General features: G+C 46.7%; 8 protein-coding genes and 6 pseudogenes across 12 annotated transcripts; 10 read left to right on the plus strand and 4 right to left on the minus strand.

Moving 5' to 3' along the window:
• Nucleotides 1-29078: 29078 nt before the first annotated feature.
• Nucleotides 29079-134497, plus strand: LOC149346374 (uncharacterized). 3 transcript variants are annotated; one of them, XM_089586387.1, is made up of 3 exons: nucleotides 29079-29306; nucleotides 35292-35487; nucleotides 131671-134497. In XM_089586387.1, exons 1-3 carry the CDS (start codon nucleotides 29221-29223, stop codon nucleotides 131815-131817), a joined length of 429 nt encoding a protein of 142 aa, XP_089442513.1. In that variant the 5' UTR covers nucleotides 29079-29220; the 3' UTR covers nucleotides 131818-134497. The 3 variants fall into 3 exon arrangements, with proteins under 3 accessions (XP_089442513.1, XP_089442512.1, XP_089442514.1); XM_089586386.1 differs by having other exon boundaries at nucleotides 35292-35443; XM_089586388.1 differs by lacking the exon at nucleotides 131671-134497 and adding an exon at nucleotides 116730-116778.
• On the plus strand, nucleotides 44762-55382 carry LOC149346375 (uncharacterized). The gene has a single exon (XM_089586383.1). The coding sequence runs from the start codon at nucleotides 49509-49511 to the stop codon at nucleotides 52602-52604; it is 3096 nt and encodes a 1031-aa protein (XP_089442509.1). The 5' UTR covers nucleotides 44762-49508; the 3' UTR covers nucleotides 52605-55382.
• LOC149346376 (uncharacterized) lies at nucleotides 76050-80530 on the minus strand (annotated as a pseudogene).
• LOC149346377 (uncharacterized) lies at nucleotides 82142-86389 on the plus strand. The gene has a single exon (XM_089586382.1). It carries the CDS (start codon nucleotides 82518-82520, stop codon nucleotides 83700-83702), a length of 1185 nt encoding a protein of 394 aa, XP_089442508.1. The 5' UTR covers nucleotides 82142-82517; the 3' UTR covers nucleotides 83703-86389.
• LOC149346378 (uncharacterized) lies at nucleotides 112285-114043 on the plus strand (annotated as a pseudogene).
• On the plus strand, nucleotides 113799-117433 carry LOC149346379 (uncharacterized). The gene is made up of 2 exons (XM_089586385.1): nucleotides 113799-116898; nucleotides 116974-117433. Exons 1-2 carry the CDS (start codon nucleotides 116774-116776, stop codon nucleotides 117410-117412), a joined length of 564 nt encoding a protein of 187 aa, XP_089442511.1. The 5' UTR covers nucleotides 113799-116773; the 3' UTR covers nucleotides 117413-117433.
• Nucleotides 125838-134497, plus strand: LOC149346380 (uncharacterized; annotated as a pseudogene).
• Nucleotides 134498-148920: 14423 nt separating this feature from the next.
• LOC149346381 (zinc finger SWIM domain-containing protein 3-like) lies at nucleotides 148921-151456 on the plus strand (annotated as a pseudogene).
• Nucleotides 151454-152459, plus strand: LOC149346382 (uncharacterized; annotated as a pseudogene).
• Nucleotides 152460-155250: 2791 nt separating this feature from the next.
• Nucleotides 155251-160232, minus strand: LOC149346383 (uncharacterized). 3 transcript variants are annotated; one of them, XR_016292374.1, is made up of 9 exons: nucleotides 160002-160232; nucleotides 159153-159339; nucleotides 158708-158935; nucleotides 158551-158589; nucleotides 158460-158489; nucleotides 158287-158391; nucleotides 157958-158157; nucleotides 156949-157657; nucleotides 155251-155600 (listed from the first exon to the last, which is right to left on the minus strand). XR_016292374.1 is itself a non-coding variant. In XM_089586390.1 (8 exons), the coding sequence occupies exons 2-8, from the start codon at nucleotides 159337-159339 to the stop codon at nucleotides 157490-157492; spliced, it is 960 nt and encodes a 319-aa protein (XP_089442516.1). In that variant the 5' UTR covers nucleotides 160002-160232; the 3' UTR covers nucleotides 155251-157489. The 3 variants fall into 3 exon arrangements, 1 of the variants encoding a protein (XP_089442516.1); XR_016292373.1 differs by having other exon boundaries at nucleotides 158287-158394; XM_089586390.1 differs by having other exon boundaries at nucleotides 155251-157657; nucleotides 158287-158394.
• A 32927-nt stretch (nucleotides 160233-193159) lies between these two features.
• On the plus strand, nucleotides 193160-208338 carry LOC149346384 (cytochrome P450 3A4-like). Its single transcript, XM_089541313.1, has 5 exons — nucleotides 193160-193342; nucleotides 199273-199462; nucleotides 205837-206045; nucleotides 207106-207544; nucleotides 207821-208338. Exons 1-5 carry the CDS (start codon nucleotides 193160-193162, stop codon nucleotides 208336-208338), a joined length of 1539 nt encoding a protein of 512 aa, XP_089397439.1.
• LOC149346385 (uncharacterized) lies at nucleotides 200280-202222 on the minus strand (annotated as a pseudogene).
• A 12436-nt stretch (nucleotides 208339-220774) lies between the features above and the next one.
• On the minus strand, nucleotides 220775-238751 carry LOC149346386 (cytochrome P450 3A6-like). Its single transcript, XM_089585390.1, has 4 exons — nucleotides 238569-238751; nucleotides 229516-229705; nucleotides 225443-225651; nucleotides 220775-221980 (listed from the first exon to the last, which is right to left on the minus strand). The coding sequence occupies exons 1-4, from the start codon at nucleotides 238749-238751 to the stop codon at nucleotides 220775-220777; spliced, it is 1788 nt and encodes a 595-aa protein (XP_089441516.1).
• A 3157-nt stretch (nucleotides 238752-241908) lies between these two features.
• Nucleotides 241909-242787, plus strand: LOC149346387 (histone H3-like). The gene is made up of 2 exons (XM_089541314.1): nucleotides 241909-241919; nucleotides 242478-242787. Exons 1-2 carry the CDS (start codon nucleotides 241909-241911, stop codon nucleotides 242785-242787), a joined length of 321 nt encoding a protein of 106 aa, XP_089397440.1.
• The last annotated feature ends 17413 nt before the right edge of the window (nucleotides 242788-260200 follow it).

Consider the following 260200-nt stretch of genomic DNA (forward strand, 5'->3'; position numbering starts at 1 on the left):
AGGATGCAGCAGCGAAGAAACGCAATCGCGATCTGGAATTTAAAATTAACAACGTGATTACAAAAAGGCAAGACACTGAAGCATACACGACTTAGGAATGACAAAGTTGCTTAGATAAGGCAAAATACAGCGTATGGTGAGACTAGGAGACGGGTTATATTAGCGTAAAGACCGAAAAAGATACGTAAACACAAATAACAGCCTCTGATGAACAGGCCTGCAGCTTAGTGAGGGCTAACAACGGGGTGGGTCGTCCGAAGAGTGCGTTTGTACCCTTGTTTATATATACTAAAGGGTGATGAGAATTAGGCTTTACAGATTTCTTAAATATAGGAGCTGAGAGGAACATCAAATCCACTTCTGCACATAAGTGATGCCACCGGGAGGCCACAAAATAAGATGGTAATTCTCACCGTTAGGCATCTAAGTAACTGAAATAACTTATTAGTGGCTGCTATCGAGAACTAAGAGGCTGTCGTGCTCTTAAGCAATTCAGTTTGGTATATTTCTTCTAGCATGGCTGTGTTCGGAGATATTGAAGTCTAAATTTTCCCTCTCGATCCGCGTAATTGCGTATGCAAGGCGATGCAACTCCTCCCGGCGTGACGCGGCATTTCGTCTGCCAATAGCGTAGAGCTGCGGGTGAAGAATATTAGGTTTAATAGAAGCCTAAGGTATCGCTAAACGCAGCTTTTCTGTTGCGCCGCCACTGGTACGAATCCAGCTCGGAGTATGCATGCTCTTTTAGTTCTCAAAAACAACAGCCCTTTGTGCGTGTGCGTGCGTGCGTGCGTGCGTGTGTGTGTGTGTGTGTGTGTGTGTGTGTGTGTGTGTGTGTGTGTGTGTGTGTGTGTGTGTGTGTGTGTGTGTGTGTGTGTGTGTGTGTGTGTGTGTGTGTGTGTGTGTGTGTGTGTGTGTGTGTGTGTGTGTGTGTTGCATGCATACAGCCTTCGCCCTTGATGCACACCTCGTGGGCGCACGTCCGTGCACTCACCGACAAAAATGCAACAACCTTCACCCGCCTCCCCCACCACCCATCTGTACCCGATGCAGCAGAGGCGGATTGTTGTGAATGTTGTGAAAAACGCCAACAAGGATAAGCCTCTCGTCCCAGACATCAAGAACCGGAACTATGGCCGCTAGAAGTATATATAAGCCGCCAGAGAGAGAATTCAAGATCCAGGGTTCCGAGAACAGCGCGATGAAGCCGCTCGCTAGCGATTGGCATCAATTCGTTTTTAGAAGCACAATTCAGGAAACCGGCGTAACGAAACCATTTTATCGCAGTCACAATTCATTGCAATAGCATTTTCTGAGCGTAATCACTATCACAGGCCAGCGAGAGCATGCATTTCGGAACAACCCCTTTGTGTAATCGGTATTTACTTTTTTTCTGACAAGTATATCTCCACCGCTGCCAAGAGCCCGCCTTTCCTTGCTTTTTAGAGCGCAGCTTTTTGGCGCCTGTTTCTGCGTTTCGCGGCGTCGCCGTCGCCATTGTCCGTTGTAACTAGCAGTGGACACCTTAGTCACGGTTTAAGCTGACAAACCCATGGAGCGGAAGGTTGGAAAGCAAAGGAATAGCGCATAACTGCCCTCCTTGAACAGTGGACACCTCAGTCGTGCTTTAAGATACGTGGCGGTAGTGACAGATGTGCGCTGTATTCGTTGGCATTGACAACAATGTGCCAATTAAATGAAAGCAAGTGCGCATAACTGGCTCTTAGGGTCAGTGTACGCATGAATCGCACTTATAGGTACGTCGGGTGCTGAGAGAGAGATGTGGGCGGCAGGCATTGGCAATGTTGTGCCAGAAATGCCGCGCTTTGGCGTTGGCGTTAACAACGTTTTACACTCCGATCATTTTAAGGAAATGAAGTGCGCATAGCTGGCATCTGTAGTCAGTGGACGCAAGAATCGCCCTTATATATGTACGTGGGGTGGTGAGAGAGAGAGATGTGGGCTGCAGGCATTTACAATGTTGTGCCAGAAATACCGCGCTGAAGCATAGGCCGTCGGCGTTCATTGTGTTCATTGGCGTTGGTGTTGACACGTTTTACACTCCGATCATTTTAAGAAAAGGAAGTGCGCATAACTGGCTTTCAGGGTCAGTGGACGCATGAATGAATGAATAAAAAACTTTATTGTATCAGGGTTCTTTTTCGCAGCGTAGGTGGAGCCCTCAGTCCAGGGCCCCAGCGGGCTTTGCAGTCTTGCGAGCCCTGTCGATCAGCTTGAGCTGCTCTTCAGGCTTCGAGCTGGACAGCGCAGCCTCCCACTGCTCCGGTGTTGGTGTGTTTATCGGCGCTGCCTGCATTTTCTGACAGGCCCATGTAACGTGGTAAAGCGTTGGGCGTTGGTTGGTAAAGCGTTGGATAAAGGAAGTGCACATAACTGGCATCTGGGGTCGGTGGACGCAAGAATCGCCCTTATAGGTACGTGGGGTGCTGAGAGAGGGAGATGTGGGCTGCAGGCATTGACAATGTTGTGTCAGAAATACCGCGCTGAAGCCATAGGCCGTCGGCGTTCATTGTGTTCACTGGCGTTGGTGTTGACAACGTTTTACACTCCGATCATTTTAAGGAAAGGAAGTGCGCATAACTAGTTCCCTGGGTCAGTGCACGCTTGAATCGCGCTTTTAGGTACATGGGGTGCTGAGAGAGAGATGTGGGCTGCATGCGTTAGCGCTGACTACGGTGAGCGAACTCTCGCGATCGACCATTAACTGCCACCTGTCATGGGGGCAGGATGGGTGGGGACTTTAATGTGGGTATAAAGACGAACAGGTTTTATTGTAGGCCGCTTATCTGTTTTTTCAGCCAGCGTCCGCTTCGGCGGACGCGGTTGTTGCGACGCGCGTCTTTAGTCTCTTTCACTCTTTCCTCTTATCTTTTCACTCTCTTCTATCTGCACGTGGCAGCGGTGGTGGATCGGCTTGAGCCAGTCGGCAGTCGTGCACTTTCCTTTTCATCCTTCTCTCAGCCACAAAACTACAACAACAATTTCTTACCACTTATGCGGGAGAATATCCCGTTCCTCTCGCTCGCAACGCTTCCCACAGCTGTGACAACCTTGCGAAATAGTTCCACATACCTCGTCTTTGGGAACCACGCATTAATGCAGCAAGCATATATCCATTTCTCCGACCACAGAGCTTCCTTCATGTCAATTATGTGGCCAACACGCCACTCTATCCCACATACTCTGGGCTTGCCCTCGGGACTCCCGTCCTCGAGGTTTACAGCTCTCTAATCCAGACCAGTGGGAGGCCACTTTGCTCAGTTCCGACTCGCACACACAGATCCGGGTTGTGACAAGAGCCCTAGAAGTCGCCGAACGCCAAGGGCTCATGGCCATTTTTGATGGGGTTGTAACACCACACCATCTGCTACTTTTGTCGGCGGAAATAAAGTTTATCCTCCTCCTCATGACAATCGAGAACTGTTGAGTGCTTCTTGAAGAAGGAGAATGTGCGAAAAATAACAAGTTGTCTGTAATTGTACATACATGTCTTGGTCGAATTCTTTTCCTCAATCTATCGAAAAGCTGAAACAGCTGCTGAGCTGCGCTCAAATTTAGCATTAGGAAGTGACATCCCAGCAAACCAAAAACAGTAGTGACAGATGTGCGCTGCATGCGTTGGCATTGGGTGGACGGACGGACGGACGGACGGACGGACGGACGGACGGACGGACGGACGGACGGACGGACGGACGGATGGATGGATGGACGGACGGACGGACGGACGGATGGATGGATGGATGGATGGATGGATGGATGGATGGATGGATGGATGGATGGACGGATGGACGGACGGACGGACGGACGGACGGACGGACGGACGGACGGACGGACGGACGGACGGACGGACGGACGGACGGACGGACGGACGGACGGACGGACGGACGGACGGACGGACGGACGGACGGATGGATGGATGGATGGATGGATGGATGGATGGATGGATGGATGGAAACAACTTTTATTAGACAAAAAATTGGCTATGGTTTGACCAACGGCCAACCCGAGTAGAACTGCGGAAGCAACGGCGCGGCAATCGCAGCGGCGGCGGCACCTCTGAGTCACCCGCTAGCGGAGGAGCCGGCGGTGGACCCAGCGCCGCAGCTGTGCGCCGTGTGACGTCACTCCTCCTGGAGGATGCACTGCTTGCTCAGCGGCGACGGCACCTCTGAGTCATCCGCGCAGCGGAGTGTAGTAGTAGTAGTGAAAACATTTATTTTTTTCAAAAGGAAGAGTTAGGGAGTAGGGGGATGGGGATAGATAGATGTGGAGCTTCAGTGGTCGGTATTCCCTAGTCCAGGATCCCGTTGGCCTCCGCCGCTGCCTTGGCCCTCGTCACCAGCATAAGCTGTGTGCTCGGGTCGGAGTCAGCCAGGAGGGCCTCCCACTGCTCTAGACTAGGGCTATTTACCTTTGGTAGTAAAGGGCTTTTTTCGCAGCCCCAGGTGGCGTGGTACGTTGTGGCGTAGCCCCCACACCACACGCACTCTTTCGCGTATCTGTTCGGCCACATTTTGTGATACATGGCTCTGCTTGGGTAGGTGTCTGTTTGCAGTCGTCTGAGCGTGGTGGCCTGCTCTCTGTCGAGGATATCCGCCGGAGCCGAGTACTTCTTGCGCGCTCCCAACAACGCCTTCATTGCCTCCCCGTAAGATTCTGGCGTGCTGAAGGGTTCGACCGGCAAACCCGCCCTCCGGTTCGTGAACCCTCGGACAACGGTGTCTGCCATGAGATTTCCCTCAACCCCAGTGTCAGGGACCCAAATGATGGTGTGTTGAATGCTTGTGTTGTTTGATCCATGTCTGTGTTGTTTTTGTTCGAAGAGGATACTCGCGGCTTTTCGGCCGATCCTTCCATCTCGGTATGCCCTTGCTGCAGCCTGAGAATCCGTCGCTATCCAGTAACTCAGTCCCTGCCGACTGGCTTCAGTCAGGGCTAGAGCTATGGCGATCTCTTCGGCTGCTTGTGTTGTCCTTGTGCGCACTGATGTACCAGTAACTATATTCCCATTGGCGTTCACTACTGCTACCGCCCTAGCGTTTTCCTTCGTTCTGTACTTGGACGCGTCAACATACAGAACCATCTGTTTTTTCTTTAGGAACCTGTCCAACTCCAATGATCTCGCCGCCCGTCTTCCTTCGTGGTTCTTGGGGTCCATGTTTCTGGGCACTGGTTTAACCAAGAAAGTGCTCCTAATTTGGCTGTCAATGTCTGTCTTGTCTTCGCCCTCGTCTTCTGCCGGGTATCCTAGCTTGACCAGTAGTGCGCGGCCAGCGGCTGTTCTTTTAAGTCTTTCCATTTGAAATCTGAGCATGGTTTCGCTGTGCTCCTCATACGTGCCGTACACCCCCATGTTCATCAGCTTCTCTGTCGAGGCGCAGGTCATGACGCCTAAAGCTTGCTTATACGCCCTTCTGATGCATGTTTCCATTTTGTTCTTTTCCCCTTTGTTAGGTTGTAGGTACGGAAGCGCGTACGTCATCCTCGGTATGATGAGCGCAGAAGTGATCCGTAACGCATCTCGCTCCTTCACCCCTTTTCTCTTGTTCGTAATCCGGCTTAACATCCTGCATATCTGTTTCGTGGAGTGTTCCAAGAGCTGGATGGTATGGTCCCGTTTGCCTTTCTCCTGCAGCCACATTCCCAAGATGCGAAGCTTATTTGTCCTCCTTACGGGTTGTCCATCTATCTCTAATTCTATCGTTCCCCTGTCCTCTTTATTTTTGTGAAGTCTAATAAATTCTGATTTTTCTGGGGATCACTGCATGCCGCTAAAGAAAGCAAATTGACCGATCTCATCCGCCGCTCTTTGCAATATTTCTTGCTTGTTTCCCGTCGATCCTTTTGTCGTCCACACTGTGATGTCGTCCGCATAAACTGAATGTTCGACATCTTTGATGTTTTTCAGTCTCCTAGTTAATCCAATCATTGCTATGTTAAAGAGCAAAGGTGAGATGATGGATCCTTGTGGCGTCCCTCTGTTTGGCGTCGTCTTCTTTTCTGACCTTATGTTGTTGATGCCGATCGTTGCTGTTCTGTTAGACAGGAAGGCCTTTACGTATGCGAAGATCCTCTCCCCACAGTTTGTTGCCGAGAGTTCTGTGAGAATGGCATTGTGGCCGATGTTGTCGAAGGCCCCCTTGAGGTCTACGGCCAAGATTACGCCTTCTCGAGTGCCCGATATTTGTTTTAGTACCGTGTCTCTTAACTGGAGCATCACGTCTTGCGTGGAGAGCCCCGTTCTGAACTCGAACATGGTATCCGGAAACAGACCGTTGTCCTCCATGTAAATGCTCAGTCTAGTCTTGACCACTTTCTCATATAGTTTACCGAGGCATGAAGTTAGGGAAATGGGCCTAAGGTTCTCCAAACTGGGTGTTTTCCCTGGTTTAGGTATCACGATAATCTCAGCGTGTTTCCACTCCGCCGGGACCGTGCCCCTTTCCCAGTGCTCGTTGATTAGTCCAGTCAGGCTTTCGATTTGGTCATCACTGAGGTTTCTGATCATTGCATTTGTTACTTGATCTTTTCCCGGTGTTGTGTTCCTTGTGAATGACCTGGCAGCCGCGTATACCTCGTAGTCTTTTATCGGTTCATCCAGCTTCGAGTTCCTTGTCCCTGAATATACCATGGTGCAGGGTGGCACCTGCGTGCTTCCGACGTACCTGGACCAAAGAAAATCTGTAATCTGGGCGTCCGTTCCCTGAAAATTGTGCGTGATACGTTCTATCGTTTTGCTGTTTTCTCTTTTCGATTTTGTCGGGTCTATGAGGTGCCTGAGCAGCGCCCATGTTTTAGCGCTACCCAAGTTGCCGTTTAGTTCATTGCAAATTTGGTGCCAATTATCTCTAAGTAAGTTTGCAGTGTGGTCTTCTATCTCCTTATTGATTTGAGCTATTCTGAGTCTCAATTTCCTGTTATGTTTTTGTTTCTTCCATCTTTTCGTCAGCCCCCTACGAGCCTCCCAAAGATGTAGCAATCGTTTATCCGCACGTGGAAATTCATCGGTGACCTCTAGCTCCGTAGTATTGTCTCTGTGGACCTCCCGTAGTCGTTTGGTCCACTTTTCGATGTCCGTTATCGCAGTTCTTCCGGCTTCATTCTCCAACTGTTCACGGAATTTTTTCCAATCTGTGATTTTTGTCTTTCTCTGGATTGTGCTGAACCTTGTAAGTTTAATTTGAGTTTGAATTACGTAGTGGTCACTTCCGAACTGCTCCCCGGTGTTAGACCATTCGTAGTCTAGGATATTTCCTATGATGGTCAAATCAGGGCTAGTGTCTCTTGAAACGCTGTTTCCGACCCTAGTAGGGTATCTGCTATCGGTAACGATTTCCAGCCCGTGCGTGTCCACTCCATCTAGGATGGTTTTTCCTTTCTTTGTATTCATCTTGTAGCCCCACTCTTTGTGCGGAGCATTGAAATCTCCCACAATCACAAGGTGGTTTTGTTTTACCAGGCCGATCACCGCTCTAATGATTTCTCTGAAGTCATGTCTCTTCTTGCGCGGTGGTGAATATATGTTAAGTACGAATAGGCTCTTCTCCCCGCGCTTCTTAGGTATTACCTCTATTAAAAGGTGTTCTATATCTTCTTCTGGTGTCGTGTGCTTGTGCGTAGTGACCCCCTTCTGACATAAAATGGCCACTTTTTTAAATCTTTCATCTACTATGGTGTCGTAGCCGACTATCTTCGGCGAAGTGTTAGTTTCTTGCAGCGCTATTACAGTAGGAGGGTGTTTATGCTGCATTACATGTATGTTGAAATCGGTTTTTTTTCTAAATCCTCTACAGTTCCATTGCCATATTGTAAATTTTTCTTCTGCGTTAGCCATGATGTGACACTACTGCTGCGCCGCGAAGATCTTCGCGCTTTCGTTTAGGTCGACCTGTTCCGGTGCTCTCTTGTTTTGTCTCCTGAACAGTTCTGCCAATCTCTGATCGGTCGCGTTCAGTCTGCTCATGATTTGTTCCAGCGTCGTCAAGACTGTTTTCTGTTGCTCCTGTATTTGGTGTAGTGGTATAGTAGCATCTATTTCTTCCCTTACTTGCGGTTGTACGGCTGCTGGCCCCTGCGTGCTTGTTTTCGTCGTGGGCGATTGTACTCCGTGTACTTTTCCTCGGTTTGTATCATTTTCTTCTCTTTGTTGTCGCTGTTCTATAAACGAGAGCCTCCTTTTTAGTCGTTCATTTTCCTCTCTAAGTTCCCTGTTTGTTTTTTCTAGAGCTTCAAATCTAGCCTGTATCGAATAGTCTAGAGCAGTGGGATAGACTGGAGACTCGCTCCCAGACTGACTCACCTTCTTGGACTGCTTGGTCTTCTGTTTAGATGCGGAAGCGCCATGAGCATTCCCTCGAACCCAGGCGTTGTCGCCACCGTGGTCGGTGGTTCTCGCGTCTGCTAACCCCGGAAAGTCTCCCTCTTTGAAGAACGGCGTTCGGCTTCTGCTGCCGCCGCGCCTGTTCCGAGACGCAGATCTCGAAGATCCGTTCTTTTCTTTCGTTTCGGCTTCTTCGCTGTCGAACCACCGCGGCCTGTGGCCACCGTGGTAACTGCTTTCTTTTTTCTTGCCTTGCTGGTTCTGCTGGCCTTTCCGCTTGAGACGTCTCTTACATCCTATATCGCCCGTGGCGTGAGCTTCGCCGCACCACTCACACTTGGGCTCCCCACACTCGTGTCCGTCGACGTTGGCACGTTTGCATCTAAGACACTGCGGAATGGGTTCTGGTTCCGGGCAGACGTCTGATCGGTGCCCCTGCAGGTGGCATCTGAAGCACACCTGCTTCGTAGGTTGGTAAGGGTAAACTCTGTACAGTCCTCCCATCACTGCGACTGTCTTGGGCAACCTCGGTCCGTCGAACGCGATGAGCGCTGACTTCCCGAGCATTCTTGCGTAGACTGCACGAATTCCCGGCGTTGCTACTTGGATGTGGTTCATTAGGACTTCTTGCGTGGTGCCGGCCATCACTACATGCACCACACCCCGGACAGTTCCCTCCGCCGTGGAGCAGTATGCATTGAACTCGAATTGTTTGTCTCCGAGGCACAACTTCCTCGTCTTTTGCAGAGCTTCTGCCTTCGCGCCATCTGGCGTCCGGACTATTATTATGTTTGAGATGGCTTTCACCCCGACAAGCATGTCGCCGATGTATACCAGGTTGCATTCCTTCACCAGGGCTTGTATGTAATCGCTGGGCTTGAAATCTCCCACTCTTAGGTTGTGGCTCTTCGGTCGGAATACGATTTTGTATCCTCCTTTCGGGAGCTGTACGAAATCTCGCCTGTTACCAGGGAGTGTCTTCAGTTGGTTGTTTGCAGCGGACGCCGGTGGCGCGTTCGGGACCATGGCGTTCGGTCCCGGCGTCCCAGGTTTCTGCTGCTGTGGCTCGCTCGTTCCCACTGGAGTCTTGTTTGCCTCCGAAGGTGTACTTGCCTGACCGGTAGCTTTCCTATCCTTCTGGGCTCTGCGCTCCACTAATTCCTTCATCACTCGCCACGAGGTCTCGTTGACTGGGTAGACTCTTGGTTGTTCTTGCGGTCCCCGCGTAGCTCCAGCGTTGTTGGTGCTTGCAAGCTCCATGGCTTGGGGCTGGTCCGTACCCGGGTTATTTTCAATAACCGGGGCCGTAATATGTGCCGCAGTCGATGCTGATGCCATGCCGCCGTCGAGGCTGCTCAGCCCCGGTAGGGCCAGCGAAGCCCATGCGTCTCCTGCTTCGGCCACGGCCGACGCTACGTCGGCGTTAGGTGTAGCGTGGCTCTCGCCGCCTCAAGATTTCAATGTCCCGTAAGTGGAAAAATATTCTACTCACAGAGATAAAATTGGTGTCCAGATGGTCCTCGTAACTTCACGGAACACATCCAATGAACACTTTGCATTAAACTGGGGTTTTCCGGTCAAGAACACTGACGATTCACGGAGCCCATGCAGAGCACGTCCGCGTTCCCGCGCAGTTGGGTGTCCTCTCCCCGCAGCGGAGGAGTCGGTGGCGGCTCCGCGCTGATCTGACGTCACTCGCTTTTCGCGCATGCGCATTTGGGGCTCTCAGGGGCTCCGCGAAATCGCTCACACCTAGCGTAGTGTTGCTTCCGCAACAAAAAAAAAAAAAACCTTCCACGGAGGTCCCCTACTGATACAGGAGTCCACGGGCTTGTGGTTCACGTAACGCCCGATCCACAAGCCATTTCTGGCCCGCGGGCTGAGCGGTCCGTAAAGCAGCCTCCCAGGAAGAGTGAGTTGGATTGGGGATGGGGGTACTGCCTTTGAGGAAGGACATTCCCAAAGGTAGTAGAAAAGTGCGGACCCGGTCACGCCACAGGTGTTACAATCAGGAGCCTCAGCTGCCTCATTTCCCTCAAGCAGGAGCCCAAACGATACGCCGGTGAGCGGGGTCCCCGGTGTAGACGCTGTTTTGGAGAATGCGGTAGGCTAGATACGGTACCCAGCCCTGCTCGACGTTCCGACAGGCCCCTCGCGGGTCGGAAATAACTGTTTTTGAAGTGGGATCAGATGCAGCCATCGCAATGGCAACCTCCTCCGCGTGTGTTATGGCACGGGCTCGGAAAGTAACGCCGTTCACTGTTTTGGATTGGTGGACGACTGCGGTCGTGTACCATCCCCCATGGTGGGAGGCATCCACGTAGAATACGCCGGGTTTCAATATATAGTGGCGTACCAGGGCTTCCGCCCGCGCCAGGAGCCGGCCGTTATGGTCCTCACGGTTCATGTTCGCGGGAAGAGGGCGCACGTGGAGGGCGCATCTCCACCGGGATGGAATACGTACGCGCTCTTCCATGAGAGTGGTGTGTTGGATGCGTAGTCGGGCAAGGAGGCGGCGACCCGACGATGTCTTCGAGAGACGTGTGCATTGGTTTTTCAAGTGGGCTTCCCGGAGCTCCCGAAATGTGTTCACCATGCACAGTTCTCGATCCAGCGCATGAACGCGCTCATTACCGGGGATCGAGGGGTGCCCAGGGACCCACGACAGAGTAACCGTTCGGTCGAGAGAAGTGGCCGTACAAGAATGCGGTGTGTTTCCGGCGTCGCCACGCCCTTTAGGTAGTGGTGGTACGCGGCCTGGGAATCTGTGCAAATTTCGGTTATGTTTTTGTCTATGGTGGAGTGGGCCAGAGCAAGTGCGATGGCGGCTCCTTCCACCTCTGCAGGCGAATTAGTTCGTATAGAGGCGGCGGCCCCCACTGTGCCGTCTTCATAGGCTGCGACTGCCATAAAAAATCCTTTAGAATTTTCTGCCGCGTCAACATAAAGGATATCGGAGCGGTTTCTGTATGTTTTGGTGTAATAGCTCTCTCGAGCCTGCGGCGTACCCTGATGGAGGTAGCGCTCATATCGCGCTATAGGGGCTCCTGATGTATCTGATCCTGCGTGCGCAAAGAAATCATGTAAGGTGTTGGACTTGGTGTGGAAATGGGTGGATTGAGACGTAGCTGTCGCAGCAGGCGTTGTCCTGTTTCCGTGCGACTCAGGCGGACTAATTGGTTGGTGCGTTGAGCCTCTGTTAATTCGGTCACGGTATTGTGCGCACCAGTGGCCAGGAGTCGTTTCGTGCTAACCGTCCGTGGAAGACGTAGGGCGGAGATGACAGCCGTACGTATTAGGATGTCTGCGTGTTGTGTTTGGCGCTGAGTGTGTGGTATGGGGAGGTGGTATGTAATGCGGCTAATGATTAATGCATTTGTCATATTGAGGGTTTCGCGTTCAGACAGCCCATGATTGCGTGCTGCCACCCGCCTGATTAGTGCAGCGACCTGTTTCTGCCTTTGCAAGAGCTGAAGGGTGGCGGTTGCATCGAGTGTGTTGTTAACCCTTTAACCGCCAATTTATTTTCCGAGAAACGTACCAAAAACGCCAATTTTTTTAAGTGACCATAATTTTCTCCATGTAATTGTATTTCAGAAAATATATTCAATGGTTTCCGGTCAAAATTAACACAAAAATTTTAAAAAGAAAAACAGTTTGTGAGGGTGGATTTCCCACAGTTCATGCCGTAGTAATGGGTGGAACGCATTGAAATACCGCGTATTTATTTCATATTATACGCGGTGACACAAAAGAAAGTGCATAGACATTGCTTTGTCCTAAAAGGAAGGCCTCGTTCAGCCTCTAGATCTCGGAGCAAACCTTTCAAAGCCTGGGGTGCGGGTGGGTCGCTTCATCCACGGTTTTCATATTGGTGAAATTCAGGCTGTTCTTGCTTATGGCCTTCCTGAACACTGGTGTCTGCAAAACTTCTTTTGTAGACCAGTACACTTCCACTCCAGGTTTACCATTAATCCCCTGCAATAGTATCACAGCAAGCAAGACCGTGATCTCATCGCGGTCTGCCGGTTTCCATGCAGAACGCCGAGCAGCAAAGTTCTCCACCGCGTAGCGGTTCGTCTCTGTGACGATTACGTCAATGTGGTCCCAGTCAAAAAATACCTAAAGCCAGCCGATAATGTCGTGCTCGTCAGTGGGCTGGTGCAAGATCCCAGGCACTGAAGAAAAATGAAACGGTGGAGGCGCGAGCGGCGGGTTTTTCGTGCTCACACGCTGCCACACAGATGATGATGATGATGTCCTCGGGCTGAATGGCACATACCCACGGCGGGGGATTGGCCAGGGTGCATAGCGGATACAAACGCACTTATGTACAGGGAATGGAGTATATTTAAATTTAAAATTTTGGGACGCGGAGCTACAATTTGTACAAAACAAAAAATACGGAGAAAGAAAAGTTGGGAATTCACATTCTAGCAGAGGAATCTACCAGATGAAATTATATAATCGTGAATAGAATCAAACACTGGTTTCAGGGCATATATCCCTTGGCGCTTGCCCCGAAGGATAAAAGAATCGGAATAGATAGAGGAAGCCCAAGCCGAGCGAGGGGGATCTCCGAGTAAATTCTACGGAGAGCAGCGAGCCGCCGGCAGGAGAGGAAAAAATGTTCTAAAGACTCAATTTCGCCACAAGACTCACAAAGGTTGGATATCGAAAGCCCAGATCGGCATAAATAAAGATTTAGCCAGATGAAGCGACTCAACATTATCGTCGTCGTCGCCGCTTTCGTCGTCATCTGAAGCCGACTCCAGCGCGTACAAAGTCCGAGTCACTTTCAGAAACAAATTCCATATTCTCAGAAATGCTCCTGTCCCAACTGCTTGAAGAAGCAGCTTTTTTCTCGGGACACTGCCACCACCGGCATTCCTCATGAATGACGCCATTGTGAAATGGCTCTTCTGAGCCTTCAATAGGTGGTGTCCAACTGACGGCGGACATTGCGTCACGGCGCAGCTTTGTCACGTGAATTTGAACTTCCGGGTCTTTTCTGTCGTTTGGTTTCCGTAGGCATTGCTTGCAGACGTGCGGTTTCGGTCTTTCTTTTCTTAATACTGGCGCTCACATTGCTGGAAAAAGGATGTTGTGCGCTGCCGCAACCTGCACAAACTTCATTGCAACGGAATGCAACATGTTCCGTGTGCCATCAAGTACAGGGAACAGCAAGAAAAGTGCGCCGTTGCGATCCGCTGGCAGACTGCCTGCGACGGTCAACCCTATGCTGTGCTTCGAGCATTTTGTTTGCGGCAGAGTTTTGAGAGCGTTGTGGAAGTTGAAGAATTCGGTAAAGTAGGTTGTTTATCTCCTTGAGGAGCACCAATTTCTCGCTCGGAAGACTTCGGCTATGTGCCACAACCGTTCTCGCATGACGGCGGCAGCACCGCGCGGGCTATGTTTGCAAATATATGCTGTTCGGCCTCCGTCAGTACAGCGTGACAACTTAAGATGTTAAAGGACAGGACGATTATTCCTAGAAATTTGCGCTGAATGCGAGTAGCTCGAATTCATAGCTAATACTTAAGGCGTGTGTTGTTACTGCCGTCAGCTGTCGAAGCGGCGACACCGCGGCCACGTACGGCGGCATCTCGTTCGCTGGCACTGCTCTGGTCGCAGTGTTAAGGCATGTTTGCGAGCACTTGTAAGAGTTATAAATTGTTCTATGAGGCCATTTTCGCTAATTTCATGCTCAAACTGAAACACGTTTTCACCAGAACACTAGTCGACATGAGCACGCAGCAAGTGTCGAAAATTATAATTAAGCAACCTGTTACACATAAGTTCCCTGTTTGTGTGGACCCGCGTGTTGCAGTAATGTTTCTTCGTTTCCTGTGTGCGGAGAAGGAGGCTGACAGATGAGGTGATCGCATTAGAAAGTGATAAGAATTATTAACCGCCTTTCTTTTCATACTCTGAGTGAGTAAGTTGGAAAAAGCTTCACTTCAGGATAACACAATTAAAAATAAATGGCAGCCAACATAGCCTAGCTGTTTTTCACCTTTCATTGTACAGAACTTAGTAGAATTGACATCTGAGACAAATGCTATAATACTGAACTCTCACTGTGCAGCAAAGTGTCATTCGCACACTGTTTATGTGCTGAACATGCATATGAAGTAAATAAATGTCTACGTCTATAGCTTGCATATGTGATGCATTGCATGTTTGCATGTAGTAATATTGCACTTAATGATTGACTAATTGAGAGGTACATTGGTGATTTCAAGAAGTGCAAGATGCTACAAGGAAGGCAGAGGCTGGTCTAGTGGTCGTTGGGTTCATAACGATCAAGAGTAATAATCATGCTATAAAATTACGTTTTTTTATTAAAAAGCCAAGGAACGCATTGTGTTCAGTCATTACAGACTTTTTGGTATCACTAGTGTCTTAGGGATGGTTTATCAATGTGCAAGCTGTGCCGCATTGTTAACGCCAAAGCTAAAACTGGATGCAAATGCCTTTTGTTCAACATTGCACAAGACTTTATAACAGGGACTTGTAGAAGATTCTGAAAACAACTCGTATGTGTGTGTGCTGTGTGTGCTTTCTGTGTGTGCTGTAAAATCTGAAGCATGATATTTTTTTTACTCTTGACCATACTATTTATTATAGTAATTTACTATTTTCCACAAACATCTCCTGCATTAAACTCATTTATTACATGCTGTAGAAAATGCGCTGCGAAAGGTTTTGCAAGACAAAGATATGATGTTATACCTACAGGACAAGAAGAGTTTGTCGTTAATAGCTGAGAAACTTGCTCCTCTTGCAGTTCAACAGTAAAGCTGCCCACGTCAAGAGCTTGTTCTGCTTTTGGCTCCTGTTGCTTACTGTTTTGTCTTTGTGCCTGACTTTGTTTACGTTCAAAAAAACTTCTTTTGGGGCTAGTTGGTGCATTTTGAATCTAAGAAAAGGAGCAGCACCAAAGCATGCAAACACAAACAAAGAAAGGAGAAGAGACAAGTGCTGTAGTGCATGTTGTGGTGCCTGTAGTGAAGCTCTGTAGCAGGCTTTGATGCCTTGTTTTGGCTTTAGGTTTTTATTAGGAAAAACAGAAGGCAAGCTCATCTTTTGCCTAGCTGCTAGTGTTGTTACCTACCTTACCTTGAACATTGTGCATACAGTGCGTAAGTTATACATCTCCACATTTCTATACATAGCTAGGCATCAACATCTGAGGTGCCAATCATTGGCGACATCTGTCTGTACACAGGCTGGTGGTTCTCCTTCAACTAGGCTCAGAGCATGAAGTACACGACAGCAAAATGGCTACAGGCTCTCCTCTGCTTTCATGGGAAGCAACATTGATCTTACATCCTTGAAGCTAGTGAATGTTCAAGAGATGACACAAAACAAAGCATTTATTTTTGTACATTTTTTTCATCTACCTAATGCGGCAACCAGCATCGGGAAATCGAGTACAAAAATTCTTAACATTCAGAGGTGCAAGTTAAATGTAAATGGCTTGTAATGTCCCACACCACCATGCAGGGTGTGAAATGCATTGCAGTGCAGTTGCAGTGCATAACTATGCATAGTCAATTTTGTTTGTGAGAAAAGTTCTTGTGCATCCACCAAAGCTGCAGTAAGTGGACGCCTCTCACTGCTGGAATAGCTGCCATGTAACTTCCCATCTGGGCTCTTGGCGCACATAAGTGGAGGTTTTCAGCCACAAAGTCTCGGTGCATGCTTGTCGGGACATAATTCGTACAGGCAGAAAGACTACAGTAGTGCTGAAAATTCAACACATTTGTAATGCAGTTGCATTTTTGCATTACAGCTCAACTAAAATTAAATCACATGACAGAGTTGTTAAGAATGCCAGCTTCTGCAGTAATTATTCCATAAAGCATAGCAAATATGCAACGAAAGCAATTAAGCTGACAAGTACAGAAACCGACAATAAAACAGATTGTGCCCCTTGCTAAGGTTGTAAAACATTGATAAGTTCACAGACTTTCGAGAGGAGGAGCGACACGTGAGCAGTCAGGGACGCCGTAGTAGAGGCCTCCATATTATTTGGAACCACCGGGATTTCTTTAACGTGCGCTGACATCGCGCAGCGCACGGGCGCCTTTCGCGCTTCGCCTCCATCGGAAACGCGGCCGCCGAGTCCCGGATCGGGTCCTCCGACTTAGTAGCCGAGCGCCCTAACCGCTAGGCCACCGCGGCGTGTATAGAAAAAGTACCGAAAGTCCTCCGCGGATTTGCACGGTTCAAGCTCCTTGCCGTCGTAGCCACCCTGCTACAATGTGCGCTCGTACGTAATGCTAGGCTGCGGTTGCTGGTAGTCCATATATTCAGCGCCTGGAAGCGCGAAACCTCTAGGAAATATGTACTCTAATATATATTAGAGAACTATGTAGCAGCCATATGATAACCGTAACAATAAGCGGACTTTTCAGCGAGTGAATGAAGCGTCCTAAACTTCAGCGCGAACAGACGACGCATGCCGAAACGTTCGCACTTACAACGCTTTTCCGCCCTTAATTCCAATACGGAACGTCGAGCGTGTGCATAATAATGCACGTAGAGCATGCTGACCTTTTTTACGACTTCATTCGCGCTTATTAACTTATTAGGAGCGAATTTAAGCTTGGCAAATCCGCATTTCAAGCAGAGCGCCGTACACGCGCATCTCGCCGAAAGACCCGGAAGTCGGAGTACCCAGCATGCCTTGCGGCTCGTTCAGATTGGACACCACCTATTACGCGCCAAAGGCGCCAAATGCGTTTTTTATGGTCGACTACCGCCCTCTAGTGTTCAAAATCGCAACCAATGCAACTGACGACTGCAACTCGTCTTTTGAGGTGGCAGCACCGCAATATCAGGACTGACGAGTGTGGCTCGTCATTGGCGATTTTGGTACGATCTCCCATGGCGAGTACAGCTCGGGGTTGGTGGTTAAAGGGTTAATGCGAAGGCCGGGAATCTTCACCTGAGACACAAAGGGCACTGGATCCTCATACATGTGCAGTTCAATCGGGGGGTCACTAGGCAGGGGTTTCAGCTGCAGGAGTTCCGATTTATTTGGAGAGCAACGGAGACCTATGTTTGCTAAATCGGTGGTGGTGATATCTATGGCAGCGTTGGCATTGACAACGTCGTGCCATTTTAAGGAAATTAAGTGCGCATAACTGGCTTCCTGGGTCAGTGGACGCCTGAATCGCGCTTATAGGTACAGTCTTTGTCGAAAGTAACCAGGCTGCATTGTTTGCTTGTCAGTCGTATATACTAAAGCAATTATGCTAGCCCTCAAGCTCTAAATCTCTGTATGGTAAGGAGAACCCCTGTCCTCACCTTCAAAGAAATAACTTTTCGATCTTTAGGGAATCCGTTTGGTTTTGGTTTTATGGGGTTTAACGTCCCAAAGCAACTAAGGCTATGAGAGACGCCGTAGTGGAGGGCTCCGGAAATTTCGACCACCTGGGGTTCTTTAACGTGCACTGACATCGCACAGTACACGGACCTCTAGAATTTCTCCTCCAAAGAAATTCAACTGCCGCGGCCGGGATCGAACCCGCGTCTTTCGGGTCAGCAGCCGAGCACCATAACCGCTGAGCCACCGCGGCGGCTTTTGGGAAGCCGTGAGGGCTCTACTATACGAACGAGAAGCAAACTATGCAGCCTGGTTACTTTTGGCAAAGACTGTACGTGGGTGATGAGAGAGAGATGTGGGCGGCATGCGTTAGCTCTGACAACGGTGAGCGAACTCATTAACTTCCACCTGTCAGGGTGGCAGGGTGGGTGGGGACTCTAATGTACATATAAAGACAAGCAGGAATTTCTTACCACTTATGCGGGAGAAAACCCTTGTCCTCTCGCTCGTAACGCCTCCCATAGCTGTGACAACCTCGCGAAGTACTTGCACAGACCTCGTCTTTGGGAACCAGGCATTGGTGCAGCAAGTCGAGCATATCCATCTATTTCTCCGTCCACAAAGCTTCCTTCATGACAATCAAGAACTGTTAGTGTAGTGTTTCTTGAATGAATATGTCTGAAATATAACAAGTTGTCTGTAATTGTACATAACTGTCTTGCTCGAATTCTTTGCCTCAGTCTGTCTAAAAGCTGAAGCAGCTCATGAGCTGCTTCAGCTCATCAGCTATCAGCTCATCAGTAACGTAATCGTCGGCAATTTTTTCACTACGAACTTCCTCCCTTCCCTCCCTGCGCAATTCAGGAGCCCACCGTTGTGAGACCGTTACTGCGCCTTTCCTTTCCTCTAAAGTCACAATCGCAACGGATGACGCACCACGGCCTATTCAGGGAGCAGTGTCACTGCAGCCCGTTCGTGACCTCTCCAGGCGGCGGATGGCTGTTTTATGCGAAGCATATTACTAGAGCTACACTACAGCCCGTCGAGCGCGGCGGTGGAGCTACCATTGACCTTTAGCGTGACCACGTGACAACATGACGTCACAGCAGAGGAGAGATGGGCTGCCGGCTCGCGCGGTCGGCCGCGGCGGTGGAGGCTTCACATCAGAGGCGCGGCAGCTGACCACGTGACAACATGACGTCACAGCAGAGGGCAGAGGAGAGATGGGCTGCCGGCTCGCGCGGTCGGCCGCGGCGGTGGAGGCTCCACATCAGAGGCGCTGCAGCTGACCACGTGACGCTACAGCAGCGGTATAAAGCTGAGCTTGCCTCGCTCTCCGGGCACTTACGAGGTGGCAAGGTGTTGGGATGCCGCCTAGAAGCAGGGCTGATTTGAACGAGAAGCGAAAGCTTCAGCGTGCCACAGAGACCGATGAAGAGCGGGATGAACGTCAACCAAGGAAAGCCATGTATTACCAAGCCTAGCCATCAATATGCTTCGCATCTGACTAGGCTTAACCTCAGCTGAGCCTCAGCCATTTTTGAGAGTTAGGCCTCCTAAGATCCGAGCGATTTTTCCAACCGGCAAGGCGTCGCACCGAACGGGCGATAGCGTTCCGTGGACTCCCTGGCATCGCTGCAACACGCTGTCGCGTTCCACTATTAAAGGCGAAGCTTAAGTCTCCTCCAATTTTTGTCACCTCATTGACAGCGTGAATATGGTCTAAGGACTCCCTTTACGAAAGCCTACCTGACCATTTCGTTGTTTGAAATCAAAGGCTGTCTTAACTCTGTTAGCGATTACCTTAGGGTGTTAACACCTTGTAATCGACGGACAGTAAGGTGATTGGTCTGTAACTTTTCAAGTCGTTGACGTCTCCTTTCATATTTAAGGTGATATGTTAGCATTCTTCCAAGCTTGTGGTACGCTCGGGGTCATAATAAGGCATCGATTATACAGGTGGCTAGTTTTTCTACCCCCATTTTCCCCTCACTGTTTAAACAAATCTTCTGTTACCCGATCCTCACCAGCTGATTTCCACGCTTGCTTCGTTAGCTGCGGGATGTCCCATTGCTGTGCATACTGCCCATAGGCGCCGACTTTTCAATCTGCCAGGGGGGGGGGGCAGTTTCTTTTTCATTCGCCCTCCCCCCCCCCTTCCGGGTATGCTCCTTGGCAAGAAATATTTATTTGTTTATTTTACTCTCAGGATACAGAGTACATTACAGAGGGGAACGGCAATTCACAGCAATATAGAAGATAAGAAAAGGTAAGAGGGCCAAGTACTGATCCTGGAGGGACCCCAGAACCAAGTGGTACAGTAGAGGAATCAGCGTCATTAATACTGACAAATTCAACACGAAGAAGGAAACCCATTCATCCGCTTAAAAACTGCAGGGCCAATGTTCAGCACACTTAGTTTATGTACTAGCAGTGAGTTCTTAACTTTATCGAATGCCTTAGCAAAGTCAACAAATATGCAGTCAGACGAAAAAGTGGAGTCCAAATAGAAGTGCAAATCGTAAGTGAAAGAAAGTAGTTGAATGTGACAAGAACAAAACTTTCGGAAGCCATGCTCTGTTAGAAAATAGAAATTTTTATCCGCCAGAAAAATAACAGGATCTGCAGATATGTATACCATTATTTTCCATGCTATTCATCTCAAAGATATGGTTAGATGGATTCTGTTGATCTATGTATTCATATACTGGTACGACTCCCGCAGTCTCCCACTCTTCAGTATACTGCACCATGATGATACGATTGTGAGAATATGCATTTCATGATGATAAAAATGTCCTCTCTAGCATTCCGTGTAAATTTGCCATTTAGAACATTAATTCCCCTAGAATATGTTAGTTTCAAATTGATAATCGGTATGATGCCTTGGAAGTCGAACATGGTGGGATCCGTCGCGAAATGAGGTCACGGCGTTGGATAACATTGGATGAAGAAAGAAACGTCTTAACGAAAGTATCATTTAGTACAGTAGCACAGGCGGTCGGGAGCAGGTTTGCCGGTGGGTGCAATAAAGACACTTTATTGGTGGTTCCAGGTTTTATTATGTTCCAGAAGCGCTTTGTATTAGTCTTCACAATGTTCAGGAGGGTTAATTTAAAGAAGACGGATTTAGTAGACTTCAGTGCTCGTTAATATGCTGGTGCAGCTGTCTTGTGTGCTGTCGAATGGGCAGGGGTGTGCCAGTCCGTGTCATAAGATATGCTGCCCCTGACCCCACCGCTCAGCTACCAGGAGCGGGAGGTGGGGGGGGGGGGGGGGCGGGTACTCAGCTTCCCAGAAAAATTACGGGGAGTGGGGGAGGTCAAGCCCGCCAGCCTCCCCCTCCCCCCACCGCAGTCGGCGCCTATGCTACTGTCTCCCTCATTAAAGTCCTGGTCATACTGGCTACTGTATAGATTTCTACAGAACTCTTCGGCTACAATTATCCGTATTGCTAATGACACTGCCCTCTTTGTCTTTTAATGCGTGCGTCTGGGTTTTGCCCATGCCTAGTTTCCTCTTCACCGCTTTTAGGCTACGTGCGTTCTATATTAAATTTCCTTATGTCGGCTACCTTGCGCTTATTAACTTTGATAGCTCTGTCAATTATATTCTCTCTCGGGAGTTAGACGGTTTCAAGGTTTGGCGTTTCGTAATCAGATCTTTCTCTTCGTCTCGTCAGGTGTCGATATACCCTGTCGAACCGTCATACCGCCTACTTTTACGGCGCACTCTATAATGATAGCTGAGAGATAATCGTTCATTGTTTGAACATTCAGATCGTCTCCCCAAGTTAAAGCTGAATATCTGTTCAGCAGCGATATCCTGAATTCCTCTACGTTCTGTATCCTGAATTTCGTACGTTCTGTATTCAAGTCAAGGCTCATTCGAGGCCTTTCCTTTATGTGGCCGCTACAACACATCTTTCTGAGGACCTCCAAATATACTACATGATGCCAGGGTGAGCGCATAGTATGAGGTTTATTTCATTTTTGGTCTCACTATTGGGGTTCCTCCACGTCCATTTCGTGTTCTTTCGTTTGTGAAGAAGGTACTGATGATCCGTAAATTGTTTTTGTCTGTGAACTCTATTACTAACTCCCCCCCCCCCCCCCCCCCCCCTGCTATAGAGGCCATGCCATAATCGTTTACTGTCGGGTCTCCAGCCTGCTTCTTCCCTACCTTAGCATTTCGCTCATCAGTACCGCGTAGTGTTTTCACTTTGCTGATTGCCGCATCCACATCTTCATAGAAGCTACACTTTCCTATACTTTTACACAGGATTTTGAACGTGATAATCTGTGTGTCCGATATAGTAGCCGATAATTCACAATATCTGGGTTCGATATATCCGGGCTCGGATGTAGTGTGGCCAATACTATACCACGTTGCCGCTACACCGTCGCCGTTCTTGCGTAAAACCCCGCCCTTCCCCGGCGGGTTGTCTCACAGGTCAGTCTTAGGCTGCATTTAGATTGATGCCAAACAGAAAAAGGCACCGTGGGCTGCGTGGTTTAAGTGCGCATTAAAAGAGTGCAAAGTGGAAATTTTTGCTGTCGGTTCCCTTTAATAACCCGCAAGACAGTAAACGTAAAGAGCTACAAGAAATCGGCTTACGTGCGTTGTTTCATTTTCGGTTTTAATGGGCGAGCGGTGGCTACGGTGCAAAACTTCAGCTCAGGTGGCTTCAGTGTGCGAAGAAGGCTGGTAAGATTTATTGTGTATATAAATGAAATAGCAATTGTGTGTTATTTCTTGTTATTATACCGCACCTGCAAAGCTGCCGAAACCGAAACCAAAACAATATGCGAGAAGATATTCAACTCAATTTTTTTTTGCTGGATACCTAGTGTGCCGATCCATGTACGCTATTGTCTAAAGCAGTTTTTGAAATTAGAAAGCATGCAACTAAAAATCACTACCACATTTCCTTCTCTTGCCCTCATTTTCACCCTCTTTTTCGCTCCTTCTCTTATGGCGTAGTTCGCGTGCCCACCACCCTGTCTGGCCTTTTCTTTCCTGAGAACAGTTATTTTTGTTTTCGTACACCCTGGCTGTTGCTACCACTGATCTCCACTAGGTGTCTGGATGCCGCATTCCCGCTTTCCGAGACGAGCGCGAGTGAAGCCACCGGAAGTTGGACCGCTTGTCCCGGAAGTCGGGTGTCTGCTGTGTATTTCAATGCAAAAAGTCGTGTCTTTCGCCCTTTCGTTCTCAGTTTTTTGTGTTGTTTTCGTGTGATGTCTGCTGTTATATGAAAGGAACAAGCAAGCTGAACGCGAGAAATGTGAGCATTGTGTGCAGAACCCTGTAATTTCTTCGAAAGTGAAGAAAACAGGCATGCAGGTCTCACCCTGCCTCGGCAAAGGGGTACGTGCATTAAACACTATGTTCTTGCCTGGTTCTTGTATTCCGAGCGTAAAGGAGAAGTAGTGGAATGACGATGAGGCTAGGTCACCTTAAAACCGAATTTTCGTGCAGCAAAGAAAAGGCACAGCGCGAGAGGAACGACTGACAAGAAAGGCGAATGGTGCAGTGCGCGTGAGAAGCGCTGTTAGAAGTCAACTGCACCAAGCACCACGAATTAAAGACCATTCAGGCTTAACTTGCTACAATACGAAACAGTACATGACACGCTCCGTCGAAAAAGCAGTACCATACCTTCTGGAGGCGCTAATGTGAACCAACCGAACACCGTCGACACCTCACCAGATAGTAGCCTAGCCGTCGCTCCGGTTTTGTCTAAACATTATTCGGAAAAATTGTCACTGCAATGTCAGCTGCCTGGTGAAGGTTTTCGTCTATTCTTTCTTATATTTATCCCCCATTGATAGCATAACTTGGGCTTGAGCGTGGGAACAAGCATCGCAGTAAAGAGCACAGTTGGCGAAGCTAGGCAAACGAGACGACACCGAGCCGAGTAGACGAGGCTCCATACTTGCTGTGCGTAGCGGCGTCCTGTCGTCTGCTACTGTAGTCCCATTGAGATGCAATGGGCCCTTATTTTTGAAACGCCATTCCCGAAGATTCCGCTGGTTTCCTCGCTCAGTTGACGGCGCAACAGGAAGGCATTGTCATGGAAAAAGACGAAAACGGCGAAAAGACGAAATGCTAAGTGGGAAAACAAAACTGGAACTGAAAAACCGTGCTGAGGTCCGATTTCATGCACTGCCAAAGGCTGACTTCCGGGACAAGGCCACTTACTTCCGGTGGCTTCACTTTCGACCGACCAGATTTTTGAGCCTCTCCTGGGCGCGGCCATTTTGCAGCGACTGGCGCGCCGCGGTGCGGGCGTTTCTTTGGGGACTGCGGGGCTGCGGCAGTTCCGCGGCCGCGCCTGCATATAGCCGCCCTTCGGGCGCTAAAAAAACATTGTCGAGCATACTTCCGCTGCGTGGCTGTGTTGCAGGAAGTATTTACGTTATCAAAGCGATAACATTGACGCGTTTTAATGGCATTTAGTTTGACATTCAGGTTAATTGTGCCGGCGCTTAGAACGCGCTCGTGCTTATATCGAATTCCGTCTTGGTGCTCCACCGCAAAGAAACTTTTTATTCAATATCAAGAATTAGGTGTGCGGCTAGTATGCAGTTCCAATTCCCATGCACTCTTATTCCTTCCTGCCGACCATAAAGTCCCCCCCCCCCCTTCCACAAACGGCTTTCTTGTCGCCGCGCCAGTTTATCAACAAATTACCGCTGTGAGCTCAACTGAGTCGCAGCGCCAACAGAAAACAAATTTTGTCATGGTTTATGCAACCTGGTGCATAAAAACGTACTTTCGCTTAATTTATAAAAGCTTGAATAGATATGAGCAGCTAACCCAGCTTTCACTAATTCTGAGGTCCGAAGTCGCGTTATGTTATTCAGGAGCTCTCGCCGCGTGTGAGAGCGTTGCGTAGGCGTTTGGCTAAGTGTGGAAAATGTAATGAAATCGCGCATATTTTCCTATGAATAATGTAGATACCGCACCGCTGCGGTGGCTCAGTGGTTACGGCTCTCTGCTCTGGCCCAAAAGACGCGGGTTCGATCCCGGCCGCGGCGGCCGAATTTCGAAGGAGGCGAAATTCTAGAGGCGCGTGTACTGTGCGATGTCAGGGCACGTTAAAGAACCCCAGGTGGTCGAAATTTCCGGAGCCCTTCACTACGGCGTCCCTCATAGCCTCAGTCGCTTTGTAACGTAAAACCTTAATAAACCAAACCAAGCTAAGGTAGATACCAACAGCAGAGAGATACTATAGATAAACCTTTACCCCCCAGATACCTCTGACATGTGTGCGGAAAAAGCAGCTGAAATCGGTAGCGGTCGTGCTTACAATCCTGTGCATGAAATGTTCTGAATGGGAACAAGAGCAAGCTCAGCGCAAGGATGCTGAACACGTACTGGTGATCGAAAACACGCGCTCCGTCGGGACAACCTTCAGTCTGCAGCTCGCCTATCCAGTTACTACTCCACTGAGTCAAGTCAATAGATCTACATTCTAATGCATAATATTATCATAGATGATATCGCACGTAGAAGGCGACAACAAACGACACGACAGCGCAGAAATCTGCTTCGAAGTGCCGGTTTCCAGTCCGTACACTACCTGGTCGACTACCCTCGGATGTCACGTTAACGAGTAACTGCGCACAAGATAACCGCAGCACTGTCTGGAAGAGGGCAAATGTGAGTAGTGACGCACAGCACACACCCTCATACGTTAGCTGATGGAGCACAAAACGGCAGAAGCGAACACGTAAACATGCGTTCTATGCGCGGCGCCGGCGCGACCCGCAGTCCCTCGGGCCGCGCGCGCCGACAGATGGCGACTGGCGTCGAGAGTAGGCGCGCGTCCGCAGCCTGCGTGCGAGGGTAAAAAAATAAGACCAGATTTTTTTACCCTCGCACGCAGGCTGCGGACGCGCGCCTACTCTCGACACCAGTCGCCATCTGTCGGCGCGCGCGGCCCGAGGGACTGCGGGTCGCGCCGGCGCCGCGCAAAGAACGCATGTTTACGTGTTCGCTTCTGCCGTTTTGTGCTCCATCAGCTAACGTATGAGGGTGTGTGCTGTGCGTTTTTACTCACATTTGCCCTCTTCCAGACAGTGCTGCGGTTATCTTGTGCGCAGTTACTCGTTAAAGGGCAACTCCGGCGATTTTTCGATGTTCATCGATCGAAATGAAATTTTATGCCTGCATTCTTTATGGCAGCCTGATGTCACATGTAAAATTTCGCACCTGAAAGCGACGTAGTTTTCCCGCAAGCGAATTTTGAAGACAAGCGCTCCTCGACGCGAGCGGCACCGATTGATCAAGCAAATTCTACAGGCCACCCTGTACTGTGACGTCACCGGCGGTTCGGCGTTTCAACCTGGTCGGGCGTGCGCTGGCGTTGGCAGTGCAGGGGAAAACTGAAAATTGGTTTTGAGGAAAGTAAGCAGTAACAGACACCCGAACCGCGACGTAAAGAAAAGGGTAAAGGAAGCAGTGAAAGAAGAAAGAGGTGCCGTAGTCTCCAGAATTATTTCGACTACCTGTGCAATTTCGCGCCATCTCAACGTGCTTGTGTACGCCAGAGTGATGGGTCACGGCAATTTCTGTTGTGATGTGGGGTGCACAAATTCTTCATCTGTGACAACGGGCGTGGTCTACCATAGGTTTCCTGGCGATAAGAACCTTCGCGAGAAGTGGGTGAAAGCTGTCCGCCGTGTCAACTGGCCTCCGAGGAAGCATACCCGCTTGTGCTCGGAACATTTCGCGCCAGATTGCTATGAAGACAGCGTGTACTTCAAAGAGAGCTTTGGACTCGCTAAAGCTTCGTTCAACCGGGGCTTGAAGGCAGATTCTGTGCCAAAGTTATTCGAGTACAACCGCCCATCGCAGCGGCGAGCTGAACGAAGCGCGTCCGTCAAGAGGAACCGGACCACGGAGAGCGCGCTTAAAGTATGTTGGATTGTAGGACTGTAGCTGGCGTGAATTCACTTTCAAAAGCTCGCCGTCGAGACAAAGCTTCGCAAAGAGAGGAGTTTTGGTTATGCATTCCCCTGTAAGGACGTTGTGCACCGCGGCAACGTTTCGGCAGCAGATTCTTTCATCAGGCTGGGTCGGCCGGCCGGCACTGGCCACACGAACAGCTGCCGGCGGGAGCATCTCATTAACTTTAGTTCTGACGACTGTGTCACAAATGCATGCACGAGAAATGACTCAAATACTTACTTCTCCGAGTTCAGACCGTCTCCATGCTGCAGGTGACGCGGCCTGTGGTGTGACTCGGCTAGCTCGCGCGGCAGTGGATCATAGCTGAAAGGCAACTCGTCCAGTCCGAAATCGTCGAATGAGTCGTCTTCTAAAGACTCGCTGGTCTAGGAAAAGCTGTTCTCCGCGCTTCAGCTATGTCGACAGCGCGGCTCCGAACTTCGCAGCGCGGCGAACCCGCTAATGACGTCACAGTCAATACCGCACGAAGGCACCTTCCCGGTTTCGGTTTTGCGGTTTCGGTTTCGAGTTTTGCGTTTTTTGCCGTTTAAAAATTATTTTGGGGTTGCTTTTGAAAACCGTGTATTGTACACATTACAAGAGGTTGTTAGGAACACAAAACAGCCATTAACTTAAAATGGCTGAAAAATCACCGGAGTTGCCCTTTAACGTGACATCCGAGGGTAGTCGACCAGGTAGTGTACGGACTGGAAACCGGCACTTCGAAGCAGATTTCTGCGCTGTCGTGTCGTTTGTTGTCGCCTTTTACGGCGATATCATCTATGATAATATTATGCATTAGAATGTAGATCTATTGACTTGACTCAGTGGAGTAGTAACTGGATAGGCGAGCTGCAGACTGAAGGTTGTCCCGACGGAGCGCGTGTTTTCGATCACCAGTACGTGTTCAGCATCCTTGCGCTGAGCTTGCTCTTGTTTCCATTCAGAACATTTCATGCACAGGATTGTAAGCACGACCGCTACCGATTTCAGCTGCTTTTTCCGCACGCATGTCAGAGGTATCTGGGGGGTAAAGGTTTATCTATAGTATCTTTCTGCTGTTGGTATCTACCTTAGCTTGGTTTGGTTTATTAAGGTTTTACGTTCCAAAGCGACTCAGGCTATGAGGGACGCCGTAGTGAAGGGCTCCGGAAATTTCGACCACCTGGGGTTCTTTAACGTGCACTGACATCGCACAGTACACGGACCTCTAGAATTTCGCCTCCTTCGAAATTCGGCCGCCGCGGCCGGGATCGAACCCGCGTCTTTTGGGCCAGAGCAGAGAGCCGTAACCACTCAGCCACCGCAGCGGTGCGGTATCTACATTATTCATAGGAAAATATGCGCGATTTCATTACATTTTCCACACTTAGCCAAACGCCTACGCGACGCTCTCACACGCGGCGAGAGCTCCTGAATAACATAACGCGACTTCGGATCTCAGACTTAGTGAAAACTGGATTAGCTGCTCATATCTATTCAAGCTTTTATAAATTAAGCGAAAGTACGTTTTTATGCACCAGGTTGCATAAACCATGACAAAATTTGTTTTCTGCTGGCGCTGCGACTCAGTTGAGCTCACAGCGGTAATTTGTTGATAAACTGGCGCGGCGACAAGAAAGCCGTTTGTGGAGGGGGGGGGGGGGGGGCTTTATGGCCGGCAGGAAGGAATAAGAGTGCATGGGAATTGGAACTGCATACTAGCCGCACACCTAATTCTTGATATTGAATAAAAAGTTTCTTTGCGGTGGAGCACCAAGACGGAATTCGATATAAGCACGAGCGCGTTCTAAGCGCCGGCACAATTAACCTGAATGTCAAACTAAATGTCATTAAAACGCGTCAATGTTATCGCTTTGATAACGTAAATACTTCCTGCAACACAGCCACGCAGCGGAAGTATGCTCGACAATGTTTTTTTAGCGCCCGAAGCGCGGCTATATGCAGGCGCGGCCGCGGAACTGCCGCAGCCCCGCAGTCCCCAAAGAAACGCCCGCACCGCGGCGCGCCAGTCGGTGCAAAATGGCCGCGCCCAGGAGAGGCTCAAAAATCTGGTCTTATGCGGGAGCATATACATCGGGAGTATATGCGGGAGCATATGTATGCGGGAGCATATACAGGAACTCTAGCCCGATGCGGCATCCAGCTCCCCTAGTGGAGATCAGTGGTTGCTACTTGCTTGGGCCCCAGACACCTCAGTTCTCTCTGCTGATCTCTACAGTTGAGGCTGAATCTGTCAGTTCTCTGTGCTTTTAGCAGTGAAAGAAAACAGCACCTAAAGTTTCAAATTTTTTATTCTTAACACTTGGTCGCTGATTGTAATTCGAACGAGTTCGAACGGAGCTTCTTATTTATTCACTAGCGTCACCTGGAAAGTGTCGCACGTTTTCCTTTTTTTGACGCGCTTGAGTCGGCCTGAAGGCACTGAAGGCTACCGCGAAGTTCATTCCTCCATGGCAAAGTTCGACACATGACGCACGTGTTTACATCGGTGCATTTAGTACGATGTGCGTGGTAAGCTGTGCGCGACATCTCACACGAAGCGTGTAACCGGCATCACTTGTAAGCAGTGAGAACGTTTGAGATGACTTCGAACACCGCGTGGCTTGATTTCTCCAGCCTGCTGCGCACCTTCCGTTCCGACACCAGTGTGCAACTTGCGGACCTGCCGTGAGTACTTTTGTCCTCATCGTGACGGTGTGAGATGATTTTAAAAGAAAAAAATGCAGCATATGACGGCTGAAAGAGTAAGCATTTTGCAGTTAGGAGGTCTCTTATGTTGCAGCAGGCAAGTGCGTAGCCGACTTACCGATGCTGTTGATGCCTTGTTGCGACTTTCGTCGCATGCTGTTGCGCAGCGCGAAATTGTTGATTAAGAAATGTACTTCGTACTTCTTGTGCACTTTTATAGCTTCGTACTTCGCACTTTTAGAGATTGAGCAGGAGCAGGCCATCAGTGCCCTCGATTACGTTTGTATTTAGTTTGCTTTATGGGGGTTTAACGTCCCGAGGCGACTCGGCCTATGACGGACGCCGTAAGAAGCGCCCCGCAAAAATTTCGACCACTTGAGGTTTTTAACGTGCACTGACATCGCACAGTACACTGATTTCTAGCATCTCGCCTCCATCGAAATGTGACCACTGCGGCCGGGATTAAACTCGCGATTTGGTTTTTATCCGACCCACCTGCACAAGTGCTATGCAGCCAAACTATCAACACTATTCTCGAGACTGCCGTACTGGAAACTGTTTTATTCAAGGACGATTCTCCATGTGGACGAGACGAAACGGGGCACCTGTTAGGGTGGGCCTACTACCTGCAGTAGTGTAATACTGAACATTCAATTCAGGTGATTGTAGTGTGCTCAAACTTGAAGGTCCGTAAACACGCATTAAAAGCGCTTTGTCCTTCTGCGCGCGGTGTAAGAATGCGTCAAGAAAAGGTTACCATCCGCGCTTGCTTTCGCCTTTGAGCAATCGCTCGTTAATATGCAAGTACTTGTTTATTTTATGAGTAGCAACTTGCAGTTTAAATCTACGAGGTGTCCAGTATTCACCTTGTGATTGATGGTAGAGTTCAACATTCTGATTACAGGGGTGGTGCTTTCACAGCAAATTGAGTTTTATAAGCAGTAAAACGTCGTAAAACGAAATACATGTGTTGTTAACACTGGCTGTTTTTGCAAGCCAAGTGCGGTGTATCGATGAAGTCTTTTGTGTGCAGATCCCTGTGGCTAGCCTTCTCCACAGTTTCCTTCGATACAATGACCACGGATTCCTTATTGGACTTGACGTCACGAGTTTCAGTGAAGCGGTGGGAGATTTGAAGTCTACTTTTCCCTGCAGTAATCATGTCTTTTGCTCCTGGACAAACATCATCATGGTCAGAAATAGCCACAGAATCAATTTGACTAACAGTAAAAATTTTAATCGGCTGTCGACAGAGTTCCTCTGGAGTGTTGTGATGTGTAGCACTTTCTGCTGGTATGTGCAGCTGCAAGGATTTTCTTTTTTCAATAAATTTTGGGGGAACGAAAAGTTCGCCTAGCCAGTATGGTGACATCCTGGGCAGTGCATAGCAGGAAAACCAGTGCGAGAAGAGAGGACATGTGTGACTCACTGCTAAACCTTATGTGAACAGAAGCAGAGTGTTGTTGCAGGTTTATTTACGGGGGTGAGACGACCTTAGTATGGAGTGTTAGCGTGAAGACGGCGAGCTTCTTCTGTGTCCCCCACTTCTTTGCTGCTTCTTAAGTGTTGTATGATGAAGCCTCCTGGGCCAGTCAGTCAGGGTGACTGGCCCAGGGTGACCCCTCCCCGTGAACCTTGCAATGACTCCCACGACTCTGCTCTGCTCACATGATCTCTTCCGCAATGCCACCAGCGACTGGACTTCGACGGCCACTTTGACCCCGTCTACGAGCACTGTTATCCCATGCGTACTCGCCAGCCATCAGTGTGTTACCTCTGCGGTGTGCTTGGACTTATATCCGAATTCTGCCGCCACTGGAGCCAGACTTCACGCTACCAGCGCCAATGGCCAAATCGTCGGCCTAGTTTCAATGCAGAATTTAGTGACCCTACCTTCACATCTCCTCGGGGCTCCTACCATTACACACCACTACGGAATGACTCTCCTGCCTCTGACCACAGCCTGACTCCCCGGTCATTGCTCGCGACAATCACCTTCTTGTTGTCCTTTACCACTGGGAAACTAGCGATTGCAGCCGATGGAGGTGCGGTCACAGGGTCATCAATATTGCCAATTTCTCTGCCCGTTGTTATGTTAAAGAAGTGCTTTGAAGTGTTAGTGGATGGCGTTTGCGTTATGGTCTTAGTGCATACTGGTGCCACAGTGTTGGAGATGTGTTTAGATTTCAAGAGCCACCTTGATCATAAAATAATGTTTGGTTGGGATAGGGCTGCGATATTCCATGGTGCAGATTGAGAATCGTAGGTTCCGCTTGGTATTATGTATGTGTGATCGCTAGCCGCGTGTCCAGAACTGAATTCATGCCGCTCCCTCGCTGTACGCACGACATTATCCTGGGTGTTGACTTTTTACAACAGTGCAGCACAACTCTAGACTCCAGCAGTGGCGGGATATCATTAAGCACTTGTTTTCTGTCGGCCCTCATAGAAGACTCGCCGCTGGATCCATGTTTCCTGTCTCCAAAGATGCCGTCGCTCCAGCGATGTCCGCCATCTTCGTCCCGTTGTATGCTGGGAAGAAGATGCCTGTGTGCGATGCCTTCTATGCTCTAATGCATCCCGCTTCTCTTGCCTGTGCGAAGAAGAGTGTGATGGTGGCCCACAGCATTGTTCGAGTGAACTAGGGCCATGCCACACTTTGGACTGTAAGTGATTCCAACGTACCTGCCGTATTACTGCGTGGTTTGAAACACGCCGGCTTTGAAAGAACACTTTTCTCTGGCTGTCGCCGCACTCAGTAACAGTGTTCCTTGTCCAACTAGACATTGTGACCTGACTGAATCTCAATTCCTTGCCATGAGCAAGAAATCCCTACCCACCAACAACCATCATATATTGATAGAGCCGCCGCGGTGGCTCAGTGGCTATGGTGCTCGGCTGCTGGCCCGAAAGACGCGGGTTCGATCCCGGCCGCGGTGGTTGAATTTCTTTGGAGGAGAAATTCGAGGCCTGTGTACTGTGCGATGTCAGTGCACGTTAAAGAACCCCAGGTGGTCGAAATTTCCGGAGCCCTCCACTACGGCGTCTCTCATAGCCTTAGTCGCTTTGGGACGTTAAACCCCATAAACCAACCAACCAATCATATATTGATAGAAGTTCTTTTGAAGCATGTGGACGTGTTTGACTTTGCTCGAGATCAGCCACCAGCGATTCCACCTTCCTGAACCCATCACATGATCGATACCAGATCTGCACGCCTGATTCGGCGGATTCCATATCATATTTCACCCTCAATGCAAGATAATTGATGAACAGCAGCGTGACATGTTGGGACAAGGAATTGTTCAGAAATCACCAAGCCTGTGGACCCCCCCCCCCCCTTCCCCCCCCTGTGATTGTCATGAAAAAGAAAGATGGCATGTGGTGATTTTGTGTCGACTACTGTGCCTTCACACTGTCACAAAGAAGGATGTTTACCCGCTCCCGCGCATTGATGATGCCATTGACTGCCTCCATTCATCTTCTTACTTTTCCACTGTTCATTTACGGTCCGGATGCTGGCAGATCCCGATGCACTCTAAAGAGAAAGAGAAAGGCGGCTTTCGTGACCCAAAACACATTGTATGAATTCAGTGTGGTGCCATATGGCCTGTGCAACGCTGCTGCCATCTTTGAAAGATTTATGAATACTCTTCTGCATAGACTTAAGTGCTAAGTTTGCATGTGTGATTTTAAAGATGTCATCATTTTTGGGAAGAACTTCGCAGAGCATAACAGCCACTTAGCCGTTGTCCTTGACTGTATTGAGAGAGCAGGCCTCGTGCTGAACTCGATAAAAAGTGCCACTTTGGGGAACGCCAAGTCATGCTCGGCCATCTGGTTGACAAGGATGGTGTCAGGCCGGATCTGCAGAAGATTGAAGCTGTCAATTGCGTCAAAGATCCCAAGTCTTTGAAAGAACTCGGGAGCTTCTTCTTCCATCTCCCTCACTTTGTTGTCTTTTCAGCGTCGTGTGACATTATGTAGGTTTCTGTGTATTGGTGAAACATAAACGCTAAGTATCTGCCCCTAGATAAGGGGATAGTAATATAAAAAAAAAAATGTTTTGATTATCAATCTGTGCCACTTGATTTGGCAGACCACAGAAATGCTAAGGGTATTGAACTTAATGATATGCTAAGCAATAAATAGCGTTACATGGGATTAGTGTGACACCGTTGGCTTCAGATTTTTGTAATAACAGATTTTGAACAGGCCGATTTTCCTACATGACTGGGCAACTGCAGGACTTTTTTAAGAAACATTGTTCATGTACATCTTGTAGAAAATGGGGTTCCAGCATAGGTACATTTTCACTGGGTCTTATATGCTCAGTTTTTCAGTACTTTGTTTTTCTCTTTTCTCCTCCCTTCCGCCCGCTTCACAGCGCAATTATTTATTTATTCAGATACCTACCTACAGCGGCTGGAAACTGGCATTATTCCTTGTTATGCCCAGTCATCACTGTTGGGGCTTTTGCCACTGCATGTGTCCCCAATCTGAGGTAGCATCGCATGGCCTTTCTTCTGCATTTAATAGTTTACGAGTTTGTTCCATTCTTATTTTCACTTTTATTGTTATCTTTGCATGGGCAGAATTATTGCCCACTCCTGACTGAGCCTAACTTGGTTTGTGGGGCTGTGTAAATACACCAGTGATACGGTTGCTGTGTCAACTGCACTAAACGACAAAGCATGCTGCATGCTGCTACATAATGACAAGAAGCTGTCAATCTGCGCCACAAGTCCTTATTTTCTTGACAACACAATTCTTGGGCGCTGCGTCGACTCTAACATCTGTGTTAGGCAGTACTAGTGGAAAACCTAGTTTTTCCGAGAATCCTTCACTCGGTCGGTATGCAGGCGGTTACTATGCTGTCTGGGCTCGTTGTCAGCCCACATAATGAAAACGGAAAAGTGAAACAGGCCTGCAGCACGCAGGGATCTGCTCTGGTCATTCCGTGGTGGGGATGCAGGGCATGCCAGAAATGTGCATGGCACGAATGTTGACGCATGGCACAGGTGTGTTGACTTCCACGTCCTTGCTCTGCCGAAGTGGGGAAACTGGAAGCTACCGTGAAGTTCTCAGTGGGCATCACTTTTGGGGTTCACTTCTTTGCCCTATCAGAAAGAGGCGTGCTTGTCTGGCGTGCATACGCCCAGTGTGGGAAAGCCAACTTAAAAGAATATTTCAGAAGTGCGTGTTTAAGATTTGATGAAAGGAACCGTGATACTGGGATCGCCTTCAGTGTTGACGGCCATCAATTTTGCTATGTAATCTTGCGCCATAAGACAAACGTTAAAAAACTCATTAGTTTTATCTCCTTATTTTTGACTGCACAGAATACCTGTCTTGCTACACAAGCTACCTGTGCAGACCACCAGCACTGATGCATCTTTCACGACTTAAAAAAATATTTCTGTCAAGTTTAGAAATGCCTGGTATATAGATATGGGGGTGCAGATGTTTAGTTTAGTTCATAGAGCACACTACGCGAGACGCGGAGATCAAAGGTTGAAATCTTTCCAGCTGCATGTGGTTGTTTTTTATGCTACTTTGTTTTAAAATATATTTCACTTTAAAAAATACTTACAGCAGTTGATATCCCACTGATCAACGATACAAAAAAACATACCCTTATGCTTTTCTTGGTTTTATGTGTCTGTAATGTGCGTCAAACGCTCACTTTTTTTGCAGCAAAACGCACTTTTGGCTGTTCCAAAATCTTCTCCAAAATGACTTCAGCCAATCACGTCACTGTACATGAAGAGAGATTGCATCTAAAAATGTGTAGCACAAGAACTTATCAAGCCAATAAATTAGGAAAAGGGAATCTATAAAATGGTGATTGCTGCCATGCTAAAGTTCCCTGCCTTTTTAATTAGCTAAAGCTACAGTGTGGGCATTTGGGCATTTCTTCTTTTTTCCTTTTTCCTTGCTCTGATGTGGCCATCACCTTTGCAGGCTGAGGGCAATGAAACCAAGCTGCTCCTCTTCTGTCGTGGCGAGCGCAGCCCAAGCAGTGGCCACTTCCCTGGGGCTGTGTGTGCATGGCCCCCCACTCGTGCTCTTCAAGCAGGGCACCTCAAGGATGACTGCCACAACTGCTGCAACAAGTAGGTTCCTAAGGGAGGGGACCACATTGTGTGATGTGCCTTCGGTGAGTACAGGTTTTGTGATCTTCTCATGTAGAGGTCTGCTGTTAGTCAGAGCTACGTGCCACGGGACCTCAGCAGCTCAAGCATTCAGTTGCTGAGCACGTCGTCACCCGTTTGATCCTGGTTGGGGCAGCTCAGTCTTTATGAACACGAACTGCACCGGATGAGATGTGTGACGGCTCGCAGGTCACTTTTCAAGTTGACTGCATGGCGCAAAAACGAATGGGAAGGCAACATGAATGTTGTGACTGGTATCTGTTCCTTTGTTCGTTCAGACAGACGACAGTGTTCAGGAAGCCATCACCATGTCACATCCAAGGGTGATGAAGCAGTTGGAGATGAGTACAATTGTTTTCATTGAAACACATGCACAGCGAGTTGTAGCCGCGACCTAATACGCTGCCATTCGGGCCCCTGTCCCCAAGGGCTTCGGGAAACGCCTTCACGAGCTCATCCACCACACTTCTGATGAATTCCCGGTTTGGCCGGGAAGAACTTTGCATCATGTCCCATGCCACATGTTGGAGCAACTCTCGTCTCTCAGAAGGGGAAAGGTGTGGTGGTCCCCTCCAAGAGCTGTTTGAATGTGTGCCGGTAGCATGTCGATATGCAGTCTCAACTGTCTCTCGCTGCTTTGCTCTGTGTGGCTGTGGCTTGAGGTGCTTGCTTGTACTTGTAATTCACCTATTTAAAGGGATTGAAGTAAGTCACAGTCAGAAACAGTGATGCTTGCATATCCAACTCTTTTTACAGTGTGATCAGCATTCCATATTTTGACTAGTGGCATTGCTGCTTTTCAGACCTGCACTTCGGAAGAAAAAAGTGAAGTTCTGTAACAGCTGCACTGTATGAAAGTGCTGTACACTGAAATCAAACCTAAAAAATTTTGCATCCGTGCTCGGTTCATTTCTATAAACATACGTAGGATCTCCAATACTGTATGTGAAACTTCCAGCGAAAAACTTCACATCTGACAGTTCCCATAAATACTGGCCTTTGATATGTAGTGAGGGCATGCAGGCAAACTTGGCGTTATATCCTGCCAACCACTTTCACCAATGTACCGTATTTACTCGAATGTAACATGACCGCGAATGTAACGCGAGGGGTGACTTTACATGCTGCCCAGTGGGAAAAAAATAAAACCACGAATATAACGCGAGGCTTACAGACGCAAAACAAAGTACCTTTAATGAACATCGTGGCCAACATGTTTATTCATCTTCCTCGCTTTCGGACTCGGAGTTCTCGGAAACAGAGTCCCCCTTTTCGCTGTCGACCTCCCAGACGATGTCATCCTCTGTGCCATCGAGGTTATTGGATATGCAGCACTTCTTGAACGAACGAACGACCATGTCGTGAGGCAGGCTGTACCACGCGGCAGACTCAGCGATCTGAGAAGCGCACGGTCGCTTGATTCTGCCGGAGGGCGTCCGAGCCTCATCTTCCCGGATCCAGTCGTTGTGCAGTTTCTGTACCCTGTCCTTGAACGGTTTATTCAGACAGACGTCCAGTGGCTGCAGCACAGAGGTCATGCCTCCGGGAATACCGTATTTACTCGCGTAATAGGCGCACTCGCATAATAGGCGCACCCCTAGTTAGGGCGCGAAAAATCAGATTTTTTATTTCCGCGCATAATAGGCGCACCCCGAACTTGGCACTGTGATCAATACTGTATTTACACGATTGCAAGCTGACGCCTCGCCACCCCCCGCTTCCCAATCTTTATTTTAACAAAGTTTTTGCTGAACTGACTACTAGTCCCTACTAGTGCTGCTGCCGTCGCAGCTGCTGCGGACCCACAGCACGTACAACGACATCGCGTAGAACAGCCGCACACAGTTTTCAGGGATGCTCACTTTAAACGTCTGTTTGGAAAGCTTCATCTCCAGCCGGAAACGTTCCCGACTTAGGCCCACGAAAACCTCGGCGCTTGGAGTCGCGTACGAAAATTTAGGGACGCCGCAGTCGCAACTGCCGCACTTCTCGGCCATGTCGTATTTTCCAACCTGCCGCACGCTTGCCGTGTTCGAGAGCAAACTCCCAGCTGTGTAGCTGTTAAGGTGCTTGCCTATCGAGCTAAAACGGCAACGCTCCGCAGCAAAGCCATAAACCACGATAACTATCGCGCTACCGCAAATCCCGCCACTTGACAGCAACAACAACAACAACAAAAAACGAGCTGGAGATGCTGATGGCGATATAGATAGCGAAAGCTCGCGGCGGAGGAAAACGACGATGATGATGATGAGCTTGACCGTGGGCGCTCTCCGTGGGCGGCGTCTGGAAGCTCCTGTGCACGTGTGTGGCCTCCGCGATCAAGCACCCGTTGCGCTCAGCCGGAGCCGATCGCGGAGGCCTCGGCGCGTGCATTCCAAAGGCTATTCCCGCGTGGGTCGTGGAAAGTTTGGGTGCGGCCCTTACACGGATCTTTTTTTTTTAACATTTTCTTCGCGAAAACGGGGTGCGGCCCGTACACGAGTGCGTTTACGCGGTGTGTTCAATTTTGCGAGTCGAAAAATTTCCGGAAATTTTACCCCGCGTAATAGGCGCACGCCGAACTTTGAGCCGAATTTTCTGGAAAAAAAGTGCGCCTATTATGCGAGTAAATACGGTAACTACAAGGTGAGTTTTTGTATTTTCCAGCCTCTTCTTCACATCAGGAGTCAGGTGTCCGCGAAATGAATCCAACACCAGGATTGATGCTGGGTGAAGAAGCGCGCCTGGTCGAAGACACCACACGGTTTTAATCCAGTCGAGCACCAGCGATGCCTCCATCCACCCCTTCTCCTGGCAGCGGACGATAACATTCCTCGGGAACACCTCCTTCGGCATAGTCTTGCGCCAAAAAATTATGTATGGCGGCACCTTGTGGCCATCTGCTAGGCACGCCAGCATCACCGTACACCTCGTTTTTTCGTTCCCAGTGGTCCTAATACGGACTTCTGGGGCACCTACACTGTGAACAGTTGTGGCTATCGGCATGTCCAGATACACCGCAGTCTGGTCGGCGTTACCAATATGCCCCAATGGCATATTCGACGAACGGCGCAAGTTGATCACATAGCGCTGAAATTCCTGCAGCTTTTCTTCAAAGTCTCCCGGTAACTTCTGCCGTATCGATGTTGTTCGCCGCAGAGAAAATCCATTCCTTCTCATGAACCGTTGGGCCCACCCATGAGATGCCCTGAACTTCTCCGAGGGTATACCCATCTCCCGAGCAACGTCTCTAGCCTTCCAACGGATCAGCTCGACACTGACCCCCATGAGACGGTTGCGCTGCTCGATAACAAAGTCCGCCACCTTTTTTTCCAGCTCGACGTGATGGCCGTGGCGAGGCCCACGAAATCCTTTGCGGTCGGGCTCACATTTAAAGAGCCCCTCCCGTTGCAGCCGCCACCCGCGGATGGTTGACTCGTTGAGATCAAGTCTTCGAGCTGCAGCAGAATTCCCGAGCTCTTCAGCTAACAAAATCGCTTTTCTCTTAAAACGAGCGTCGTACTGAGCACGACGCGTTGCCATCGTGTGCACTGAATTGACTGAATTAACACCGCGAAAGACGCCACAAGAACACCACGCGTTGAGCACAAGATTGCAACGAACACAAAGAACGCCTTGGCTTTGGATGGATGGGGATTTGGCCTAATTTGGCTTCCCTGGTACCCATGTTGCCAACATAAGATAGCAAAACTGCGGAAACCGAAACCGAGCTGATAGCTTCGAAATGGCTGCACCGCGACACTGCTTTAGGCCATTCGAAGTGCAGTATTCGATTATAACGCGAGGGTAGACTTTAAGCGGAATAAATCTTGGAAAAAACTCGCGTTACATTCGAGTAAATACGGTAATAGGATAGATCAAATTGAAGAAAAAACTGAGTAAGGTTTGTGCTCACACATGTTTATTCTAAAAAGCACCACTTTATTCACAGGAATAACACAGCATTAAAGCAGCATTACAAATTCAAAGGAGTGGTTCTAAAATTATTTACTGGGTGTTGACAAAAAGGGTTTGCTATCAACATTTCTTTTTTTGCAATCAACTTATGCCAGCTACTTCATGCAGCCTAGTTGCTTTTTTTCAGTAACAGCCTTCCATCACCTCGAGTGTGAACAAGGCACTGAACAATACATTCTACAACACAAACTCTGTACAGATTAAATCCCAGATTTGGAAACACAAGCTGCATTCAGTAACATGAAACAATGTAAACTGCAGCCATCTACAGTTTCTTGGGAAATGAATGTGCTAACCTGATTACAGGGTTGGCATTGAAGCAATATGGTTCATATGGTGTTTTGTCCAGAAGTGCACGGAGAGACAGTATCATAGTTCTCTTGGCTTGTTATTCCAAAACATAAAGTGACCATGACGGTACAGGTGTACCGGGCGCACACTCAACCAGGAGCTATTACTTCATGATCATTACTTTTGACAGTGGCCACAGCAGTACCAAATACAACATCATATTGTGTCCCTGAAAGGAGCACATAGTCTCCAACAATATAGCAATAGCCTTGTGCACAAAAAAAGCACAGAGTTTGGAGGAATTGGAACGCCTTGCACCTTACTCAGTACTTCAGACTGCTCAAAATGACTTATCTCAACAAATTGGCGTTTTGTCTCAAATAAGCCACGTGCTGAAAGAAAAGCTTGCGACAACTGATGCTTCTCAGATGGTGACTTTGTCACCTTCTTGAAGTTCCTAGCGTGTCGGATGCTGTTCTTGAGATACTGATGTTTGCTTTCGAAACACAATGTCCATACATGACAGTGGGGACCAAATTCTTCAATAAGACTGCTGCAGTGAGTCATGTAATGACGTTTTGGCCTCAACTTTTGTTCTGGGAAGAGAACACGTCGAGACGAGATGTAGTCCTCAATTAGAACTATGAGGTACGCAACCTTGCAAGGTGTTATCTTCGGTGCAAGAAGAAGATATTTGCATTAATGTAAGCACGAGGTGCCAAACTGGATCATCTCTGTCTGCCACTTTGGTGCCAGTATGTAGAGGGAGCAGCTTAAGCAGGGTGCAGTTTTGCATTGCATGGCCAGAAAGCTTAAAACCCTGGCTGAGCACTTTTGCAGGCTTATTGCACAAGTCAAGGTTGGTGTATTTCGTTGTTGATATCCTGTTCAGGCAATCATATGTGAACCAACATTTCTTGTTCACAAAATAATGAATATACAGTGCCACATCATGCTTAGCAAACCCCTCATAGAGGTCGTGTGCAATGCATGGCGGCAGTCCAGAATTACACACGTGAAAAACGGCAGTCCAGAATTACACACGTGAAAAACTTAAGGGCACGGAACCGGACTGTGCAACAATGCCACAGTCACTGTTAGTTGAGCCACTTCCTGCAATGCACTCGGTGCATTCGTGGCAGTGCTGAGGCGTTCGCTTTTCCCCAGTCGCTCCTGCTCAAATTCAGAGCGAGTAACAAGGCAGAACCGGCAAAAGTAGGCGCTTGCACTGAAATTCCGTGCAGAGCCACCAATGCCATGGCTGCCAAGGTTGTCTCCCATTACAAAGCCTAACCGCACATCAAGATGAGCTCTATTGATCAACACTCCCGACCTCTCAAGACCGAGCACACACACCCGCACGCACACGCGCACAGACACACACACACACACACACACAATTATTGACGCGCACTTGAAAAATGCAACATAACAACTGGATTACGGTCTAGGAAAAAAAAAAGGCTCGCAAGCTAAGTTGCCTGCACCGCATGACAGCTGCGTCGTGTGAGGAAGGAGCACATCGAATCCAATGCAGCGAATAAAATACTACTGTTTCGAGAAAGACAGCAAACATACCATAAAAAGGCACAGCCTTTAAGGTGGCCTCAATAAACAACAACAAACGGTGTTGCACAACTCTGACACTGCACAAAAACTCACTTCCTCGGGCGGCCGCTATGGACTCGGCGAATTCCCATGTTCGCTGGGACACATAGCCGCTCACGCTCCTCTTGTTTGCCTCAATTGCTTTCAGTTCGCAGGTGTAACGGTCCCTCAAGCGTTTCCAAAGCTTTAGGCAATCTTCAACTGAAACAAAAAAAAAAGCAAGGCAAGAACTACAGACAGTGATCGTGCACCAGAACCGGAGATGTTTCGACTCGAGTATACTGCATTGACGCACCTGTCGAGAGGCCTGTGTGCAAGCGGATTTGCTCCCAGGCATTGCTTTTTCATTCCACGTCGCGGTAGTCGATCCTTTTTGTGTCATAAACACAAGGATGCTGCTGCATGGCGTCCAAAAATCTCTCGACCCCGGAATCGGTGAGGTCCACCATGGTCTCGTTGGAGGCGGTCATCTCGTGCTAGTAGGTAGCAGCGACGAGAGAGGGCGCGCAGTGAGGACGGTCTCGGCGCAGCCCGCTCGAAATGCAGCCGGCTGCATTCCGCGCCGGGCGCCGTCAGACCGCGCTGGAAGCCGCCAAACACGCTGGTGATCGGGCGCCGCTGGAGTATAGAGGGCCGAGTTTTGCCGACGTAAAGTTGCCGTGCCGCGCGCGCGCGCGCTACGTCGGAGTATAACCACACCTTTAGTCGAATCGAATGCGCCGCCGCGGTGGCTCAGTGGCTATGGTGCTCGGCTGCTGACCCGAAAGACGCGGGTTCGATCCCGGCCGCGGCGGCTGGAATTTCTTTGGAGGAGAAATTCTAGAGGCCCGTGTACTGTGCGATGTCAGTGCACGTTAAAGAACCCCAGGTGGTCGAAATTTCCGGAGCCCTTCACTACGGCGTCTCTCATAGCCTCAGTCGCTTTGGGACGTTAAACCCCATAAACCAAACCAAACCGAATCGAATGCGCCAGTGCTGAGGTGTTCGCTTTTCCCACACGCAAGAGGGTCCTGCTCAGATTCAGAGCGAGTAGCAAGGCAGAACTAGCAAAAGTAGGCGCCTGCACTGAAATTCCATGCAGAACCACCAATGCCATGGCTGCCAAGGTTGCCTCCCATTATAAAGTCTAACCGCACATCATGATGGAGCTCCATTGATCAACACTCCCGACCTCTCAAGATCGACCATGTCCTCTATCAATCGCTGCAACACCTTTGCAAACCCAAATTCTTTGACATCCTTCTGGCAGCAAAGCAAGACTACAGTAATCCCTCGTTATAACGAAGTCAGCGGGACGGCGAAAAAATTCGTTATAAGCGATAATTTGATATAAGTGACCACTCGAAAAAAACTAAAATAGTCGAGATTTAATTGCGCCACAACTGCGAGAAAGTCAAAATACGATGTATTCAGTGCAGCAAAACTTTATTCAAGTGAAAAGAAGGCAGTGAGTTTTGCCTGTTTCATGTTCATACCGGGCGCGAGCAACCCCTGCTCCAACTTGCCCAAGCATTTCAAGAGGCCGCGGTCGCCGCCCGTGCACTCAACCTTATTTCGCAGGAGGCGTAGATACTCGCGCGTCTGCACCATAGTCGGCACTTCACATGGCTCTTCGTCCGCCGACTCTTCGTCCTCGTCGGGACCACCAAGAGTTTCAATTATATCCGCATCCGTCGCTGGGGCAACCACGGGAGCTGCAGCATCAGCCAACGCGAATGTCACAAAGTCTCCTTCTACCTCTTGGCCAGAAAGTTCATAAACGGCCTCGTAAAGATCACTGCAAGTCCGGTCATCGTCAGGTTGGTCATCCTCAGGCTGGTCATCGTCAGGGCCGCTGACGACGGCGCGGGAAAAGCCGGCGTGTGCAAACAGTTCGCGACCTTCGCAGGTGCGAGCTCTTTCCAGGATAAGTTCAGCAAGTGGATTGCACCAAGCAAATCGATGTTGTAGCTCTTGCTGGCGTCATATGCAGTGAGCATGCGCTGCAAAAGAGCCTTGCGGTACAGTTTCCGGGTGGTCTCGATGATGCCCTGGTCCATCGGTTGCAGTACCGCGGTTGTATTGGCAGGCAAAAATTCTATAGTGATTGCTGTCAGGTTTTCGATCTTCCCGTGGCTCGGGCAATTGTCAACTATAAACAGCACTTGCCGATTCTTTGCGCGGAACCGTATATCCATAAGGCGCACGTATTCTTCGAAAATAGCTGCTGTCATCCAAGCCCGCTTGTTGTTCCTATAGATGCACTCTTTAGGAATCGCTGCATTTCGGAAGCACCGCGGTTTCTCTGCCTTCCCCAGTATTAACAAGGGAAGCTTGTCTTCGCCTGTTGCATTGGCACCAAAGAGCACCGTGACACGCTCCTTACTCTGTTTTCCTCCGGATGAGGATGCGCCAGGGGTAGTGAACGTGCGATTCGGTAGCATCTTGTAGAAAAATGCTGCCTCATCTAGATTGTAGACGTCTTTGTCTGCATACTTTTCAAGTAGAGCTTGGAGCCGATGTTGGCGCCATACGTCTACAGTGTCACGGTTCACGGCTGCGCTTTCGCCGACGATCGGCTTCGAGGTCACGCCGTGCCGTTTCTTGAACCGTTCCAGCCAGCCATTGCTGCACTTGAAATCTGTATGGCCCATTTGAAGGGCGAGAGCTTCGGCTTTTGCGGTAAGAGCAGGTCCATGTACGGGGAGATTTGCACTCCTGGCGTTCTTGAGCCACTGTAGAAGTGCACCTTCCACTTCCGGATATTTCGAATCGCGATTCCTCTTTCTCTTCGCAGAGAAGCTCTTTTCAAAGCCATCCAGCACAGCTTCCTTGTTTTTCAACACAGTTGACAAAGTAGAAGGCGGTATGCCAAATTCCTTCGCAATGTCGGTTTTCTGCCGGCCGCCTTTTTCCACTTCTTTTATCAGCAAAACTTTCTGCTCCAAAGTCAGACACTTTCGCCCGGAGACTGACGGAGCCATTTAGGATTGAATACCACAAAAGCACACGCGAGGCACGCTCAACTAATCACACGGCCTACAGCCGGGATCCAAACGCACGCGGCGGGCGACGCAGAAGGCAGAGCGCGCTACGTCGTAGCTGGCAGCGAGGAGACGAGCGAGCGGAGTAACTGGCGTGCGAGAGGCTAGCAGACCGAAGAGCGAAAGAAGAGGGAAGAGAAAGAGCAATTGACCTTGGAAAGAGCGTTGAGGTGCCGGCTGCGGGAAGAAAGAGGAAGTGAAAGGGCTTGCCTACTCAGTGTAGGGGGTGTTCGTCCACTGGTGGCTGAGCCGCCCGCTGCCTGCGTGTTGACAGAAAGGAAGTGGAATGGGGAGGAGAGAGCACTGGGAGAGCGGACACAAATGCGCAGCTGCCTGCCTAGCCAGCAGTGTGACATTGAGGGGGGAAGGCGGGGGGAGGGGGGGGAAGGCAGTCGCCACTTTTGTAGGGGGTGCGCGGGTCACGAAAGACTGAGAGTGTCGCGCTGGAATGTGGAATGCGCGCTGGAATGCATGTGCAAAGGGTCGCTGCCACGGCGGCGGCGATGCCTGCGCTCGGCGGCGGCGATGCCTCCACTCGCCACTTCGCTCTAAGCGGGTCAAGCCCTTCGTGCGCTTCGAGTAATGCGGCTTAAAATGCATGCATTTGGGTCGGGACCGGAAGAAATTTCGAATAAAGCGATTTCGTTATAATGAGGGATTACTGTATCTGCATGGCTTCCACACGAGACCTACAGTACAAAGGCACATTTCCAAGTATCAGGTACACACCCAACAGCTTGAAATCTCCCTTCGCAGAACCTAGAGGGTTTGCAATTTCTAATTTGTCCTGATATAACAAAATTCGCATCAATTTATTTTCTCCCTTCTTCAAAGGTTGACATGAAATGTAATCTTCAAACCATTCTTCAGAAGGACTATGCTGCTCACTGGTTAGCTAAGACGTCAAGAATTTTATCAGGCTTTCAACTGGCACGTAGTGATATATAGACTCATGATTTTGTCTGTTGAAGCCTATGCTGAGCAACGAATGCACTTTTGCCTTGAGCTCTCTTGCTTCGAGGTCGACCGCACTTGGTTCACCATTCACAATCTCTTGCGCTCTGGCATCATCCAAAACCTCAGCTTTGGCCGCTCTTTTTGCAGATGCCTTCGGCCACTTATTTAGTTTAGGCTGAAATAATAGAATCAGGGTTGCAAATCACATGTTCGAGGGTCCCTGAAATGGTTTCTGCTGGATTTGTTTTGGTGATTCAGGGATATGCTTCTCAAAGCAAAGTTATTAGGTAATACAAAATGGGAAGGGGAAGTGGCTGCCTGTGTATTGGCTAAGCAAGGATATTTTTTAGCTGTTAAATGAATCACCTACCTCACCTGCTTCGAACATTACAGCAGGCTGAACCCCAAGCAATTAACTGCGTCATTCGAGGCGGCGAAATAGGCAACAATATGTGCAGTCGTGGACAAAAGTTTGCGGGATGCAGATGTGTGGAAAAAATTTATTGCAGTGCGTTTTGGCACAGCATGTGAATGAAATGCATAAAAGCATAAGGAGACAGGCATTTTACATCTGCTTGCTTAATGCCATCTCACTGGCTAGTGAGGCAACATAGAAATAATTTAATAATTTTCTTTCGGCAAATCTGCACCACGCAAACTTTTGTCCATGACTTGGTTTGGTTTGGTTTATTGGGGTTTAACGTACCAAAGCGACTCAGGCTATGAGAGACGCCGTAGTGGATGGCTCCGGAAATTTAGACCACCTGGGGTTCTTTAACGTGCACTGACATCGCACAGCACACGGGCCTCTAGAATTTCGCCTTCAAGAAATTCAGCCGCGGCGGCTGGGATCGAACCCGCGTCTTTCGGGTCAGCTGCTGAGTGCCGTAACCACTGAGCCACTGTGGTGGCGCTTTTGTCCATGACTGTACAGGCATGCAAAATACACGCCACCTATTTCGGCACTCCGCTTTGCGACAGAGTGCTGTATGGCCACTTGCTTGACGTCCACGTGATGCTGTTACAAAATTTTGAAGGAACAGCGTGAAAGGCATGGGCAAGAAAACAGGAAGCACAGGACAAGCAATCATCCTGTGCTTCCTCTCCTTTTGTTCGTGTCTTCCTGCTGTTGCCCTTAAAATGTATTGCCAACTCGCCAGTTTAAGTAAGGCAGCTTGAATGAACGTGCCTGAAGGCAAAACAATGTGAAGACGATAATACCAAGCAACTGCTATCGAGCTTACTGTGAGTTAAAATGCTTGGCTGCATGAGAGCATATTATTTGGTCCAGTTTTTCTAACTTGTCCCTCCCTGTATCAGTTCTGTTGCTGCCCTGTCTGTTTCCTTAGTTCACAGTACAAGCCTGACCAGTAACAATTTTCTTCTGTTACCCACCTTCCTTCGCCGCCTAGTACGATGCTGTAGTTGCTAGCGCGGTCCAGCATTTGCATCAATTCGCTTCGAACATTTTGCTAGAAAACCTTAACTTGTTTCTCCTAATTTTTGTTTTGCCACGTAAGCAAAACAAGTTTTAGTTCGACACTCAAAACAAAACGAGCCTCACAACAGTTCGAATTTTCCTGTGTAGGAGGGGCGTTTGCCGCGTTTACTAGGGAAGGTTAACGTCGTGCCCTTTGCTGGTTCGGTACATGTTTGCTGGCACAATGCCTTTATTGCTTCACTGCGGCCAATAAGACATGAAAGGTTTGTAACAGGCAAGGCTTGGAATATGGGCATGCATATTTCCTTGCAACAGCATGCACACCACAAAGTTCAATAACTGATCTCTGAAATATGACACACTGTAGCTGTAAAAAGAATGCACTGGTTCAGTGATGATAAAGACTCCTGTAAGGTAAGTGCATAAAGTTCAGGAAGCATGATGGAAAAATCATACAGGTTCGGTGAACATCGAAACTTCTGAAAGCTAATTACATAATGTTCAGCAAGCGCAGTAAATTCAGACCTTCCCTGGTAGCACAAAATGTTGCAGCTACATTGCAGCAATGTTTCACTGCAACGTTGCTACAGCGTAGATAATGTCCTCTTGAAATCACATTCAGCTAAAGTTAGCATGCAGCATCACAGCAATGTTACTGCCACATTTCAACAATGTTGCTGGATCATTGCTGAAATGTTTAAGCAACATTATATAACATTTTAGGAAACATAAAACAACATTTCAGTAACTTACAATATATGCTTGCATGTTGGATGCACACCTTGAAGATTGTGCTGCTGCCTTTCATAGCTTGACCAGCCAACAGCTTGTAAGAACGGCAGTGCTTAAACAGACAAACAAATCTGCAGAGTGACTAGAAAGACTTTTTATTGCTGTTCGAAGCTTGACCCCGGAACTAATGGAGATATTTCTGGCCTGTAGTCGGCAATGCTGCATCCTCCATGAGTCCCTGCTGAGTGTAGCCCAAGTGCTGCGAAGTAAAAAAAAAAGTTGCACTTAAAACTAGGAAGCCTGATGGAGAATACCTGCAAGAACAAAAATGTTCTACTAGCTTTTGTATCCAATCACTGGTACCATAGACATGCTTTGACAGAAACATGCCATGAAGAGTGCGAAACATGGAACTTAGATGAAATTTATGTTCTTTGCAGTGCAGTGCTATGACTGCAGAGAGGTCATGGCGGAATAAATTTGTGTCCGCAACCAAAGCACGGTATAGCTGAGAGTCGGCACTGCACATCGCTCATATGGACACCTCGTTCACTTTGTTTTTGAACTTTCTGTTGTTCCCAGGAGCATATCTGTAAATAATACTGTGCATCAAAAGAGAAAAACATGAACAGGGAGAGATATTGTATAGCATTACTAATTCACAATACCACCACGCATACACTGTCATAACTGTTTCACAGGTGCTGTCCAAACTAAGGCCTGCTGTCGGCCAAGTTGAATGACGCAGTATGTGCTGATAGTTGTGCTCGTCAAGCACAGTGCACCTTAAAGGCGTCTTGCACTTTGAGACATATATCAACATATTTGACAAAGCAGTGAGGTGAATGACTTAGCAAGAAACAGTTTCTCACCCTTGCTTAATCCTTGATGGGGCATAGCATAGTCAATCAGCTGCATATGAGTGCACCTTCTTATCTGTGACTCGAGCAAACTTTTTCTTCACTGCCACTGAAAAGTTCAGAACCAAGAATGCAGAAAGTTGTGTGATCATCCATTGCAGCAAATGATATACTTCTATTTATTTATTACCTCAAAGGCCCCGGTTGTGGGGCATTACATGAGGGATGGGCGGATTACATGCAGGTTATATAAAGATTACAGAGTACATAAAGATCAGGATACATAAAGATTACAGGATACATAAAGATCACTGATTACATAAGGATGGCCTCAATCTTTTTCTTGAAGTCGATGCAGTTGACGATGAGTACGGCTTCCGGCGGCAGATCGTTCCAGTCCCGAGATGATATGACAAAAAAAGAATGGAAATGAGATGTAGTTCTTGCAGCGGGTGGGTATTGTTACGGGACGGCGGGCCCGCGCAGAGAAAGGCACAGAGACTCAGACACAGGAGACTCAGACATAACCGGCCGCGGCGATTTGCCCAAGTTCCGAGTGACTGGGCCTAAAGGTTCTCCATTCGGCTGCAAGCCAACCACCCTGAGGATCTGGTCTCGCCTGCGGATGCCTTGACGAAGGTCCTGCTGTTGTACCTGTAGCTGAAGAATTCCCCTCCTCAAATTCTGCACCTCCGTCATGTGGTCTGGTGGCAGCATCAACAACTTCTCCCTGAAATCATAAACAGCTTGCCGAGTGATCGAAACGTTAACCATCGTTTCCTCATTTTCCACCTGCCCCTGTGGGATCATCATTGGTGGGAAGACAGTCTGCAGACTCGGCACCTCGTCCTTCGAGGAGCTTCTCTGTATTTTCAGACTGTTGCTGTTGCTGCTAAAAAACGAGGCTAAGCGCGAGCCAACGGAACTTCCCTTAATTAGCCCGCACGATGGCTTCTCCGCCTCACAGTCGCAGCTGCTTTTTCCGCATGCACTCTTTGTATTTCTGCAATGGCGACTGACGGGCCCTGAGTCAGTCAGTGATGCTAGGCCTTGCTTCTTCAGCCACGGCAGCAACTCGACGACCACGCACGTGAGGACCACTTGGCATCCTCGACAGCGGCTCCTCTCGATCCCGCCGGTCTGTACGGAACATCATGGACGAAGACTACGACCTCGATGGTTTGGAGCTTACGCCGATCGAAGAGTACGACTTCAGCAAGGCCAAGCAACGTGCCTCGGTGCTGTGGCTGGTGTCCAAGGCACACCAGAACCGGGTGCCCCCTGAGCTACGGGAGGTGTTCTACCGGGACCAGGCAGAGCAGGATCGGCTGCGGCCACAGCTGGTGCAGGCACTGGCCAGCGGAGAGCTGTACTGCTTGGCCCTGGCCAACATCTACGCCGACCCAAACTATCACAGCCTCAGCCACCAGGGCGTGGTGCAGGCACTGCAGCGCAAGGGGGTCGACGTGGAGCCGCCAGCCGACCACTGCCCCCTCACGGAGACGGTGCTTGTCCAGACTGCACCACTGCGCATGAGTGCCCACATGGCTGTCATCAACGGCATAATGGAGCTGCACATCAAGGAAGTGCTCATACCCATCAAAGTCTTTGAAGTGGTCAGGCGGTTTTCGGCCGTCAACTACCCGGACGAGGTGCCCCTGGATGCGGATGATGCTGCGCTGCTCTGGCTCAACAAGTGCTCGGTGAAGATGCGGCACCGCATTGAGGAGGAGCTGGGGCCCGGGCAGCCCCCCGTGGGGGGTCCGCCCATGGTGCAGGACCTGGGGGAGCTGAGTGATGGCTGCGCCCTGGCCGCACTGCTCAGCTTCTACTGCCCACAGCACCTGCCGTGGCAGGACTTGTGCCTGCCAGGCGAGAGCCTGGCCGACTCGCTCTACAACCTGCAGCTGAGCCAGCGCTTTTGCGAGGCTCACTTGCCACACGACGTCTTCTTCCTGACGGTGGAGGACGTGCTGTTTGTGCACCCCACCATCCGGCAGAACCTGCTCGCACTCCTGGCTGACCTGATGTTCATCTTCGAGATCCGGCCGGCCAAGTGCGTGCGACGGCCGGGACTGCGCTACGATCAGCCTAGCGCTGAACACACGCTGCAGGCGGCTCGGCATCGAGGAGAGTCCTTACGCAAGGCACGTGCCCTGCAGAACTCATGCAGCCACATTCCAGATCTGTGTCCGTCCGATGACCACAGCCAATCCAAGCACAATGGGGCCTGGCCGGAGGGAGCAAGGAGGCCCAGCCAAGGTGCAATGCAAGGTGGCCGCACGGTGCAGTCATCTGTTCGAGAGGATGAAGACTCGGACCAACTGAGCTCGTCACCAAGGTGTCGCTCAGACGAGGATGATGGCGTGGTACCTGGCCGGAGGCCTTTTTCTTCCCTGCGGCGCCACTCCAGTGGGGCCATGGAGCCATTGTTGCCAGCACGTTTGCGTGAGAGTAAGGAGCGAAGTAACTGTGATGTTGCCAAGTACCTGGAGTGTGGCGAAGATGTCTCGGTAGGGTCAGTGCCCCAGTCCCCTGCGAGAAGTGCACATGAAGTGATGCAACGAGTGCGTGACGCCGACGAGCAGGAGTCCGTGCTGCACAGAGGGCCATCTGGCACCTCCTTGAGCCTTCGAAGGAGTGCCTCCCGTTCAGAGTTGGGCTCACCACTGCACCGGAGCGGATCACGCAGCACCATCGTAGGCTCAGATCTTGCGTCGCCTCTGCACAGGAGTGCCTCTAAGTCTGACGTAGGCTCACCGTTGCGGAGGAATGCTTCCAGAACGGACCTCTTTCAGCCATCGGTGCTGAGTCGAAGTACGTCGCAGACAGATGTCTATGGAGGCTCCCCTGTGAGAAAGGGTAGACTCTCGACAGAACTGGAGCCAAAGAAACCGTTAACACTGGAAAGCTACTATGGCCAGCTAGCTGGAGGTTTGCAGAAGCAGGCCGGCTACCCACTTCGCCGAGAGTCCTCTCTCTCACACATGTACAATTTCTCTGGGGAAAAAGCAGCCCTGGAAATGACAGACCCATTTGAGACTGACATGTTTGCCGAACACAGGGAACGAACAAAGAAGGTGGCAGCTCAGACCATGAGCTTTGCACAGCTGTCGAAAATGAAGGACACTGCTGACTCGGGTAAAGCACCATCCAGCATCAATATTGTCTACATGCAGCAAGATGGCTCAGGGAACCGACTGCCCCCAGAGAAGCGAAAGCCTATGGATGGCAAATCGTCCTCCTCACCAACCTCCACGGGACAGCAGCATCAGGACAAGGAAGAGAACAGCAGAACTGTGGATGACATTGCCTCGCCCTTGGCCGCACAGCTAAACAATGTGCGGTTAAAGCTCGAGGAACGGCGGCGTAAAATTGAACAGGAGAAGCGCCGCATGGAGGAGCGGGTGAAGAAGCAGCGGCAGAAAGCAAGCAAGGCAGCTTTTCTACAAGCCGTGGCACGGGGGGACAGCAGCAAAGCTGCCGAGAGCAGCAGCAGCATGCACGAGGAGGAAGAGGAGGATTCTGCCTCAGCCAGCTTGGAGGCTCAGCAGCCGCAAAGGTGGCTGCAGCAGAACGGAGATGCACAGCCTGTGGAGGACTCGCCCCAGAGTGATGACTTAGACCTCGATGAATGTGTCTCGTCCATCGACCGGCTCAACACCAGCCTTACTGATCTGCAGGCTGACATCTCGCGCATCTCCAGGCAGCAGCAGGCCATCCAGAATCTCCTGCATGGTCCCCAGGCAGTGCCTTTAGCACCCCAACCTCAGGAGAAGTTCTTCCTGCACGGAGGAAGCAGCACGGACGACGGGGCCCAGCCTCAGAGCCTTCCCACCTTCTCCTCTCCGCACTATCTCGCGCCGGAGGTGGTGCAGCCGCCATTCCAGCAGCCTCAGCGTCGTCAGTGGGGTGACTACAGCATGGCACCTGTCGCCATGCCACCGCAGCAGCAACCACGCAGGGGACACTGGGGTCCCCCTGTGGTCGCAGTCGCCGAACAGCCACCTGTGCGCTGGGGTGCACCCTGTGGTGCCCTGGGGGACCAGGGCTATGTCGTCTATCCCGCGAGCCAAAATGAGTTTGCCTACCATCCGCCGCCGTACTACCAGAACGGTACTGCTCCTGACATTCGGCCAGTGGGCTACGCTAGTTTCACAATGCCACCTCAGCAACCGCATCAGCAACCGCTAACTTTACCACAACAGTATACGGTCTTGATGTGGTTGTTGCAGCTAGAAGGACGATGAGCTGTTGATATGATAGATGATCCTAAAGGTGAATGACAGAACATGTGGAATAGGCATAGTCGAGATATTTTTCTTCTAGTTTCAAGGTTTACAAAATATGTACAAAATATACAAAACCTATTCTACAATTAGAGAGAATTGTGAGCCATGACAACTTTTGAAGAATTCAGTAGAAAGTTAAAAAAGGACAAGTAATTAAATGACCAATTACTGGAATGTAATGGGTCTAAGGGCATTATACTTGATCTTTACTCTCAATTATTTGATCTTTTTATTGCCACTTGTGCACATTCTTTGCCTGCGTATGGAAGGCAGTCTATTACTAGTTTATAAAAATTAATTTGAGCCTTGAATTTAAGTCTCTAGGACCTATTCATGTGCAAAGAAAAATTCAGCACAGCAGTGGCAAACCGAGGCTTTCAGCTACTAGTGATGCTGTGGAAGTGACATGGCTAGATCAAAATGACCTCCTATACTGTTGATGCAAGGTTGTTGTGATCCACATGCAACAGATATGTGTGGTCTCACTCAAGTTTTTCAATATCTGTACTGAGTTTCTGCTGTTGTGCCAAGTGGCAGGGCCCATCACTTCGTCGTCTCGAGGGAAAAATACTTGACAGTGTCTGTTTCCCCAGCGACCAGGAGAAATTTGTCCTAAAAATTTCAGAGCACTTGCCTCTGATTGGCTACATAAAACCATGTGACTGTTTACCAAAACTGCTTTTGATATTCTCATGGCTGTCTTTCAAGAGAGAGAGAGAACGCTCAAGATCTACATTCCATGCTACCGCAAATAGCAATTTTCATCAATAGAAACTTCACTGCTCATTGGGTTGCAAGTGCTGCGAGTTGGCAGCAGAGCAATAGGAATTTAAGGCATCTTTTCTAGATAGTCCATGTGAGCCAAACCAGCAATCGTGGCTTGGAATTACAAAGATAATAAAACCCAAAAAGAAAAAAACGAAGACGGGAAGCAAAGCACATTATTAGCAGGTTCAGTTTGCGAGCTGGAGACTTGAGGCCGCGCGTGACAGGAAGACCACAACGGCGCTTTAGAGCACTTTTTGTCGCACTAGAACAATTTATTTGTAATTGCTTCCACTTCCAGCTCAGTCCAGCCACACTGATATTTTAAGCTTTACACCTCGAAGTTCTCAGTAGCGGATAAGGGCCGTCAAAAAAATAGGCGAGTACTCTTAATCTGGATCTGTTCATTGGCTAGAGCCATGTCAGTCCGGTACATCACATGTCAGCGGCGAAAATGAACTGCAACAAGTAACCAGTCAAGAAATTCTGGCTGCATGTAGAATGGACACCGCCAGAATGCTTCAACCACAGTCTAATAAATACTACGGGGTTTAGACTAAGCATCTTTCACCTCAGGTCTTTCTGAGGCATCTGTCTGACGTTTCGACTGTGTTGTCGGCTACGGTGCTGGGCACGCTTGTGTGCAGCAGACACACTCGCGTCGCGGTCGGCGCTGTTGTAGATTTCGGGCACACCACATTCAATGTACTCAGACATTCGCTCTTGTAGCATAGTGCCCTTCCGGGTACGAGACAGCACTGAGGCAAGGATTATCTCCTTCTTTATCTCAAGGTCGGCATTTCCAAAGTAACAGTGCCGAGGGAGCCATCTGAGCCATGCGTAAAACGCCTAAGGGGACTTGCTGCATTTTTCGCCAATCTTATGATGAGGCGCTTTCTTGCGTGCATCCGCCGTAGTGTTAGATCCTACAAAAATGATCTCGAGTCCCTCAGCCCACGTGGACCAGTCGTGACCGGTACAGTTGAGGTCAGTTGCTTGCAGACCGCCACGTTTGCGCTTCGTTGTTTCCGCTCGTTGCCGGCGAGGATTGATGCGATGCACTAGTCGCTTGCTTTCCACTTACACAAGTTAGATGAGCACTTTGACACCATTGTAATGTTTGATTAGGCCCGAATGCGTTATCGGCGTACAGATTGAGGCCGATTGACACCAACTTCCCGCTTCAAGCCGCCATATTCTTTGTTGTTTCACTGTTGCCAACAGAATGTCCAGATCTCTTGCGCTGTTTTATTTTATATCTTTGGGCTACACGGCTGGACAGAATACATTTTTTATTTTTATAATTATCGTCTTGACCGCGGTTACAAAAGCGCTATTCGTTCAAGACACCAATCAGCAATTTTAGCTGATTAGCACGCTTTCCAAAACTACAGAGGTCCTCCGCAGCTGAAAGCTTTTTAATGAACAAAAAAATTGCTTTCTTTTTCAACCGCAGCATTTTTAAATTTTTGAAAAGCTCGCTGAAACACTATAGGGACGCCCCATAAATTTGTGTGCTTGCTCAATTTTAGACCAGCATGGTGTTAAGGTTGACAACGAATATTTCGTGCTAGAAACAAAAAAAATTCAGGGTGCACTTTGACGATCCTAAGTGCACGAGGCGAAAGCCTTTCCACACAGCTTGCCATAGGCACACAGAAGGCGGCTATGGAGTGACTTTGTCATGACCCATGACTAACTAGTCATGATTGGATAATGACCATCTAGTCATGACTAACTAGTTGATGACTGGTTAATGACTTTGGTTTATGGGGTTTTAACGTCCCAAAGCGACTAAGGCTATGAGAGACGCCGTAGTGAAGGGCTCCGGAAATTTCGACCACCTGGGGTTCTTTAACGTGCACTGACATCGCACAGTACACGGGCCTCTAGAATTTCTCCTCCAAAGAAATTCTAGCCGCCGCGACCGGGATCGAACCCGCGTCTTTCTGGTCAGCAGCCGAGCACCATAACCACTGAGCCACCGCGGCGGCGGCGGTTAATGACTAACTAGTCATGAGTAACCAGTCATGACTGGTTAATGACTATTTATTCTAATTCATTGATTAATAACTAGTCATGGCTGATAGCTAATGACTTTATTAATGACTAATTAGTTGATGACTAACTAGTAATGACTAATTAGTTGACTGATTAATGACTAGTTAATCATGACTTCTGAGTAGTAATGACTAGTTATAACTCACTTCAGATGTAACTGACGGACGGGCAGGGTCATGGCTGCGAGTATGTGCCATTGAAGTTTTCGCCTTAATATATTTTCAACCTATGGGGAAAAAAACATTTTGCAATGTTACGCTAACATATTGCAGTGTAACATTGGTGCTGAGTTGCGTGTGTAACGTTTTTGCGAAGTTGTCTATTATTGCAGCAACATCCCTTCAATAATGCTTAAACAACATTGCTATAAGTGTACTAATGCTGCACAACATTTTGCAACGTTGTGCTAACATTGTAACAAGTTGTTGAACATTGTGGAATAAAGTACAACATAGGTAACATTGCTCTAATGTTGTAGCAACATCATGTGCTACCAGGGTTCTTTCGTAGCGGGCACACGTTGCTCAAGCTTTTCCGCGCCGCCATACGATAGTTCGTGCGCCAGGTTTTCATCTTATCCTCTGTCTGCGATTTTCAACATAGAGTAATAACTAAAGAATGTCTAGACAGGGTTCAGCAACGTTGCAAAGCATCGTAGCGCTTACCCGTAACTTGGATGATCCGCACTTTGTAGAACCCACTGCGTGTACTCTCATCCCCCTCCCACAATACATCATACATTTTTCTGTGCTCAATGTCATCATTGTCGTGGGGTTTGAAGTCTCGGACATCGTCTTCCGAGATGACAGACTTCTTATCCTCGCCTTCGTACTGTATTACTAGCATCGTGGTCGTGAAAAAAAGTAATAGTGCATAACGCAGCTACGCGACAGTGAGGTGGTAAAAATGTAGAACACAGACTGATTCAGCCATGGATACAGCTGTTGCTAGTCGCGTGTCTTATGGCAGGTAGCCAAACCGTAGCACTTACCCATCATGTGGATGATCCGCACTTTATAGAACCCTCTGCATTTACTCCCATCCCCCTCCCAGAACACATCATGCATTTTTCCCCGCTCAATGTCATCGATGTCGTGGGGTTCAAAGTCTTGGACGTCGTCGTCCGAGACGACAGACTTGTTATCCTTGCCGTCGTGCTGTATTAGTACTAGCATCGTGCTCGTGACAAAAATTGACAGTGCACAACGCAGCTACGCGACAGCGAGGTGGTAAAAAAGTCGAACAGAAAAACTGATTCAGCCACTGATATAACTTTGGCTAGTTGCGTGTCTTATGGCAGGTAGCCAAACCCATACGAGGATGCCAGCTAGTCGGTTACATGGGGAAGTCAAATCCAGCTCTGTTCAGCAGCCTGAAGAAGTGAAAAATATTAGGTGCACCAAAAGCACAGTCAGTTAGGTGCACCTGGAATGGCCAACGAGGAGTTGGAAGCAAATAAGACCAGGCAATGGCAAAGAGTGACGGCACAGGCAAGAGAATAAGCTCACCGAAAACTTAGATGCATACGCTGTCTTTGTGAACGGCATTTGAGCAGAGTGCTACGGGTCACCATAAATTCAAGAAGTCGTTGTGGAGGTTCTTAACAGAAGCAAAATTCAAACAGCCTGCATAGACACAGAAAGCCAAGCAATCAATAGCAAGTGCACTGCTTTACTGTGATGCACACTGTACTCGCAGAACCTCCTGAGCTGTATCTTGCAAACGGGCTTTCCCTTACCTGCATGATGTGGCTGAATCAAAAGTGGTCGATGGTTGACATCTTGCACCACCGCACGAATACATAGCAGAGATGCTGCTGTCTTGGTAATATCTGCATCACTTCAATATACACCAGAGATGGGTTAAATCTTGGACCTTACCTTGAGAGCCAGTAAGGTTCTTGACACTGCAGTGCCAAACAGGTACTTTCTAATGTGTGCGATGAAGCTCAAATGATGGCACTGCGGGCAAGAGATTACTTGCACTGCTGCACTAGAAGCATTTTTCCAGATGCTTATCTCATAACTGGAACAATCTCCAGAGAAAATCATCTGAACAAGCAAGTACAAGGTGCTGCGATTAATTTGCGTGAAACTAGCCCAGGTCCTTGCTCTTCCAGCCAACAGTTGGAGTGTGAAAGGTAAAACAAATAATGGGGCTTGTGGAATGAACGTTAGCAAACAGCCTACATCTATACAAGAAGGCATGAAGTGAAAGAAAAACAGTATCAGCTGCAAAGCGTGCTTACCAAAACTTGGGAAGTTGAGCAGGCACGGAGGTCCTCTGAATACCACTGTTGAAGAGCCTGTACTGAAAAAGAAATGTACAGAGAGAAGCAGGGACAATGCCAGCTGTGCACGGTGCAATGGTTTACCAGAAAATGCAAGTAGCCGTGCCTGCAAAGAGCTGTAGTACTTCACCGCACTGTCAAACAGCCTGCTCACATACAGAGCACCACCACATAGTCGACTACCTCAGTGCTGAGGCTCTCAATCATAATGGTACAAAAGCTTGACAGGTCAATGCAGTAACACACCCGGATTTTCAAGATTCTGTCAGTTCCTTTCTATCTTATGGATGAATAACCAACCGTAGGCCTCAGGCAAATCACAAAGCTTGCACAGGCTTTACCAGCTAGGCAAATAGAAGGCACCATAGCAGAAGAAATATAGCTCAGGGGAGCTCCGCACAAATCAAATAAAATTGGCCGGTCACTGTCTTTCTCCAAAGAATTCTCCCATATTTTCATCATGACCTGCAATACAACAGGTCAGCCACTGTATATTGCTTGACTTGTTTGCTTGGTTTATGCGGAAAGTCATTGATTTTCATGGGACCAATACAACTTCCAGTTCATGGTCACTTGTAAATTGTGGGGTTTCCCATCCCGAAGTGAGTCATTGACTTTGAGGAGCACCTTAGTTGAGTTCTGTTGGTTAATTTGTACCACCAGGGGTTCTTTAAAATATGGTGACTTTGAACCGCACATGAACGTTTCTGTAGTTCGACTCCATCGACATAGGCCGCGCACGACCGGCATCGAATTAATCACAATCTTGGGAGCAGCGCTGAATGCCAGTGCTACACAGCCATCACGACGGACTTCATGTTTACTTCATGATAATTAATACTGCAGATTTCATTCCGCAATTAACATAACCAAAGCTTTCTTAACGTGAGTGTCACTAATGGCAGTCTCAGCAAGGAGAATTGGAGCACTCCGGTGGTACTTTTGTGGAAAACGAGGTTCACGTCCAAGCACAGCACTGGTAGTAAACGATACTGCGAGGAAAAAGGAAAATTGCAAACAGGAGCAGCGTGAAGCGCCAACCAGCGTGGAACAAAGAGCGCAGAGAAATGTTCGCAGCGTTTACTTTGCACGCATAGCTAGCGACTACTAGCTACTGCAGCACCTAATAGCCAAATGAATTACTATATTCCTATACTTGAAAATATATCAATAACATAGAAGCAAAAAACAAAGTGGTCTGATACTTTCATGGTAAACTAAGCACTAACAGCTTGAAACGGTTAAAACTATAACACATGCAAACGCCCTGTTTTAATACATTCAACACTACACTTTGGTACGTAGAACACTTGCTGACACTGTTTTCTGATTTGCAAAGCAAAGGAGGGACACAGTAGCCAACGGTTCAGTCAGGCACATTAGCGGCTTAGCTGCAGTATGGCCGATACTTTCACCACACGAGAAATGGAAAGTTACTTACTTTTGTGGAAAACGAGGTTCACATCCAAGCACAGCACTGGTAGTAAACGATACTGCAAGGAAAAAGGAAAATTGCAAACAGGAGCAGCGTGAAGCGCCAACCAGCGTGGAACAAAGAGCGCAGAGAAATGTTCGCAGCGTTCACTTTGCACGCATAGCTAGCAACTACTAGCTACTGCAGCACCTAATAGCCAAATGAATTACTATATTCCTATACTTGAAAATATATCAATAACATAGAAGCAAAAAACAAAGTGGTCTGATACTTTCATGGTAAACTAAGCACTAACAGCTTGAAACGGTTAAAACTATAACACATGCAAACGCCCTGTTTTAATACATTCAACACTACACTTTGGTACGTAGAACACTTGCTGACACTGTTTTCTGATTTGCAAAGCAAAGGAGGGACACAGTAGCCGACGGTTCAGTCAGGCACATTAGCGGCTTAGCTGCAGTATGGCCGATACTTTTACCACACGAGAAATGGAAAGTTACTTTTGTGGAATACGAGGTTCACATCCAAGCACAGCGCTGGTAGTACACGGTACTGCGAGGAAAAAGGAAAACTGCAAACAGGAGCAGCGTGAAGCGCCAACCAGCGTGGAACAAAGAGCGCAGAGAAAGGTTTGCAGCGCTCACTTTGAATGCGGAGCTAGCAGCTACTAGCCACTGCAGCAACAAATAGCCAAATGAATTGCTATATTCCTATACTTGAAAATATATCAATAACATGGAAGCAAAAAACAAACTGGTCTGATACTTTCATGTTAAACTAAGCACTTATAATAATAATGATTTATTTCCATCACCATACAGTGTTGGAGGGGATGGGAATAAAAGCAGTTATCGCTTGACAAGGTTCCCACCCCCTGTACAGCAAGTAGGCAGTGGCATGCGACGGCACTTCTGAGAAAATAAAAGAGAGAGAGAGAGAAAAAAAAAAAGACAACAGACAGATACACAATCACCAGCGTGTGCAGAAAATTAATGCGGCTTTAAGAAATAACAACAAAAGCAACAACAATAACAAAAAAAAACCTGTTATAAAGATTATAACAGCAACCAATACATCAAATACAAGTTCAAAGTGTGAAAGCTAGAAAAATGTGGCTTCGGAAATAAAGTAGTTGAGAAGGTCAGAGCAGCTAATGTTTCCTATGTCAATGTTTGCAGTAATTAATCTATTGAGGAGTGAGGGAAGTTGGAATGTTACCATTTGGCGTCCATAGTTTGTTCTGACTAAAGGAACTACACAGTGTGGTTTGCGACGGCATGGGTATGCGCACTGAAATAACTGAATTGGGGCTAAGTCAGATATGTTTGTAATGCATCGCCTTTGTTCTATTTTATAGGTGCGCAATAGTTTATATGCATAAAGGTTGAAAACGTTAATAATCTTGTGCTTGGAAAATAAGTTTTTAGTTGAGTATCTATATGGCAGGTTATGAACAATTCTGAGGGCCCTATTTTCAAGAACGGCAAGTTTTTTCAGACTGGTTTTTGTAGCAGTACCCCATACTAATGAACAGTAGTTTAGATGTGAGCGAAATAATGCACGATATAACAGAAGTTTTACCTTTTGTGGGAGACAACATTTGAAACGTGTCATAAATCCTATGGCTCGAGATGTATTTAATGCTATATGACTTATGTGGTCGTCCCATTGCATGTCTTCAGTGAATATTACGCCAAGCGATTTGAATGATTTTACTAACTCAATCTGGTCTCGGTTGTAATGTAGCTCACCAAATTCACTGCAATTTTTATTTTTTGGATGAAAAAGTATTGCCTTAGATTTTGTTGCATTAACTGAAAGAAGATTGTTATAGGACCATGTCTTTATTTTTTCCAGGAGTATGTTTGCATTTTCCAGTAACTTACTACCAGTAGCGTCGGATAAAAACAAACTGGTGTCGTCAGCATAAATTATGAAACGAGCGTTATTATCCACACTAGTGATGTCGTTAATGTAAAGGTTGAATAACAGTGGTCCAAGGATACTTCCTTGGGGCACTCCGCGGGTAACTGTTCGAAGAGTTGACTTGTATTCATTTATTTGGACATACTGTTTTCTGTTGGACAAGTAAGACTTAAGTAAGAGTAAAGCTGCGCCTCTAATTCCATAACATTCAAGTTTTGTCATCAAGATGCTATGGTTTATGCAGTCAAATGCTTTGCTGTAATCTAAGAAAATTCCCAAGACCAGGTTCCTATCTTCAAAATTCCTCAGTATATATTCCTTCTGGTGTAAAAGAGCAAGTTCTGTTGACCGGTTTTTTCTGAAGCCATACTGGCAGTCGGTAATTATGGCGTGTTTACTTAAAAAGCTTTCAACTCGTTTAAGAATCAGTTTCTCGAGAGCTTTGGAGAAGACGGGCAAAATACTAATTGGTCGATAGTTTCCAAAGCTGTTTTTGTTTCCCTTCTTGTATATAACTGCTACTCTAGCAATCTGCATTCTTGCGGGGAAAGTGGAAGTTGCTATGCATAGGTTGTATATGTGCTCCAATGGCGCAGCGATGATGTCGATGACATACTTAACTGGACGCATCTGGATATTATCCGCATCACACGAGGTGCTGTTTTTAAGGTCACTAAAAGTTGACAAGACTTCTCTGGTAGAGACAGGTTCAAGGAACAAAGAAGGGGGGAGCCTGTCAATGGATATGTGAGATGTATCAGCTGAGGGGTTCAACGCAGGAGTAAAATGCTTGTTAAACTCTTCTGCGAGACGGTTACCTTGGTATTCTATGCCATTGTCAGTAATTTTATCGGGATTACCAGCCTGTGAAACGCCAGAGTCAAGTGACCGGATTTTACGCCAGAGTTTATCAGGGCGATTAGATGTATCTGCAAAGTGGTTCTCGTAGTACCTCAGTTTTGCTACTCGTATGTCAGAGTTTAATTTATTTCTGTACTTCTTAAAGCGGTCAAAAATAAGAATATCTTTGGTGTGAACAAATAGCTGATATAGTTTGTGCTTTTCTTTAATACGCGTATGCAGTTCGCGTGATATCCATGGTTTTCTTATTGTTTTTGGTAGCCTCTTTAATTTTGAAACAAAGTGTATGCTGTAAGCATGAGTAAAGTTCTCGAGGAATAAGTCATAAGCGCTCTCCGCGTTGGCCTCTTTGTATATATCGGACCAGTCCACACCTAGAATATGCGCTCGAAATCTTTCTAAAGCTCCTTCTGTAATACATTGACACATAACTTTCTCACGAGGGTCACGTTTCGGAACCTCCTTCCGGCAAAACAAATAGATGCCCATATGATCACTTATGTCACAGCATGTAACTCCTGAGTGAATAAGCGCAGAATCAATATTTGTTAGGAAGAGATCTATGCATGTTTGGGAATTGGGAGTTATACGGGTTGCTTTGGTTATCATATTTGTAACGCTATAACATCTAAGTAAGACCTCAAAATCTACACTGCTGCTCGTTGCACATGACATATCTATGTTAAAATCTCCTCCAATGATTACATCGTATTTGTTCTTATATACAAAACCCAAATAAGATTCCATTGTTTCAAGAAACATACCCATATCACCAGACGGTGGCCTATACACCACAGACATTACAATGTTTCCTGATTTAACTGAAAGGATTTCAACATCATCCAACAGGTAACACAAATCGTTTAAAATTTCGCACTGTAAGTTCGCATTAACAAGCATGCACACACCACTGCCACGAGAGGTTTTTCGATTTAAAGAAAACGTTGAGAATGAAGGCAATTCAAAGGCATCGCTGTCGGTCAGCCAGGTCTCCGAGATCATAATTACATCAAAAGGAAAGCCAAAGCTACTCAACAAAATAGAGAAGTCATCTCGCTTGTTCCTGACTGACCTGGCGTTTAGATGAAAACATTTAAGTATTGACAGGCTTTTCAATTCAAAAGAAACACTGCTACTGATTTCGCACGGAAGAGGGTACGGGTCCGGTGCCATCATGATACTCTGTCATTGCATGCAGCATTCACAAACGGTACCTTTTCAAGGCACCGGATCAACAAGATCACTCTCATCTCGAATGATCTGAACAGAATCACCTTCCCTTTGGCGAACAAGCACCTTCCCGTTTGAACACCAAACATACCGGAAATTGTTTTTTCTTAGCACAATCTTTAGTTTGCAGAAGCAGCCATTTCGTTCTTCGGGTCAGGTTTTCACACAAGTACACATTTTTGCCTTTCTCTACCAAAGATTTTCTGTTTTGAAGCCATTCGTCTCTTTGTGCTTGTCGTTGAAACCGCACAATAATGGCTGGTATCTTATCCACTTTTGCAGGAAGCCGATGACATGCCTCAATGTCACTCTTACTAAGCTCTGCAACATTCATTTCTTTAGCCACTTCGTTCACTTTGGCTAGGAGGTCCTCATGCTCGGTTTTAGAAATGCCATGAATTTCTATGTTCTTTTTCCTGCTTCGGAATTCCAGCTCGTCCAAGTCATTATTAAGCTGAGAAAGTTGTTCTTCACATCGCATATTTTCAACCCTTGCCATTCTTTTCCGCAGGTGGGCGATTTCTTTGTCTTGGTTATCAAGACGCTTCATGATTTCATCAAGCTTGCATCAAGTTTATTTTCGCTTGAAACGGTTAAATCTATAACACATACAAACGCCCTGTTTTAATACATTCAACACTACACTTTGGTACGTAAAACACTTGCTGACACTGTTTTCTGGTTTGCAAAGCAAAGGAGGGACACAGTAGCCGACGGTTCAGTCAGGCACGTTAGCGGCTTAGCTGCAGTATGGCTGGTACTTTCACCACACGAGAAATGGAAAGTTACTTACTTTTGTGGAAAACGGGGTTCACATCCAAGCACAGCGCTGGTAGTACACAATATCACGAGGAAAAAGGAAAACTGCAAACAGGAGCAGCGTGAACCGCCAACCAGCGCCGAACAAAGAGCGCAGAGAAATGTTTGCAGCGCTCACTTTGCACGCGGAGCTAGCAACTACTAGCCACTGCAGCAACAAATAGTCAAATGAATTGCTATATTCCTATACTTGAAAATATATCACTAACATAGAAGCAAAAAACAAACTGGTCTGATACTTTCATGTTAAACTAAGCACTTACAGCTTGCATCAAGTTTATTTTCGCTTGAAACGGTTAAAACTATAACACATGCAGACGCCCTGTTTTAATACATTCAACACTACACTTTGGTACGTAAAACACTTGCTGACACTGTTTTCTGGTTTGCAAAGCAAAGGAGGGACACAGTAGCCGACGGTTCAGTCAGGCACGTTAGCGGCTTAGCTGCAGTAAGGCTGGTACTTTCACCACACGAGAAATGGAAAGTTACTTACTTTTGTGGAAAACGGGGTTCACATCCAAGCACAGCGCTGGTAGTACACAATATCACGAGGAAAAAGGAAAACTGCAAACAGGAGCAGCGTGAAGCGCCAACCAGCGTCGAACAAAGAGCGCAGAGAAACGTTTGCAGCGCTCACTTTGAACGCGGAGCTAGCAGCTACTAGCCACTGCAGCAACAAATAGCCAAATGAATTGCTATATTCCTATACTTGAAAATATATCAATAACATGGAAGCAAAAAACACACTGGTCTGATACTTTCATGTTAAACTAAGCGCTTACGGCTTGCATCAAGTTTATTTTCGCTTGAAGCGGTTAAAACTATAACACATGCAAACGCCCTGTTTTAATACATTCAACATTACACTTTGGTACGTAAAACACTTGCTGACACTGTTTTCTGGTTTGCAAAGCAAAGGAGGGACACAGTAGCCGACGGTTCAGTCAGGCACGTTAGCGGCTTAGCTGCAGTAAGGCTGGTACTTTCACCACACGAGAAATGGAAAGTTACTTACTTTTGTGGAAAACGGGGTTCACATCCAAGCACAGCGCTGGTAGTACACAATATCACGAGGAAAAAGGAAAACTGCAAACAGGAGCAGCGTGAAGCGCCAACCAGCGTCGAACAAAGAGCGCAGAGAAACGTTTGCAGCGCTCACTTTGAACGCGGAGCTAGCAGCTACTAGCCACTGCAGCAACAAATAGCCAAATGAATTGCTATATTCCTATACTTGAAAATATATCAATAACATGGAAGGAAAAAACAAACTGGTCTGATACTTTCATGTTAAACTAAGCGCTTACGGCTTGCATCAAGTTTATTTTCGCTTGAAACGGTTAAAACTATAACACATGCAAACGCCCTGTTTTAATACATTCAACATTACACTTTGGTACGTAAAACACTTGCTGACACTGTTTTCTGGTTTGCAAAGCAAAGGAGGGACACAGTAGCCGACGGTTCAGTCAGGCACGTTAGCGGCTTAGCTGCAGTAAGGCTGGTACTTTCACCACACGAGAAATGGAAAGTTACTTATTTTTGTGGAAAACGGGGTTCACATCCAAGCACAGCGCTGGTAGTACACAATATCACGAGGAAAAAGGAAAACTGCAAACAGGAGCAGCGTGAAGCGCCAACCAGCGTCGAACAAAGAGCGCAGAGAAAGGTTTGCAGCGCTCACTTTGAATGCGGAGCTAGCAGCTACTAGCCACTGCAGCAACAAATAGCCAAATGAATTGCTATATTCCTATACTTGAAAATATATCAATAACATGGAAGCAAAAAACAAACTGGTCTGATACTTTCATGTTAAACTAAGCGCTTACGGCTTGCATCAAGTTTATTTTCGCTTGAAACGGTTAAATCTATAACACAAACGCCCTGTTTTAATACATTCAACACTACACTTTGGTACGTAAAACACTTGCTGACACTGTTTTCTGGTTTGCAAAGCAAAGGAGGGACACAGTAGCCGATGGTTCAGTCAGGCACGTTAGCGGCTTAGCTGCAGTAAGGCTGGTACTTTCACCACACGAGAAATGGAAAGTTACTTACTTTTGTGGAAAACGGGGTTCACATCCAAGCACAGCGCTGGTAGTTTACGATATCACGAGGAAAAAGGAAAACTGCAAACAGGAGCAGCGTGAAGCGCCAACCAGCGTCGAACAAAGAGCGCAGAGAAATGTTTGCAGCGCTCACTTTGAACGCGGAGCTAGCAGCTACTAGCCACTGCAGCAACAAATAGCCAAATGAATTACTATATTCCTATACTTGAAAATATATCAATAACATGGAAGCAAAAAACAAACTGGTCTGATACTTTCATGTTAAACTAAGCACTTACAGCTTGCATCAAGTTTATTTTCGCTTGAAACGGTTAAATCTATAACACATACAAACGCCCTGTTTTAATACATTCAACACTACACTTTGGTACGTAAAACACTTGCTGATACTGTTTTCTGGTTTGCAAAGCAAAGGAGGGACACAGTAGCCGACGGTTCAGTCAGGCACGTTAGCGGCTTAGCTGCAGTATGGCTGGTACTTTCACCACACGAGAAATGGAAAGTTACTTACTTTTGTGGAAAACGGGGTTCACATCCAAGCAAAGCGCTGGTAGTACACGATATCACGAGGAAAAAGGAAAACTGCAAACAGGAGCAGCGTGAACCGCCAACCAGCGTGGAACAAAGAGCGCAGAGAAACGTTTGCAGCGCTCACTTTGAACGCGGAGCTAGCAGCTACTAGCCACTGCAGCAACAAATAGCCAAATGAATTGCTATACTCCTATACTTGAAAATATATCAATTGCATAGAAGCAAAAAACAAACTGGTCTGATACTTTCATGTTAAACTAGGTACTTACAGCTTGCATCAAGATTTATTTTCGCTTGAAGCGGTTAAAACCACGTTTACGTAGACTGCAGACTGTATCGCCACCATGCGGAGTGTCGGCAGCAGTAAGCTGCGGCATGACGCAAAGAAGGTTGCACGTGAGTGGGCTGGGTGAAAGCGGAAATGACAGCATGCGCTTGCATGCTGGTCCTGTCGGGTGCTGCCATCAGCTAGCCAATGTATAACGAAGAGGCGTTCGCAGCATGCAGCAAATTTTTTCTCTTGCTTAACTACTGTCGTCTTTCAGGGCCAGTATATGTTACCCAAGTCCAGCGTTACAAGTGGCAGGTTAGCTGCAGTGATTATCATGTAATTTTGGGCTCCGTAGGAGAAAACGCGCTATCTGTGTTTGAATACATAGAGCGGTCTTTGCACCAGCGTGCCTGCTTTTCGAAACGTCAAGCAGGAACACCGGAGTAACGCAGAGCCATCTAATTTGTGCGCTGTGATCAACATGTTTAATCCACGGCAGCAACTCTCTGCTGATTGCTAGAGCTTATAGGTGTGTCTACTTGACGTCTGAAGTTACACATGGTCGAAAAAATTCTAAGAAAACATCTTAGTACGGATGTTTCACAGAAGTTTCACAAGAAACGCCTCACTACAGATGTTTGAGAGGCGTCGCAGAGGAAACTTCTTGCTGTCGATGTTTTTGAGGCGTTTGAATGCAGCAAAAGACGTCTTTAGCCATTTGGAGCTGTTTCGAGGCGTTTGTAAGGCAGTTTGTGTTTCATGGGTAGGCGTCTGAGGGAGGTTGCATGGCTTTATTAACTCCAGAAAGTTCCTCAAGATATTCTCAAACGGAGAGGAAGGTATCAGCGTGCGGATGCCAATGCAGGTCGAAGTAGGAGAAGAAATCCGAGTTGACGATAGGGTTGACAATGTCAGTGACGACGAAGACCGGTCGAAAAGCATGGTGATGTCTTAAGTTGAGTGTCAGGGAGCGAAGTCTGTACATCGCTATAGACGAGGCACTGGCAGCGTGGAGCAACTGCTCCATTGATTTGGAACGGTGAGCCTTAGTAAGGGGAATCATGCTTATCCCTGCACCCATGTCTATGAAGTACTGGGTACCAAAGAGCTTGTTGTTTACCATACACTGGCAGCCAGGACGAGAAGTGAGACCACATGCTGCATCAGTGATCTCGGTGAGTGTTTCTGAACCACGAACAGGGAGATGTGCACTTCGAGTCGCGGTGCCAGAAACGCTGGTGGTGCCGGCCAAGAGGCGGAGGGCTGGGGCTCCGAGCTTGACGTGCGCGTGAATGGGAACGATGGCTGGGACAAGGTGGGGTGGGGGCCAGACTATGGTGACTGAGGCGGTGAGCTCATCGATGTGGACCTGAAGGCGTGAAATCACTTGGTCGGCAGGTTGCAAGACAGCAGTGAAGGACAGGGAAGCCACCTTATGAACTTGAACAAGCTCCACCAGGTGGTCGAGAGTGTTGTCGCCGGCCGCTGCGAGGAAGGACAAGGCAAATTGGCTATGGAAGGTGTTGGAGGAAGAGACCTCGAAGCAACTTGTCACCGGTGGGGATGTTGCGCTCCCCCAGAAGCTGCCACATCCGGCGCAGCAGTTGAGAGGGGCGCCAGTCGCCAAAGTCCTCCTCAGTAAGGAGCTGCTGAGGTGGTCGCATTCCGATGGCATGAATCTCTCTGGCACCTTAGTCTGGATATGCTGATATGGAGTATCTCTGGGCTCAGAGAGGAAGTCCGAGAGCTCACTGGCAACATCAGGAGGGAGCGCGGAGAGAACCTGGTAGTAGTGCATCGTTTCTGAGGAGATGCGATAGAGGTTAAACTGTACCTCAATCTGGAAAAGCTGGACTTACGGGTTCTCTGGTTAAAAGAATGGGAGACGAAGCCGCAGCGACAAGACATCCTGGGGGCGCGAGTCCTGTTCCATGCTGGGGTCGGCCGGATCAGTCATTGTGTTAGTCTTAGGTCAACCCTTTTAGGCTTGCGCCTCAGGAACGAAGGAACGATACAGGTGAATCGGATCTAGGCCAGAACAGAACTGCCAGTCGTGGCTTCATGTAGCCAGGCGCCATCTTTATTTTCTTCCTCGTGCAGGGGCGCGTTGGCCATGCTGTAGGCGCCGCCAATGGAGGGCGCTACAACACCATGATGCAATGGCTGGAGTATGGCTATCGTGTTTGCAGGGCGGAACTCCAGGTGAATGGAATTCAGCTCTCGCATTTCGCCATTCACTGGGCAATTGTTATAAACTCAACCTTCCTGCCTTTCATAATGAACTGGCATCCCTCTGCCTTGGCCAGGTTTCCAAAACAGTCTGCATCATCCAGGCCTTGGTATTTGCTTCAAACACCTGCAGTCCTTTATTTATTTATTTATTTATTTGATACTGCCAACTGCCTCTTGGCAGTCCAGGCAGGAGTGAGTAAGTACAGGAAAGACAAGTCAAAGTCGGCACTACAAATCAAGGTAAACAAGACTGTGAGTGAGAAGAAAGCGTAAGAAATGGCTTGCAATACAGACTATTGCGTGAGCAAAAGCAACTTATACAAAATTACAAAAAAGCGGACACTGACGTCGTTAAAAAGAACAAAAAACACATCTGCAAACTGCAGAAACAGGAAACTGGACACACTAAATTTAACGCACTTCATTGCAAAGAGTGCATGGCAGACGCAAAGGATTCGACCAAGGGCATATTGGCGACTTCTTGCGGTAGAGCCTTCCACTCTGCTATAGTTCGAGGGAAGAACGAGTAGCGATACACGCTAGTCTTAGCCTGTGGCATCACAATTGTTTTGCTGTGCTTGCCTCTTGTTTCTCTTCTTTTATTAAAGTTGATGAAGATGTCGGAATCAATTTTTGTTTGTTTATTAACTATATTAAAGTTTGTAGGCGATGGAGTCTACGCCGAAATTCTAATTTTGGGAGGCCGGTCCGTGTTCTGAGATCAGTGATCGGGGCTCTTCTACTGTAAGTATTATAAATAAACCTAAGGGCTTTCTTTTGCACGTTTTCAATGTTATTGATGTCAGTTTTTGTGTGACACTTTTACAAGCTCACAATCTCTGCTTTCCTAATAAAGAGAAACTTACTTTGAGACCCATCCTTCTTGGCTCCCACCAGACGATTGAGACGGTCTCTGCTGTGCTTTCCTTCCTGTGCACTTCTCACCTTTAAAACTCAGAGGCTTGTTGGGAAGGAGCTTGTAAAAAAGCACCATTTCATCCGCGTTGAAGGAGTCGCTGGGCTCATAATTTTCGAGAACGTCTGGAGCTTCTGCTGCTGCCACTTAGTGCAAACATCTCTGCCTGCCATTTCACTTTCACCGGCTGTGGGTCCTCACGGAAGCCAGGGACGGCGGAACGCATTTGTGGAACGGACCACTGGAGGCAGCCCAGCTGGAACGGGACGGGGCGGGCGTCCTCTTTGGATCTGGTCGTCGCCCTCAAGCGAGACTCCAGACCTCTTTAGAGGGTGGCTGCTGCCTCATTGAGGCATCTTGAACAAGTCCTGACTGCTAAGCGGAAACATCTCTGTCCACGTCAGTCTTCTGTGAGCGCCTTGTTCTTTTTCTCTCACGCGCAGCCCCGTGGCACGTGGTGGCGCTTCATCTTCTTCTCTCCACGCGCCTCCTTCGGGATCGTCGTTGTCGTCGCAATGCGTGTTTTATGCCATTGCTTATTTCAAAACGAAGCCAGGTCAATTGAGCAGGACGCTACCACATGACCGCCAGAGTCCGTTCGATTTGGTACTGTTTTTTATTTTTATCCGCATACATTCTGGTCGGGGTGAAATTCCCGAAAGAACAAAGACGAGGCCACGGAGATAGAAGCATTGAGGAGGCGAAACTCTCCTCTCTCCTGCGACCGCAAAGAGTCACAGGTGTTGTCTGCTTCCTTTGACCTCCGCCGGATGCCGCCCTCGTTAGGTTCCCGAGGACAACGCGCACTCGCGCCGTCGTGCGCATTTCCGCGCTTCCGCGGGAGAGCATTTGCGCGGCCAACATTTTCTTCTCAATAATGTCGTGATGCCCTGAGTTACCGTGTGGTAAAACGTGGCTTCATACTAGGGGAGGCAATCTACGTCGAATTCCAACCGTTGATAGGCCTGCGGCTTGACACTCTTCCGCCTATTGGTGGACAGTGCTGCGTGCGATGGCTGCTCTTTTTACTTGACGTTCGTGAAGGAAATTCGTTGGACACACGTGGAGCATGCGAAGGATTTTAGCTTTGTGCACTTACCGTCAGGGACTGAGGGACCACGAGATAGAGGCATTCAACGAAGCTTGCTGAAGAGGTGAGTGCTCCCGGCGAGAGCATCAATCATAATTAAGGCAACACATACATCATAGCCTGCTGATTTGCGTGTCCTCTTCAGCTGGAACAAACCAATCAAATTATATTCAGTGTCAGGTTGTTCTCTAAATTCCTTCATTGTAAGCTGCAAGTAATCCATCATCATTACACTTTATAACTTCTTATGGTTTCATGCTATTGTTTGATTTGCTGCTTTCAATTCAGTGAGCACTAAACTGTGAAATCTACATATAAGACAGGACAAATGAACAACAAATACGAAGGCATTGCATTTATTCACATTCCATCCGAGGGGGACGCACCGCACGAAATGTTTGTGGAAAACATTACATTGTATACAAATCTATTTACATACATACATTGAGGGTTGAGGGCGTCAGCTAATATTGTGACAATCATTTCTATCAAAGTTCTTTTTCTGTGCCACTTTCCACATGTCTTTCACGAATAGTTAACACTGCAGTCTCTGTGTATATGCTGCACTTTGATAGTGCACAGACACCTGGTATTGGGAGCTTCTTGAAGTCGCTGTGTGGCACAACTCGCACAAACGCTTGACGTTCCCACGATCTCAATCCTTACAAAGTCTTGAAATTTTCTTCTTTTCTTGTGTTGTTTTCTTGTCCTGTGTTTCCCCAATGCAACATTGCCTCGTATGCATTGCGATGTAGTAGTGCACAATCTTCGCAATAGCGTCATTTTTATGTTCATGGCAAGGGAACGTTGCATGAAACGTGTCCAGAACATGGTCGATGGTGTGCCAAAACACATCGCAGTCGTCCATATTCTTCGAAAAAAAGTCTTCTGCTCAGCGAAGCAGGTTAAGCAGTTTGGTGTTCGGGTGCAGGAGTCCACCTCTCGTTTTGCGGTGTGTCAGAGAGGCTTCTTTCGTCATTGGCACTGCAACAGAAAGAGATGCTCTACATTTTGAGCAGGGAAATATTTTTGCTAGTTTCTTAGTCAGGAACCCTGCCACATAATATAAAACTGCGTTCACGACTTCCGCATCGTCGTTGTCACTGTGCAGCACCTCATCGCACTCCCATTCTTCGGTTTCGATGATGCCTTCCAACTTTTGCTTTAGCTCATCAAGTGGTGATCGTTCCGAATCACGCTTAAAAAATTCCCGGAAAGCAGAAAAATTCAGTACTGGTCCTTCTTCTCGGGCTTCGCAGTTGCCGAACTTTGGTGGTTTCAGCAAGCTATACAGCTATACAAGCTTAGCATCCGGTACAGCTGCAAAAATGCAGGCATATCAGGATGGTCGTTCTCACCTGCAGCTTGACGAGTTTCCCCGAAGAACCATTCGAGTGGATCTCGATTGAACTTCGCAGTGAGTACGTGTCTGAACCTGCATTCACTGAGCAAATATTAGGCGAGGTCTAGTGTAGATAACATCACGACTCGCAGGCCTTCAGCAGTTGACTGGGTGAGGAACATATCTTTTGTTATCAGTCCACTTCGGAGGTCACTTTCCCACACGTTCAGCCATTGCAGGCTTTCCGTAATCAAAGAGAGGTCGCGACTTTCATTGCGCACTCCTTCCCCTGGATGCCGCCTATTCATGGCATCGAACAAGACGTTCATTCTCTCTGTGAAGGCGATGGTCCCAGCAGCTTTAACAGCATGCAGCACTTTCATTTCGTTTTAATATTTTATTGCCAAGGCCATAGGTCGGCTGAAGACTCGCGTTGCAAGTTTTACATGCATCAAATCCATGTGTGATGGGTAAATATGATGGTTTGTTTTCTTGGGGCACACCTTGAGACCACCAGCGTTCTTGCTGTCTTCCTTGTATACGGCCGTGTAATAGGTCCAGTACACCCATTCTCCATTGACTTTCAAGAGTCGCTGCTTCAGCAGCTTGTTTCTGATGCACTTGAAAAGGTGTGGTACATCAGAAAACACGTAGACTTTCCTCTGGTCATTTAATGGATGCTCAAAGAAGTGCTTCGGAGCCTCAAGTTTTCCGTCTATACCAAGCTGGGTCCACATTTTCCTATTGGTGCTCGCTCCGTCGCATACAATGCCATCGTTAATGGCGCCAGCCTTATCCAGCATTATAATGGCTTGGATAACCAACTGGGTCAGAACTGTGCCTTTTGTGGCTCCTTTCGAGGCAAACAAGCCCACTGGCTGCGCATAGTTTTCCCCAAACGGACAAAACATGAAAACAAGCCCGTGATTCGCCAGCGCATAGCTCTCTCCACAACCTTCTCCGTGGTCAATGATGCCAGTGTATGTCAGCGTTGTGGAATTTACACATTTTCTCTCTCATCTGTATTTCATCAAAGAGGAGCATTCCATGTCTCTGAAATTCTTATTTTTCTGCCATTTTTTTCTTGAGTGCCTGAAAAAAATTTGAATCGAATCCACACTTCATTCCTACCATGGCAGTGTATTTTCTTATGGTCCTAACGCAGGGCAGAGGCAGTATATTGTCCCCCTGAAGGAATCTGTAGCCCGATGGTGTACGGATATGTAGAAGAAGGCACAGTATTAGCCAGTTGTCGCTATAACACCTACCGTGTTTTGACGCAGCCTTTGCAGCTGCTACGCCAGGAGCGTGCGATGCGTTTCAGGAAGGTTTGCCTTCTGTGCCAGGTCTGCAATTTCATTTTCAGTTAGTGTCTTGATGTGCTCTTTGCACTTAAGTAGTTCAGTCTCTAGTGCCCTCATCTTTGAGCGGTAGGAGGCAATGCGTTGCTTATGTAGTCTCTAATTTTCGCCCAGCTTCCGCCTCTCCTTTCCTTAGCCTTTAGCCGCGTCCCTCGTACCCTGAATCGCCTTGGGACGTTAAACCCTCATAAACCAAACCTGCCTTTAGCCGTTGCCCATACCCTCACAGAAGAACCGGCAAAATGCCTCAGTAGACAGAAAATGTAACAGCAAAATAACATTGGTTCATTCAAGCCAAATTGATGTACAGAATATAAGAACCGAACAGGAACAGCATCAGACGACAACACCGCTACTTTTACTGTGTCATTGTCCTCGGTGTTTTTGTTCGGGGAACTACACATCGGAAACAACACTACACATCGGAACTACACATCGGAAGCGACACTTGGATGGAGGGTGTATAAAAAGTAAACGGATTACATTGCTTACAAGTGGCTGTCTACTGAAATGCACAAATAATTAACAATAGTTCCATTCATTCATGGTTTCCTTGGCTCCGGTTAAGACCTGTGCTGCATCCAAGCGCGAGGTCTCTGCACTGGTAACCCAACAACGGGGGCGCTCTCGGAGTGCCTCAGAGCCTCGGGGCTGTGGATGCCAGCTGTGGTGTTTATACAGAGGGACCGTCTCATCTTGTCTTAACAGTGACCTTTCTGGTGTGGCGCCTGGCAGGAGAACTGGAAAACAGTGCACTGCTCTGCTGGTCAGCTTAGTCAGAATTTTCAATCTCAATTTGTTTTTTTGTGGCCCTCAGGTCTTCTTCTGTCTCATGATGAAGCATTATAGAGAAATGTGCAGTATAAAGTTGGAAAATGAGGTTTTTTTTTAAATGTATGATCACTGAAAATCATGACTGAAACACACTTCTATGATTCTGGCGCTTCGCAAATTCCACGGGTTTCCGATGATGGAGCACCACTGTGTTAGTATTATTTATTTATTTATTTTACAGACACTGCCAATTCCATCCGGGATTATTGTGGGAAAGGCACATACAAGATTGTCAAGAACAAATAACACAAATTTTCCCAGTTGGCTTTCCCAGCTTTCGCGTTTTTTTGCAGTTGCTGTCGCGTATCCTTTCAGCATTTCGTAACAAGTGGCATAAAATTAGTTTTTTGTGCATGAACCCTAAATCCTTAGGGCAGTGATCCTTTTGATTTTTATATTTACATATGCAAGTTTTTCAAAGTTATTTTTGTAAACAACATCTTCATGTTAATATGCAAGTTGGAATTTAACTTCTCCTTGAGCACTGGGAACTTAAAGAAAAAACAAAGCCTTATTGCACACAGCAGGGCTTTGTCAACGTGCCGTCATAAAGTACTTGTGAATTTTATTCTGAAATGTTTAACACCCTGGGTTGACTTTACAAAGGTGTTGATTATAATTACTCAGTAACTATTCCATCTAGCTTAAAATTAAATGACGTTAGGTTAGGACGCCGCTCGTGGCGGGTCCCTATGGAAGCCAGGTACGGTGGAACGCATTCGTGAAATGCACTGCAGGAGGCAGCTCAGCTGGAGCGGGCGGGCATCCTCTTTGGATCTGGTCGTCGCACCGAAGGTCGCACCGAAGGTGCGACTCCAGGCCTCTTCAGAGGGCGGCTGCTGCCTCGTTGAGGCATCCTGAACAAGTCCTGACTGCTAAGCAGAAACATCTCTGTCCACATCAGTCTTCAGTGAGCGCCTTGTTCTTTTTCTCCTACGCGCAGCCCTGTTGCACGCGGTGGCGCTTCGTCGTTTTCTTTTATCCATGCTCCTCTGTCGGGATCATCGTTATTGTTACAATGCGTGCTTTATGGCGTCGCTTATTTGAAAACGAAGCCAAGTCAACCAAGCAGAATGCTACCGCATGACCGCCAAAGGCCGTTCGGTTTGGTGCTGTTTTTTGTTTTATCTGTCTACATTCCGATCTGGGCAAAAGTCCCGAAAGAGCGAAGACGAGGCTTACTTGTTGAGTGGTAGACGAACATCGGAGAGTCTGGCATTATGTTGACTTTATCTGGCTCCTTCTTTTATCCGCCCCCTTCATCCCTTCCCTCAGGCATCCTGGCCACAGTTAATGACAGTTGCAGTACTTTTTTCAGATGACCTCCCCCCTGCCCCACCTCCAACCCCACCCCTAACACACCCTCCTCAAAGTTCGCCCTTCAGAGCTTTAATTTTTAAGTCCAAAAGAATCTTTTTCGATTTCTTAATTTCATTCTTCAACTTCAAGTTCTCCATCTCTAGCTGATGGGCTTCTGCTCTTTTAGCCAGCTTGTTGCGGTGCTCGGCTTTCAAGAGCCTCATACGGAGCCGGTGTTCCTTTGTCCTTTCTGCCCTGTCTGAGGACACAGCACTGGAGCGAGCCGCTCGCACCTGGTGAACTAGCGACTGCTCCTGTGTGCTCCCAGTGTGGCTGGTACCTCCTGCCCTTGCTGCAGAGCCAGCAGGAAGCACCGGAGCTGCTGCGACTGCCGGTGTGGCTGGCACCAAAGAGGTGCTTGGTGCATGTGGAGTAGCTGGTGCATGTGGAGTGGCAGGAACAGCTGCTGTACTCATGGATTGCTCCTCCATTTCTGCATCTCGCTGCGGGCTCTGCTCTTGATAATGCTAGGACCACAGCGGGTCTCTGCATCACCTTATGCGGAGGAAGTGCTGGCTATTAGACCTCGCAACAATATACAATACAATACAATATACAATAACATACAATAAAAACAGTGAATTTACAATTAAAATGTGCGAGAGAAATGAATGCAATGAAAAAAGAGCTGGCGATGATGCTACCGAGGCAAGCGCGTGATCAAGAAACGCTGTTCAATCTTTGCTAGTACTGTAGGCCACCTTAGCCTTTGAATAGTTTACAATAAAGTGGGTACTTGAAATGCATTCTGCACTTTCTTTTCCCGCTTGTATTCGTTGCTTTCAAAGTCCTTTACGTGACATTTTGCCATTTTGAGTCATGCAGTAACTTGATCTTCAGAGGTTATGTGATATAGCAGGGAACATAAAACATGGACAATGACTGTTTTGAAAGGAAACATTTCCGGAATACATTGGTCACATACACTTCCAGTCATGCTGTTTGGATGACTAACTTGGCAAATGTGTTCAGCTAGTGCATTCGCACCTCTTAGCTGTAGCTTTGACAGCATTGGTCACATAGACCAATATTTTAATGGCAGCCCAAGACAGCACAGATGCTGCATAAAAATTGGACATGGCTACAGATGTTATGCACAGTGTAATAACAGGAGAGCTCTTATGCATACAAAAAAATAAAATGTAAAGTTACAGAAGCAGCAGCTCACAACAGAAAAAATGGTCAGGTAGAAGCGCCAGGCAGGGATGCTGCAATTCATTTTGCTGGAGAGTTTCATCCAATTACCTAAGCATAAAAACACAGAAACAGTACATGCACAGAATATGCATTCTAGGAAACATAATTTCAAATATATTTTCGAAGCTCGCGGTATAATATGTACACCAAAGTCATACGACTGGCAGCCGGAATAGCAGACTCTTGAGTCGGCGAAAGCAGGGCGGCTATTGATGATGCAGGCTGGGGCTCTGAGCCTGCAGTTGCTTGGTGGCGGTCACGGTTGCTGTCAGAGAGGTTCGCCAAGCGAACTCCTATATCTTGAGGTCATGGAGGAAGGAAAGAACTAAGGAGAGGCCCTGACGTCACGTTTTGTGAAGCCGCCCCGTAACCGGAAGTTGGCTCGGCTCTCCTCACTATCTGCTTTCTCCACCGAGCTACGGGGCGGGGATCGCGCGCGGCTCGCAAGCGCTTCGTAAAAGAAAGGTATAAAAAAAACCACGCCGCTCGCCGCTACACTCCTACACCTCCCTCCCCGTAAACACGCACCTAGACACAGACCGGCGCACAGGTGCGGTGAACCTTTTCAGACGCCAGGCGAAGAAAGACGACACTGCGCGCCGCTTATAGCTCAGCTCACCATCCTCCTCGGGCTACCGTACACCCGCCGCGTGGCCTTCGAAATGCAGCTCAGCATCGCCGAGAGCGGCTTCATGTTTCTGTGCTGTTTGGTGAGGTGCGAAAGTTCGCTGATCAAAACAATCAACGCTTCTTCGCGTGTCGAAGCGCGGCTTCGGAGTGCCACCTTTTCGCGATATTCATTTCAATGCATCGATCGCTCCGCGTAGCGACACCAAGTTTGATGAACAAAATGTCAAATGAGCGGTTATTTGCTGCATTTAAAAGCAATCTTAGATGCGTGCGTAACGTCACGACGCCAGGCATGTAGACTTTAACACGCAAGGCCGAACACACCGTGCCGAAAGCCCGTCCACCGCCACCGAAAAACGCTCTGGCCCCTAGCAACAACGACGCTAACGACGCCGTACGCCGTTGCTAGTGGCCCGACTTTTTAAGCCTAAATTTTGACGTCACTTCCGCCACATTCTTGTCAATGCATTGGGAATACGAAGGGCCTCTCCTTAGTTTTCCTTCCTCCATGCTTGAGGTCTTCTTGGCCATATATAAAACCATCATACAACATGAAAATAAACAAGGCACCGCACAGTTTATTTTTTTACATAGTTCGGCAAGCACAGAAATGAGGCGTTCCTCCCTTTCAGCAGCTCTGTCCTCTCTTGCGTTGGCTGCTTCTTGAACCTTAATTTCTCGCTATCTGAGCTCAAACTCTTTCTGTTTGGATGTCTTGTACGCTGTGCGTAACTTGCTTTGCTCCTCAATTAGTTGGCCAAGAAAAATATCTTGAGGCCTTCTTGGCCATATATAAAACCATCATGCAACATGAAAATAAACAAAGCACCGCACAGTTTATTTTTTTGCATAGTTCGGCAAGCACAGAAATGAGGCGTTCCTCCCTTTCAACAGCCCTGTCCTCCCTTGTTGGCTGCTTCTTGTACCTTATTTTCTCACTCTCTGAGCTCAAACTCTTTCCGTTTGGATGTCTCGTACGCTATGCGCAACTTTCTTTGTTCCTGAATTAGTTGGCCAAGAAAAATATCTTGAGGCCTTCTTGACCGTGCATTGCCAGGCCGCTGGCAACGTGGAGAGCGAGTGCCCTGGGCACTTGGTGCGGGTGGCCCTGACGACGAACTCGCCGTGTCGATTTCAGAAACAAGGCTCCCAGAGCCAGACAACTGCAGTTGTGGCTGGCTGCTCAACTCTGGCTTGTCTTCCAAGGCTTCTTGGCGGCCGTGCACCATACTATGGAAAAGCTTGAACACTAACACAAGCATCAAACATCAGTATGTGCAGTATAAAGTAGTATGTGCGAGCCGAGACGCACGATGCTAACTGTACATGGCACACTAATACTCTACACATCATGTAAAAGACAGCCTAACCGGAACAGTATGAGGACAATCTTTCTTGCCAGGCATACATCTAGTAACCTATGTAACATATTGTGATGAACTACGTGTAATGATGCAACACAATTACAATGAAATCAGACTGTATTGATGTTTATTGAGCATGAAGTGTAATTAATTTTGTCTTCATTAAGCGATTTTAACTGAATGTGTGTGGCATTCTCAAGTAAAAAGACAAGCAAAGAAAGACATAGCTTCATAAGTATGCTCATCCAGTGAACAGATATATAGTCTGCACCAGTTTTCTTTGCAAACAAAACTAAAATGTTGCCATCTGCAGCACCGTGCCATCTCAGTTGAATGAACACGTGGTAACAATTCACAATATTCCTTGTAAATGTGACGGTATTTTTCTTACTTCTTCAGCAGTGGTCTCCTGACGACAGCCTGTTTCTTCTGCCAGGCTGACGTCGTTAGCAGGCAGCGTTCCTAGGAACTTTTGTATATCCCAGTGATATTTCCACACTATTCCGCCCTGCCCTGTGGTCTTCTTGCTCAGCTCCCTGGAAGAAAAAAAGTTTTCAAGCTTTGTAAAACAGCACTGCCTGAATGGTTACTATGCTCCACATGATGATTTTTTTTTACGAGGAAGTCGCTAGCAAACTATCGTAGAATGGTATAATTTTGAAGGAAATAAGCAGCGTGCCCTAAAAGCATAAACTGCTCTGACAAACGAAAAACATAAGTTGGCACACAGCCACGTGAGTAAACGCACGAAAAAGGCAGTGTGACTGCGGTTACACAAGTTTAACATTTGGCATTTCAACTCGCCTCCGACTCCTTGCGGTGAAAACCTATATTTGATATTTGAATTTTAACGTCCCAAACCAACATTGCGTACGAGGGTCACCACAGTCAACAGCTCCGGTTTATTTTTCGGCCTCCAGGGGTTCTTTAACAGGCACTGACATCGCACAGCGGGCGCCTTGCGTTTCGCCTACATCGAACCGTGGCTGCCACGGCCGGGTCAAACCCGCGTCCTCAGGCTTAGCAGTCCAATGTACAAATCACTTAACCGCTGCGGCGGGGCAGACTGGCACAATAAAGGCGGCGCTGTCAGTTATGATGACAAAAATGCTGGTTCAGTGCACGTCCACAACAAGATGAATCTAACAAAAAGTTCGAGGCTTGTGCGCGGCAGTGCCTGGCAAAATATCTTGAAAAAGAGAGAATGCTTGCCTGTGTTTGTTGCCCAGATTTTCTATTTTTGTTTTGACGGCCTTCAGCGGCTTGTCAATGCCCTCAGCACAGAGGGCTTCTTGCATGGCCGCATAAACTTAAGCATTGCGCTTTGTGTAGCGCAAGTCGCACAGTTGGTCTTGCCACACTCTTATGAGTGCGAATGTCTCGGACTCTGTCCACTGCGCTCGATTCCAGACTTCAGCTTCGCCCATCGCCCCAATTAAAACAAAATAGACAAGTTCGCAGACAGCTGCTGGGCACCGTTTTGATAAACTGTCGTGGCAGCAAGCATGCGAAAACGGCCAAAGCGACTACCAAAACAACAAACATGGCCGCCCGACAACTTGGCTGGTCGGTAGCGAGAGTAGTAGTTTCATTTTTGCAAAGCTATTCAGAATATTCACACAAATAAGTAAATAACTACAAAGTTACGCGAGAGAAATGTTATTAAGAAGCTTCAGAAACTTTTGTAATTAATTTTGAGTCGATATCCTCACCGAGTCTCTGGTTCGAGATAATATATTTGCTCGGAGGTCGCAGGTGAATGTGTTCAGTGAACTCATTCGATACCTAATGTACAGGGTTCATAGCGGTCCTTGAAACACTTGAAAACCCTGGAATTCAAAAATAGCATTTTCAAGGCCTTGAAAACCCTTAATTATTTTGAAGTCCTTAAATATCCTTGAATTTCTTCAATAGACTTTCGTTCAGCCGGTTTTTAGCGGATGCGTCTTGAACGACTGGCAACAACATACTCGAGCCAACCAACGCATCCAATCCAATCCGTTTCTGTAGCCACAACGCAGTAGCGTGATTACAGTTGGTTACAGTGGCGGCAACGACCGCAGCTAAGCCTACCTTCTGTTGCGTCTTACGTATCTGCAATATGCCGAGAAAGTGCAAGTTCCAGCAATCGTGGTTATACAGTGCTGCTTACAGGGACTGGATTTCTCCGGATACGTCACTCTCATCGGGCAAAGTGCAAGACATGTGGGAAAACCTTCGATGTGTCATCAATGGGTGAATCGGCCCTCAGAAGTCATATGAAGAGCGCAAAACACATTGCGAACATGAAAGCAACTATGGCGAATAGTACCATGCGGAACTACTTGACGGCAATTGCTTCTGAGCAATGCATCGAGCCGGCCCCATCAACGTCGTCGGATGTGAGCAGCCTGTGCAAAGCGCACGAGTGTGTAACCGACGCAGAGATACTGTGGACCCTGAAAATGGTAACATCACATTATTCCTACAACTCGTCATCACACACAGGGGAATTGTTCAAGAAAATGTTCCCTGATAGCGAAGTCGCGAAATCATTTTCCTGCGGTGAAAGAAAATCTGCATACGTAGTGTGCCATGGTCTGAGACCATTTTTTCTCTCGTGCCTGCAACGTGAATGGGAGCAATCTGATGGCTACACCGTTCTGTTTGAGTCTTTGAATGACTGCCTGCAGAAAAAACAAATGGACATCCATTTGCGGTACTGGAGTACCATGCCCGAGCGTGTAACCACGAGATATTATACATCGGTGTTCATGGGACATTCGACTGCCGAAGACCTTCGGGAGAAGCTTCTGGCTGTCTTGGGAGATTTGCCACTAGCGAAAGCTGTCCAGCTGTCTATGGATGGCCCCAATGTGAACCTAAAGTGTTTTAGGGAAATGCAGGAACACTTGCAGCAGAATCATCAAGTGTTTGGACCTGGGCACTTGCGGACTGCATACAATACATAACGCTTACAGGGCGGGTGTTGTTGCCAGCAAGTGGGGCATAGAGAATCTTCTTTCAAGCCTCAGTGCCATTTTTCATGATGCGCCAGCTCGAAGGGAAGACTTCTCTACTGTGACAGGCCAAATTACATTTCCTCTCAACTTTGTTGCTCATCGCTGGGTAGAAAATGTTGTGATCGAACGTGCCATTGCGCTGTCGGGTGATGTGAAAAGGTACGTGGAATGTGCAAAAAAGAAAGAGGTGAACTTGCCAAAGTGTGCGTCATTTACACAGCTCTGCGAATTTTGCCAAGACCCTCTGCTGTTGGCCAAACTGAACTTTGCTCTCGGCATCGCGATGATTCTGAAACCATTCCTCACGGAATACCAAATGGACAAACCGCTGATGTTCTTTTTAAAAAGAGATGTGGAGTGTCTCGTGAGGAAACTTCTCACGAGATTCATGAAGTGCCCAGTGCTGTCAGCTTCGACAGGAATTGTTGGCTTGCTCAAAATGGATCTCGCAGATCCAAATAACCATGCATCTTCAGAGAAAGTTGACATTGGGCATGCAGCTCAAGAAATGGTGAAAGCCGCAAAGGTGAGCGCCAAGGACGTATTTGCCTTCAGGATGGAATGCAAACAGTTCCTTATTAGTACCGCCAAGAAAATTCTGCAAAAGAGCCCGCTGGCATACCATCTAGTTAGGAGCCTGTCTTCACTAGACCCTCGCCAAATGACCTCGAAACCAAATGAGTGCCTCACAGGCTTCAGGAAAGTATTAGACGCCCTCATTGCGGTGAGACGATTGGGTGAGCATGAGCGCGATTCGGTCCTAGGCGAATACACAGAACTTCTGCAAGAGAAGAAACACAACCTGCGGCAGTTTGACAAACATTCTTGTAGCCTAGACGAGTTCTACCTTGAGCTCTTGAAGGTTGACTCATCCTATAAGCACTTGTGGAAAGTTGTGCGACTTCTTCTCGTCTTGAGCCACGGGCAGGCAACTGTCGAAAGAGGCTTCAGTGTGAACCGCCACGTCTCTGTCGAAAACCTGAAGGAGATCTCATATGTGTCGCAGCGAATCGTTTACGATGCAGTAAGCAAGGCTGGTGGCATCCTGAACATTGTAATAATGAAGGAGTTGCGTAGATCTGTCTTGGCTGCACACAACCGCTATCGAGCCTACTTGGAGGATAAAAAAAAAGAAGCGATTGAACAGTCAAAGGCATCAAAGAGAAGCCACATTGAAGAAGAAATACATGGCATGAAGGTGAAGAGGAGGAAGCTGGAGGCAACAATTGCCAATTTAACAGCTTGTGCTGACAACTACGCTGAGCGGGCAGAAGCTACAAGCGACATCACCTTCATTGTGAAGTCCAACAGTTTGAGAAAAACAGCAAAAGAAAAGACTCTGGAGCTTGCAGAAATTGATGACAAGTTGAAGGGAAAGCTTCAGGAACTTAATCACGAGACCACTGTTTCAGAATGGGCCTCTTTTTGTGGGTTGTATGCAATACATTTGAGAAAAAAAGCTAGTTAGCTATTGATTGTGGAAAATGTGCCTACTTTTGCTTGTGTGCAGTAAAAGATGTGCTTCCTTGCTGTAAAACATGTTGTGGTCTTTTTCTATGATCTCAAAAAGTCTAGTTTCAAGTCCTTGAAAATTCTTTGTTAGGGCCTTGAAAGTCCTTAAAAACCCTTGAATTTTTTCCTTCACGGTGGCTATGAACCCTGATGTAGTTTTCATCGAATGACATTGTATTTTCTCGTGTGGCAGCAAACTGTCATTTTGAATGAATGTCATTCTATGGGAATGACATTAAATTTGCCGTGGGGCAGGGGTGTAAGTCTGAGAGAGCGTTATCTTTTCTTGCACCACACTTTCTATTCCGACTGGACGCTGGAGGGGCACAGGGCTGCTGCACAGCAATGGCTCGTAGGTGCTGCATGGTGGGCTAGGCGCACTGGTGCATTCAGCTGTGGCAGCCTGTTGCGGCGTTCCTGAAGTAGCCTTGACCTCATCACCAGTTTCCGCTGTCTGGATCAGCTGTATGAGGTGCATAGGGCATAAATGACCAGCACTAAAGTCCTGTGATGAGCATTAAAGCACCCTCTTCCTGCTGTGATGGACTCGTGCCATAGAAATGTTGCATGGATACAACCAAATGGACATTTGTACTAACTTGAGGAACAGTTGGTGCTACACATCTACTCTCCATTACGAGGCTGGAATCGCTCACTGGAAGCATGCCCAGGAAGCGATGAATGGCCCAGAAAACCTTCCATGTAACTGCTTCAGACCCCGTTGCTCTTTTTTTGCATTTGGATCTGCAATAAGCAAGTGCAGTTCATGCTTGTCAGTCACAGTGTCCATGACGTGCCCAACAGCAAACTTGTGGCAAACTCAAACAAACACTGTGCACTAATACCTGCATTCACATGCCGGAACTGGATATCAAAAAGGGTTTGCCTACATGCATGTGATCTTCTACTGCCGTGCAGATAAAACACGGGGCTGTGAAGGTTGTTAATAATGCAGACGGTACAGCAACTAGCTCAGCAAGTATTTGAGCATTGGGCTGTCTAAGCTCTGCATGCAAACAAGTATAGACATGGTGTTGTGCAGCTGTCACCACCATGTACTGATATATGCGCGCAGCTGCTTCAAGTGCATGCTTTGCGAAGAGAAGCACGCAGAACAGACATCATGCATTATCTGCAGCTGGTCATGCGCTGTTCGTCCTCCTTGTGTGCCACGCTGCCAAGCTCAACCTCGTATCGAGAAAACAATACTCCACTTCAAAGTCAAATGGAGTCATTCTCTCTCTCTGTTTCTACAGCTTTACAATCATGACAGAATAGAAGTAAAACGCATATCTGTATTTCCCACGCAAGTTCTTTATCTTGGAATGAACCTGTGCTCTCGTCTTCAAGATCCCATGGTCGTCCAATCTAGCTGTTATGGCTGCGTATACTTTACTGTTTTTTTCTTTTTTGGCCCCACAAATTATTTAGGTTTTCTTTCCAAAGTGTTATTGGTACTTCGGTCTCGTCGCCCGTCCAGGTGGCATGGTCCCTTCAAGCCATGCTAGCCATGTTGAAGCTTTACCCACTTCGACGAACAGGACGCTACTCTCCCTCTATTGCTAGTTTTACAATCATAACAGAATAGAAAACGCATATCTGTATTTCCCACGCACATTCTCTATCTTGGAATGAACCTGTGCTCTCGTCTTCAAGATCCCATGGTCGGCCAGTCTAGCTGTTATGGCTACGTATACTTTACCGGGTTTTTTTTTCGTTTTGGCCCTGCAAATCATCTAGGTTTTCTTCCCAAAGTTTTATTAGTACTTCGGTCTCGTTGTCCGTCCAGGGGGCACGGTCAGTTCCCGCCATGCTAGCCATGCTGAAGCATGGCTTCACTTCAACGAACAGGATGCTATTCGCGTTCAGACACGGATGCAACGAACTTGTTGACTGCGCTTCGTACTTCGCATTCATGGTTGCTAACTTTTAAACGATTGCCTTCAATTTTTAAAGCAATTTCTGATGAAGGATGAATTTTTTATGACTTTTATGTATATTACTTGAAAAGCTGCTTATTTTGTCTGCATGTTACAGGTATATTATTTGTTAATTGATAAAGGTGTGTTTTGGTTAATATAATTTTGCCTATATGCAGGAGCGCTATTGGAACATAGCTAGGCAGGAGAGTGATGAGAGTATACATTCAATGATTGAATAAGTTGTGTTGAACTCAGTAGGTCGCTAATGGCAGTAAGGCTAATGTCTTAAGTTTTTGCGTGTGGCAACGTGGGAATGGCATGAAAACTTAAGGCATTAGACATTTAATACCATTAAAGGTGACATGTGACACGGGTATTATATCATCCTTGTCGCCACTTATTGTGTCTTGGATAGAGATACACACCGCAACACACAACACGTTTAATGCACATAGAATTACATATCGCACCACCACGGCATGCGCAAGAAGGCACGCCTATGTTGCCGATCCCTTAGCTGTTCGCAGTGGCCGTGACGCCCTCTGGCAGCCACCACTGACTGTGTAGTGCGTCCCTGGCGAAAATTTTCCAACTGGGAATCCAACTGGTTCCAGTTCAGATGATGTATGGAACCATTCCCAGTTGGTCCCCACTGCAACTGGTCCCCATTGATGCCTACTGCAACTTGTTTTTTATTGGTACCAGAGGCAGGTGTAGTGAGCTCTAAATGACGCATTCGACAATGGAATACTTGGATTACAGTGTGGTGCACATAATTGCTAGTACGTAGTTTTCATTCAGAACAAAGCTACCCTGCTTAAATAGCATTGGAATGACATGTCAGCAGTTGCATATTGCAGTTTTCTCATGTCGTATGTGACCCAAAATTATTTTGGCAGTCATAGGAGACCACCATGCCGTAATCCATGTACTCTAATGTCTAATGCATTATTTGAAACAAGAAAACGTGCAACTTAAAACAGGTGTTTATACTCTGTTATTATTTTATTTGTTCATGGAATTCTCACAGTCGATTTTTCGAAGCACTTTCCTCACGTCCTGAATTTTTTCAGTAAGCAGGCGTGGCATGCTTCGCACAATGTCCGACGCGTCGATGCCTTTTGTAGCACCCCAATTCTTTATTGTGGCTGCAAAAAGAAAATGAAGTCTCATTTAGCCTTAGAGCAAAACCAGCAAGCAGCAATGCATGACTTACCTGTCACGGCGTCAACTTTTTGTGGCGTCAAGGGCTGCTTGGGCTTCTCACCTAATGCTTGCTTCTTGGGCGCGATCACGCCACTGATGCTTTGTTTCGCTAGTACTTCGCTTGCCCACGCCGCCTGGGCAGTGTCCTCGCACAGTAACGCTGAATTTTTGTTTCCCAATATCTTTGCGGCCTGTGCACTAGAAATCGTTATTCCATCTGTCAGATGGAACTGCAATAGAAAAAAAAAACAGCCAATACATCACGAACCAAAGGGCAGTTTAAAACCTCACCACTGCTGTGCAGGAGAGGTACATTTGTTAGGTTGGGGCAACCAAAAAGAAATAAAAATAATATGCCCCTGCCTGCACCGCGTACGCACAACAGGCTTAAACCAATATAATATAAATAAAAGGAAAAAAAAAACAATTTTGCATTGCAGAAAAGGAAAAAAAATGAATAATAAAAAAGGGGGTCTACCATCATCAGCGACACCACCGCCAAGGGGGGGCCCAGCTCAGCGGCTTTTATTTAATACAGCAGGTTATGTAGTAATTACATGGTATTCTTGGTTTCTTGGTTACAATTCTCTGATTCTTCAAAGATTCTAACAATAACTGTTAACATGTTCAACTAGAACTGCCAATTTATGTTAATCGCCGTCTTCTCTTTCTTCTCTTCTAAAATTCTTCATGTTGTGTCGTCACTGTGCGGTAGTCGTGTGTTGAAGCAACTATGCTCCCGCTGGATAATGGACATCCAACCAAGTGTCGGCCATGTCATTGGTGTTGGCTCTCCCAGCGTACTTGGCAATCCAGGCCCTGCGGTCGCTGGTTCCCATTGCCATGCTCCTCGGTGTGCGTTCACATTCTGCAACACTCCCAACTCAAGAAAACAAGGATTATTTCTCTGCCGGAGTAATATTTTCTGGTTACACTATTACGATACTATCCTGATTTCCCTTCGCGTATTTCCTAATATTATTTGCCCTTCCTCTGTTTTTTTTTGTGCTAATATAGGCTTTAATTAGTTGGAGAAATGGACTGTAATGGTTTTAGGAAATGCTTACTGAGTATTCTTGTACTAGAAGGATAGTTAAATATTTTGTAGGGGCCAAATAGAAATATTACAGATTCAGCAAAATGGAAAAAATAATAATTAAGATGACAAATAAGAAATCCTCAGATTAATAAGAATGTACAGGTGGTCAATATGTACAAATGAGAGAAGGAAAAAATAGGAATAAAACTCACTTCCCCTCCCTCTTTCATTCCTGCGATTCTCCTCTTTATGTTTTGTAGTCTCTCTGGTGATACTTCCAATATGTATCTTGCTCTCTTATTTACACCTCCAGTTCTAAGTTATAATGGGAAGGTTAATAATAAGATTAATACTTGCTTATTGGAGAAGGGACAAGATATTTTGTTCCCCTGATTTTCTTCCAATAATGAGGCTATATACTTTTATACGCTGACCAAGAAACGTGTCTGCCTCGGGGGTTATGATACCATTGGTATCCCCCTCCCGTCTAGCGACGGAATTCCAGGTCAGTGTTTAGTTTAACAGAGTACACTGTGGGGCCAGTTGGTCATACATAATCTGAACGAACAAACGTAGCGTTTAAAACAGGACACAGAAAGATGAGGACAGGACGGGGCTACATGTTTAGTTGCTAGATACCATTTTTTCATTTATACGTTGTACAATTTCTTCAATAATTTTAGTTGTTTTGGTGTTTCTAATTAATTCAGGTTTATGTCTTGTCACATCTCCTTTTATTAGTTTGCTAAGCGCTTCTATTTCGTTTCTCATACAGCTACATTCTTTTAAGTAATGGTCAAATGTAATAGCTTGTTTTAATTTGTCTTTAATTTCTTGAATGAAGTAATTACTATTATTAGGATTACTTAGTCCTTCCAATGTTGATAAACTATCCGTTAGAATCTGATAATGCTTTGGTTCTCCATGACTTTTGACAAAACTAATTTCTTCCTTAATTGCTATGGTTTCTGCTATAAAATTATTACTGTAAGAAGGGAGTCTAAATTTTGCTGAATGTATAGTACTGCCCCATTTATTAATGACTACAAATGCTGATCCTACAGTATTCAAGGACTCTGACCCGTCGGTATAAATTTGAAAGTCTGATGCAATGATTTTCTTGTTATATGGGATACCATATTTTTTGGCTGGATGAACAGTTCATTTGTCCATTTTACTCACTACATCATTTCCTGTAATGTCTCTACCCTCAAATTTGAATGCATTGTTGTTATGCAAAATGTTAAAAAGACTTTTCTTTTTCGATACTTATATAGAGAGGGGGAATATTACACATAATATTCAGAGTTAAGTTAGGAGTTCTCCTATATGCCTTGCATATTCTTAGTAGGGGAATTCGCTGAATAGTCTTTAATTTTCTAAGAAAATGGGAGTGCGTCGAATACCATATTGGAGAGCTATATATAATTACTCTTTCAAGAGCTCTAAAGTATAACTGCCTAAGGTGTTTTGGCGTTATCCCCCAATTATTGCCAGTAAATTTTGCTAACATTAAGGTAATGTTCGTGATTTTTCCTTGTATGTATTTTAGGTGGGGGAGAAAAGACATATTTGTTCATCAAAAATTACACCTAAAATCTTCAATTCCTTGCAGCGCTGAAGGTTTTGCCCCTTCATTTTCACTAGCGGGGGTCTTTTTTGGTAAGCCTTGAAGTTAAAGACTAGGCTTTGTTCTTCAGCCCATTTTGATACGTGATCTAATGCTAATTCACTATTTTGTTCTAGCTCTATTCTGGACCTTCCATTAACTAAAATAGTAATATCGTCAGCAAAAGCTTGTATTTGGAATTGTGGAGGCGTTGGCAGTGTCAGCAGTTCGGCCATAATCAAATTCCAAAGCAATGGGCTCAGGGGTGACCCCTGGGGCGATCCTTTGTTAAGTTTATATTCCAGGCCGCAATTTATAGACTCATATTTAATTATCCTATTGCTTAAAGTTTCTAACGTTACTTCATATATATTATGTGGGATTTTTGCTTTTGCAAGTAATTTTGCCACGTTTCCTCTACTAATATAATTAAATGCATTTTTAATATCCAATGAGATTATAATCATTTTCTGGCCATTATCACTTTGAAATTTGATATTTTTTTAAAAATAATTTAATGCCATGGTAGCCGAGGTTTTATGTTTAAATCCAAATTGTGTTTGAGGTTGCAGGTCATTTTGTGCCAAGAAGAAATAGGTTCTATTGTTCAATAGTTTTTCCAAGATTTTGCCGAGAATAGAATTAATTGCTATAGGGCGGAAATTAGTTACTTCTCCTTTCCCGTTTGGAATTAAAATAACTTTTGAAATTTTCCAGCTTTCAGGGAAACATCCTAGGCGAAGACAAGAGTTAAAAATGTTAAGAAAGAAATTTTTGTTGCTCTTATACATTGATTGAATAAAGGGTGTTCTCAAACCATCAGGCCCTGCTGCTATGAAATTTTTAAATGAATATATTACTGCTTCAACTTCTCGTTCTGTGAATTCTATATCGTTTTCTCCAAGGTCTTGTTGAATATTATCTAATTCTACGTTTTCCTCACCTTCATTGGGTTGCCTAATATCGTAAAGATTGCCTAATATATATTCTACAGATTCTTGTTCGGAGTTCGCAATTTGTCCATTATTAACTTGGATGTTAGGGATAGCTATCGCTTTTTTGACCTTATTCGCTGCCAATTTGTATGGAAGGGTGAAGGGGTTATGATCCTTTATAGTTTTACAGAATTCTCTCCATGAGTCAGCTTTTGCCTTCCGAAGGTTCTCATTATATGTCTGAACTGCTGCTTTATATAATCCTCGATAAACCTCTTTTAAGTTATCATTTGCTCTCTGATATCTTCTGTGTGCATTTACCTTTTTCCTTTCTATTTCCAGATCAGGTGTCTACCATGGTTTACTGATAGTAGTTTTATTCTTCTGTTTTTTAGAGAATTTTTTCACTAAGCCCTTAATTTTCTCGTAATGGTGTGTAACTATATAATTTAGGTGTCGTTTAGAGTTGATATATGTGTTCGCCGTCTCCTTAATCCATCTGTCCTCTGCTAGTGTTTCAAGAACCCTAAGTTGCCCCATCTGAGTAAGCCGAAGTTCAGTGGACTTTACTTCATTAAAAAGTTGCAGAGAAATATGTTTATGATCACTATTAGTGAATTCGTCCAATACTTTCCATTTACTATGATATTTAAATAAGGATTCTGATAACATGGTGAGGTCGATCCAACTTTTCCCGTTTTCGCTTTCAAATGTGGGAGAACTATCCGGATTATTTAGAAGAGCTAGCCGATTCCTGGTTATGAACTCTATAATTTCTAAGCCTTTAGCATCTGTTTTGTTTCCTCCCCAGATATGATTCTTGGCGTTGAAATCACCAGCTATTATAACAAAGCTACCCTCATTTAATTCTAATATGCTCTCTACTTCATTAAGGATGGGAGTTATACTATCTGTTGGTGGAATGTAACAATTGATAACAATTAAAGTTTTTTCCTCCCAAGTTATCTTAGCGGCCACTACATTTTGTTGTAGAACTAATGGAAAGACTCCTATTCTATCATTGTGAATGATTATTGCACATTTCGGGTTAACATTAACTGCTAAAATTTTCTCTTTAATAGGAAACCCAATAATTTTGTTCTTTAATATATATGGTTCCTGTACTAATGTCAAATCTTGCTGATGAACTGTCTGGCTAGTAGATAAATGTTGTGTTGCTTTGAATGATCGGGCTAAATTAATTTGTAAGACTTTAAGCATTAAGGCCTCCAAGTAAGGCTCTTGCATGCAAGTTATACTATGATGACGTTCGTCCTGAAAGTATTGGAGGGTTTGACTAGCTTTAAACGACCTCCCGAGATTAACTTGAATAGTACTTAAAGCGTCTGTTCCCAAATCTTCAAGATCTTGAGGCGTGGTCGGACCTGCCATGAGGAGGATTGAGTTTTAAGCCAATCTTTGGATGGTCCTTTCCTTTTCTTCTTTTGCCTTCTTCAAATACGTTGGGCAGAAGAAGGACATCATAGAGTGGCCTGTTTCCTCCTCTGGGATTCCTGCATTCCTGCACAGGAGGCAGGATGGTTCATGTTCACACTCGTCTGCCTTGTGGCCCTTCCGTGAACAGTTGAAACATCGTTCGGCTTGTCTGCACCCCTGGGAGCTATGTTCAAAGCTCGGGCACTTCGTGCATCAGGGCAGTCTGATGTTATCGTAGATGGGGCATTGCACCCATCCGATGCTTACATGGGTTTTTTCTTTCAGTTCGTTGTAGCCTTTGCGGTTGAGTGCCAGGACTGCGGTCTTTCCATTCCGTCCGTTCCAGGCAATTTTCACCTCGATGTCCTCCTTCTTGCAGTTCAGGTTGTTCTGCCTTATGGTTCTCTCTGGTAGGGAGTCAATGTCCGTCTCCTCCTCTGTCCCTACTATCTTCACCTCAGTCTTTCTTCCTTTGGCGTCTTTGACTTGGAGGTCTTTCATGTTGGGGTTGTTCGTAATGTGGTTCTTAATGACCTCCAGCGACTCCAGGTGAGTGGACGTCATCACTATTCCCTCTTTCCCTTGTCGCATAGTGGTCTCTTTTATGTCTAGATCCACAGGGTCAATTTGCCTCAGTACGTCCATGATCTTCTCATGCTTCATCTTCTCCGACGTGATGAGGATTGCTTTCGTCTCCTTGGTTCCTTGCTTCTGTCTTTCTTCGCCCTTGAGGGCCTCCGAGTAGGTTTGTGGAGACTGGTTGTTCTCGCCCTACTCTCAGCAAGACTGCTCTTCAAGAACTCATTCTCGTGAGATATCTCTAATGCGAGTCTTGAGCTTTGTGAGTTCGGTAAGTATGTAGTCGATTTGCTTCGTGATTTTGTTCTGCTGAGGTTGGCCCGCTGTGATAGTTGAGATTTTCACCAGGGCGCTGAAAATGTTTTTGTCAATCTTCCCTATCCTTGACAGGATGGTGCTTGACTCGATTCTGGATGACTGGCTGTCCTGGTCTTCTTCGTCCTCGCTGATGTCTTTTTGGGATCTGTTGTATTGGCATCCTTCGTTTGTGTTCTCCCCTTCGTCGTTGACACTGACGATCTCTGTTTCGTCGTCATATTCTTCGTTGTCTCCTGGAGGAGGTGCGGTTGGTTGTTTTTTCGTTGCTTTCTTGCCAGCCTTTTTTTGGCTTAGTGGCTTCCTGAATACTGAGTCATCCATGTTGGTTTTCTTTGCTTGTTTTTGCACCTCACTGGATTCACTGGTGCTAGATTGTGGCATTCTTGCTTTCATTGTCGACTTTCGGCCTCTCTGTAGCTTGACCCAAAGCTTCAGGAAAGGTTTTCTCTGCCAGGTCCAAAAGTGAGTTCTGTTGGGGCAGTCCCGTTCTGAGAGTCTTGTTTCTTCCTGATGCTTCAAAACTCTCTAAGATTCTTCTTTTCGCTTTTAAGCAACTTGCTTAATGGTTGATGATTCTTCAGTAGTGTTAGTCCTTTTAAAATTTCTGAAAATCAGCAGGTTTTCAGTAATTTATCTCTCTGTAGCCTGTGGGAGGCTCTAAAGGTCGTCCTTTGCTCTTCCTAGCGCTCTGGATGCTTCCTCCTTCATAAAAACCAATTTTTTCCTAATTTCGCTGAATTTGGCGGATTCCAGGAGTTGTTTCACGAAAACCTGGCCACCATGTGATACACGAAGTTCGAGCAACCCTGTGCTGAATCTCTTGGCATGGGCCTGTCAAAAAACACTTTTCCGCTGCAGAAACTCTGAAACTAGCCAGATTTTCAAAAAGCCCTTGTCGAATCCTTTCCAAGCAGGAGAGGTACAGTATGAACACTGATTTTGTTAGCATGGTAATTATATCACAATTAGAAGTGCCACTTTTTGCTAGCATACTTCAATAAAGACGACAGGCATCTCTACCAACTGCTGCCAAGTGCATACAGAACCATAAGTTCTAGGACCTACTGCATGCTGCAGACCTGGTGACAAACTCGTGTAAAACCATTGCCGAAGCTCATTGCTAAAGAAGCAGCTTTCTGTGTACAGCTTTTAAATACTACGAGCAGAGAAAAACTTTCAAGTTTTGATTTAGAGCAATGAAAAATCTCTTGCTCGGATGTTTCCAATGCTTGCGTGGTCATCATATTCCACAGCATCGATGCGATGCGTGATGTTTGTTCAGGGCCTTGAGCCGCTCCCCCTCAGGATGCTTATCGCTGATTGCTCTCGCACGTATACACCATATGCCTCTGTAGAGAAAGAGTACAAACCAACCATAAAACTAATTTTAGTCATGTTACCGTGAAAGACAAATTTTGGTATGTAATTGAAAGAAAATTTTGCGGTACTTTGTCCCTCTACGCTGTGCAATCTATAAGTGGCTAATTAAAAAAAGGCTCTAAACAGTTAGAAAGTTTCTGTTGACGCCGAGCCTATAACTGAGACAGAGGCAGTACTTAGACAAACAGTGATTTCAAATGTGTACTTACGTCCTAGCAGCACGATATCGCTATCAAAAAATCCTCCTTCACCTCTCAAACGTCAGTAAATGTTGCTGTTCACTACTCTCGTGTTTCGGAGCGAAGTCATTCATCACTGAGACTGGGACGATGGGGTTCCACCATATTTGCACTCGACATACGCGTAGGAAGGCGTCATCTTCGATTGCGAATTGATCAAGGAAATACGAGGAAAGGCGCAAAAAACTGTATAACACAAATTCAACGAGAACGAGCGAGTGCCAGCGTGTTTTCGCAGCTCCCTTCGTCGCCTCACACTCAACCCAACCGCAAGAGAGAAAACCTGTCCCAAACAACGCAGGAGAGGCCGGGGAGCACTTCTGCTTGACGTCACCGTGAAGTGACCGGGCGCAGTGAACAAGTAGAATCAGAGCCTCCTCGCCACTTCATGGAAGTGTCACGGGGGAGTGTTGTTGGGAGGGTGGCTTATAATGTTCGGTAGTGGGTTGTAGAGTCGCCTCCGTGTCATTTCGAGGAAGGGGGCTGGGAGGGACAGGACAGACATAGAGGAGCCCTCGGGGACAGAAAAACAAGGGATGAGCAGGTTTTTTGTTGCGACCGGACCCAGGAAAAGCAGGGAAGGGAGGAGGTGAGGCGAAAGAAAGAAAAAGCTTGAAAAACAATTTGCGCAAAGACGGGCTACTCGTGTCACGTTTCTGCAGGCGTTGTATCTGCTGCATAGATCAGTGCACGGTTGAGGCGCATCATACTGAGGTGTGCAATCTCCAGTGCATGCATCCTGATGCATCCTCCAGAAAAGTGGGGTGGCTGGTGTCGCAGCGCCTGCCCTCCAGCTTTACGCGCACTTCGGGTATGTTGTGGAAGCAAGCATTTTCAACAGCCGTTTGCAGTAAACGGCAGTTGCCACAGTGACACCTGTAAAATAGTGCATAATGGGTAGCAATCCAGGTAGCACAGCGCAGGATAATATCAAATGCATGCTTGATTCACTCTGAGGTAAAGAAGCTTGCAGAACGCGGGTATGCGTGTATTGTGCTGTGTCGTGGAAGAGTTTTGTTCATGCAGACTTGACTTCCACTAACAGGTCCCTAATGGCACATTCACTTCCTCTGTACTAAGATAAATAAGCGTGAGGTTAGATTTATCTATCAACGAGGCATATGCCATGGTTCGACGCTCAACTGCATGCTGTTATCACGCTCTCCGCATGGACATGCGAAGGCATGGCTTGATGTGGGAAGTGCACACCAAACTGCAGCCGCATGTATCGTGCGAAAGCTGCATGCGGTTCACAGCACTACAGAGTGATAAACATAGGCTGCCTCGATGTGCCTGCCTGCGCTGATACATATAACGTGCAGAGAATTGTAACAACAGTGTTCAGACTGTCATTATTATCCACAAGGCGAACGCGGTTGGGCATGTTTGAGACCATGACTCGTGTTAAACGCATGAGGGCTTGCTGCTAATTATGTAAACAGCGAGCGGCACAAGTTATGATCACGCTGTGATATATATCGAATAACCGTAACACTCACCGTAGCAGAAAAACTTTCCCGGCATCTCTCGCCAGTCCAAGGTCGTTGTGGACATTATTGTCTGCATCACTGTCATGTTGCTCGTGGTCGCCGCTTGATTCTGATGCACTTGGATTGGAATCGAAGTGGGGCTTATATCTCGGGGTTTCGTTCTCATTCTGAGAATCATTAACAGAATGGTCGGACGACGACAGCTGCAAAGGTTCGCGGCGACGCGCCGTCCTCACTTAGTATGAAAGCAGCAGCATTTAAACTTGTAGCAGACAACGCAGCCGCGACTCTGCTCTTGTGACATCACTGAATGCTTTTGAAAATGGCGTTGCTGATGGGTGGAGCTTGAAGTCCACGATTTTGCCTGGGATGACTTTCTTGGTGCATGTGAGGGCGGCGACATTGGAGAGCCACACACTGACGAAAATAATAGTTCGTGAAGTACGAACCCTCTCCCATTGCCTGGATTCTGCTGACGATGACAAAAAGGGCCCCCTTCCACTGACTGCTGTGGAGGCTTCTACCATGATTAGTCTACATATTGCGTTCCTAAAACAGTTTGTAGGCAGCAATGCTGTTGTTGAGGAGCATTTGCTTGACACTTGCTCAGCGGCGGTGGCGGAAGCAACATCGGCAAAGAGTAACTGCAAATCCTTCACTTTGCAGTTCTTGGCCAGGCTTGATACATCTGGTGGATTAAAGTGGCAAGAGCGACGACGATCGGCCTCGCAAGATAACGACACAAGCAGCGCCAGCCAGGAGCATAGAAAAGGACAAGGCTCACCTGTGCCCCCCACACTTGCTCAGCGGTGGTGGCGGAAGCAACATCGGCAAAGAGTAACTGCAAATTATTCACTTTGCAGTTCTTGGCCAGGCTTGATACATCTGGTGGATTAAAGTGGCAAGAGCGACGACGATCGGCCTCGCAAGATAACGACACAAGCAGCGCCAGCCAGGAGCATAGAAAAGGACAAGGCTCACCTGTGCCCCCCACACTTGCTCAGCGGTGGTGGCGGAAGCAACATCGGCAAAGAGTAACTGCAAATCCTTCACTTTGCAGTTCTTGGCCAGGCTTGATACATCTGGTGGATTAAAGTGGCAAGAGCGACGACGATCGGCCTCGCAAGATAACGACACAAGCAGCGCCAGCCAGGAGCATAGAAAAGGACAAGGCTCACCTGTGCCCCCCACACTTGCTCAGCGGCGGTGGCGGTAGCAACATCGGCAAAGAGTAACTGCAAATCCTTCACTTTGCAGTTCTTGGCCAGGCTTGATACATCTGGTGGATTAAAGTGGCAAGAGCGACGACGATCGGCCTCGCAAGATAACGACACAAGCAGCGCCAGCCAGGAGCATAGAAAAGGACAAGGCTCACCTGTGCCCCCCACACTTGCTCAGCGGTGGTGGTGGAAGCAACATCGGCAAAGAGTAACTGCAAATCCTTCACTTTGCAGTTCTTGGCCAGGCTTGATACATCTGGTGGATTAAAGTGGCAAGAGCGACGACGATCGGCCTCGCAAGATAACGACACAAGCAGCGCCAGCCAGGAGCATAGCAAAGGACAAGGTTCACCTGTGCCCCCCACACTTGCTCAGCGGCGGTGGTGGAAGCAACATCGGCAAAGAGTAACTGCAAATCCTTCACTTTGCAGTTCTTGGCCAGGCTTGATACATCTGGTGGACTAAAGTGGCAAGAGCGACGGCGATCGGCCCCGCAAGATAACGACACAAGCAGCGCCAGCCAGGAGCATAGAAAAGGACAAGGCTCACCTGTGCCCCCCACACTTGCTCAGCGGCGGTGGCGGAAGCAACATCGGCAAAGAGTAACTGCAAATCCTTCACTTTGCAAGTTGCTGTGCTTTCACTTATTGAAGTCATAAGAAACCTTCTGCCAAACGCCGCCGCCGCTTGAGTCTGTGCTGTTGCTGTAGTTGTTTTCTATTGTGCCGCATGCTTTTCCATCGCGAGTGCTATGGGTGATGCTGTTTGTGATATATGCCTGGTTTGTAATCAGTCACTTCCAGCAGAGGGCTCGTCCCTTACCTGCTCAGAGTGCCGATACGGCTACCACTTAGGCGCTAGTTCTAATACGACCAAAACTGCCCACAAAGCAATGATAGATATCGATAAAAAAAGTTGGAAGTGTCAAACGTGTAGTTTCAGAAGTACTTGTATTTGGGCGTGTTGGTTCATAACTTTTCAGGAGGACACAGGGGCGCAATAAAAGACACAGACAGAGAAGTAGACAGGGACGAGCGCTTACTATCAACAGGCTTTATTCGACGTAGACCGTTAATATACCTTCGCTTACCCAAGCTCCACTGTGCGAATCACAAGCACGTGGGTACCAGAAAACACCAAAAGAAATCCAAAGGTAGGCGATTACAGAAATCTATCTAAGAAAACCATTTCAGATCGGCGAAGTATCACAGATGAATCACTGATGCAGTTATCTCCTTTTTTTCTGATGTAATAGGCTTCCACCAGTTCCCGTTCAATCCGATCGCGGCTTCTCAACAATACTCTACAGTCCGATAAGCGGGGAAAACAGGCGACCTTAGTCTTCTTAGTGCATTCTTGTCAATGGTCCGGGAGATCGGAGCCTGTCTTCTTTAAAGATTTTTTGTGCTCCAGAAGGCGCTGGTTGAGGCAACGTCCAGTTTGCCCAACGTAAACCTTCCCGCAAGTGAGCGGGAACTCACACACAAAAAACGGCAAGAGTGTGGCGTAAAACACCGTAAGCCCCACGTAACCTGCAAAAAAGGAGTTGCCCCCCGCTTAAACGGCGGCCGCTATCCCTTGGGCAGCGGCGGCGTCTTCAGCCAGCTGGAGGAGCTTGATCTGGGTCCCCAAGTCGGGGCTGAGCAATAGAGCCTCCCAATTATCAGAGTCGGTAATGAATTGACTCGCGGGTAGGGACTGTGGGCAGTTCCAGATCATATGATTTAGATTAGCTTTCATATCACAATTTTTGCATTTTTCTGAGTAGAGTCCTTCCGAATAGAAGCTACACAATTAGAGATTTCGATAGGTGTTAGTTTGAAGTTTACGCCAGGCTTTGGCCTGTTGTTTGGAGAGCGTTTTATCTGCTGGGGGGAATCTGAGTCTTGCAAGCCTGTAGTGCTGCAGGATTTCTCTGTAAGAAAACAACCTGTTCTTAAAGTTGCACCTGAAGCCAGAAATGTGCGGTCGGTCATTTCCTGTTTACTTGTATGATGTTTTGGTGCATAGATAGAGACTGATTTATAAAACTACTTAAGCTCATCAAACACTTTGCCGCCGCTAAGGCGATGAGCTCTCCATGGCAGCTTTTGCGAGAACAGAAAAGCTGTGAGCGTGCATGAACAGCAGGCCAGCACAATTAAAATTAAATAAGGGCGCATACAAGCGTGATAGGAGTAGCAAGCGTGCTGCTGTCACACTTGTACTGAGTTGTTGTTGCCTCTGACAGAAAAGCACTACGTGCCTACCTCCTTCAATTGGACTGGCATTTCTTGTATGTGTTCATCACTTGATGACTCTTCAACATCATAGCAAACAGCATAGCAAACCTTTTCGCAGCCATGACTCTGTCCCGATAAAACGACTACTTCAAGCTTCATGGCGTGATCGCATACCCAGCTCCTCCACCAACACTGTTAAGTGGTGAAAGACACAGTACTGTTGCGGCTCAGGTAGCATGGTCGGGTCGGAGAGGGGATGAGGGAGGTAGGAGACGAGGTTATGGGAAAGACAAGAAGGACTTTATACAGGTAAATTTACATTATATACAAACAGCAACTGAGAGAACGTCTTGGTAAGAGAGTCTCGATAACAAGGAGCTTGATGACGAGAAGCTACACGACGATGAGCGCGATGGTCAGGAGCTACCCGCCCGTACAAGACGCCGAGTTTTGTAGCTTTTCCTTTCCCTGGGCTCCCTAGATGGGGGCCGCGCCCGCCGAGGAAAGAGTGTCCTGAAAGTTCACTGTGGCATCCATCACACTCTCTCCCAATAGGGAACACGTCCCCGTCACGTGTTGGGAGAGAGAGAAGGATGCCATCTGCGTCGCGCAGATTCTGGAAGGTTCTCGAACAGCGTTCCCGCGGTTTTCATGTGGTCGCACGTGCAGGGTCCAGGCTTCGAGCAAGTTCACGCAGTGTAGGGGAAATGCTCGCTGTTAACTTCTTCCTGGAAGACGGATGCTGCTGCCAAACTTGATGACTGGACTCAGTTGGCCCCCAGGCCCCTCGGAATGTCAAGTACTGTCGGCCTTGGCAGCCAACTTCGTTCTGTAGAAGAGGGTGCACTGCAGAGCTGCGCTGGCTAGTTGCGGGGTGGATTACTGACGCCGCTTCCGTGGCTAATTCAGCCGTTGACCCCGCGTTCCTTTCGTGACTCATCGGCATTCCGCTGCGACCGCGCCGATTTTTACTCACGATGAAGGCGAAACGTAACAGTACACAGGCAAAAACAACACATAGCTGACACTAAGCACAAAACTTTCCCTGGATTTTCCCTCATATATTTGAAATTCACAAAGGTATCCAGTAGCAGAATCAGCTCGGCACCATACTTTGTACCCTCTTTTTATGGGCTTCATCGGCGCATACTACTTTAGTGAAGAAAGGCCTTTGAATCGGACCATGCTTTCGTCACTTGCTTGGTGATTTGATGGCTTGTACTCATATAGAAAGCGAATGTTCATCGCATTGACTAGTGGCCGTATTTTGGCTAAACGATCGAACCCTTCTTCATTCCTGTGCTTTATTTTCTCGTCATCAGGGAGATGCAGGAAGTTTGTAATAGCTTGAAATCGCTTGAAGCTCATGACACTTGAAACCTCAGTGACATTGCAGAATAGATAATCCTGGAAAAGATAATCCGTTTGCGTACTGTTGTCCAGATCATATACCTGGTCATGATAAAGCTCCTTAATAGGACACGGACGTGCAAAAGAATAAAATTATTAAACGATACAAATTAATAAAATCTAAAATTGAAACAAACCTGCTATGGTTTTTCGATCCATCGCCCTTGGCGGCATTTCATCTTGACTGTGTATCGTATCCACTGCATGCAAACAGATGACACATTTGCAATTGCTGAAGCAAAGAGGTTGTAAAATTTTAAGATCATTTGTGAAAGCAGTAAAATAAAAGGCAAAGCAGCATTTCGTTGCTACATATTCATCTCCAGGGATCTTTGCAAACTGGAGACTCTTTTTCTAATGAACAGCCTCTCCTCCTCAGGTTCCTTTGCCCTTTTTCTTCAGAAGTCCTTCTGATGAAGGACTTTTCGCTTGTCATTTCCAGAGCAAAGAGAAGTGTCACTCTCCGAAGTCTCAGTTGAAATACACTTAGTTTTTTCTTTGGCTGCAAGGGGTAATTGTGCAAGTTAGCTATGACAGCTATGACATAACAGTGCTCAAAGTAGCCAAAATACACTTATGCTAAAAAATATGGTGGAGCGGAAAAACAACACTGAAAACACACTTCTACCATGATAGACTTCTGCTGTTTATGAAGATGTAACACAATGCTCAAGATGCGCTATAGTATACTCCTAGCTACTAATTATGATGGAGGAGAGGAAAGAAAATAAACCCAGACTTCCTCACAATTTTCACACATTTCGAGCGGAAAGACTCCATAGGCCCTTGTATGATGTGAAGCATTGTCTTCGCAGAAAATCGTGAGCTGTTCTGATAGAAGCAGAGCAGAGAATTTTCTTCAGTGAAAAAACTCACGGCCAAGAAGAAACTTCCGAGTCACCTCTGTCACACCGACAATGCTGCCACTATTTAGTAAACAGCACGAGTCCTCCTCTGCCCCTACTTTCAAGGATGGTACATCCGTCAGGCACACAGTCTGCTGGTGACTAAGCCAACTAGGACAATCTGTAGCTTACCTGTGCAAGTGGCTTTCTGCTGGTGTGCAACAACTGCTTAACTTGCCTTAAACAGTTTTCATATGAGAGGGCACTAACATTGTCTAGCGGACCATAAATTAAGGAGCCATCCGCAATGTGACACAGTATTTGTACACTGTAGATCAGAAACTCAGATCCATAAAGCACCCCAGACTGCTGTGAAAAATACTGCAGGTGATCTGAGGCAAAACTGTTCATCTCTGTTGCAAGATCATTTTTGAACAGGATGTGAATTGCCACATGAATTCACAGGAAGTGTTTATACTGGTTGTCATCCAACAAACTGCATAACACATCAGGGTCAGTATAGAGAAGGGAGTACCTAAACTCCACTTTGGTCCAGTTCATCAAAGGCTCTGGGCTGTCGAGCAGATTCTGGCGGCAGACTAGCTTGCTGCAGTCTTGCACTCACAATGCTCCACTGCTGTGCACCAAGACAATGTGGTAGTGGTCCTGATGTCCACGTCTTCAGCAAGTTACGGACCGCTCCCAAGCACACCGTGTGCATGTAGTCCACCGGAAAGTGTTTCACTCATCATGTCCGCATGTGACTAGAAAAAGTGGACTTGCAGCGTGGTGGTGGCCAGCGTCAGCCATTGTGCGGAAAGAATCATCTGTGGAATTTGAAAGCAGCACACACAAGGACACTAGATGAGAACTGGTGATGAAACACATGCAGCTGAAAGCAGATGTATTGAAATGCATAGTGCACTGCAGGATAGACTAATGGTTTTTGGCTTACCTGACACTGAAGCCACCTTCACTGGGGACAGTGGAGGGTACGTCTTTGTCAGCCCTTTTGACAGGGCATTATTTGACAGAGTGCCTGTAAGGCTCCTCTGTGCCAGGGTTTCACTGCCCCACAGGGACACGGCCAACTGCTTACATAATGTTGAGTCCATTGTGGAACCCAGCAGCTGCTGGGTTACATGCAGCTGAAAGCAGATGTATTGAAATGCATAGTGCACTGCAGGATAGACTAATGGTTTTTGGCTTACCTGACACTGAAGCCACCTTCACTGGGGACAGTGGAGGGTACGTCTTTGTCAGCCCTTTTGACAGGGCATTATTTGACAGAGTGCCTGTAAGGCTCCTCTGTGCCAGGGTTTCACTGCCCCACAGGGAAATGGCCAACTGCTTACATAATGTTGAGTCCATTGTGGAACCCAGCAGCTGCTGGGTTACATGCAGCTGAAAGCAGATGTATTGAAATGCATAGTGCACTGCAGGATAGACTAATGGTTTTTGGCTTACCTGACACTGAAGCCACCTTCACTGGGGACAGTGGAGGGTACGTCTTTGTCAGCCCTTTTGACAGGGCATTATTTGACAGAGTGCCTGTAAGGCTCCTCTGTGCCAGGGTTTCACTGCCCCACAGGGACACGGCCAACTGCTTACATAATGTTGAGTCCATTGTGGAACCCAGCAGCTGCTGGGTTACATGCAGCTGAAAGCAGATGTATTGAAATGCATAGTGCACTGCAGGATAGACTAATGGTTTTTGGCTTACCTGACACTGAAGCCACCTTCACTGGGGACAGTGGAGGGTACGTCTTTGTCAGCCCTTTTGACAGGGCATTATTTGACAGATTGCCTGTAAGGCTCCTATGTGCCAGGGTTTCACTGCCCCACAGGGACACGGCCAACTGCTTACATAATGTTGAGTCCATTGTGGAACCCAGCAGCTGCTGGGTTACATGCAGCTGAAAGCAGATGTATTGAAATGCATAGTGCACTGCAGGATAGACTAATGGTTTTTGGCTTACCTGACACTGAAGCCACCTTCACTGGGGACAGTGGAGGGTACGTCTTTGTCAGCCCTTTTGACAGGGCATTATTTGACAGAGTGCCTGTAAGGCTCCTCTGTGCCAGGGTTTCACTGCCCCACAGGGACACGGCCAACTGCTTACATAATGTTGAGTCCATTGTGGAACCCAGCAGCTGCTGGGTTACATGCAGCTGAAAGCAGATGTATTGAAATGCATAGTGCACTGCAGGATAGACTAATGGTTTTTGGCTTACCTGGCACTGAAGCCACCTTCACTGGGGACAGTGGAGGGTACGTCTTTGTCAGCCCTTTTGACAGGGCATTATTTGACAGAGTGCCTGTAAGGCTCCTCTGTGCCAGGGTTTCACTGCCCCACAGGGACACGGCCAACTGCTTACATAATGTTGAGTCCATTGTGGAACCCAGCAGCTGCTGGGTTACATGCAGCTGAAAGCAGATGTATTGAAATGCATAGTGCACTGCAGGATAGACTAATGGTTTTTGGCTTACCTGGCACTGAAGCCACCTTCACTGGGGACAGTGGAGGGTACGTCTTTGTCAGCCCTTTTGACAGGGCATTATTTGACAGAGTGCCTGTAAGGCTCCTCTGTGCCAGGGTTTCACTGCCCCACAGGGACACGGCCAACTGCTTACATAATGTTGAGTCCATTGTGGAACCCAGCAGCTGCTGGGTTACATGCAGCTGAAAGCAGATGTATTGAAATGCATAGTGCACTGCAGGATAGACTAATGGTTTTTGGCTTACCTGACACTGAAGCCACCTTCACTGGGGACAGTGGAGGGTACGTCTTTGTCAGCCCTTTTGACAGGGCATTATTTGACAGAGTGCCTGTAAGGCTCCTCTGTGCCAGGGTTTCACTGCCCCACAGGGACACGGCCAACTGCTTACATAATGTTGAGTCCATTGTGGAACCCAGGAGCTGCTGGGTTACATGCAGCTGAAAGCAGATGTATTGAAATGCATAGTGCACTGCAGGATAGACTAATGGTTTTTGGCTTACCTGACACTGAAGCCACCTTCACTGGGGACAGTGGAGGGTACGTCTTTGTCAGCCCTTTTGACAGGGCATTATTTGACAGAGTGCCTGTAAGGCTCCTATGTGCCAGGGTTTCACTGCCCCACAGGGACACGGCCAACTGCTTACATAATGTTGAGTCCATTGTGGAACCCAGCAGCTGCTGGGTTACATGCAGCTGAAAGCAGATGTATTGAAATGCATAGTGCACTGCAGGATAGACTAATGGTTTTTGGCTTACCTGACACTGAAGCCACCTTCACTGGGGACAGTGGAGGGTACGTCTTTGTCAGCCCTTTTGACAGGGCATTATTTGACAGAGTGCCTGTAAGGCTCCTCTGTGCCAGGGTTTCACTGCCCCACAGGGACACGGCCAACTGCTTACATAATGTTGAGTCCATTGTGGAACCCAGCAGCTGCTGGGTTACATGCAGCTGAAAGCAGATGTATTGAAATGCATAGTGCACTGCAGGATAGACTAATGGTTTTTGGCTTACCTGACACTGAAGCCACCTTCACTGGGGACAGTGGAGGGTACGTCTTTGTCAGCCCTTTTGACAGGGCATTATTTGACAGAGTGCCTGTAAGGCTCCTCTGTGCCAGGGTTTCACTGCCCCACAGGGACACGGCCAACTGCTTACATAATGTTGAGTCCATTGTGGAACCCAGCAGCTGCTGGGTTACATGCAGCTGAAAGCAGATGTATTGAAATGCATAGTGCACTGCAGGATAGACTAATGGTTTTTGGCTTACCTGGCACTGAAGCCACCTTCACTGGGGACAGTGGAGGGTACGTCTTTGTCAGCCCTTTTGACAGGGCATTATTTGACAGAGTGCCTGTAAGGCTCCTCTGTGCCAGGGTTTCACTGCCCCACAGGGACACGGCCAACTGCTTACATAATGTTGAGTCCATTGTGGAACCCAGCAGCTGCTGGGTTACATGCAGCTGAAAGCAGATGTATTGAAATGCATAGTGCACTGCAGGATAGACTAATGGTTTTTGGCTTACCTGACACTGAAGCCACCTTCACTGGGGACAGTGGAGGGTACGTCTTTGTCAGCCCTTTTGACAGGGCATTATTTGACAGAGTGCCTGTAAGGCTCCTCTGTGCCAGGGTCTCCCTGCCCCACAGGGACACAGCCAACTGCTTACATAATGTTGAGTCCATTGTGGAACCCAGCAGCTGCTGGGTTACATGCAGCTGAAAGCAGATGTATTGAAATGCATAGTGCACTGCAGGATAGACTAATGGTTTTTGGCTTACCTGACACTGAAGCCACCTTCACTGGGGACAGTGGAGGGTACGTCTTTGTCAGCCCTTTTGACAGGGCATTATTTGACAGAGTGCCTGTAAGGCTCCTCTGTGCCAGGGTTTCACTGCCCCTCAGGGACACGGCCAACTGCTTACATAATGTTGAGTCCATTGTGGAACCCAGCAGCTGCTGGGTTACATGCAGCTGAAAGCAGATGTATTGAAATGCATAGTGCACTGCAGGATAGACTAATGGTTTTTGGCTTACCTGACACTGAAGCCACCTTCACTGGGGACAGTGGAGGGTACGTCTTTGTCAGCCCTTTTGACAGGGCATTATTTGACAGAGTGCCTGTAAGGCTCCTCTGTGCCAGGGTCTCCCTGCCCCACAGGGACACAGCCAACTGCTTACATAATGTTGAGTCCATTGTGGAACCCAGCAGCTGCTGGGTTACATGCAGCTGAAAGCATATGTATTGAAATGCATAGTGCACTGCAGGATAGACTAATGGTTTTTGGCTTACCTGACACTGAAGCCACCTTCACTGGGGACAGTGGAGGGTACGTCTTTGTCAGCCCTTTTGACAGGGCATTATTTGACAGAGTGCCTGTAAGGCTCCTCTGTGCCAGGGTTTCACTGCCCCACAGGGACACGGCCAACTGCTTACATAATGTTGAGTCCATTGTGGAACCCAGCAGCTGCTGGGTTACATGCAGCTGAAAGCAGATGTATTGAAATGCATAGTGCACTGCAGGATAGACTAATGGTTTTTGGCTTACCTGGCACTGAAGCCACCTTCACTGGGGACAGTGGAGGGTACGTCTTTGTCAGCCCTTTTGACAGGGCATTATTTGACAGAGTGCCTGTAAGGCTCCTCTGTGCCAGGGTCTCCCTGCCCCACAGGGACACAGCCAACTGCTTACATAATGTTGAGTCCATTGTGGAACCCAGCAGCTGCTGGGTTACATGCAGCTGAAAGCATATGTATTGAAATGCATAGTGCACTGCAGGATAGACTAATGGTTTTTGGCTTACCTGACACTGAAGCCACCTTCACTGGGGACAGTGGAGGGTACGTCTTTGTCAGCCCTTTTGACAGGGCATTATTTGACAGAGTGCCTGTAAGGCTCCTCTGTGCCAGGGTTTCACTGCCCCACAGGGACACGGCCAACTGCTTACATAATGTTGAGTCCATTGTGGAACCCAGCAGCTGCTGGGTTACATGCAGCTGAAAGCAGATGTATTGAAATGCATAGTGCACTGCAGGATAGACTAATGGTTTTTGGCTTACCTGGCACTGAAGCCACCTTCACTGGGGACAGTGGAGGGTACGTCTTTGTCAGCCCTTTTGACAGGGCATTATTTGACAGAGTGCCTGTAAGGCTCCTCTGTGCCAGGGTCTCCCTGCCCCACAGGGACACAGCCAACTGCTTACATAATGTTGAGTCCATTGTGGAACCCAGCAGCTGCTGGGTTACATGCAGCTGAAAGCAGATGTATTGAAATGCATAGTGCACTGCAGGATAGACTAATGGTTTTTGGCTTACCTGACACTGAAGCCACCTTCACTGGGGACAGTGGAGGGTACGTCTTTGTCAGCCCTTTTGACAGGGCATTATTTGACAGAGTGCCTGTAAGGCTCCTCTGTGCCAGGGTTTCGCTGCCCCACAGGGACACGGCCAACTGCTTACATAATGTTGAGTCCATTGTGGAACCCAGCAGCTGCTGGGTTACATGCAGCTGAAAGCAGATGTATTGAAATGCATAGTGCACTGCAGGATAGACTAATGGTTTTTGGCTTACCTGACACTGAAGCCACCTTCACTGGGGACAGTGGAGGGTACGTCTTTGTCAGCCCTTTTGACAGGGCATTATTTGACAGAGTGCCTGTAAGGCTCCTCTGTGCCAGGGTTTCGCTGCCCCACAGGGACACGGCCAACTGTTTGCAGAAGGTTGAGTCCATTGTGGAACCCAGCAGCTGCTCCCAAGTGCAGCTACTTACATAATTGCCACGGCGAACATGGATCTGAAGAACACATATGAGCAAAGCATAAATGGGTTGTAGTGTTGTTTATATACAGAGCTCACTTGTCCTAAAACTAACTCCTCTAATATCAGCATACCTGTGTTTGTGGCCTATGAGGCAACACAAAGGACATGTAAAAAATGTCAGAAATAGAAAGCACAGTTTTTATTGTGATTCCTGAGAAACAGCTTCAGATCATCATTGCAGATGCAATCAAGCACCCCCAGATCTCCACTTATTCATCCTAGCAGTAACCAAGTGACAATATATGTCCCTCACAACCTTTAACCTTTTTGCGAAACATCGCAAGACCAACAGGCTAAGAACTGCTGTCAGCTGGGTGAGGTTGTGCGCATTCCTTGTAGCAAACACCACAGAAGATGACAGTCAAAAACCAAGAAATATATATGGCATAGCACAAAACAGCGTGACAGAAAAATACGATTATAAATTATTTAGCAGTCATAGGTGAGTACCACGTGGTGATTCATGCATAGTAGTGTCTTCCAAATCATTGTAGACGAAAACATGCCACCAAAATTAGATGTCACGCTTTTTTAGTAGCTACATGGCTGGGAGTTTGACTCGAACACGGCAAGCATGCAGCAGGCAGGAAATTCGATGTGGACGAGTAGTGCTTCCGGCGATGGCACAACCAAAAAGATGGATGCATTGAGGAGCACAAGCTGCAGAAAGCATGCTTTCTGAGGCAAGCCGTGCAAGTTTCCTGAACCGGAAGAACAGCTGCTCTGCTATGTGGTGGAAGTGCTGAACAATGGCTACGTGTTGACAGCAGACATGCTGTGCTACTTCTGGTGGGATGAGCGTGCACCATAGCTCGCATCAGTTCAGACTAGGAAGACTCTCTGAGTAATGACTGAACGTAGAATAAATGCCACTCACTCCCTGATTGGTGTTTTTACTTAAGAAAAAAGGCGTGATTGCCTTTTTTTTTTTTTTTAAGTAGATCGCCTTCGCAGTTTGCACAGCATGGTGCAGCGTCGCAGTCTTCGGATTTGTGATCGCTTGCGGCACATTTGGCACATGTATCGCGGCAGCAGCTTTGGTAGCCATGGCCAAACTTGATATTTGAGGCAGCGTCTCCGGTTAGGGGTATATGGTTGGACAGAGATTTTTGCGTGCCCTATCTCGATTGATTCAGGTAGGGTGCAGGAAGAAAGGTCAGGACGAAGTGCTTCGTTGGAATTTCTTTGTTTTCTTTGTGTATTTTTATTCTGTATACATTGGTTACATTTTCTGCGGAGAGTCCTTCCAGCATTTCCTCTTCTGTCAAGTGTAAAAAAAAAAGTCATTGTTGGAGATGACATCACGTACTGTGTTTAAAGATCTGTGGGATGTGAGAGACAGGGATGTCACCGAAAGTTGCGATGTCTGCTAGTTTCGAGATTTGAGTGATGTCGACAAGTTCTAGCAGGAGATCTCCACTAAACAATTTTGTCACCTTGTACTTCGGACCTAAGGAATTTGTGAGGACTTTTGAGACTGTGAAAGGAGATACGAGTCTGGCTGGTTTCTTTTCTTTTTGTTCACTATGAATGATGTGGAATATTGCCAAAGATGTTTTCTTTTTGTTGAAGAACTGGGAGGTTACATTGGTCTGCACTCTTTTCAGAGGATGATCATTTGATAGTAAAGAGGCAGCCATAGAAAAAAAATGTTCTTCGGCCATGGTGCCAGCCAGTTTCTCATGGCCAGCAGTTTCTCTCATGGCAGGCATCTATTCACAAATCTATTCACACTGCTCAGCCATAGCGTTCTGCAACCTGCATTGGCACACCTTGTGCAGCTGTCACGTCTCAAAAGCTGCCCATTCTCAAATGCAAATGTGAAGGTCCCCCATAAAAGACCTAACATTTCTACACTTTTTGCAAAGTGTAGCAACTGTTGCATATTGAATGTTGCACTGTTTTCTCCATACAAGACTGAAACTCTGTTTACAAATGAAGAAGAAGCTGGTCTGCCTCAATTAGATCCACATCACTGACATACGTCTGGATGAGCCGGAAAATGCCTTGGCACAATAAAGAAAAATGATGGAGGTAGCTGTCAGCAGTCATATCTTTCATACAAAGAAAAGCATAATAAAGCTACCAGAACAGCCACTCAGTCGCCTTCTGATTCTTACGCTCAGCAATTGGCTTAGGCAAGCGACAGAAAGAAATTTGAGGCTTAAGTTGCTTAATTCGGTTCTCAAGCTCATGAATATGCCTACCATGTAGAAAGGTTTGCCAGGAGCAGTTAGCCACAGTTGCTGCGCAACTCCCTCTAGCACACGGTACATGTAGTCGGGTGGCAGACTCCACACAAGGTTGAAGCCTTGGAGGCTGAAGAGAGGAGAGGGTCCTTTCACCCCGTGCACAGGCTGGTGACCACTGTGGGCGGCCCGTGTGTGTGGCGCTGCTGACTGGTTTCCTTGAGTGTGCCGAATAGTGCCTGAAAAAGACAAGTCATGAGTATTTTATAATGGCCTTATATCATGATGAAAACAAGCAATTCCGCTTTCGTTCCTATGTGCCTGTTGTGTTCATTCTGTGCTGCACCTCAATACACAGCAACTAGTCCAACTTCCAGATTTAGCCTGGGTATTTTTAGGAACAAGAGCTGTTAAAGTGAAATCGCACATCAAAGTGACTGTAATATCAGTTAATAGACGATTTCCTATACTGCAGGAACTGCTAATAATCAATGAGGAAATGAAAGTCCTCAATCCATGCAGTGGGCTGAAGCTGCTTTGTAAAGTACGTACAGTGCAATAACAGACGGAGCACAAACTCTCAGCAGGCACTGTTTATGAGGGTTTAATAGTGTTACGGTGCATAGTTGCTAGGAGAAGACGACGTTGTTTTGGGACGTTCGGCAGTGAACGACGACGAGGACGTGGCAGTTTGTGCTGGAGTGATTTAGCTCGGTGTGCCTTCTGACTGTGGCCTGTACCGTCTGCCGCTGGGCTAACCCCCCGTAATAATATGATGAACCTGGACCATGTGTAGCAGACGAAACTTTTCAGGGACCATGAACATGAAAATAAAAACACTACGGGCAGGACTGAGATAGCTGTAGCAAAAATGTGCCCTGCCAGTGTCACAGGGTGCAGCATCTCGATTCAAAATACTACACTCGACACAACTGATCAGCCAACAGTGAACATTCTAGGTTCTAGGATGGGATGAATTTTGTTACTTTTGACATAGGCCTATCTACTTCACCCCACTCATGGATTGCCGTACTGGTCACTGTATTGTAGCAGTAATTCATCCAGCATTTCTTCATGGGGTGGAATTATGCACGACATCCATAAGCCATGACCTGAATTATGGTGCATTTATTACAACATCCATTCGTGCTTCAAAGCTGCCAGGACAGTTTTTGAGGTGACACAGAACATGTCGTATAACCAAATGCAGGCTCACGACACTACCAATAAATGTGGCGAAGAGACCTGCTCCATAGTCTTAGCCACTGTCTGCAGTATGAGAACTGGCTGCCAATGGTACTAATGCAGACGTCCGACTTGAATGCAAGTTACCTACACGTGCAGAACAAAATAACGAAATCAAAAGGTGCAAATGAAGCTGTGACACTCAGCATGTAGGCCAGACTTCTACTTTTGCAGGATTTTCTAGAGCAGATAACAATGCAAAGGGAGCATTACATCATGCAAAATGGCTTACCGTCAACAACTGTTCCCCTCTGCAGGCACCAGGAACACCCGAAATGTCCGTTGAATTGCTTCATATTTAGCAGGGCTGCTCAGGCTGGTTATTCGACGCAGCAGCATGCCACAGTTACCTTCGACTGCACAGTTTCTTTGATATTTGATATGTCTCCACACTGTGGTTCCGATTTCACTGAACGCCTTCATGAACAGGTATTGAGGAGGATGGATTTTGGCAAACCACAATGCTCCCACAATTATATTTTGAAAGTGAATGTTGAATGTCAGTTCATTAATGAGCACTTGAACTGGCCACACACTTGCTTACTGGATTTGAACACCGGTGATCTGTCAGTATTCATAGTGACTGTCAAGTCGCTCCACTTCGCTCTTAGTCTGTTTCTTATGCTCCGGTAAAGCCGCCAATCTGTGATGTCTGCGTACATCCAGGTGCAGTTGAGGCCACCTGCTTTAAGCGTTCAAACAGTACTTCGGAGCAGTGCGACACATTGTAAATCTGCTCTTTGAGATTGAAAATAAGAAAGAAACTGCCTTTCATTGTCAGCCACCGCACCGTTTGTGTGATACTGCAGTGCTCGCATGTGAATGTGTCATTTCCTTTTTTTCTTCTTCTGCCAAGGTACCCAAAGCAACCCTGGCAAAAGAAGTACACCTGAAGAGAGTCCATTTCGGTCTCCCACAGCTTCCGAAACATGTGTGTGGAGTCGGGCACGACATCACTCCCACAGTGTTTTGATGAGCTTCAACAGACCTTTGACTTGGGACCAGGAGAGACCTGGTTGTACGACGTAGGTTTGTTTATGGCTGGTTAGGTTCGGCAAGTGTTCTCTAGAACATTTTTCAAAGAACCCTCTCAAGTCCTGATCATGCTTGTTGAACGACGCCGACTTGTCTTTGTATGGAGGGTCGTCTTCGTGTTCCAGCCGCCGCACATTGGGCAAGCACTGGTGTCCCTGGTCGGGGTTGCGACCTCTACATCCCCTGTAAATGGGGTTGGCGAGATTTGGGCAAACGTCCATGCGGTGGCCTAGGCGTCCGCACTGGTAACAGATGTCAATTTGCTTGTGATACAACGTGCAACGGACGAGTGTTGCACCGTACCTGACGATGTTGGGCACTTTGAGTCCGTCGAAGGCAAGAACGGCCGTGGTCGTAGTGCCTATGCATTTTGCCTCCAGTGCCAATGGGTTTCTCGGGTTTACGATGTTCTCGTCCAGTGCCTGGGGTCCGTGCGTAGTGGGGATGCCATGAATCACTCCCCTGGTTGTATTATCGGGTGCCGTTTCGTACGCGTTGACTGCATGTGATTTCCCTTGGATCTGAATTTGCCGTATTTTGGCATAGCGGTCCGCGTTCGTTCGTTTCGCTGTGCTGACAACGACGATGTTCTGGTGTGAGTTGGGACAGACCGTGTCTTCTGCACAGTCTCCCGTTATGCCGGCGGCTGCGAAGATTGCGGCGGTGACCGTCGGGGCACCGACCTTACCTATGTCAAGGCCGCCTTGTGGTTTAACCACGATTTTGATTTCCTCCTTCGGTAGTTTGGGCATGCCTCCCGCTTTGATAACCTTTCCCTTGACATGCTTGGGTTTCGTACCTTGCTGGCTGGTGCCAGGGGCGTTCGTTCTTGCCTCGATGTCCTGCTGCTAGCCCGACCATAAGGAGCGAGGAATTGATCGCACCTGGCGCTCCGAGAGCTCGAGGCAGGTGGAACAGATAGTGCAGCTGTTTCTGGACCCCAAACATGCTAGGATCCAAAAGGCAGGAGCTCTCAATGGAGCGTCGGCGTTGCTGCAGGATACGACGCAGCTAATCCAGTCTCTATCGGGCGCTCTTCAGGCTTCCCTGGAGGCATTCAAGCACTCGTGGCTGGCGGTAAAGGTGGCCTTCCCAACATACAGTGGTTACGCCGACACGGTCAGCGCAACTGACTTCATCGAAAGTCTAACGCACTACCAGTCTGCGGTAGGACTCGGTGATAGCGAGATGCTCACACGTATTGTGCTTGTTGCCCTCGTGGAGCGAGCATTGCTTTCCGGTCGCTGAGCAACCACGCTCGATGAGTTCAAGGTAGCTCTCTGTCGGGAATTCTTGCCCGTAGACTACCACCGTTGGATGCGGCGAGAGCTTCTGCGGACGCAGGTGCCTGATGAGTCATTGCTCGAGTGTGTGCGGACGATGGGGGAGCTTTTCCAGGTCGCCAAGCTGACTTCCTTAAACGACAAGCGTGTCGAAAGAGTTGTTAGGCAGGCGCATCCCACTTTTGCGGCCTGCCTGCGTGGTGGTCGGTTTCGTGACCAGGACGATCTGGCTGCTGAGGCCAAGCGCATACAAGGCGACATCCTCACCATGCACATCTATCGCCCTCCACCACCTGCCAGCAAAGCAGTAGAGCTGCACTTCGCGTGGACATGGGTTTCCTCCTATGCACGCTATGATTCCTGCGCCTAAGCTGTGTGCGCAGTTGGCGCAGACGCCCGCCAAGAGTGTAAACTAAGTGAACGCGCTCTAGACCCATTTACTTTTCACCAGCGTGCACTTTTCACCAGCGTGCAAGCAGTGCCGCTGCTACTGCTAGCAGCTATCCGAACAAAAGTCGAGCCCGTGGGCAAGGCAGGGAACAAAGGGACACATTCTCGAAATGGCCGGAAGGCCGCACAGCAGGGTGCACGGGGCAGGAGGAGGCATTTCCAAGACATGGAGACACGCCTGCACGTGGAGTGTGGCACTTCCAATGTGGCGAGCTGGGCCATGTCTCTCGTCTGTGCGCAAGTTAGCCCGTCCAGCAGGGAAATGGGGTTGGGGGTCGGGCGTGAAGACACGCTCGACCGAGATAATTGCTGTTCCCTCCATTTAGCATGCTTGCCTGCCCTCCGACATGCCAGCTCCGTTCATCAATGTCACAATCACAGGTCGTGAAGTCGCGGTGCTTCTAGACATGGGGGCCAGTGCCTCCCTGTTTGGGGATGAAGTTGCCTCCTTCTTACAGCAGTGTTCTGTTCATATGAGAGAGTGCTGAGCGACTATTAGCCTTGCCAATGGCACTGCCCGTGTGGCTGTCGTGGTGAGGCTGATGGTCAGATCTCAGATGGCGAACATTGTCCGATTAAGGTCTGCACGTCCGAAGCCGAATCCGAACATCCGAAGGAAGAACAACTCAAGCCTGAAAACGGACATCCGAAGGAAAAACGACTCAAGTCCGAAAACGGTCATCCGAATCCGGATGTGCGGTGGGCTTACGAGGGGCGCTCTTCTTCGGACCGATTTTGAAATGTGAGCAGAGTGGCAAAATCACTTTGCCAGTGGGCAGTAAACTGGTATATTTCATGCCTGGTTGCTGGAGGAGGCGGGGTGGGTTAGAGAGAGCTTCCCAGTGAGGACTATTGTTAATAGAAGCTGGAATTAGCTCGGCGGCCTCTAGTCTATTTCTTGTGCTTTGCACCACTCGTCTGCTGCTGAAAAAATTATCTTTATTGCAGGCTGCAAGAGCAGCACATGGCATTGTGTCTGCATTGCATTCTTTAGCAAAGCTGCTTGAACACAAATGCTGCACTCTCTTCGCATTCAGCACTTCTGCAGTTGCGCTGCTTGTTAAGCAGAAGCCTTCTTTTCGTGTAAGCGAGTGACCTTTCATATGGAGACACAGACCTTGTACTGAAGAATGTCTGTGGCGCTCCACGCGTTCAATAAATCCACCGCATAGACGTAACCTTCCCGGCAGTCTAACTCACTGCGTGGAGGTTTCACTCAGATTTCAAGTGGGCACTGTGCTGCATACTAATCAGCATAGGCTCCTCCACTGACAAATCCTTTCTGCTCCACTTCAGCCATGCAAGCGACGCTTAGCCTTTTGGTAGGTTACTCTGAACTTCCATGTAGCGCGCGACTGACATCTATATACGCAGACACAGCTACCGCCCAAACCGCCCGCCAGATGCTCGCTCACATGAGGACATATGCGTCTTAGCATCGAGCCTAGTATATGCTATAAGGTGAATTCACGCAATAAACAAAAAACCGAGCCTCGAACAGTGCAAACGGTTGATTTTGGATTAGGGTCCCAGTATTCTAGAGTGCTTTAATTTTGGTCTACCATGTTTGGTTTACTTTTATCAGATTTCTGCCAGGCTTGAATTTTAGATTCTATATTGCTTTTAACTGATGAAAAAAATACTTTCTACTAGTTACCAACGTTAAACTATAATCTTGAACATTTTACAAGCAACTTTTAACTTCATTTTTATTTTTATTTCTGATAGCAAGTGAAAAGGCGGACGTAAAAGAAAAAAGGGCAAAGCTGATGTTACCATTTAGCCAAAACAAGCCAAAGCTGACAGCGAGCCGCGTTAAAGAAGCTTGGCTTTGAGTTCACCTGCCTCTTTTGCTGCCGTGCGTTCTTGTTCTGCGGTTTGTCGTGCGAGGGACCTTTCCTCCCTCTGCCGAGCTTGCTCATCCTCCATCCATTTTCTCGTTCCACTCCTGAGAGGCCTAACTGCCCACCTACGGATACTAATCTCTCTAGCTCCATGTTCAGAAGAGCATAGGAACAATCAAAAACTGAAAAACCATCTATCAGCAATGCACACTTCTCAACTAACTCACCCTTCGAGATCACTTCATAATTCAAGGCTCGATCACCATCCGCAATTCTTACTATTACGTCAGTAGCGTGGCTTTTTGGGCTTGTTGGTACATAGTTCCAATACACTGTAGCGCAGCAAAAGGCGAGGACACGAGAGACGAACACCACGAGCGCTAACTTCCAACAAATTTTATTCGCCTGAAGCATCACATTTATACGCCAGAAAACAGGAGTCACATGTGTCAACACCTTCATTTCCTTAGAAAAACGAGCTCTTTATCTGAGAGGAGAATGGAAGGTGTGCTTACACACGCGCATCCTGACCTATTTATCTTTTCGGCTTCAATGATTTCTCGCGTTACCCTTTCCCTGCTTTTTCCTGCAAGTCAAAAACCTGTAAGGCTTTCTTTGATAAAAGTGTGGTAATAGGAAAAAGCTGAAAAAAAAAGCCTGTGCTTTTGCAATGAATCAAGTGTTGTAAACGCTGTCATTTTTTTCTTGTGTGCTAACAAACGACAATTTCAACATTATGCTGTGTACTGCTCCATATTTCAGTAACAGTCGAGGAGATCATAGCACGGTGGAAAAATTTAAAGGACATGTACAGAAGAAAAGTTAAAGACGAAAGAGACTCAAAAAAGAGTGGGGCAGGAGCCACTGCCAAAATTGCCTGGCCATATCTCAAGCAAATGGAGTTCCCGAGGGACTCTATTGAAACGAGACGGTAAGCAATGACTAATAGTAATGTTGAACTAAATGTGTAAGCAACAGCAATTAACAGCGTGTACATTCTACCCAGGAGTTTCTGCAACCTGGATATTGGCCGCGTGCAAGTGGCCAGTGCAGCAGCTGACGTGAGCCACACCAACAGTGCAGCTCCAGAAGCAGTGGAAAACTCTACGAATGAGTTGCACACGATGTTCCTGCTCCCAGGCCTTCCACAGATGGAGCAGGGCCATCCTGTGCAGCAGTCACTACTGCACCAGAGGTTCCCCCACCCAGGGGAAACAAACTCCAAAAAAGGCGACAGGGAGCTTCAGGCCGTGCGGAGTGCACTTGCTGCGCACAGGCCAGTGGACGCCTCCACCCGCTTTGTGCTGTCCCTGCCGCCGCAAATGGAGGCAACTCCACCACACATGCTTATGCATTTAAAGATGAAGCTGTTAAACATATGCGAATCGTACAGCCAGGGTGAATACCCTGCTAGCCTGGCTGTGCAATCAGCACAGAACAAATAAACAGTTTCTCGTATGCCTTTATTTTTTGGTGCACTTGCTCTTTCACAGACACTCATGTATGTTGTAGCAGAATACACGTCAGCAGCGTATTGCCGCGAATCTTTGTAGTGTTTGCTCATTATTCAAAGCTGCCTGCAGCTTTGAAGAATGAACAAACAAGCACTGCCAAGATTCGCGGCAGTATCATCTTCATCGACGCAGTCTAGCTGATGCCCACTGCCATGGCACAGCTCCTTGGCTGCTCATAAAATATGCTTTAAATAATTCTCGCGTATCTGCTGCAGAACGGCTGTAGTTGTGCCCTACTGGAGGCTCCAGATTCAGCGTGGCTGCGTCTTGAGCTGCTGCCTGCCACTGGACTTCAGTGATGTTGCCATAACCATCTTCCACATCGGCATAGTTTGCTGGCATATACATGTCATCATCCACGAAGAAGTTGTGCAGAACACATGCAGTCAAGACTATGTAGTCGGCGTTTTCTGGCAGCAGGTTGATGACGCGTCGGAAAATCCGGAACCTGGACGCCATCACTCCAAAAACTTTTTCAACGCACCTTCTGGAAAGAATGAAACATTGAGTATTTTGATTTTTGTCAACTGCAGATGCACGTGAAAAATAACTATTTTTTGCCACCAGGCTAGTGATGAAATCCATGCAGTAGGTAATTTTTGCGCTGCAACAAACCTTGCACGGCTGAGCCTGTAATTGAATATTCGTTTGGCCTCATCGAGGCCCCTGCCTGGGTAGGGTCGGAGGAAATCAGGGCGCAGCTGGAATGCCTCATCTCCAAGAAAAACGTGATGTGCCACCATTGAAGTTTTTGGCAATAATTTCGGTAGCGGCAGATTTAGCAGGCCACGCTCAAGGCTTTTTCCCAGCCTTGATGCGCTAAGTGTTCCTCTGTCGCTCTGTCTCCCATAGGCACCCACATCAATGAGGATGAACTTCAAATTGCTGTCAACCACAGCCATAAGTACGATGGAGTACGTACCCTTAAATGAAAGTTTATGTACACAGAAAAATGATGTAATTGACAAAAGACCCTTCAGTGTGAACATTACCTTGTAATTGAAATAAAGGCTGCCTGAATGTGGTGGGGCCTGAATTTGAGCATGTTTGCCGTCCATGGATCCAACACAGTGCAGAAAATTCCACTTTTCAGAAAATCCAGTGGCAACCTTCTCCCAGTAATGAAGTAGAAATGTGGAAGTATCTTTAGTGGCAAAATAGCAGCAGCACAAACTAAAGACAATGAGGCACTAAGAAGCACTCGTCCTGTCTTCTCAGCCTATCCTTGCCTTTGGTTTGTTCCCATTTTCCCTCTAGTACAAAACAAGCACACCAACGTGTACTGTTCAGGTGTTTTCAGTACTTTGGGGGGGGGGGGGGGACTTCTAAGCTGCAGTGTTCATTAAATATACCATTCATTTTTAAGAGAGCACACCGCACACATTATATAAACATTCTGTTCCGTTTATGGGATTCACAAATGTGCATTTGATTGGGAAGACTGTATGCAGTTGCTTTGTAGCTGCCTCAGTAACCATGTCTCAAGGTTCGATCATTTACCAGTCCGTAAGGTTTTGAATTTAAGAAGCAAATTTTAATTGTTTGTTCATTACGAGGTGCCGACTAACAGCCACAGGCATTTTACACTGGTGCAGTGAGATATGAAAGAGAAATGAACAATGAAAGCAATAACAAGATATCAATGAAAACGATAGAGGCAATGTTAGTGAATGGTAGCATTAACAGTCAAAAGGTCCCAGTGAGCACAGCAGGCTTCGCTTGAAAGAGTATTTCGTTCCAGCTGCAACACACCTTGAGGCAAATCCGCTGAAGAACTTCCCACAGCAGCTTGCAGGTGTCGCAGATAATGCCATTCGCTGTGGAGATGCCCACTCGGAAGGCCATGGCAACATCCTGAATGTGCATTCCCGATGCCAAATACCTAGAAGGGATTGCAAAAGTAATAACTGTTTGCATGCACTGGTCAAGGAGTCATCAGTGACACGAATTTCCGAGTACCTCAGTGTCATGGCAAGCCTTGCACGTGATGGTATCGGTTCCCGTATGATGTGCTGTTTGGTGAGGGGCCCCTCGACAAGGGCGTGAAGTTCCTCAAACTTGGTTGGGGACATCTTATAGCACATTTGAAAGTACTCTTTGTCTCCGCTCATAAGTAGTGGCATCTGTGCAGAAAACTTTGAACTTTAAGGCACCAGTATCAGGCAAAACTGCAACGTAGAACTCATCACGGTGTAGTACTCCGCCTCTTGCTTGCGGTTCTTCCAGACCAGCCTCACCCACCAGCGCCGTGGCACTGGGAGCTCCGGCAAAGCCTTTTTTTTTTAGCAAACAGTCTTCCTCTAGCGAGATGAGATGGGTGTACGAGGAGTCAAAAGTCTCGCATACATCCATTTCGGACGACTCAGCGTCTGCTCCACGGTCCACACCTCCAGCTGCGCGAGCGTCCATGTTTGCAAAAGCCTTCAACGCCGGCGCCCTGGCGGTTACACCGCACGTACGAACTTGAAAAAAAAAAGATTATTGTCATCAAAATGAGAAGTGGTTGATATTTAAAAATTAAGAGTTCTTTATTTGTTACTAAAATTTGAGCATTTCTGGCAAAATAATGCACAAACATTGCCCATGTTGATGGTTGCAAACCAGCGAAACCAGCCACGAGCTCGTATTCTTTGTCAGCAACACTGGAATTCGCAGCGGCAGTAAACGCTTTGGAACGACGCATGTGAAACGGAACCTTGTGAAAGGCGTCGCAGTGCCGTGCCACTGGTCGCTCAGTTCGCTCAATCACTTGCATGTGAACCAGCCTTAAGGGACAGCCCCCATAAGACAAATACCCATAAGCACACCAAGTAGTCGATACACACATGACGGGGCACGTAGGCTCCGCTCCTTCCACTCTGCATGGCCGCCACATTGAGGGTGAAAAAAAAGTAAGACAACCAAAAGAAAAGGTCACATGCGCCAACATCTGTCTTGCAAGGGGGCAACTACCTTGTTGTGTTGGGCACCTTGCAGCATTAAACTCAACACAACACAAATAAAGGAGCTGTTTTGCACACCGTTTCAAAATGTGATTTGAAATACCATCAGGTCCAAGAGCTGAACGCGCAACAGAACTTGCACTGCCATCTTGCTCACGACAATGCTATCCATTTCTGATAAACCTGTCGGTGTCCCTGAAATCACGACAATGCTATCCATTTCTGATAAACCTGTCAGTGTCCCTGAAATACCAACGCTACAGGGTTTTGTGAACACTGGATGGAAATACTTGCAAGAAATTAGTCATTTTTATTTCCTGCATTGTGCTTCTGCTGCTATATTTCTAAGGCGTTAGAAAACTTGACAAAGCTGTATGTTCAGATGCGGCCACCCTTCCTATAAGTGTCACCAAACTTCCTGCACCTGTAGGCATTGCATTTCTGCTCAATATTCTCTCTTTTCTAGTTATTGCGCTGCTTGAGCTCTTTACTGAGGTAGGGCATAACTCATCAAGGTCTGTACCGTAATGACCAAAATTTTCCATGCAAGTATACATACCTCTGAGTAGCTCACTTCTTGTGTCCTCCTGAATGCTGCCTTGAGGTTCTGGCTCTTCTAATGCACTCTGGCCCTGCTCCACTTGTGACGCGAAATCAAGCTCTTGGTCGTCACATTCAGCTGTGCTGATTCACTCCAGCTCCTCTCATGTAGGGCACAAACCATCAAGAGCTGAAAGATGTATATAATGCAGCCTTAATGACACAGCTTTATGCACTACATAATGAATGCAAATCTTGTCAATTACATGGCTCGCTAGTGTATGTTGGGAAATCTGGAATGCAGTTCCTTTGTAGTCAACTATGTACAGAGGCAGTTCCAGTATCTCAAGACCCTTAAGTTCTGTTGTTGAGGACCGTGTGCACGGACATAACTTTATTACTTTGCTGTTTCTTCACCCTAACATTTGTTGTTGAAGAACTTTCCATTTCATTTCATTTTGAAGAAATTCTACGAAGGGCAGGTATATTATCAATTGAAGGGAGCTCCCTATAATCTGTGCCCTCTTCTTTTCTTGAGGCAGCTGTATACACGGACCTTTTCTTTTAGAGCATATAGAGACCTTCGAAGGGGCAATATGTCAGCGCCTTATCACCGCGCCATTGGCAGAAGTAACGGTAATAGGCATGACGCCCAGGGCTCCGGCTACTAAAAGCATCGTCTGCTGTGCTTTTTCCATATGCACGCTCAACCCCTGGTGCTGTTGACGGCCGCCAATCCTAAGCAGCGATAGGGACGGCACGAAAATAGCATTTTAGTTTCAGTGTGTGATGTTTGACACACTCCATTACTTCTTTATGTGTGTTGGCCGGGAAACAAGAAAAGTCACGCAAGAACAAGCTGAGAAAGCTTCGTTAAAGACGTGATAAATTGGGCTGGGTGGCGCAGTTTTTTTTAAACCTTTATCGTTTTGCACCGCACACTATGGGGTGCAGCTGCGTAATAAGGGTGCAAATGAGCGCTGGCAATAAACTTTGAGTTTCACTGATTCGATCTGAGGCCATTATTCGTTACATAGTATGGGTTGGGCGTCAAAACGCGTGAGAGCAGATGCCAGGGAGAGAGCGGTTGTTACTTTGGCACGGTGGAACGTGATCAGTCTGGAGCTTTTGTTTGCGCTGTTCAATCCACAAACTGCACTTACAGTCAGTCAGGATGGTCGCCGTCCCGGCAGAAGCAGGCGTAGCTGCATTATGAGCGTCGGATGGCACGCAGCGGAGTGCAGAAGACGTGCTGTTTTGCGTAAGTTGTTTTCGGTTTTTCGCCCTGTACCCAAACTCTTGCGATGTCGACAATCTCTTGCAGTAAATGTGCTTTCTCGTCGTACTCCTCCTCCGTCCCTGATCTATTATAAGATAAACAGATCAAGGTTAATATAAATCGCGTGGTGCTGGAAAATGAGAAAAATGACTTACTTGCAGAGGTTTGCCCGGTCCTCATTTGCATACTGCGACATCAACAGGTCGCAACGGTCTTTCACGGCACGGGTTGTGAACGTTTTCTCTGTATGGATGCTAAGAGCATCCCCTTTGCATGGCACTTTGAATTTAGCTGCTCGAGGTTTAAACGATAGTGTGTAAGTTTCACTACAACCACACAATTTTATCATAATTCACGGCACGGGCTGTGAACGTTTTCCCTGTAGCTTCGAGTAAATTGTTGGCAACTTCTGACCACTGTGATGAGTCCCTAAACGGATTCATGTTCCGTACTTCCCGTAGCATTGCGATGTCATCATGAGCAGTGAACCTCATTCGCATGCCTCCGCTGCAGCTTACTCCTCCTCTAGAGTGGAACATTTTGACTCTGGCTCGTCTCACCTGATCTCGCTCGGCACGGGAATCTTGCAAGATTGCTGGATGGATGCTAAGAGCATCCCCTTTGCATGGCACTTTGAATTTAGCTGCTCGAGGTTTAAACGATAGTGTAAGTTTCACTACAACCACACAATTTTATCATAATTCACGGCACGGGCTGTGAACGTTTTCCCTGTAGCTTCGAGTAAATTGTTGGCAACTTCTGACCACTGTGATGAGTCCCTAAACAGATTCATGTTCCGTACTTCCCGTAGCATTGCGATGTCATCATGCACAGTGAACCTCATTCGCATGCCTCCGCTGCAGCTTACTCCTCCTCTAGAGTGGAACATTTTGACTCTGGCTCGTCTCACCTGATCTCGCTCGGCGCGGGAATCTTGCAAGATTGCTGGATGGATGCTAAGAGCATCCCCTTTGCATGGCACTTTGATTTTAGCTGCTCGAGGTTTAAACGATAGTGTGTAAGTTTCACTACAACCACACAATTTTATCATAATTCACGGCACGGGCTGTGAACGTTTTCCCTATAGCTTTGAGTAAATTGTTGGCAACTTCTGACCACTGTGATGAGTCCCTAAACGGATTCATGTTCCGTACTTCCCGTAGCATTGCGATGTCATCATGCGCAGTGAACCTCATTCGCATGCCTCTGCTGCAGCTTACTCCTCCTCTAGAGTGGAATATTTTGACTCTGGCTCGTCTCACCTGATCTCGCTCGGCGCGGGAATCTTGCAAGATTGCTGGATGGATGCTAAGAGCATCCCCTTTGCATGGCACTTTGAATTTAGCTGCTCGAGGTTTAAACGATAGTGTGTAAGTTTCACTACAACCACACAATTTTATCATAATTCACGGCACGGGCTGTGAACGTTTTCCCTGTAGCTTCGAGTAAATTGTTGGCAACTTCTGACCACTGTGATGAGTCCCTAAACGGATTCATGTTCCGTACTTCCCGTAGCGTTGCGATGTCATCATGCACAGTGAACCTCATTCGCATGCCTCCGCTGCAGCTTACTCCTCCTCTAGAGTGGAACATTTTGACTCTGGCTCGTCTCACCTGATCTCGCTCGGCACGGGAATCTTGCAGGATTGCTGGATGGATGCTAAGAGCATCCCCTTTGCATGGTACTTTGAATTCAGCTGTTCGAGGTTTAAACGATATTGTATAAGTTTCACTGCAAGCACACAATTTTATCATAATTTAGCAGTTATTTGGTGACCAAATGTAATAACATACAAACGCTGGGGCGAGACTGAAAGCAAATTTGATATGTTCTGAGCAGTTCTACAATAAGTGACGGCCCCATTCCCAGTGAAACACAAATATCCATTCGATGTACTGGAAAGATCCAAACGTCATGTCCTAAAAGAGGCGTCCATTAGATGTGCGTCATAAGGATGAGCGGCACGTTTGTACGCGCTAGACGTCTATAGGACGTCAATAATATGATTGTTTTTTAAGTCTAGAGCACGTTCATGAAGCAAACGTGGACATTGGAAGCGCCATATATCTCGGCGGCTTTAGTGCCACATTCGAACATATAAGAAAAGCCTGAATCCTAAGATGTGCGCCATGGAATGAATTCATTAAAGTTTTCTTTCATTGGCAATTACTCAGAGCTTTTTGGCGATAATGCAAAAAATTGATAATGCGAAACATTGTCATCGTTTGTGATGTGACCAAGACGTAGTGGCGGTTCTGTGACCTGTTGTCCTTGAGCTACTTGAGCAGAGTGCGAGACGCATGCAGATTACACTCATGTACGTGCTACGCCTTAGATCTCGGCGCTCGCGCACACTTTTCATTTCCTAAACTTGGTTTGGTTTGGTTTATGGGGTTTAACGTCGCAAAGCGACTAAGGCTATGAGAGACGCCATAGTGGAGGGCAACGTTACTAGACTAGCTTCAGTTGTCAAACTCTCCGCCTGCGCCCTTACTGCCGGTGTCTCCACTTCCTTGCCCGCCGCCAGATGGCGGCGCCGCTCCATCCAGCTCCACAGCAGACGCCCCACCGTAGCCTAGTGTTCGTGCAGACGAGCAGCTTGTGTGCGTTTCACGCTCGCTCGCGTTGTTCCTTGTGGTATTTGTGATAGTAGGCAAAATCGGTATCCACATACAGGTGCTTGTCACGTTTCCTCGTTGCTTTCACTGGAAGACTAGATCCCTGGCGCTGTTCCAGGTACCTAGCAAAAAATGCACGCGTGTCGCTAAATCAAATTGAATGACGCGTGCACCGGGGTCCTGAAAGGGCAGGCATAACCTGACACGACTGAGCGTATTCTCTGACAGCGCTGAAGCTCTCTCAGTCGGTCCATCCTTCATGCTTTACGGGCTGGTCTCGCGTCCCCGTGCGGCAGAAGCAAATGTGTTCCCAGCACACGTTCGCTTGTTTATGCCGATACCAATTCAGGGCCAATTGCAGAGCTCAGAAGTCGCGGCGCGATTTCTGGGTCTTGTGCTATGGCCTAATCACTTTGATCTGGAGCAGTTATAGACCACATTGTAAGAAAAAATGTGTGACCCACAAAAATAACAGCACAACTTTGTTGTGAATCAACGAACATTTTATTAAAGAAAATGAAGTAAAAAACAACCGTATGGCCCACGTATATAACTAAGATAAACCTTATCATAAGGGAAATAACATACCTGCCAAGTTTTACGATTTTATCGTAAAGTGCCCGATTTCCAGCGTTTTTTTACGAGTATCGTAATGTCTCTCTACTTTTACGATTTTTGTTTATTTTTGTCGTTCAGCGGCTGCACACCGTACATTCTGGTTCTGTGTTGGCAACACTGAGGCTTTTGGTGGCTCGCAAACGGGATAGCCATCGTCATCACCACCATCGCATTCATGCAGGAAGTAGGGTCTCTAGAAATACTGGACCCTACAGGAAGGAGTGAACTTCCTCGCGTTCTTTCTTCTGTTGTGTTTGCCCATTTGAAACGGTGTGTTTGGTGTGGTCATAGCCTGGCTAATTAGGCCTGTTGTGTTGCCGGCGGCGTGAAGCGTTGTTGCTGCGGGTGTCGTTGTAAGATGTCCGGCTAGAAGTACTTTCAAGTGTTCTTACCAAGTTATTCGACGGATTTTCCGTGCATTCAGAAATCTCGCAAGGGTGAAAAATATGCTTTCTGCACTGTCTGCCGCTGTGATCTGAACATTGCGCACGCCGGTCGTCGGGACATCCTCCTGCATCTCGGAACAAAGAAGCACAAGGACTCGGCGCAGATTGTTGACACCAACGAGAAGCTCGGTGGATATTTTAGCGCTTCGGTGGACCAAGGCACTATTCGAGCGGAATGCCTTTTCACAGCTTTCCTCATCGAGCACAACGTGCCATTCACTGCTGCAGACCATGCGGGAGACCTATTCAGGAAAATGTTTCCGAACTCCAAAGAGGCAGTGGCCTATGCTTGCGCTCGTACAAAAACGGCTGCAATCGCCAAGGCAATGGCCAATCAACAGGTCAGTAGTGTTGTAAGCTGTCTTCAATCCGGACCGTTTTCGGTCGCTACCGACGGGAGCAACGACGCTGGCAATGATGCAAAGCTGCAAGCTGCAATGATGCAAGTTGTGAAATGTAAGGAGTCTGTAGTCTGTCACAATCAGGTGTTCGACAAGGACTTTCTGAGGAAGGCAAAAGCAGCAACATCCTCAGTGTTGTCTCAACCTTCCACTTCGAAGACATCTTTCTGAAGTTGTTTGCATGATGTATTGAAACACCAGTTGAAGTTGCTTTGTTTTCATAGCCAAATAAAAAATTTGATGTACTAAAACATAATTTTAGTATTTTTCACCGAATTTTAGTATTTCTTGGCATCCTCTATAGTAGGTTTAGCATCGTCGGGTTGGCAGGTCTGAAATAATCTAGGCCAAATGATTTGAGCCCACGTGGGCCATTTACACCTAAAGCAGCTTGGCACGCTTCCTCGCTGCCTTTACTTCAAGGCTGGATCCCCGCCGCTGCTCCAGGAACCTAGCATAAAAATTCATGCGCGTGGCTAAATAAAACTGAATGATGCGTGCACTGAGTTCCTGAAAGTGCATTGGGCAACCAACACGACTGAGCGTATTCTCTGACAGCTCTCCTAGGATGGTCCAGAACAAGTCACCAAACACCTTGTTAGACTTTGTTTGCCGCTCTATAATACATTCAATTCCTGACAACATACAAGTTAGGGCTCCAGAGGGGTTCTTCAGAGCGCCAGGCACAAATGACCTAAGTTCGGTGAGAATGGCTGCCGGTGGAACATCTGATGCAGCTATCAAAGTAGCATGGCAGCTACTGCAGTCCGTCATATTCGCAGACTTCTTATCAACGTAGCCGCCAAGATAGTGGATAACAGCTGTAGATGCAAAAGGGCGGCTGTCGCTCTGTTGGAGGGAATCAGCGTCTGCCTCCTCCTGCAGGTCAATCTGGCTAATAATTGCGGCGAGCTTCCGCTGACGATCTTCTTTTCGGGACAAAGCCTCCAACTTCTTTTTGCTAAGGGTCTCCTCCACAGTCACAAGAACCGGATCAGCATTTCCGGAGCAGTTGCCTTTCAGTGCCATTTTTAATGGTGTGTAAAGGCTCAGGAGCCTGAAAATTTGCCCAAAGTGTGTGATTGTAGGTGGTCTTCACCACCACCGAAGCTTCTCACCACGCCAAAGAAGCGCTACAAAAAAGAAGAGGTCAGTCTTTGGACACAGTCGCCAAAACATGGTAATTTCAAAACAAAGAAACACGATAAGGGTTACCTCTAACGGGTCCTGGTTGAGCTTCGCAGTCAACACATATCTGACGCCCTTGTCATGTAGCCAAGTTACGATGTCGAGGACTGACATTAGCGTCACGCGAAGAGATTCGGTCGTCATTTGAGAGGCAAACAGCTTTGTGTTATTCTTAACACTCTCCTTTTCTGTTGAGTTCAGCATGTCGAGGAAGTTGATGATCACCTGAATTTCAAAGTGAAATGGCATGTAGCATGTCGTTTTGAACTAGTAGACACCCTAAGCACGTAAAAACACTTTTTGTACCTTGAGTTGTGGCGAATTCTTGCGTATGCCTTCGGCTGGGCACTTGGCATTTAATGCATCAAAGAGGTCATTCATCCGCCTTGTGAAGCTCTCCGTGCCTTCTGTACCCTCAAAGCGAGGTTTCTGTTGCTCCCGGTAGAACTTCAGGCCCACAGCGACGCTCCTGCTGAATAGCTGAGAGCAATGTTCATTATCACCTATATGTTTCAGTTAAAACCCGTGATCAGAGTGGACAGTACATTTCAAGGCAAAGGCTTTGCTGCTACCGTGCCAAGATAGCAACTGCAAAAAGATGATACAAAGCAGAAGGCACACTTGTCATGCCTGTGTTGCAAGCCGGACGTTCATCTTCTCGAGCTTCTTCGAATTCACCTGAGATGCCGTCAACCTTGGAACGACCTTTAGCTGTTCTTTCTCTTCAATGTCGGGAAGTTTCCTGTAGTGCTCGAAATTCACCAAGTCAGAACCAGCCTACAAAAAGCAAAAAAAAGCAAGCATTCAGGTTAGTGAAACATCGCAACGTTCACATGTACGAGAAATTTCTGAAAAGTTAGACGGGCATTACCTTTCCAAACTTGTGGGTCAAAAGATTGTTTCTCACGCACTTGACAATATGTGGCACGTCGCACAAGAAGTGAAGAGAACGTCCCTCTTCAAGTGTCGGGTGCGGGATCTTGTTGATTGGTTGACACAGCTTGCCTGATATACCGACGTGAGACCACATCGACCTGTTATTTCCTGCGCCATCGCTCACGACAGCTATGATGGTAGCACCATAGCCTTCAAGTTTGAGCACGGACTCCATAACTATTTTGGCCAGTTCAAAGCCTGGAGCAGCACCTCTGGTAGCAAAGCTGGCTACTGGCTGCACCCACCGATGAAAAAGGGGTATGAACATGATCACTAGGGCATGGTCAGCAGCAATTTGCTCCCCTGAATGGCCTCCATAGTTGACGAATCCATCACACTTCAACGTTGATTTGTTGAAATCGACCGACTCCCGTAATATGATCTCGTCCAATACAAGAGTGCCGCACCGCTCCACAGGACGTACATCTTTGAAAAAGGCCTTGATGGACTCGAGCGCAACCTCGTTGTACCCATACTCACAAGGTACACCAGAAAGAATTTGGTTTAGGCGGCGGGTCGTTGGAAGGGGAAGCAGCTTCGTGCTTCGCAGAAGGTTGTAAGCTTTTGGGCTTGCGATACGAAAAAGGAGGCAGTTCATTACCCACATCCTTGTGTATCGGACACCTCGAGGGCCCTTTGCTTTCACCTGCTGCAGTGACGTCCGAAATGCAAGTTGCTGGACTGGTGGTAGTGAGGTCAGTGCCTCCTCAATCGCCGCAGATTCTTGGCCTGCTAGCTGCTTCTTTAGTTTATCCACCTCGGCCATGAAAGAAACTCTTGCAGATGCGGCTCTTAGTGTTTTTTTTTTGAAGATTTTTTATCCTTTTCTGTCTGTGCGACGCCTTTTTTTGCTTCTGAAGCATCTGCATTTTCAGCTCTCATTTTCTTTTGGCATGGCTTGCACATCGCTTCAGAAGAAAGTACCTTGCACCTGCGTGGAAAGCTTGTAACTTTCAGTGCTCTTAGCCCCGGACAGACATTGAGCTTGTCAACTCTCTCTATTAGAGCCGCTAGGTCATCCAATGTGCGGATGTTAACGCTCTTGAATGCCACGACCACACGGCCAAGAGCACTTGCCGTGGCATTGTTGTCAGTCCCCACTGCAACGCATTTTTCAATTTGCGGGAGCCTTTGTTGTGTTTTCAGAGTGAAAAACACGACATATTTGCCATTGGCGTCCTCAAGACTCAGCATCCGCCACAACGATGGTAACCGAACGCCTTCCATATCACTTGAAGTGACTTCCTTCAAAGCTTCCAGACCGGAACCTGAGCTACAAACGATTTGCATTTCTTCTGCGTCTTCACATTGACCGCCACTTGAAGGTGACCTCGTGAGACCTGCTTGTGCAGTGTTTTGCTCCCTTCGTTTTCGTTTGTTTTTCCGGCAGCTTCGAAAGGTACGAAGGAAGGTTTGGGAACAATTTCGGCACCGCACCCTCGGCAAGCGTCCACTTGCCTCGTGGCACCTCAACTGTCTGTCCGTTTATAATGTGCACATAACTCTTCAAGATATCCTGCTCATGGAAGTGCAAATCACACACCTTGGATTTTGCAGAGAGTTCCCGGTCGGCACGAGGAATCGCTCTGTTCCACGCCGAGCGAAGCGTCTCATTGCTTGGGGCACAGAAAAAATGGCGCTCCGAACTGTTAACATCGTTCCGGTAGCCGCTTTTACAGCCCGGAACGCAGCACGTCGGCATCGTTTGCTGATGTTAACACATGCGGCGAAGACTAAATCTCCGTAGATGGCATGCTTGCTGAAATCCGCCGTGAACGAGCACCCGCAAAACACGCCAACGCTGCACCCCGCGTACTTCGTCCAGCCCCAGCCCGTTCTCCTAACCGGTTAGTTGAGAAGTGAAGCTGGGTGCGACTGCAGCGCCATGAAGGCGCGGGCCGGTGGCGGTTCCGCGCAGCGCCGCAGAGTTTGACAACTGAAGCTAGTCTAGTAACGTTGGTGGAGGGCTCCGGAAATTTCGACCACCTGGGTTCTTTAACGTGCACTGACATCGCACAGTACACGGGCCTCTAGAATTTCTCCTTCAAAGAAATTCTGCCGCCGCGGCCGGGATTGAACCCGCGTCTTTCGGGTCAGCAGCCGAGCACCATAACCACTGAGCCACCGCGGCGGCTTTTCCTAAACTTGATGATTACTCCTTAATTATTGGCTTCGGCAAAACATGCACATATTCATGTGGCTGAATATGCAGGAATGTGGCTTTTAGTGCTACTGTGCTATAAAAGGGTCATCTGCCACTTCGTTATTAAGTTGTAACGCATACTGTTGTACTGGGTATTTTCTGCAAATCGGAAACTTAATTCTTGCGTATAACCCAAATGCTAGCGCAGAGTGATTAATGATTGTTGCTGAAAAATTGATTTTCAGGAAAGGAAATGACGCAGTAGCTCTCTCACATATCTCTGTGGACACCCGAACTGCGTGCAAGGGAAGGGATAAAGGAGGGACTGAAAGAAGGAAAAAGAGAAGCTCTGGAATAATTTCGACAACCTGAGGATCAGTAACATGCACTGGCAGAGCACAACACACGGGCACATTTCGCCTCAATTGAAACGCTGCCGGCGCAGTCGGATTGGAACCGGGGTACTCCAGCTCAGTAGACAGGCACCTCTGAGCCACCCCATCTCCTCAGGCGTTTTTCTGAATTTACGGGTTCATTGATAGGAGTGTTTAACAGTGCTTGCATGCATTCTGGACCCCAAGGTGCATTATTTTGACAGATGGTTTATATACCCTAGGGGTAAATTTCAATGAAACAGAGAGTTGAGCTAGTTGGTATTTACTGCTGGGAAAAAAACAGTGCTGAGACGATGGACAAAGAAAGAAAACAACTGTCTTGTTGTTTTCCTGACGAAGGTCCTGTTGTCTTCTTTCTTTGTCCCTAGTCTCAGCGCTGTTTTTTTCATAATTTAGGAGTCTTGACTCGTGTACAAATAAAATTTTTTTGCGGGTGGAATGGAAGTGGTCGTAGTGGATGTGCTTTGGTAATATTTGCTGGCACGTTTTGGTGCGGTTCATATCTGTACTGTTGTTCTGTGTCAGATAAGTTGGTTCTCATTTCTGTATTTATTAGTGTTATTAATCAGGTAATGTTGAGATATTCTTACTGGGTAATTCCAGTTTTTTCTCAAAATTCTCAGCTGAATTAGTGCCATAAATGTGCAGATCCAGATTAATAAATTTTATGTTAATGTTGCAGGTGCAGGTCATCCGGATACTCTTCACCTCGAGGAGAGTTTTCAAGAAACACAGTGGTCTCACGTCCGTTATCACCTGCGAATTGACCCATGTGCTGACAGCAGCAATTTCGGCATGCCTAACCACTTTGGAAGTGCACACGAAGTGAATATGCGGTTTGCGTATGACCAGCGGTCATCGATACGAAAAAGAAAATAGGGTGGTACTTCACACTCAAGACGGAAGCTGAAGGCTTCAAATTCAGTGACAGCTGGTTGAAATGTCTCAACAAGCACCATGGCCTAACTCTCCACACCATGTATGGTGAAAGTGCCACGGCAGATAAGAGATGTTCATAATGACTGGCACCAGAAGAAGCCACAGGACGTTCTTGCAAATTATGATCCCAGCAGCACCTTCAAAGTGGATGAAATGGCATTTCTTTGTACACTTCTTCCTGACAAGACCCTGAGCTTTACTGGTCCACTGGAATTGCACTGACACCATTCTTTTGAAATAAAATCAAATGCACGCTTTCGATCGGCAGGCTGGCGAACAAATCTGCCAATGCTCCTGTCGGGGGGATGAAAGGCATGCCTACATGCAGCGTGACGGCATCCCTACATCACCCAAGTCATCAGAGCTACTCTGAAACCTGGCCAAAACCCCACGTACGTGGAATGGCCGCACCAAAACGAAACGCCCGGCATTACTAGGAAACGAAGCAGGATCCGTAAAACACAGGATGGACAGCGAGACCTCAATGTGCCTTCCTCACGGTGTGGCCTCTTCGTCCACTTTTGCTGCTCCCTTCCGCCACGCGGCAAGCGGAGGCAGCCGTTCGCCCGTCACGGTCACCACCAGCGCCTAGGCCTTGCAAGCAGCCTTCCCTGATTTTCGCCTGTGCCTGATTGAGGAAGACCAGTCTGCATTCGAGTTTTCCTTCTAGTTGGCACTTGCTTCTACATTCCTTGGTGGCTTCTTTTCATCAAGGAAGCGGATCCAGGAAGACTTCTGATGGGTATCGGGACATATATAGTTGCCATTGGCGTAGGAACTAGATCTCATCCGAAGGAGCTAGCGCAATCACATGCGCAAGATAAGACATGGAACAGCCGAGAGGTCAAGAATAATCGGGACTCAAACCTCGACCCACCGGCGCTGTTCTCAGAGAAGGGCTTTCTTTTCAGCTGGATCTCATCCCCCAGTTCCGACACGAGCAGCCATGGCAGCTCTGGCAGCCCCGGAGGTGCCACCTTGAGGGACAAGACTGAGAAAATCGAGGACGACTTTCTATATGTCAGCATTGGCAAGGTGAAGCTAGAAGAACCGCGTGCCATGCTGGCTAACATTGCGGAAAATCTGAAGTGCCTGGCTAGGAATCTGAAAGCAAGAAATTTTAATTAGCATAGACTAATTCGCAGGAGCCAGGTGGTCGGGGCCCCTAGTCCAGGGCCCGCTGGTGGCAGCTGACTAGTAGACTAGCTGGATGATCCAGGCTGTCACTCGTCAGGGCCTCGTCCCACTGCCCGTGTGTCAAGTGCGGCACTATTAGCGTTTTGTCCGGTTTGTCCTGGCATTCCCAAGATGTATGGGGTTTGCTCCGCACCAGGGACAGTAACTTGGGCATTGTGTGGATCTGATGTTGTGTGAAATGTGAAGACTTGGATATGTGTTTGCTTGTGTTCTCGTCCAATCAACGGCATCCGAGGTGGACAGTTGTTTATGTGACGGTGAGAAATATCTTCTTTCTAGCCTAAGGTGTTTTAGCCTGTGGATCCGCCCAGTTTGTAAGATCTGATTCGAAATGACCAGCACGAAAACAGACGGAGACAAGAAGAAACACTGATGACAGGACGGGCGCTGACTAGCAATTTTCGAGGAAACACCAGCACAATATATGCCAAAAAACCAAGTGGCAATCAGGGGGGCCGAAGATTACAACCTAAAGCACAGTCATCAAAGGGCTGCCAACACAAGCATCAACTGGAAAAAAAACATACCGAAAAGGTGGGGCAGAAAACATTATCAAATGTTTACATCAAAAAGCACTATAACCAGAATAAAAACACACAAGGAAAAAAAACGGGTGCTTATAACGCTTTTTGACGTAATCATTTCATAAAGTTTTCCGCACCCCCCTTTCTCATATTTGGTTTTTTCCGGTTCATGATTGTGTCAAGCGCCCTTTGACGACTCTTTCATTGTGAGCACGTGCCGTCCTGCTCGCGGGCGCACAAAAGTATTGTTGACGCTCGCTGTGAGTCATGGCTGGAATTCTGCGATGTTCTAAGAGTGGACAAACTTGTGTCAGGGGCTGTCACAATAGTTCTCTGAACTTCAACGGCCAAGGCTTGCCCGTGGAATTCTACATATTTCTTGGACATGTCCTACATTCGTGGGAAAAAAAACTAATATTGGAAAATTGTAACATACAGTAAGAGAAATATTGAAGTTAATGGTCCACCCTTTCTATATGTAGCAAAATTTTAAAAATTTTTCATCGCTCGTATTGAGCAGTTGACGATAGGAAAAACTTTAATACGAAAAAAAAAATGCAAGCCTATCGTTGGGCGATTGCTATGGTGAAATCTTTCAGTATATGAAGAAAAAATGCGGTCATACACTGTTTCCTATTCAAAAATGTTTTTGTCCGGATTTGTGGGGTATGAAATGGATGAAAACAAGAAACGGCAGGCCTCGATAACTGCTGTGGGCAGGGTGAAGTAAGCTTTTTTCTGTTGCTAAAGACGTTTGGTATGTTGCACGCGTAATGTTATGTGTGAGCAATTTTTGCTGTAATTCACTAAGCATGCAGTGTTTAGTAAAGCTCGCGCAAACGAAACTCATTTTTTTGCCATTTTTTATTTTGGGGACTGACAACAACAGCTAGTGGCGTTATGCAGACGCGTGTGAGGCAAGGTGGTCCCCTCAAAGTTCCGACTTGTGACGCCTGGCTCAATTTTCGAAGTTGCTTTTCATGTAAAAAATTTCTAAAAATAAAAATAAAATGTTTGCTTGCACATGTAATAAATTGTTTTGGGGATGTGCGTGCACTGTAATCGGCATTAAAATAAATATACCAATCGCTTATCTCCGTTGTAGCGATTGACCAAACTAGAGCATTTTTTCTCTTAGCCGTATATAGCATTCAGCTGGTAGGCGCATTTCGTGCGTGTTTTCGTTTTTCTCTTGAGCCTCGCGTGTCGCCTTAAGGCCACTTTATTTTCAGTTAAAACAAATTATTCCCACCATTCATCGAAACACGTAACAAAATCCTTATTATTTGGCCAACAAACCTGCATGCACCGAACTGCTCAGCTACCCAACGAAATTAAGTATCTTGCGAAGATGGCCGCGCCAAAAAAAAAATGGTATTTACCTCGAATTCCACGTCTTAAATGATCTTGTCATTTACTTGCGATACGCATTTTGCCGTTACAGTACCGGCTTTTTCGTCAACAATCTGCTTCACAGAGTGGCCCTGATCCACCAGCAGTTCTTTTTTCAAGTTTGCGCAGCGAAAATAAAATTCACTGTCCACTGTTTATTTGAACCTACATCTCAGAACGTAGTGCCGCGACAGAAAGAAATGTGAACAGCGCGGTGCCTAGGCGCTCCGCTGTAGGAATTTATTTTCGTCACGCTTATACTTGGCTCGCAACACAAATACACTAGAGACATCCGTGATACAATAATGTACCACTCTAGCGTCTTTCTGTTACTACCGAGGTAAAAGCGCATTGAAGATAAATTCCGACTGCGCAGCGCGTGGGCGCCGTGCTGTTCGCATTTCTTTCCAGCGCCTCTGTACATTTTGCTAATCCTCTGAAGCTCATCAGCATGCAAGCAGGAGGGAGAAAGCTCGCGACTGCAGAGAGATTTGCAGGCCGGCCAACACGTGCAAAGTACGTGCAGAACTGGCTTTTTTTCAGGAGAAAGCGCGCTGCTCGTGCAGCTACTCAATGGGAGGGGTGACCGGTTTGCCCGGACAAAAGTGCGGAGTCGGCCGGAGAGGGCGCTTTTCAGTGGCGTCCGCAGCGCCCCCCTGCGAAGCTGCGGTCCCCTATGCTCGCCTTCTTTGCACGTTTGGAAATCCAGAGAGTTTCCCTCTGTGGCACGCACTGTCATGAGTGTGTTTTTGTCCGTCACTTCTGTTTGTAGTGGATGAATGCCATAAACTGTGGAAACGATTGCGGGATCATTTCACCCGCGAGCACAAAGTCATTGAGCTCGCGAGGAGGATTGGCAGCGGGTATGTGCCCCGACAGACATGGGAGGAGCTCCTTACTCATCTTGAGAAACCGCTCACTGAAAATGAGGCATTCGCCAAGTCTTTTGGAATGAGCCTTGACAGGATGCCCAAGGCAATTGCCTCCCGATGTAAGGTTAAAATTATGGAACTGGTCGCTGAATTTGATGACATCGAAACCGAGGTTTAGGGTATTCTGTCACTGTTGGTGACGGCAGCAAAGTCATCTGCTCTGTTTCTTTCAATAACCCAGCCACATGGTATAGAGAAGCATGTGAAGATGGCAACAGAACGAGGAACACAAGGACGAGCGTTAACTCACAAATAAATGTTTATTCCTGAAAGTGCACATATTAATACGGAAAGGTAAATAAGGTTTTAGTTATGGGTTAGCACTTGTCCTTGTGTTCCTTGTTCTGTCGTCATGTTCCATGCTTTCTGCAATGTATCATAACCAACTTTCCCAATGTTCTGTCCTTATGAACCTACAGCATTTCCAGTTACTTTCTTGCATTTCCTGTCATGCAATGCAGTTTACTATCATTCATGCTGTTCATGTTCATGCTCTTTTCGTCTATAGTTTCACTCAGCCCTGTAGTTGCGATGTATTTGTTATTTTCCTGAACTTTTTCGTTGCGATTATTGTACTTATTAATGTGGCAAGTAGTATCTGCTGCCTTTTTCGAGCCATGGCTGAGTGTTCAGCACTTATTCCCTCATCTCCGTCCATTGTCCCATTTTGCGCCACTGTCAGTTTTCAAGAGGAAACAAGACGAGAAAAAAAGATGCCTGCTGCACTATGTATGTACCATGTAGGTGCTAAGAGAGCACGCATTCATTCACATATCAAACATCTTTAGCAATATATTACCATCACCTTCACGTGTTCAAGCAAAGCATTAAACTCGGAACCAAGTCTTTCATGTGGTCTGCAAAACACACAAAATCATGTGATATACTTGTACAGAATGCAGGTGTATTGACCTATTGAGAATGGAGTTATGGCATGAGCCTATGCAAAGGCCGTGTTAGTGTGGCCTTTCTTTAAAGCATCAGTCAGTGACCTGCAGTAGTACCGATTGTACTACACCAGATAAGCTCTCTGTGAACTCGTCACTGTGCTTCAAAAATTCCAGTTGGTTATTTTTTAGATTCAACAAAGGAGCACTCTTACTGAGCTTTCGCAGTGTTGAAAACACAATGCTGACATATTTGCCCATAAACATTTTATATTGTCAAATGCGAGAGTAGGGAGGGCATGACATGCAGTGGTAGCCATTTCATATTTTTTGCAACAACACTGAATCATTTCATCTATTCATTGAAACTTGGCTCCATTGTGCAGATGAAGCCTGGAAAACTATGAGACACAGTCAGTGTTATCATAGAACAGAAGTTTAAATACCACTAAGTAATCCTCTTTGTGTCTAAAAACATGGAAAACCTCCTACCCAGAAATTAGTAGTGGGTTGATGGCCACAGCAGTGGCCTAGTGGTATCAGCACCTGCCTTGTATGCTGGAGGCGCATGCTTTCAGTATGAGAGGCTTCGATCCCAGTGCTATCAATGCTCATTGGCTTTCCAATGAGTGCAAGCTTTCTCTTGATTTCACACTCAACATCTCTGGATTGAAATGTGAAAACTTGGTCTTTGATCCCAGCTTTTTAGACTTAAACACCTACTCTAGAGTCCTTTTTGGATCATTGTCCTTGCAACATAAAAAATTCATTATCGTAATGAAGTAATGAGTTCGGCTACCTGGCACTTTGTGAGCCCTTGTGAAAAGTGTGCCTGTGAAGAGACAATCACTCATATCTTGTGTGAGTGCCCTGTCTTTGTGACCAAAAGACATAAGCTCTGTTCTGCTCTGGACCGCCTTGATCCTCGCCCTTTCACAGAGGCCAAGATTCGTGGTCCGTGGCCACAACAGTCGACTGCCATCAAGGCTCACAAGTCACTGTTTTGTCTTTTACGAGAGACTGCCTTGCTTGCTAGATTGTGACTTTGTCTCTCATTCCTTCTGTCTTTTTTAATCCCCTCATTCCCTTCCCCAGTGCAGGGTAGCCAACCGGAAACCTTTCTAGTTAACATCCCTGCCTTTCCCCTCTCTCTGTATCTATCTGTTGGCAACAGCACGTAATTCTCTGATCATGCATCCTGTACTCTAGCCACCTTGCCAGCTAAGTTCGCAAAGCCCGAAACGTGAGTGGTGCTTCTTCAGTGCTTCTTCTTTCATAGGTTTTAGGCCATGCTTAGCCGCACGTGTGTCATGTTGGCGATGCGAAGCAGCATCCTCAGCTGCAGAGTATGACAGTCACATGTTCAGGCATTCCAGCACGGCGTTGATGAGAGCAGGCACGTATCCTTGGAAAGAAATGAAATCTGACATGACTGAGGAATCTTAATCCTCCAAGCATTATAAGCCTTCACTTTGTAAAGAAATGAGTGGCGAAAACTATGTGTGCCTTTGATTGTGGTACCTACCATAGCTTGTTGGCTCCTTCACATACACCACCGTCCATTCCTTTTCTTCTCTAGAAAATTTCTGTGAGCACTTGGGTGCCCCGTTGCCATCACAGACCACAGCTCTGTCACTGTTGTGATTGTAGTGTATTGCAACAGTTCGTGTTCTGCATACAAAATGGGCACAGAGCAATGTTCTTGTGAACAATCACTGCACATTGTGCAAAAATTACTCAGACATTTCACAAATATTTGCCTTTTCCTTCAAGGAAAAAAGCATTTCTTAAACTGCTATACTTTGTGAAGACAATCGCATGAACAAGGCCACTAATTTGCATTTAAGGGTGCTACTACATGGGAGGCATGTTGCCTGCACTAAAGGTTTTTGCTGTGTGGCAGCAGCAGGCAATTCACGTTGAACTTAGAAAAGCGCAATAAAAAGACAGGGACAAGAAGAAGAAGCACGCAGGACAAACGCTTGACATCAACTAGTATCTATTGACAACTTCTTACAAGTGCTTTGTTTTTACCTTGCATCAACATTTGTTATTCATAACGGACAGTCTTTTCTTCAAAAAGAAGGCATATGCATTGGTTCCTGCCTTGCCCCCATTTTAAGTAACGTCTTTTTAGCCCATTGTGACAGGCGCATTAGCGACAGCCTTGATAAATCTGTTGTTGTCAAAGTGTTTAGGTATGTGGATGATTATCTTGTGGTTATGAAATCGTCAGAAGGTGGCCAAAGTAGCAATTCTATAAAAAATGTCATCAAGGTGTTCGAAAATTATTCCCACGGTCTGCAGTTTACGTGTGAGGATCCTATCAAAGGCAGTCTGCAGTACCTTGACGTTTGTTTAACTCTAGATAAGGATAAAGTCTGCTGGGTGTATCAGCCGCGTACCAAAAAAGGCATTTTGAACTATGATTCGGCCCACTCAAAGGTAGTAAAGATGGGGATTGCCCTAAATTGCATACGTGAGGCCCTCAACAAATCGTGTAAGCATAAAGTCTCGGCCAGTGTGCAGATGCAGTCACAGCGCCTGAAAAGGGCTGGTTTCCCACAAGAAATCATCGCCTCTGTGGTTGAAAGCCTAGTGAAGGAGCTAAACTCTGGGAAGTGAAAAGAAAAGGCTCCCCAGACTAGGCGTCCGGCGGTGATCCCCTACATACACAACGTGTCGCACCGGCTTAAAAAAGTGGCCGAGAAGTGCGGGGTATCCGTCGTGTTTTCAGCGCCCAATAAGCTCTCACAAATGTGTCGAGCTGTCAACGAGGTGAATGACCATCCTGGGTGCACAACGAAGCATGCCACCCGTTTCACAACCTGCGTCACAGGGGTGGTCTACGAGATTCCGCTCTCGTGCAAGAAATCGTACATTGGCCAGACAGGCAGGTGCCTGAACGATAGGTTGAGGGAACACCGTCGTGCTGTGCAAGCTGTAGCGACGGATGGGCACCTAGCAGAACACTGCAAGTCATGTAAAAAATGCAAAGCAAATGAGCCGCAGTTCAATGCCACACGCACGTGCGGTAAAGGAAAAGAGAGGCTTCACAGAGAAATTATAGAGGCCTATCGTATTGTAAAGAAAGCTGAAAATTGTATCAGCACTCCTTCCCTGACCTTATCACGCAAGGAAATTGCTTACCTTGATGCCTGTTCACGCTAAACACACTTGTGGTAAAGCCGATTCATTGTTTGGTTAATAATTTGTTTCCGCCCTCTATGTATCTGTATATATGTGTTTTTTCCAAAGTAAAGAACTAGTTGATGTCAAGCGTTTGTCCTGCGTGCTTCTTCTTCTTGTCCCTGTCTTTTTATTGCGCTTTTCTAAGTTCAACATGTATTACCAACTCGCCCAACTTTCTGCATTGCATGCAATTCACATTGAAGGCCACTGAGGCAATGTGTAGGAAGGGCTGTTATGACACTGCTTCGAGCACCATCCACAAGCCAAGCAGATTTGTGCCTGCATGGAAAAAGTCTCATAGGGTCGGGCTATTATGAATGCACAGAAGTGTCATAGCACGTTCCCCTTTTTAATGGTTACAGAAGGAACCTCTAGCTGTCGCAGGGTTTTATTGTTCTCATAAATAGCTGCACTACTACAAATATATTGAGGCAACCGAATCTCAACTATGTTGGGGTTCTGTTGTTCATCTTCATTAGCAGCTGAACCTAATTATATTTAATGACCTACATTGCAGAATTTTAGTTCTCTTTACCTGAGACGCACAGTTCTAATCCCTCAGAACACAATAGATTACAGCCTATCACAATATATTTCTTTTCTGCATTAATAGAGGTGCCAGCCCTCGCTGCAACTGATCTGGATTAGCAGCATTGGTTGGGTATTCTACTATTGCACTGCATCTGTGATTTGATCCCATTACTTCTCTCATTCTTCTGCTGCGATGCTTATGGAGGGCTTCTACTGGTTTGGAAGAATGTGACTGGTATGACTAACACCATGAAATACAGCTAGGAATACATTTATGTAACATTACCTGGATAGCATTCCCTCATATGTAAACGTGATGCTCTTCGGTGCGAAATGTATCAGCAAACCATGGAAGGATTCAAGTCCATATGTTTGTGCATTGTTTGAAGCACACACAGTGTCACGTAGGAAGTGTGGCGCTGCCAAAATCTCCTTCAGTTTCTGAAATGTCGGTGACCCTGAAGGTAAAGCTAAGAAATATTAGCTTGTAGGGTAAATAAATATGTGACGCATGCAGAGAATGGCTCTTTAAAATACTATGCCCTGAAGGTAGTACTCAAGTGAAAACAATAACAAAATGTAAAAGCAAAAATTAAATGGGAGTGCACCGAATTTTGGTGAAAGAGTATGAGAGAGCGCAACTTTACAGCGGTGATTGGTTTTCACATTGTTTCAGCGCATGTAAAAAGAACAGATTTTATTTCAGTGTTCAATACCGTACCTTCAATGATCCAGTCACGTGGTTCCACTTCACCATGAAAACATGAAGGGTGGAGTGGATTTGGATGCTGATGTACATTAACGATGTGCCTGAGAATGGACAGCCACCTTTGCACGAAAAAGTTCTTCTTTGCCGTCGCTGGTAATGGCACACCAGTAAAGGTGTCGAACTATGGTTTGTCTCCATTGCAGTACCATCTCGCGCTGTCTTGCACGTCCTAGTGCAGCCATCTTCTTTTTCAATCCTTCGAGAGAGGGTTCATTTTTATGTGAGGTACATATAAAAAAAATACTTTTCTATATGAAGTGGTGTCGGTGTTTCAGTGTGGCTATTTAGAGATAGTATTTCAAGCTACACTGAAGGTGTTATCGAGATTTACCTTTTGCTATGTGCCAGACATCAAAGAGGTGGCTTATTGAGGGATGGGAGCTTTTGAGGAATGACTTGACTTTGGTGTGCCGATCAGTGGTGATGCTTGAAATCACCACACCTTGTTTAACGAGGTAATCCAGCCCTCTCTCCAAGCCTGTTTACTCCATCTTGTTACTGGACGCAACTTCAGTGGACTGCAATAACAATGCAAAAGTACTTTGTGAACCTGAAAGGAGATGCTGTTTTCAAGGTCCAAAACATGCCCAGAAAGGACTGTGCATGCATGTGACGCAAATGCTTTTAAATAGAATTGGTTATATGCCATCATAATAAATCTGCCAGTAAAAATTTTGTGCCATTGCTGAGTAGATCAATAGGTTGCTTCGGTCTTTTCAGACCAGAACAAACTCACTTTTCGACAGATTACTGAATTATACAATCAGGCTGTGCAATTTATCCTAAGCCCTGTAGGGGCCTTACAAAGACGGAGGAACGCACACTTCTCCATCTTTACATAACAACACTGCTGTGCCCGGCAGTTTTTAAAGCAATTTGATCCCGCATGTACAAGAAAGTGTCCGTACTGTGCGGAGAAGTTTTCGGACATTTTCCACATAGTATGGGCATGTCAGTCAACTCCGAACCTCGCCCCAAAACCCAACCCCACCCAAAGGAGTGTACAGACGTCTTATTTTGGTGGCACGTTTTCTTCTCTATAATGATGCATAAGGCACTACTATGCATGAAACACTATGTGGTATTTGGCTACGACGGCTAAATAATTTATATTTCAACAGCCGTACGATGGCTGTGATGTCTAAGAGAGGTTATATGTCATGTGAGGCATGGAAAAACTGCGATATAATCGCTGCTTCATCGCATTAATTCACTACAGTGCTGAAGCCAGCCTTCCTGAAAAGCCGAAATGACAACATATGTAGAAGCGCCGATTATTGCAGTTTTTCATGCATCACGTCACCTATAACCTCTCTTCGACGCCGCCGCGGTGGCTCAGTGGTTATGGTGCTCGGCTGCTGACCCGAGAGACGCGGGTTCAGTCCCGGCCGCGGCGGCTAGAATTTCTTTGGAGGAGAAATTCTAGAGGCCCGTGTGCTGTGCGATGTCAGTCCACGTTAAAGAACTCCAGGTGGTCGAAATTTCCGGAGCCCTTCACTACGGCGTCTCTCATAGCCTGAGTCGCTTTGGGACGTTAAACCCCATAAACCAAACCTATAACCTCTCTTTGATGTCATAGCCATCATTCGACTGTTGAAACCGAAACAGCACAAGAAATAAGTTCGATTATAAATTATTTATCAGTTGAAGGGATATACCACGCGGTAATCCATGTATAATAAGGCCTTACGCCTCATTGCAAATAAGAAAACGTGCACGCAAAAGTTAGGTGTCTAAATTTGAGTCTTCTTTTGTAATTTAAGGATCAAAATAAAATTCAGGCCGCGGTGGCTGAATTTATTGAAGGCGAAATTCTAGAGGCCCGTGTGCTGTGCGATGTCAGTGCACGTTAAAGATCCCCAGGTGGTCGAAATTTCCGGAGCCCTTCACTACGGCGTCTCTCATAGCCTCAGTCGCTTTGTGACGTTAAACCCCAATAAACCAACCATAAACCAACCAAACCTTAAAGCATGCTTAAAAGCTTAAGGGAAGAAGTTGGGACCAGCCCACTCCTCATAAAAAAACTTGTATTTATACTGCTTTTCAATGTGCAAGGGATGCAGTGTGTAAATTAATGGATGAAAAGCAATGTGTCTTGCATTCACAATCACTGGCATAGATAAACCAACCGTAGTCTAATAAAATGAAAACATCCGGTGAAGATACTTGGTCCATCTGAAGAATGACACCAAAATATAAAAAGCTCTACCTTGACAAGTTCGAAGTGCAGGGCTTTGTTGAGGGTGATGTCCATAAGTGTGCATGTCCCAAAGTCTGCAGAATGGCCTCTTGCCAGCATTTATTCCTTTCGATTAATACAGATTACATCACTGCTATCACGGTCACACCACCGGCTTCCATCGCTGGACGCACAATTCCTTGCGCGGGGTGATGTCCATGTAGGTTGGAGTACAGGTGTTAGTTGAAACTGAAACCGTAACACACAACACTACACCTCTTCTCCATTTGGTTACGCTCAGCACTCCTCAATGAGCCTCTTTGGCCTCCTGTTATGACACTTCTTTGTACCGCGTGGAGAGCGTGGTATAGCTTGCTGCCCGGTGCAAAACGGCATAGATGGTGCGCTGGGCTCTGGTACGGCGGTGCCAATGACAGATTCTGGTCCTGCTGCGCAGCCAGGTGCTTGCAGCTTTTTGAAGTACATTTTGTTTCTGCATACCATTTTCCCTTCCTGGTTTGCTGCAGTGATGGTGTTGCCTTTTGTTGAAATCACAACCAGGAGGTCAGGGTCAAGACAGAGTGGTGCTTTCTCCTTACTTCTCTTTTCTTGAGTACTTCTTCCCCCACAGAGAAATCGTGGTGGCCAGCATGTCTGCGCTCGTCGGCGTAGGCCTTCATGGTTTGTTTGCTCAGGGTGTCTTGTAGCCATTTGCTTGTGCTACTCTGGTGGCAGGATACAAGGTAGGGGCCTTTGGCATTCCTTCCAAACATAATGCGATGAGGGGAGTGCCCCGTAGTGAGATGGGGTGTTTGCCTGTAACTCGCTAAGTAGGCATTAAGTTCCACAGCCAAATCCTTGTTTTCAATGTGCGTTGTCTGGATCAGCTTGACCAGTGGCTTTATGAACCTCTCTATGGTTCCGTTTGCTTGAGGCCAATATGGAGTCACTTTGCGGTGATGGAAGTTCAACTCAGTCTTAAGGGAAGTCATGTCTTTGCTGTTGAAAGGTGGCCCATTGTCGGACTTTACGTCTGGGATGCCAAAAAGAGCAAATATTTTCCGCAGCTTTGGCAGAACTTGCGTAGAAGATGTTGAATGAACGATTTCCACCACTGGAAGTCGTGAGTGCTCATCAATGATGACAAGTAGGTATTTGCCTGACAGAAGGGGACCATGGAGATCAATGGCTACTTCTGACCAGGGTCGTGCTGGGAGGGGTGTCATGGCGAGTGGCTCTTGGCATATCTTTTCGTCGCATGTCTAGCACGGGATACAACTTTGGATTGTGCCCGTACAGAGCTGGTCCATCTGGGGAAACCATACTTTTGTACGCAGGAGCTGCTTTGTCTTCACTATTCCCTGGTGGCCAACGTGGGCTAGCTATACAGCACGCAGGCGAAGAGGTCGTGGTATCAAGATTCTTGAACCTCGTAGGATGATGTTGCCCTGTGTGCACAGTTCCTCTTTTACTTTTGACAGTGCACTGACTTCCTCTTTGTCACTTGGGGAAGTGAACTTTGTATGTAGTTGATGCCAGGTGTTGGTGGTGATGGCCTGAACAACAGATTTGTAGAACGTATCTGCACAGGTTTCAAGCTCGGTCAGGGAGAGTGCTTTTGGCCTGGCTAACTGCATGATAAGACATACGAATTCTTAGGTGGAACGCTCAAGGTCTTCTCTTGGAACCTCAACTGGATTTCGGGAGAAGTAGTCTGCTGGGTTGAGGGTTCCAGGTTGACAATGTACCTTAAAGTCATACAACTGAACTCGAAGATGCCATCTCTCAATTCTTGGAGGCGTGTTTGTTGCTTTAGCAGAGAATATGGCGGTTAGCGGTTTGTGGTCTGTTACCACTGCTTGCCTTGGTCGGCAGTGTGAAAGATTGAGTGCGAAGACGCACTTCTCACGATGGCATTGGTCTGGTCCGGTTGCTTCTGAGGTTGTCGCTGGGATCTACACATACGTGCAAAGTGTTTCGGCTTTCCACACTTGTGGCAGGTTTGTCCTCGCGCCGGGCATGTTGATGAACGATGCGGGTACTTACCGCCACAAAGTCTGCACACACGATCTTTCTGCTGTCCGAATGAACGGGCGCAGTCCTCGACCACGTTTTTATCCTCGTCGCCATTTGTAACATCTTGCCAGCATTTATTCCTTTCGATTAATACAGATTACATCACTGCTATCACGGTCACACCACCGGCTTCCTTCGCCGGACGCATGCACACACCCAGCATTCCTTGCGCGGGGTGATGTCCATGTAGGTTGGAGTACAGGTGTTAGTTGAAACCGAAACCGTAACACACAACACTACAAATACCACTGACTTGACTGAATGCCCCACAGGCTATCATTCTATGGCATCATTGAGCACGTGGACAAGCTGGCTGAAAACCACACAAATTGCTTGGTTTGGAAGTAAACATAGTGGTGCCATCTAGTGACAGTAAGTCAAAGCGCATCAACTTTGGCACAGCCAACTGGATCGGCGCGCGCGGCGCGTGATCGAGGCGGCCGTGACTCTGGGCTGGAGAAACTTATTTTCTGCACTTACTGATCAATATAATATTCTGAGGGAATTAGCAATCATTTTTTTTTGCAAGAGAACTGAAAATGTAGGTAAATGTTAAAGCGGGGAAAAAGCTGAAGAACTGCAGTGTTGTCATTGCTATTTCGGCTCTGTACACAATACAACACTGTATTCTCGACATATTGTTAAGCTTAACTGTTGAAAAAAATCCAAATTATCTCAAAAACATTGGAGTTGTTATTGAAACCTTGACCTATGAGTGAGAGTATGTGAATTATGAGCGAATTCCTTCATTTATGCGCCAAAGAATGAGGTGGCGGTGCTGTATTTGGTCCGAAGCGGCCATGCAGTGCGCTGCCGAGTTTCTTTCCGAGTGAATGCAAACTTGATGCGTTGCTAAAAGAGATAGCGTAAAGTACTAGTGGTCCAGTAATGGCCACGCATGCGGTAAACAGTAAAGTAAACACTAACAATATGCTACAACTCCCTATTATAGGAATGCCTAAGGAAACTAGATGATAACAGGTGGCCGCTACAGTACTTAAATGCTTACACAGAACGAGCTTTGACTCACAATGGCACAAAAGTAGGAAACTAACCAGTAAGTATGTAGGATACAAGGATGCAGAACTAAAGAGCCTTAAACGACAGGTAAGAAACTGCACAAGGTAAACAAAGAGGATTAGTCTAATGGAAAGGAAGCAGAGTGTAGAACTATTGAAATTGGAGAAGGTAGATCAGGAAGGAATCTTTCTATGATAACTCAAGACGTAGTGCCCTACTCCTTGATGCTACATAAGGGTGTCTTATGACGAGCAGCTGCAAAAAAATATGATAAGATGACACATGTGCTGTGTTAAATGTGTTGAAAGAATTCAACACATCATACTGAAATGTGATGGTATCCATCCGGCTGTCGATGTAGGCACAGTCACTCTCTCTAAGCTCTTAGAGGTGACATACGGTTAGAAATGTAGGATCAAGCAGGTATTTAAAGAAAATGGTGAATTTATACACCAATTTATAACACTGTTACAGAAATATAAAGAAAAAAAAGCCATGCATGCTGGCAACTGCTATCACCTCGTTTCAAAGGGGATGCTCCCATCCGTCTATCCATACAAACCCATCTACCAACCCACCCACCCATCTGAAACAGGCCACCTGGTTTCGGTTCTCCTCGTGTGCGGTCCCTCTTGTGCTGGAGTGGCGATGAGAATGGCATTCTCGAAATTGAAAAAACTGATACGAGAGATGGGCTGTGCGACCCTTTGAATAAATCAGGAACCTAGCAGTAGTAGTTGAAACGTTAACTAAGGAGAAAAAAAAGGCATTTGGCAACATTGGAGCATCGTCCGTAGCAACCTGTTGCAAAGGGAATAGTAGTCTTTTTTTTGATGGACCTTATTGTGGACGGATTTTTTGCAGACTTGAAGCTGTATCCAACTATAGTCTGGTTTACACGCCTTAACTTTATTCTGATGCATTTCACCACTGACAGTGCTGTTGGCCCTGCCTCTGCAACCACTGAATTTTCGACAGCCGCAGGCAGTGGCCGAGCGGCACCAGCGAGATGACGGTGTGTCTGAGGCAACTATTGATGTACAAATTGTTTTCAGTGCTGACTGACGTATAATGTTGCAAACTGCGGGATACTCAGAGGGGGTGTATTTACCACATATGCAGGTCATTCAGCTCATGCTGCGTAAGGCCATCCATCTTGTTGTTCGTGACTTGACAAGCAGAGACGACGACCCGGTGTTGAGGCAGCACCAAGAACAGCAGCAGTACGAAGCACTGCGACGCCAGCACGGAGACCAGGCTGATGCTCTGGCTGCACATTAGTTGGGTAAGGGGAATTTCCCCCCACTAAACAATGAAGGTAATGTTACTTCTACACTAAGTTCTGCAAAGACGTGGGCAGCAGTGATGAGTGGCACAAGTGGCGGGCCAGGTGCCAAACAATGCACTGGTGCTTGTTTGCACTGTGCCTGGGCTGATGGTCTGGCTGAGCTTTGTGTAGATGAAAGGAATTTCCCTGCACTTAACAATGAAGGTAATGTGCTGAATGCTACACTAAGTTCCTCAAAGACGTGGGCAGCAGCTGTGGGTGGTAGTGGGGAAAAAGCAGTGTCGCCACTGGCGACATGTGGTGGGCTACGTGCCAAACCATCCGCTGGTAGTGGTAAGCGGCAGAGGCAATCAGTGCAGACACATTGCACTCGTGCTCCAGTACTTGTCGGCGGTGTGCGGGTGTACCACAAGCACTGCCGCATCATGTCCACTGGCGTATTGCAGCATCCCAGTCTTGTTCAGAACGATCGCTACAGGGACTCTGAACCAGGCAGCTCAGTGCAGTCATCAAGGCAGTGCAGCATGGCATGCCAGACAGCGAACCTACATTCAGATGCTGAGAACTTCAGAGTAGCAACACGCTGCAGAGTAGCACCCCCAAAGTTAGTCTTGAAAGCTGTACGGAGAAGTATTGTCCAAGCACAGAAGGGCACTGTGCACTCCCAAGAAATGAAGAGTCAGGCATAGTGGGGGCAGGGCATGCTTGCAGCAAGCAATTAAAGAAAATGCGCCGCGTATGTGCCCCTGCACTTGTTGGCGGTATCTGGATCAGTCAGAAGGCACACAAAGGTGCTGCTCACTATTCCAGAAAACCAGCTACGGTTCCCCAGCACAGCACTGGCACTACAGGAGAGACACCCAGATCTATGGCTTGCATTTTGGGGAAAGAAATCTGTGATTCATATTTTGCTTTCACTGGGGCCAGCAGCATGAAAGTAAACATCAGTATGGCTAAGAACAGTAATAAAAATGAAGAGGCCACAAAATGCAATGTTGCACTCAGTATGAAGGTAGGGGCTGAACAAGCTGTGCCTGTTAAGGAAAAAGAGACAGGACACGGCTCGGCATGTGGTTTTGCTGAGGCAGAGAGTGAGGAGCGCAGCATCAGCCGCCATCCAGAACAGAGTAGCCTGCCAGCAAGTTATAGCAAAAAAGAAACTAAAAAGTCCAGCACTGTGTCACTGGGCCATATTGGAGGAGGAGGAGGTGTAAACCCACCATAGGTACCGAATTTAAAACATACAGAGAATTCAAGGTCAGCTTTGAGCAATGGCAAAATAAAGGATACCACCCAATGCACATTTCAAAATCCGAGAAAAACCTATTTGATTTTGACAAAGATGACAGTGAAGGAAAATTTCCATACATACTCATTACTTTCACTTGTCACGCGGGTGAACCCAATATCAGGGGGAGGAGCATCCGGCCGATCAACATTTATTTATTTATTTATTTATTGTACCCTCAGGGCCAAAGGCATTACAGAGGGGAGTGGGTTAATTAGGATAAAGAACAATGAATATAATACAGTGAAAACAGGTAGTACAAAATAAATTTTCTCCAGATTAAAACAAACAACATTCACAAAGCGTAAATAACATAAAATCAATGTACATAACACAGTGGAAACAGATAACACATGATCAACTTCTTTCAGAATAAACAATGTTAGCTGTTGCGTCGTGAAAGTATTTGTTATCTGCAATGGCTGCAATATGTGCGAGGAAGATATGACTGAAAAGAAGATTTGGTGTGGCATGTTGGGATGCCAACCTTGTGGCGGTGATCGATGCGACGTGAAATGGACCAGGGTGCCAGGTAAAATTAAAACTTGCGCTGCGTCCTCCTCCGAACCCATTCTATGAGATTACAAGTATAGAAGAGGATCATAACCACAAAACAGGTCCCGAGGTTTTCATGTGGTACTCTAAAAACCGAGCGTTAACGTCTCCTGAAAAAAAAAATGATAATGATACAGCAGATCCGGTTTCTTGCAATGCAAACCCAAAAGACATCAAGGAAGTTGTTTTCAGGAATGCAGGGAAACTGTTGACATCTCAGGACATCAGAAACCTGAAGTACAGGGTAGGTCATAAAATAGAAAACACTGCACATCATGGTGAGCTTTTGTTGCAAGAATTAGAGAAGCTTCTTTCTAGTGAATTGGGGTGGAAGATTCATATTGAAAAAAGTACTAACGGCGATTTGTTGTTCATACTGCTCCAATCAAAGCTTATGAGCCAGTTAGCAGAAAACTACCCAGAGATATTATTCTTTGATGGCACCTATAAAATAAATAGAGAAGGTTATGTCTTGCACTCAGTGTTTTGTGAGGATGGAAGAAGTCATGGGAGGCCCGAATGTTACGCATTTGTTCAGCGAAAGACAACTGAAATCCTAAAATTATTCTTAGATACTTTTCTAGAGGTAAATCTAGTTATTAAGCAAAAATGCAAGGTTGCAGTAATGGATAAAGATTTCAATGAAATGAACATAATCACTGAAATCTTGCCTCAGTGCAGAATCTTGCTTTGCTCTTGGCATGTTTTGAAGTACCTGCATAATAAAATTGTCCAGCACAGTTCGAACACCTTCGATAAGAGTAATGTGAAAAGCATATATAATTAACAAATTAGTTTTCGCTCGAGATGTTGACATATATGAAGAAGAGCTGCTCAATCTGAAAACCGTGCTGAAAGATGACAAAACTCCTCTTGCATATTATTATAAAAACTGGCATAGCTGTAAGAGTATGTGGGTTCACACCTATCGCAGTAATGTGTACACTTTAGGAAATAATACAAACAATAGGATGGAGAGCCATAACCAAAAGTTGAAGAAATTTCTGAGGCGTGAAATGCATTTAGTGGAGGCAGCTAGAGGTCTGATAAAATACATAAAACACTATGCGCTGTTCAGTCATGCTCAGTTCAAAGAAACTAAAGTTGGCATTGACCCTCGCCACACTAACAAATTTCATTTGCAGGTGTCAGCAGAATGCACACAATATGCAAGGGAACAGGTGGTCAAACAATATGAACTGTTCATTAAAGAACCTGGAAAGTGTATGATATCAAATGATCAACAATCGGTCCATATAAGTACTAAATGTTACACAGTTACTAACAGCATGGTGTGCACGTGCGCATTTAACAGACAGTATGGGCTGCCATGTAGGCACATTTTTGCAGTAAGAGCAAATCAAAATTTAGAGCTTTTTGATAAAAGATGTGTTTCACAGCGGTGGCTCAAATCGAACTTCATACAAACTGCTGTCTCTTTCCCGCACCAAAACATAGACATAACCTTCAGTGAGGCAACAAAGGCAGACCTAAAGCTTGATACCATAGAAGCTAGGTATAAATATGCCAGTCAACATTTCTCGTCATTTGCAAGTATGCTAGCATAATGCAGTAAATGTGAATTTATGGAAAAGATGAGAGAGTGTGACAATTTTTTTGACAATCTTATGTCTTACGCCAGAAATAAAGAAACGTTTTGAATGGCAGATGAAACACTAAAAAACTGAGCAAGTAGAAAAGCATCAAAACACAGTGTGTTACGGAAGCATACATTGATATAGATAGTGACAGCAGTCAACATCAAAGCCGGCAAGTCGTGGAACATGATGATTCAGGAGACACTACAATTCAAGGTCAAATAACTTCTGAAACTCATACAGCTGAGCCAAACATAACTCCTACGCCTAGGCATCCTTCAAAGGAGCCAGCAGTCTTGACTATTCCTCTTGTGAAGTCGTTTCGTGGCCGAGCAAGTAACAAAAGAATCGCGCAGCAGAAAAAGCAGTAAAAAAAAGATGTGCTTTGAGATCAGCATTCTTAGTAATGTGCAGCAATAGGCTCAAGCGTCTGACATGCAGCATAACAAACAAGAGTGGCAAGATGATGACACTGCTGTTTGTACTGAAGATGTTCTGAATCGCATGAGCTTAAATCCCTACAAAATAACCTCTATGGATGTAAAAGATTTGCAAGGCACAGGGTGGCTGTCAGACAATATCATAAATGCTCCGCAATTTATAATTTCTAAGCAATTTCCAGAAAAATGTGGGTTTCAGGACACTATTTGTGGGCAAAGACTGCAATTCTAGAAACTGAGCAGATTTATCCAAATTCTGCATATTCCAAATCCTGGGCATTGGGCCACAGTGAGCAACTATGGAGCCCCTGCTGATACAGTTTTTATCTATGATTCACTAGATGAGGACATTCCACTCAGTGCAGTGCACCAGGTAATGAATATGATGGATCTCACTTCAAACCATCTAAATGTCCATGTAAAAGCAGCACAAAAACAAGAGAATAGCTTTGACTGTGGCCTATTCTCTATAGCAAATGCTTTAACTATAGCAGCTGGCTCTGATACACTTTGCATTACATATGATGGACGCGTGATGCGCAGCCATTTACTAACTTGTCTAGCAGACCATGAGATGCTACGTTTTCCATCTTCTGCATCTCCTGTGCCCAGAGTGAAGCCAAAATGGAGTCGTTTTGTTGCTCGAAAGTTGTTACGTGCATAGAAAATATCATAAAGGGATCAACCATTAATTGAAACGTGTCATGAAATTACGGAGCAATTGAAAAGAACATAGAACTTGCCTCACATTGGAAGGACAGAGTGGCCTCATATTCGAAGGGCAGAGTACTTCAATATTGAAGAAACGAGGATGAGGACCTATAATTTTAATTTCAAACTAAAAATTGCATAAAAGCAACTCAGTGACATCTTATGCTCAAACCTTGCCATTATCAGTGGATCCTGCCACATGACCACATCTCTAAAATATTATCCACTTGTTTGTTTATTTATTAATACCCCTAATGCCCCAGAAAAAGAGCTACTACATGAGGGATAGGCTGAGTGCACAAGTGAAGAGGTTCAATGGCAGCCTTGGAGTGAAGTGGATTGGAGTGGTACACAGTGCCAACGAGCAGGATGTTCCAGTGCCCAACTGTTTTCACTAAGAATGAGTGAATACGTGCAGTAGTCTGTGTTGGGGCAGGATAGATTTAGAATGGTGGTGCAGCTTGATTGGCAATGAGCCAGTAAAATGGCTGAAATATGAAGTGGTGTGTGAAAAAGGCACAGCCTAAAGATGCGATGTCTCGATTTGAGATTAGCAAGGTTAATGTGACATTACAGTAACAGTCTAAAAAGAATAATCTGGCTGCGCAATTTTGAACCAATTCTAGGGTGTTGGAAACGTTATATTTGTCCAGGTACTAAAGTGAGCATACGTATTGTAATTTAGGGCAGGCAAATGTTAGATAAAGGTAATGTTTTTACCGAGAAAGAGGAGAGTTAAGAGTTCTAATGGAAGTAACCGACAGTACAATTAGCTTCGTTAGTAATGTTCATTACATGCGCAGACCACTGAGAGTACTAGAAAGGGGATGCCGCAGTATTTATGTGAATTAACAGAAGATATTTCAGAGCTGCATATGACATAGTTTAAATGTGTAGTGTTTTCCCTTTCAAGAGTGTCCATCATATGTTATTTCTGTTTATATTTCTTCAGTGCTCTTCAGTAAAAAGAAATGCTCCCTTCATACTGTCAATAAAGTACTTTTTAGCTTTTGTTACTAGGTGGTGCCACAGTGTTTTGCATTTCGTGGATGAAGTGGTAACTATGGCCCACCAAAACTTGCACCGACAAGTTGTATGTCACTGTACAGAGCAGCTCTAGGCATGGAAGCTCAAATGGACGTTGCTCTCTGTGTTAAATCTGTCTAATAACTGTCTGGCAGGTGAGATTCATTGTTGTGTCAATTTTGTGTTCACTGATTTTAGTTTCCAGCATTAGGACACAGAAACTGGGACGTCTACTGATCGAAAAATGCTTGCGAAATGTTTTCTACAGCGTTTCTATCAGAACCGTGCCGAATAGCACCGTACAGAGTAAGCTTTCTGTTGCACCAAAAATCTTGGGTGCTTAAAATGTAGTGGCCTTAAGTTTCATATCTGGGAATAATTATTCAATAAAAGGTGATGTACACATATTGCACAAACAATGCGCTATTTTTAATGCCACTCCTGCTTTAAGAGCTTAATAGTGCTGATCTGTACAAGCAGAATAAAGAGCCCTTAACCTGCAATCAGTCCTAAAAAAAGAAGTGTTAATGCCACTCTTTCGTACTGTGAAAAATGCATGATTAAGGAATGTACTATCACTGAGTGCATATTTGCTTTATGTCAGAGAACTATGTCATTAACATTATATTAAATTTTACAGGCTTCCCTAGACTCCAAGAATATAGTCTTCAGACTGTATGTTGCTTTTCTCAGTGCCACAGTGCGTTGTGCTAGTGTTTGGAAGGAGGTCTATGTGGCTTGTAAAAATTTACATCATTATGTCAATATTTAGCAAGGCACACTTACTTTAGCGAGGCCTGCGCTCATCTGGAATGATTTGTAAAAAAACCGAGAGGTACGGTTTTACTTTGTGCCCAAATGTGCAGTAAATGTTTACATGAGAAGACAAACAATGCCTAAAATGAGATGCCTTTCAGAACCTCACAACTTATGTAGGGGATACAGCCATTGTATAAAATAGTTTCAGTGCAAGGGCCACTGCATGTTAAACACAAACAATATGCCGCTAGTGAGATTTATGTTACCGCTTGAGGAAAATGTTTTCAGCCTACAGTAGAACCAAGCTATAGTAAAATCGGATATAGGTCCCATTTTGCCTTTCATAGACTAATGTACACTTTTTCTTTTGTGGTAAAGATGTCTTTAATAAATTCCCATTTAAAGAGCGTCTGGCCGTCGTGGCATAGTTCTCGCGGAATGATCAAACCGCAGCGGATACCGAAGACTGTAAATAGGCGGTCATTGAGATGGCCTCACCAACAAGGCACTGAGCTGCAAGGAGAGCTGAACTTTTTGAAGGCTTCGGGGCTGTGATGCAAAGCACGCGGTGCACTCGGAAAAAAAAAGTGACACTGGCTATTAGCATAGAAAGAAGATGGCGTGTCTCCATTAAGAAAGGAGACAGAGTAGTAGGGAAGAAAATAAACAGGTGAACGTATGCAGGACAGGGCAGCAGCAGCAAAAAAGTGGTGGTGCAGCGACTCTGTGTGGGCGGGTTTGACATGCTTGAAAGCACGGCACGCATTTCGCTTAAATGGCACTGAAGTCACGGATGATGCTGTGTTCACAAAAATTTAGGTTTTCATACACAATCAAACTCTTGTTATATTTCTGCAAATCCAGTGCACCTATAAGACAAACGAAATCGAAAATGTCGTAACATTAAGTGTGACAACTAAAAACAAAAACAGCTACCGCATAAAGGGACAATACCCAGTAAACCAAGTAATATCCATTATATCTTCATATAATATCCCCCAAAAGATATCAGATATCCATATAATATTCACAGAAGTTCATATTATGTTCATATAATATCCATACAATGTTCACTTTGGCAACAGTGGACGTCCACTAAATGTTCATAACATGCCCACATGCAATATTTTTTAGATATTTGGAGGATGTTCACCAGATATTCATCTAATCTGTTATTAGGTCGGGAGGGTGTCTAGTGTGATGTAGCGTCTGCAAAATAGAACACCAAGGAAACCCACAATATCTTTCAGCTCGCAGCGTTTATTTTCGCTGACATACAGTTCTAATCGGCATCTTGGTCTTGGGTGGCCTGTGAATATAATAATGCACACAGTTGAACACTATTTATGACACGAGTTAGAAGGAATGTGAAAGCAAACAAAATGAATGCACAGGTTAACCACACCAAGTGGTTTTGCATCGTTCAAGTGCTGTTTTCAGTTCCGCACCTAATAGCTGCCCAGAACACCCGACTTTTCGCATGATCAAAAGATCGCCTAGCAATAACCAACAAACATCACCTCCTTGGCCATGTGATTATTTCTATTAAGAGGACAAGCGGAGACTCAATGAAATGCTGAAGCTCAATAGTGCTTCTGGTCTTTGAAAGCGGACAGGCCAAGTCTAACGCACAAATGCACTAAAAATACACCATGAGCTTTGCACGAAATGCAACAGGCTTATTCATGTCACTCAAGAATTCCACAATATTATATGTCCACCAAGGTAGATTAATTGCATTTCGAAAAGTCGGGTCAGGATCGAGTGGCACTACACATGAAAACAATTAAAACTAGAGACAAGACCTCCACCGGCATGCGCCATTCTTAATTGCAGCATCTTGCAGAACAGCCTGCATTTTTGGCAATCGTTTTAGGAGACTACAGGCCGAAAATGACACCTAATGGTGTGCACACACACTTACAATGTTGATGCACAGCGCTCCACTGTGATATCCCTCATAGCCTGTGCATTGCTTCACGACATTAACCTAACGATATGCAATTTCTTACACTCATTACAAAAATTTAAAAGTCGCTTTTCACTTAACAAAAAGCTTGAAATACAATGTGTGTCGTTCCAACTTTTAACAGTGAATGGGTAAATGCAGATATGCATCCCAAGGGTAGAAACTTGGAGGAGTCGGTAACGGTGATCCATGGTATGTGAGGTAAAGCAAAACGGGACAGAGAAAGACGCACAGTACAGAGGCGCTGCCTTCAGACTGACAGAAACCTAGGCGACCAAGATGAACGTGATCCGTGCGGGTAAACAGGAGCATGCACCAGGAAAAAAATAATGAAAATCAGGTGAACAAGGAACTACTCAGCGATTATTTAAGGCCAGTTCTTTTTTGGACAGGGAGATCGATGGCTTGCTGACATATTTATCTTTCAAAGCAGCGATACTTCCAAAGCAGGATTATTGAAGCTGCTTTGGAAGTATCGCTGCTTGTTCACCTGATTTTCATTATTTTTTCCGGGTGCATGCGCCTGTTTTCCCGCTCAGATCACGTTCATCTTGGTCGCCTAGGTTTCTGTGCGTCTTTCTCTGTTCCATGCCTGTTATGCGTTACTTCACACACCATGGATATGCGTCCCCTTGGTCATCAGTGTGAACATAAAAATGCTTTAGATGCCAAAAAGACACCAGCTTGCCTGAGCTTTCTTCATCTGCCTTTCTTCTCGCTGCTTTCTCCTGCATGCTGCATGTTGCAGCCAACTTTTTATCACAGCCTCGACATCATCCACTGTTGCCGTAAAAGATTTGTTTGATCGTACGGCGTCTGTGCAGAATGAAAGGGTGTAATATAAGAACACTTTGCAAATTGCACAAAAAGGCTGTTATTTCTAATGGCTACATCAACACTTACTTGCTTATTATACCAAATACACAGAAAAAAAATAAAAGTTCTATGAACAACACACTGCTAAAATAAGGTTCCAAACAAAACCTACTGTGAAGGCACACATGTAAAGCTTTACAGACGTCAACAGGATTGTAAACTACACAAAACATTGCAGAAAAAAAAGAGTATCAGGATTGTAACTGGCTGGGCCATGCATATAGCATTTTTTTTTATTTCATAACAAATTGCAAAGCAACTACATGCATCACTAACAACACAAAAGATGAATTTGCACAGGTTAGTTAAACTGATATCTTTACAAACCATTTGGAGCAAAAACCTTTGGTGAACTAAATACCTATAAGAATTGGTTTGATGTTCAGATCCCTGAACTTTTGCTTTCCTTTGTTACCAATCCAGCTGTAATGTTCGCCTACCGAATCTTCCATCACATATGTTAATATGCGTTTCGTTGCTGAAACAACATTGCTGCCGCCGAGAGACTTAAGTTCTTTAAGCTGAAAAAGAAACAATAATGCAGAATTAAAATTTGCAGTAACAAACTGCACTCATGGACATAAGCAAAAAGTTGATTTGAAGGTTAATAGCTGTAGAAATCGGGCCAGGGTAATAGGTAGGCATTGATTCCTCATATTTTGTCCTAACAACTAAAAGGTTTGCACAATAAAGAAACCCAGCAACTGATGCACACTGCATGATACCACACATTTACCACATGCATAAAATGCTACTGCTACAAAGTTCATGAGCATGCAGTAAGCAAGCCAAATTTTTTAGTTTATATTAGGAAATCTTACCAGCTCTTCCTTAACAGATTCCACATTTTCGTCGAATTCCTTGAAACGGTTTATGTCTTTAAAAGGCTTGCGTAATAAAGTTTGTGCAGCGTCACTTTTTTCACTGCCTCTCCCTGCCGGCATGTTCATTAGAAAGTCCAAAACCTGCTCAAGCATGAGTCGGTTGACTCTGAGTTCCCTCAGGACCTGCCTCTGAAATTCTACCAGCAGGAATAAGAAAACACAGGTTGTAAGGCTTCCACAGAAGTGATAACGTATAAATAAAATTAACACACAAATTGGCAATGGTTAAAAAATCCACAGTACAGAGGGGAGGAGAAAAAGCCTACCTGCTTCAGGGATGACATCCCTGGTTGTTGTAGGGGTGCGAGGCTGTAAAAGCCTACCTGCTTCATGGATGACATCCCTGGTTGTTGTAGGGGTGCGAGGCTGTACTGCTGAAATAAAACAACATATTGGCTACAGAAATCTTTTCTTAAGAATATCTCTGCCTAAAACTAACCTGGCTCACTTTGAGTTGCATTTTGCACATCTGAAAATGTATACTCATTAGTCAGCAGAATGTTCAATCTATAAATAAAATAAGCACATACCAATAGCTCCAGTCGACTCGGTGGTATGCAGTGCTCCACCTAAAACAAATTGAGATGTAACAGTCATTGATAACAAATTTCACACTTCTAATTTGTCAGGGCTGTTTAGTATTCAAGACAACCACTTTTTATGTCTAACCACCTAGATCCTACACACCTGAAGTGAATGGCGCCGGGAAGCTCTGTGGCACCAACGGATAAACCTTCCTTGTGCTCAGCTGCTTCCTCGCAGCCTTTTTCTTCGGTGGGCTGTCTGCCTCATCCGATGATTCGACAATGAAGCGTTTCGGCTTGGTGACTGGGCGCCTCACGTCTTCATCTGAGGACGCCAAGTCGGACGTAACTTGGGCTCTGCCCAGCTTCCTCCTGGCAGCTTCATACGATGCTAGCAACAGATCATGAAACAAAGGACAGTGAATCAAAATAAGCCTTTTCCAAAGCTCAGGCATGGCTTTAGGTCATTACACCCCACAAGAGACTACCAGCTGTTTTTTTAATGGTTTTGACTATCAGCTTCAATATATGCACCAACATAGACTGATGTCATGCACAAATCATGCATCATGCAATCTATGTACCAGTATAAAAGTGCCAGAACTTACAAAAGAGACCTTTCACGCAGGCTGTGTGTCGCTGCCAATCATCCTGAGGTTCGGCAGACGACCTTACTAAGCGGTGCACTCTGTCGGCTTTTCCGCCGGGCCATGCACATACACTGTCGTCAATCCAGGTCGCTGGAACAACGTCAACTTCTTCAGTTTCCACAAACTCTACTATTGCGAATGACATCTGAAAGTAACAAGAAAGCAACCAGAAATTTTTTCATACATGAAAAACAACAGTCAGAGTGTTTATATTATTCTCAGATTGCCTCCAAGAAACATCAGCTTAATAATGTTCTTACCAAGCTACCTTCCGAAAAAAAAAAAAAAACACCTCGCCAGATGCCATCACGCTCTTCAAGATATATAATTTCTTTAATGATTAGGGACCCTTAGCTGAATGCTTCAAAACTAAGCTATAATTTCTAGCTGTATGCCCGCTGTCATCAAGAACGTCCATACCGAACTGAGCGCGTGTCCGTTTACTACCTGTTAATGCATCAGCTAATGTGTTGGTAAACACATTCAGCGTATCTTGAGTATGACGGAATCCCGTTGCCGAGCAGTAAAAGTAAAAAAAGAAAGGTCTGACGTTTCGGCTACCAGAACGGGGCCTTGTTCACAATGAAATCACACCAAAATGTTCGCTTTAAATACACTAGAATAATAGCTGCAAGGGACGTGCGTAATAATAGCCGCAAGCACCGCGCATTCATTTTCTTACACACCCTGGCAGTGGAATCGCAAGTGCCACAAAAGACGCTGTATACATTAAGACTGCATCTGCCTCCACATGGCGTCAGCTAACTAAGAGAAAGAGCAGTAATCTCAGGGAGAGCAAATACGTACCTTGAATAGCGCACTAAAACGAAGAGTGGCTGTAGTAGAGCTTGTCAGCACCACAACGTCGGAAATTCAATCCGAACACGTGGCCAAACTTCAATGAACGAGCGGGTGTTGGGCGGTCGACCTCACAAAGAGCACTAGTACTGTCGCCAAACGTGCCAACGACGCACCTAAGCAAAAGCATGAACCAGTTGTCCACATCGTAGTCCACAACGCCCGCGGATCCAAGCCCCATTGTACTCATTGTGCATATTTGCCATAGATACTCGACTAGAGCTTGTTTTGGCTACTTACAGCCTGACATCATCTGCATTTCTATAAAAGAAACTCCTCGCAACGACAAAAACCCATAAAAATATGTGTTTTGAGAGGATTTAATATTTAAATGTTTTTTTTTAGTTTTATATACGCAAAACTTTGGTTTTGTGACAATGTCTAGCACTATTTTGGCTGCAGTCCATAAGAGTCAACAAAAGTCAAGCCGGAGTTGCTCGAGAGAGAAAAAAAATATCGCTAGACATTCCTCCATGTTGCCAGATTTTAGCAAGATAAACTGCGTACTGGTTCCGTGTGTAGCGTTCCAGAAGTTCTGTTACACCATCTAGTGCCTCGGCAGTCTACTGTGTGCTGCAAGATTGCTGTTGTGCGGCAAGCCGTTGTTTTGGGCGGTGAAAACGGTTGCATCGCGTGCTCTAGCAGATTGTGACTTGACAACTCCGGGCTGCTGGCTCGACTTCAAATTCTCTAATGTGGATCGAGTGACGACTAGGAAATCGTCACAAGACGAGGAGGGATACCCTTTTAGGCAGCAACCATGCCTAAGGCTAAACAGAAGCGCTCTATTGAGCGCAGAGCATGGCACCAAGCAAATTGGATTTCCACAGCATTGAGTGACACTGTAAGTGTCCAGACCGAACATGGTTCGACCGAAAGCCACTCCCATGAATCAGCTGAAGGTCCACCTGCCGATTTGGCTCATGCACGGAGTGTGTCTGATGAGGTGCCGACCGTTTCCGGCGAAGCTGAACGTCAGGTGCCACGTACAAGTACGCCAACTGACGACTGGGGCTCTGCTTTTGTTCTTAATCCCTCGGACACTTATGGTGGCAGTGAGACAGGATTGCTTAACCATGCAGCAGAAACTGGAGTATGCTGTTCTGAAAGTAGCATTGCCAAAGAACTTCAGGCCTGGGCTGTGTCCCACCAGATTAAACACAATGCTGTTACCTCACTGCTGAAGGTATTAAAAAAGCATCATTGTTTCACTGCTTTGCCCAGTGATGCCCGAACCCTTTTGAGAACACCTAGAATGAGTGGATCTAATATTGTTGACATGGGGCCTGGGCAATACTGTCATTTTGGTTTGCAGAGAGGTCTACATCAAGCTCTGCAAACAGTAGGACACTTGCCATCCACTCTCTCTCTTTCATTCAACATTGATGGACTTCCAGTGTCCAAAAGCTCACGTACCCAAATTTGGCCGATACTATGTTTGGTCACAAACTGCAAAGAACTGGCCCCATTCCCTGTTGGAGTTTTTGCTGGGACATCAAAACCGCATGATACAAATGAGTTCCTAACACCATTTGTGGATGAACTGCTTAACTTGTTGCAGAATGGCATAGCTGCCCATAATTATCAGTGTTCCGTTGAAGTGCACAGTTTTGTATGCGACGCTCCTGCGAGAGCATTCGTAATGATGACAAAATCACATACTGGGTACTCCAGTTGTCCGCGCTGTCATGTGGAAGGGGAATACATAAATGGAAAGGTTGCCCTTCCTGCAAAGGCCACCACACTCAGAACAGATTTTTCATTCAGAAACCAGACAGATGAAGAGCACCACCGTGGCACATCAGTTCTGTTGAAGTTGCCTATTGATTCTATCAAAAACATACCGTTCGATTACATGCACTTAGTTTGTCTGGGTGTGATGAGAAAGCTCATCCATCTGTGGCTGTCAGGACCACTGTCCGTTCGCATTGCACCTACCAGCCGGAAGGAACTATCTGAAGCAATTCTGCATGCTAGCAACCATGTCCCAATAGAATTTGTTCGCAAAGGGAGGTCCATTGTCGACTTTGATAGGTGGAAGGCCACCGAACTGCGACTATTTCTGTTGTACACGGGGCCTGTTGTTCTTGTAGACGTCTTGCCACCTGCTCTATATGCAAACTTCGTTGTTCTGCACTGTGCCATATCTGTGCTGGTCAGCAAAGATCTGTGCGCTGAACAGTTTTCCTATGCGGGCCGTCTCTTGGAGCACTTTGTCTTTGAATTTTCATCACTGTATGGCAAAGAATTTGTCTCATTTAATGTGCATTGTTTGTTGCATCTGGCTGACGATGTTGGTGTTTTTGGCTGTCTGGATCAATTTAGTGCATTCCCATTTGAGAATTGCCTTCAACAGATCAAGAGAGAACTTCGTAAACCTGCAGCCTTGCTTCAGCAGCTTTACAGCCGAATGGTTGAAAGAGAATGTGTACATCTAGAGCTGCAAGCAAGAGCACTCAGTGAGCCCTCTTTTGAGCTAGCTCATGACAAAGGGCTCCTTCCTCAAGGGTGCAAGCCACCCGAGTATTCTGTGGCCAAGATTGGCAACTTCAAGCTGACCTGCAGCAGGCCAGACAATTGCTGCATTGTGGACGGTCACATTGTTGAGGTACAAAACTTTGCATTTGTTGAGGGATCATCATCTGCTTGTGTTATAGGTCACGAATACTTATCACAAGATAACTTGTACACAAAGCCATTCGAATCAAGCAGGATTGGGGTCGTCGTCGTCTCCAAATTATCCGGGTTGAAATTCTGGCTGCTTAAAAATGTTAAGAAGGCAATGCTGCTACCTTTTGGAAGCAGATCAGTTGTTGTTCCATTACTGCACACATGAGATATATCAAAGAATCAACAGCCTTTGAAAATAAGGAATGTTACTATTTTGTTTTTAGGAGGAAAGAAATTCACTGAGTGAACATTTGAGTGGTAAATAATTTTGCACAGCACAAAATAAAAGCATTGGGAATCTAAACCTTCATGTCCCGTACAGTGTTTTAGCAGTTCTCACAGCAGCTGCAGTGAAGGTATCGGCTTTTGAAGATATAATTGGTTACCTGTAACTTTATTTGAAAGTGCTCACCACTGCTGCACTTAACTGCAAGGGTGGACATTGTATGCCCTGTTATACCATTATTATCAGTCATCATGTCGACCTTTTCGTAGGCTTGCCACCTCATAACAATTAAATGTTACGAGGTGGCAAGCCTACGAAAAGGATGACATGATAATATGATTTAATGGCTGCATGCCTAGCGTGAGTGCTCTGTCCCGCGCCACTGTCCTCTTCTTCGTCTCCGGAACATGACCCGGGTCCTCCGAGCGATGTTCCCGATCGATTCCTTGAATTCTCAATGGTGAGGCGGCGATGACCATGATCAGAAAGAATAGAAGAAGATGAAAGGCTTACCGCCAAGATGAACGCGATGATCTGGTGAACGATTGTCCCTGGGCCTTCAGGTCCAGCAGTCGGTCGCCCACAGCCGAAGGTTAAGGTTAAAGGACTCGCCGGACAGCTTGGGCGGGGGTGCCGTCTTGTTTCAGGTCGTCGTCGGTTCATACTGCGTCTGGTCCTGGTCGTCGTGTCTTGTGGTCGGGGCTGGGGACGGGGCAGGGGAAAGGGGCTGGTCGGTTCTGGTCAGGTAGGGCTCGGGTTGAGCCGGCGGCGGAGTCCAGGTCCCCTCGGCCAACGACGAAGGCGAGCAGAAGGCGGCGATGTTCCAGTGACCAAGACGACGATGAGGAACCTGCACCTCCACCAAATGGTACATGGTGGCCAGCCGAAGAATGAGGCGTGGTGAACGATGGACAAGAGATGATTTAATGGCCGCTGGCCTAGTGCGAGCGCTCCGCCCCGCGCCACTGCCAGCTACGTCTTCTTCGTAACAATATTAATAAGACAGCAATAGCTGCATTACCTATATCCCAACAAACACAAAACCTCCTCAAAATCTCCCAAAAATAACCCATCGGGACATTTGGAATCTCCCCAGGAGGTGCTCATTTTTCCCGAACACATCCAAAAAACGTCCCCACAACTAGCGATGTCCAAAAAGTTGTGCGTCCCATGGAAAGCCCCAAAAGGTTAATGCTCGATTTCTCGGCTCTGGTTCAATAAAATTATTCCTCCTTTTTCATGCAGCCTGCAGGCATCCAAGCGCACATATTTGCCAAATTTCAGGTGCATACTTACTTTACAGGTGATGTAATTCACCTGTCCACTTGTGTGAATGCATGCTGGCTCGGCCGTTTCGCACTGTGAAATGTCCTAGCATTTTACACACAAAGGAAATATGAATTCAAAAAGTCACCCCATCTTGCCCATATATAAGAACAAATAGCAGCACCACACAGAAGTCATTTCAGTTTACTAGCCGTACTCTTAGCACGGACTTGTAGCCTATTGTCCATACCGGCGACAGCACTATACACCACCACAATCAAAATGCAAGTCAAAGAAAAACAGTTGTAGGTACGAATTGCGCACAAAAGACACACACAGGGAAACACACGATAGAGACTGAAAGAGCGCAAACTATCAACTGGTGTTTATTAGATTCAGTGCCGCTTTACAGGCAGTGTGCACACGTGCCTACAAAGAGGGGAAGGAGAGGATAAGGAGGCAAATCAAACCCTGCGCGACAAACCATCAGAAACGCTCCAAAAAATTCTTTTCCGCGTTGTACAGTGAAACGGATGTGTCACTCACACAGTTATCACCTCTTGCCTTGATATGATATGCCTCTAGGCAAGAGGTGATAACTGTGTGAGTGACACATCCGTTTCACTGTACAACGCGGAAAAGAATTTTTTGGAGCGTTTCTGATGGTTTGTCGCGCAGGGTTTGATTTGCCTCCTTATCCTCTCCTTCCCCTCTTTGTAGGCACGTGTGCACACTGCCTGTAAAGCGGCACTGAATCTAATAAACACCAGTTGATAGTTTGCGCTCTTTCAGTCTCTCTCGTGTGTTTTCCTGTGTGTGTCTTTTGTGCGCAATTCGTACCTACAACAGTATGCACCAACTCGCCCAACAAGAAGTTCTTCTTAACTCAAAGAAAAACAATACAGACGAATTGAAAGTCCGTGCTGAACAAAACTTCCGGTCAACGGCGCAAATTTGAATGAATACAAACAGCAGACGCAAACGTAGGCACCTTTTAATACACAATTTGTACATAGCACTACGGCGCCATGCCGTAGTGCTATGATGGCCACTTTTTCTCTAGCTCTGAGAAATCTGCAAACTGAAGAAAGTAAAACAGAACATGGGCTGGAAGTTGATGCACCTTAAACAAGTATTCTAAGGGCTACAAAAGCAGATATGCACACGCAAAAGCAAACGTACGTAAAGAGCAAGTTGGATGACAAAACAAAAGGCGAGATGAGCGTACGCTGCAGACACGCAGTTTCAGGTCATGGATTTTCTTCGAGTTGAAACCCCCCTCTCTCGGAACAAGCTTCAGCGACATGTTATCAAAACAGAAAAAAAAATAGTTCTACCAGGCGAAAATAAAATAAAAAAGTGCGAAAAGGCGCTGCAGTTTGTTTAAATAAATAAATAAAATAAACCAACATACCTTGACAACTTTGCCTACGGAAACCCAGGGATGAAATAGGAGGCTGCAACAGCTGATTAAACGCAGCCTTCTGTCCTGCGCCTTCTCATAGCACAGCGAACGCTCAAACATACGCGTTACACCCTCGTAACGATCCTGGGAGTTTTATTTTCTTGTGACGAAGTGTGGGGATAAGACTGCTTGAAGCTAGGCGGGAGGGGGGACGTCTCGAGGCTGGTGCAGTGGCGCGCTGCATCCATGGTGCGGCAGACCGCGCATGCGGCACAGTCCGGCGTGAGAGTCGAGATCAAGGCACGATTAATCCGGTGCGGGAGAGTCAGTATAGCCACGCGAACACTGCACAAACTACACCGCTGCGACAGGATGGCTGGGCGGTGGCGAAGTAGGTAAAGCAGGCTAATCCATGGGCACTCGCAGAAAGAGAGTGGTGGGTCTCAGAAGGTCCTTCCCGCCTATGACCGTAGTTGAGGGCCACGCTTCCACCACCAACGCGCTGCAGTCGTCGGAGGCGCTGAGGAATGCAGGTGCGTATGAGGAGTCGCCTATTGCCACGAACTCCGCCGCCTCGAACAGCGGCATCAGTAGGGCCGTGAAGCTGCGCAAAGGACTTGCGATGCGCCGCCGCTGCATCAGTTCCAAAAGGAATGGTATGGGCACGCCGAGATGCGCGGGAAAACTGCCGTGAATCCAGCTACGAAGTCCACGACAGCCCAGAACGTTGCCGTAGTGATAAGAGCAAGAACTGCCGCGCGCTGGGGCTTGTGCTCGAACGGCTGAGGCAGCGCGAATAACAGCGCGCAAAATGGCTTCCGTCCAGCGAGGAAGCCGGGCGAGCGACGGGAGGCCATTACTGCACTTCTGCTAGACAGCGGCGCAGGCGCCGATAGCCGGAGATGCCTGGAGGGGCCACCACACAATGTTGCAGTTGGACGGCAGCAGGGGAAACGCTAGAAGACGGGAAAGTTGGTGACCGCCTCTTACGGCGGCGCGATGAAAATGGAGACCGCCGTCACCTGCCTGCAGCATGGAGCCGACGGCCCACGTGCAAGAAACGCATGCGCCGAGAGAGATGCGGGGCTAACTGCTTCCTTCGGCTGTTCGAATGAAACTGCCGTTTCATCTCTCAAAACGACGCGTGCAAGAGCAAAACCTCCTCTCGCCGCAGCTTGTGGCGCGAGGGAGAGAGAAAAGAACGCGAGCAGTCGATTTTTGTTTCTTGTTGAAAATCATTGGTCCCAAAACGTTATGCCCAGTTACCTTTCTGAGACCAAAATCCATTAACTCGCTTTTGTTGCTGCTTAAAACTGCAGAAAAAACGTTTCTAGACCTTTAGTGGGAGCACTGCCTTTTTGCTTGTGTTTCTATGTCTTGCCTCTATGGTCTGGAAACGTTTGAGAAACGTCGTACTGGGACTGGGACATTCCATCCTTTCTAGGCGCACATGGGGAGGTCTTGTGCTTGTTGGGATCCAACATTGCAATGATCATTAAATTGCAAGATGAAATGACTCCAGTTCAAGGACTCGTGCTTCCGCAAGCTCCAGTGGTTCTCGTAAAGCTGGTCCCAACAAGACATGAACCCAGCTGTTTAAACAGCATTCAACAAACCCTGTTAACAGAAGGAAAACGTTGGCAGTGTACTAAGTGCCATGAAATTGCTGCCGACCATGCGCACGTCGAGGGCCTCATTCCAACAGCAAGTAACATACACAAATATCTTATTACTAACAAAAGGTTTTCCTTGCATCTAACCAACCTGCCGATCTTGAGTCTCTGTGACACTTACGGCCAAGTGAAACGTGCCTTGAGAATTACTTCTGCTTATATGCACTGCTTACAAGGCGACTTATTATTGAGAAAGTTGGCTTAGAACTGAAGAAAGCTTATCAGCTTGAGTAGTTAAGACACACAAACAAGGAATAAAAACATGAAAAATAAGCTGCAGCCAATTTATTTACTGGTTGAAGCACTGTAGACAGGAAGAAATTATTCATTATTAGGATGGCTTGAATGCAAAGCAATACTGCAATTAAATTAAAAATTCAAAAGACAAGTAGACAGGAAGAAATTATTCATTATTAGGATGGCTTGAATGCAAAGCAATACTGCAATTAAATTAAAAATTCAAAAGACAAGCAAGTTATGAAAGTTGTTCACATGCCACCATGTCTATGCTATTATAACCAGTACCCTAGTCTCTTAAAAGTCGTTCAATCTCACAGGCAAGTGTTACGTCCTTTATTGCTGGTGGCAGGGTACAGACTGGCGGGAAAGCCGCCAACACGTGACACATGGTAGCTCAGGGTTGCTTGGCCCTAAAGATTGTCCCGCTATAACACTCCTCCCCCCTACGTCACGAAGTCCTTCAGATACGCAGGGCGGCTGCGTTGGCGCTGTGGTCGCTGGACTTGAAGGGAAGCACTCGCTTCACGGTCCTCACCACAGGAAGCAGATTCGGTACTGGGCGCTGCAGCCTCCTCCAGTCTTTCTCCTTGGTCCCGTCTTCCAGGGTCCTCTAGGCTTGAAGGAATGCCAAGCCCGGAACACTCTGCCGGGGAAGCAACCAGCGGTTCCTCCTCTTCACACATCCCAGAAGCGAAACTGTCCAATGCGTAGCTGGCAGAACGACTTCTGAGTTGGTCAACATGACGTCTCCATCGACGACCGTCCTTGGTGACGACCAAGTACGACACTGGTCCTGTGACAGCATCCACAATGCCCGGCAACCACTTGGGCCCATAGAGATAGTTGCGCACAAACACTCGATCCCCCACATCAAACAGTCGCACTGCCTGGCTACGGCGCTGCATCACCTGCTCTTGTTTCTGCTGCACACTGGACTGCAGGTCAGGATGCAGACGCTCTAACACAGTTGAAAGTTTCCTGCCCATTAGCAATTCGGCCGGGCTCTTGCCTGTTGTAGCATGAGGCAGGATATGCTGGGTCATTAAAAACCTAGCCAGACGTGTGTCGATATCGCCTCCAACCATTCGCTTGAGTACTCCCTTGGTTTCGCGCACCATGCGTTCTGCTTGACCATTCGAAGAAGGGTGATATGGGGCAACGGTCACATGTCGGATTTGATTCCGGCACATGAAGTCTCTGAACTCCTCCGAACGAAAGGCAGTGCCATTATCAGAAACAACAGTTTCTGGAATGCCATGGGTAGCAAAAAGGAAACGAAGCTTCGCACAAACTGTAGCTGTCGACATGGAATTCATCCGGCACACTTCCAACCACTTTGAGTGAGAGTCCACCACAATGAGGAAACTTTTGCCTTGGAAGGGCCCAGCAAAATCGATGTGTAGTCTTGTCCAAGGACGCTTGGTGAATTCCCAAGGGTGAATCTTTGCAGCTGCTGGCGCAGACCTGGATTCCTGACAACGTGCACAGTCTCTCACCTTCTGCTCAACATCTCTGTCGATTCCTGGCCACCACACGGCTCCTCTGGCAAGCCCCTTCATCTTGACAATTCCTGGATGAGCTGTGTGAAGAATGTCCATGACATACGGTCGAGCTGGCTCTGGAATGACCACACGACTGCCCCACAGCAAACAACCTTGGTACACCGACAGTTCATGCTTGCGGCTCACAAACGCTGCAAACTCTTCTGGCAGCTTACCCTCTGGCCACCCATGCTGCACCCAATTGCAGACTCTAGCCAACAGCTTATCCCTTGACGTGAATCTTGCCACCTTCCTAGAGTTCCATGCTACTTCCGGCGCCATTTCCAGCATCCCTACTTCCCCAAGACGCTGCTCCTCTTCCTCTGCCCTACTGGCTCTCAGTGGTAAACGACTGAATGCATCAGCATTGGAAAGCTTCTCCGCTGGTCGATACTCAATTTCATAGTCATAAGCCGATAACATGAGGGTCCAACGCAGCATCCGTGGTGATAGCACCTGGGGAATGGGCTTGGCATGGTGCAACAGTCCTAAGAGGGGTTTGTGGTCTGTCACAATTTTGAAATGTCTCCCATATAGAAACTGATGATACTTCTTTATGCCAAAGCCGATGGCGAGCGCTTCTCGGTCTGTCTGGGCATAATTCCGTTCTGCCGCACTCATAGTTCTCGACGCATATGCAACCGGTCTCTCGCTGCCATCTTCGCACACATGACTCAACACAGCACCCAGTCCGTACGGGGATGCGTCACAGGCCAGCACTAGGGGTTTGTTGACATCATAGTGCACCAGAACATGTGATGACTGTAGCAGAACTTTCGCCTGGCGAAATGCTTCCGCCTCAGCTTCCATCCAACGCCACTCGCGACCCTTGTCCAACAGCCGGTACAGTGGCTCCAAGGCATGAGCTGCTCCTTTAAGAAACTTGTTGTAAAAGTTCAGAGCTCCTAAAAAGGCTTGAAGTTCCTTTTTGCATGTCGGCTCTGGGGCCTTGTGAATAGCACGCACCTTGTCTTCTGTCGGCTGCACACCTGCAGAGTTCACACGGAATCCCAAGTAACACACTTCCTCAACACCAAATTGACATTTGTCAAACTTTAGTCGCAGACCGTCTTCATGAATTCTTTTGAGCACTTCTTGTAAACGAGCATTGTGCTGCACCTCATCCTTTCCACCGATCAAGATGTCATCCAAGAACACAAGAACACCATCAATTCCATGCAACAGTTCTTCCATGTACCTCTGAAAGATAGCCACTGCCACTGCCACGCCAAATTGAAGACGGGTTACGCGGAACAGTCCCCGATGTGTTGTAACCGTCAACAAGTCAGCTGTTTCTTCATCAACAGTCTTCTGTTGATACGCCTGTCCGAGGTCTAGCCTTGAAAACTTCGAGCAACCTGCCAGCCTGGCAAACAGCTGCTCCGGTGTCGGCAGGGGATACGTCTCCCACTGCACTACACGATTGACTGTGCTCTTGTAGTCCCCACAGATCCTTATCGATCCATCTTTTTTGACAACTGGAACGACAGGTGTTGCCCACTTCGAGTGCCGCACAGGCTGGAAAATGCCTTGGCTCACCAACTTGTCCAGTGCTTCGTCCACCTTCGGTCTCAATGCAAACGGTACTTGTCGTGGCTTCAGAAATCGCGGCGGAGCTGCCGGGTTCACCTCTATGCGTACAGGAGGCCCTTTACTTGTCCCAAGTCCAGGCTCAAAGACTGAAGAATACTTCTTGAGCAAGGCTGTTGTTCCCCTACTGCCAGTTCGACTCGGCTCGTACACACTGTGAACACCACTCAGACTTATTCCCAAAGACTTGAACCAGTCCCGACCGAGAAGTCCGATACTAGCACCCTTAACCACCACCAATCGCAGGCGATGTTCCTGCCCCTTGAATTCCACCTTCACGGTCAGTTCACCCAACACTCGTAGTTCCTTGTTATTGTAAGCTCGGAGATGAAGATTACTTGGGCGCAACGCCCTTTTCGATATTCGCAGCTTCTGCATAGTCCGGTCGTTGATGACTGAACACACTGCACCAGAGTCCACCTCCATCTCTAGGGGACTTCCGTTGACGCGCACTTCCACTCTCACGGCTGGCTCTTCACCAGACAGCACGAACACGTCGTAAACGTCCGACGCAGCATGCTTGTGACGGCCTCCACTGGCCCGTTTTTTGTTCTGAGAGTTGGGTTCAGCCGAAGCGCGAGCTGCCGCCTTCCTCCTGCATGCTCTCACTATGTGCCCTCGTTGCTTGCAGAAGTGGCACTGCATATTCATGAATGGGCAACTGCTTGGCGAATGCGCACCCTTGCAGCGGAAACATACGCTTGTGCTTCCAGGCGAACCAGCCTGCTTATGGGTACCCTCCTTGGCTGTCACTGGCGCAGAGACCTTCGCAACACACGGGTCGAAACGCTGCCCGCTCACGCTGCCAACTTCACACGATGCGGCACTGCCGCGAATTTGCTCGGTCTGTCGCTGCGCAGATTCCATTGCAATGGCTTTCTCCCGAGCTGTAGCAAACGTAAGCTCCGGCTCCGCCAGCAACCGACGCTGAAGGGTCTCGCTTCGCACCCCGCACACTAGCCGGTCGCGCAACATGTCATCGAGCGACGCACCGAAATCGCAGTGTTCCGAGAGACGTCGCAATTCTGCGATGTAGTCGGCAATTGACTCACCGGGCTGCTGTTGACGTGTGCCAAACTTGAAACGCTGTACTGTCACCGACGGTCGCGGCGAGAAGTGGTTTGAGAGACGCCTGACGATCTCATCGTAGGCCACGGCCGACGGCGCATCCGGAGAACAAAGGGAGCGAACGATGGCATACGTTGCTGGGCCGCAAACGCTGCAGAGCGTTGCTCGCTTCTTCTCGTTACCGTCGATGTCGTTTGCTTGAAAGAAAAATTCGAGGCGCTCCAAATACAAGGGCCAAGACGTCGCCTCTGTTGGAACGAATTCCTCAATCGTGCCCAGCGCAGTTGCCATTTTTACCTCGTCGCCAATTATATGTTACGTCCTTTATTGCTGGTGGCAGGGTACAGACTGGCGGGAAAGCCGCCAACACGTGACACATGGTAGCTCAGGGTTGCTTGGCCCTAAAGATTGTCCCGCTATAACAGCAAGTGAATGTGACTTAAAGGGGGGGTACACTCCATTGCCAGGCCATCTAGCACCGACAGCTAGGCCACCGACAGAATTAAGTATTCCCACAGAATACCACTGCAGTACGCCAATCCTCTAGAATGTCTTTTCTGCCACCCATGCTTTCTGCCAACACGAAAAGTGTGTGGATTCAGGCAAGATAGCTTGACAGAAGTAAAAACAATTAGGGATTCCGAACCTGCTGGCCACTTTTTTGATGTTAACTGTGGAATATATTGTGGGCTTAGGGCAGAACTGCTGTTAGCTTCGGCGCATAGGGCACACTTTGTCATGGAGTTTCCATTTTACATTAATAGTAGAATGAAACTTTGGTAACAGACCATGTAAAACACGTTGATTGACATTTCAGAACCCTAACAGGTTCCTTGTTCACAATGAAGGACCGGTCATGAAAGAATTAAGCAGCTCCTTCACTAAGTGAATCACCATAATGACTGCATAGGCCTGGATAAGGTTTCCCTTTGTTCTGTTGACTGTCTTCAGCATCATCTATATTATAAAGGATTCCTGGTGCAGCCACGCTTACAAATTTCTTTCAGTGGCAAAAGTTTCCAGGCTCTCCCATGCAATTTCACACCGTTTGTGCATGTTCTGCCACAGCACCTGAAGCTGTTGGCTTCTTGCCGACATCGTCGCCTGTGTACATTTCTAGCTAGCTGTCTCCCCGATGTAGACTGAATTAATCGTCGCAGGGTAAACGATTCCGGGGAACTTCGAACGAAGCAGAGCATCTTTAACAGTTGCAAGATCCCCGCGCAATTTTCTAGTTAGCATGTGGGCAATATTCACCTAGTGCGTTCTGAAAACTCCTCCCCTTCCGTCTGGAATGTACAGGGTCGTCCACTCTTAGTACGAATACGCGAGTGCGTGGCCACACTATTTGGAGGGCCACTGCGTCTGACACGGCCGCGCATCGAAGCGAAGTGGCAGGTGACGTGAAGCACCACGTCCAGGTCCAACTTCTCCTGCGCCACTTGGCTGCGATGAGCGGCCGTGTCGGACGCAGTGGCCCTCCAAATAGTGTGGCCACGCACTTTTCACATACGGAACCGCTGTTCGCTTCAAGTGACGAATGCCTCGGGGACTGCAAAACCGCCGTGCCTGGATCGTATTTCTGACCCTGACCCCACGCTGTAATGAGTGACATTACTGACTTCCATATCCTCTGCGCAAACAGGATGAATGCTCGAAACGGATGAGCGCACATATGCCCACTCGCCCAACCCATAAATTACGCGAAATGAAAGCGCATTTTCATACGGTGGATTAATTATGAGAAGGTTTTCCGGAGAAAGCTGAAGCGTCTTCGAAGGCACTGCACAAGCGCGAGCACACAAACAACGCAAGCACACAAGAGTCCTTTCAAAACGAATCAAGCGATCACAACGCGCCACGCAAAAGCCAAGGTCACATATAGACGGCGAGAATGATGCAAATACGGCGGCTCAAATCCCGTCCGACAACAAAAAACGAAGCCAAGGCAATCCATGGGTGAAAATAACGCTTTCGGCCGGCTTTTCGTTATTTCCACCGGGTCGCAATAACGCTTTGGCTTGGATTTCCGTTATTCTCACCCGGTAGCAATAACGCCGGCCCATTGTCTGGCGTCGGTGGTGCTGTTGTGCTTTTGCCCACATTCCGCTGGCCTCTCCGGAAACCAGCGCCGCGCGCCCGCCGTCGCGCGAACCAAGCCCAGACTGTCATAGGACATGTCGCGGCTTGCAGCGTGAATCATCGCGCCTCGCCGGCGCGGAACCCTCTTCCTCCACCTCCTCTCCGTCGGTTCGAGCTCCTACGACGCTTCGCCGGCCGCCCTTTCCAGTCTGGAAGCCTTCAACGGCCGAGCCCTCCCGACCATTCGTCTAATTTGAACGGTGGCCAGTGCCGTGACCTGATTGGAGGGTTTCAACGGCTGGCTGCCGCAACAAACACCCGCGGCTATAAATACGGAGCCGCGTTGCAACCGAGCAGCAGACGTGCAGCAGAAGAGCCATCACGCAGTAGCTGCGCTCGCCGCCGGGCGCCGCCCTTCTTTGTGCTAGCCCGTGGTGCTCTTAGCCCGTGTATCTATTATGTAAAAGCCCTTGTACACATTGTACATTAACGACCTTTGACTCACCGTCGCCTCGACCGTTTCTTGGCTCGGAGGCCCAGTCCCAACAGTGGTGGCAGCGGTGGGATGCCAAAGTCCCAACAAATCTTAACACAAATCGGACTATATGGGAATAAGCAGTACTTTAGCGCCATTTCTTTTAGGGGCACGTTTTTGAGGTCAAGCCCTTGGGTAGATTTCCATCACTAAAAATACGAAATACTTATGGTTGGAAACGCAAACAAATTTCTTCTTCCAAACAAGTTAAGTTCTAGGGCCTCCAAGAAAACGAGGACATCCGAGGGGCAAGAAGATTAGGAAAGAAGTCAAAGACCGTCTTGATCCTCTTCGAGGGTCCCGAGGTCCCAAGGGAGGTGTGGTTTTTCGGCGTAGCCTATCGCTGCAACCTGTATAAAAAGAAGTTTGATGTATGTTATGCCTGCGGAGAGCTCGGCCACCGCTCGGACGTGTGCCCTGACACCACCAACGTCCGATGCCGGGGATGCAGAGCCAGCAATCCTGAAGAGGGCCACACCTGTGAGCCCAAATGCTTGCTTTGTGGAAAGAACCATGTGCTGGGAGACAACCGGTGTAAGAATCTCTACCGGACACCCCACATCATCAAAGTGCGTCAGGCGGAAAAGATCGCCAAAGATGCTGAGGAAAGGAACCAGAAGCAAGGGCAAGTCAGGGGCAGACCACAAGAAAAAGCAAGTCCCCACCAAAGGACGAGCGGAGATGAAAGCCGGTCCTCTGACGGCACACCTCGACCCAGGAGTGCCTCGCAATCCAGAAGCAGGAGCGGAGAGGCGCCACCTCGATCCAAAAGGGAATCAGGACAAAACTAATGGGCGGAGAAGACCAAGTTCCCGGGGAAGCAGACACCGCCAGGCGAGGCGCCGGTAGCAGGTAGGTCGGTTAGCTTCGCGGGTGGGGTCTCCAACCCAAGTAAAACTCTAGAAGCGCGAGTAGATGAGAACGCAGCAGCCATACGGCTACTAAATGAGAAAATAGATACAATTTCCGAGGCAATTCATGAACTTGCGCAGCAGTATCAGCACTTGAAAAAGCCGCAACCGCTACTCAGACCAGCCACCCCGATGGCAATCCGCAAAGCAGGTGACCTCAGCGACTCTGCTGAAAACATCTCTGAAGAGATGAGCGTAGACCAAGTTAGGCCTGCCAAACGAAAGCAGGATGAAACGATAACAGTTGAGAGCCAAATTAAAAGCATAGTAGCAAAGGAAAATGAAAAAATGGAGAAGTCGTTCGAAGAGCTCAAACAGCACGGGGCCATCCTCGGCGCTAGACTAGAGAACCTCGAGTCGGTAGTGTGCAGACAACTCGAACAGCTGACGAGGCACATCCAAGTCATAGGCCAGGCCTGTAATGTTAACATCCAAATTGATGGCCAATAGCACGTCGAAAATATGGCAATGGAACTGCCGCCATCTTGCCAGGAAACGATCGCTATTGCAACAGTACATCCTCAGCCAGGACTACCCGCCTTTAGCAATTGCAATGCAGGAGACGGGAGGGAACTGGAATATATCGGGATATAAGGGGTACGCTGCTAAGGATGGCAACGACACCAAGGTAGTAACGTATGTTAAAAGCAACATCGCGGTAATCCAACACGACATTGGAAACCAGGAAACGGAGACAGTATGTGTAGAAATTTTAACTGGAAAAAAGAATAGGGGTAGCATATTCCTTCTAAATATTTACAGCCCACCAAAAAAGATGAAAGTAAAATTTGGCCCCATATTCAGAAGGGCAGCTAAACTCGCGGGGAAAAACCCCCTGATCATAATGGGCGATTTCAACGCCCGGCACCAGGAATGGGGTTACGTAAGCAACAACGCCAAGGGCCAAGCCCTACTGGATGATATAGTAGCATCCAATTTCTACATAGCCAATGACATCTCCTGTCTCACGAGGACTGGTAACAGCGTTACAGCGGACACATCTCCCGACCTTACGCTATGTAGGAACGCTGGTATTGTGAAATGGCGGAACCGACAGGAAGATTTGGGTAGCGATCACTTTCTGCTGGAGCTCGAGCTCAGCAGAAAAGTCAGCGTGAAACCTACAACCTACAGGCAAGAGAAGCTTACGGATTGGTATAAATTCAGAGCTATCAGAGAAGAACATGAGCATAGTGACATAACCTGTATCCAGAACTGGACGGCAACGCTGCTTGAGCATGTAGAAAGAGCAACTGAGGAGGTTCAGGTAGATGACTCCCAAGATAGAATGGACAGCAGGCTCTTCAGCATGTACAAAAAAAAGGAACAGCTAAATAACCAGCTGAAGCGCCAAAGGTGGAACAGAAACCTAAGGAGGGAAATAGCTAGACACAATGTAGAATTAGAAAGGTATGCTCGACAGTTGGAATCTCAGAGATGGGATAATAGATGCGAGGAAATGGAGAAAAGCATGGGAAAATCTAGTACATGGCAGTTGCTCAAATTTCTTATAGACCCAAATAAATCTAAGACGGCTATGAGGACTGAGCACATAAAAGCTAGGTATAAGTTTAATGGCACAGATGAGCAACTTATTGACACGCTCAAGTCACTCTATATTGCTCCCCATGGGGCCGCTAAATATGACGACTATAAGGGACAACCAAATGAGGAGTTGGATGCCCCCATATTAAGAGCCGAGGTCAGGATGGAACTGCTGAAGCTAAAACGACGGTCAGCCCCGGGGCTCGACAGAGTAGAAAACAGAATGTTGAGAAATCTGGATGAAGAATCAATAAATAGCCTCACTAGGTATCTCAACCAAGTGTGGAAAGCAGGCGCTGTCCCCGAGGAGTGGAAGAAGGCCAAGATCACGCTTATACAAAAGCAGGGCAAACCTCCGAGCTTGGAGAACCTCAGGCCGATCTCACTAACATCATGTGTAGGGAAACTGCTTGAGAAGGTCATCCTGACCAGACTGACCAAATACATGGAGGATAACGGCCTCTGGCCAGATGAAATGGTCGGATTTAGGCCTGGGCTCACCACCCAAGATACAATGCTAAGACTCTATGGAGATGTAGTAGATCAGCTGGACCTCGGCAACCTGAAGGCGATGTTAGGTATAGATCTTAAGAAAGCCTTTGACAATGTCAGCCATGACGCCATCCTTGATGGGCTAAATGAGATAGCTGTAGGAAAAAACACCTATAACTACATCCGATCGTTCCTAAGGGACAGGACTGCTATCATTACCTTTCAGGGCATCACATCCGATGAGTTCCCCATGGGATGCAGAGGAACCCCATAAGGGGCTGTCCTTTCCCCATTTCTCTTTAATCTGGTAATGAGGGACCTTCCCCGCAAGCTTAGAGAGATAGAAGGCTTAAACATCAGCCTCTACGCAGATGATGTAAATGTCTGGCTAAACAAAGGAGGCGAATCAGAAATGAAAGAAAAGCTACAGAAGGCAGCGGATATCATTAACGAGCATGCGAAATGCGTGGGTCTCAGCTGCTCTCCGCAAAAGTCGGAGCTATTTGTAGCAATGAGCAAGCGCAGTCAAAGGATACCGGCAATCGAGGTTACACTTGTCGAGGAAATAAGAATCCTAGGCATGTATATTAACAGAAAAGGGAAAAACAAAAGTACGCTAGACAAGCTCAAAGCGCAAGCTGAACTTGTCGTCAGAGCCTTCAGAAAGGTATCTAGAAGGGGGGAAGGACTCTCAGAGTCCAGCAAACTAAGACTCACGCAGGCCTTCATCGTTAGCAGGATATGCTACGCAACCCCATTCCTGAAAATAAACAAAACCGAATAAAAGGCATTAGACACAATCATCAGAAAATGTGTCAAACGAGCGCTAGGGCTGCCCATTTCCACGTCCAATGATATACTGGAGAAAATGGGCCTGCATAACAATTGGAGAGAACTGACTGAAGCGGTTAGAACATCGCAAATCGAAAGGCTAACATCCACACCCGCAGGAAGGAAATACCTAGAGCTAGCGAAATGGGCAACCGTAGATAGCACAGTGAACACCAGAACAGATCTGGGAAGAGAAATAAGAAAGCATCTTATTATCGCTCCCATACCTAGAAACATGCATCCCATCCACGACAAAGGCAGAAGGAAGAGCAGGGTCGCACAGCTGACTGCTAAGCTAGGCAAGATGCCACAGGGAACCGTGGCCTACACTGATGCCGCGGTAGGCACGCTAGGAGACACCGTCTTCGTAGCCGTCGGGGACTCAGGCAGAACGTTACGCTTTGTAAGACACCTTGACTTAAAACCCCTTGTGGCGGAGGAGGTTGCAATAGCGATCGCTCTAACTCAGCCAGGTACCAAATACGTAGTAAGCGACTGCAAAGCCGCAATTAGAAATTACAGCAAGGGACGCATCCACGAAATGGCGGCTAAATATCTAAAAGACTTTATCCCAGCCCACAATATTCTAATTATCTGGACCCCAGCCCACTCGGGTCTGGTTGGAAACGAGGCCGCCCACAGGCTCGCCCGCTCCTCTTTACCCCGGGGAGCCGTGGACACCTCATACGAATTCAGCACTAAAGAGGAAACCAATACCTTCAATAGCATCACAGACATTCAGAAAAAGAACAAAAGGATCTATCCTCCTCCGGATAGATCGCTTAGCTCGGCTGAGGCCTATGACTGGAGAAGACTCCAGGCTAGAAACTTCGCATCCCCGCTCTGGAGGAGCTCGACAGGAGGTGACACGAGGGAGGATACGGAGGTGTGTGAGTTCTGCGGGCATACCGCTACACTCAAACACATACTATGGAGATGCCCCAGTGCCCCAGGATATGGCAGAATCAATAATGCAGAGGAATGGGAGACCATACTCAGAAGTGCCGTCCTTAGCATACAACGATACGCTACCCGCCTGGCAGCAGAAGCTGCGCGACTATACCGTTGCTAGTCTTCCAGCTGCGACGCTGCCCCTCCCCGGACGCCTGCGTGCGGACCCGGAGGGGCACGGGTCTTCTTCTGGCGGAAATAAAGTTTCTTCACTCACTCACTCACTGCGCGGTTTCCTTTCCTCAAAAAGAGTTGCGTTCAAAGGGCAAGGCATAGCGCCGAACGGGTGGTGGCCTTTCGTGGACTCCCTGGCAGCGCTACAACACGCGGTCGCGTTCCACTCCTAAAGGCGAAGCTTAAGCGTCATTAATGAGCAGTTAATTACAATTTAGTCATTAATCAGTGAGTAGCAATCAACTAATAATTATTCGTTACTTAGTAATTAGTCGTTAATTATGTGTTACTTCATCCGCTGCCGACGTCGCCAGTGCCACCGAGGCAGTCAAAGTGGTGCGGAAAGCGCTTTCGCCTCTACGCACTTCAGATAGGCAAAGTGCCCCCTGAATTTTATTTCCATTCAAAGCTTGGTCTATCCTCACGAATACCACGTAAAAGAAAGCGTTTCTAATAAATAGGTAAATGCAATGAATTGTCCTTGTGACCTCATCATTGTGGCTCTTCATGAAGGTGTCTCTGACAGAAATAGTGACGTGCAAACAATGCAGCAGATAGAGCATGCTGACGTGCGTTTCTGCGAACTCTTAGTCAGCTGTCACTCGCTGATGTCTGGGGTCTCTGAACTTCAATTTTAATAGGATTCCAGGGATGACGTTGCAGCCTCTTTGAACCTCGTAGCTCTGCAGCACGAACGAGCCCTCATTAATGGTCTGCGGATCTGCACGTAATGAATGAATGAAAAACTTTATTGTACAACAAGTGTTCTTTATCGAAGAGTAGGTGGAGCCCTCAGTCCAGGGCCCCAGCGGCCTTTGCAGTCTTGCAAGCCCTGTCGATCAGCTTGAGCTGCTCTTCAGGCTTCGAGCTGGACAGCGCAGCCTCCCACTGCTCCGGTGTTTGTGTGTTGTTTATCGGCACTGCCTGCATTTTCTGACAGGCCCATGTAACGTGGTAAAGCGTTGGGTGTTCACCGCATAGCGGGCATTTGTTGGCATATGTGGAAGGATAAATTTTGCTGAGTAAACTCAGATTGGGGTATGTATTAGTCTGCAGTTGTCTCCAGGCAACCGACTGCTCTCTACTAAGGTCTTTGTGGAGAGGAGGGTAGGCCCTACGGAGGGCTCGTTGGTGTTCTAAGATGGCTGCATACCGTCTAGTGACTGCGTCCAGTTCCCCTTCGGTGCGCGCCTCCCGGTTGGCGTATCCTCGGGCATTGGCGTCCGCACATTGGTTCCCTTTGACAGCCTCATGGCCTGGTGTCCACGTGATGAAGCAACTCGTAAAAGTGATCGTCCTCGCCTTGAGTATGTGAATGGCTGCAGTGGATATGCGTCCACTGCTGTATCTTCTGCACGCCTCTTGCGAGTCTGTAATGATGTGTGCATGGGGCTCGTCACTCTGCTGGGTGATGGCGAGTGCAATTGCTGCTTCCTCAGCCTCGAGGATGTTGTTGGTTTTTATCGAAGCGCAGGTAATTTCCCTGAGCTGGTGATCCACCACGCTGGCTACCGAGCCGTATCGGTGTCTGTATGTTGTTGCGTCAACGTATAATACGTCTTTTGCCCCGGCGAAGCTTCTTTCGTGGAATTCAGATCTTGCCTTTCTTCTCGCCTTATGTATATCGGTATGCATGTTTTTAGGAATCGGGCTGATCTCAATGATCCTCCTGATTTCATTTGGAACGCTCTCTGTGCTATTGATTTCTTTCAAAGCGTCCCTCATGCCGAGCAACCGCAGCGTGTTTCGGCCTGTTGCGGACAGTACCAGTCTTGTTTTCTGCGCGAGAAGGTGGGCCTCGATATGTTCTTGTACTGTGTTCTTTATGCCCAGTTTAAGGAATTTCTCCGTCGAAGTGTTGACCGGCAGTCCGAGAGCGCATTTGTATGCTTTTCTAAGAATTGCCTCTAACAGCTCCTTTTCTTGCTCGAGCGGTGTTTGGTAGCGGACGCCGTATAAGATCCTACTGACCACGAGGGCCTGTACTAGCCTACATGTGTCTTCCTCCTTCATACCTCTTCTTCTGTTGGAAATTCTTGCAATCATCCTGGTGATCTGTGCTGTGGTATTTGCTAGCTGTCTGACCGTGTGATCAATACGACGGTTGCTTTGGATCCACATGCCGAGGATCTTAACTTTCGATACTTCCGGAACCTTCGTTTCCCCTATGTAGATATCTATGGAGTTTTGCAGATCATACCCTTGTCTGTAGACTCTGAGCACCTCAGATTTTTCAGGGGAGCATGCGAGGCCACAGTGTCGGGCGTATGCGTTGACCGCGTCTGCTGCTCGCTGAAGAAGCTCTTGTTTTTCTCCTAAGGATCCCCTTGTCACCCAGATTGTGACATCATCTGCGTAGATGGCATGCCTGATTCCTTCAATTTCTTCAAGCGCCCTTCTAAACCAATCATTGCAATATTAAAAAGCATAGGTGATAACACAGAGCCTTGCGGTGTTCCTTTTTCGGGGGTGTTGAAGGTGTCAGTCCTGATGCCTCCTATTCCAATGGTAGCGGTTCGGTTAGTCAGAAAGGCTTTCACATAGTTGAATATTCTCTGCCCACAACCCAGTTTGCTAAGCCCCTCCAGCACAGCCCTATGACTGACGTTGTCGAAGGCCGCTTTAAGATCGAGAGCGAGCAAGATGTTTTCTCCATATTCTGGAACGGTAGTAAGCACCTCCTCCTTGATCTGCAGGAGAACGTCTTGTGTCGATAGGTATTTTCGAAATCCAAACATAGTGTGCGGCATGAGTTCGTTGTCCTCAAGGTGGGTCTGCAACCTGTGATGCACAACTCTCTCGTACACTTTTCCCAAGCATGATGTTAAGGAAATTGGTCTAAGATTTTCCAGGTTGGGAGTCTTTCCGGACTTCGGAATCATTACTATTTCCGCATGTCGCCAGTCGTCCGGGAGGGTCCCCTGTTCCCAGTGTTTATTGACGAATTCTGTGAATCTTTTGATTGAATTGTCATCCAAATTTCTTATCATGGCATTAGTGATGCCATCCCTCCCTGGTGTTGTGTTCTTTGTGGCGGACATCACAGCGTGTCTGACTTGTATGGTAAGGGGTTCGTCCAGAGCGGGATTCGCTTTGCCCGTGTATGCCAAGCTGCTGTCGGCGTGTGTTGCATTGCCGATATAACGCTGCTTGATGTTCTGTAGTAGTTCCTCGTCAGTGCCTTGGAACTGGTGCGCGATCCTTTGGGTCGTCTTACGAGTTTCGGATTTTGTCGTGGTTGAGTCTATGAGAGCCCTTAGCAAAGCCCATGTCTTGGCCCAACCTAGAGTCCCCTGAAGTTCGTTGCACTTTTGGTTCCAGTCGCGCCTCGAGAGCTCCGTCGCATATTCTTCGGCTTGTCTGGTGACCTCCGCGATCTTACGCTTGAGCCGCCTATTATGCTTTTGCCTTTTCCACCTTTTTAGTAGGCCCCGTCTGGCGTCCCAAAGGTGTAAGAGATGTTTGTCCACCTCGGGCGTGTTGGTAGTGAGGGCGACCTTTCGGGTTAGTTTTTGCCAGTCTGTCTTGATTCTTGCGACCCAGCCTTTTATGTCGGTGATCTCAGCGTCTTCAGACTGTGCCCTCGATTTCCTATAGGCTTCCCAGTTTGTCAGTCTATCCTGGCCATGTTGTCTCCTGATCGGGAGGGTTTCTATATGAAGGCGCAGGATGCAGTGGTCACTGCCTAGAGTTTCGCCGTCGTTTTCCCATCTTGCGTGCCTTACCCCTCTGACAAATGATAAGTCTGGGCACGAATCTCGGTTGATGCTGTTCCCCACTCGCGTGGGTTGGGTGTGGTCAGTGATGAGGGTGAGCCTTCTACGATCAGCTTCTCTGGCTAGATCCCTGCCTTTCTGGGTTTCCCGAACGTAGCCCCAGCTTCTATGCCAGGCATTAAAGTCCCCCAGAATAACGATACCGTTCTTGCCTGCTGCTTCTTCTGCTTTGCCTAGCAGGTAGCTGAAATTGGCTTTCCTCTGGCTTGGCGGGCTGTACACGTTGAGTAGGAAGGTGCTTTCTTGGCTTCTCTTTTGGGTAATGATTTCTATAAGGACGTGGTCAATGTCCGTTCCGTCGATGTCGTGTCTGATTGCGGTGACTGCTTTCGCAACCAGCGTGGCGACCTTGCTTTGCCCCTGCCCCTCGTAGACGGAGTACCCCGCGAGAGTGAGTGAGCAGCCGGTTTCCTGTAGGGCGATTATGTCTGGCGGAGAGGTGCAATTTGTGATGTGTTGTTTAAGAAGACCCTGCTTTCGGCGGATCCCACGGCAGTTCCACTGCCATATTTCGAGGGTTTCCAACTTGACCGAGCGTTTACGGTTGCTCGCCATACTGAGATGGCCTGTTATAGGGTTTTCCTCTGGATTTCATGGCTGTGAATTGTACTAGACGCTCTCTATCCTTGCGCGTCTCGTCTTGGATGTTGGAGATGAGGTTGCTAAGATTTGCCAGTGCATTGTTAACAGCAACCATGGCAGTTGTAAATTCCTGGCGCCCTATAGTTGTCGCGTGATCTTCATCTGTTTGCGGGTTAGTGTTGTTCTGCCCTGTTCTTTGGGCCTTTAGTTCGTCTATCAGATCGTTTAGTTTCTGCCTCAGCTCGGCGTTTTCTGCCCTGAGCGTCTGAATTATTTGTCTTAGCTCTTGAACTTCCGCGTTAACTTCCCCATTTGCGTTGTTGCCTATCACTGTTTTCTGTGTGTTTGTGTTTTTTGGAGCAGTGGGAGAGGTAGGGAAAAGATGCTCTTTCTAGCTCACCCTGGTTGCTTCCTCCTTTTTTGGTGTGGTCTTCTGCTGCTGCTTCTTTTTGGTTTCTGGATCCTCCCGGGTCCTGGACGCCGATCTCGACTTTGAACCTGATCTCGATGCCGATTTGGACGTGGATCTCGAACTGGAGTCCTCGCTGAACCAGCGCTTCCGGGCCCGGCCGCGTCCGCCGTTGTCTCCGCCGCCTGGTTCCTCTTTTTTTCTCGTCCGTGGTCTCGGTTTCCTGAGGCGCTCCTTGCACTCCTTTGCCCCTGTAGGATGCGCTTCCGTGCATAGCACACACCTGGGCTCGCAGGAGTGTCCGTGCTCGATCACTGACTCGGTGCATTTAGAGCAGACGACGACGTCAGGTGTCGGGCATACGTCCGCCCTATGTCCGGCCTTTAAGCATATATAACAAACTTGCCGCGATGATCGATAGAGGTAGCAACGTATCTCGCCGCCGTAATAATAGACGTAGCGCGGAACGATCTTTCCCTCGAAGGTAATGACCGCGCTTTGGGATTTGCCAAGCATTCTTGCATAAAGTATTTTGACTCCTTGGGTACGTACCCGAAGATGTGAGAGTAGTTCAGTTGGCGTGGTCCCGGCGTCCACTCCATGAATGACACCCTTGCATGAATTGTCCGGCGCGGCCACGTAAGCTGTCACTGCATAGTTCTTTGCATCAAAGCGCAGACTCGAAATACACTGCACAGCACTGGCAGTCTCCATGCTTGGCGTGCTGAGTATAGCGATGTTGGATCCGTTGCGCAGCCGTATAAGGAAGCGGCCTTCGTTGCAGATGTCCGGTTTTCCGCATGCTTTAGTTATAGCCCGGGCCATCTGATGCGTGCTCAGTTCGCTGATGTTGAGTCCATTCTTCGGTCTAAGTATGACTTTGAAGTCGTTTTTTGGCAAAGGAGGTAGCTTCTCTCGCCGAACGGGATTCCACTTGAGTTTGGGTTGGCTCAGCGCTGAATTGTCCGCCGCGTCTGTCCCGGCCTCCGGAACGGCAATCAGTCTCGAGTTCTGGTATTTGGCAGTGAACCATCCCCCATTGTCGATTGTTCTCTTCTGCGAGAGGTCCGTAGCGTTGTCGTTAGCGTGGTCGGTAGCGTTGTCGGTAGCGTTGTCGGTAGCGTTGTCGGTAGCGTTGGCGTCGCTTTGAAGATTCTCTTCGAGCGGTGTCGTGGCTCCGGCCGACGCCGCCGCATCAGCGTCAGCCATCCTCACGGGTGCGGCGTGAGATGTAGCAGCGTTCCTTCGGGCCGACGGCCCGACGCCGCCTAGGCCTAGCGCGGCGTTCTCTGCCTTGGATTTTCCGACGGGCAGAAAATGGCGAAATCGGGACTCACGGATGTAAAGCGGGTATCCACGGATTTCGCTTGAACGCCGTTCGCAAGTGCTCCTGCCTCGACGCCTCTGCACGTAAGTGGTAGACGCACTTCCACCTAGTGTCGACGTAATCGTATAAGTTAGCATGGTAGTTTGAGAGCTTGGCTGAAGTTTGCAGGAGATACCTGACATCTAGGCGTTCTGATTCCACTATGTCGGTATTCTTTACACTCTTTCTTCCCAATTACAATATTCTATTTATTTTCTCAATTGCGTGAGCTCTTACTTGCGGTTAGCTCAGTGGCAAATTAAAGAAAAGTATCATTGCCCCAAGGAACATGATTGGTACAGGTGCCACATGCTGGAAAGGGTGTGGGAATGCCATAATTAATGTGTTATAGTTCAGTAGCATTTATTTATTTATTTCATGTAGCCTAAGGGCCTCAGGAATTATAGAGAGACTGGTTACATAAATTTTAAAATCAACGCACTGTGCAGCAAACTATGTAAGTAAAACAAGGCGGGGGCCCAAGCCTCCGCCTTAACGCAGCAAACTAATTGGTAGTACAGAAATAATAGCTCGTAGTTATACAGAATTGTGCACTGGGTTCTTGATGTGCTGGTTCATAGATTACTATACAGTACATAGATTGCAGCAATACGCTGGGAAAATGGTAGCACAAAAAAGAAAGATGCTCCTACATATACAATGTTCTCTAATGCGGTCTTGAAGTGTTGGTTGTCAACAGCTGTAGCCGTTGATGCGGGAAGGTGATTTCAAGCAACAGCTATGCAGGGAAGAAATCACTGAAACAGGGCATTGGTTTTACGTAGTGGAATTTCGACTTGTTATTGTGATGTAGCCTTGATGAAATGCACTGCGGAAGGGAGATCAGATCACCGCGAAAGAAAGGATGATGAAATATTTTGTGAAAAAGTGAAAGTCAAAGGGCTCTACGGCGAGATGCTAAATATAAGAGGCTAAGATTTAACTTCTTTGCCGAAATGCTGGCAGTTCAGTTTTACAGAGAATGAAACAAGCAGAATTGTTTTGTACTATTTCTAATTAGTAAGTTAGGTTTCGTTCAAATGGGTCTGAAACTATTGCAGCATACTCGAGCTTTCAGCGGACCAGTGACCTACATAACAGTAGGTTTAGGTAGGAAGGTGCCTTAGACATAGTAAGGTTTAGGTACCCCAGCATGCGATTAGCATTCTTAATAACGTAAGAACTGTGAATGTGCCAAGTGCGGATACTAGTAATATGATTACCAAGATATTTGTAAGAAAAATAGTATCTAGAGGGACATTAACATAGCTGGCTAGAATTTTTTCACACATGCAGAAATTGGCATGCTTTGATGTTTAATTTTAATGAGCAAGATTGGCCTCCAATAGAGATAGCCTTAAGGTCTGCTTGAAGAGAAGACACGTCATTGTCACTTATTATTTCCCTGAAGATGACAAATTCATCTGCGAATAAGTGAATGTTAGAGGAAACGCAAGAGGGTACATCAATAATGTCAATTGAAAAATTGGCAGTGGCTTAGCTCTGGTTAAACCTGGAGCAGTGCGAAAGCAACGAGGGGAGAGAGCGAGATAGAGAGGCGATGGAGAGCGCGCGGCAGCGGCGGTGGCCCCGGCACGCTAGCTATGCGCCGCTACTGCGCATGCACAACTGGCGAGCGTGGCGGCGGCGCCTCTGAGTCACTCGCGCAGCGACGGCGGCGACGCGCCAGCTGTGCGCCATGTGGCGTCACTGCCCCTCGCGCATGCGCAGTATGGCCTTTCGTCAGCTCCGCGAAATGGCTCGCCGACTCGCGTAGTGCTGCTTTCGCAACAAAAAAGGAGAGGGCCAAGTACTGACCATCGAGGTACGCCGGACTATACTCTACTTGGCTGCGAGGTTGAGTCATTAATAGAAATAAATTGCGAATGGTTAAAAAGAAAGCACTCGAGCCAAGCAAGCAGTTTGGAATCAATTTTAAGTTTACACGATTGTGGCATACTTTATCAAACACTTCCGAAAAATCTAAATATATGCAGTCGGCAAGTGAAGAGCCCTGAAGGATGTCGATTAGCTTACGCCTAAATGATACCAGTGCAATTTTTCTCACATCATTCGTTCCTTTTCCTTCAAAGCCACAATAAATACTGAATCCAGGCTATATGTTTTGTCGCCTTCGCACTATTATGTTCTCACTGAATAATCAACAAGTCGTAAATCCAGAGCATCGCCCCAAAAAAGGCTTCAGTTCAGCAATATAGATTTATTTTTCTGCACACCGAAAAATATGTACTCATGCCCCTTATCCCACTAGGAACAATCTTTTTTCCCACATACAATGCTGAATGTTGAAGTTTTCCTTGAACTTGGTTTGCAGAACGTCATTTAATTCAAGGAGCTCAGTTCTAGCTGCATTCCAGCCACAAGGTTTTAAAGTTAGAATTTCAAGAGGCAATGAAGTGCCGATTGCAAGATTCTAAAGGCTATGCACTGCCGAGAAGTTTTGTGCCCCTTGTTCATGGCGATTGCCTTTTGCTTCGCGCCTATGCCACGGCGTTCTTTCGAGGTAGCTCTGCTGCTATATAAAACAGTCGAAAATGCGAGACACGTCTCACCTGCGCGCAAAAGTGATCGGTTGTTTATTGTATTGTTCTGAGATAAGGACAGCTTAATTTTTCTCTCTGCGATTTCCGCAAACTCGCTAGAGTTGCTGAGGGAGGAGGAGGGTGGTATCTTAGCTGATCACTCTATTATTGACCGTCATATCAAGCAGAGTAGGCACCTTGCGGCGCAACGGCGCTTCCTCAGTGCGGACGCCCGCTCGCATTGTCTGCTAGTCAAGCCGTGCCCACGTGCACACGTATGGCCCACAATCCTTGCCACTGCTGTCGGTTTCACGATTTCAGGCTTTTGCAAAATAAATATGAACTTGCCATCATCCTGCGCTGCAGTGAAGACAATATTCAGCCATTTCGAAAAACTTATGCTCATTGATGACATCCTTCGTCGGTCTTTGGTAAATTGGTAAATTGGTCTTTGAGGAAAAGTAATGGCGCAGTATCTGTCTCGCATATCTCGGCGGACACCTGAACCGTGCCGTAAGGGAAGGGAGGGAGGTGGGAGTCGGTCTTTGGCAATAAATTCCTTGGCACTCGATGTCTTAGATGCAAACTCCTGAAAATATTTTTGGGCCCTAATCCCTGTGCGCCGTGTCCCGCCTGTGGGCCTACCATAGATTTTCATGGGTGCGGCGTCACCCGCCAGTGAGCCTCTGACGTAGTCAAACTAATTAGAACCGAAAATATATGGCAGTAGCAATCTTTCATGGGTGTTTTTCCTAGGCTCCTAAAAAAATGTGACCGCCCCGTCGCCTTAATAGCGCCACTTCGCATTCCTGCAGCACAGCAGGAGTGCACGCCGTGGTCCAACGGCGACGCACAACGCAGTGGACGTGTTCAACACAGCGAGGGTGGCATTAAGTGCCGTTTCAATAAAAAAAGAACAGGTTGCTGCTATACATTGAACTTAATGCAGCCGCCAAACCACCGTATATTCCAGTCAATTGTGTTTGGAATCCGACAGACACCGACACACGCGTCTGCTTGAAGAAGACTCATGAGATGCAGAAAGCAGTTTGAACGGGCCATTTTGCGCCCTCTATATGCATGACCAAGTTTATCACAAAGTGAAAAAATGTGGGAAAACCGCAGGGTTCCTGTCCAGGTTTCGACAAGTGGCCTTGTCTTCGTCTTGGCAACGCGTTCATCATTGGCGGGTTTTAAATAGGGGCATTCCGCTGAAGAGGAAGGCCCGGTGAGGTGGAGGAGGGCGTGAAGTGGGAATGGTTTTAGGATGCGGAGGATAATCTTGTCCAGGCATGGTGGCTGCTAAAGTTTATTAACCGGCTTACCTGTTAAACTGGGAAAAGAGAAAGGCCAGCGGGACTTTTTCTTTTGATAATGTTGCGCCTTTTCACAGTTTTGCGGCTGCAAAACTTCTCAAGTTTTTCAGGCGCTGGTTTACGATGCAGTCTACAAGCGTGGTTGCTATAGATATGTGATTGAATAGTGTCGTCTTCGCACGGTTGTAAATAGCTTGTGAAGTGATCGCAGACACGGAAGGACGCTGCATGCTAGCCTTCTGTGTACCAAGCTTCAGCGGAGTTTCAACCCTTCACGGAGCGAATGCGCAAAACATAGCTGCATTGTTAGATAGTCCGATGCTCTCATTTCGAAAACATCATTACTATAGAACCTAAAAATAATGGTCACCATTTCTTCAAGACGTTGACACCCCAAGGATGGACCGGCCATACCCATTTAGTGTTCGTTCCTGCCCTCGCAATAGGCAGCGAATCGTAGTACGTCACACATTCGCGCATCGACGATGGACGTTTGTCGTCCCGCCTGCCGCCCGTGCTTCTCGGACGCTGCTACTGCCGTCGCAACACCCACTACTGAGACCCATTTCCTGAGGTGGTTGAGCGTGTGCCGAGGAATGAGCCTGCGCCATAAACTTGACTGCTCTCGTGAGCTCTTTATATTCCGTACTGCTGCAACTTGAAACGACGCGCCGGCCGTCGGTGGTGTCACCGCGGGATGAACCACGTTGTGGCTTTTCTGAACACTTACTTAGCACGAGTACCTAAAGATGCCATCTCCTGCTAAGAATGCGAAAGACCTTGTCATCTCTAGGGGAGGCTTCGATGGCCGGCAGGGTAGATATCACAGTGTTCTCTCCTTCCGCCTAGTAACATATTTGCGAGAGGCGGTTGAAGGGTTGTTCATTTGTTGAGCGCTACACGCAGGCGCTTTTTTTTTATGCAGCCCTCTAGAAGGCGTTTAAATCGTTAAGTGTCTTGCTCAAGACCACCTACATATATTCTTGAGGTGCGAATTTTGGTGTCGCTCGGTTCCCCTGCATTAAATAGCTCGTTCTTCGAAGATGGGCTCCAGTAGTTGGAAAATGTATTTTTCACTTGTGAGAGCGCTTTTTCTTCATAGCATTGACAGCGGTGTAGCGCGTCAGAATACAGCTAAATAAATAGTTCGCTTTTTAAATATTAGCGTCAGTAACCCACCGCAAATAATAGCCAAATAAATTTTTTGAATTTCGAGAACGCCGTTGCCTTTGGCGCTTTGAAACGAGATATTTTGGCTATGCTAACGATAACGTGCTCTGGACGGGTAGCTTTGCCTACAAGTTTTCGAAAGCGCATCTATTTACGCCCACTACAGGCATAATTTGTTTGGTCACAGTGCCTTTCGGTAGAACCGCAAACTTGGCGAGTAGGTGGACGCTTAGCATGTTTGAACAGCGCGATGAAACGAGGACCAAGCAAGAAACATGCAAACAGACGAAGAACTGTCATTTTGGGCGGAAAAACTGCGCGAAAGGGATGGAAGACAAAGATGAAGGAAACCACACGGATGAGCGCTTTCCTTCATCTTTGTCTTCCGCCCCTTTCGCGCTGTTTTTCCACTCAAAATGAACGTATACCAACTCGCCCAACTTTCCATTCTACTGCAGTGAAGAACTGTCAACTTAATTTTTATTAGAAAGACTCATAGTTATAAAGCCTGCAAATCCAGTGCGCACAGGCGCACAAGGCATAAAAGGACACGAACAAAAAGCAAAAACAAGTCAAAGGACACACGTGCAATAACGTCATGAAGTTGCAATAGTTACGGCAAGATAACGCAGCTCGATCAGGTGTAACGCCATCGATATTTATATCTTGTCACCCATTTGCGCGACTACTGCAAAGAAAATAATACTTAACGTTCACCACAGTTGGCGGGTACCGACGTTTCTACAAGGGCAGGAATCAGCTGTGTCAGGTGATAGCAGAGGCGTAGCTCATCGCCACATCGCACGCCCTGTGTTGCGAAACCTTCGGTGGCGGTCCACCAGATCGAGCTGATTATCTTGCCGTGCTATTGAAACTTCATGATGTTATTGCACGCGTGTCGTATGACGTGTTTTTGTTTTTTTTTTGCGTTTCTATTTTTTATGCCTTTTGCGCCTGCGCGCAGAGGGTTTGAGAGTTTTCTAACTATGAGTTTAATAATAAGAAATACAGGTGATAGTCAGAGCTTCGTTTGTTCACGCGTTTCTTGCTTAGTTCCCATTTCCACGCGCAGTTCATGTATGCTTTTTCGCAATTATAAAATCTGGTATCAATATTACTTATGGTGGAACCCAACAGTAGTAATAGTAGGGTTATAACGTAGTTAAACCGAGTTGACAGGCGAAAGCCTATGTTTAGCCTGATTGCCTCATGGTTTTGCGTTGCTGGGTCGTCTTGATGTCTGGCGACGATAGTAGACTCACATTATGCTGTAATCGAAGTTAATCTGATCTGATTTCTTCGCGCCTCAGATGGAAGTTGATGAAGACGACGTCCAATGAAGAGCGCGATAGAGTGTTGTACTTTAACCCCAGGCGTGTATGCTTTTTCCACCGCCACTGTATCTCTCTGTGTATTTTGGTTTACCGGAACATGATGCACTCACAAGAGCAGGCAAAACTCTCCTGTCGCCATCCACGAAAACATTTTTCTTTTAGCTGTAGATCCTGACATTACCGGTTAAAAAATGGCAGGAGAAAAAGTGCATTTTGGTGTTTACAGTTTACTGTCACCTTCGTGGTGCTCCGGAATCGTTTGAGCATTGTTTCATCAATTTTAAACGTGCAGTACCGTTCTGGGATAACATGCAATGCAACGGACATTGGAAAAAAAACTTAATAATTCCACATTCTGTATGATTTCTCACGGCACGATCATTCCATTGCCTCTGGAAAACAGGGATATTGGACCGTTATTGTGAATCTGTTATATCTGCTAAAGACCATTTCTGTTGAATGATTGTACACCTAAAATAATTATTAGCCAAGAGTGAGTTTGTACTGGAGTGGCGCTAACTCTTAGTGCTATATTGTTCATTACCTTTCTTCTAGTTCTTTATTGCTTAAATGTGTTGTGTTATGATGTATTAGCTATGTGCTCTGCATTGACTCTTTTCTCGTGCTTTCTTGCTTAGGTGTGTTGATTTACCACTGTTTTCTGAACGTTTGTAGATAGCTTATATACCTAAAACATCACATCGATATAATATAAACCGTGTTGAGAAAAAGTGCGAACAGCATAGTGCGCAGGCAAATTGACCAGCGGAACTGACCTTGTCGCGCGGCCGCGGGTTGGAATCGAATTTGCCACAGTACTCGTTTCTTTAATATGTATTCCTTCATTTCACCCGCAAGACACTTAATGTGGCGTCGCTGTTGCTAGGCAGCGGCTCATGAGCGCAAGATCGGTTGACGAGATTCATTGCCGGGGTTGGTGAACTTTGGGTGCTTTCGCACGAATCGTTCTAAATTTTGCTACACATTATTACAAAACCAGCCGACTAGTTAGCACGTCTTAGCTACATTCTGGTGCGCCTCAGCGCTGATAATTTTGTGCTGAAAAAGCTTTCTAATTTCGCGATGGCAGGCATCCCTGTTCTCCAAAAAAAGTGCAGCCTTTTAGAAACTCAAATTTGGCAGCAGTATATAAAAATACTAAACCTTTATTGTGGTCCACTTTGACGTAACTATCTAAACAGCGCAGATCATATGCGAGAAAAAGCCATTACACTGACATCCATTGTGACACTTGCCTTAGCGATACTAAGAAAAAAATACAAATTGCTTTTCAGATGAAGTCTGTCATATCTAGGTTTCTTGTTCAGAGCATTGAATTACCTTTCCTTCAATTACAGGCTTGTGGGCTAAACTTACTTCGCAGCCTTCACATTGGCTTACAAGCGCCAGAATGGAACCGTGCATTCTACTGCTCGTGTTACAAGCTGCAGTCGTCCTATTTGTATCTTTTACCGTCCTCTGGGTGATTGACCGGAGACATAAGCTTTGTTTATTCAGAAAACATGGAATTCCTGGACCAGAACCCGAACTTGTTTGGGGGAACTGGAAACAACTAAAGAAGGGTACTCTTGAGGTAAGGTTAAGTGTGGCTCGTATTCGAAGTTAGATTTCCAAATTTGCTTCAGAGAACTTCTTCCTGGTCTTTTTGCATATGCGATGCTGAGTACAATAGTGGTTCAGAACAGACTCATGTCTGGTATTTTCGCGTAAAATCTGAAATTTCTGGTCTCATGATCGGTGACCGAATTCGTAACATTAGAAAAAGTTTATAAACTTCTCACGTTCAATAATTGTGAGAGCAGATGTAAAGAAATCTTGAGACGATCTTTGACAAACTACTCGAAAAATCGATAATGTCACACTGCAGGTTTTTGCAATGCTGTATGTTAGAACAAGGAGTACTCCATTATTTGCCGGTTTCAATTTCCGAAAATTTTGTTTCGCCTGAGTCCCAAAGAACGAATTTCGTAGCACTCTTCCGAGTTGATATTTTAGCACGCAGAAGGAATGGGAGGTAACGCAAGATCTATAAGGAATTAAAAAAAGCGTGGCAGCCATACGAGCATAAAATGCGAACAATTAGCTCACTTGCTTAAAATACTAGCGCTTTTGTTTGGAGAAAAGAAGTCGTTATCTATAATTTGGCTAGTAAAGAACAAGGTTTTTGTGGAAGCTGGCTATCAAGCTTAATTAAAAGGGTCGAAGGTGTAGCGAACTTTTAAAAAAGTTATTGCAGCGATGTACTCCGTATGTCAGCAAGTGATTATGATTTTTTAGTTGCCTGAGCAGCACTGCGCCCTATCTTAAGTGGATGCGCTCGGGTAGATCACAGTGAGTAATTGCTCCCTTATTACAAATCTACTCAACATTTTGGGGATTCCCTTAAACATATTGCCACATTCCTGGGCACTCTCGTGGCGCCGTCTCCCGGCCGAACTGCCTTAACTGGTATTCTGGCTAGCCTTAGCCATGGTGGCGGGCAGTGATTCTTCTTCGTCGTCTCTTCTGTGTGGTGCCCTCGGGAGTCCGCTGCTGCCTGGCGCTTCACAGTATAACGTGTCCTGGCCGTCCCGACTGTCTAGCCGTGACATATTTGGTGGAGGTGCTGGGTACCGTCCCATGTACACTGACCCCGAAGACGCCTTTGAAGCCAGTTCCCAACGCGTAGACACAACCCCCGTCCACAAAGCGAGCCGTCGCCTGCTAGGCCTACAGCCAGAGTTCAGCGGCCTGACAAAACCAAGGAAGATGACATAAACCACTGGTAGCCAGACCACTCAACGTTTTGGAGCTGACGCTCCGTTCGTGCTCCACGCGCCCCGGTCACCGCCGACGTTTCATGGAGACCGGTTTGAAGACGTTGAAGATTGGTTGGCCAGTTTCGACCGTGTGGCAGCCTTCAACCAGTGGGACGGTGAGTGGAAGTTGAGGAATGTCTACTTCGCGCTAGAGGACTCGGCAAAGATCTGGTTCGAGAACCACGAGACCTCTTTTGCCACCTGGGAGGTTTTTCGGCGTGAATTGCTAGCGACATTCGGAAACAGTGAAAGAAAAGAGAAGGCTGAAGTCGCTCTGCACTCCAGGTCGCAGCAGCCAAATGAGAGCGTCACCATGTTCGTTGAGGACATGATGCGTCTCTGCAATCGAGCCGAACCTGCTATGGCCGAGGCCAAGAAAGTGCGGCACCTAATGCGGGGTGTCAAGGAACAGCTCTTTGCTGGACTTGTCCGCGACCCTCCAAGGACAGTGGCCGATTTCACAAGGGAGGCAATGAGCATGGAGCGCTCCTTGCAGGAACGCGGCGCGCAGTACGGCCGACAGGCTAGTATGGCAACCGCTCAAATCTGCACGCCCACGACGCTGCCCGCAGAGGATCTACGAGAGCTCGTCAGGAGCATTGTTCGCGAAGAACTAGCAAAACTCCGCTTCGAAACCCCACAGCCCAGCGTCGCTGCACTGTCGGACGTGGTGCGGGATGAAATCCGGCGAGTGGTGCAGCCAGCACCAGTGGTTCCGGAGCCGCAGCCCTACATCATGACCTACAGCGAAGCACTTCGACGGCCTGCGGCAGTGGCACAACCTTTTTCACCTGTGCCGGCTGTACAGTACCCACGTCCAGCTGTGCCCACCACCGTGCCGCAGGAATTCTGGCCCGCAATGCGTAAAGCGGATGTGTGGCGTACGCCGATGAACCGGCCACTCTGCTAACACTGCGGTGAGCCCGGTCATATCCTGCGCCACTGCCCCTACCGTCGCATGGGTTTAAAGGGAGACTGAAGCACTTTTTCTGAAAATCGGGCTGGCAGCGGCATCCTATAGTTTTTCATGCTGTATACTGGAATATCGCATCCAAATAAGGCAAAAACAAGCGCGAATTGCCTTTTTTAGCCGAAATATGCGGCCTGTGCCTCGGGGCACGCCGCGCGGCGCGCCGCCGCCCGTGATTGGTCAAGAGAGGTCGTGACGTCACTTTGAGGACTGGAGAAGCTGCCGATGCGGATCCGGCGCTGCGTTGAGGGCAGATCGCAGCTTTTCGTGTCGTTGTAAAAGCGAATACGGCGAGTATTTTTTTTTACTGACCACCGAAGAAAAGGATACTACAGTTTGCTCATTCCACGTATCGCCTGAAACCAAAAAAGACACAAGCAAAAAATTCTATGCCTAGCACAAGCATACGCCAGCGTCAAAGACGCGATGCAGACCATGCGTAAAAGGTGCCAGCACAACCTCGGCTCGTATTCTCGGAAAGAAAGGGGTGTGAACAATACTCAAGTCAATTACCACCACCGGACGCCTCCTGGCTCGCCCGGAAGAGCGTCATCCTAAAGAAAAGGCCCAAAGCACTGTGTACAAAAAATCCTGTTCTCAGTACCCGGCGTTGCAGGTTGGGGCAAGAAAGTATTTCAAGGAAACGATGAAGGAGCACAAAGTTGGTGTCAAAATTAGCGAAGCCCAGTGGCCAAGCACTGCGAGGCATGTGACCACAAGATAGTGACGCAATCATGGTGCGCTGGAAACCAAGCCAAATACGCTTCACTCCTGGCGCGTTCAGCAGATGCCACAAAATATTAATCGCTGCCTCGGAAACGTTCGCCCTTCCTAGATTTGCAGTTTAGGTTCAGTGAAATAGTTGCCAACTACATGTGTGTTTAAAAGCCAAGCTAGCTGCAACTCGCCCGCTGCCACAACTTCATGAAGAAACCGAGTAAGGTTGCGGTGTTTTCTTGGAAAAACTCGGTTGGCATTCATTTCTCTCATAAATTTGCATCCGAAATCAACGTCGAACGCTTTCATTTAATTTCTTAGCTAGGATTGAACGAGATGCCGCATATGAAGAGCTTCGATGCTTGCTTGCTTTGCTTTATTGTGCTTTGCTCTGCTTGCTTGCTTGCTTGGGCACGTCGAACCGAGTATAAAATCACTAACCGAGCCTTGCTGAGCACGTCTCAGGTGGTCTGGCCGCACCTAAGCTGAGGAGAGCGACACATGCTTAAGCCTCTATAAGGTTTCTTCAGGGGCTAAGTGAGCATGTTTCTACTTTTAAAAGAGGCGCTTCTTCGGAATGGTGACACGCCTCTTATGCGCGAGGAAATCAATGGAACTGTGTCATGGTTCAGCCGCGGCTTTTCGACAGAAATCTCCAGAGATCACACTAGGACAAGCTCTGCCTGTAGCCGCTCTTACGAAAGTGTTTCGAGCAGAGTAAGCTTGCTTTAGTCGGCTTGAATTCTTCGTCACAGCAGCGAGCGGTTGCGCTGCGAGCTTGTGATCTTGCGGAAAACAGTGGAAGACGACACAGTCGCGGCCGTAGTTGTTCGTGGACACGAACGCAGAGTAGTACCTGTTGAATCTGATTCTTAAGCTCGGCTGACACGCTTTGTACGTCACAACGCACGCAGTACGAGGAACAACGCATGCAGCACGAGAAACAACGCGCGCTGACAGCGCGCTCGGGTGCGCCGAAGCATCCCCGGCTCCTCAACATGACGTCACGCTGGCCGACATGGACGAGGTTTCCCTCTCCGCTGTTCCCCTCTCCTGCGCTCGCGCGGGGCGCGGGAAATTTAAACATCGCATTTTTAATTGGTGATTGCGCCACTGTTTTAGCCAAAATCGAAAAAATAATTTCACAGACGTGATCAGCAATGACAGTACTTCAAAACCCTAGAAGGTTAGCTGATTCGAAAACCGCCTCAGTATCCCTTTAAGGGGTTTTGCTTCGGACGCTCCTCGCCCGCTACGGCGAGCGACCTCAGTAGATTGAACAGTACCTGAGTTCCAACCTGCAGGCTCCGACTGTGCCGCAACGTCATTCTCGATCCCCATCGCCACGGAGATTCTCTTCTCCCAGCCGTCCATCAACCTCTGGCCAATTCAGAGGCACGTCCCCACGGCGGGAAAACTGAAGACGGCGTCCTCCGGGGGTAGGGCCGCCGAGGCTGGAACGAGACAAGAGCCTCCACTCGACGATTTGCAGCGACGACGAGACCAACGACCACCTGACCCGATGAGCCCACCGACGAAGAGCCAGCGATTGGCTTCAACGGAAATGCCAGTTACCGCCGATAATTTAGAAATAACCGCACTAGTGGTTACAGGCGCCGATTTCTCTGTGGTAAGCAGCCGGTTAGCCACGACCCTCAGGAAGGTTTTGACACCTTGGACTGGGCCGCAGACCCGCACAGCCGGCGGCCATGTTGTGACGCCGACCGGCGTCTGCACCTTGCGAATTCAGATCCGCGGCGTCACTTTCCCCGGCTGCTTTGCTGTGCTTCCTGAGTGCTCTAAAGACCTGATACTCGGTTTGGATTTCCTCCGGGACTACGGGGCGGTCATCGACTTTAAGGAGCTCATCGTCTCGTTTGCCGCACACCGCACTGTTGCCGACGAACCCCAGCAACGCAGGACTAAGTTGCGGGTCTGCGGTGATGACGTGGTGATTCCGCCGAGAACCAGCAAGTTAGTAACTGTGGAGTGCGATGACAGCGCCGGCCCCCATGGTATCGCTGAAGCCAACATGTCGCTGCTCCTGGGTCGGCAAGTGTGTGGAACAGCATCGTTACAAATTCGAGCTATTGATCAGCTGACTGCCGCCCTACATTACCCTAGCCTTCACGGCTACCTCAGTTGGTACAGGGACTGCTCCGGTGTAGCGATGGCCTGTGGTTGGAGCCTCGGACCATGACCAATTTTGCTTTAACTGCGAAGTTTCTTTAGAAGATGCACAGCATTCCTTTATATCCATACAGCTGTGCTTAGGCGGGTGTCAGTGAGTAATTAATTCTTAATTACTATCAGAAATACCTTTCTGTAATGATTCGTAGTGATCTACGCTGATTTAGGTCGAATTTTTCTTCAACTACGAAGTTTGTGCAGAAGCTTTACAGCTTTTTTTATAGCCCCATAGCTGCACTTGGGTGGATCCCAATAAATAATTATTCCCCTATTACTATCACAAATGCCTTTCTGTAATGATTCGTAGTGATCCACGTTTTTTAGGATCATTCAGTGTGTGTCGAAGTCCCAGTAACGAGATATGCTTGTATTTAGCCTCTAATGAAACTTCCCCGCCACGGCGGGAATGGAGATTAAGGTCTTGGGCTCTGCCACGCAATTACGCCGCCCTTGAGCGGTTCCAGTAAGTGTAAAAACGAACGCCTGAGATACACTTTTCCCCTTGGTGCGCTGTTTACCTCTGGGAGCATGCTTTCGTTCCTGCCATTATTTCCAGTGGTCAGCGTCCCGGAATAACACAAAATTCATTTTCCATTGTTTCATTTAAGAAAATTTCTTTTTTCACCTGCTCTCCAAGCTCAGTTTTGGTATCCAGTGTATTAAAAACAGTACATCGTGCACTTGAAACACAAAAAGAATGAAAATATATTTTTCTTGCTGTAAACTGCTTATGTATCTTACACAGTGAAGTGATGTCTACAGCCTGGTGCTTAATATACACATATTTACTGTTAATCAACGCGTCCTTTCCCTCACGCATATGTGCAGGTCATGGCGGAATGGATAAAACAGTATGGGAAAGTGTTTGGAATTTATTTCGCCGAAAAGCCCTGCCTGGTTATTACGGACCCAGCAATGATCCAAGAATGTTTCATCAACGCTACCAAGGTCTTCCAGGATCGGCCTGTGTACTTTCTGAATACGGAGCCATTGTCGAGCTCGATGCCTTTGTTGACAGGTATGTATCCGGCAAGAAAGTAATAGTCGCATAGACGCGGTCAGTTGATTTCTGCGCTTTTCAGTACAAATCTACGCATATGCTTATCGATGCACAGATCCTAAGAGTGGCTAACAAAATACGGTTTGCCATTTTGGAGGTCGCTACTTGTTACCTGATTGAAATAAGCAGTAATTGAGGCTTCTAGTGGTCTCTTTTCGACCCTTATAAAAACAGTGTTAGCCAGGTTTACGCTGACGTGTTTGTATTTGACAGAATACCATGATATGCCATGTTCAGAACTGTGCTTTAATCCTCCAGTACTTATCAAAAATTATAAAATAACATTCTGAACTTCTATTTTTTCTTTACCTGGCGCGGTTTTGTGGGAAATTATTTCAGACAGTCTTGATGAGTGATATGAAATATTTGTGCATACAGTTAACGGCACCAACTTGCGCTCAACGTCGAAAGTGCAGAAAATAACAGCGCAAAGGCATATTTAGGCACGTATACACTAAATGTGGGAGAAAATTCAAAAATCGCAGCGTCATTTGCTGATTCATTAACACACTTCATTTACTAGGATTCTTTTTCAGCTAGTTTCGCGTCTGCAGGAATGGACATTTTTATTTTGGTCTTAGAAAAACGCGCATAAACCAATTGACGAAATGTTGTCAGGATACGAGATTTCTTCGCTTGCACTACGCAAAAATATTTATGGTTTTACCGTGCCTATATGCTGCAGACGCCAAGTGTTAAATTGTTCAAGCAGGAGCAACGGATATGGATGGAAAAACTTTATTTTCGTCAGAGAGCATGTGTGGACGATTCCGTGTTAGATGGCCATCAACCCATGGCTGACGGCGACCTGGGTGGCCCACTCCACGGCCCTGGTCTGGACGACCGGGTCTGAGCTGGCCAGCACGGCCTCCCACTGCTCGAGGTAAGGATCACGCATAATGTCCGCCGGTGGCGGTGCTATGCTACAGCTCCATAATACGTGGTCATAGGTTGCCAATTCGTGACACCATTTGCACTCCGGCTGAATGTCCGGGTAGATTTTGCTCAACACGTATGGGTTGAAGAAACATCTAGTCTGCAATCGTCGCCAGACGCATTCCTGCGCCTTCACCAATTGCTTGTCCGGGGGTGGGTAAATCCTCCGCTCAAGTCTGAAATGATTAGTAATGTCATGAAAGGATACCAGCCCATCTCTCGTGGACCTTCCCGGGACGTCCGGCTCACCTACTCGGCTGACGAAACCTCGAGCATTCATGTGAGCCGTCTCGTTCCCAGGGTTCCCAGAGTGTGCAGGTACCCAGACAATTTCCGCCTCCGTAATCCCTCGCTCCGTGGCCCGATTCAGCAACCGCGTCGCTGTGACAGATATTGTGCCCCTCGCCAAATTTCGGATGGCTGTTTTTGAATCGCTGAAGATCAGGTCAGCATTACTACTAGTCATAGCTAGTGCTATCGCCGCTTCCTCTGCAGTTTCTGGGGAGCGGGTTTTGACTGATCCAGAGGCGATCAAGCGTCCCCGCCCGTCCACCACCGCAAATGAAAATGCATCCTTGTCCTTATACTCGGCGACATCTACATAGACTGCCCCGTTGTACTTCCCGTACTTAGCATGTAAAGCTTTGGCTCTTGCCTTCCTGCGGTCCCGTGATGTATTGGATGCATGTTCTTGGGCAAAGGTTTTATGTACAATCCCTTGTGCATTTCCCACCTCATCTGAATTTTCGTGTCACCGGCGGGAACGTCAACTCCAATGCCGATCCTTTCCAATATGTCCCTTCCTGCTTTTGTTTTTGAAAGCCTACCGAGCTGCATAACCAAGTGCGCCTCCCGTAGTTCTTCTAGGGTGTTGCGCTCCCCTAATCCCAGCAGCCTTTCGGTAGGCGCATTGTGAGGCAACCCAAGGGCCGCTTTATACGCCTGCCTAATCATAGCCTCCACCTTTCCTTTTTCCGCCGCGTCCAACTTCAAATGAGGCGTCGCATACACTATTCTACTAAGCACAAATGCTTGCACTAGCTTACACAAGTCTTTTTCCTTAACACCTCTCTTACGATTGGCGATTCTCCTGATTAGTCGCACGGTAGCATTGACCGTATTTTTAAGCCTTTGCAAGGACTCGCTATTCTTCCTGTTAGTCTGCAGATACATACCCAGGATCCTGATCGTTTGGACCTCAGCCACCGGTACTCCCCCCACTTTCACCTCTAAAGGTGGTGGCGGCATATAGTGCCTCTCATGTATCCCTCTTGTTTTATCCCTGAGCACAAAAAGCTCGGACTTGAGCTGAGAGCACGAGAGTCCTGCTTCCCCTGCTAGCTCCTCCACAATATACACCGCCTGTTGTAGAGTTTCTTCCAATTGTGCGTCACTGCCTCTTGTTACCCATAGAGTAATGTCATTCGCATAAAATGTATGTTTAAGTCCCGATATCCCTTGCAGCCTGGGTGGTATCTTGATCAAGGCGAGATTAAATAGGAAGGGCGATAATACCGACCCTTGCGGTGTCCCCCTGCCCCCCAATGGGAAGGGATCCGATTTCATTTCTCCGACTACAATCTCCGCAGTCCTACCCTCCAGAAACGATCTGATGTACCGGAAGGTTCTACCCCCCGGTCCTATGTCCGATAGGTTCCTCAATATTGCCTCATGGGTAACATTGTCAAAGGCCTTAGTGAGGTCGAGCCCCAAGATGGCTATCTTGGGGCTCGTGCCCGTGCCGTACCCAGGATCAACCACGTCTTTTTTGAGCTGTAACATGACGTCCTGCGTCGATAAATTAGCCCTGAAGCCAATCATTGTTTCAGGAACCAACTCATTGTCCTCTACATAACCCTGAAGCCTCTTCAGGACTACATGCTCCATCAATTTGGCCAAGCACGACGTTAGCGAGATGGGACGCAGATTCTCAATGCAGAGTTTCTTCCCTGGTTTAGGAATAAATGTAATCCTAGCATGCTTCCACTCTGGCAGAATCTCCCCGGCCGCCCAAAATTTATTCATCAAATTCGTGAGTGCCCCCACTGACTTGAAATCCAGGTTCCTCAGCATTTTATTAGTAACCCCGTCCGGACCCGCTGCTGACGTGGTACGAAGCTGGCCCATTGCAAACTCCACCTCCGCCTGCATCCAATTCAAGGTTTTCCTCTCCCGAGTAATCCGGGAAGCAACCGCCCGCCTCTCTGTTTATGTAACGACTTCGGAGTTCATGTATAAATTCCCCAATCGTGCCTTGATACCGATGCACTAACCTATAGCCATTTGCCCCTTCTGCGCAGATTTGGTTGCCGCCGGGTCTAAAAGGTGCCTCAACAACTGCCATGTTTTTTTGCATCCGAATTGCCCATTCATCCGGTCATAAATCTGCCCCCACTGTTTGCACTGCAACTCCAATGTGTAGGTTTCGATTTCTCGTTCTAGCTTGGCCATCTTCCTACGGAGGACACCATTATGCCTTAGTTTCCTCCACCTCCGAAGGAGACTCGCATGTGCTTCCCACATGTGTAGCAATCTAGAGTCAGCCGTAAAGCCCTCCTCCTCCGTCGGAACCTCTTCTGTGGTACTCTTCACGGCCTGCTTGAGTGTGTCAATCCAGGCTCCTAAGTCCTCGATTTCCCCGTTCACTGTGTCATTCCTGTATTGCCGAAATCGGTCCCAGTCCGTCACTCCATCACAACAACGGATAGCAACTCTCGGGGAAATATACTGTTATATGTTGCGATTCTGTTGAAATAATTTGTAATTTTTCGATACCGTTTACATACGCATTACCTAACTTACTACCCCTTAATGCACTCGTCTCGTAGCCATAATGCTTCTCAGTGTGTATTTTCCTCACTACAAGTATTAAATAGTTAGACGAAAACATACTGGGGCAGGCTTACAGGCCACGAAAAGTTTCTCTTCAATCAATTTTCTGCTGTTAATGATGAGAGTAATGGTCTTAGGGAACAGGTGGCTCTGTTGCTGTTGCTTTGCTTATTAACGCAATGTCACACACCTATATCCATGGACCTCCGAAACACTTGTGCACGTGTTTGCAGCCCAGGCAGCCAGTCAATGCGCACATGTTCAGAAACTTGATCGGCAAACAGGAACTCTTGACAGGACACCAACTGATCTATACAAAGGAACACCGAGAAACAATATCGTATTCACACGTATTGTTTTACAATAGTGTATAAAGGCGTGAGAGGAAATGCAACCGGTGCTAATTAATACCTCTTGCATATATTTTGTAGCTGCACCAAAAAGTTAACTATTCAACCTCAGGATTTCTAAGACACACACAGTTCATAACACACACACTAAAATCGTAATGTCTGCTGCCTTAGGCACACATTCATTCTTTACAGCCTATTACTCCATCTAAGCCGTGTTCCCTGCGCAGATCGCCAAGCAGGTTTGAGTTTTGAGTTCCAGCTTTTCGCAAGCTCTTTTGTCGTACCACAGCTAGATATGACAATAAATAAGCTATGACTGGCCTCGTCCCAAGTACTCTCTGGAGCCTCCTGAGATCATACTTCCTACCACTTACAAAAATGCCCCCTGAGAAAGTGTTGGATTTCTCATGAGCAGAATCAACATGCCATGTTGAGTTTGTGTTGGGACCAGGATGGCCTCGCGTTGGTGAATTATTGAGGCCGAATTGAAACTCATTGGAAAAGTGGCCACTGTGCTAGAGCTTAGCATCCTCAACAGAATTTCTGCATTGTTTTCATGTGGAAATCACGTTGAAATTCTGGGGCGATTCAACACATCATTCTGAATCTCGGCTGTGGTTGAAAAGAAATTCCTAGGAATACATTTGTATTGCGTCATATGCCTACAGATGCAATTTTCGGCGGTGTATTTACATTCATTGCTACAATTTCTCGTTAACTTGACTGATATCCCCAGCTGTGTAGTTCTCCACACATACGCACAAACGCACATATGTTGACATAAATACATACACTCTCGCCTGTACAACCATCAGATAAAGAGCATCAAACAGTATCACACATGAGGTTACGGCATGACCTCACTACGAGTTCATAACTTTTGCCACTTCAAGCACAATCCCAGCTTCCCCCTTATATACTCCTACACATGGGAGCCCGGATCTGCGCAGGTGGTGGCCTGGCGATCAGCAAAGTTATTTCAATTATAACTATACTATTTATTTATTTTATGTGTAGTAGAAGTAATCAAGGTCACATGCAACGTTCTGTTAGTTAAAGACCTTGATTCATTCATAAACAATAGAAAGAAAGCCCTAATTAATCGCCCTTTTTTATGAGCGCACATTCGAACCCTCCAAAGTAGGTATGCTTGAAAGAGCATATTGCACCACTAGCACTTTTTTCTGTGCAAGAAAATCACTTTGAGCGTTTTACGAGAGTCTTAAAAGTGCTGAATGCGTTCTTAACATGTATAATGTGATAAGGTTCTGTTTACGCGACGCATGTCGAACTGATTTCAATTAGTTAGGGCCGCCGCGGTGGCTTAGCGGTTATGGTGCTCGGCTGCTGACCCGAAAGGCGCGGGTTCGAACCCGGCCGCGGCGGCTGGAATTTCTTTGGAGGAGAAATTCTAGAGGCCCGTGTACTGTGCGATGTCAGTGCACGTTAAAGAACCCCAGGTGGTCGAAATTTCCGGAGCCCTCCACTACGGCGTCTCTCATAGCCTTAGTCGCTTTGGGACGTTAAACCCCATAAACCATCAATTAGTTAGGCTTAGAAACGGCTGCTATGAGACCCAGTTCAACGTAAACTCAACAGAAATTACTCAACAATTAATTCGTTGACGACGTTCAACAAAAATTTTGTTTTGCAGATATTGAGTAGGCTCACCATGCATAGAGTTCATGTTGGTTTTCAGTTGATTCAACAAGAGCTCAGCAAGGCGTCAACTGAAGCTCAAAAGTCATTTTTGTAAGGGTCGGTCACTCGGCTATGCAATAGGTCGTTGTCATCGACTTAAGAAACTTAAATGCCGGGAAGCGCTCATTTTTCTTTGCCAGTCGCGGTGTTTCCGTGTTCTGGGAAGCTCGCATCAGTCGCTAGCATGGAGCAACAGCGTTGTGCTCTAGCTCGCGTGAAAGGCGAAGCGATCTCGGATTTCTACTCTGTATAGAAAGATATTCGTTCAATAGTCAGCTGAGCTGATAGGCTTGGGCCGTCTCTAGATCAAGTCTTGTTGGTAACACGAATGCAAGTGAACGGTGTGCTTTCTGCATTATAGCTATCATCGTGGTACCCACCATTCAACGCCTTTGAGGCTAGCGCATGCTTAATTGCAATTTTTAATTAGCGCAAATCAGTGAAATGCCAAATAAGCTTGTTAAAGAAAATTGTTCGAGTGACATCCAGATGTTGATTCTTCTGCCACAGGGGAGAAGTGGAGAAAAGCACGGGCAGTGTTCAACGCATGCTTCTCCGCTGGCAGAGTGAAGAATCTTTCTGGAACTGTAGCTTCTAGCGTGGACCGGTTCATTCAAAAACTGGACGAAGCTTGCCATGCTGGAGTTCCCGTCCACGCATTTGAGGCGTCACACGCCTTGGTGCTAGACATGGTCGCCAGAATGGTTCTTTCCTGGCAGGTATGTTATTGCACTTCTGAGCACCAGCGTAGCAAACTTAAACGAAAACGCACTACGTGCATTATTAAAAGTTTGGCAGCTCCCATTCTTTGGGAGTGGGGAAGTGATATTGTGCTCAAAATTTGGGCGAGACCTAAAAAGTCTGATGTTCAAAAAAAAAGCTGACATATTCAAAGGGGGATAAAAACCTGAAACTCTTGCGAATAGTTTCCCATGAGGCTTTCCACAGCACCCCACGGGAAATCACTCTAAAATATCCCCGTCTCACTTGGTTCATCAGTAACCGTACACTGCTGGAAACACCATATCGTGCGATCTTATGAGTACTCCTGTGATCAGGAGAAAGTAAAGGCGGGTGGTTTCGGTTCCGGCAGCCAGAGAAACGCATGTTTAACTGTTTGAAGTGCCCTATAGGTGTATAACTGTTCATTGTACAGCCCTGTTTAACGCATCTCTATAGTACAACTAGCCTTTATGGGAGAGTTGGGGGTGTTGACACAAAATCGACTAGCCTTACCCGCTGCTGAATGCCTAATATTTAGATGCCCCTGTCTCACTGGCCTCATCGTGACTGTTTTTGTGTAATGCTCATGGCGAAATAAAATAAGCAGAGATAAAATTAGAGGACAACAAGCAGAGAAACGAATTGTCCATTGAAGTTGTTTTTTGTAAGAAATAGTGCCTAGATCAAACGGCAAATATTGACTGGGACACGCGCAAAGCAGGCAAGCAGCAATTGCGGTTAAAAGGAAAATCTTTGTCATACCGAGGTAGGGTGATTAACTGCAATACAAGTGACCTTAATTGCAATGTACTCCGCATGAACTGTTTCCCTCTGAGAATTTAGGGTTTCTTGTAACAAATACTTTAGTTGATATTTAATCGAAGTTTTTTTCTAAGTTTCCAACGTAACTTGTGCGCAGTGATCGCCACTGTGAGGCCACTATATATTTAAAGCGAATGGAGTGATCCTAACTGACATTTTTGAGTCATTTAAGAGGAGATTTTACCACATAAAATTTCAGTAGAAGATTCCAAAACGCAACTTTCTTTTCAACAGGTTGACTGCCAAGCAAACAGTGATGAGCCGGTCCTGAAGGCACTCAAAGTTATATTCAGAGAAGCGGACAGCGCCGTATTTGAGGGTGCTTTAGCCTTCCCCGTGTTGCGTTTCTTCCTCTGGTGCCTGTACCCATTTTCCGCGTTCTACAAGGCTACACAAACGATAGCTGTTGGCGCCCTGGAAATCATAAACCGGCGTATCAGCGGTAAGGAGGCGCCAATGAACGACATTCTGCAGCATATTCTTGACGCTCAGATGGGAAAGGGAGATTTCTCAGCAGCGACGAGCGCCCACGCTCGTTCTATCGATGATCGGGCCTTGCTTTCAAACCTTGCGATGCTTATCATGGCCGGCTTCGAAACTCCTTCTGCGTCACTCGGTTTCCTCTTATACCTTCTCGCAAGGCACCCAGAGGAGCAAGACAAGATACGAACTGCTACTGCAGCAAATCATAAAGGCAAACTACAAATGGAAGGAATTAGCAACGTGGAGACGGCATCCGGCAATAGAGTGTCGGATACATTTCGTGGCTCCAAGCGACTGCAAAGTCAAAAGATTCGCAAAAGTGACCAACGTGTAGATTATCGGGATGTAGGCTCAAAGGTCGACGATAGCGACGAGATAGAGAGTGGCCACGAGAAAGAGAATGTAGATGAAAAAAGGCAGTTTTCACAAGACAGCGTGTACTTAAAATCGCTGAATAGTTCGGCGCAGGTAAACGTAAACCTCCTCCAGGATGATAACGTAATGAATCTTGAACGTCTAGATATCGTAGTTCGGGAAGGAATGCGCCTATATCCACCCGTTCCAATCATGATCATGCGTCTGTGCTCAGAAGATACCACGATACTTGGCCAGTTCATTCCAGCAGGGACAACCGTGATGTCACCGCCTTGGCACGTACACCGGGATCCCGAAATCTGGCCTGAACCAGAGCGCTTTCTCCCGGACCGGTTCACTGCTGAACGCCGGGAGTTTCTGCCGTCTACCTACTACTCATTCGGACTTGGACCGAGAATGTGCACTTCGCATAGGCTGGGAATGTTGATGTTGAAGAAAACGCTCTACAGCGTAGTGGAGAGGTACCACCTGAGTCTCGACGAACAGGTCCCCGACCCTCTTCCCGTCACTGCGGACAAAGAATTACTAAATCCAGCAGCGACAGTAAAAATTCTTTTCAAGCGAAGGAATATCCAGCAAGTTGAAGTTACCGAAGAAGGAACATGGTGAAGCTTGGGCACGACTGGTCCTAGAGACGAGAATTTTATAGCAATAGCATCTGACAGCAGATGTACGCATTATTAGCACAACGAAGTCATGCATCAGTTCATACCAAAAAACTTGTAGTCGTTACTGAGAATAAACGCGAAGCTGCAATATATCTCGCTTGTAGTCGTTCTTAGTGCTATTCTCATGACGTGCGTAATTGTTCAGTTTTAGGTCTATAGCCGATACAACCGATAGTGCACCGAAACAATAGTGCCAGTTTCTAGCCAACACATCGTCGTCCATGTGCGGCTAGGTGTGACGTCAACATCCAGACTGCTGCCAATGCATGTGCCAATGGATGCAATAATCATGGTATATTTTGTTGGAGAGGGCGCTTTCTTCGAAACGCACTGCGGTGCTTACGATATGCTCGCCCAAAACCCCTTATAGTGAAGTAGGGCAGTTTGTTCATTGAGGCAGTAAAGTAGAACCGCGCGATAAAAACGGGATGATAGCCACAGGTAAGGACACATGTGTAAATAAAGCGCTATTGTCTTGTCTCTGCCCTAGGACGAGATCTCTTAGATGCCTAGTAATGGTTGATGATCTGTGAACAACGTGAATGCCCTCTCATATAGGTAGCGATGAAACTTCTTGAGAGCAAAGATTATTGCCAGCGCTTCTGGCTCGATCTGGGCATAGCCACGCTCAGCTTGAGATAACGTCCTGGAAGCAAAAGCAACAAGCTTTTCTAGCCCACTTGGAAGTATGTGAAAAAGAACCGCGCCGAGCCCATACTGCGACGCATCACAGCTTAGAGCCAAGGGTTGCTTCGGGTCGTAGTAAGCAAGTACCGGACTGGTCGTGAGCAAGTTCTTTGTTTTTCGAAACGCGCGAGAACATTCGCTTGTCCATTTCCAACGCGTGCCCTTCTTCAGGAGCTCGTAGAGCGGCGTAGCCACAGTCGCCAAGTTCGACAGGAACTTGGAGTAGAATGTTACCATTCCCAGGAAAGACTTCAGTTCAGTACCATTTGTAGGCTCCGGTGCACGCTCTATTGCCCTTGTTTTCGATGCCAGTGGCTTTATTCCATCCGCTGAAATTATGTGGCCCAGATAGCGGACTTCACTGCAAAAGAGCTTGCATTTTTCCATGCGCAGCGTCACATTGTGCTCCTGCAATCGTGTCAAAACTTCTTCCAGCCTTTTCCGACATTCATTCTCACTTGAACCTCCAATGATGACATCATCAATATAACACCCTACTTGAGGGATACCCTTGAGAAGTCCGTCCATGAGCGACTGGAATATGGCAGGAGCACTGGCAATGCCGTAAGGGAGCCGCTGGTACTGGTAAAGGCCTTGGTGGGTGTTTATAGTTAAAATCGCCTTTGCATCTTCGGCAAGTTCTACTTGCTGGTAAGCGGCAGCAAGGTCTAGGACGCAGAATACTTTTGAGCCTGCCAATGTTGTGAACAAATCTTCTGGCAAGGGAAGAGGGTAGTGCTCAGTCAGCAGCACAGGGTTCACCGTGACCTTGTAGTCACCGCACAACCGCACTTTTGCTCCTCCGTCTTTCGGTACCACTACCAGCGGAGTCGCCCAATCGCTCCTGGTGACCCTTTTCAGTACCCCCGCCCGTTCCAAGGCGTCTAAGTCTTCGGGCACAGCTTGCTTCAATGCAAAAGGCACGGGACGGGCCTTGCAAAATACTGGCTTGCTGTCTGGCTTCAAGAGGACCTGTGCTTTGTAGCCCGTTATCAGCCCCATCTGTGGCGAAAACAAAGCCTGAAACTTCTTCTTAAGTTCCTCCACGGCGTCGTCTTGCTGTATAGCATGAACTTCCTGCCAGTTTAATTTTAGCTTCCTCAGCCAGTTGCGGCCGAGCAGACACGGCAACACCTTCCCACCGTCATCTACTATCAGAACAGGTAGAACGTCAGCTTGGTTAGCGTGCTCAACACGCACATCAGCCGACCCTACGACCGGCACTAGTTCTCCTGTGTACGTTCGTAAAGGAACCGTAGCCGTCGTTACTGTCAGATGGGGAAACTTACGAAGAAAAACTGACTTCGGCATGACGGTGACGGACGCCCCTGTGTCTATTTGCATCCTTAAGGCCTGTCCTTCCACCAGAACTGTGACATAGTATGCAGACTTATTTGTTGTCATACTGTATATTTCTTGCTCTTCGTCAGACTCATCGGCCGAGCTATCGATTGCATTCAGCGCGTTCGGTTTGCCTGTGCGCTGCCTGCACTTTGATTTCAAGTGACCTTGCTCTCCGCAGTTATGACACTTGTACTTGCGATATCGGCAATTATTGGCGGCATGGCGTTTACCGCAACGGAAGCACTCTACGGGCTCAGTCTTGCTTCGATAATTGTCCTTAGCACGGTAGCCTTGACTCAGAACATCAACTTCTAGTCCTGAGCGCCTTTGTGGTATACTTTTCAGCTCTTCTAGCTTTACTTCTTGAGTCTGGGTGGCGGCTAGTTCACGATTTAACGCAATTTTGCACGCCTCTTCGAACGTCAGCTTTTCAGCGGCAAACAGCTCACGCTGAGTGTCGACGCAGCGTAGCCCGGCGACTAGCCTGTCTCTAAGCGCTTCGTCGAGAAATTTGCCAAACTCGCAAGTTCTGGCCAGGTGCTTCAGCTGCACAATGAATTCGGCTACAGTCTCTTGCTCAAGTTGCAATCTTCGGTTAAATCGGCACCTTTCCGCAATCACGGCCTTTCGGGGACTGTAGTGTGTTTTCAGTAGCGCCGTGACCTCGTCATACGTTTTGCTGGCAGGGGAATTCGGAACTAGCAGGTTCTTCAATACTTCATACACTCGAGGTCCTACTACAGTCAGGAATACGGCTAGCTTCTTGCCTTCAGCCACATCATTTGCCAAGACGTAAAGCTCAAATCTTTCCAAGTAGGACTCGAAGCTGTCGCTCCTTTCGTCAAAAGTATCAATTTTTCCCACCTTCGCCATTGCAGCATCCGCCAGGCAGTACTCTTCAGCAGCAACCAACGAAAGCAGCCAGCCGCCTCGGTCCCACCCTCGTCGCCAGTGTAATGTACTAGCGTGCGGCAGCCGAGCGGCCGCAGCAGAGAACCAGCGAAGACCGGTGCAGGACAAGGAATCAGCGTTTATTTGTCTGACGCTTTTATACGCAGCGGTTGCTTATCCGCGGCTGCTATCAGTGCGCGTCATGGCAAAGTGACGCGTCATGCACTTGACGCTATCACAATTTCCTTTTCCGACTAAGAGATCTCGTCCTAAATACTTATTTCATGTAATACGTGTGCGCATTAAATAAAAACAAATCTTCTTCTTACTCTCAATACATGATGTGCGCATTTTGCCGTTTTTATTGCACAAATTCACTGTACTACGCACTTTGAAAATTGGCATGTGTGCACTAAAAGAAAATGACTGCTAAGTTCTGGGAATGAATGTCTTTAACTGTCAATGCTGCAAAATACGCTGCCTCACATGGCGCGCTGGGCTACATGCTCCGTCCTGAACTAACTAGTTAAGAAACTATCTGACGCCCAGCAGGAATCTCGCTCTTGCCATAGATTCCTCGAATGCTCGTTTAAAAATGCCATTCTTGCAGTCTCTATAGCTTGGTACCCATCCCTGCGATACCTGATGGCAGAAGAACCCTACGTTTTTGTTTTCCCTCGTTTAGGACCTTCATGTCAGACAGCAAAGTTTAATCTAGTCATTTGAGGCCTGATTTCAGGAATTCGAAGAGACGACGTGGTGCGATTTCTCCGCGTGTAACTGGGCTCACTTATACTACTTGGTTCACCAATGCAGCTGGGTTTGAGGCTGCAATTACGGTTTAATCAATGATTCAGTAGCCCAAGAAATGCCAGGGCTAAACTTTCTTGGTGTGCACCAATTGAAATCAAAGATCTATTTTTCGCTTAAATAACTTGAGACAAAACGAACCGTTCCCTTGAACTGATTTTACCGTGCATCGACAGACTAACACATTCTAAGATCCAGAAAGGTTACAACTAAGCAAAAGACGAGGACATGGACAGCGAGGAACACACAAAATACCACGCGCGCAGCTTTCTTTAAGGATCTGAAACCTGTCGGGCTCTCATCTGAAGCCAGATCTGAAGCGAGTGAAGTCTCACATTTCTCCAGCACTCCGATTTATTATCTTGGAAAGTCTTCGCACGCGGCTCCAGGAAGGAACCAAATGTCAGAAGAAAATGTGCACTTGTGGAGGGACGATCCTCATCTTCAGGCAGTAAGCCAGAACGCGGCACTGTCAGGTGTCCACATCAGTCAGGTTCACACATGAAATTGCTGCTTCTTGCTTGGATTGGAAACACAAGACAGAGTCCGGAGTACAAGAGATATGCTTTAGTAGGACGTTCTTGCCGGCTAGTTGGTTGATCGTTCCAGGAAGATTAAAATTGGGCAAAAGACGAGGATATAGGCAACAAGGAAGACACAAAACACATCATAGCTGCCTATGTCTTCGTCTTTTGCGCAGTTTTAACCTTTCTGGAACGATGAACCGACTAGCCCGCATGAAAGTACTACTATCGCATTCTAAGGACAAACGAGAACAGAAAACTGGGCAAGTTGGAACTGATTCATCTTAAAGCAGCGCGATACACGCGACGTAGTGAAAGAAACAGTAGACGACACGAGCGCTTCTAACACCTGAATTTTTATTTCTAGAAGCGTTAGATATATAGGCACCAAACACGGCGACAGAAATAAAAAAAACACATCATAAAATCGCGATTGCCGTTAAAAGCCGTACGCGCACGCAGCGGGAGGCTAATCTTCACATCTTAACAAAGCCAACCATCAATCTTAACACATGACATGCACCTGCTATCAACCTGTCGCCACATATTGCCCGAGAGCGCGAATCTCTTTTTGCACGAGATTGATGGAAGGCGAAGCGACAAATGTTTCTGACTCCTGCCTTATCAGAAACGCCTCAACTAGCTCCTAGCAGGTTCGATCTGTGTGACTGAACAAGATATTTGTCCTGTGCAAATCGGGGAAACAATCTTTACACTTCCGGCAGTGCGCAGCAAGTTTCCACAAAACTGCCCCTTTCACTGATCTACGGTGTTCAAACAGCAGGTCGTTTAACGGAGCCTGTCTAGCCGATGTACAGTACGTCTTGCCGCACAATAGCGGTATAGAATAAACCACTCCGGTGTCGCTGTCTACCAGCGTTTTTTTGTGTTTAACTGTGCATCTATTCGTCGCATGGCCATCCCGGCACTCGAGCTTCTTCCTTACCGCACTGCACTCTGCTGAACTTATTTTTAGCTGTGAAAACGACTTTCACTCCGTATCTCGCCCCTACCTTCTTTGATATTGGTCATGTAATGACCAATAAAAACTGGAACTTTTTACCAGAGACTTTCCAATGCCTTCAAATACGATGCCTCCGGTGTATAGGGCGACGCTTATTGAAGACCGCAGATCTATTTCGTAATGAAAATAGGGGCTGATAATCCTGTGTTCTTTATAACACATGCGCCACTGTGTGAAAGGATTCTAGACTTCGAAGCAATGTCTATAGGTGACGGCAGAGTTAGTCAAGGGGAGGTATCAATAAATGTGGGCGGAAGACTTACCAGAAACAAATAAAGCTCGGTTTCGGTTTATTGGGGTTTAACGTCCCAAAGCAACTAAGGCTACGAGGGGCGCAACAAATAAATCTATTTTCGTTGACGTCCCATTTGTCCAGCCTTTTTCAACTTTGTCATCCTTTCCGTCAATGTTGAGAAGTTTGCATTCATGCCAGTCAGGTCTGTTTCCAAACTCGCCTCTTCGAACATAGCTCTTGCTTTGATCGCGCACACAGCGTTATCCTTGATTTCATCGAAGACAGATTTCACCACTTCAAATTGCCGTGCGTAATATACTGCTGCTTTTATCCGTGTTTCCCATCGAGTCAAAACAGGCTTTGGCGTCAGAGGAATGTCAGGTGCTGTGGCAAGGAAAACAGAAATCCTTGTCGGAGCTTTAAGAAACACCTGTTTCGTGCTAGATACCAACGCGTCCACTTGGGGAAAAGAGTGCTGGACAGATTCGGCGACAAGACGCATTGCATGAACAACGCAGGTCAGATGAACCGTCTTGTTGTATAAAAGCGTCAGTCCCTTTCCGGTCTTGCACAAGTAGGATGCCCCATCCGTGACGAACAAAAGTACCTTCACATATTGAATATTTCCTGGTCGTAGAAGCTGCAGAAATGAAGTGAACAACGCGCTATCGCCGAAAGGCTCACCTTTTTAGTAACATCTGCGCTGAGCAGGATTGCTCAAGTAACCCTTGTTGCTGGGCTAGTCGGTGAATAGTTATACGTAGGATTGCTCGTCGGATTTCTCTGGGCTCAACGTTGCAACAATGAAGTTGGCCACATACCTTCCGCTAGCGTCCATGGATTCGTCGAATGACACCCAAATGCAGTTGTCCCTGATTTCGTCTCTTCTTTTGGCGAGAGTATCATCGTAGCACTCTTCCACGTATCCCTTACGAAGCGTTGATTCATCTGGAAAATGCTCCATGGTATACTTTTTCAAAAAGCTCCGAAGAATACTGTTGCTTAGCTTACACTACGCGATATCTGCCGCCGAAGATGCTTGACACAACTTATTGGCAAATGACGATTCCTTTGCTGTCGAACTACCGCTGAAAGCCTCTGCCAGTAGGAACTGCGATGTCCTCTCTTTCGTTCGCTTCAGGTTTGCAATATGCATGTTGGTAGCGATGCGTTGCGCTACATGGCATCGTTTCTCACTTGATACTGAAGTTTCGCACGCTTTGCAGAAAAGCACAGTTCCATCAGTTGAAAAAACATCTCCAAACTGCGAAACCCACGGCCTGCCACGAAAGCCTCTCGATGCCTTTTCTTTAGGCATGTCAATGCGAAATGAAATGGAGAGCGCTGACGAAGCGAAGGTTATGAGCCCGCTCAAGTCAGTGTCGCATGTTCTGGAAGCGGCAGGCAAAGAAGTGGCCGTTCTCTGCTGAGGGCTAGGTGGCTGATAGTCGACCGAGCGACGAGCGAGCAGTGAGCGCGCGAGTGTGTGAGTCTAGCGCGCGTTGTGGCGACTGTCCCTGGCCCGACTGAGCGCGGTGAGGCGATCATCCCCGGCAGTGAGCGCGCGAGTGTGTGAGTCTAGCGCGCGTTGTGGCGACTGTCCCTGGCCCGACTGAGCGCGGTGAGGCGATCATCCCCGGCTGGACGGCGCTAGCTCGGGTGTCGGGTTACGATATAACCTCCTTGGTTGCGCCAGTTGCACTCCGAGAGAAACGTTTCGCGGGACCGCGCCTTTCATGCGTGCATCAGCGAGCGCCTTTCACCATACTTAGACAGACGTCCAAAAATTAAAATAAAAAACGGCACCGAGGACCGAAATGCTGGATTTTGGCATTTATAGGCAACTAGTGCTGCTAAATGGGTAGTATTTAAAAAAAACACAGCAAAAAGGCAGGGAAGAGCTAAAATCCCCCGTTTAGGCATTTATAGGCATGTTTAGGCAAATCCCTAAAGTTCCGGGCCCTAATCATCAATCATTTGCATGGTATGTAATGAAGGCTGACCTTGGCCTTAAGCTTCAAAGCGTCTCCACTCTATCCGCATAATCGGGTCTGATATGTCAGATATGGCAATGATGTGTGGGGGTGAAGGTCTTTGTACTGTTTAAAAGAAAAACCTCTGTAAGGAAAATTGCCTTGGATTCCTGAGAAACCTTGGCACCACAAGGGGGCACCTTTCTTGCAGCAATAACTGTCACCAGAGAGACCATCAATGTATATAATATTAAACAAAGATAAAATGCCTATTTACCAGACGCTGCACAATTAGCGCGGCAGCGTTAAGAAGCCCATGTCGCTAAAAGCTCGTTGTCTTCATTAGCGTCCTTTGTCAGGGTCGTTGACCTTAAGCGAAAAATTTACGAAAAATCTCAAGAGAAGCGACCTATCTAGGCCACATTGTCCACAGTGGCAGGTGGGTGTTAAATTAATGGCTGGTAGCGGAAGTTTGCTCGCGACGCGCAACTTGGGTGGCACATGCCACACCGGTGGCAGTACCTGCCATCGCAGCGAAGTCGCGCATCGTTTAACCGCTGCACCGCTGCGTCAGGAGTGGGTATAAGACCCCCAGGCATTTATTAATGTAAAGCAGAGAATGACCAATGCCGCATATATGGCTGTTAACCCAATAAAGCTATCTTGTCACACTGTGAAAGCGGAGATTCAATATCCCGTTAAATTTTTGTTAGTGATGACCGCAGCGCACTAACGATCGCCAAATATCAGTTGATTATAAAAGGACTGTTTTAGAATTGGGCTGTAGTATCGAACATGAAGGCATAGTTTGTGAAACCTGGCTGAGCCTGTTGCGTTGCCAGATTTTGCAAGCCGATTACATGAAAATTATGAACACCTCTACATGAATCGACTGCGGCGTATCGTTGGGCCCTAGTTCTTGCACACACACATCGAGCTAGCGTGGTGTGCGGCGGGTGACATTTAAGGGTGGGAGGCTATCGCGTCATACACTTAAGGCGCAGCTTAATTGCCCCCCCCCCTCCCCCCCCCCCCCCCAGAAGTTTTTAGACTCGGCTCTGCGTGATGTTACGCAGTGCGCAACCCATACATTGAGCGACGATAAGCTTAACTTGTTTTTTTACAGGCCTATCTCACTATCATATAAGTCTTGTAAACTCTTGCTGCACGTTATACATAAGCGCTTAATAGAATTTTATTAATGTAATAGCATATTATCTACTTTTCAGTATAGTTTCAGACAAGGATTTAGCACAATAACACAACTGCTAGAGCTCACGCACCACATATTCCAATGCCCGGATATCGGTGGTCAAGTTGATGCTACATTTATAGATTTGTTTGTAGTTTTTGAGGCAGTACCTCACTACAAACTTTAAAAAAATACAACCTATACTAAATAACGCTCGCCTGATTGATTGGATTGCCACATCTTCTAAAAGTTCACTGCCCGAATCCTCTGTCATCGACGTAACTTCTGCAGTTCGCCAAGTTTTGTTATCGGCCCACTACTCTTTTTGCTACATATAAATGACCGTCTGGGCAAGATCACACCTCAGGTTTCCCTGTACGGGATGATTCTGTCTTGTATCGTCCCACATTAACAACTGTCAAGCTCATAACAAGCTTACTGACTCCTCCCAAAAGTTCTGTGCGTGGTGCGACAACTGGCAGGTCAGTTTAAACTTCCAGCAAACTGTCGTCAGCTATTTTTTCAACAAAGAGTCTCCTTGAGTTTTCAACTGCTCTTTAAATGGGTCATTACTAAAAAAAGTTTCTAATTTCAAGCATCTTCAACCAACTTTTACGAATAACATATCACGATCTGACCACATTCATTTATTCCGCGCTCAAGCCTTGAAAAAACGTAGGTATCTACGTCGTACATTCTCTCACGCCCCTAAAAAAATGAAACTTCTCATGTACAACTCTTTAGTCGGCCCTTTTCTTGAAAATGTGTGTGTGGTCTGAAGCTCGAACAAGCCAACCGAGATCGCGAAACTTGAGGCGGCGCAAATGCTGACAATTAGTCTCATTTTCTGTGATATGACCTTAACTTTTCTTCCTCTTCAACACTTTCATCAGGAAATTTAGCTCCTCTCTCAAAGCGTCACCGCACAGATGTTTTAAAGTTTTTTTACCTCATTAATAATTCTCGCCATCGCTTTTCGCGGAAGACAACTAATGATCCCCCAATCAACCTCATCAAGAAACTACCACCTGCTAAAACTGTCCTATTAAATATAAATAAAAATACAGTTTTTTCTGTCGAACAACAGCTGATTGGAACTCGTTTTCTGGAGCATCCAGGTACTTCCACTGAATAAGTTCATTGACGGCACTGGAGCTAGTTAGGGTAATGTATGAATGTCTTGGAGCGTTGGTCAAATGTTTAGGGCAATCCCCCAAGGTTGAGTAGATTTGTAATAAGGGAGTAATTGCTCTTTGACATCCACCCAAGCGCAGCCATACGGATACAATAGAAAGCTATACAGCTTTCTCAGAAACTTCGTAGTTAAAGACAAATTCGTCGTGCTCCGGGGTTCGAACCTGGGACCACCGCTTCACCGGAGCAGTCGCTCTACCAGTTGAGCTAACCGGGACGGCAAGCTTTTGGTAGGGCGAGAGCGAATTAATCAATAACTCCGGGTGGGAGCAGTGTTGGTCAAAAGTTCTGAGAAAGCTGTATAGCTTTCCTTTGTAGCCGTATGGATGCGCTTGGGTGGATGCCAATGAGGAATTACTCCCTTGTCTGTGAGCGCGTTTTGTGTTACCTGCATCCGGTATTTTTTTGTTTGTATTTTTTTGTGTAGCCTTGTATGTGACTGGCGCCTTTTACTTGTTACTCACTCCAGCTATAGCCCAGCAAAAATAAGCGGCGTTATGTATAAATATATCAATCAATCATTAAAAGGTGCTAACTGCGTCAGATACTGGGCTACATTTTCCTGTGCAAGAGCACGTACACTGTTACAGAGTAAATCAAATACTGCTTTTCCGTTTCTATCTTCCGATGACAAGGGCAATTTGGGCCATTTTTTAGGGAAAGGTAAATACTTGAGCGAGGAAAGACTGGCGGAATAACACGTATGACATGTACAACGCGCAACTTCCGACTAATTTATTCTTTAAAAAGCAGCTACTATTTCTTCCAGCAACAGCGATGTCATTATGACAAAAAGGCCAGAAGCAAGAACAAACAAAACGAACACATGCGTTAGTGAAGCAACACCAGTGCTAGTTATGATGGGAAGCATAGAATCAGAGGAACCTAATTGAGTTATCCTCAACCAAAACAGCAACTAACGCTTCCTATAAATCACGAAGTAAGCATAGTATGTGTGTGACTATAGGTTATGTGAACACCTGTTCTTAGCAAAAGCAGTGTCTTGAAGCCAATCTAGAAAAAAATAAGATGAAAGCAAATAACAACAAACGGCCGCTCAACAGGCTGAAAGGCGCTTTTGCTAAGTGGTCATACATTAAAATGATACGCGGGAAAGAAGCGCAAAACCGCAGACATGTAAGATGCGCGAGAGAACCCAAACAAGCTGTGAACCAAAAGCGACAAGTGTTCTTGGTGCAATACAGTTGGAACCAGATTTAGCAATATCATAAGCGTAAAAAATTTCTCTTTGAATGTTTCTTTTGCAAAGTTCCAAAATTTAGCAGCTTATACAAAGGCTTTGGGATTCATTGTGTTCTCTAAAAGGCAGCGTCTTCCGTTGTTTGTAACCGGAGTCTTATGTTCACGCCGTCTGCCGTTTGCACATCTGCCTGCTTTTAGAATATATAGGAAACCGCATGTAAAAGGAAGAATGACTCTTGAGATTGTGTCACTGGTTCTGCAACAATCATGTGCTAACTTTTTCTGCTGTGACCCGCTTACTCGTCTAATTACCGCTAAAATAAAGCCGCTCCCGACGAAGTAGGCGGCAGCCCATCCACTTTGAATAGCTTATTGGCAGGTAGCTGTCAGCCCATTCGGATGCTTAGCTGCAGCGTTTCGGTTTCTGTGTCGCTCATCTCCCTTCGACGGCAAAGTACAAGCTAATAATACGGTCTATTGAGTAGATTTTCGTTATTTCGAGGAATTTCCTTGTGGCATCAGATGAGGACATCGACATGCTATGTTAGGTAGTCGAAGCCGCTCCCTTCGAAAACCTTGAGCAGGCTTCTGCATCACTACGTGCTATTCTCTGGCCATTGCTAGTTGCCGATATAAGTGATCTGCTGGTAACAACCATACCATACTGAGATCCAGGCTCCACCGGCTTACTTAAGACGATGACCGGAACAAGGTCGTCCAATCTTTCCTGTTATTAGCGTAGTACGTCAGCCATAGCGAGAGGCCATCGTCCCTTCTAGCGGCAAGTAAAACTTGCTGTAGTAGTCTTCTGATTTACGCCAGCCTTCCTGGACGCATCTACAGCAGGTGGACAACATCCACCTAACCGGTCGCCGTAAAACACTGAGGGCAAGTGCTGTGAACGCCATTTCCTTGAAAGCCCCATCGACACGACACCGACAGCGTTAGTGGCTTATGAGCCCCTATATTTCTCAAGGTAACCTGCTACATCGCCGCTAATTTATATTAAAATGGTTAATTAATCAGTTAGGTAGTCTAGTTTAAGGTTCCACAAACCTACCTGCAAATCAAGCGGAATAATTGCGGCAAGAGTAGGGCAATAATTTCTGCATTTTTTTACTTGAAATAACAATCCATGCAGGTTCTGTGGAGTGAAATAAAGGCTCATTTTGTTATTAATATGAGCAAGGAGAATCACCCATGAGTAAGCAGGATCCGCAGAAGCAGCTTCAACATCAGTTATTCAGCCTCAGTTGCAGGCCATGGACCGTCCAAATTATCAAGCATCCCTCTTTTGAAATCAATTCAATATTCTTCGCTGTAAAACAATTTTCACAGTCTCTGATGGATTCAGCACAACGTTCTTTACTGTTACCGGCAGTAGATTCGGAACCTGCTCATCCAGAGTGAGGTGGTATTTTTTCACCACTTTGTACAGCGTTTTCTTGAGCGTCATCATCCCCAGCCGCTGCGCAACGCAGATTCTTGGTCCAATTCCGAATGGGAAGTAGGTGGACGGCGTGGATTCTCGCCGTTCTGCAGAGAACCGATCGGGGATAAAGCGATCGGGTTCAGACCATATTTCAGGATCCCTATGGACGTGCCAGGGCGGTGACATGATCGAAACTCCTGCGGGAATGACGTGGCCAAGAATGGTAGTGTCTTCGGAGCACTGGCGCATTAGCATGACTGGGGTAGGCGGGTAGAGGCGCAGTCCTTCCCGAACAACCATATCTAGACGCTCAAGCTTCGTAATGACATCGTCATCCAAATCGCTATTTTCGCTGCATGATAGTGAATTATTTACTGACTCAAAGCTGCCATGGGTTTGAAAACTCTTGGTTGCCTCATTTCCATCCTTGCTCATTTTCATTTTGTCCAAAGCTTGGGTGCCTTCAACTGCAGCATCGGGAAAATGGTAATCTGTATGGCCGGAAGCATTAAGCCTCTGTTGGTTTTGAAGCGACTTCGAGACACGCGGCACATCTGTTTCTTTCGAGCCGGATGCAATTTCCGCATTGCCGGTTCCCATCACTTCGAGTTTGCCTCCACGCTTCGCGATGATCTCTGCTCTTATCTTGTCTTGCTCCTCCGGGTGTTTCGCAAGAAGGTATAAAAGGAAGGTAAGCGATGATGAAGTAGTGGCGAAGCCAGCAAAGAAAAGTATCGTCAAGTTAGACACCAAGGTACGGTCGTCCATTAAATGACTGCTCGCGATTTTACCTGCCAAAACAGCTCCCGCTGCCGTCTGTGCATCGATAACATGCTGCAGCACGTCGTTCTTCCGTGCCTCTTTTCCGCTTCTACGCTGGTTGATGCTGTCCAGAATACCGCGCATTATCTTTTGTGTAGCCTTGCTGAACGCAGTAAATGGGTAGATGCCACGGCGGAATATGCAGAGTCCGGGATAGGCAAAGGTGCTCTCAAACACAACTCTGTCCATTTCTCTGAATACTGTTTGTAGTGAGTTTAGTACTGGATCATCACCGTTCGCCTGGCAGTCCAGCTGCAGATAAAAATAGAATAGGAATTCATTGAGGCATTTTCCTTTACCCATAAAACAGGTCAAACAAATCACCGTTGCATACCTTTCAAAAGACACCTCAACATCAGTCCCAAAATTTGACAAAACTTTCTTTTTCTTGCATGAACAAAGGTTCTTTAACGGTATTGCGGAGCCGCCAGTTGTAGCCTATCGGCTACAGAAAATTTTTAGAGCGAATTTTTAGGCACAACTCAAAGTGTCGCCTGGCTTTGCGCGTTCGACCTTAACGCCCGGCCAAGGTCAATTCAAGCACACACCCCTAAGACTAACAATATATGACTGGTTGCATTGCTGCGCGTAGCCGTGATATGACTGCATGGTATTGTCGTAGCTATTGAGCAGCACTCACACTACCGATGACCAGTGGTGACTGCATCTTTGCCCTTTGACATTGACCTTACGAGCTGAGATTCGCACCGCCTTATGTGACATCATTCGTTGACGCAGCAGTAACCTGACACCAATCTTCGTTATAAATACCACCGGATTTGGTTTCCCCAGTCTACTGTGTTGAGCCGGGTTGAACCTCAACCACTTTTTCTTTATTTCGGCACCCTCAAGGCTCGAGATCATTAGAGATTGGAGGGGCGTGCAAAATGACGGGTGCTCTTCTTGAAGCTCTCAGCTTTGGTGACGGTGGCGATGGAGGCAGCGAGGTTGTTTGGATGCGTTGAATGGAGAAATAAGCAATTTTAATTTAAGATTGTTCTTATTGTAAATATTACGAAACGTACCTACGAAGAAGGAAATCAGGAATATTAAGGACTTTTTTACATCACGATACACCAGTGGCTCTTCAGTACTTAGAATAAAGCGAGTGGCATGGTTATCAAAGGGTTGTAATAGGGTTATATGACCACGGTTTTCAGACAGAACATCCCTATTTACGTCTTCGGCCTTATTAGAGTTTTGTACTGAAAGCTTTCTCGCACAGCAACAGACTAGAAATGATGGCGGGGGAATCAAAGCATGCGATTAACGTTATTAGCTATAATGTAAACGTGCATTTTCTATGAGAGAATATTTATAATGTGAACGCCAAATTACTGACAGGTTGTGCCTTTTATTAGCGCAGAACTGCGAAGGAAATGGGGGGGGGGGGGTGAGATCGTGAGACAGATTTCAGAAGACTAGTATTTATTTGAATTTAGTCACGTTAAAGCTAATAGGTCAATCTGCACAACAGGAAAATGTTAAGGTAATCGTTTAAAGAAGCATTGCCAGATGAGTCAGAAATAACGCGGCAGATCACACAATCATCAGCAAATATTTTTATGCGGGAGGTTTCTTTTGTAGATAGCTCATTGACACAAATTGAGAAAAGAGGACATCCTAAGGCTGAACCTTGCGGAACATCGGATGTTACGGAGGTAGTAGACGAGTCATAGCTACCAGATATAATACGATCCATTTTACAAGAAACACTTCATATAGCATGAAACGATGTCGATGCTAAGGCAACTGATCTTAATAATTCGTAAATGTTAAAAAAAGCACCAATAACTTCACCGACATCCAAAAAGTGCAGCCTAATACGCGAACTATTGCATTTCTATTGCATGAACCAAATTATTCGCCAAAGTTACCAGCAGCGTGCCGCATGAGAAAGATTCTCTGAAACCGTCTTGCGGGACATTATAAATAAGTCAGGTTCAAGAAGATGCACAAAATGCGAGTAGATGACGTGTTCAAGAACCTTACAAGGAACACTAGTGAATGAAATGGGCCTCTAATTAAAAGGTGAACCAGTGCTTCCTCATTGATACGACAGAACACTCTACCTTCTATTCATTTGTGATAGAGATGGGCGGAAATGATTGATCATATATTTCACGCAAAATAAATAAAGGGTATGTAACTGTACTATTGGAGATTTTGTTATTTTTGGTATGGGTAACGAATTCACATGGGTAACAAATGCGCCAACTGTCAGCAACTACAGCGATCGTGCTGCTAGTAGCAGCGGCGCGATCAGGTGAACAATCACAATGATGACACTGTTCGTGATAGAGCACTACCTGTAGCATTTATAGCTCACCTGCAGATTGTCCGGCTGAAAACAATACGAATTGCCAGTGGCCTTGGCAAATTCGATTAGTTTGTTCCCGAACTTAACGTCGAGCACAAATATTTAAATTTTGGACGTTGGGAGCAAATGATGTCCTTCGGTTTCGCAGAATCGAACTTAACAATTAAGGGTCTGCATTTATCTTCCACGTACAGCAAGGAAAGAAAATGTATGCAGAGTTTCGCAAGACTTGCGCACTGGCTTGAGTTGGATCCCCCTTTCGAGGCGTGCTTTTGATCACCGCCTCTGCTAGTTTTCCTTTCAAACCCATAAAATCATTTTCAACTTTGCACCTCATCCGTCAATCCCGCCCCGTGTGTCTGCCTTTTGTGTTAACAGAATTTGTTGTCAATTTGAAAACATGAACTAACTTGCTGAGTAAGAGGTAGTGCTGGCATCAACTGCTGCATCTACCTGCCATCAACTGCTGCATGTGTGATTACCTCTTGCCGCCTGAGAAGCCTAGAACAATACGCACGAGTTAGGTATGTGAATTTTAGGTGACTGGTAGAAGTAATTATAAAGATAGCTAGCGCTCAACAAACAAACGTTTCCCATTGGCCTGCAACTCTACTTGAAATATGATGATACGATCATGAGTGGGGAACTTTTTTTTCTTAAACGCTCGATCACACAAGCTGATTTTCTTAGTCATGCTGACCATAGCGGCCGTATGGACGCAAATGGATGCTCTCAAAGGTGGAGCGATCTCCTGTTCCTAAAGCTACCACGTTCTGTATTATTCTGCTCATCTAAAACCGTTCTGAATGTGAAAGACTCTTTATGCAGATGTAGGATATCACACCCATTAAATTCACACTCGGCTGCTATAACCCGTATGTTGGGTGTCACCATTACGCTCTCCCGGCACGCAAGCTGCTGCACACTGATTAATCACCCGCTGCTCTACAATACTTATGAATCTAGTGCGCTAGTCCATCATCATCATCAGCCAGACTACGCCCACTGCAGGACAAAGGCCTCTCTCATGTCTCTCCAATTAGCCCTGTCCTTTCCGGGCTGCAGCCACCGTATCCCCGCAAACTTCTTGATCTCATCTGCCCAACTAACTTTCTGTCGCCCCCTGCTACGTTTGTCTGCTCTTGGAATCCACTCGTTAATCTTCAGGACCAGCGGCTATCTTGGCTTCGCATTACATGCCCTGCCCAAGCCCGTTTCTTCCTCTTGATTTCGACTAGGATAGCATTAACCCGCCTTTCTTCCCTCACCCACTCTGCCCGCTTCCAATCTCTTAACGTTACACCGATCATTTTTCTTTCCATAGCTCGCTGCATCGTCCTTAACTTAACCTGAGCCCTCTTTAATAGATAGTACATAGATATCAAATAATTTACCTGCCAGGATAGAATCGTCCTAGTGAGCAAATCTAGCACCATTTCATGTGAGGCCTCAATTGCGTTGACAGGTTTTCCAGAACGGCAGGCATCGTCCAGATTTTGAATGAACCGGTCCACGCATGAATCTACAACTCCAGAGAGGTCCTTCACTTTGCTGACGGTGAAACATCCGTTGAACAAAGCCCGGAGATTCCTCCACTTCTCTCCTGCGGCGACGAACAGATTATGAAAATGTTAGTTAAAACAATTTTATATCAGATTACTGCGCGGGCGCTTTATTCATGCATCCTAGTCCAAAAACTTCTCTTTGCAAAGCACACGCCTCAAAGGCTCGAGGAAAACAGCGAGGACGTGTGTAGCGACAATTGTATGGTCTGGGAAAATAAATTTGCCCACCACCGGATTTGGAAGCTTCAATGCTACGCCTGAAAGACGCGCCTAGCAGTGGAATCGCATCCAATGTTTCGTGTGTATCACCTTCCCAACGTCTCTATTACAGGTGATGAATAGACTCTTGCTTATTTGGCGCTAAATCTCCGTGGACAAAGTGAATGGACACTCAGAATAAGCGGGAAATAATAATTTTTTGTACCTCGTTCAAGACGACTTGCGCATGTGAGTGGGTCCTGGAAAAAAGCCCACGGGCGTTCGAAGCCTGCTGTTCTGTGAATGTGTCCGCAAATAACCGGGCGTGTGGTATTGGCAATATTTGGGCGTGGTAGCCATATTTCAGCCAAGCCCTCCGGCACGGGGAGAACGAACGCGATACCACACTCTGAAAGGTTATCCAGTGACACTAGACAATTGAGATCCAGTCTACTGATAAACGCGAGCGTTAGCAACGGGGTTGGGCTTTTCCGGCGCTGCAGGCTCGGCTGCAAGAGTATCGAAGGTGTCTGTCCTTTCAGGGTTTAAGAGCGGGAATCGCTCCCTTCTGTTTATTCGCAAGAAAAGCCCAATGGCGTTCAAGACAACTGCGCTGACGTATATATGCGAATTATGAAACCTCGTGGCGCACTGTGATGCTTTTCGAATGCCACGCTCACTCACCCCAACCCAACCCGGGAGGACTTGGAGGCGACCCTGCTCGGCTGCTGTGACCTGAAGGCCCAACGGGCCCTGGTCGCGCGAGCCCGGGCGGCGGCCGACGCCACTGGGATCCCGAACTAGGGACCTCCACCTTATACTTGTGAGGGCTGGCCCCCTTTGGGTAGCTCATACCTAACCTCCTGAAGTGCATCTGTACATAAATGTTTTCCACCACCACCACTGCATGGTTCGTAATTCGTAGAACACCTCATCGCCACCATCGCAGACCATGCAACCATCGCTACCGGCCGGGCTGTCAGTGTTATAGACCTTAGGAACATAAACAGTTGAGTGCAGTGCGGTCGTGCGGGGGACCCAGGGGCGTGCCTCGAATTCCTTTTATAATAATGTTTTTCTCTCCCGGCCTCCGAGAGATGCCCCAGGAGAAAGCCTGCTTTCCATCGTTAATTCAGAAACGTTCCTGCTGAGAATATAGAGGAGCTCCTGGCTTTGCTCCGCATAGCATAGCTGGTTATGCGAATGCGCACTCCCAAGGGCGCTACGCCAGTGCTTATCAAAAGGCGTTGCTCCACGTATCCTTGCTCACAGACTATCATGTTTTCATCAGCATTCTTGCAAATTGCAAGCACATTTTGGAGAGTTGACTTCAGTCATATGGTGGTCTGCTTTGCGAATTGCTCTTGAAGCCACGCGCTTTATTTTTCAGTCGCACCTCCCTGCCCCTTCGCATGTTACGTCGTCTACATTTCGCAGCCGCATACTAATGCAAGACTGTGAACGTACAAAGACTGATGCCATTTGAAGGCATGAAAAGTGAAGAATTTAGATGATAAAATTAGGTTAGATCGTATAAATTCTGCTGCATTCTTGACTCCATCAATCATCTATGAAAAAATGACGATTGTCTTCATTGAGCTCCTGTTCTGTGCTAAGCACGGAACCTGTCCCAACACAGGTGCGGCGTTGCCGCCTTGATACCTCGCAGTGGCTGAGTCATTGTCTTCGATTTTCAGTGAATTTTTCCCAGGTCGGATTACATAACTTAAGGCGCGGCCTAAAATGCTACACACCGTTTGTGCGTAACACAAGTAGATGCTTTTAGCTCTCTTATTTCTGTTTTCTGTTTTCATCGGTTTTTCATAATTGGTGCGACATTTGGCAACTTTCCAGAATTCAGGATGACATGTGGGGAATGAAACTATGTTTCTATTTAATTCGACAAATTCAGCCAGGGTTCGGATGTTGTTTATAACGTTAGACCTGTAACATTTGCATAACTTAAAGCCGCGCGAGTAAGGTATAGTTTTTTCAATAAGTCTACTGTAGGATACTGGTATGACACTTATAATCCTTATGGCACGTTTTTGCAACACGACAAGATTGTGCATTTTTCGGGTAGTTGTAGTAGCCTACACCAAGATTGCATAGTTAATCAAAGACATGGAGGGTGAAAAGAGGCACGTTCCCGTTAGCAGCGCGTGTGCCTTGAGCGCCGGAAGCAACCAGCTCTTGCGTAGTCGTGGCCTACTGTGCGCGGTAAGCGGTAGCGGCAGTGATCCGCGCTGTGCAAAGAGCATCTAACTGAGACTGCATTCCGTCCTGTTGAAGCGCTCAGAATTTTGTATTTTGCCTCATCAGTGTAACTATTGACAACAGCAGCGCAGGATTTCTAATTTACTCCCTGCGAAGGATATCACCACTTTAAGCGCCTACCGCAAAACAGCAGGTCACGAGAATTTCATTTTTGTCACAACTTTTATATGCGCTTATCTGTGCTTTCTTGCCCTTATGCTTTGCGGGAGAGCAGTAAGCAGCCACATCTGGGGGTTCTTTTCACAGGAATACTGAAAGTTTGACAATGCTGCTACCATTTTTTCTTTTCGCTATTACCGGCTAGCGCCGCCGAAATGCTTGAATATAGCATTTTATTCCGCTGTAATATTTCTTCGGTACTGCACAGTGGAAATGAAATTCACTGTATATTGAATTCGGCCTCCAAAAGTCAGCAAAATCACAGTTGATAACAATTGCTTCGACTTTCCCTTCGCACTGTAACATACCTGGTCAAAAGTTCAGGGGAATCCCCCAAGGTGAAGTAGATTTCTAATAAGGGAGTAATTGCTCTCTCACATCCACCCAAGCGCAGGCATATGGCTACAGAGGAGAGCTATACAGCTTTCTCGGAAACTTCGCTGTGAAAGAAAAATTAGCTGCGCTTCAAGTACTGCTGAACCTGGTTAGAGAGCGAAAGCTATGACGTACCGGGAAACTATAAGCGGCTTGGCGTCTGTAACGCTGAGTTCGTTCCGGGCACTGGGCAGGCAGTGCACCCTCCCTGCCACCCTGGCAGGTGGCAGTTAATAGTTCATCGCGAGAGTATGCCCATTCAATGAACTCTGCGGCCCATGGCAGCAGTGACGCGTGTCTGCCACAACGCTGTCAGCGCTAATGCATGCAGCGCACATCTCTCTCTCACCACCCCACGTACCTATAAGCGCGATTCAGGTGTCCACTGGCCCTGGGAGATAGTTATGCCCACTTCCTTTCCTTAAATCATCGGAGTGTAAAACGTTAACGCCAACGCCAATCAACACAATGAATACCGACGGCCTATGGCTTCAGCGCCGCGTTTCTGGCCCAACGTTGTCAATGCCAACACATGCTGCCCACATCTGTCACTACCGACACGTTGTTTAAGGCACGACTGAGGTGTGCAATGTTCCAAGGGGGCAGCTATGCGCCTTTTCTTGCGTTCCAAGCTCCCACTTCATTGATTTCGTAGCTTAAAGCGCAACTAAGGTGTCCACTGTCCCAGGGGGCCAGTTTTAGCCCTGTCCTTTCCTTGCGATGCTCAAGGTCATTTGATAGTGAAAACTAGGTACCCGGCGATCGAAGCACGAGGTCCCGTATTCAAGCTTTCGCTTTAAAATTCGTCCTTGTCCGGGTTCGCTTTCATTTGTAGCCGTATGGATACACTTGAGCAGATGTCATTGAGTAATTACTCCCTTATTATAACATACCTGTAGCCAGTGGCATGGAGTTTGCCAGTGGCTCGACATTTATGGAGTACATAGGTCGATCTTGGAAGACTTTGTTCCGCTTGATGAAGCATTCCTTGATGAGTTCGGTATCAGTAATTACCATGAATGGCTGGCCGCCGAGGTAAATACCGAACACCTTCCCATACTGCTTTATCCATTCCGACATAACCTGTGCGAGAAAGAAATCATTTCTACTCAAGAGGCGATTGTGACATATCGGTATGAGTGTAAACGAAGGGATGCACGAAATAAACATTGTGCACAACTAAGCTTTGTGGGCTTAACATACTCCGACGTCATGTTATGAATTGTTGCGATACCTAAAATCAAGGGATAATAAAGCCAAGCTTACAATTATTTTGTGACATTGACAGCACGCCTACGGAGCTCCCATTAGTGGCGGAGCCGTTACTTTATTTTGGGATGAAGCGATTGTGCAATCTGCAGTTCCTTCTCTACACTCATAGCCTTATCGAAATTGCAGCAGCCAAAACTTACTCCCAAAATAAAGCACCCCCACAAACCACAACAGAACATAGTTCGTCCACAGTTTTTATGATTTATTCAGTCGTTGCGATCGTTCATAGGTTTCGCATAGAATTGGCAAGGCTATGGTCGCGGGCTCTATCCGGACCATAGGCTGTTACATTTCTTTCGAAGCGAAATTCAACCCCCCTCCCACGTCCCCCCCCCCCTCCGCCAAAAAAAAATGGTACAAGATAAAAAAGCGCGTAGTCTAAATGAACCCTGAGCCCAAGACTGTGACAACCGTCATAGCCCGTGCAGTGATCTTCTGCGACACGACGAAAATTCTCCTTCGCTCAATGCGATGGGTCCATATATTTGGTAGTCTGTGTGTTAAGCAGATTCGAAAATCTGTACGTAAGTTCCACACTTTTTCATTCATTTCTGTTGGTGAGCAATATCGCGTCTTTCACAGCTTAAAATAAGTGAGATTAATAGCCTGGTTGTTTCCTCTGCTGTGGCTCATTTGTGATCGGCCGGTGCCGCTACTTTGAATCACTACTTTGAATCTTCACACAAGTTCCACAAGTCACACAAGTCACCAGTTCCTTCGCTTTGTGGACGTTCCCGGAATCGAAACCTTGGTATATTTAGTAAAATTTCTACGTCAAAACAAAGATATAATGTCACTGAGTGGCGGATACCCTACTGCTAATTCGTGAAGGACATGAGAGCGCAAAACGGGGACACGGACGAGGAAGGGAACAGGACGAGCGCTGCACTTTCAACAGGATTTATTCAGGGAAGAACGTTTAAATAGCCTTTGCCCTTATCCATGCTCTTGATCGCAGACAATCACCTCTCTCAGATACGCATCAAGAAACAGCATTTCACTGTGGCGAAGAACAACTGACGTGTCACTAATACAACTATCACCTCGCTTCTTGATATAGAAGGCTTCCACAAGCTCACGTTCTGTCCTATCTCGGCTTTTCAATAGCACTTTGCAATCCGATAGTCTAGGCTTGCAGGCAACACGCTTCTCTTTCGAGCAGGCTTGGCAGTGGTCTGGAAGATGTCCTCTCTTGTTTAATGAATTCTTGTGTTCAAGCAGGCGCTCATTAAGACAACATCCAGTTTGTCCAACGTACACCTTGCCGCATGTAAGCGCGAACTCGTAGACTACTGCTTTCTTGCAGCCAACATGTGGCATTCGGTGTCTGATGGTGCACTCTTGTACTTTTTTCCTTCCAATGCGCGAACACATTCCGGCGAGTTTTCGCGGCGCTGAAAATGCCACATCGACGCCATACTTATTGGCCACCTTCTTGAGGTTATGAGAAGTGTGGTGTACGTAAGGTACAACTTCCGGCCTAGCCTGCTTTTTTATCTTGAGGTCAGTTGTTTTCCTTGCTGCCCTTCAGCTTTTTCAGCAAGGACTGCGCCACGGAGAGAACCAGGGAAGCCTGCTTTCTGCAGCCTGGACACCTGGGAAGCAGAGCTTGCGTGCATGGCATGGTGGCAAGACTTCTTTAGTGCGGAAACTAAGCACTGGGAAGCGATAGCCCTCTTAACGATCTTAGAATGGTTCGAATGGAGAGGCAACAAATCTTTCTTTGCGCGTGGACAGTACTGCCAGCAAACGTGTGAAGGGTGAAAGGTTAGGGTGAGGTCTAAAAACTGTAATTTGTTATTACTGCTAGGCAGTTCGTGTGTGAAGGTAAGACCCATGCTATTCCGACCAAACGTACCTAAAACGCTCTCATGTCTTTCACGAATATGCACCAACAAGCCCAGCTTCAAGTACTTCTTAGCCCTACCCAGGCAGCACAACATTGGCCGAACGTCCGGCAAGTGTTGGCAAAACTTGGCACGAACATCGGCACGAACACTGGCATTTGGGCCGAGCGCTACCACTTTACACATTGGCCCTACTTTCATGCCAGTTTTTGGGCCAACGCTCGGCCGATCAAGCGGCCAACGCAGTCCCGATGTTCGTTCTGCAGCATGGGCCAGCAAAGGTCTCATACTGGCATCCAACTTTCAAACATTGGTAGCCAGCTTTCGAATAATGGTTTCCAGCTTTCGAATAATGGCATTCAGCTTTCGAACAATGGTTTCCAGCTTTCGAATAATGGTATCCAGCTTTCGAACGCTGGCACATGCAATTAACCCACTCGCCAATGAACGGCACTGTGGATGGAAGTACAGGGCCAGTCAAAAGTTCCTAGGCCACATTGTCTGCTTTAGAGCGCTATAGTTGGGCAGTTACAGCACCCCTGAAGCCACAAATCTCTACAGAGGATAGGAGAAGTACCATTTTCACCTCTGAGAACCTCCATATCTTTGTTGCTATCATAAGTGGCAGGATATGCCGCAGGATATGCTAGCAAATATTCATAAATGAGGGTGCGAAAGAATTCCAGAAAAAAAACCCGTTTATTGCTTTCAGTTACAAGAATCACGCTTCTAGCGCACACAGGATTGTTTGCGCTACCACCAGCCACCATGGGGAGTAAAGAAAGGGGGCCCAAGAGCATGGTGGCAGAGGTTGTGGGAAAACAATTTATTTTCAAGTTTGGTGCGTGCCGATCAGGTTGGACAAAGCATCTCGGCAAGCTGCTGCGGCACGGCTAAGGCATCCATAAAGCGCTCAACGGAGCTGTCCTCCTGTGAACTGATCAGTCATATCCGAAGTAATCGTTGCACTCCACTTGCAAGAGGGCTGCTGGACTGTATTGAAACAAATTCCTCGTCCAGCTCTTGCACGATGGCCTCACGAAGCGCCAAGCCTGCAAAGAGATGCATGATGTCATGGTAAGTTGAATTATGGCCATCACAGAACAAAAACAAAAATGATTAAATAACACCGAATTTTGTGAAACACAGTAATCGTGAAGACACTAGCAACATATTTTACAGGATAATTTTTAATTTATTCTTAAGAACCAGCACCACATTACTTGCACGAAGTGGAATTTAATTTACTAAACTTCCCTTATACCGAATGGTTTAATTTAGTTCAATGCGTCGTGTCGCACTCCCAGTAAATATATTCAATGCGAGATAAGGAAATTAATGTGACATTGAAAACAGATTAATGTATTATTTTGTTTTAATATCATAACTCGTATCTCTAAATTGCGGGCTAATTTTTATTCAAGTAAATATGCACAGGTTGTAGCGTCTCTTCCACATGGACGTCAAAACAACATTTTTGATTAGTTTTATTTAATAGGGTTAAAAATGCGGCTTGCGATTTTTGACGAAATACGCCGAACGCAAGGAACTCAAGGCACCTTTGTTTTACCTTAGTTGCTTCGCATGCATGCTATAATTGGATTTGAAACTGCAACTTGAAAACCACACAAAACTACTAGTCTGATAGTCCAGAGTAATGCCCTTCTTCATTGCGAGAGAACTTGGGCAAAAGCTTTAACCAGAAATTGCGGATTTTCTATTGAGTCTGCAAGTGTAGAATGCAAAAAGAAACACTACGGAAGTATTACACATATCCTTACCAACTAGTCTGCAGTGGAAAATTAATTAAGCGGTTCTGATTTCCTGTCGTGCATAAGCGGTAAAGGACATATTCCAGAATGCATCCTATCTCAAGTCATATGAGTTCAAACCCGCTGTTAGCCAAAGTAGTTTGGTTTTGGTTTTATGGGGTTTAACGTCCCAAAGCGACTAAGGCTATGAGCGACGCCGTAGTGGAGGGCTCCGAAAATTTCGACCACCTGGGGTTCTTTAACGCGCACTGACATCGCACAGTACACGGGCCTCTTGAATTTCTCCTCCAAAGAAATTCAACCGCCGCGGCCGGGATCGAACCCGCGTCTTTCGGGACAGCAGCCGAGCACCATAGCCACTGAGCCACCGCGGCGGCTTTTTAGCCAAAGTAGTGAATCTTTAGTGAGTTCATCTCACCAAAGACGAAAAATTTGATTCTCACCATTCGGCCACAATTCCACTGCGCACGACGTCAAGCAAGCCATTTCGCAATGAGAGTGGGTACACAGAAGTCGTCCTCCTGCTTTTTGGCTCGCTCTCTTCTCCTGCCGAAAAAATAAAGGCGCATGTAGTCAAAGCAACATTTACTACAAAAACCACTTTGACTACCAGACGTATATCAAGATAAAAGAGTTTTAGTACTTACAAATAAGATCTTGCAGGCGGTACGAACAGCGTCGGAGCTCTCCTAATATATGAGCGTGGCTTTTCGCGTGCACAGACTATGAAGGTGCTAGCTCGAGTGTGCATGCATTTTCGTCGCGTTGGTTGTGCACGTGGTTGAGCTCCGCCGTGCAGTCAAGAATGTCTTATTGTGATGAGTCCCGCGGTTCCAAGACGAGCAGTGGAGACGATGGGGGGGGGGGGGGGGGAGGGTGGCTGGAGGGGAGAGAGTCATTTTCCTTTGCACAGGTTTTGTGGTTCTGAGAAAAGTCCTCGAGCTGAAAGGTGGAGACAGGGAAGTGGAGGAACAGCGAAGCGCGTAGCTGCGCGCGAGGGAAAACAGCTTTGAGAAAGTGACACCCAAAAAGAAAAAATAGCGCTTCGCGGGGTGGTGGGTTAGCCCGCTACCTGGAAAAGGGCACGGCCGGGAGAACAGGTGGGGAGATATTGGACTTGAAGACTTGAAAGAGGGATGGAAAGAGGCCAAAACACGTGAAAAGGTTTTGGAATTTTTGGAGAATGAGTCACATGGCCACATGCAGTACAGAAAGTAATATCTACAAGAGAGAAGTGGATGGGAAACACGGAAGCGTCAAAGTATTGCTACAAAGCTGCAGCAAAAGCCTGAAAATTTTGAAGTGAAAAACTTTGAACTTCAAGATGCATTTCGCCAAAACGACTTGAGACACTCGCGTATATTGTGGTGCCGTATGATGTGGCTTCTGTTAGTTCAAGATAGCTTAAAATGTTACCGCATAATAAAAATATAAAAGCAAAAAAAATATCCAAGCAGAATGCGCGCTCTTTCATAGTTTCATGTACCGTACATGCGCCAAACAAGCTAGGTTAACATGCGTCTAACGCCAGTTGTCAGTCCATTTATTCAGTGGTCGTCGAAGAATCCTCAAATTGTTTGTTGGTGTGGAAGTTTCGCGCAAAAAAAGCAAAAACAAACAAAGGCATGTTTAATTGTGGTTCGCAACTACTTTCGATGGTTATCATCAATAAAGGTGATGTTCGAAAGAAAAAAAGAAACTTGCGAGTAAATATGCAAAGGCGTGAACAAGAGCTATGTAGCCCCCAATGCAAATTACTCAACAGAAGAATAAAATGGTCAAAAACAACAATTTTCAACACTACGATTTGCAGAAAAGGAAGGAAATAGCAAATCAGAAAACACGGGAAAGGCGCGATCACAGGGCAAGATGTAGGGAAGCGTAGGAATCGCTTAGCACGTGTCCGCGTGCGTTTATGAAGCACCCGGATAATATTTCACGAGCGCAATGCATAATTCGAAATTACGAAGCGACCGCTTCGTTTCTGGACGTTGCCAAAACTGAGCACAATTTCGGATTAGCGAATGCACTTGCGCTAATCTATTACGTTTGTATCGCGATCTCCATGAAGCAGACACCAGCTGCGCACTGCGGCAGTGAATTCCTAGAGCGAATAAAAAAAGTGATTTTTTTATTCCAAAAATTTAGTGAAATGAAACTTATTTGATTTTTGTTCAAGGCGCCTGTTGACAATTTTTGTTGAAGGCGTCTCGGGTGTAATCAGAACAGGACTTCGGTTGCATTTCTCCTAAACGTATTATTGCTGCTCACTGCGCAACCAGAGTGCAGCTTTTCCAACGGAATCATGGGTAGCTTTGCTCACAAACTGCAAAAGTGTTCGGTTAAAATATAATAATAAATAAAACCAAATCTTTGAAAACTCGCATGTTTTATAGCGCGTTCGAAAATTATGAACTGCCGATATGGTACTCGACAATAAAATTAATTTTGAACCCATTTTAATGGATGACACAATGTTTACCAACGTTTGCCAGTATACTTTGAACACTGGATAAGCGGTGGCAATCCTAGGCCAATATAGCCAGCTCCCGGAAATGGCATAGCCAATTCTGGCAAAGAGTGGAACAACACTGGCTAACATGTCCCATGATAGCCAGGATTCGATGATGGCACAGCCAGCAATGGCAAACAGTGGGGCATTCCTGGCTAACCTGGCCCATGATAGCCAGGATCTAATGACGGCTCAGCCAATACAGGTAAAGCGACGGACAACCAGGGCCATTGTTGGATGTGCTAAGGAGTGGCACAACCAATATCGGATGCTCACTGGCAACTCTGGGCCTAGTTAGGGCCACGCTTTGCCAGTGGATCTCCAATATTGGCCCGCTGTCGTGTGCTAACTGGGTACTGCTAAGGCGCCAATGCGTAAGTGCCATATGCAACGTGCGCGTTGAATCGTCTGCTGATGCGGGGAGCCATGCAAAGCGCGGGGCAAAACTGGCCACCGATAGCGCTGGAAGCAGCACCGACAGTGGAAAAGCGTGATTGGAGCGCGATGCCTATTGCATAATGCTGAAACAGCTATGCTTTAGAAAGTCGTCTTCGGATAAAGCACTGCATTTGCGCTCGCCCGAAACTCTTCCGCACGCAGAGAATGGATCTTAGAACGGGATAAAAAACGAGGCACATAAACCTCCTTTCTGTTCTATGAATACCATGCAACGCATCTAAACGGAATCGTGACTGATGCCGAATACTAAACGCAATAACTTACCCAGCCAGTATGTACCTTGTTTAGGTGAAAACGGTTTTCATGCTTCCGTCCTAAACATTTTCAGGTCCCTGAGAAGTACTGGAAGATTTTGTTTTCTCTTTGAGACCCTCTTTTACACAAAACATCTTCTGAAAAATTTTAAATTCTCCAAACTGAAGATCGCTGAGCCACAGTGTCACAGTAGTAACTTATATCCGCCAATATTCCTCACCTTTCTACATCATCATACGCCCACCGCAGGACAAAGGCATATCCTATAACTGATTTGATTTGATTTTGATCTATTTCCACAGACAATGAGGTACATTTCTGTGGTGGAAAACAAGGGGAAAAAGCTTCAAAGAAGGTAGCTTGGCTGGTCCCAAGTTCCGTTTAAAATAGCAGCAGCAGGGCAGAAGGGGGACTTGTTGAACAAAAACGAAATGGAACAAAACACCAAAGGTAAATTCATATAACAATTTTAAAATATGCAGAAATGCATAAAAATTGTGGACCAAAGGAAAGAATAAAAATATCCACGAACAACCATACATTGTAATGAGCGCAAAAACACTTTGCACTACTTTCTTTCAGAACAAGTGAGCACATCGATATTACATTTGGAAAGGTAATTCAGTAAGCAGGGAAGTCGGTGTCGTAACATTTGCTGACCATAATTAGTACGTAGGTGGTGGACACACCAAGTTTAGAGAGCTCCAGTTGTGTAAGGGGCTGTGTGCTCTGTGGGATCAGCGAGAAAGCTGAGAACTTGAATACTTTTTGCACTTCTGAAAGTGGACAATAAGCGGCGGTTTATAAGGCAGGCAATATTAGGTCTCTGAGCCTACTGAAAAGTGAAGCGGAATAAATATCATGAGGCTTTCCAATTAGTCCTGTCTTGTGCGAACCGCGGCTAGCTCATCCCAGCAAACTTCTTAAACTCATCAGCCCACTTACCTTCTGCCGCCACCTGCTTCGCTTGCCTTCTCTTCGTATCCAGTTCACAACCCTTAACCATGTCGGTTATCTTGTCATCGCTTTACATGCCCTGCCTAAGCATTCTTTTTCTTGATTTCAACTAGGATATCAGTAACCCGCGTTTGTTCCCTGACCCGCTTTCACCTCTTCCCGTCTCCTAACGTCACCCCTAACATATTCATTTTCGCAGCTCATTTCCTGAGCCTGCATTCAGGCTAGTTCTTTCTGGCTCTGCATATACTGAATGGCATGCTGATCAGCTTAAACTCAGCTTCAGCAAACAGCTTCTCTCAGTTTATCCCAAGCAAGAACGATCCTGAGGACCTTAATTAAACATCACTGCGCTAAATGAATATTTCAGTTGATTCTACCTTTCTATCAGAAATATTTTTGTAAGATTCCTGAATGATTCCAAGGTTGCAATGTAGTTTAGAATGCTTAAATAGAATCTCACCGTTGTAATCTCAGGTATCCAATTATGTCCTTGCTTGACCAGGCGACTGCTGCTAATAGCACGATACAACGCTCAGCTCACAGTGTAATCTTCATTCGTGTATGGCTCCGATGGCACGGACAAATTGCTCTCAATTACGTCGATATCAACCTTCAGTATTCTTGATGTTCGGGTTGTTTTTATGATTCATTAGTAAATCATGCTAAAGACTTCGTTTATGGACTGCGTAATTTTCAAACAATAAATATATGGTAACACTCTGTTCGGGGCCATATTTCTATGCAGCTTGGTACTGAAACCTTTATGCATTCTTTGATCGTTCTGCCCATATATAAACATCAAAAAGGCGTATGGAGTCGGAAGGTTAGCAATTTTAGAACCCCATGCTATGAGTCACAAGTACGCTTACCTGCAGACGATCCTTCTGTAGCTGCTTCCAGTTGCCCCAGAGGAGGTCGGGTTTAGGACCAGGGATACCAAGCTTTTTAAAAAGGCCATGTTTACGCCGTCGCTGTACTATCCACAGAACAGCACTAGACGCGACGACGGCCAGGAGAGCTTGTAGAACTAAGACGACGTCCCGAATTTCCATGGTGACGGTTTTGATACGAACTGAAGGCGCTGTAGTTAATTTCAGACACCTTACTGAAGTGGAAAGCGAGAGTACATTAAAAACGTCACTCAGACACCTAAATATAAAAGGTTTGGTTTGGTTTGGTTTATGGGGTTTAACGTCCCAAAGCGACTAAGGCTATGAGAGACGCCGTAGTGGAGGGCTCCGGAAATTTCGACCACCTGGGTTTCTTTAACGTGCACTGACATCGCACAGTACATGGGCCTCTAGAATTTCTCTTCCAAAGAAATTCTAGCTGCCGCGGCCGGGATCGAACCCGCGTCTTTTGGGTCAACAGCCGAGCACCATAACCGCTGAGCCACCGCGGCGGCGTAAATATAAAAAGGCGCTCAGTAATGGGTTGACGTACTATGCGCTGTATTATTCACTGTTATTTCGCATACCTGCGAGCTATAAATAGAACCACCTAACAGGCAAATCCACTTTCTTTCTGCCTTTCTGCCGTATTTTATAGACGTTTGAGTTAAAACATGGGAAGCATTTTGAAAGGATAGGAAAGTTAGACTTTTCGAGGAGGCACTTTTTGACACTTATATCAATACTCTACGCACTTACAAAGCAGTCTCTCTGCGTTCCGACGGAATGGCTTGGGAACACACTTCCCACTACAATCGATTTTCCCGGAGAGGCAATGTTCCCGGCATAAAGATCGGACCAGGACGAACTTTTCTTTAACTTCTAAGTTCCTGTCGAAGCTCTATAGCTTTTCCGTAAAGCTCAATGGCAGCGGTTGGATGATTTTCTAATGAGTTAGGAATTGCTTATAACTATTTAAGATAACTTTGTAATTCTTCATTATGAATTTATGCTCATTCGTTCGCAATTACAGTCTAAGCATTCGGATGTGCTTTGAAATTGGGATCCGGAGTTACTTCGCATGAGAATAATCAGCAAATAGCACGTCGCTAAAAAATTGTTCGCTAGCTCTTATACACAACACTTCCCAATATAAATCTCGAGCACCTCCTGCAAACGCTCTGTGAATAGTAAAGAGAAGCTGTGTCTACTTGCTGCACACCCTTTCTGACTGCTTTTTAATCACTTTCACTGTGGGAAATGTCTGGCTGTGGCTAGGCGGGCATTGCAAACTGAATATGGCAAAACTTAACGCTAGAACCTTAAGACAAGTTGACCAGTTTCGTAGTTTTGAGAAACAAGGTGACTGAAAGAAGCACTAAGCAGTTCCAACTTGCCTCGAATGCCTGGCCTCATTGAAGTTATGCGCTGTGAAGCTGTAGCCTTTAAATGTGGCCTCAACGTCCTCCCTGGAATCCAATTAAAAAATGCTGTTCAGTGACCTCGCACACCAGGCGCTCCGCTGCTAGGAAAAGTTTTGAAAATGCGTACATAAGCCTGCCGCTTCTTTTGTATGAATCTCGGAATTAAATATGTATGTCAAACAGCTGCATGCTTTGTCAGAATGTGTGGCTGTTATTCTGCAGACATCAAATAAATTGATCACAGCGCTCGAGCGGCGCTCTGAGAATTACACTTGGGTCAGTTAGGAGCAAACTAGTACTCGAAACAACAGCGAATCGTGGAAGCATGTTCTTATTGATCGTATTTAATCTCTTACTTCTCTTCGAGTTTAATCAGTTGAACTTAGCGGCGAATGTTATCCCAAATACTTCATTTAATTTAATACATTAAGAGCATAAGGGATGCGATGATAAAAACTGCTTTGTTAAGATTCACACAAGAGATCATTATAGTGGTTATTTAAAGTGCTAAGAAACACTGGTATGCAGGTGATTGCACGTACTTTGCTGGAAAGGCCGTTCTAGTTGGTCGCAGTATTAAAAAAAGGGCACGGCAAAAATGAGGCTTGTGCGCGTTGCCAAAATAACTATTCGGAGGTCGGGGGCTCGGATCCCACCGGCGGCATGTGGTTGTTTTTTCTTCTGCTTTTCTAATCAATTAGCTTTAAGCGATAACATATTCAGTAATATTCTAAATTGATCAACACCACAAAATAAATAAATAAAAAAAAAATCCCCTGTGCCCTTTGGTTTCTGTGGCTGTTGGCTTCTGTCATATATACTTCATGGATATTGAATATTGCGCGCAAGAGCACAAAAGAACAAAAGACAGAAAGAACAAGCAAACAACACGGGCTGTTTTTCGTCCATTGGTGCCTTTCCACCCAATATGCACCATTACCAACCAGAATTTGCCCCCTGCTATACTGGATCGCATGTCCAATCAGGCATGCGAGGTAGAGGGGCGCTGTGTACTGGTTGACCAAGTGAATTGTAAAAAAACGTTTTGAACAAACCAAAGAGAAGAGAAGCATACATTGACGATGCGCAGGAGCTGTCACAACTGACTGTTTTTGTTTTTTAAGTGGCGATACCTTCCTGCACGAACAGTTAGAACAAATGAACTTAGTGGTGCGAGTTGGTACTGGTTCTAGTGTGCTGATAAAATTTGCTTGGTGCCAACTGGAGACAGCAGATGAGTGCCGTATTCTCGATTCCGTCAAATAAGAGATTTGTCAAAGGCCACTTTAAAACTTCAAGGGGTTGACGCTTCAAAAAGCCCGAATATCACTTAGCGGACGTAAGCCTGTTTATTTCGGGCAGGCACCGGAAGAGATCCTGGAACAATGTGACGTCTGCCTACTGGTAAGGGTGAACAGAGCTTAGTGGAAGGTTAGGATCAAAGTGGAAACGTGGCGATTGCTTGGGCCGTGAAAAAGGAGTTTTCATTTGCTGGCATTAACGGACAGGAGCCAATCATAAAAGCATGCATGGTGCGCATCATAAAAGCAGTATCTTTGTGCGCCGATAGTTAACAGCTGTAATTGTGCTAATAATAATGCAGACGTTGACAAATAATTCCATAATATGAACTAGCTTTCAAGGTAAGTCCTTTATATAGGCTAAGGGGGCATTGCGGCTAACAGCTTATCAGTACGCAGGTCGCAGCAGACTAGGCGGTAGATACTTCGAGAGGATACTAACAAGCTGTCTCAGCAAACGAGAGGTCTGATTTAGAAACCCCTAAGCATGAAAGCATCAAACCCTACAGAGAGAGTAGCACTGGTAGAGCCATCCAAGTTAATCAATAAGCGCACCGTAACGACGATTAATGTCTATAGAATCGTGCAAGCTCTATGGAACGCAGGTAGCTTAAAGGCGGTGAAGAGGATACTAGGTGACTGCAAAATCAGAGGTACGCGTCAAGACAGAAAAATCGCTCTCAATAGCGATATGGATAAGATAGTTAATGTTGCCGAGGTTTTCTACACAAATCTCTCGTTTAGCCAATCTAATCAGGACATACATGAACTACGCCGTATCACACAACGATGGGACATCGCGCAGTAACGAAAGAGGACGTAAAACCTTAAGAGTAATGCAGAGGAGGAAAGCAGAAGGTGATCAGGTAACAGCAGAACTGTTGAAGGAGGGAGGGCAGATTGCAGTAGAGACACTAGTCATAGAATCATAGCTTACGCTTACGCCAAGCCTTCTGACCTCGAGCGCACGAGAAGCTTGGAAGAACTCTAATACAATGAATGAGAGAGGAAATGCCAAGCACTTTAAAAATTCAGACCGATTGGGTTACTGTTCGCTGCCTATTACTTATTTAATAAAGAAATCGCTAACAGAATCAGGAAAACGTTTGATTTTTAACGACAAAATGAACAGGCAAGCTTTCATAAAGGATACTCGCCAGCAGGCCAGTGAAGAAGCCTCACCGTTACAGGCCTGGCACCGTGGCACTTCGTGAAATTCGCCGATACCAAAAATCGACCGAACTTCTCATCCGCAAGCTGCCCTTCCAGCGCCTGGTGAGAGAAATCGCTCAGGACTTCAAGACCGACCTGCGCTTCCAGAGCTCGGCCGTCATGGCACTTCAGGAGGCCAGCGAGGCATACCTTGTCGGTCTCTTCGAGGACACCAACCTGTGCGCGATCCACGCCAAGCGCGTCACCATCATGCCGAAGGACATCCAGCTGGCGAGGCGCATCCGCGGCGAGCGCGCCTAAAAGCGCATTCGAGGCGCCGCCACAGCAGCAGCAGCAGCAGCAACGCTCCACAACGGTCCTTCTCAGGACCACCCAAACGTTTGCGTTGGCCACGGGCGCACGGTCGAGACGAACACGAGCTCAGGACCCCGGTACCTCTCTCTTTTTTTTACTCTGACTGTCTGTTCCTGCGAAATGGGTGAGTGTGTTGAAAGTGATTCCGCACTGCCCTTGTACTGAACTCGCCTGCACTTTTACACCCCGGCGGCTTCCCGCAGGTTAGTTATTATGCGCAGAATGTAACCAACTCCTTTATAGAGTCTTTATAGATTGCGAGGAAGCATTTGACTTAGAGGAAGCCTCAGCAGTCATGCAGGCATTGTGGAGTCTGGTTGTAGAAGATCCTTACGCAAAAATACTGGAAGATATCTATAACGGCTGCGCAGTCACCAAAGTCCTACTACAAAATCACTAATAAAATTCCAATAACAAAGGGTTTTAGGCAGGGAAACACGATCTTTCCAATGCCATTCACCTATTAGGGAGAGTTTGGGATACGAGCTAATGAAGAACACCTTAGCAATCTGCAATTTTCTAATGACATTGTCTTGCTTAGTAACTCAAGACACGAACGTCAAATCATGATATATGAGTTAGACATGCAGAGCAGAACCGTTGGTCTAAAAAATAACATGCAGAAAACGTAAGTCACCTTCAGCAGTCTTATAGCGAACAACATTTTAAAATAGGCAGCAAGGAGCTGGAAGTGATAAGGGATTATATCTACTTAAGGCAGGCAGTGAGCGCAGATCCGAATCAAGAGAGCTAAATAATTTGAATGATAATGCGGTGGAGAGCATTTGGCATGTTCTCTGAAATTATGAATGGAACTTTACCAACGTCCCTCAAGAGAAAGTAGTATAACAGCGGTATCTTATCGGTACTAACATATGGCGCAGAAACTTAGAGGACAAACCACAATAAGGGTTCATCTTAAATTGAGGACCATGCAGCGAGATATGGAAAGTGAAATGATGGGTGTAACGTTAAGAAACAGGAAGCGCGCAGAGCTCGTCAGGGAAGAAATGCGGGTTTTTGACATCCTAGAAGAAATGTTGAGGAAGAAGTGGGCGGACGTGGGCAGGGCATTTAATGAGAAGGCAAGATGACCGATGGTCCTAACGAGTAACGGATGGATTCCAAGAAAATGCAAGAGTTGCGGCGGGCGGCAGAAAGGTGGCTGGATGAGATTAAGAAGTTTTCAGGGATAGGATGACCATAGTTGATACAGGACCGGGCTAATTGGAGAGATAGCGCAGAGGCCGCTGCACAGCAGTGGGCGTAGTGAGGTGATGATAATGATGACGACGATGATGAAAAGGGCAATTGGTAAGAACTCTGAGGAACGCCTGATTTTAGAGGAAAAGCGCCAACGATGTGGCCAGAAATGCGAGGGCAATACAAAAAAGACAGAGCGCGCCGCTCGAGAGCTCTAGAGAAGTGGATGGTTTGGTTCGGTTCGTGTGGTTTAAAATCCCAAAGCTACTCGATCTGTGAGAGGCGCCGTAATGAAGAACTCCCCTACCGGAAAAAAGCCAAAGATGGGAATAATGGAAACAAGTAACCAACACCTTAGTGCATGATGGTAATGGAGAACAAGGTGGTTGCCTGCGACGCTAGGCCTATGGTTGCTCGTAGGGTGGGATGTTGGGAAATGTTGGGGCTGTTGGGAGTGGAGACGTTTGGGACAGGGACACCGTCCTCTTCTAGTGCTGTTGTCGTTGCGCCGCTGTTCATTTTATCATTAACCAACTCGCCGCACACGCCGTTATTATGATTATCATATATGTTAGCACGGAGGTTGTTCAACATAGCTGAAATGCAGTGGAATGGTAAGTTGGGTAACATTCATTTCAAAAGAAAAACACAGGGCTAGCGGGGGCAAAGACGAGCAGTGACAAGTAAACGCAAGCAACCGAAACTCTGTACTGAATTAAAGAACGCATACCACTTGAGGATACGAATCATGTCCACCAGACATGCGAGGGAAGCTACATAACATCCGAAAATCTGCCAGGACGCTCTTTACTACGACTGCTGATGTGGCGCAGTTCGCAGCGAAGAGCGCCGTGGGTAATTCTTGTATGTCTCGCATGCTTGGTGGAAACGCACCGTAATCTCACATATTGCATGCTGTTTCCTTCTGAACATAATTTTTTTCGCCAGACAGCGCTTGAGTTGCATCCTTCTCTTTTTGTGCATCGTCTTCGTAGGCCCTGTTTTATGCGAAGCATACTACTTTAGCTACCACTTCAGCCCTTCACCGTGGTTATGCGCCTCCAAATCACGTGATACATGACGTCACACCGCGTGACACGATGACGTCACGACAGTGGAGAAACGGGGGCCCACCTCGCGCCGTCGCTGTGGTTGTGCGCCTCCAAATTACGCGACACGATGATGCTTCGCATTCTCCAGGCTTAACCAAGTTAAGCCTCAGCCATTTTTTTTCTCCTAGACGCACGAAATGCATAAAAAATCACTAGCTTCAGTTATTTTCAGGGCATCATCATCATCCGCCTGACTACGGCCGCTGCAGAGTAAAGGCCTCTCTCATGTCTCTCCAATTAACCAACCCTGTCCTTTGCTAGTTGCGGCCACCGTATCCCCGCAAAATTCTTAATCTCATCCGCCCACCTAACTTACCACCTGCTAAGAGCTTGTGTAGGTACCACCCGTAGTAGTGTTCTTATTTCATTTTCACTTATATCTTTCTATGAAATATAAGTTTCATATCACCTTCGCTTACTCACAATTTGCATTTTATTTTAATTACCATACAATTTATGATTGACAGTTCGCGCGCACACCTTCCGTCAACAACTTCCGTCCACGCCACCGTGAGCCAAGAAAGGCTTGCGCATTAAAATACGACGAGACATCAGCAATATCTTTGCACCTGCATTAGGTACTTTGCTACATGATGTTCATACTTTGCTATAAATAGAAGTAACCGCAACCGCAGTTCAACAACAAAGGACGGGCCAATTTCAAAGGTGGTGCCTTTTCCTAACTGATTATAGCGAAGTGGTTTGAAAAAAAAAACACTGTCGGGAAAATTTATGCTGTAAATTGGTGAAAGTATCGGACCGTAGAAGCTTACGCCGTCGTCTCCTAAAATCATCGGTGATGCATTACTTTAGAAAGTCAGGGAATTCTGCCGGGGATTGACTGGAGCTGGGAGCACAAGTGACCGCTAGCTAAGCGGAGCGACCATACAGACAGAAATAATTTCAGGGATTGTAAAAAGAATAAAAGAAAAAGAAAGACGAAGGACGAAAGAAGAAGAGAAACATAAAAAAAGAAAAGAATGACGGAAAATATTCTTTCAGATCACGACAACGCTGCTGCTGACCTCGCCTGGAGAAAGGTCACCACCGCATCGTATCATTGCGTTACCCAGTTTCCAACAGCTTCTCCTTGAAAATTAATCACGCACTCGCAAAAACAGGTGTTTCTAAGTGGGTCGCAGTTTTTCAGACACATCCTTGACAAAGAAGGGCACAAAATCCTCTGCTTGCATACAGAAAAACAATTGAAACTTGCATTCGGAAAATTTTGCGTTCTTCAGTACAGCAATATCATTGCTGCACAGTCATTTCAGCTGGCTGCAAAGTACATGCCTTTATACTCGAAGCAGGATGAGACATCCCTGAGCTAACACTGAGTGTCATGCACCAAGTAGAGAATCATCACGTAATCATCGCGATGGTATTCTGAGATTAACAGTAGTTTCACAGAAACCCGTTGCCAAGTACGACGCATGCAAAAGCATACCACTGCATTGCTTATCGCTCTTATTGAACTAGCTCCTGAAAGTGACTGGGGCAAAGAATTCCACTCGGTAATGAGTGTACAAGATTGTAAACCGCAGTCTTTGAAAATATCATTTTGGAGAGGTGCGTCTGCTGTCTCAAATACGCAATGTATAATAGTTTATACCTACTTAGCAATCGTTTTAATTATATTTTATAGATTAGCAGTCAGCTTCTTAATGTTCCTGAGAAGCAGATTGCAAAGAGCAGCGATACATTTGTGAGAGCGTTCCCGCTGCGAGTAAATAACAATATAAGAGGGCTCCGGCATGAAAATATTAGGATTATTCTGATACTTTGTGATGAGTTGACACAGGGGATGAATCGAAAGAGATGACAATGAAAAACTAAATTTTAGATGCTAAATTATTTCGGCTTCGCCCTCATTTTGCTGAAAAATATCTTTAAAATTTCGTTACGCACCTCAAAAGTTTGTGCGTTCCTGCGCAAGTCTGGAAGTCAACACAAATTCAAGAATGCGAGCAAGAAATTACGTGCCGTCTTAACGATTCCTTAGTGAAAGAAATGCTATAGTTTATAGGCTCTCGGTTTCCCGCCTACGTAATTCCAATGTCTTTCGTGCGATTCAATTTCCAGACTTTGCCATATTTGTGTTTAGACGCAAACACAACGAACTAATTCACATAGAGACACTGTCATGCGGCCTGTCTATCCATGAGCTCCTTGCAAACGGATGCTAGGCGCCCTGCCGCTGCACATGTACAGCTATTTCCCCCCAGAAGCTGTTCGCAACCAGATTTTCTTGCCATTTTCATATCACGCCATCCTTTCCCGCCACAACTGGTTGAAATCACTTTTTCCCGCGCTTTCACAGCACACCATCTTTTCGCGTCAAAATTGCAAATCAAGCTACTTTGCCAGCCTAACACATTCAAGGGGAGCGCACTGAGAAATTTTGGGGGGTGATCCCACTGTTAAATGTCGGGAATAGGCCATGCGCCTAATTTGGGGGTGAGCCAACTGCTGAGTTTTGCTATTGGGCCAACTGCCAGACCGCCAGGCCCAACTATTGGAGGTGCGCCTATAACAAAATTTGGGGATGGGCCAAGTGGCAATCTGTAAATTAGTGCAACTGCCAAATTTAGGGTGGGACATCCGCAAAACCTTTTGGAGGGGGCCAAGTGCCAAATTTGTGTGGGGAGCCAAGTGGGAAGTGCTTTGGAGGTGGCCGAACTCCTAATATTTAAGGTTAGGCCAAGTGGCTTATTTTGGGGGTGAGCCAACTGCCAAATTTGAAGGTGGGCCAATCCCCAATTATTTGGGGGTGGGCCTAGGGACAAATTTCTTAGGTGTGCCCAGTGGCAAATTTTTAGGAGGTAGACACGGGCTTTTGAGGAAAAGAAATGGCGCAGTAGCTGTCTCACATTCTCGGTGAACACGCGAACCGCGCCGTAAGGGAAGGGATAAAGGTGGGAGATACAGAAGAAAGAGAGAAAGAAGTGCCATAATGGAGGCCTCCAGAATAATTTCGACTACCTGGGGATCATTAACGTGCGCTGATATCGCACAGCACATTGGCGCCTTTGTGTTCGCCTCTATCGAAACGCGGCCGCCGCAGCCGGGCTTGTACCCGGTATGTGTATTCGCCAACTGCAGCCTGTACAGCCACAAGGCTTGAAACCACGGTGAATTGATCAGGGTGACTGAAGATTGTCACAACGGCTTACCTAAAAGCGATAATAAATCCTCTTAAACGGCGTTATATGCCACTAAGCATCACGATTTGCGGCCTAAAAGGGTAAAAATGGAAAAAAAGTGAAATTAAAAAAAAACACTAAAATTACATTACAGAGAGCGGAGCCGAACGGCCGACCTTCCATACGCCACACGTGCCTCTAATCCACTGCGCCATAGCGGCGATGTCAAGCCGTCGTTCTGAATGAATATTTATAACCAGCCTTAATGTGGCTGCTACCTGCCGGTGGGCGGCGCTGTCATCGCTGGCTGTACCGGCTGCATTTGGCGAACACGCACCCGGGAGCTCCGATTCAGTAGCCGAAAGCGCTAACCACTCAGCCAGCGCGGTAGGTTCGACGAGGGCTAACTTCAAAATTTTGAACGTAATTCTGAATTTCAAATGTGGCGGTTCTGAGTAGTTCCTGTGAATTTACGTGAATCTAGTGATGTGGTTTCTCAATTCACAAATCAAGTAATTTCGTTACAGAAGAACCGGGCTGTTTCTGCAAGACAACAAGAATGCTAACGCGTTAATGAGAATCGCAACCTTATTATTTATCCATCGAGCAGCGTGAGAATCTTTACTGCCCCTGAAATGTAAATGAGCTTCCTCTTTCTGCCCCTAGGGTGCATATTGTGTCATATATTGTATGTCAAATAAAAGTTTCATATTTTACTCTACGACAAAATTTATACTCAATCCGCTGGAGCTTTCCGGCCGAGTTGTGTTTTTTGCGTCTTATTTGCGTAAATTTTTTTCAGCTTACAACAGCTCGAAATTACTACTACTACACTGAGTTAAGGTAATTACATTATAATTGAAATCTTTTGGCTCGTTCTTTGCAAGCAAAATGGAGATATATCGAACTGCAGGCCCTTCAAAGCCTGCAAGAGCTTGCGAGGTGAGTTGACAAGGAGGATCAATTTGCTGCGACATTCTACTCCTATGCAAATAGCCACAAGTGGACATGAAAAATAATTTCTGAAAAATGAAAGCCATTTGAATATTATGTGAAAACATTCGCGATAATAGAGCTAGAGATGTCATGTTACACTAATGCAGCTTACAAAATAAGACCTGCCATTCAGGCGCCGCTTTTTAGATTGCCCTGCGGGCTTCGGCTGCGTGGGAGTAATTGTGAGGCCCATGAAGAGACGATGCCTATTTGTGTGGTCGGCATCGACGACTATGCAGAAGATGGAGATAACGAGGTAGAAGAGTCTAGTGCTCTGCAAGCGGACCCATCTGGATTCAGTCGCACTTGCGAGATTGAACAAGCTGGCTTGAACATCTTGTTTTTGCATCTTGGTGGAGGTGCGAGGTGTACAGGTTCCCCGAAGATGGATTCCGAGCTGCAACTTCGCCAGAGTCGTCGCCTTGCTGGTCTGCCGCCTTCCGTGCCCGTGATGTCCCTGGACGGCGCCGCTCCGTGGTCTGTGCCCGGCAGTTCTTGGCAGCATTACCGGGAGCCGCGGTCGTTCGCGACCTCAACCGGCGACAACGTGGATGAATGTCTTACCCACTTACCAACGGGTGAATCGCTACAATAGTGGTACTCCACCGCATGGCTTGTCGACGTCCCCTTTTCTTCAACCGACACGGCCCTAAAGTGGTATGACAACCACGAGGATTCGTTCGCAACATGGGACCAGCTTGTAGAGGAGCTCGTGAAGTGCTTCGGCGACCTTGTAGCGTAGATGAAGCGGGCTGAACAAATACTTGCGCAAAGGGCTCAGCTTCCCGGTGAGAGATTTAAGAAGTACATTGAGCAAATATTTAAATTATGCAAGCTCGTCTATCTTCGCAAGACACAAGAGGACAAAGATGGCCAATTAAAGGATTCGCCGAATACATCTACAATTTCCTCATCGGCAAAGCAAGTCTCGGGCACTGCCGCAGGTTTGATTAATTGAAAATGCGTCGCATCGCACCGAAATTCGGAAGTTTGTCCGGAGTGACAACGGTGTCAGCTGTAGACACAACATCGTCATGTGATCTGGCATTCACGATCCGTCAGATCTTTCGCGAAGAATTTACCAGGTCGCTGGAACTCAGTTGGAATTCTCAACGCTCTCACCGGAGCATTCCACGCGCCCTCCTCCGCCAGTCGCCGTTAACGCAGCGGACTTTGAGGAGCAGCAGGTACCCCGAAACCTAAGGCAAAAAAAAAAAAACATACCGCAGTTCAGCGCCGACGCCGTCGAGCAGCTTCTCCGTTTCTGCGCATCGCATTTTCTCCTTTCATCGCCTTACCATCCCCAAGAGAATAGGCTTGACGTACCCTTTCTTATAGAATGAGATGATCTGAGCGTTTTTCAAGGTTCTTGTACTCTAGACTTCGTGTGACACTGCGTGTGCAGGGTAGAGAGTTTTTATAGCACGATGACCCCCTCTCGTTCAAAAAATGTGCAGAAACCTGATCCGCACCACCCGCTTTTTCTTTTGCATTGCTTACAGGAACTTTTCGTTACCTTTCGTTACCTGTGGGATCTCCAGTGCGTGTACAGCACTGGCGTAGACATAATCACCCCGATTATTTCTGCTAGTATAGACAAATGTGTAGAATCCTCCGCCTACTTGACCATTTTTTTCATATTGTTGAAGATATGTTCTCCTTGCCGCTTAGAACAGTCATCTCATTTTTGTCAATGTTTAGTTTCCGCAGGACTGCTTTGGCAACCTCCTTTTTTGAGAATCTCCTCGATTCGCACAATGTTGTACTTACGGCACTTACGTTACTCTCATTAACATTCACAGTTCAGCCACGTTACGCTATTTAGGAAGTTGGTGCGTTTAATAATTTCACATTTCTTAATCAGGTTTTTGCCCTCCTGAGAAAACTCGCTAGTATCCTATCCGCTTCTCTATCTCCTACTTCTCTTCCTCTCTACCTTTTTCTTCTGTGTCGTTTGTTCCTTTTTAAGATTTCGTGTCGTGTAACTCGACCTCTCACCGCCACAGGTCGCTACATGTCATCCTATCCAGCACCTCCTGATCCTTCGTTATGGTAGGTTGCGTGCACAAGATTATTTAGGCCTGGTTATCCTCAAGTCTTTGTTCTTTTTCTGTATTATAGCCCTAGTGTTGACAACCAAATCCGGCATTACAATGCGAAGAGAGATACATAGTACTACCCGCAAGCAATGAAACGCGAACAAGACAACTGAACCACGGACAGCAAATTGCGAAGCTCTGCGCGTGTTGAAGCGAAATACTAGCTTCGTTTTCTTTTTTTTTTTCATTTAAAGGCGCAAAGTCTCTTCTTCAGCAGTGTTATTCAACTCCACTTGTCTTTCTACTCCAGGAGCTATACGTTGGTGTTTTTGCATTGCCACCTCAGTTTACTTGCTCGCGTTTCATTTGTTGCTGATGGTACAAAGCATGAACTTCGGGATCTCCAGCTTCAGCGCAGTACAAATGTCTACGAAAGACCCATTGCAAAAGCACTGTCGCGCTGGGCATCAAAACCGTAAAAATTTATTTTCGAGGCACAAACGACATTGACTCATTGCTCAAGCCCGCATGCGAGATTTTCAGGTTGAATAGTTATGAGTTAAAATACCGGCAGCGTAAAATATACTAACGCCCACTTCATTAGGCCTTTATTTGATGTTCGATTTGGGAGCCCAAGTCGCAGGCGGCCATAGAGCGAAAATGCAAAAAATGCATATGTGCAGTTCTGTGGAAGTGAAGATCAAAGTAGCCTAGGTAATCGGAGTAAATCATGAGCTCTTGAGTATGGCGCTACTCATTACTCATGCACTGCGCGAGGGCTTTAAAAATATCCCTCCTCTCAATACGATCATGCCAGCATCGATTAAACTCTCTATAAATCTAGTACCTCCTATTCTTCTGACCTCTCTAACCTCAACCTATGACATATAATGAGGATATAAGGAGAGATCAGGAGTGAGGGGTGTAAGTTTCTGGATCTTTTGGGTCAGGAAGAATTGAAACATGGGATCAACATCCCACCTTCCTATACGACCGACTGTATCCCGCAAAATGCGCTCTAGATGGTCGGTGTTAACGCTTGTATGTACAAACGTGGAAAGGAGAACTTCAAAACTATTTGCGATTTTCATGAAGGTGATAGCATGATGATGCAGCGACGCAAAGTAGTTCAAGGATTATCGGTACGTGCAGAACAGCGTCGATTCCTCCGTGGCAGGTGCTTCACTGGCCCATTCTGGCGTTTTTCTAGCGTTTTGATGGGAAGTTATATCTATAGTGCGATCTTAGGTGGACGTTTCCATGTTGACGAGAGCGAATAGCAGCTAATTTGTCTGTGAAGAATTTTTCTGGTGACCAGAACATCTAAAGAAACCGGAGTTGTCTTCGCGTTTGTAGAACGCTTGCAGCACCATGACCACACAGTTTGTATCAGGCACTCAGCCTGTATTTCCAAAACGTAGATCAACTTCGACTGCAAGGAACTGTGTATATATGCAAGGCTTTGTATCCTATAACACATCACTGAGCGCGCATGACAAGAAGTGCACAAACAGTTGTGCTGACTTGGTCTACAATGACAGGCGTTGTTGCGGTGTGTGTGGGGATTTGTGGCTTTTTATTCACAGTCAATAGGGTGCTGTGATGAGATATCATATTAACTGTAGTTCATTCTATATCTTTCTGTACTTACTCAATGTCTCAAGGCCGCCGCGGTGGCTTAGCGGTTATGGTGCTCGGCTGCTGTCCCGAAAGACGCGGGTTCGATCCCGGCCGCGGCGGTTGAATTTCTTTGGAGGAGAAATTCTAGAGGCCCGTGTACTGTGCGATGTCAGTGCACGTTAAAGAACCCCAGGTGGCCGAAATTTCCGGAGCCCTCCACTACGGCGTCTCTCATAGCCTGAGTCGCTTTGGGACGTGAAACCCCATAAACCAAAACATCAATGTCTCAAGTACTTCCTGTCAATGAAAATGTTCAATCAGACACGTAGAATAGAGTCCAACGAAAAGAATTATAACAGTCGCAATCATGACATGCCCCTCATCCACTGGTTGCAAACAAGAAGCACGAGGAACGGTTGCTTGATAACCACTGCAGTTATGCGACTCCTAGCGACAGCCATTCTCCTTGAGTAGAAAAGAAGCTAAAAAAGCCTGCTAATCACATTCACTTCAGATTTAATTGATCCAACAGGGCCGGTTGTGTTGCCTCATGTGAAACGTTATGCCAATCGCGTGCTTCTTTAAAATGAATATAGATTTCAAACCACAGACGAGGAGTACAGGGGTACATAGGCTGAGCATTGTGCAAAGCGCGGTAAGCTCAGAGTAAAATGTAATAACAAGGCCTGAGACAATTGGACGTTAAGAGGCGAGCAGCTAAGTTTTTAAATACTTATACAGAAAGAGCGCTCACTCAGAAGGGCGCGAGCCGATGACGGAGAAAAAAATACCATTAAACGACAGGTAAAAAAACGCAGAATGCAAAAACTGGGTTAATTCAATAGAAAAGAACCACAGTGTAGAACTATAGCGGTACTAGAAAAGTCAGATCCAGAAAAGTCCAGGAAATCATCCAGAAATGTCTGGCTAACGACTTGAATTGAACTGAAATGAGTTCAATCGTTCTATGCTAACTGAAGAGGCAGTGCCCTAGTCTTTCAAGATAGATCAGGGTGTCGTACAACGCCCAGATAGAAAAAGAAATTTAACGAAGATGATGATACATCTGATACGTGTGGTAAATCTAGAAACAATGGAACACCTCATACTCAAATGTGATGGTATCTATCCAGATGTCGGTGCAGGCACAGATACTCTCCCTGAGGCTGTAGGTTTTAGAGATAACAATGGTGATGTAAATAAGTCTGCGGTGTAAGTTAGAAAGATTGGAAGATTGGTGGCTCAAAAGCAGAGAAGTTACATAAAATTCGAAGTGCAGGACTGAAAACCTATTTAAAGAAAATTCAGTATATTAAGTCGAATTTACAACACTGTTAAAGAGAAATGAAGAAAAAAAAGCTCAGCATGATAGCGACTGTCACTACCCTCTTTATCATCCATCCACTGTCTAGTCGCCGAGCTGCGGCCGCTGTAACGCAGATATTGCGGAGACCATTTGGGGCTGCGGCGTGTACGTGTGCCTGTTGAAAATATGATGAAGTCATAGCACGTATGGAAAAACAAAGTGCAGACATATCCGGTCTTGAAAAGCGTGTGGAAAAGCTCGAGACAAAGTTAAAAGAAGGAGAAATCGAACAGCTGAAAAGGGAAGTCAACAACCTTGAACAATATTCAAGGCGACAAAACCTTGAAATCCACGGTTTGCAGAAGCATAACAGCGAAAACCTTCTAGAAAAGCTGAACCTTTTGGCTAATGATCTCGACCTTCCGCCGCTTTCCGAGTCCGATGTAGAAGCAATACACCGCCTTCCTACAAGAAAGGACGAAAATAATGTTGACAAGGTAGCTCCAGTGCTTGTACGTTTTGCTTCACGCATTGTCAGGGACAAATGGCTTGCAAAAAAGAAAGAACTAAGGGATGCAGATTCGAAAATCTTTTTGAATGAAAACCTGACAGCCCATAAGAAAAAGCTACTGTGGCTCATGAAAACTAAAGCTACCGAAAAGAATACAAGTTTGCCTGGGTGAAAAATGGAAAACTGTTCGTGCGGCGCAACGCGCGTGATAAGATTATCAACATTACAACCATTGAAGACTTGGAGCTGATACGATAACCCATGACCAAAATGCACTTTAACAGATGGCCATTTAGAAATGATGGCTTGCTTTTCAGATCTGGATCATCCTCCAACTTTAGGCTATCACAGCACAGATTCTTTCAGGCGTTGCAAAGCTCAGAATAGCTCTAGTTTTTCCTTGTTTCATTTAAACGCTCGAAGTCTAAGAAATAAGAAAGAACCTGTTGATTTACTTTTAGAAACTTTTCGTCATGAATTTCATCTCTTGGCATTTACCGAAACCTGGTTCTCAAACGAACACGACGTCTTTAATTTTGAAGGTTACAAATCTACATCAGTATTTCGAACAAAGAAACCTGGCGGAGGCGTTACGATATACATAAAAAACAATCTTAACTTTAATGTCATCACAGAATATACTGCTATAAATTCTAGGCATGAAACGATCATGATAGGATGTGTCAACACAATATTTGTTATCATGTACCGGCCTCCCAATGGAACCGTAGGTGTGTTTTTGGATTTTCTTGAAAATGTATTAGAATACTGTGCAGACATTGGCAAGCATGTTGTTTTATGTGGAGACTTAAATATTGATTTTGCCTCTCCTCAGCCTAACAAACAAAAGCTTAAAGATATGCTCCTTTGCTTCGGATGTGAAAACCTGATTCATGTACCGACTAGAGTAACAGAAATATCTGCGTCCTCACTGGACCTGTGTTTTACAAATTATGATATGAATGACCTAGAAGCTGGAGTGTTATCATATGAAATAAGTGATCACCTGCCAATATTTTTATTTCTGAAGCACATTAAAACTAGGGAACCTCAAAATAACACCTCTAAAACCATAAAATATAGGAATTTTTGTGCAGAGAAAGTAACACTTTTTCAGAACTTACTAGCAGAAACAAGCTGGCAACAAGTATATTCTTCAGCCGATCCTGTTCTAGCGTATGATATCTTTGTCAGCGAAGTTAAAAAGCAATACGAGCTTGCATTTCCTGTCGATGAATTTCGAAAAACAAAAAAGGCAAGGAAACCCTGGATAAACGCTGCCCTTGTTAGAAGAATAAAGAAACGTGACAAGATGTTCGCACTATTTATCAAAATCAGGGATCCAAATACTCTTACTCAGTTCAAAAAATTCAGAAATAAACTAAATTCTGATATCAAACGTTCGCGAGCCATGTATTACGAAAGCAAGTTCACTGAGATTTATAACAATCCCAAAAAAGTTTGGACCACCGTAAATAATTTGATGTCTAAGGGTGAGAGAAGGGACCTTACCGAATTGACAATTGAAGGTGTGCCTTGCACAGGGACCCCGCTGGCAAACAAATTTAATGATCACTTTTTAGCTGCTGGGGCTCCAAATCCCAACATAGACAATAATATTCAGCATAAAACACACATGAAATCAATATTCAGGGGCTCGATTTTCCTGGTTCCTACAACTTCAGAAGAAATTTGTGCCATTATACGACAGCTAAGTAATAGTAAATCTTCTGGAATAGATGATCTCAGGGTCCAACCCATAAAATCAGTAGCACAGCATGTCAGCAGTCCGCTTTCTCACATATGTAATTTAATCCTTTCTACTGGGGGTGTTCCCTCATGAGCTAAAGATTGCGAAAGTGTCAGTAATTTTTAAAGGGGGAAACGAAAAGGACTTAAACAATTACCGACCAATATCGGTTTTGCCAGTCTTTTCAAAAATTATGGAGCAGGTTATTTACATTCGCTTAATAAATTTTTGTAAACAAGAAGGTATAATTGCAGAACAACAATATGGCTTTCAGAAAGACAAGTCCACTGAAAAAGCACTACTTAATACTAAAGATAAAATGATAAGCAACTTTGAGCAAAAATATCATACAATAGGACTTTTCCTTGACTTCAAGAAAGCGTTTGATTCCATCAAACACAATATATTGTTGCAAAAGTTATACAACTATGGAATCAGAGGAATCGCATTTGACTTAATAAAAAGTTACTTAGATAGTCGACAACAATACGTGCAGATAAACCAAGCAAAATCAGGTCTAGGAACAATAAAATACGGGGTCCCACAAGGCTCCATCTAAGGGCCCTTACTCTTTTTGTTTTATATTAATGCCATTATCGATATTCCACTTACGCCAGATATAATCCTGTATGCAGACGATACTAATGTATTTTTTTCTGGAACAGACTTAGAAATGCTTGAAAGGCAAACAAACAGCTGGCTAAGCAACCTATCACAATGGCTTAACATTAATCAATTAGCCTTGAACACTAATAAAACAAAGTACATTATTTTCCGTCCCAGAAATAAAGCCATCAGTAGAGAACCTATTATACAATTTCCTGGGGAACACCTAGAACGAGTAAACTCTCACAAATTTCTGGGGGTTATTTTTCAAGAAAATCTGACCTGGTCTTTGCACATAGAAAACATACGAAAAGATATTTCCAGATCAATCGGAATTATCTTTAAAGTAAGGAACTTACTATCAATGTGGTTAAAAAAACAGTTGTATTATAGTCTAGTTTTTTCTCGTTTGCAATATTGTATTCTTGTATGGGGAGCTACGACAAAAACAAACATTGAAAACCTGCTTATACTACAAAAACGAGTCATACGATTAATAGAAAACTCTCCATATAGAGCCCCCTCAGCCCCACTTTTCGAAAAACATCAGATATTAAATATCACGAATATCATGAACAAAAGAGTAGCTTTGAAAATATATGATCAAATAAAAATGGACCCGGCTGGGTTCTCGCAAACTTTCTTCTTTAGAGACCACGACCATAACCTTCGGCATATTACCTGTAGAAAAGAACTAGTGCGTACGAACTACGGTACACAAACGCTAAAGTATCGAATCGCTGATCTTCTAAATAAGTACCCGGGTATTATAGAAACCATTCACGACAGTCGTTCCATGAAAGCATTTAGCAAAAAGCTAACCCATTTATTTTTGTGACATAGCAATGGCTTACTTTTTCTGCACATATCTGCCCTATAAAAAAAATAAAAAATCCATGTTCTATTGAAAAGAAAACCTTACTTTTGCCAGCTTAGTTAAGCTCTTCATGCCTTTTGTTATGTTCAGGGACACCGATATTTGTATTTTATGTGCAATTCTGTGTAACAATGTTGACTGACGAATATACTTTTTGCAGCATTTCTTAATTGTGTGCCTTAAGTGAATATGTGCTGTTATTCTTGTTTTTTCTTTTTTTTTGTTTTCGTGTATAATGTTATATGCAATGTCTCTTTGGTGTTACGGTCTGTTTTCTTAGGTTAAACCTGCCCACTGCTCATTTGTAGAGTGTAAAGGGGGCGGACGCTTCGTCAGGCAACTTTTGATTGCCTTTTTGTTCGCCTCCTCGGCAACCAAAGTGTTGTTGAAATAAATCTGAATCTGAATCTGAAATGCGGCAATGTGTTTTTGTATGCATAGACATATCAAGGGTGTTTGTGCATTTCGCCTGCATTACAAATACTGGCTCCGAAGCCGGAAATCAGCCCCGCACTCCCGTGCTCGACAGAGAACTCCGACGCTTGAGTCAAACTTGAGCCTTATGATTACGGGCTACTGATGTCTCGATTCGATGTAGTGTAGGGCTTAGAGGCAATAGAAACGCAAAATGCATGTGTGCTGGGCAATGTGAGCGCACATTAAAGAATCCCAGTTGGTCTTAATTATTCCGATGCCCTAAGCACGGCATCCCTCATACAGTTCATACAGATTCGTGACGGTAAACTGCACAATTCCACATATTCACAAGATGAGGCACAAAACAATTAGTGCAACTTCATAAACAGTTTTCCTGTAGCCAGGAGACCAGAACTGGGCAGCCGTACTGACAATGACTACATCCGTCTCCTTGCACGACGATTGCATAGACGTCACAGAAACATGTATCCACTGAATGCTAACCGATATCTACGTAACAGGCATGGTCTCTCAGTTGCAATACCAAACATACTGGGAGTTACCTTGCTCCACATGTGCAAGCATAGTCACCGTTGTGGCTCAGCTGTCATGGTGCTCGGCTGCTCACCCGAAATACACGGGTTAAATCCCGGCCGCGGAGGTCGCATTTCAATGGAGGCGAAATGCTAGAAGCCCCTGTACCATGCGACATGAGTGCAACTTATAAAGAACCCCAGGTAGTCGAAATTATCCGCAGCCCTCCCCTGCGGTGTCATGTTTGAACTCCGTGCCGACCGTAGCGGCGCGGGGGCGCGGTGGAGTAGTGGCCATTCGCTTGCGGAACAGCGTACGGGATTTGGCGGCTTGCGCGGCTTTCGGTGTCGTTTTAGGATGTGTTCCTCGGCGCTTTCCGCTGTCAGAGTGCATCACAAGGCATGGACGTTAAATTCTCTGCTTCCACGTCGTGGTAGGCATCATGCACGAACAAAGCTTGCTAGAACTAGGTTTTTGTGTCGCGGTTTGAACCAGCCGTAGTGTTGGTTGTGCAAACGCTCGTGGTGGCGCGGGCCGACGCCGTAGACACTCGTCGCGGCCTGTGTACATAGCGGCTGTGATGTGTTGGTTGTTGCTGTGGCATACCTGAGTGGGTCCAGCCGTGTCCAGAAGCCGACTCGTACACAACTGCAGATCGGACTGCTAGAGTTGTACGGAACAAGTGTCACTTTTTAAAGCTTCGTCGGAGCCTGCTGGAATAGAAATTTGGCACAAGGCAATCCCCAGAGCTGACTGGATATTGCAACCGAGGGACCACGTCTGCGCGAAACACTTTCTCGAGCCTACGATCTAAAATCATGCTACGTAGAGTTCAACGACAAGGCACTTAATCACCCAAGGAACCGGTGCTAATGGAAAATGCATTGCCCAGTATTTTCCCAGTGTGACCCATATATCTGACAAAACAGGCAAGTTAAAGAAAGCCTACTAGAAAACGAGAGTCTGCATCCACGTGTGGCAAGCAGGCCATCAAGCTGTCCCCACCCGCCACTGCTTCATCGCCCTCGGGGACGCGCAGTGAAAAACAAAAAGGCACCGATCCATCATGGAGCCCACAAAAGAAACTGCGCACAGGCGGTTGGAGTACATCATGGTTGAAAGCTGATCAAGGAACACGCCCTTCTTCCACCATGCGGCGCTTCCTCACTGATGTGCAAGCTCCGTCTCCACCTGCATTCATGGTGCTAAGGTTTCTTCTCTTGTGCACTAGTCGGGTACTTAACA

This window comes from Amblyomma mixtum, chromosome 4 (genome assembly GCF_055824585.1).
Source record: "Amblyomma mixtum isolate Tamu chromosome 4, ASM5582458v1, whole genome shotgun sequence".
Classification (NCBI taxonomy): Eukaryota; Metazoa; Arthropoda; class Arachnida; order Ixodida; family Ixodidae; genus Amblyomma; species Amblyomma mixtum.

What these genes read in the sequence shown, in the direction of transcription:
- LOC149346384 (XM_089541313.1), top strand. Translation starts at nt 193,160, where the DNA reads ATGGAACCGTGCATTCTACTGCTCGTGTTACAAGCTGCAGTCGTCCTA. An exon ending in TAAAGAAGGGTACTCTTGAG is followed by an intron (nt 193,343 to 199,272) that starts GTAAGGTTAAGT and finishes GCATATGTGCAG; the next exon opens with GTCATGGCGGAATGGATAAA. An exon ending in GCAAGACAAGATACGAACTG is followed by an intron (nt 207,545 to 207,820) that starts CTACTGCAGCAA and finishes ATAGTTCGGCGC; the next exon opens with AGGTAAACGTAAACCTCCTC.
- LOC149346379 (XM_089586385.1), top strand. Translation starts at nt 116,774, where the DNA reads ATGTACAGAAGAAAAGTTAAAGACGAAAGAGACTCAAAAAAGAGTGGG. An exon ending in GACTCTATTGAAACGAGACG is followed by an intron (nt 116,899 to 116,973) that starts GTAAGCAATGAC and finishes CATTCTACCCAG; the next exon opens with GAGTTTCTGCAACCTGGATA.
- LOC149346375 (XM_089586383.1), top strand. Translation starts at nt 49,509, where the DNA reads ATGGACGAAGACTACGACCTCGATGGTTTGGAGCTTACGCCGATCGAA.
- LOC149346374 (XM_089586386.1), top strand. Translation starts at nt 29,221, where the DNA reads ATGACTTCGAACACCGCGTGGCTTGATTTCTCCAGCCTGCTGCGCACC. An exon ending in GTGCAACTTGCGGACCTGCC is followed by an intron (nt 29,307 to 35,291) that starts GTGAGTACTTTT and finishes TCACCTTTGCAG; the next exon opens with GCTGAGGGCAATGAAACCAA. An exon ending in TGCCACAACTGCTGCAACAA is followed by an intron (nt 35,444 to 131,670) that starts GTAGGTTCCTAA and finishes TTAATGTTGCAG; the next exon opens with GTGCAGGTCATCCGGATACT.
- LOC149346383 (XM_089586390.1), bottom strand. Translation starts at nt 159,339, where the DNA reads ATGTCATTCGCAATAGTAGAGTTTGTGGAAACTGAAGAAGTTGACGTT. An exon ending in CGAGTCGACTGGAGCTATTG is followed by an intron (nt 158,490 to 158,550) that starts GTATGTGCTTAT and finishes ATACATTTTCAG; the next exon opens with ATGTGCAAAATGCAACTCAA. An exon ending in AATCTGTTAAGGAAGAGCTG is followed by an intron (nt 157,658 to 157,957) that starts GTAAGATTTCCT and finishes TTTCTTTTTCAG; the next exon opens with CTTAAAGAACTTAAGTCTCT.
- LOC149346386 (XM_089585390.1), bottom strand. Translation starts at nt 238,751, where the DNA reads ATGGAAATTCGGGACGTCGTCTTAGTTCTACAAGCTCTCCTGGCCGTC. An exon ending in TACAGAAGGATCGTCTGCAG is followed by an intron (nt 229,706 to 238,568) that starts GTAAGCGTACTT and finishes TTTCTCGCACAG; the next exon opens with GTTATGTCGGAATGGATAAA. An exon ending in GGACGATTCTATCCTGGCAG is followed by an intron (nt 221,981 to 225,442) that starts GTAAATTATTTG and finishes TTTTATCTGCAG; the next exon opens with CTGGACTGCCAGGCGAACGG.
- LOC149346377 (XM_089586382.1), top strand. Translation starts at nt 82,518, where the DNA reads ATGATTCTGAAACCATTCCTCACGGAATACCAAATGGACAAACCGCTG.